At 43.9% G+C, this 288,358-nt stretch overlaps 1 long non-coding RNA gene across 1 annotated transcript; it reads right to left on the bottom strand.

Moving 5' to 3' along the window:
• Positions 1-47,094: 47,094 nt before the first annotated feature.
• Positions 47,095-225,369, bottom strand: LOC119650583. The gene is made up of 4 exons (XR_005249339.1): positions 223,824-225,369; positions 164,392-164,413; positions 125,971-125,989; positions 47,095-47,393 (listed from the first exon to the last, which is right to left on the bottom strand). It is a non-coding gene; the product is annotated as an uncharacterized LOC119650583 (long non-coding RNA).
• Between the last annotated feature and the right edge of the window lie 62,989 nt (positions 225,370-288,358).

The raw sequence follows: 288,358 nt of genomic DNA, 5'->3' as shown, positions 1-288,358 counted from the left end.
TAATATATGCATATATTACGTGCTAGGAACTAATGGGACAAATGTCCTTTCAAATGTTTTTTTTAAAGAAATGCACAAAAGCTTTCATATCTGAAGCGCCCAGCTTCCAGTTTCCCGACTTGTAGTATTTAACGTATTCTGAGATTGGACCCAACAGTTCTGTGCAAACAAACTTTCTAACCAAAAAACAAGGAACGATTTCCGAAAAAAATTTCAATTATAAAATTATTTCATCACATTTCTCCCTTATTTCATCTCCAATTTTTAGCTATCTTCCATCCATATTTATATCTTCCGACAGGAAATTTGAAAATCTAATATGTTTAGAATTTACGAGCACCACAAAATGTCCAATTTGTTATTTAAAATCGTATCACACGTCCAATTACTGTTGAAATTGTTTTCGAAACTTGAAAGAAAGTTGTTGTCTACATCGTTGCATCTTTCGTCTTCCTGTGATGTTCCCTCGCCACCTAAGAATTGAATATTCCTTTTTTCCGATGATCCTTAATCTTTACGAAGTGCTGTTCACGGACGTGCGAGTTCTAACGAGATATTTTTGCCAAATCGATTGTAATCTGAAGAGAAGTTTTCCTTTTGGATTTTCTTGGAGGGCGTACGTTATTTATGGGGATTTTGGTTAAGTATTCGAATTGTCCGAATGTCCTTGGTGAAATTGGAATAAAGCAAGTTAGCAGAATTCAAGGCTTTCATTGAAGTCGTTATAAGTTTTTCTTCAAGCCGCAGTGTTTCACCGCACTGGACTTTTTCATTGCGGCTAACTCTCATCTCATCTATGAGGTTTTTCCTGGAGGATACCCCCATATTCGTACTTGCGAGTATATATAAATTTTAGGGTCGAAAGGAGACACTTCCCACGAGAGTAAGGAAAAATCTTAACTGCCTTGCGTTTTTCTTTCGTTTCAAGGAAGTTTCAATTTTTTTTCTACTTTAAACTTTTGGGATTTATGTGATTAATTACTTCAAGTTGGACAGCTTCGATAATGAAAATTTCCGAGGTCGAGGCTTTTGGGGGAAAGGCGAGAAAATCTGGAAAATGTGCTAAGCTAACTGATGAAAGTTTAGAAAAGGAACCGATGACAAATGGATGGATTAAAATCTGGATGTGCTATTCCAAGCACTTCAGCAGTTTTCTGGTCCCTGTAGATGAGCATGAACAATCTTTTATCAATTTCCTCGACATCTTAACTAGAATTTCAAATCAATTCGAATCCAATCGCACAAACTAAAGTAGAAAAACAAATCTATCAACAATAAGAAAATAACCAGTCTAGGCGAAATAAGATAAAAAAAAAGATTTTACAACAGTCAGCATACAAACTGTGCAAAAAAGATACCAAACCGGTTACAGATGGGTTACTTGGAGCTACTACAGTTTGGACGCGTGATGCTGTAGCCAAAAGACAAGGAAGTTTTCCTACTGCTCGTTTTCTTTTACCAATTGAATTCTGTCTTTTTTGCTTGGGCAAATTTTCAAGTGGCTGATGAAGATGACGATGATGCTGGAGACCATGACGCTCATAATGCTGATATCAAAGCGAATTCTTTTGAATCTTTTGAACGTTGAAGATGTTTTAAGTTGAATTTTTGGTTGAATTTAAAGAGATTTTCAAATAATCTGCGGTTTATTTATCTTTATTTTATTCAAGATGCGGTTTCAAGCTCACATTTCGATTTAATGTAATCAGAAACGCATCAAATTTTTCAGAGAAATTAATCTTTGAGGATTTGGTCAAATACGACCAGATTGTTCTAGATTCACTTTACGCGGTAATTAATGAATGTACTTTCGAATACTGAAGTACCGCGAGAATGTTAGAAGAAAGCATCGCACTAGAAACACAGCCGACAATGACCAGTGAGGATTGCCACTATGATTCGGAGCGTATGGGTTCGTAGCCCCCAATAAGCATCCTGGACTGCTCCATCCCTGGTAGGCCAGCCCAGTACAGTTCCCTCAACCGTCCCTCTTCATTTCTTAGAGTTATAGCCATGAAACCGTTTCTGATTCCACAGAAGGGTTCTGGCTAGTTCGTCCGCTGCCTCGTTGCCTTCCAACCCAGCATGGCCTGGAACCCAAAGTATCTAAACCTTGTTGGACGTGCCGAGCGTATTCAGTCTCTCATGGTATTCCCGCACCAGTTTAGAGTTCACCTGGTTGGACCTAAGTGCCTTGATCGCTGCTTGGCTATCGGTGAGAATAGCTATGTTCTGCCCCCTGTAGTTCCTTTGCAGATTAAAGGAGGCACATTTGTCTATGGCGTATATTTCCGCCTGGAATATGCTAGTGTACCTGCCCATTGGCTCAAAGTACATTTTCCTTGGACAAATGACACCGGCACCCGCTTCCCTTGCTGTGAGGAATCCGTCAGTGTACCAAGTAATCAGTTGCTGGTTTAAGCCGTATGTCGCAGGCAGCCGCACTCTCCCAGTTTGCGTTCTTACTCCAACGTTTTTTAAACTTCTTATCGAAGTGAAACCTCGTTGTCATGTTATCCTTTGGTATCAGTAATTTGGGATACCGCCTAGAAAGAATATCAATTTTCCTTCAATTCAGGCAGCTGCCCTCCTTGCCGGTATCTGTATGTGCAGATGGAGAGGGGTTAACCCCAGAAGGACCTCCAGCGATGCCGTTGGGCATGTCCTCATTGCCCCACTGATACACACGCAAGCCAGCCTTTGGAGCTTATGTAATTCCCTGGCTTGTGTGCTGAGTTCGGTTCTTTCTGCGTTCGTTACACCTCCATATCATGTAATCTTATGGCTCTCAGGTGATCAAGCTTACGCCTCCTAGTGAATGGTACTAGTATGGTTTTGGCTGGGTTGATCAGCAGTCGTACCTTCCTGCACCAGGCACTAGTAACCCTTAGTCCAGTTTGGATTTTATCACATAGGGTATCTTCATATTTGCCCCTACATATTAAAACAATGTCGTCCGCGTAAACCTGGACTTGTATTCCAGCATTTATTAACGCGTCCAGGAGTTCATCCACTACCATATTCCACATCAGCGGCGATAGTACCCCGCCCTGTGGACAGCCTTGAGTAGTACATGACAATAGAACTTGCACCTGCCGGCACTTCTATTTGCCTGCTTTCTAGCATTTTGCCCATCCAGAATGCCAGGGTGTTTCCCACTCCCTTGCGGCTCAGGACATCTTGTATCTCTCTGTGCGATGTGTTGTTAAATGCTCCTTCGATATCCAAAAACGCACACAGTGCTATTTCTTTAGTTTCTATGGCATCTCGTAGTACCTCTGTCAGCTAATACAGACCAGTTTCAGTTGACCGTCCTGCCCGGTAAGCGTGTTGACAGTGATGTAGGGAATTACGCTTTAGAACGTTAGTTCTAATATAGTTGTCTATGACATTCTCCACCTTTTTGAGTACGAATGATGTTATGCAAATTGGTCTGAAAGATTTAGGGTGAAAAGGACCCTTTAATAAATAAATAAAGACCACTTTTGCCCGTTTCCATGCCCTTGGTATGTATCCCAGTGCTATGCTACCCCTTACCACCCTCAGAAGAGACTCTAAGATAATTCCTAGGCCTCTCTGGATTAGTGCTGGGAAAATGCCATCTATTCCGGGAGATTTCAAAGTTTCCACTGACCACCTTAGCCTAGCTTCTGAGCATCTCTTTTGCTAGTTTCCAGCTCTCCTTACTTGCCCTTTTAGTCGTTGTTGGGATGTCAGGCAGAATGTTGTCGCTTGCCACCATGGGGTAGGACCCCGGGAAATGAGTTCTGAGAAGCAGGTGTACCCTGTCCTCCTCATTCTCCGTAAATGTCCCATCTTCCTTCTTCAAACAGACAGAGGATATTGCCCCGTCTTTGGCTACTGCCTTATGCAGCCTGGTTGCTTCTGTGATCTGTTCGATCCCTTCTCAGAATTCTCTGAAGCTGTCCCGTTTCGCTTCCCTATATACGCAGTCAGTGCATTTTTATACCTCTGCTAGTCCCCGGTTTGTTTTGCCCGGTTGAAGAGTTTTCTTGCCTCTTCCTGGGAAGTATATATAATTATAACTTTCCCAACTTTCATTATTTTTGCGATCAAATCCGGGCCTACTCCGCCGCGGAGAACACCGGCGGCGGCAACTGTCAATCGAATTAACAACATTCGAAATAAAATAAATGTGGTTAACCCCGCTGCGCCACATCACTCCGCCCCCAGTTGAAACCTAGGGGTTTCAGCGACTGAACTGCGGAACTGCGTTCGCCATCATTGTGGCGCAAACGGACTTCAGCCTGGATAATGAGACAGCTTTTTTATGTCCCCCGATCTCGTGGTGGAAGAAATGCTCTCCCCGCTCGAGAACACGGTACGAGCCTTTGTATGGAGGCTCCAGCGGCTTCCGGACAGCATCCGTCCTGACCAGGACATGCGTGCACGTGTCGAGCTCTTTGTGCGCGCAGGCAGGTGCGGGCAAGTCTCAGGTGGAAGGTGTGCCTTTAATGCGTCGAAGGTTGTCTTTCAGCAGGCGCAGCAATCCCGAATCTATGATCACTTGGGAGCCTTGGGTTCTCCCCCGTATACTCCACTGGGCTGGCAGCAAATTTCTCTCGGCGGGTGGCTCGTAGGCCAAGTAGGACCCGAGGCAAGACCTGAGTCCAGGACGGATTGTCGCGAGCCATAATGGCGGCTTTCAGCGTACGGTGCCAACACTTTAGCATCCCATTGGATTGCGGGTTGTAAGCCGTAGTTCGCTGGCGTTTGAATCCCAGGAGTTTGCCTCACTTCGAGGAAAGAGTGGACTCAAATTGCATTCCCTGGTCAGTGATGATCACTGCAGAGATGCCAAAGCGAGGGATCCACTCTCGACAGAGGGCTTCGGCACAAGACTGCGCCGTAATGTCTTTCAGAGGTATTGCCTCAGGCCACCGCGTAAACCTGCCGATGATTGTAAGGCAATACTTGTAACCGTGCGAGTCTCGCAAAGGGCCTACGATGTCGAGGTGTATGGTGTGGAACCGCTTGGTAGTGTGGGGAAATGAGCCCACTTACATGCCTGGTGACCTTATACTTCTGGCATACGATGCACTCTCTGACCCAGGAGTTATGTCCTTATTCATGCAGGACCAGAAGTATTTCTCTGTGACTAACCGATTTGTCGTCCTGATGCCTGGATGGGCTACGTCGTGAACCGCGTGGAAAGATGGCCGGAATGTATGGCCAGGGTACCTTTTTCAAGTATTCGCAGCAAAAAGAGAGGTTCCAGCCGAAGTTGGGCAACTCCCGAAATTTACATTTGGGGTTGGATTTGAGGCTCTGAAGTACTGCGTCATTTACCTGCGCTTTGGCAATAGCCGAGAAGTCAAGTGAGGCGGGGATATTAACCTCGGAGACACGTGAAAAAGCGTCAGCAACTACAATATGTTGTCCTTGTCGGACGTGAACTGGCTTATAAAACCAGGTGTCGAAGGTGACGAGGTGACGCTTTACTGGGCTTTTGTTTAAAAGCATATGTGAGATGCTTATGGTCCGTGAACACTGTGAACGGCCTGCTTTCTAGAGAGAAGCGGAAGTATTTAATGCTCAAATACGCGGCAAGCAGTTCTCGATCGTAAGTGCTGTAGTTCCGTTGAGCGAGATTTAACTGTCTGGAGAAGAAGCTCAACGGCTGCCAGACTTGGTTCACCTTTTAGTGAAGAGCAGCACCTACTGCGATGTCAGAGGCATCAACAAAAACCACTAGGGGGGCATCTTGTCGAGGAAATGCCAAGAGTGTAGCATTAGCCAGTTGTTGCCGGGATTTATCAAACGCGTGGACAGCCTCTTCAGACCACACAATCTCTCGTGTGTCCTGTGTTTTTGGGCCAGACAAGTTCGCGTTCAAAACGGACTGGTTTTGGGCGGCCTTGGGCAGGAAACAACGATAGAAGTTTAACATGCCCAAGAACCTCCCCAACTCCCTCACTGTTTTTGGACGCGGGAAGCTTGTAATTGCTTGCACCTTGTCTGGGTCGGGCCGAGGAATTTATTTTGAATTTATTATTATTATTTTGCATTTATCAACGATTAGGACTAAACCGGCCTGAAGGAGACGTTGAAAAATGCACTCGAGATGGGCTAAGTGCTCAGACTCTGAGGAAGGATCGACCAAAAAGAAGAGTCCAAAGGGTGTGCATATTGCCGTCTTTGGAATGTCTTCTGAAGCGACAGGGATTTTGTGATACGCCTTGGTTAAAATCCAAGGTCGAAAAGCTGCGGCAGTTTGCGACATGATGCGCAAAGTCGTGGACGAGCGGAATAGCATATCGGTCTGGAACAGTCTGTGCGTTTAGCCTTCTATAATCCCCATAGGGGCGACATTCGCCATTTGACACAAGATCGATTACTTGCTTACCAACCCTCTACAAATTCATCACGTCCATTATTAGTGGAAGGATCAATGTGCACCTCGAAACCAACAACATTCTGTCCGAGGAGCAGGAGGGCTGCCGAGTTGGGTCAAGGGGTTTCAAAGAGCAACTCATTATCGACTCGGTAGTTGTAGGACAAGCGACTAGAGGCCAAATAAACCTCTTTAGTTGCTGCATCGATTATGCCAAGGCTTTTGATAGCGTTCCGTAAACCTGGCTAATCGATATCCTACATCTGTATCGCATTGAACCGAAACTAATAAAGTTTTTGGCGAGTCCCCTTGATTTTGTATGGCATGAACCCCCTTTCATGGCTACTGAATGAAGCTAGAGGGCATGGTTTTGAAATAAAGTATGGCCTACGTGCTAAATGCGAACTGCCACATTTGATGTACTTAAATGACATCAAGCTGTATGCTGGGACTGACGACAATCTTAAAAGTCTGTTGCGAATAATAGACATGTTCAGCCGTGATATTAGGATGGAGTTTGGATTAGACAAGTGTCGAATCCAAGCCATCCACAAAGGTCATCACGAGCCGCATGTTCCGCAGGCCTCCACATCGAAGCTATGACCGAGACAGACTTCTACAAGTACCTAGGAATTCTGCAAGGAACCCATGCTCGAGTTGGTGATCTGAAGAATGCTCTGCTATCCGAATTCCTGCGACGTGTAAAGCTGGTGCTGAAATCACATCTCTCGGAGAAGAATAAAATAAGCGCGTTGAATGTATTCGCTATCCCTTCACTGGCTTATGCGTTCGGAATATTACCGTGGAACAAAAAGACCGATCTGGAAAACGTCCAGGGGGGGATACGGACAACTATGTCCAAATTCCAAATGCATCATCCAAAGTCTGCCGTGGAGCGGATGAACCTGCCTCGTGACATCGGAGGTAGGGGCGTGGTTGACGTGGCGGCACAACATCATCGCCAAGTCGACTCGCTGCGCGCTTATTTTTACAGCAAAGAGCAAGCGAGTCCCGTGCATGCGGCTGTCTGTGAATTACATATCTTTGGTAGCCATTTGTCGAACAGATGACTGTGTGCTGGGGAGCTCTTTGCTGAGACGGAGGGGTTCATGTGTGCCATCCAGGATGGCGTGGTCGCCACCATGAGCTTATAAAAAGCTCATCAGGAAAGAACGGGTGGAGAACGACCAGTGCAGAATGTGTGGTTCAGCGTTAGAGACGTTATGGCACCGGTGTAATACATCACCAGGTATAATGTTGTATGTAAGGTTATCCATCAAACCCTTGCATACAAGCATGGGCTGATCACGCGAACATGTTCGGTTTCCCGATATGAGCCGCAAGCAGTACTTGATAGTTCTGCTTACAGCATGTATTGGGACCGGCAAGTTCTGACTGATCGCCATACCGCACACAACAAGCCTGACGTACTGTTAGTTGACAAGACAGGTCGCTCCGCGTATATTATTGATGTTGCTATCCCCCATAATAGCAACATTGAACGGAAATACGTGGAGAGGAAGGTGAACTATGAGCCATTGGCTCGGGAAATCAAAGAAATTTGGCGTCTCGAGCGGGTGGTTGTAGTTCCCATAATATTGTCAGCTACAGGTATTGTACCTAAATCCCTGATGGCTTCCCTTGATGTCCTGGGATTTTCGCACAGTCTGATTCAAACTATGCAGAAGTACACCATTCTGCACACGTGCTCGATGTTGCGGGGAGTACTCGACGGATTCCCCACTAACCAACCACCGGCCGCCACCACCAGTGCCCCTTTAGTTTTTAAGTAGGTAGGATCGTCCGAGCCTGAATGCTTGGCACTTAGTGCTAGTATTAAGTAAAATCCGACATCTGCCGAGATTGTGATAACTCGGATAATAATAAGTACTCAAAACTTGAATTCTTCTTGCGGAGGCTTGCAGTGGCAGCGTTTTTCTTATTTTGAGGTTGGGGCTCCTGAGCATGCGAGGATCCTAGGGAATGAAAATTTACTTTAAACTTACGAAACTTCCCGGAAATTAGAGTGACTTCTAATCTGTTTCAAGGAAGATTTAAATCTAGTTTCAATGCCAAAGATATAAATTTTTTGCCCTTGGATGACGTATCTTTCCACCCATAAAGTTGAGCCATATATTCACTAGTATCTTATCATTCTCAAAGGTCTGTTTCCGTCTATTCTGCGGTCGAAAATTCAAAGCAAATTTATTCTGATGTCCATCTCAATAGCTTCCACTCGAGTCATTCAGAGCACTCAGTGGGTACCCGATGGACAAATATTATGACAAGTGGGAAATACCCTACTCGAACAAGAGTCCACTCGAGAAGGAAACAAAACTAGAACAAGAGTGCAAGTATCTACTTGAAGAGAGCGAAGTGTCCATGGCCTGTTTTCCTATGTACAACGCATTAAAATTCAACTAAAAAGAGCACAGAAACCTTTGTTCTGGAAATGTACCGATTTCCAGCAACCATTTTTGAGGTAAATTTAAAAATCACCAGAAACCAACCAGACCCAAAGGTCAAGAATTCATCATTTCCAAAGAATTTCCAAAAAAACTCATCCAACGTTCATCTAATTCTTCCGAAAAGCATATTCAGACTGTATAGAATGCGGTCTAACTTACCTCTAACGACCGGACAAAAACCGACCCGTGAACAGCGCTGATTTCGAAACATCCATCCACAACATATAGTCAAGGTTATTAATAACTTCCAATAGATATCACGGTCAATTTCTGGGAAGGAAAGGAAATCCAACATCGAGACCCACTTCTCTCCACATTAACTGTACACAACTAGTAACTAACTCAGTAAGTACAGCAACAACTGGCATCGGTTCCATTTCTCCCCATTAGAGAGCTGGACACAGTACACCACGGAAACGTAGTGGTGTGAAACGTTTTTGAGGTGCATATGCTGTTGCAGTCAGCGCAGTTAGTCATACTAACTGCCAGTCCATATAGACTATCTAACGTTATTCAAATTTGTTCCATGTTCTTTGTTTTTCTTTGCAATTCTCGCGATATCTGTACTATGGATGCATGAAGTCGTCAATATGTCGGTTGGAAGATTGTTTTTTCCTGGATTGATGTTTGGAACCGGTTCCGATGTGGATACTCGACAGAACTTGTGGTGCGGTTAGAGTGGAAGTTTGGCACCAAAGAGATTGGAAATCTGTGCAAATTGTCGTTTGATCATGACCATCTAGGACGATAGTATTCGTAGATTTATACAGAAATTCGATTGCTACAAGTATTTCATGGGATTATAAGTTAAAATCTGTAATCGACATCTGAATGGCTGTCAAAAGCATATTGTATCTATGTGCCTAAGTATACAGTTATAAACTTTATAGAGAATATGGAGACAGTAACTATTACATGAGTTTGAGATGAACAGTAAGTGGAAAGAGATTAACACTTTTGCACTGAACAATATGGGAAACCCTCATTAAGGTATGGGTAAGTAGGGTCGCTCGGAAGAGTCCAATTAGCACTGTGGTGCGCCGCTTTGATGCTACAAACTCCTAAGTTCATGACAGCTGCTATGAAAGCAAGGAGGCAGAGTCTAGTCTGCTCAGATCTTCAGAGCCAGCCCGAAGTATTCACGAAGAACAGAAGCTCCCTCACCCTGCAGCTAGAGATCTCTCTGAGGTCCTCAAAGAATGGTTTACCAAGTGTCTGTGGCACTAGCTAGAGCTAGACAATCGCGAAGGAAGTAAGTTCCTGAGAGTGTCCCCCTCTTTTCCGCAGCTTCGGCAATGCGAATTATGGGGTATGGCGAGTTTGGCAGCATAGTCCCCTATAAGCCAGTGCCCCGTACAGACCGCCGTAATATTGGCACTGGTGGTGACTTTTTACCATCTAAAGTCCGTAGCTTCTAAGTGGTGTGAGTAAATTCCACCATTCACAGTCGCCAGGGAACACAAACTGTACCCGCCGAAGGATTGCCAAGAGCCTCACCAGTACGTTGGCCTGTGTTTCTATGACCGGGAAGAAGGAGGAGGGTGGCCTTGAACGTGCGGTCCAGGCTGTTCAGCGCGTTTCTGCACTGCCCCAAAACCTGGAGGATGTCGCCGCGGAGTTTAAGGTCTTAGAGGCCGCTTGGCTGTCGGCCAGAATATTATATGTTATGTGCATAGTATAGCCATAAGTTTTGTCAGTCAAACAAATCTTTATTTCTCACGAAGTATTATAATAAATCAAATCAATCGAAAAGTACACCATTAGAAAAGAGAACCATAGAGCTGTCAAACGAAAAAACAAATTATTCAAAATGGCCGCCACTAGCAGCTATACAGGCCCGAAGTCTGTGAGGCCATGCATCGATCGTTCACACACGGTATGAAGCGGCATTTCTCGAGCTGCACGCAAGATGCTGGCCTTCAAACTCTCCAAATCGGTGTAAGTTCGATCGCAGGCAGTCTCCTCTAACTTAGCCCAAAGGTGATAGTCCGGAGAATTTAAATCTGGGCTGCATGAGGCCCATTCATCCGCGGTTATGAAGTCAGGAACATGCACCGGTGACGACTGCAGAATTATCTTGGGTTGGTGAGCGGGGGCCGAGTCTTGCTGGAAGCACCACGGCTTGCCAGCGAATAGAGGTTCACTCAGTGGCTCGACTACATCCTCTAACATCTTTTCGTACACGGACGCATTGGTTTTCACGCCGGCGTCGCAGAAATGAATATCAGTTACTCCGTGATATGAGACGACCCACCATACTATGACAGAAGTCGGATGGTGGACTCGCCTCATAACAATTGTAAGCATATACTCGATTATTTTGTCGGTTGAATTTTTCCTCGATGGTAAAAATCGAGTTCGCCGTATTTCCTTTAGTTTTGGCAACATATGCCTAACGCACCGCCGGTACGCACCGAGACCGAGATCTTCTTCGACTTGAAACGCCCATTTCCGCCGACATTCGTTTCTGCTTGCAAAGAGGATTGCGACGAAGACGTTCACGCACAGCATGCACGACATTTGGGCGACGTACAGAGCGCGGGCGCCCCTCCCGCGGCCTGTCAACCATATCAGTTGTTTCACGGTATTGAGTTCGAGTCGAGTCCTAGAAACGAATCGTTCGTTTACCGGCAGCTTCTTTAACAAACAATGAATCTTGTTCGGCGTATTCCCACATTGGTGCAACGCAATAATCGCGATTATTTTTTCGTAGTTACCGAACTTTATCGTGTTGTCGTTCACCTGCTACTGACCTTCGAAACCTGAAAGTCTGACGGAAGTGGGATATGGTTAGGTACACTCCGGGCGTAGTGTTACGGCGGCCTAACATTTCTCGCTATACGCATCGACTGACAGAACTTATGGCTATACTTTGTAATGCTTGGGTTTCGGATCAGGTCCCAGTCATTGAGAGGCTTCTAGTATCGCCAGTACTTGTAATGCAATGCTGGGATCTTTACTGGGTGCTAAAAGGTGAAAAAGTCTTTCTCCGGCGAAAACAGCAACGCTAAAAGGAAAGGAAAGACATGGACAGTAACGTCAGCCGCAACGACTGCTAAGGGGCGAAGGGCGCTAAAAACAATCACGGAAGCTTGAGCTAAGCTTGTCCCATAAGAAAAAGAGACTAATATTTGAGTTGATTGTAGGCATACCAAGATTTATTAGGCTTTGACTTACGATATTTCACTTTACGGTGCCTACAGGACTGGAGAACACATCATAATTAAAACGTTTCTGTTTCGACCTACAATGCAATCTTTGGCACTTTGCTTGCAATAAGGTCGGGTAAAGAAAATTAATTCTGGTGAAGCAATGGTTTCCGGCAGTTCCGCGAGGATGTAAGAAAGAGAGAATGGAGCTGATGGCATCAACCCCATACAAATCGATTTCGTGGTCAATACTAGTAAACAGAGTTTAACTGAACACATGAATCGTAGAGCACAGACTGAGGAGTTGCAAAACCCTCCTCTTCAAGCAACAGCTTTCAGTAACTACATCCTCCGAGCTCAAATTCCTCCGCTCCATTGCGAACCCTGGGCAGTGAAATATCATATGTTCTGGCTCCTCCGGAGTGCCACAGCATCTAGGACAATTTGGTGTATCATCCTACCTGAAGCGATGCAGATGCTGCCTGTAGCAATCACCGTATCCCGTGAGAAACTGGATAATGTGGTACTTGGTCTCCCATATTTCCGGTCGAACCACACCCTTATTTTGGGAATGAGCCTGTCCACCGACCCTTCGCTTCGGTACAGTTGCATTTGGAGGAGCTCGTCAGCGGAAAGAGGAAGGAAACCAGAATTCTCCGATCGATCGCTTGTGTCGATGAATTTTGTGATGGGAATTTTCCGAGGAAATTTTTTTTTCATCGTAGCAATTGTCCTCGCCAGAAGATAGTGGCCGCCATTTTACTATTGCAAAGACCACGGATTATTCAGTAACGGTGTAGTGTGAAAATTTTCGTGTTCGTGGCAAAAACATCCTAATTACCTGCGAACAGTGCTAAGGCGGCATAACTACCGTACGAAGTGATAATTAGGACATAAAAAGCAGTTGGTAGCAGGGCAAGCTGAGCTCCTGAATTTCTTGAAAATGCAAAAGCCAAGTGTAATCCGAGGGAAATTTGTACTGCAGAACTGAGCACACCGTACCAGACACTGTATCTGAACTTTGTGGAATTCGAAATCGCGAACAACTTGATAGGGCACAACACCAACACTTCCAAATAAATTTTAACCTTGACATTGCAGAACTTTGGTGGAAATGAAGGGAAGCCGACGAGGATTCATACTACCGCTTGCATCAGCTTCTTCACAACACCAACTTAACTTCACAACAGGTGTCCGTCAGCACTAAACGACAATGTGAAATTGCCACTTCCCCCCAATCGAAGCCTGGCAGCATGGGTCCAACTCGAGACTCAATTCACTTTGACCGGCGTCACAGCGGATGCATGCCGTCCTGTACGCATGTCCTAAATAGGACGGATGTTCGTCGGAAGCCGCTGCAGCCGCCTTATGAGGGCTCCTTTGAAGTCCTCAAGCGAGGCCAGCATAATTTTAGTTTCAACATCGGAGGCATGGTCAAACGGGTCTTTTTGGCTCAACTAAAGCCCTTCGCTAAGTGCTCTATACCCTCTTTTAGCATCACTGGATAGATGCCATCCACGTTACGTGTTTGAAGTGTTCAAATGATAGTATAGCAGCTCCCGCCTTTTCATTGGTAATAACCGCTCTCGAAGTGTTCCAATTCCCACAACGTCGAAAGAGCTTTTTTGAAACCTTTAATTTTCGTAATGTTCAAATATGTTACCAATTTAGGTACGTTCGTCAACCTGTCTGGTTTTTTTCCTGAGGAGAAAATCTTAAAACAGGTCTAGACATACTGATGTGCGAAATTTTTACTCACTGAAAACCCCCCGAACTGCCTTTGTTCCTGCCATACAGTCGCACCTCCATTCCCCCGGCATTTTAGCAGTTTTTCCAGTGATAGCACTTCATCTAGAAATTCCTTTAGGTTTATCCTTTCTTCCATAAACCTCTGAATCTTGTTGAGCCCCATTGTAGTTTGAACAATAAGGCAAGGTGTCCAATTTAAACCTGATACTGATGAAACCCTCGATGACCTGTGGAAACTGGGTGAGGTGGTAACTAATCTCCCATTCTTTCTCCTCAGCTAATTCCCTTGTGCCAAAGGACATTTTTTTAGTGGCCAACTTATAGATCACTCCTTTCTGGTTTTTCTTCGTCTGATATAAAGGAGAAATGGACTTGACATTATATATAGGCAATTCACCGATATCTAACCAAGCCTTAACAGCACTGATTGCTTCACATGAGTACAACTCAACATCATTGGTGTAATACCAGAGCGTCCATTATCGTAAGTAGCAGTTCCTGGTCGCTGCCCTCTGTTTATGGTCTTTATTGGTTGGGCTCTTCGCGGCAGGTGAATGTTAAATAGAACTCCGCTGCCTGATTTCCGCACTTTTCCTTTTTTTGGGTGATATGATCTGGTTGTCACTATTATGGAGATGTGGGTCCGACGGAGAGAGTTACCGTAAGTATGTTATCTCGCTTGTTTGTTGTTGTTGTTTGATTCCTTCCCATATAATTCCAGAAACATTGGGACTAAAAAGTCGCTATAATTCGCTGTAGTGTGCTAAAATGAAGTTTAATCACTGAGGCAACCGAGATTAAAAGGAAATTCCATTCGAGCATAGCCAGTTATTCTCCCATTGTTCAAGGGACATCCTGGATTGGGGAGGTACTTTTTGACTCCAAAGCCTAGCAAGATGAGACGTTTGACCTCTAGAGAGCTACGTATCATCAGCCCTGGCGGGTTACAATTCACATCGGTCTACGTAGCCTGCAGTTCACTGCTAGACCCATTGAGGGAATTAAACAGTGGGTCTTTTCATACAATCACATTTTTTGGATGAAAAGATATACTTGTTTTGAAATAAGATAAAGTTGACCAAGACTGGTCTCCCTAATTCAACTTTCTTTGCCGAACGATTTCCTCCCTGTTTTTCGAGTATGCAAACTGGGAGAGCGTGGCTGCGACTTACGGCTTAAACCAGCAACTGATTACTTGGTACACTGATGGATCCCTCACAGAAGAGAAGAGCGGGCGCCGGTGTCATTGGTCCAAGGAAAATGTACTTTGAGCCAATGGGCAGGTTACTAGCATATTCCAGGCGGAAATATATGCCATAGACAAATGTGCCTCCTTTAATCTGCAAAGGAACTACAGGAGCAGAAAAAAGCTATTCTCACCGATAGCCAAGCAGAGATCAAGACTCTTAGGTCCAATCAGGTGAACTTTAAACTGATGTGGGAATGCCTTGAGAGACTGAATACACTCGGCTCGTCCAACAAGGTCTGGATACTTTGGGTTCGAGACCATGCTAAGTTAGAAGGCAACGAGGCAGCGGACGAACTAGTCAAGAAAGAACCCTTCTGTGGAATCGGAAACGGTTTCATGGCTATGAATCTAAGAAATGAGGAACGGTTGAGGGAACTATACTGGGCGCGCCTACCAGAGATGGAGCAGTCCAGGGTGCTTATTGGGAGATACGAACCTATGCGTACAAAGGATTGCTTAAACCTCACCAAAAGGAACCTCCGAATCATAGCAGGAATTCTCACTGGTCATTGTCGGCTGAACTATCACCTAGGGAAGCTAGGGATATCTACGGACACTGCTTGCAGGTTTTGTGAGGAGTATTACGAAACCTCTATACACGTCCTGGGACAGTGTCGGGCACTTGTGCAAAGTAGGTCGAGGCATCTGGGAGAACCCTTAATACCAGATGCAAAGCTGAAAGATCTGGAAGTAGGAAATATATCAAAGTTCCTGACGGTATGGGCCTGCTTGAGATACTATGATCAATAGGTACACTAGTAGTCTCTCTAGCTGTAGTCTCCTTTGATCAGTGCCATTGGAGGTTTTTTTCTTTGGTGCTCACGTTGCCGCCATTCACTTCGTCTTGTCTTGACATTAATATGCAGCCCAAGATCTCGTACCGCCTGCTCGATTTGGATGTAGGTAGACTGCACATCTCGGGTTGTTCTTCCAATAATATTGTCAACATAGACCAGTAGTTGGGTGGACTTGAAGAAGATGATGCTTGTTGCATTAATATCTGCATCGCGGATGACTTTTTCCAGGTCCGGGTTAAAGAGGACGCACGATAGATCATCCTATTATCTTAGACCGTATTTGATATTGAATGGTCTCTAGAGTGATCCTAAAGCTTCTATCAGGTATCGTACATTTGTCAGGATCAGTCTAGTCAGTCTTATCAGTTTCGTTAGGATACCGAATTCTCCCATGGTCCTGTAAAGTTTTACCCTCGCTATGCTATCATAGGCGGCCATGAAGTCGATGAAAAGATGGCGCAACTTATGGCCATATTTCAAAAATTTTTCCATCGGTTACCGCAGAGAGAAAATCTGATTTGCAACTGATTTGCCTGGAGTCTAGCCTCTTTGGTATGGGCCAATGATATTCTGGCCGTACGGGGCTACTCGGTTTAGCAAGATAGTGACCTTCTGGCGAGCCTTCCTCCCCCATTTTTTGGAAGAGTTAGGCGACAGTGTCACCAACAGGCCGTGCGTAGTCAGGTGGGTTCCTCTTAATTATGGGAGTTGCTGAACTATCTTTTCTCACTGACCCACACAGTAGACACTGGGTGTAGGTTTTCCACTGAAATAGAGAGCCTGTCTTCTACAGATTTCTCCGTGGGGGAACATGAATCTGGTGGTGAGGCCTCCAAAATGCATGTGGCGGCTAGGAACTGATTTCTCAAAGTCGCGGGTGGATTCGCAGTCTGTGACTTCTTGCCACTTGGGGAGTTACAATCCTTTGTTTGCATCTTCATGTGTCTGTGGACAGCCTTAGTAGTAAACTACTACAGGTTCCCCCACCACGAGAAGGTGGTGTTCGAGTGGGAATGTGAGATAGTTTAGTACAAAGGTATTCGCATTATTTGGACTGTCTGTCTTGGAACATAGCACTTGTCATAGTTCAACCTGGAATCAATAAATATCGCAATCATAGGACTGTGTACTTTGAGATGTTTCTATATTAAATTTCATGGACATTTTGAAAATCTCCGAATATGTACCAGCAATTTATTGAATATTAAAGAATAATAAAGAAAACGCCGGCTCAGAGTCACTCATAGAAACGAAGTTGTCATGACGTCTGATTCGAATTATTTTTTTTTTATATTGCAAATGCTCAAAAAGGCACTTTTACCATATAATTTCAGTTGGTTACTCTCCGATGGCCTTACTTTCCTTAGCAACCAATTTAATAAAATCTTGTGGCAGAATTAATTTGATAGTCTTACGTCAAAGTCTTTTCAATTTCTTCCTTTTTTTTCCATCTCATATATTATGGATCCCGGCATGGATGAATTGTATCTATTCAATGAAGATCCAAGATTCTATTTTTGGTATGTCACGTAAATTTTTTAGATATAAGAATCCTGCAATATACAAAAGGGAAACATTTATCGTTTTCTCTTGCCTTGCTTAGCATCCAGTGGGCATGGATGTATTATGTCAACAGCAGAGATAATAGAGGAAGCCTCCAAGGTCCAGCAGCACTTTCACGCGAATCTATTCGATTCAAGAAAGTTCCTTGCAAGCACGTTTTAATACTTGAGTTATGTTTCGTATTATTCTGATTCCTATTATTATATCCCGAGTAGTAAGAAAACACAATGAAGTAGCATAAACTGCGGAAATAGCACACCTTCCTCCATGTTGGAATAAATTTCCCTGGTATGACTAAACGTATTTCAGCCTAGCAACAAGTAGAGTGCAACAGCAGGGAGACCCTCGCCTTACAAATACTATACGACGTGTGTAATAAAGTATAATATCTTAGACAATTTATTGTGCGCTCGCAAGTTTGCGTGCCAGCTCACCCGGCAAAACCCCGGGGTTGGCTCTTGTTCTAGCTTCAACTAGCAAGTTTGCGATCAGGGTGCAATTAGGTGCAAGCCATTTAGTAAATATGGATCCGAAGAAAGGAACTGCTTGTCCTTGCTTTTTCTCCTTTCGTATTTTTAACAATGCAACATTATTGTTGGTGCTGGAAGTAAACTATCGTCTTTTGAAATCAATGTCCCGTTCGATTTCGAATCGAATCTACTTTATGGCGGTGCTACTAAAGATATAGCAGTCGTAAGTCATGCTATGGACTAATGGAATATGGTCCCAAACCAGCTAAAAGATATTCTTGGCGGGGGTGCATGGGGTACAAACGGATGTTGGTACCAACAGAATCATATATTCCATGAAATAGTTCTGAAGTTCCATGTTTGCGGGAAGGATATTAAGGAGAGATTAAGATTATTAAGGCACAATCTAGAGTGGTTAATTTGCAAAGCAACTGTAGATAATCATAAGGCAGTTAATGGAAGCCATAAAAACAGTACAATACAGTTTTTGAAGGCCTTATCCCCACTTTAGATGATGGTGGTTGCCAGCATTAAACCCAGGACTATCCAGGACTACCCAGGGTTTAATATCGAGGCCCCGACTCCTCCGGGGCCGTGATATAGCATCCACTATTTAACGCCTTCCCACTTATTCAGCGCAGCATTATGTGCCGAATGGTTGGAAGCTTTATGCTCACTGGCATTCCTTTCCAGTAATACACTAAGAGTAATGGGGCCTTTGTATGTCGATCGTAAAAGCTTAAATTGTTGAAAATAAAAGCGCCATTATTCTCTTGTACTTTGTTAAGTACTTTGCGTAGTAAGTGCTTAGTTTCGGGCAAAAATACACAAAAGATAGATAGACTTCCAAGCACTAGAGATGATTTCACTACCATTTATTGCCATTGCTTACTGGGGCCGGGTTGTGTACTGTACATTGTTTGGGGTTGTGCGTGGAGTTTCCCAAAAATGCTCATTTTGGATTTGCTCACTTTAGGTGGTAAACGTGTTCCTGGGAGAGTTGGTATTTGTATTGCAATAAGTTCGGCGGATAGCATTTTCACAGCGTATTTTGTGGTAATAAAATTGTGTAATGATCCATGGGAAAATGTTTTGGTTCAAAGTTTATATTTTGTGAAATGAAAATTTCGGTCGAGATGTTCCTCATCCACTTGTGGGCTTTATGAAATTGGATTTTGTTTTATGAATTGGAGTGGTCGTAAAAACCGGAAATAATTCAGAATAAAGTGTACTACTCACCGCTTTTTGGTTGGACTCAATCTGGAAAGACAATGAAAAATGAGGATTAATTGATTTTACTTTGTATCTTCAAATTTAGCTTGCTTATCAAAAGCCCTTAATTACTGGTTTATAAAAGATACGTCCTTCCTAGTCATCGCGAATTTGGGCCCAAACTGGCTACAAGTTATTCGGAGCACTTCCCCCTCTCTTGCGACACTGCGCTATTGTACTCTGGCAAGCATGCCGGAAGTAAACCTCAATTCGGTGGCAAATTGATATTTACTGTTTCCGCTTGATATCTCCTCATGTGAGAGCGTTCCCTATCGGACAGAATACTGATCGCGAGATGACCATTCAGAATGAGACACACTTCAATAGTACAGGGTCAGACATTAATAGAAGGTTTCGATACAAAGGAGTAGAAGGCTATCCAAGAAGGGTCTCCTAAAGGTGATAATGTACGGCGGAATCTCTGGCACAATCACTGGACCGGTGGCGAGTCCTGGAAGAATTCTCAGCAAATGATCACCAGTACATTGCGTTCGAAGTGATTGACACTACTTCCCGGCGTGCACCAACCTAGGCAGAGACGCGCTGGAGGGCAATTCGGGGGGTGGGTGGTACATCGGATGCCCGATCCTGAACGCCACCGCGCTGAACGGCCGTGGAAACAACTGATGGCCTGACATTTCCTCCCTGTGGTCTCTGTCAGACCGTTTTCCACGTCGTTGTGAACTTTATTGCGTCGGCGGACGCAAATTTGTTGGGGCCTGAGACGTTTTTCCGCTCCGGTGTCCCGTCCCTTCTCTTCTTTTTCTCCGCTCTCCCCTGAAACAATATGTCGCGCGAGGAGAAATCCGCGGCAGGTGCGATACCGCGCAGTTAGAGTGTCTCCCTTTTGGCGATGTAATCCGGCTGCGTGATTCCGCCAACTTGAGACGCACTTCGCGCTGACGGGTGTCATTGGGGATGTCACCTTTTTCAATCACGCCCTCTTCGCTCTCGACGAGGACACCATTGGATTCGTAACGGACGTGCTCGAGTAGTGCTCGTACGGCCGCTTGAAGGAACGGCTGATTCGGCGCCATTCAGTGAGTGAGGAAGCAAGGCTTAATCACTTCCTGAATGAACTTACGCTAGGCTGCCGTACCCCCAGCCAGTTGCTACTAGAAATGAAGCAGCTGCGTGGGAATAAGGTCGACTCTGAGCTGTTAGAGTTTCTCTGGCTGCCACGACTCTCGGAGAGCACTCGCATCATCTTGGCCTGCGCGGCCTCGGGATCGCTGGAGATGTTGTCCGCCAAGACCGACAAAGTGCACGAGGTGTACGCGAGCCCCGTGGTCGCGGAGATTTCCCGAGACACAAATCGGGAAGTGGATGAGCTTAAGTCGATGGTGACAACACTGGCCGACGAGGACACAAAGCTGGCAGCGACGGGAGGTAGATCGTGATCGCAATCACGGCCGAGGTCTGCTTCCCGAAATAGGCGTTCAGGTAGTCGCAAGCTGGGATCCTCATGCGCCTCGACGATTTGCTGGTACCATCGTAAATATGGAGCTTCAGCGACTAAAGGTACCACCGGATGCACGTTTAACGCAACAAAAAAAATGGCTACCCGTGGCGCATCTTACAATCTTCGACCACCTAAGCAGGCGTTGCTTCCTGACCGACACGAACGCTGAGGTGCTGGTTCTCGCTGTACCCCATCCGAACACCCTAGTTTCGCAAAGCTTACGAACTCTTCTCCCATCCGCACCTATTGCTACACCCAGGTAGACGTGAGCCTGCAGCGTGGCATTTCATTCTGGCGGACAGTAGCATACCCCCGTCCCCCATGGTGGACTTGCAGAACAAGGCTTTGATAGACCCCACAAACTCATGGCAGCCGTCAGGGAAAATCTTTCGATAATTTTCGATTATGTAGCTGACCACCGCATTCGTACGCTCCTCAGAAAGTATCGCAACATTACTACGAAAAATAGTTTCTCCAAGCTAGTTAAGCACGAAGTACAGCACCATATCAACATTACCGGCTCTCCAATTTTTTCAAAAGTGCGTCCACTTTCACCCCAGAAGCTTGCCTTTGTGAAGAAAGAGTTGGAAGACTTGAAGAAATAGGGTATGTGCAGACCATCCAATAGCTGTTGGTCTTCTCCATTTCATTTGGTCCCTAAGCTAAACGGCGAATGACGGCCATGTGGAGATTATATTCGTATGAATGCTCAGACAGTTCCAGACCGATATCCTATTCCACTCATCCATGATTTTGCGCAATCGCTTACAACCTGCCGTATTTTTACCACCTTGGATCTAGCCACGGCGTACCACCAAATCCCTGTCGCTCCCGAAGACATTCCGAGACACTGCACACCTTTCGGACTATTCGAGCTCATTAGGATGATTTTCGGCTTGTCCAGCCTTGCGCAGACTTTCCAGAGGTTCATCCATTCTGTTTTACGAAACTTGAACTTTTGTTTCCTCTACATGGATGATGTTTGATCATTTGTCCTAAACGTTGAGAAATGCAGATTCCATCAGAGGTAGGTAAAATTTCCGCCACTTGATAACCCTTGACGATATTCAAACTGACCTAGGCAAGGTTGAGGCGATAAAGAACTTTCTCCTACCAACCACGGTAAAGGATCTGCGGAGGTTCTTGGACATGTTAAGCTTCTAGCTTCGTTTAGCTTCATTTCAAAACAGCTCAACCCAGCCCAACGCAACTACAGCGCCTAAGATCGTGAGCTACTCGTTGCGTACCTCGCCATAAAATACTTCCGTTTCTCCCTTGAAGACAGGACCACAAGCTCCTTACTTTCGCGCTTAGATAAAATCCCCACAAAGCGCCTGCCTGGCCAACTTCTACACTTGAGTTATGTCAGCAAGTTTACTTCTAATATCCAACACGTGTCTGGAAAGAAGAATGTCTTTGCAGATGCCGAGGCATAAAAAGACGATACGGAACTTCAGAGCTTGAAGGTAGATTCCAAATAAAAATTCAAGGAGTTTCCTATTTTGCTCTACGAGACCTCAAATCAGGGACCTAGGCCATACATTTCGGCCAATTTTCGCAGGGAAGTATTCCACGCGATTCACAACCTTGCGCACCTAGATATCCACCCAGACGAACCGGTTAATCACTGAAAATATTTCTGGCCGTCTATGAACAAGGACGTAAACTCTCGGGCCAGACAGTGCATCGTGTGCCAGAAGTGCAAAATCATCAAGCACGTTCGAAAGGAAGTAGGTGCATTCCATCGGTCAACCAAGCGCTTTCACATCATCCATCTCGACATCATCGGTCCTTTGTAAGATTCGCACCGATTCAAGTATTGCCTTACAATCATCGACAGATTTACGCGGTGGCCTTAGGAAAGCTCCATGGCTTGGTAGAGCTAGTCATCTACAACAGACTCCTACCCATCATCGAAAATAGCAATGGATTGTCGGTGCGCCCGCATGATTTGCGGCGGGCCCAGAGAAGACTCTCTTGTGCGGGAAGGATGAGGAACCCAAAGAGTACATTGTCAGTGGGAAGACAACATGGTTCGGTACTGGGTCCTTTGTTGTAGAATGTCATGTATAACGCGGTACTTGCGCTACCATCCCAGAGGAGACTACGATTGTAGGATGATCTAGCTGCGGTTGTTACAGCAAAGCACTCAGAGAATGTGGAGCTCAAAGCGATGAAGACGGTGAGAGCGGTAAAGTCCTAGGGTGTACCTTGAACGCGGGGAGACCAATTACCACATTACCCAGCTTCTCACAATACGGTGGTTGTTACAGGCAGTATCTGCATTTCTTTAGGATGAATGATTCACTAAATTGTCTTAGATGCGATGGAATACCGAAGGATCCCAAGCATGTGATGATTCACTGCCCAAGGTTTCCAATGAAGAGAATGAAGCTGAGCCCAGCGTTGGGCAAGATCATGAGCCCGAAGGATATATTTGCGAAGATGCTGAGATTGAAAGAAAAATGGCTTACAGTTTGCTCTGCAATTATAAAAATGCAGCAGAAGTTGCTGAACGAGAAAAGGAGAAAGAAGCAGAAAGAGAAGTGCCTAAAGACAAACCTACTCCGCGAGGTAATACCTAAATAATGGTTCCACGGGGCTAAGACTGAAGACACGGGAGTCGTTTTTAGTAGGTGCGGTCCCTATCGGACAGAATACTGATCGTGAGATCACCATTCAGAGTGAGGAACACCTCAATAGTACAGGCTCAGACACTAATAGAGGGTTTCGATACAAAGGAGAAGAAAGCAGTCCAAGAGGGGTTTCCAAAAGGACGGAATTCCTGGGAGCTTCATATGCGTATGGAATGTCGCGAGGATGAACATCGGGAAGTTCGTCGAAGCTCTTGGAACAGGCAGAAACCCACTGGAAGTCGCATCGGGGGTGATAGCATTGCAGCCGACATGGTCGTAAACTCAGTGATGCACCTAATAACAACAGCATGTGAGGCATCCATGCCCGGGGGGAGGGGACGAAGCCGTGACAAGTTTTCTATGTAATCGTGGACGGCAGAAAGTGCTGAACAAGGAAGGGAGTGCCATAAGCTTCGCCGTTTGGAAGAATGTTTACACGTCAGCGAGGAGGCATGCGCCGTAAAGGCAGCGAAGAGATCAATAAAGGAGACTGCGTAGTGCGATAAATAAAGGTAAAGTTCGCGGCTGGCAGAACCTCGTCAACGGGGGGAATGAGGGCCTGTAGGAATTGGCTATAAACTTGTCACCCGGAAAATACTATTACCGATACTAAGTTCCGAAAAGATGGACCACATTGTAAGGTCGTTATTCCCCAGATATCGCGTATGGGGTGATGTCAATAGCTCGGAAAGCATCGAGGATTGCCCTCTTTTCACAATGAGAGAGTTTGAAGAAGCCTTGGAAAACAAGAAGGCGCCAGGTCCTGATGGTATCCCGGCAGAGGTTTACAACGACCAGACTTGGTCCCCGGGGCGCTCAACGCTTTGTAATGAGCTTATGAGATTTAGATGATCAAATGACCATCCTGAGTGGCCAAGATGACCTAGAGGGAAGGGCTATCCCAAAACCTAAAAGAAATTATACTAAGTCCACCGTGAAGTTCTGTCCGCAAATACTGAAGTTCCATCAAAGCACTCGGTTGACCCGTTCTTGCACGCCTCTGTGCAAACAAGGGGGTGGGGGGGGGGGGGGGCTCTATTGAGTGCTTCGATCCCTCAACTGTAATCAGAGAAAAGTAATGTGTCTGTACCGACGGGTGGCTCCGCACCGGATCTGAAAACCACCAAATAAACAACAACAACACGACGGCCAAACGAGTTAAAGCAGAAGGCGAGCTAAACTTGGAAAATAAAAAAAAAACCCGTGGAGCCGTAAACCTCCAGACTCGAGGGCCGCGAACGAGGGGTGAAAGATCCTCGATGGATCACAGCCTAAATGATTGATTCCTCTGCCTCAGTTTTTCAATGAGGTGCGGCCCCTGAGGTCGACTTGCGCTGATCAGCAAGGGAAAAGTAGACACCAAACGCTGAGTATGCTTTACATGATTGAGAAAGTGCTAGAAAAGCTCATTAGAAGTAGACACGCTGAAGGGATCCGTATTGTCGGGGGCTTATCACCAAGGCAACGGCAAGCTATCTCTTGCGGATATTGAGGGATTATCTGAAAGACCGCTCCCTGCTCTATGAGAAGCCTGAGGGCCAGAGAAGGATGGACTTCACGTTGGGAGTAGCGCAGAGTTCCATCCTAGGGCCGGACTTCTAGAACACTTCCTACTATAGTCTGTTAAGACTCTACATGCCAGAAGAGTTGCGCCTAGTCGGTTATGGAAACGATAGCACTTGTTGCCGGACGCGTCCAATATCGATCGGCGACTTGACTATATAGTCAAAACCAGCGGTTAAATACCTTGGTTTAATGCTCGACTCTTCGAGTAAATCAAAGGAGCTGGAGTCTCGACCTTGAGTCGGCTAATGGCAGATGTTGAGTGACCTATATCTACTAGGAGACCTCTTCTTATGGTTCTCAGAAAAGTAAAGGATGATTCCACCAATTTGGGAAACAATGTCAGCCGCATTAAATGGTGCCAGAAACGAGACCTTATGCTGGAGTGCAAGAAATCAAGAATGTAACCGGGGACAAATTCTTGGGTAAAATGAGAAAGTTGTTAGGGTAGGAAGCCGCCATAAGGATTAGCAGACCGGAGATCACTATAATCTGCAAGGATATAGATGAGATCACCACGAAGGAGGAGATTTGGACCTTGGAAAAACAATTCAATTTTATCAGACTGCAAGAATCAGCGATGAAAACGCGAAGGAAAGCCTACAGTGAAACACAAACCGCCATCATCAGCCTACCAGTGGAGGTATAACTAACTCCTATAAACAACAGGTAGAGGAAGAATAGACTGGATTGTGTGTCAGCTTAGTGAGTAGGTGGCGCTGAACAGGTGCTTTAGATGCCTTGGGTTGGGTCACATTGTGGAGGCTTGCTCTAAATGACAAGTCATACTGTTTGACTTGGGGAGTCCAGAGGCCAGGAAAATGGAGGAATCTTTTGAAAAACTTTAAACGCTCATACCTCCGTAAATATTAAGAGTCGAGAAAATGGAGGAATCTTGTGAGAAATATTAAACGCTCATATCTCCGTTAATATTGAGAATTTCGAGAAAAGGGAAATGCGGAACAAAAGGCTATATCAGCAAAAACCGTGGAACTGATCCAAATTGCCCACCGTACAAAGGAAAGGAGGCTGTGGACTATCGGCACATTGCCCGAAATTTAGGAGGGCCTTCAATACAAATTAAATCAAACACTAACAGGAGACGCAAGACCTACTCTCATAAACCACCCGCGAGAAAAACATCGATGTAGCCGTAATTAGAAAGGCATATCGAAATCATGGTAGTGGCATTTGGATCAAGGACCAAACAGGCCATGTAGCATTATGGGTTTGCGAAAAACAAGCCTTCCAGGAAATAATGCAGTACCCAGAGGAAGGGTCCATCAGAACGAAGGTGAAAGGAGTTTACATCTACAGTTGGTATGCTGCACCCAGCGCTTTGCTTGCTAAGTACTATTGGCTGCTCAGCACTCTAGTTTTGGATACAAGACAACGTTGGCCGATAACCGTTGCAAGTAATTTAAATGCATGGGCTCTTGAATGAGGCAGTCGGACATCGAATGTTGGAAGTCCTGTTCTGCTCGAGGCACTCAAGAAACTAGACGTGATATTCGCGAATGTTGGGATCGCATTTAGTTTCAGGGGATCTAATCTGGGACCTTGCATAAGTGGCAGTTGGTAACCCAGTGAAGACTGTACTCAAAGCTATCACCAGGCAATCTGCATGACAATTAAGTACGATTCAAGCTCGAAAAAAAGCTCTCCTGCCGGGTATTTTGCTCAGCTGTACGTCGAAACCTTTTGATGAGCACGTTTTCCACGGCGATCAAGACCGACATATCCCTGGATGGGATAGCCAAAGAAAAAGTCAGCAAAATCACCCGATGAGTGACGGCAGAATGCGATGCTACTATACCTAGAAGGCGACTGCTCCCCAGTAGGTCACCAAGTTACTGGTGGAACAACGAAATCACAAATTTGCGAGCCGTATGTTTCCAGGGAAGGAGGCTTTATCAGAGGGTCAGGAGAAATCCCGGCAGCGACGATCGAGAGGAGACACACAGCAAACTGCATCGCCGATTAAGAGGACCTATTCGAAAGAGCAAAAAGAACTTCTCCAACCAGTTGACGGGCCATGACGATATAAACCCTCGGGGTGGGACCTACAAGATGGTAATGAAAAGGCTACAACTGTCCGCGCCTCCCGAGAGAGAGAGAGAGAAGTGAAGAGTATTTTGAGTCGTGAGAATTTGTTATTGCGATGTTCACAAAAGAATTTTTAGATGGCCGCAAATCTCTCGATGATCATGCGAGGGACGTTGACGATAGATTCCTCATCCGCAACGAGGAAGCTTAAGAGGTGGAAGAGGCATTTCACCACAATTCCCAGCTGTGTAACATATAGTGAAGTTCCAACTTTTCCGTATGAACTGGCTTGCTATCGTAGCATTCAGATACGGCTGCTCCCCAAGCAAATGCTAACTCATGTCCGCCACTAGTGCACTCAATCGGAGCAAAGGTTACTCGGGTTGCCAATCTTCTGCGGAATCATTCCTTGCAGAGCTGCTATGCAACCGTAGATGTTGGGAATCTGGGATTTTTTCCAATAAATGGAAGAAGATTATGGTGATCAAGATACCGAAGCAGGGTACCCGTCTTGAGTATTACAATTGGAGGGGTATAAGAGTGCTCCCTGCGGTCACGAAATTGTAGATACAATTATTCTGGAAGGCATCAAAGAACATCTCGAAAACTTGATCGACAAAAATCGGGGTCTGAATTCTTCTTGGCTGACCACATCAATGTTCTTCGGACTAATTTGCAGCGTGATCTTCATCGGTATCAAGAAGGCCACAACAGCGTCAACAATGCCCTGCATGGAGGCCCATTTTGAAGAAATTAGCAGTTAATAGTAGCATATGAATGCACGAAATGGCACGTACTTCATCGGGGTAAAATGAATGCTGTCTCATCCACCCGACACTGATGCCACATGTCTGCTCTTTCGGCGAGCCATGGATGTTGGAATGAGTCTAGATTTCGAGAAGGAGGCTACCAGACTCGAAATGAAGTAAGAATCGGTAAAACTAAGGCCTTCAATCTGACGGGTCATCGCACTCTTTCTATTTGCACTGAAGGGCAGAATACTGAGACCATCGACCAAGTTTATCACTCAATTTTCTATCTTGGTAGCCTTGTTTGTTCCTATGGTGGCATCGAGCTTGATAGTCAACCTTCGCTGTTTTGCCGTACCAATGTTGATGTTGTGTGATATTCAGGGCAGAAAACTAAAGGAGTGTGGGCTTCTTGGAAAGACTTGGAACGATGACGTTTAGGTGTGTTTATGTTCCATAAAGGAGATATTAGCGGCCACTAGGAGATTTTTGTTTTAAATTAGGGACAACCCTAGTATTTTTTACAGCATATCTCGATATTTTGGGAGCCAGTCGCTCCCTTTCTCACAATTATCATCGTTTCATTAAAGATTAAATTGGACACAAAAGGGTGTAACTTGCTGTATGCGTGAGCGTTCACAGTTGCCACCAAATTTGATGTCAATCGCCATAACCGACAGGCAGACAGACAGATAGACAGTAAACCGATTTTAATAAGGCTTTTTTTACACAAAACCTTAAAAATTGATATAAAGCTTGATAGTAAAATATTGAAAGAATTGGAAAAGGAAAAGCCTGAATCTTAAATGGAAAATTCTGAAATTCATTTGGAAAAGTCTGAATTTGATTTGCAAAACCTGTAGATGTTGCATTTTTTCCCAGAAAAACAATTATAAAAGATTGATGGGCAGCTCAGATTTCTCTTACCGGACAAGCTTAATCCTTATCCAGTGATAAAATGTTGGTATAAATCCTTATAGTAGAATATTGAAAAGATTCTAAATTTGAAATGCAAAATTCTGATTTTAGGATAGAAAAGTTTGAATTTGAAATGGAAAATTCTGAAATTGATTTGGAAAAGTCGGAAATCAGTTTGGAAAAATCTGAAATTGTTCGAAAAGTAGTAGTTTGGTTTGAAAAATTCTGAATCAGACTTGCAAAACCTACATAATTTGCAGCCAACAAAAACTGAGAAGAACGCCTGGATGAGCATTGTCACCCAAGCTACAGAGCATTTTACGGGCCAGTTATGCATCTCAATGGGGTACAATAATTGCTTCGATTTCTTCGTTTCGTATGGAAGGTCTTTGCTCTTAGAGCAGCCCCGAGTTTTTTTTCATGCTTGATGATAAGAGTCCTCAGTCCGTCATTTATTTGACTAATTTTCAGAAGCAATTTCATTTCGTCAAATTTGCTTGTGGTTATCTTATGGAACGAACAGTTTGCGAATGACTAAATCAAACCAAATAATTAAAGGTCAAGAACCATCATGACTCAGAAGAATGGAAGCAACAAAGATACTTCTCCGAAAGGCAATGCAATTATCATAATCACAAAAAACAAAAAAAGATAGATTTATTGCTAATTCCGGGAATACTATTACCACGTATTTCGCCACTTTCCTCACATACCCAACCAGATACTGGAAATCCCATAGTCACAATAAAATTCCTTTTCACTCGAATAAGCTTTTTCAGCTGATAAGCGCAAATTTGCTCAGCAGCAGTGGAATTTTCGTCGCACAATGCACATATGAAAACGGCTAGCGTGAAAATCTAAAAACAAATAGAAACTTTGCACATTTTTTCCAGCGAAACAATTTCACCACATGTTAGCCGAATGGCATGATAACACGGTCGCGCTTATCACTATCGGCAACGATTTATATTTTAAGTGATTTCCTGACCTACGACACGGTGCAAGCTAGGCGGAATGTTAAATTGGAGATATGAATCTACTTTCTCACCCCGGACTTTGTGACTAGTCTGGGTAGGTGAGTAAGTGAATTCTGGCACGTACTCACGTGAATTCGATACAATGCTGGGGGTTTAAGTCAAAATTGTGACTCACTTTTATGGTTAGATAGAACCTGCCAAGCGTGCTTATGAGGTGTTTTATGTTCCCCGATGATTGTATCATTGTCATGCCATTAAAGAGATTGTCGGCAGCTGAAATCGATAAGGTTGCAACCCAGAGAGATATAACCAGAATTTTCCTGTAAACTGCTCATTACGGTAGGGGATTTTTTAGTGAGACTTCCGGAATATCTAACGACGGACGGAATTTGGCTCAAAACAGCAGGAATAAGTTCGTTTGGTTGGCTGTACCTCCAAGGGAGCTCTCTTCACTTCACCCAACTTCAATAAAGAGGCGCATATGGACTTGTGCCTCAATGGTCGAAGTATAACCTGAGACTTTGCCTTGGTGAGTCGCTACACTACTTTCCTCTGAAAAACTGAGTACTGGCAAAAATATGAACACGTCCTTTAGATAATCACAGGCGGTGTCCTTATCGGCTTCCCTGAAACCCGAAGAATTCAATTAGGAGTTAGATGGTTGTGACGATCAACTTTCGATGAGCTGATGGGTAAAGGGGGGCTTATCGAGGGAAAAGCTATGACGTCTGACGTCTGGGTTTTTCCTATATTCTTGGTCAAGTTTGAATTTTCCCTGAGGGGCAGGGGATGGGAAGAGATGGAGGATGAAAATATCCCCTCTCCAATCATGTTGAAAAGTTGCGACCACAGTTAGATACTAGACAGCTACCTCACTCCCCCTTGCCCCTCAAGGGGGGAAATCAGTGCGAGTACACACGATTTCAAACTGTTTTGCCCTTGAGCATGAGCGAGATGTACCGCAAACCCGATCAGCTGTGTTTGACATACCGCCCGGACTTGCCAATGTATTGGTGAGATTGGCAAGTTTTTGCTTATGTATAAGTGAATACGTGAAACAACTTTTTGCTATATGGGTGAGCACGCCGTAGTACCAGAATAGCAAAAACTCACCGATCTCTCTCTTACCAATACGATTTGACGAAGATTATGCCTTTTCCTTGTTTAGCGTCTCTGGTGTGTACAGATGAGCTTCTGCAAGCACATTTGCAAGTGGGGTCATTTTTGTAAGGGTACTGCCTATAGTAGATCTACTGTGGTTGCGACGGTCAACATCCCTCCCCAAAATATATTGGCTCCCAAAAACTAATTATTACCCCACTTCTCGAGGGTATAGCCAGGAAATTAAGAAAGAATTAGAAGGTTCTTTCTTTCAACCCTGTTAGAAAACTGCGGCGAAGGCCCCTCTTAAAAAAGTTACAGATTCTCAAAGGGGTGAACAATCCCTTCCAAATTGGTGCGATAATTGCCTGCTGGTAAATGATATGAAAATTTCCCCTTTTTGGGAAGAGTGACAGCGGCAAGTTTTTCAAAGAACTGGGGAGAGGAAAACATCGGCTTCCTCTCCGGGGATGAAGTTGACAAATCAAAATTTGCTATGATGATACCAAAATACCCCTTCCTCCTGTATATATCTTCGTTTCGAAATGGAGTCCAATTGTTGGCATGTTCCAAGAAGTAGTTGGTTACCAGAAGATTCGGTTTGAGCATTGTGGTTAAGACGTTCACATCTAGCCATTTACTTCAATGGTGAACGTCATTGGGAGATTCGACCGATGGAACAATGAGAATCAGAACACGGTTGGCAAAATTTTGACCGAAGTTTCCGCATTTGCACATGCAGTGAATTGACAAACGATTTGAAGTCACTTTGTGCGTCATCATCGATGAAGACCTTAGCAGGCAAGGTTAATTTTATTTCGTATAGTATTTCTGTGCAACATGCTACTAAATCTTTCTTGAGTGTACTTCGTAACCTTCGTTCACCGGAAAGTGTCGATATGAACTGAAATGACCGATTAAAGTATCCAATCGGCCATTATTGGGGAAAGTACTGAAGTTGAAATTCAATTCGCGTCCAAAACGTGGGCTGCAGTTCCATTGCAATTGTCGCAGCTTCTGGTCATCACGAAAAGGAATTAAGTTTAACGGAAATCGTTAGTCGAGTACCTTAAAATGTTGATATGTGTTCCTGGTGTGCCTGCTGACTTTGGACCTTTGTCATTGAATACTTGAAGAGGCGGTCCTTTTTCTGTAATCCGGTAGCAGTGTTGCATTCAAGAGATTTTCTTTCAACTCAACGAAGGCTTTGAGTGCCTCATCCAGCTGTAACATGTTTGTCCTTTGATTTTGTGGCACCGAGTAAATATTCTGTCAAAGGTAGAGGTAGCATTTGGCAAATAGCGTCCGTACAAATTCAAAATCCCCCAATCGTCTTAAATGTTTTATGCATTTTGGTCTCTGTACTTCTGTATTGCTTGGAAGCGAGAGTCAAGCGGACTGATGCCTTTTCGTCGTTCCTGTGCCCTAGATACTCATACCTCTGAAACCAAACATTCATTCAAGTGTTAAAAACTACCCCAAACAAAAAGATAAAAGGCAAACGTTCGTTAATAGTAACCCATAAAATCAAAAGAGAAGAATGGTCGACAAATTGCCATGAGTCTTTTCAGATTACAGACTCCATAATCTTCACCGACGGGTCAGTCATGGAGGGCAAATAATGCACAGGGTTGTTCTCGAGGAATCCGATTATGGAACTGGCACGTCCCTCGGAGAAATGACGACCATATTTCAGGTGGAGATATATGCCATTTCATTGGAAGCTGAAGAATGTCTGCAGCAAAAATGGTGGACTCGCACCATTCGAATCTGTTCCGACAGTCAAGCGACATTATTAGCATCAAACAGCAACGACATATCAAGCCAGTTGGTATGGAGTTGTCATCAGATGCTGCTGAAACTTGGCCGACTGAACGAAACATTCCTGATGTGGGTGCCGGGGCAGTCTAACATCGCTGGTAATGAGGAGGCTGACAGACTGGCTCGCCGAGGGTCTGGATCTACAATGGTGGAGCCAGAACCAGCTTTCGGAATCCGGCCATCCACTGTCAAGTCTACTCTGAAGGGTGAAATTGCAAGGATTCACGCTGCCGACTGGAGAAATTTGAACTTTTTCCGGCAGGCGAAAATCCTTGTGAAAGGGCAGCATTTTTATTGTCCCTTAAAAAGCGGGACATGAAAATCCTAGTCGGGCTTTTAACAGGACACTGCTCCTTAAACTACCAGATGGAAAGATTGAGGTGGTGGTTTTGGCTATGTGTAACCAATGTGAGGAGGAGGAGACGGCCCTGCGCAACTGCCCGGCCCTCTCAGATCTCAGACGAAGACACCTTGGCAAGGCTTTCTTCAGTGAAGAATCGGCACACTCTCCGCCTCCGGAGAATATTGTCAGATTTGTTAAAGTCTGCGAACGCCGTAGGCAGGGAGCCATTGAATAGGTGATTTACGGGGATAGTATAATGGGCCTAACAATGGCCTGAGTGCTCGGAGCTGTCGCCTTGGTCTTCCTCTTCGGTTCCTCGGTTTGCAACATTTTCCATTGAAAGGGGATAATAATGATAATATAATTTTCTCTGTAATAATAATATGATTCTCGACAAAACTATCCTTAAATCCTTTTCCGACAAATAGTAACGATTATGCTAGTTTCCGGAGATATTATAAGTAATAAATAACAAATGATGTCAAATGGGCCAAGGTCTTCCCGTTGACATAGTTCATTAGAATTTCTGATGCAGTGCTCTATTTCAGGGTAAACAAATCGGGAGCTGACAGGCGAGTCCCCTCAAATGATCACGTTAGTTTTCTTGCTTTATTGACAGTTCTATACCTGGTGAGCGATAACTCCAGGAGGGTGGCACATCAGCATGGCAGAATTTAAATTAGAAAGTAGCAAAACCAAATCCATCGTTAGCTGTACCATGTAATCTAATCCACTATCGCAGGATGGAGGACGAAAGGACTACCCTAGTGCTACATGACACAGAATAGTACAAGCGGGGAGAGTGCAAGCATTCTAGAAAGTGATCAAGCTAGGCAACCTTGAAGTTGGCCACGAGGTGTTCGCTGATAGATCACACATTAAGAGAGACGAACAATACCTTTGGGAATCATGCCATGCATTGAGATTCACTGTCACAGGGGGGCCAACGAGTAGATCGCCTTAAAACTACGTAGTGCATTACAGTGAGCGCATTTCCTGCAACTGACTACAAAGGCCCCTATGTGTGGTTAGCACGCTATACATACATTGTATGATAAGTTGCCTCTTCCCTAGACGACGTCAATTTGTACAAAAAAAAGAGGTGACAGAGGAATCCGTCGACAAAAATAAATGGAATAAAATATTTTCCCAAACGGTCCTGCCCGCGATCAAGGGGGTAGTGGGCTTAGGACTCCTTCAATTCCTAAACAAAATTTAACTGTACATCAGTTTCATAATCATCATAGAAAACTTTGCGCAACTTATAATCCCACGCCAGTGTGACAACCACAAAGCCGAACATAAACATCCATGATGCAACTATGGTTAGAATCTAAGGCATGAGAATGAGAGACTGACGAATCAACTTCACAATTTTTTACGCTTTGAATAGATTCTTTTAAGCTATAATGGAAGTGACCGGTGACCGGTATCCGGTCTAGGCCTGCCTTAATAAGGAACTCCATATACCCCGGTTTTGCGCCGAGGTCGACCAATTCGATATCCCTAAAAGCTGTCTGGCGTTCTGACCTACGCCAACGCTCCATCTCAGGCAGGGACTGCCTCGTCTTCTGTTTCTACCATAGATATTGCCCTTATAGACTTTCCGGGCTGGATCATCCTCATCCATACGGATTAAGCGACCCGTCCACCACAACCTATTGCGCCGGATTTTATCCACAACCAGACGGTCGTGGTATCGCTCATAGATTTCTGTAGGCTACGGAATCGTCCATCCTCATGTGGGGGACTCTCTCGAACGCGGTCGAGAGTTTGCAGTTTTTCTTGCTAAGAACCCAAGTCTCCGAGGAATACATGAGGACTAGTAAGATCATTTTCTTGTACAGTAAGAGCTTTGACCCTGTGGTGACACGTTTCGAGCGGAACAGTTTTTGACAGCTGAAATAGGCTCTGTTGGCTGACAACAACCGTGCGCGTATTTCATCATCGTGGCTGTTATCGGTTGTGATTTTCGACTCTAGATAGGAGAAATTATCAATGATTCTGCATACACTACCCAATTCCTTAGTTTTTGGGTTGGGCAAGGGAATAATGAATCATAAAGTAAGTAAGCAGAGACGTTTCTCCTCTTACCATTCAGCTGGCGTTGTAAGTGGACCGCAACAAGGCCCTGGGAAGAGAATTGTCTTAGTATGGTTGCCTTGAACAATTTTGATATCAGCACGCAGACTCTCAGGAGGGATCTCCCATCAGAGAAGGGCCTAGTATCCTTGACTGATCCAATACCACAGATTTTATTAAAATGTACCCATGGCTCTTGAACCAGAAATATATAAGGACAGTCCTGTAACTTTGCCAGCCTTACTGCCAGTAGATAGAAAGAAACTTTGGCATGGGGCAGGTTGCTTTGACTAACTCTCTGTTTGTAGCCGTAAGTGCAGTCGAATATGAAAACCGCTCTAACGGAAAAGTCTGCTGCATCCAGAGTGGGTCTCATCGGGGTTACCAGCCTAGCCTGTCCTCACCTTTCGCCTAAAATTCCGCTTTCTTGCGAGCGAATTATCTGAATATCGCCACACTTGGTGGTGTAGCAGCGTCCATGTCCTCATTCTCAAGAAACTTTGCCTTCTTTCGCAGTGTCTTCCGTTGTCGTCGGTTAGGAGCTCTACCAGGTTCATGGTGTCCGGGCTGCATGGATGTGTTCTCACATACCGGCGTTAGACCAGTTGCTTAAACATTACCAGCTTCCCTTTCTTGCGTTTTTCCGGGTGAGGAGAAGATTCTGGCAGGCAAGCATGTAGTCCCTTCTCATTTGCGGCTAAGGTTCCCTTCTATCAAGCCTTCCTCTCCCGTATTTTAGAAGAGTTAGGCAACAGTGTTACCGACAGGCCGGCCGTAGTTAAGTTTCCAGTTCCTCTCATTAAGGAAGTTGCTGTACTATCCTCTTTGGCTGACCGCGCCGTAGATACTCGGTATAGGTTTTCCACTGAAGTGGAGAGTCTGTCTTCCACAGATTTCTCCGTGGAGGGAACATGAATTAGGTGAGGTTTCCAAAATCCGTGCCTCGGCCACGACCTGATTTCTCAAAGTCGCGGGTGAATTCGGAGTCTCTTACCACTTGGAGAATTACAATCCTTTGTTTCCATCTTAATGCGTTTTTGGACATACTTAGTGTAGTAGTAAACTACCACAAACTTCTCCACCACGACAAGGTTGTGCCCGAGGGAGAGCACAAAAGGCATAGTACGACGGAGCAACTTCATAGAATTGTGGCAGAAATTAGCCGAACATTAGAGGAGAGGAAGTATTGTTCTGTGGTGTTCCTATACAGTATGGCACGAAGGTCGGGTGTACAAAATTAAGAAACTGTTCGTCACTAAGGTTCACAAGATTCTTGAATGATGTCTAATTGGGTGAAAGTTTAAAATGCAGTACAAAAGTTTTATCGTGCCTGGCCACAATATCAATGCTGGCGTTCCGCAAGGAGGCATACTAGGACCGATGCTGTACCTCATCTACTTATAAGAGATGGCAACTAGTAGTAATTTGCGGATGATACTTTGTTTTTGGCCACTCATATCGAATCTCGATTAGCATTTTGGGATCGAAGGAGACCTGCCCACCTCCATCGGGAAACCTGTTCTCCAATTTAAATGGAAGCCAAATTCCTCAATCTAGTTATGTCAAATACCTGGGATTGCATTTTGACGGACGGCTTTCATGAAAAGGTATCTTGAAGCCAAGGAGAAATAGATGACCATCTACACTGGCGTTTTATGGTAAAAATGGAGTACAAAGCCCTTTTGTACAAGGCGGTAGTAAAGCCTAGCTGGATACATGGGATCTAGTTATTGGGTTCAGCGAGAGTATCTAATATAGAGCAATTGCAACGCGCGCATCTCAGAATCGTGCGTACAATTCCATGAGCGCCTTTTTTTGTTAAAAGCCTATACCAGCAAATACATGTACAAGTTGACACCTAATCCCAACAGTTTGCCAAAGGAGCTGTTGCGAAGGTCCGAAATTCGACGGCTCAGAACGAAGTAGTCCTCAGTTCGTTATTTCAGGGTTCGTGGTGATAACGATTTTGAAAAGATTCATTAGTTATCCTGTAGTATTTTTTAGAGATGATTTCCAAAGTAAATTTTTGAATTTAAGTGTTTTCGAATGAACAAGCTGAAGATACTATCATAATTATAATCTTTTGTAAAACCATCAGTTTTCGTGACCTGGGACGCTGTAGCACCCGATCTTTCGTCGATATTAACCAGACAGAAAGTCAGTAATTATGATATCTAGAACTGGACCAAACTGGCAGGTGAAATTAGAGCAAATCAAAGTAACAAATGTTACTTTTTAGTAGACGAAAATGTTGTGTGGATTTGTATCTAATAGTTGTTTTCGATTTTTAATCAAATAAAATAGAGTAACATTTCGAAAATATATGTGGAAATTTAAGTATCACCAGCTGTTAATTGATTATGTACTAATTTTCAATCTCCCTCTGGGCACTTGAATGACTCAAAATCTCTTACACCTGGCTCTTGCTAAAACCAGGAAATCTAAGAAAATATCCAATAATTGTTTTAATTATGAAACAATCTAAACATTTAGACATTGAAAAGTTACATGTTGCTCATGTAATAACTGAAGAAAGTAAAATCAACTTGAAATCACTAAATTCATCCAATGAAGAAAGTTTTAATTTGAACGATGATTTTCAAAAACGGAATTACGTTGTGATTCGGTGCTAATTCTAAGATCAGCCTCTCCTTGGCTTGAGAAGAATCTATCGAGTCATGTGCGATTGAAAACAATCTGGTCATATTCGGTTCTATGGATAGAAGATGGAAGATCTTCAACAAATCCGCTTCCTGCCCGTGTTTCACAACATGTTTTTGCGCCCCTTTGCCTTGGTTTCCACAACAATTTTCGTAAGTCTTTCACCTTATATCTGTGAGATATTTTTTAACTGTTGTTTTGTTTACGAAACCATTTCAAATGAAGGTAACGAAAAAATCAAATCATGGCAGTAGTCATTGACATCAAAACGGTTGAATTGAAGCACCTCAAATTGAAAACATTATTTAGCTTCATTACTCGGTCGAATGTGCAAGGCTTCCATCAAACTTCGCTTTGGATGCTGCGCGATTCGATCTTTTTCTCGACGAGGTACTGGTAGTTTACATCAAAAATGGGATTGAAGTGAAAGCCGACGCATATTTCAGCTCAGATGGAGTGGAGGGAACTGGTACATGGGCAATAAACTGCAACCGTCTTAATTAGATTTCGCAGCGATCCCTCGAAAACATCTCCATGCTAACCAGATTTCATAATGATCCCGACAGAAAAAGCTCCATTCGCTACGCTTCTTCACATTTCTGCACTAAATTATATCATTTTCACGAATCATTAAATTCGCCCCGTGGTAACAAGTTCAATTCGTTCTTATTATGCCCAAGCAAATAACACCAGTGTCACTGCTTTATGGCCCAGTTATTACGAAAAACTACTCCCCACAAATCACCGATTTAATAAGCCATAAGAATCTTGGACGAGTCCGGCAGGGGTTATTTTCTCAAGCCAGATGACAGCCAGGGGAGATATAAGATTCAGCTCCCGGTTTAGAATATCCAAAGATACTTTAATCAGACGATGTGGATGTCGAATATCCAATAGCGACATATCGTTCTAAAAGTTTCATTTGTTATGGATTCCGACTCCGGGTGAGGTTTGAGCAATTGGACTTCAACCCCCAAACGGGTGTGGACAGAGGGAAGGACACGAGTAGGTGGATCGCTCGCTACTTAATATATAAAAGCCACCTTGTGTCGTCCATAAATGAATGATGCAAAAGGCAATTTGGGAAAACCCCTCAAGCGGACGAGTCGAGTGGCACGTATATTGTGGGGCAATGAAAAATGTAGAAAAGAAATGGTTTTATTTCTTGTGTGCAATTTAACCGAGCAGAAATCGATTCACAACAGGCGCTGTAGTCAATTACATTGTGTGTATGTGCATTTAAGAGGCATTATAGGCGGATGATTTCATAGTTGTGCCAGGACATTTTCATTTCATTAGATTTTCGGAAGCAGAAATTTAAAGCTTCGAAATTGTCAACTCTCGGATGGCACCGACATGGTTTCAGGTCCTAATGTGTAAGAAATTGAGCCAGCTGATTCCCAAGGACATTGTGCTAGAACGTCCCCTGAAGATGGACGGTTGAAACTTGGGTTTTCGCATCTACATCAGTAGAAAGCAGAACTGTCTTCGAATACTGACAGGAAACTCACAAGGAAATCACCAAAACACGGATCGGCAGAGGATTTTCAAAAAAGTCAAAAATTGGAAACACGAAAGGGAGAGTTCTAGTCTAGACGAGAGTTTAACGTCAGAACCCGCGAATAGGGCATGGCTCAACCAGACTCTCAACGCAGGCAAATTTTTGAGATGGCCTCCCTGGACAGGACTTTTTTTCCTAAACATCGAAAGAACTGCCATATTCCAACGCTCTGGTTGCAAGGGCCCTATCTCAGACATAACCTTTGCTGCAGAGTCCTTAGCATCAGTCGCCAGTATATTTCCTTCGAAGTGACAAATGGCTCCTTTCAATGTGCTGATTTCCGACAAATACTTACCGAGTGGAACATCGGAAAATCGACGTTGGAAACCGAAGCTCTCTCGAGAGGGACCAATGAGCGGAAAGACAAAAGCACATACAGAAGAACTGCAACTGGTTCATTGGTACATTCAATGCATTGGGGTTCAAAAGGAGAAATGCAATATCTTCACTTCTCACTGGCAGGTTGCGAGGCTTGTACTGATAAGCGAGGGTAAAGATCACCTGAAGGCACCATCAGCGTACCCTTCTCCAAAAATGTTAGACACAGCCGGGAAGATGCTTGAGAAACTCATCAAGCAAAGACTGACTGATACATCCTGCGGGAGACCACTCAGCAATGCAATGTAGCCACCGTTATTTCCTCCGAATCGTAATCAACCTCGGTCTTCGTCACCTCCGTTTACTGCCCGAATCAATCCTTCGACACACACGACTTCTCCGCATCAAGTCCCTCTGCGTTTCTCAACTCTGCCATCCTGGATAAAATGGTCCTTAATTATCGATGGAGACCTCAACGCTAGAACTGGGATCAGTTCCACTGTTTCCTCACAACCTCCCACCCCACCATTAACCTAGTCCATTTCTGCCCGCCCTTCCAATCTTCAACAAAACCTACTGCCATTCCTACCTAAACCACTTCCTATTTAGCAGTAACTTAACTGTTATTCCCAACCCAAACACCTTTCCTTTCCTCGAAATAGTCCCTGCCATCTCCTAGACAGAGTCATTCGCTCCACCCCGCCACCAGTTCCTGACTTGAACTCATCAACCGGGCTGTCAAAAATAAACTTGTGCCCCTCCCCTCTCATCCAGCAGTACAGTTCCCAGCAACACCATTGACCAAACAGTCCGTCAATACACCGAAGCAATTCGGCAAGTAGTTGACGAACTGATCCTATCCCGTCATTAAACTACCGCAACTTTATTACCCTTCCTGATGACATCCTAAACGATATCCAATATAAAAACACACTCAGACGGAGACTATTTAGAAATAAATACTCTCTGCAATCCTCTCGCCTTCTTTCTGAAATCCGTGAACTTGAACGTGAACTTGATTCGCGGAAAAGTCCTCACACAGTACCGAACTAAACCCTGGTACATATAGGGAACTCAGGAAAACCTGCACGCGTTTAAGCAAATCTTTCCAAAAAAACGCGATCCTACCCCAAAACATTCCCCCCACAGAAAAGGTTAACGTTCACGCCAACCACTTCCTCCAGCCACACCAATGCAGCCTTCACCTCCATGAACCACGTTTCGACTCACAACTCCTTTTCATCCTTCTACATTCCTTTACCTACGCAAAATGCCTTCACTTAAGCTCTCGCCGGCCCAAGTCAGTGCGAAAATATCCTCCCCATCCACTTTGTCAGTCCAGACTCCCTCAAGGTGCCCATTGCCTCCTCAAAAGACAAAAAACGGTTGGACTTGACAAAATCCCTTCCATCGTCCTAAAGAAGTGCGCTCTTAGCATTGCTCCCATCATGTCCTCCATGATCAACCATTTCCTGATCAATGCCCACTTCCCAACAGATTGGAAGGATGCTCGGATAGTTCCTATCCCAAAAAAGAACCAGAATCCTCTAAATCCCGATAGCTACAGGCCTATCTCGATTCTTTCATCCTCAGCAAAGATCTTTGAGCGAGATCATTCACTCCCTGATTTTCAATTTGCCAAAGAAAGATTTCGACTCTGCATGGCAATATGGACTCGCTTATAAGCTTTCCGAATTCCTCCACTTCCATTCGCACTTCTATAAGCTAATTCTTTCTTGCTTTCTTGACGGGTGGAAGTCCCAAGTCCAACTCCAAGAGCACTTCGTCTCCGTATTCAAATCCGGCTGGCATCCCTCAGGGATCAGTCCTCTCCGCTACCCTCTTCTCCCTGATCACCGCAGACCTAGCCAAACCAACCCCACACCCAAACCCAATCCGAATCCTCCAATACACGGGTGACCTCATCCTTTACACCTCTTCCAGAAACAACCCGCCCGGTGAAGACCTCCTGAATTCTTATTTGGACGAGCTTGACCGGCACTTCACCCGCTGGAAACTCTCCCTAAACGCTCAGCGCTTTATATATATTGTTGGTGGGTATACGCGCCGTCGTTCGCTGTTCGTTGAAATGCGCTTCAGCTCAACCTCGGACTTCTGGCGATGCCCGCAGTCCTGCTCTACTGTTCCGCGTCAAGTGCTCTTGGCGCGACCCATTCGTCGCCCATTTTAGGGGAGTGGGTTCCATTGCATGGCATAGCTACCAACTGGATTGTTGCCCCTCCTTGTGCGTTGAAGTGGGGGAGAGGCAAAGCCTCTAAGCACTCAGACCTTAGTGGTCGATTGTACTGGCCCCTCGTTAATGTGTGAACTATCTATTGCCAAGTTCTTTGTTAGAAATAGAATCAGACCAGGGTACCATGATGGTATTTCGTCGACAAGTGTTGCCGAACGTTCTTCGCAAGTTCTTTCAGGATGCCGTACTGTCATCACTCAGAGCGGTCAACACAGCCTTCAATCTGTTCCGCTCATTGATCCGCTTCCACGATATCGCAGTCAGCCAGATCTTGTGCCGACCTGCCCAGCACCCGAGAAAAGAGCATTTTTTTATGTCGGCCCAATGCTTATCGATACTCTAAGACAAGCTCTGTGCGGTGAAAATTGTAGAAATCCGCCAACCTCCCATCATTTTCTTTACGGTCGCCAAGACCACACTTCCCCATTAAATGTCCGAGCAAAATGTTATCAGAGCCCACTTTGGCATTCAGATCACCCATCACGACTCCAATGTCACCTTTAGGAACCCTTCCCTCAACTGCGTGAAATTGCTCATAGAAAGTATCTTTCTCCACTATATTGGAAGCTTCCGTTGGTGCATAGTACTGTCCACTTATGATGTTCCTTAACCTGTACTGAAATCTTGTAGTCAGAATCCTGTCAGAAACTGAAAGTGGAAAGCATCGAAAGCCATAGTGTAGGACTTTAACCCACTAAAACCACCTCCTGGGATGGGTTAAAGCCCTATCGGCATACTCCTAAGATTAGAATTGTTTGCTCCCTGCTGCTTTTTCGTAAGCGCTCTAACCTTCGAAGCTCCTCCTGAATACAGCTTATGGTGCCACTAACTGCATTCCACACTCCGTGGAATTCGAGCACTAGCGGAGTGATCGTCTCGACCGGCGGAGGGATCGGAGGGTAAGGGGTTCACTGAACTAAGCACTCCCTTCTCTCCCTTCCCGTGATGAAAGGGATTCCCTGATTTGAAGGCTCCCAAAGCCGGGAGAGCTGTCAAACGGTCCCAGACTAGTTCTCTGACGACAGGGAGGTGTTTAGTTGGTAGTCCGACAACATACTGTTCACCTACCCTATTCCCAAAAATAAAAACTCTCTTAGCACAGTGAGTCAAGAAAGAAAAGGACTGCGTGGCTCACCGGCAATTTAAATCTGTGGCTAAATCGGAAGCATGGTAGGATTGACTATTTCCTTGTCCAACTTCTAAGCGGGCATGAAAGTTTTCAGTCTTAGCTGTACAGAATTTGAAAGGAACAACGACACACCTTTTTCTCTTGCGAAAGGTGATGTGGGTTATGTCACAAGGAAGACAACATTGACACAGAGACGCTGAGGAGCGCTGACAGATGCAATCGTAGTGCGGAGAGCAGGAGTGCTATCCCGTTAAACGTTTCCAGGCTAGTTTTCTAATGACGGGGAGGTACTCTAAAATAAAAACCAGTCAGGAAACCGGAGGCTAAATGCTTCAGGTATAAAAGGCTTTGTGTATTGCTTATACAAGCATATTTGAGTGGGCATTTGTCTTCTTTCAAACATACTTTTCAACTTTAAAGTCTCGTGCCCTACTAAGTACAGCAGAAAGACACTCCCACCGAAGTGGAATGAAGATCTCTTCAGCCTCAGGAAGCTGACCAGAGAAATCTTCAACATCTGCTACAGGCATAAATATTGGCAGCCATACAAGGACTGCCTGAAGAAGTACAAGTCGATGGTTGGACTATTCTCAGAACATCGAAAGCACCAGTGAATCGGCGAGACTTAGTAAAATTCTACCCATAAGAGGCCATCTTTTCTTAAAAAGTCGGAAGGCTCCTGGACAGAATCTTCTACTGAAACCTTGGAGCTGCTGATACAAACGCACTTTCCCGCCAGCGAGGAAGACTGTGAGTCAGAACCTTGCTTGGAGGGTTTGTGGCCACCCCAGATGTGCGAGACTATCAAATCGATAATTATCGAGAATAAAATCGGCTGGGCTATTATATAAACAGCTTCTCCTCATATAAATCTCCAGGCCCAGATGACATAACGCCAGCCATGCTACAGAAGCAGCAGAAAAGGGTTGTGCCGTGGTTTGTTGAGATTTACCGGAGCTGCATCTTCGTAGGTTACGTACTACAGTCCTGGAGACGCGCACGAGTGTTTTTCATACCGAAAGCGGGCGGGCGCGGTCATGAGTCCGCGAAGGACTTTCAACCAATCAGCTTGACCTATTTCGTGCTGAAGACCCTAGAGTGCGTCGAGGACATTTACCTAAATACAATTATGGAGGGAACGCCTTTCTCTAAATCGCAATATGTCTACCTCAAAGGAAAATCCACAGAAGCCGCCTTCCACGAGGTAATTGGCACAATTGAGTGGTCGCTGCAGTACAAGCAGTATACCCTAGCTGCCTTCCTGGATATAGAGGGAGCTTTTAACAACATTAGTATCAACGACATGAAGGAAGCCTTGACCAGTATAGGATTGGAGGGGTATCATACGATTGAATTGTATCCATGCTAAATACCAGGATAATCCAGTTGATCTGGGAGGCAACCGCTTGATCAGAGATGTGAATAAAGGCACGTCCTAGATTGGCGCCATCTCTCCGGTGCTCTGGTTAATAGTAAAATACGAAATTTTATGAATATTGGACAGCAGTGGGGTCAAGTTAGTGGGTTATGCTGAAGATTTGGGTGTCAGGGATGTTTCCGTCCGAACGAACGACCTCATGGAAGTAGCGTTGCGAAAGGTGTGCCTGTGGGCGGCAAGATGTGGACTCAGCATAAACCCAACCAAAACGGAACTGATGCTATTCACCACCAGACCAAGAATACCCGAATTCCACCTACCACGGTTGAATGAACAAAGATTGGTTCTTTCCTCTAATGTAAAGTATTTGGGTGTAATCTTGGATCCAAAGCCAAATTGGAGATTGAACATAGAACTGAGGGTTAAGAAGGCCTGTAGGGCCGTCTATGCCTGCGAGAGAGCCTTTGCAAAGAAATGGGGTCTCCGGCCGAGGATGGCTCTCTGGATGTACATTGTTGTGTTGCGTCCGATCCTAACGTACGGCTCTATTGTATGGTGACAGGCTTTAAGCAAAAAATACAATAGGATGAAGCTTAGCAGGATTCAAAGAATCGCGTGTGCAGGTGCTACTGGGGCTCTGAAGTCCTGCCCGGCCGATACTCTCAATGTACTCCTGCATCTCCTGCCCCTACACCTCCACATTAAATACGTTTCAGTGTGCAGTGCTGTCAGACTACGTGAGTAGTGAATCTGCTGGGTAACGTTAACGTAAAGTCTTACGGCCACAGCAACATCCTAGATGAAGTACCTCGGGAAATTTGGGCATTCCCCACGGACTATGACACACGCAAGCTGAACTTCACGAGAAACTTTGCTGTGGACTTTCCAACCAGGACCTGTGGCGTGTTGCAAGGTTATGACTCAGTATTCTTTACCGACTGATCAAAGATGACCGGTGGCGTCGGCACGGGGGTTTTCTGGAATACACACAGTGTACCGTATGGTCTTCCCAGGTTTCGCCAGTGTATTCCAAGCGGAAGTACTGGTGATATTGGAAATCTGTCGATGGCTGGAGTGAAATTCGAGCCCCAAGCGTAACATAGCCATTCTGGCTGGCAGCCAAGCGACCATCAAGGCCTTGTATTCAGCGACGATATCTTTCAGGCTGGTTGGTCAGTGGAGAAATGCGCTGAACCATCTGGGCGGTAAGGTCACGCTCCTCTGGATTCCCGGGCATAGGAACATAGAGGGGAATGAGTGGGCTGACGGATTGGCGAGGCGAAGCTCTGCTCTTGGCAGCCCTTCGGTGAATATAGTCAATGTTTCGTTGGCGGCTGTCAGGAGCGGAGTCTACTCGCACTACTTAGCAGCCGCGGGACTTAGATGGCAAAGGCTTACGAACTGTGCCAAGTCAAGGAGAATTATTTCCGCTTATAACATAGCTCGATCACGAGAGCTCCTCTGCCAGACCCGTGCAAATGCATTCAAGATTATGGCGGTCTGCACCGAGCTAGAGTCAGGCTACAGACACTAAGTAACCGATTTTTGGGGACCTCAGAGAGATTGCCAGCTGCAAGGCGGGAGAGCTACTTTCCTTCGTGAATTCTACGGGCTGCCTCTAAAGATCCGAGCTGGCTAGACTCTACTCCCTGCTCCCATAACAACAGTCATGATCCTTAGGATTTTGTGGCATCAAAATGGCGCACCACAGCGCTAATTGGGCTCCTCGGAACGGCTACTGATACCTACCTACCTTTGAGCTGATTTTGGATATATCCTTCAAGGGTTGATTCTTCACATTTACGAAAAAAGTTGGGGTCATTTGTTTAGGTCACTTTATATGTGACGTTTAATCACTAAGTGGGTAACTTTCTGAAAGTATCTTAATCCACAAAACCACGAATATCCGATCTTTTCTCAAAGGTTAAGTATCAATAGCCTTATATTTCCGCGCAATATTTTATTCAGTAAATGATTATTCTGTTACAAAGCCTCCATAATGTTTGAGCCCACAAATCGTATTCTAATATTCATAAGAGGAAAAAGAAATACAGAGAAAAGTAGATTGCCTCATTATACAATGGACGTACCCATTAGCTCTGTTGTAATTACTGTCATCATATTATCGTATAATTTCAGATATTGAGCGCAGTTGTGTAGGAATACAATTCCAATAACATTGTTTTGAAACGGAGTATTACTCGCACAGTTCATATTTTTGCAGCAGACGGTATCCGCAGACAGTGTGTAAGCTAAGGAGGGTCTGGGCTGGAGATAGTAGATGTGGAGGATATGCAACTATCGAGCCTTGCAATTTAATGCAATTCTTCCATAGATCCTGGCTGACAGTGTGAGGAAATATGGAGAGTTCGATGTTTAGGGAAGGGTCCAAAGAACGTCTGTAGTGGTGGATCTAGCATGACAGGAGTTTCTAGGCTCGACGTTTTGGGGAAGTTTGATGTGAAAAGACTTTTCCTCGAGGGTTTTTATTATTCCGAGCTCATCAGGTACAGTCAGAATATCAAACACGTTGCGGAACCACAACACTCAGTCCCTCGCTCTTGCTAAATACACTGTATCAATTATTAACGATAACTGTATGTAAATCCGTACATGGTGAATGCTTACAGTTTATTAGAAACCTCGATTGCGCGCAAAACCTCATTTAATATGCGTTTTGTAAACACTATAAAACTCCCATCTAAAGACACTCTACACGCATTGTTCAAGGTGTGGAACCCCCTTTCGGACGAGAACAAAGGCCCCATACAAAACATGTGCATACAATCATATTGTAATGTGCCATTCTTTACTGGGCTGCAAGCAAGCTTAAAAGATGTCATTAAAATTCATAAAGACTTATCGCAACCATTAAGGCCACTTGTATGGTTCATTTGAACTGTTCACTTACCTTGAATCGACTCCGATGAATGGGCTGGTGGATGGGCCGAAGTGGGCTGAGTAGAGCGCCGTACCACAGCACCTAGCCGAATCAAATGCACTAAACTGAAGGATAGTGTTTGCTGTCTGTCTCCAAAATGAAAGTGGATTTCGTCTGTCCAATGGCCAAAAAGAAGCAAAAAGTTCGTCACGCTCGATCGCCTCAATTGCAAGGGGATGATGATTAAGCACTGGCGACGCTAACGACCAGCTCCAACTCTTTCAACATTTTAGTTAGACCCCGTACTGCGCTTTTGTTGGCGACTTACAAAACTCAGATTTAATAAAACTAATTGATGACTTTATAGCAGGCTTGCGGTGTGCCAGGTATTGTACTTGGTGACTTACAGCCTTCTCACGAGTCCTTCGACTGCACGAGTACCTGCAAAGACAAAGGAGGTATTCTCCATTCAGTCAGTCAGTCATAAGTATGCCAGACGATGCAGTTACTTTTAATTGTCTACACCTTCGTGGGCTTATTTAAGAATCAATAAAATAATAATTCATACGAATGTACCGCGAGCATAGACATGGCTGTCGACATTGCGGTAGGTTATGGATCATGTTCTAGGCATGACAAAAAATCAAGTTCTCCTACCAAAATGACTTCTGGAGTATAATTGCTTAGGTAACATTATAATTTAATGACGAATACGATGAGTGGATGAATCACATGATTCGCTTGGATAGGACGAACGACCTGACTCTCTCAGGCGTAATGGGGGAAGTAATTGAGTCAGGCACATTAGGAATTTATCGGTCAAGTGGTTTGGTGCCGAGTTCTTTGAGTTGGAAATTGAAAATTGTGGTTTGAATCCCTTGAAATGACTTTCATGCAAATTGCCTTTAATGAAGTATAGAAGTAGACAGTTGGCCATGCGGTTCGTCTGTGTTTGATGAATTATTGATTGCTATGAACTCAGCTCCATCCGTAAATGTTGGGATCAATAAAATGAGACCATTAAAGCTAATTAGGAAATTTGAAATGCAGGAGTTTGTGGCAGTTTACATCAGATTTCCTGGATTGGTTTGGGGTTGAAAAAATTCCATTTGTGTGGAGGCGATTTTATATTGATTCTATGCTGCCATGAATGTAAGGATTGGTATCGGTGAAATTACTTTAAATGCTGAAGGTTGCTGGGGGTTTTCCCAATAGGTTTCGTGCCATGATATCATCACCAGTGGAAAAGTTCAAATAAATTTCAGGGAAAACATAAAATTGGCCAATCAATGTCACATTAAAATTGAGTGTCTAGACCATTTTTTAAGGGATCACCTTACGGCTGGTTGCACTACAAGGGTCGGACTTTTTTGTTGAAAGTCTGGTTCAACCACCAAAAATTCAATGTCTGATGCGCCCTTATCCCCAGAGATTCTTTCTGTCGGAAGTGTTCCGTTTCCTCGTTACATGAAGGACACGTATCATCGTCTAATTCCCCTTTTCTAAACATGTATCCAGTTACTGAGCTAAGGCTAACCTCTTGTTTTCAGGAGATAAACTTTGTAGTATGTTGGTTTGTTTCTGACTGGGGCGTTTATTAGGTCCTGACTCGGACGATTGGGTTCGTATTCCACAAGCATCCTGGACTGTTCCATTCCTAGTAAGTTCGGCCAGTCCAGTTCAACCGTAGCGGTCTCTCTTCGTTTTTTAGCATAGTAACCAAGAGCCAATTTCTGATTCCACAGAATGGTTCAGGCCCGTATAAATCGCATCGGTCCTCCTTTCCTGGCCAGCTCTTTCGCTGCCACATTGCCTTTTAACATAGTGGGGCCTGGAACCCAGAGTATTCAGTCCTTATTAAGCGCGTCGAGCGTGTTCATTCCGTTAAAGCAATCCCATGCTAGTTTCGAATTCACCTGATAGTACCTAAGTACCTTAATAGGTGCTTGGCTTTCGGTTAGAATACCATGGTCTGCCCCCAATGGTTCCTTTCGAGATTGAAGATGGTACCTCTGCCTATGATGTATAGTATATTTCCGCCTGGAATATGTTAGTATGCTTACCCATTGGTTCAAAGTGCGTTTTCTTTAGACCAATGACCCTGATGCCTACTCCTTCTACCGTACGTCATCGGTCAGTGGGCTAGGTAATCAGCTGCGCGTTTAAGCCGTATGTCAAAGCCATCCTCTTCCAGTTTGCCCTATTACTCCAACGTGTTTCAAACTTCTTATCGAAGTGAAAGCTGGTTGTCATATTCTCCCTTGATACCAATAATTCGTGATGCTACCAGGAAAAAAACATCGATCTTCCTTCGATCTAGGTATCACTAGTTCTCCGAAACATTGTGAAGGTCGCTCTTTGTATGCATCTTTATGTGAAGATGGAGAGGAATCAATCCTAGCAGGACCTCTAGCGATGCCGTTGGGTAAGTTATTTTTGCCTCACTTATACTCACGCAGACCTTTTCTTTGAACTTCGTCTAACTCCCTGGTTGTTGGGCTGAATTCCTGCAGAGGACGCAGAGGTCATAGGGTAGGTGCACAGAGTCAATTATAACGTTTTCCCGCCTAAAAATAACTTGGTATTATGATAGCTGCTGGGCACAAAACGGTCTCCACACAGTTGCTTCCAACAACACACGTTCCCAGCCTTGTGACTTTTTTATAGTAGAAGATCTTAGCTTCTTTCTCTGATCCGAAGCCATGTGGATGCGAAAGCCTTAATATTGGCTGTTGATAGCTGCCTTGTAAATCAAGCCGTCGTTGGAATAATGTGAGGAACGTACTGGAACTCTGTAAAGTAAATGGTGCCGATTTTGCAGGAGCAAAATTTGAAAAACCGTGGAGACTATCCAAAAATACGATCAACAATGCGACCTCCCTTACGACCACCTAGTCTGGCATGCGAATCATCAACAGAGATATTTAGCTTTACAATTTGGCGATTTCCAAGTAAGGTCCGTGAGAAGAAACGCATCGGTCATAAGTTTATTGTTAACAAGACGGATCTGTCATAACTCCCTTGTTAATAAGACGCTATCCAATTGGTTTATTAAAAAAAATGCCAATCACAGAGCAAAGAAACTGATTATGAACGGGGTGTTCGGAACGGCAGGAGCGATCTATATCGACTTGCCAAAAATAGACAGAATTTCGAACACTTCTTTTGCGTTAACGATCAGAAAGGGACTTTGATTATGGGCGGAGATGAACAGATGAAAGTCCTGGGGGTTTGACGTGAGTACCTGCCGTGGAGGCATAATCCCACGGTCCTCTTCGGACACGGATTGATTTTGGGACCACAATCAGAGCCCCGCCATGCAAGCACAGCGATATTTATACTGAGTGCAGGCTCAGCATTCATACCACCTCTACGGCAACTAAGGAGTACGACACCCGAGTTGTACAGCGTAACTCCACGCTCGAGCTCCGAGGAGCTTTGCCTGTGATGTAGGCATAACCACAACCACCATGAAACTTCCACTAGGGAGCCAACCGCAAATAACCGGGCCGAGAGCACATCCTCCAGCGCTCAGAGGGCCATCCTGGTTCCCATGGTACCCTTCCAGACTCGGGTCTGATCACCCTCCTCGAGTACGTGGGGACGGAACGGAGATGAACAGATAGAGGAAACTCTTCAACGGAAGAACTTTCTCATCCATCCCTTCGGCAAACAAAGCCGAAATTTAGAACAATTATACCTGTCAGCGCCACCGAAAGAGGCTATCGAACGAATAAAATCGAGAACGCAACGGCGTCTTACAGCATTGCTGCTGAACTCTGGGAAGCGAAGGCTTAATGGGCTCTTCAATTGGGTCATTGAGGAGGGTAGAATACACTAGAAAGGCATTCCAGAAGAATGTTCACCACTCCAATATCATGAAGATTTTTGAAAGAAATCTTGACAAACATTGATATCAAATGCGACTATATCCGAAGGACATGATTCAATACATCCTTTTTGCGTCTACCTTAAACGGAACGTGTTGTCTGGCTTTATCAGCCAGCAGGAAGCAGTCAATGATGAATTAGCTTGCGAATACGGAAAACTATCTCCATGCGATTGCCGAGTAAGCGGCATGGATTCATTTTCGTAGGGAGTCCCCAGTATTATTAACTACCCTACCGTTCCAGAAGGTGTACCTTAAGGTTGAAACCGCGACCTGGAACGAGGTCCTTGGATTTTAAGTTCACAGCCTAGCTATTCAGTTAGGGATTTATATTTGATATAAGCGGAAGCTATCAAATTTACCAGTGGTTTTAACTATCGCCCCAGCAGTGGAATAGGATCTAGATGACGGCTATATGTTTTCTTCACTAGAGGTTGGAATGATTCTGGATAATGTTATATCCGGCGAATTTGGCATTGTGTCTCTTCTTTAGATTAGGTGCTTTGATTCGCCGACGAGGAAGACAAGGCCCTGTTAGCAGACCAAAACCAAGTGGGCGAAGACAATGTGAAGGCTTAATTAGGGCGATCAGACCCGAGCCTGCATGAGAATTAATCTGAAGTACCATGGGAACCGGAATAGCACCCTAAATTTACGTGTGTTGGGAGAATCCTGGCTCATTTTCACTTAGTTTGTAGCCGTTGGCCCCCTAGTGGGAGTTTCGTGGGGGTTGTAGTTACCTACAAACAGACAAGAAACCTTAGGCTCTCAAACGTGGAGTTGCGTTTCAACTCGGGTGCTGTACTTCATAGCTCGGTAGAGACTTAGGTGGATCTTGCATCCACCAGTATGAATGCTGAGCCATGGCTGCTGTGGGGTTCTGATTGTGGTCACAAAATGTCTTAAGAAGACCTTGAGTTTAGTCTACGAGACAGGCATTCGCTTTAAATCAGCAGAACTTAACTGCTCTTCAGATGAGCCTCTGAAACGCAGTGCTTTCGGAGATTCAATTAACACGTGTGCAGTGGTACGCTGGGAGTGTAATGTGAACTAAATCTAACTACATTTAACCAGATAAACTGATGCTAATCATTAGTTTGGGCTGAAAAGGCAACTTCAACCAAATTTTGAAAATTGTTGCAGAAACGAACAAGGTATGGGTCACGCCGTCATTTTGAGAAAATATCTCGTAGTGTAAAAGATTTTTTCGAAGAGTCAAAAGTTGACATATCGACCGTCGGTAACTGTGGGTATCACATCAATTGAAGGAGAGGGTTATCCAGAGGCGTTTGGTGACGTGCGAGATGATTCTTAACATGAATCCGCTTTGATAAAAAAATGGCCGGAAAGAGGCCATTGAAGCAGTTTTGAATATCCCATGTACCTCAGACAATTCTTCTAGACAAGGTGCCAAACGTTTTGGCAATGAGTACACTACACATTATAAATGCCCTTGATTCTGTTATGACCGATATTCTGGAGAAGGATACACTTCATTCGGAAACCTTGATAGGCACCTTGTCCTTTTATACATTTATTTCAGCGTATTTCATATTGATATCATTCGTAAAGATATCTTGGAGGTTCATTTCCCTGTGTACACCTTTGATATTTAGAGACTGACTCCTTAGGGTTGGCGGAATATTTGCGAACATTCAATATTTCGCCTCTGATAAGAGAAGATATTTTGACGTAGCCCATAATGGACTCATCGGCCTCGTCTACTTCATTTTTTTTTTGGCAGCTTCCCTTCCGTCAACCATGATCGCAATTGCAGTAGTATGATGTATCTGTTTTGGGTCTTGGACATTCCCCACGAAAAGATAAAGCAGTGCCTATAATCAAGGCCCTTAACTCTTCTAGTGATAGATAGATGCCATCAAATTACAAAAGAATGCCATGGGTCAACGGTTGGCTTTCATTTAAGATCGAAGTCTGCCAACCATTTGATCCAGGGAGTCGACACTGCCTTTGGTCTTGTTATAGAAGTTTGTTAAATCGGTTTTTTCTCTTAGCAGTTTGGTCAAGTTCTGTACCTCGGTGATATGTGCTCAACGAAATCACAGACCGATTTTTTTCGTGGCACGTACGACAATTAAATGGCTTGTAATTTTGGCTCATACACAAACTCTGTATGATCCTGTCGCTTTTGCTTCGTATCAATAAGAATGGGTAGCAATTCTTCTCGATTTGCCCTGGTTTATATCCGGTCTAGTATTTCTAGAATGGGCAAGATAAACTTGAGCATAGTGGGAATAGAATGTTTCTGAATCGCGGAGAATCCATAGTTTGATATTTGACCGGCTTCGACGGTCGTCAATTTGACCGTTTTCCCAACAGTATACAGGGCGTTAATGTGAACACTCTACTTGTCGAAGACGAGTCGAGTTTGCCGCATTGATCACGTTGCTCGCGGCCGTCAATACGCAGGCATCTCTAGATTTTTTGGAACATATCGAGGCTCATAGTTTTTCGAAAAATTGGTCTGACGTTGTTACCATCCCAGACTCCCCGCATGAGTGAAATATCCCCGGAGTTACTCAAAGTTCAAAAGCTCCCATTTTTCGTGATGAATTCTCGCTCCAAAAAACAAATTCACCATTCAGAGAATATGTTGCTTCAAGAGATAGAAGGAAAATCGATAAAGTCATGTCAACAGGGGCAATTGTTTATAGAATGGAGAGCATACACAAACGATAGTAGGGACCAACAAAGTTGAAAGTACCCTTCTGAACCGTCGATTCGTGGAAGGACAAAAACAACAAAATATGACGAAAAAGCCTACCAGAAGACGATAAGCGATGCTGTCTGTATGATTGACAGTTTATGTATGGCATAATGGTGCAAAAGAAGCATCGGGAATAATTCTGCACAAATAGGTGCAAGGCTACTTCTAAGGCTCGGAGGTTGCTAAGTGACTGCAAAAAGGTTGAGTTCCAAGCATTTCATTATATTACTTAAAAAATGACGTTTTTACACATTTCGAAAAAAGATATGACAACTTTGTGCAGCACATTGTCAAAATCTTAGATTGAAAGTCTAAATATTTCTAAAGTTTTAAGGCGACGCATAGAGACGCATAGAAATGGTCAACTATTTGGCAACAACCCCTCCAAATGTCACTTCTATTAATACTATTGATATTCTTTTGTTTTAGTTAGCTGACTTTCTGCGCATTGTCTAAAAATTCAAACTATTTGAAAACAGAGTTTTGCACAATATACGGGGAGAAATTCTGAAACATTAGTAAGCACTGGTACGAAAAATCTATTGTCAAAATTTAAAGTGCTTTTTACCCGACCCCACATGTTCAAAGTTTCAGAGAAGTGCTCACAAAGAACTGTTCAACCGATTTGGATGAAATTTAAATCCGTTATTCTATACACTCAGTCGAGGTATGGAAATTAAAAATTATTTAATAAAAAATTAATCATCATGGTAATTTGAATTTTCAGTCCTACTCTTTTTGGCCTCTCTCTATGTAGAAGAAAGAGGAAAGTCCCTCTTTCCCGATACCGGAAGGGGGGGGGGGGGGTTATTTTGATGTTAAAACGGTGGGGTTCAATTTGAAACCATAATCCCGCAGAGATCAAGGAGGGTTTCAAGATCCTCTTTCTTAAACCCCGTCGAAAAATCGCAACAGTCAACCCGCCTCCCCCTTTAAGAGCTATGGCGTTTCAAGTGGAGAATATTTTGATATCATAGTGGTTAAGTTGGTTTTGCTAACCCTACCCACGTTATCGTGATGAAAATAGAAAGCCGCACTTTGAAGGTCTATAGCTTTTTACTGGGGGCCAGCCACGAATTTTTTTTGGTGTTAAAGAGGAAGGACTTCCTCCATCTCCCCATAAACTCGTCATCAGCTTTACCCACAACTTCTCAAGATTTAGACCAAATATATCTGAATCTTACTGTTACTTTTGTCATGCATTTCACTTCCTCTTTGTGGTATAAAAACTGACATATTAGAAGGGAAGGTCAACAAAGACTCACTTGACAAACAAAAAGGTATCATTAAATCCGAACGGCTCCAAAGTAACCTCAATAAAATAAAATGACACAATAAACCACACAGTCACCTAAAATACACCCAAATCAAATCAAAATGCACTGCGCAATTTCACTGCAATTAAATCACATAAAAAAGATAAATGACAATTCAATGAGCACATCATATTTCTGTAGCGAGGGTCGTGTGATCTATGGAATTCAAAGGAATCCGATACAAGGTCAAAAAGATAAAGCTCAACAAAAAAATTGCACTCCTGACACTAAAATGCTTTTATTTAAATCAACTTATTATCTAGACGCAAGCTCGTGTAGTCTGGCAGTCTGCAGATCAGCGAGCCAGTACTCTCTGGTGCATAAAAAACATAAAAACAGATACAGATCCCAAATGACTTAACCTTCAGATTCTCATATTGCTTTTGGAGATTATCTCTCCCCACTGATCTTCGGAAGGCAACGTGCAAAAAGTAATCGGTAACAATGCTCATAATAACAAATTATTCATTGGCTTTTGCTTCACTTTGACTGGTATTCTTGCATCTTATTACAATAGCTTGTTTTTCCTAACGAAAGCTAGACAATAGATGCTTAGGTCCTAGACATCAAACTGCGTTTCATCTTTTTCGATTTGAGATGAATCACGTTCCAAAATGATGATCATTCCGATTGCAATTTCAAGTAGGTGACCACAGAGGTGTGAATGAAAAATAAAGTCACAAAAGAACATCTGAAATTAAACCCATGGATGGAGTATAGGTGGAAATGGTTCAATTAAGCGTTTTTTCTGTTTTTTTTTGGGTACCTACCCGGTGAATGCATTTACGCGCAGAAGTTGGACCCCCGTAACGCTACGTTGTGGGACTACCAATTAAACACCTCCCCATCCTCAGAGGGCTAGCCTGGAACCGTTTGTCACATTACTTCGGGCTAGCCCCCAAACTCTCCCGCGTTGTGAAACCTTCAAATCAGGGAAATTCTTAAACCAACGGGAGGGGAGAGGAGGAAGGGAACTGTCAGTTCAAGGAACCCCCTGCCATCGGGCTCCTCCACCGATCCAGCTATATATTCTCCGCAATGAGAAGAGCCCGAACGTAATGTGCAACACGGCTCCACTTGTCGGCGCTCTTCGAGAATGTTGTCTGGAGAGAGATCCTCTGTGTTTAAATAGAACTGCTAATGAATTCCACCCAACCTCCACAAGAAAAAAAGGTGTGATGAGCGTCGTCCAGAACTCCAATGCAAAACACAGAATCCGGAGGTCGTGCCTTTCCAAACTTGTGCAGGTAAGCCTGGAAAACTCCATGCCTACTTAAGAACTGGGTAAGGAAATAGTCAGTCTCATCATGCATTCGATTCAACCACGCACCTACGTTGCCAATGAGCCGCGCATTCCACCTGCTTTTAGTTTCATTTTGCCAAGAGAGTTGCTGCTCGTGTAGGGTGCGTTGCCGCTCTTCACGAGTAACCAGCTCACTGGCGCTTGTATATGCCTTTCCGTTCCTTAGCAAGAAGGGCAACGGAGATCACTCCCGCGATCACCATCACTCCCCGGTTCAGAGACAGTTCGGTATGCAGACACCACCCACAGAGCTCCTCGTCACTTACGAGATACCTCTGTGGTTCTCCATGCTTTAAAACCGAACTGCCGTGGGGATAAGCCTTCGGAAGCGCATACTGCTTCAGCGAGTTTACTTCTGATGAGCTTATCGAGCACTTTCGCAAGCATATAAAATGGGTGATATGAAGACAGCAGCGCAGGATCGCCTTTCCTTTGTTGATCAGCGCAAGCCTCGCCACTTTTCAGGCAAGCGTTGAATCTGGCCGATATTGGAACACCACTTTATATACCTCTGCTGGGATACCATTGGGTTTAGGCACCATCTTGTTTTTCATAGAGAGGACTATCTCTTCCAAGAGCAATAGTGGGAGGAAAATGGGCAGTCCTCAGCGCTCTCCGCCCCAATGTCATCATCCCGTAGGGGGTGCGAAGGGAATAGTGCCCTTACAATGTGGTCCACCTGCTCGGTTTTTAGTTAACGGGGTTTCCGTAGAACCCCGATCTGCCGGGTTACCAGTTTGTAACTGGGTCCCCATTCACCTAGTCGACCAGATCCTCTCAGCAGCGAGCTTTGCTCTTAATTATTGTGCTGCGGAGTCTCCTTTTGGCTGATCTGTACTCGGACATTACCTCTTACCTGTAGTTTAAACGTTGTGTCAAGCGGCAGAGGCTGTGACACTCCTTCCGCAGCTCTGGAATTTTCGCCGTCCAACAGTACATAGAAGGTTTTCCATGTCTTGAAGCACTTCTCGGCATGAAAGCTCCGCAGGCGTCGTTATCAGGTTCATAATTCAATTTACGACAAAGTCAGCTACAGCGCAACCATCCCCAAGAGTACCATCCAGTGCACCCAATCTGTTCCAAGAGTTTTGACAAACCGGTATTCACCTTCGCAATGTTCTATGCACAGAAAAAGCGGCGGGGTTGTGTCAGCCACTTCGAAGGCAATGTGTTGATGGTCTCTAGACGAGAAGTTTTCCAGAATTCGTCACCCATCCACCAACGATATTAGTGACCTGGACGCGAAGGTTACGTCTGGAATGCTTGCCTCGCTGTCTGGGCGTTGTAACGTTGGGGTGGATCTGGTGTTTAAAACTACAAATCCTGTTCTCGCCGCCATTTCGAAAATTCGTTTTTCTCTGGAGTCTGGGTGAGGCATGCCCTATTCAACTGCCCTGCCATTGAAGTCACCACAGACCAGGATGCGTCCGTCTGTGCCCAAAATAACATCCTCCATCAAGCCTTCGTTGAGAGTCTCGCATCGTCTCATTCGGTGTTAGATAGACACTAGAAAACATTACCTCTAAACATCGAATCCAGACAAAGCCGTCCCCTCGGCCTTGGGCAAGAACCCTAAGGTAGGCACCGCCCCGAACCCGGATGGCAGCGGTACCTGATATGTCAGGGTGCCATGAAACTGGGTCCTAGTTTCGGTACTGTTCACTAATGAGCACTAAATCAGCTTTGGTCTCCGCAGCGAACTGCGCTAGTAACTCGTGGGTGGTAGCACTCCGATGCATATTGATTTGTAGGATGCGAGTCATGGTGACCGGGTCCTACCTCTTTCTAGTTTTGAGCTAAAGACTGGACACCGCCTCGAGCGCGCAGTGTGCGCAACATTCTCATCAGACGCGCAAGGTTCCTGCATAGAACGCAACTCTCCTTTTCGTTGCAGGTGTTCGCTTCATGGCGTGTCTGACCACATTTGCGCCATGATGCCCTTCTGTCAGGTGTCCGAGTGTTTGCAGACGTGTGACCATAATTCGCACATCTTCGAAACACTGAGAGCCAGTTGATTACACGCAAAAAAATAGAAGCTGGGACGTCAAGCAGTGGATCCAAGGTTAACCTTGACATATCGCGAGGACAACAATCAGCAAAGACCACTGCTCAAAAAGCAGGAACAAGCAAAATCACGTCTGAAATCAGTATATTGAAGAGTCTTCAGAAACAAGGAAGACGGCAAGGGTAGACTCCACGCGATCGGGGTGGATAACCGATCCTTCGAGGCAATAAAACGTCGGAGTTACTATATCAGCTATAGATTTGGCCAGATATCTGGGCATGTGGGGGAGGGGGATGCCATAGAAACAAAGGAAATAGCACTGTGAGTTTTTGGATAGCCAAAGAGCGTTCGATAATACATTGCACAGAGAGATACAAGATGACCTGATCCGTAAATGGGAAACACCCAGGCTATCTGGATACCTCTTCAACTAACACACGCTTCGACTGCACGAATTCCGTCCCGTGGATTACTTCCTCGAGTTCGACATTGATGGCCAAGGTAAAGTTTTCGACGAGTTCCTCTCCTTTGTTCGCCCGGATTCGTATCCTACAGACTACCCAACTAATTCTGATTTTCCCGGTGTTTAGAAGTTTCTTTGCGTATTGCTCGGCAACTTCCACTACAACGAGTTTTTGACTTCGGGAGTTCGCAGAGGTGATACCGATCCGAACATTGGTTACCTTCAGACATGGATGCTTGATAGCCTCTTCTACCTCGTTGTTTTCTGCTGGGCAGTCAAGGTTTCGGATTTCCAGAGAGCACGAGAGTTCCAGGCTAGAAACTAAAGCTGTTTCTCCCAGAAACCCCTTCATTGTTTCACAGAACGTACTTTTATTTGCTGTTCTCGGGCCTAGTTTGACTAGAACTCCACCACCCTTCATTTTTTGAATGGAAGACGCTTCTGCTGGCTGACCTTATAAAGGATTTCACTGAGGACTTCCGGAAAGGTCTTGCCTTTCATCGGTTTGATAAGTCTAGTCCTCCTTCGTCTCCCCATCTTTTCTTTTGGTGCTCCATCCTTCGTGTCCTCCTTAATTGAGGTTTTTTTGATGACGCAGCGTGGTGTTGCCTTTTGTTTCCCTTCGCTCCCACTCGGCTTATATTCGAAACCATCTGGTCAGTTTCAGCAGTTTCCACTGTGCCTTTTTACGCAACTACAGCACTGTGTGATACTGTCTGGATTTCTCTGGTCTCTGTTTGCCTATCCTTATATCTTGTCGCATATTTCAGCCCTTGCTGCGTCTTTCGCTGGGCGTTGGGGCGAGTGACGCATTTTTTTGTTACGTATAAACGCAGCCAACTCATTCTTCATTCCCACTATCTCCTCGTTCCTATTGTTTGTAAGTTTTTACCAGCGCATCGTGTACAAGGGAGCGGGCCGCAATAGCCAGGAAAGGGTATATCTTCGGGGACAAAGGAGCTGAGGTAGGGCTCCCTGAGCTCTGACCTACGATTAGCTGATCCCGGAAGTCACGGACGGAACAAAGATCGGTCGAGGCATCATGGTCTACTAATATTTGTTCAATGCCCATTATCCGACCAGGGTCCCGCAGAGGCTAGCTAGCGCACATCACCCCATCGACATTGAGAAGGAGTTGTCGATGGCTCCGAGGACTCCTAGTGTGTGCCGGTGTGTATCGGTCATCAACAGTTCGCTCTTCACAGAGAAACTTCCTTGGGGCTATTACCTAAGGCGCAGGTATTATGCCACCTAGAGGGTTAGAACTATTCAATTAAGGGTTGGTTTATAACTTGTTCTTTTCTCGAAGAATCTTGGGTGAATGCGTCTTTAATTTTCTACTAAGTCTGGCGGATTTGCTGTTTGGGAATGCAATCAAATTAAACTCGCATTTGAGAAGATTTCTGTGCAGCCTCGAGGGTGAGTTGAACAAGCTTCAAGCTTTCTACCAAAATTTTTCTGGTTCTATAAAGTCTTCAATTTGAGGAGTCACGGACGATGATTTCTTACCCTTCAAAGTGAAATTCTGCATGAGATGGTCATGCTCAAAGTTACATATTCAGAACATGAGCTGTCGGCTACCCTTACCTCAACAAAAGCAGCCTTCGACAATCCCATAGAAGCTTTATTATCCGTTCACTTAATCATTTAGTATTCCCAAAGATGGGAACTTCCATTAGCTTTTACCGGCTTGTACAAACCCACGACGTACCCTCGGAAGCCTATTTTAGTGCTGAGTAAAGCTTCAGATACATTCATCTGTACGTACGTTCGCAGTCAGAGAAGTGTTTATGCTGTAAATAAGCCTATCATGAATCGATTTCCCCGGGACGAAAATTAAAACTCTCATGGATGGTGTGTACAGAGATCTTGGACCTGAGTGCACTACTCGCATTTGAAAACCATCATTCCAGAAACACTTTCCTTCTTATAGCCTCCCTTTCATTTCCGCTCGTTCCATGTCCATGAGCCTTGTACTACGGTCATGTTGTTGTTAATAGTTACCATAGGTATATATGCACTATGACTTGGACCATCCACCACTGGCATAGTGGATACATGAGACTGCTATCTGTGTGTGCCAGAAAGAGCCCCTTTTAGTGTCGTCCATTGTACTTTGTTGCTTCAACGATGATCGAGTACTTTCGTCTGAAATTGATAATCCTCTTTGGAGTTCGTTTATCAGGGTGATACCTTCCGCTTCCCACTTGGAGGTGACTCGCCTGTCCTTGCCAACAGAACGCCTTCATTCAATAGCTCAAACAAGTACCTCTTCTAGTCTGGTGCCTGTGCAAAGTAGGCAAGCATGGAAGTAACGGGTAGAGCCGGGAGAAGATAAAAGACCGAGCATCCAATGCACGGCAGTACTTCACTTTAGTACTTCCTACATACCCGCACAATATTCCATGTACATATTTCATCAAGAAGCTTAGTATCTATAGTGCGCACAGCAGCAACAAAAAGTGTCGATGGCAGCATCAAACAAAGTAATTTTCCGTTTTTCATCTCCCGTTCCCAGTCCTGGTCCAATCGCAATCAACCTCAAGAATTGCAACATCCCCGCACGCCCTGAACGACAGAAAGGGTTGAAGTCAGCGCACACGTCAAAAGTGTCTAGAAATTATATAATGTCAGCGAATTTGCCTGTGATAAAAATAGAGCGAATGGCTGTAGGGTTCAGGGAGGCAGGGTGGCGACGGATAAAAAATTGCATGTTCTCAGATATCTTGTATCCGCAATAGCAAGGAGTGTGTGCGCCTTGTGTGTATCTTCGCCATTAGTTAGCGAAAACCAGCCTGCCATCATTTTAACCATCTATCCGCCACCTACTCGCAGTTTTTGCAACAGATTAACGCCGAGCGACTCAGCATGCTGGCAGCTTAGGTCTTAATTATTTGCAGGGGATTATCCTGTCCTTGGACTTAAGAATTTCATTACTGTACAGAATTTCTACACGGCTGCCGTCGTTAGCACCACATCAAGGGGTGGAGGAACAAGTGCGTTCGGTTGCTAGCCCCTGAATATGAGCCACACTAAATTTTCGTTAAGTAGTTAAACGAGTTAAGACAAAGCGTATTCAGCGATAATTTATTCTATCTTTATAACTACACACTCGTAACGGACGGAGGTGTTATCTCAATGAGTAATGGCCAGGTGTCTTTGCACGGCTTGCTGGCCACTACATGCAGTGCATGGCGGGTGGGTGGTGTATTATGTAAACTTTGATTTACACTTTTGCTGGTATTGTTTATTCTGGAAACAATATTGGTTTAAAATTCTGTAATTTCCAAGTGCTGAGTAAATAAAGTGCACCGAGTTTTGCATTAATATTAAAAGTTCAGCCTCGGGTGAGCGATAATTGCAGTGTGGGTGGTGCAGCAACAAGATCTAAGTGCGTCTCTGTTTGCGATGGACGAGTGCATGCATCTCATACAATTTATCACTGTGGAATTTGCAATCCCGCTCCTTCGAATCCACTCTACAGAAGTGTTGGGATTCTATCTCCTCGCAGTGTATGACGCTACAAAAATAGGAATATCCTGTTTTACTTGCACTTGTTTTGTCCCCAAAGGTAGAACCACTCTAACCGAAGTGAAGCCTGCAAAATGATATCGCTTTGTAGTTTTGGTCCTTCATTCCATAATTCGCCTATATCAGGAACTTCCGGTAAACCAATCGAATTTCCGCGTATGGTTCTAGCAAAAAAATCTGCAAGCACCCGACTTTCAGGAAGCAGATTAATTTTGTTTCCCTTTTAGCACAGACACAATTTTCCGGGAAAATTTTGCGAGTGAACTGAATTGAGCAATAGAAACCCCAAACCCCCCAACTTTCAATCACCCAGAGAGCTTGAAATTTTTTTTAGTCAGATCTCAGTTATTTTTATTGCTGCACTCTGTGTAGGATGTTGAGAGCTCTCAGATTTTTGGCAGAAAAAACTTTACCTTAGGAACACAGAGAACGAGGGGTATCGAAAATATTCTTGGATGCAATTACGCCATTACTACATCCATCTGATGTATTACGGCGTCGACCTTCGTTAACAGCGCGGGTAGTAGTCCTACTGATTCCATTCCTGGCGCTGGGACAGAAGTTTCGTCGTAGTTAGAACCAGATCTCTGCGAAAATTCTCTCGCTCGATGTTTCCTTTGACGTCCATCATGTTCTTCAACACTACTCTCTCTCTCTCTGCTACCCAATTACTTCCTCTAACTATGCGCGTTCCACCAGCTCTTAAGTCGTTTTCTAGATTTGCCCGTACGTCTCCTCTCCTCCGAACTCCTCTCGTTTTAAGGATGGTCATCTTTCGGTACTAGTGAGGTTTTGAGCGCCCCCTCTTTTCTTCGGATATTTCTTTCGCTGTCTTAGGTAAGGACTTTATCCATTATTTCTTCGTCTGATTGCCCTTGCGTCTCTTCATCCGGTAACTACATGCGCTTCCTGATGAGATTGTTGACATATGCATGTACCTATAGTCTTCGTGGTCGCTCTGGCTTCTCAGATTTTTTGTTCCTTGGTCTTCCGCGTCCCAACAATGGCGGATTTTTCTTTCTATACTCCTCGCATGATCTCGTACGTTTGATGGCTCTCCATGGTCCCGGACTCTTTTCCTCGGGATGGATCTATTCCACCTCTAACTGCACGGTGCCATTCTACAATCTGCACATCCCTGGATCAGAAGACATTTGGCCATATCGATGACTGTCCTAATTATGCGTTCCGGGTTATCCGTTTTGCTGCAGCTTAAAGAGCGCAGTTAGTCACCTCTTGATTCCTTCGCGTTACCTATTGCAGTATTCTCCAACGCCTTGGATTTTAACCCAGTCAGCTTTTCTACATACTTCTTGGATGACTCCAAGGAATACTCGATCCTTACTCTTCAGGAGAAACACCTCTCATCAGCTGCTGTAGTTATCAACGAAGATCATGAAGCACCTGGTGGACGTAATTTGGGTGGTATGCCCTGACCTACAAATTTGGACTCTGGCAACCGAATGAAAAATGATTCGACCAAGCAGCTATATTTAGGATAGAATACATCGCACAACGACTTACCTTCCCTCAGGGGCTCTGCTCCCGATGAGCTCCTGACGGCTCTGCCAATGCGCCCATGTATAAATGGCCTAATATTGCGATCGATGCGTGACCGTGCCCACGGACGTCGGCTAGGAATTACCCACTGGCGCACATATACGTGGTCCAGGCACTCTTCAACCTCGTGCTCGAAGTCACGCTGTTGTCCTTCTCCTTATGATCTATGAAGTAGTGAGTCTCGTTCTGAGATTCAATCTTCTTTGTAAAGATTCGCTTCCGTTTCGGACATTTAGTCACCCAATGCTGACAAACAACGATTCGGTTTTCTTCGCCGTCTGTTCTTATCATACCGACTGCCGGCATATAACACGTTTCTATCTTCTCCCGATTTTGCAGCTCTCCTGCTCCTATGTTCGTCGAATATCTTACCGATAAGCACCTCAACGGTCGGTAATTAGTCGTTTGATCCAATGCATAAGGAAAATTCTCGAAGGTCGGCGGCACCCCTTTCAGAATTAATACTACCACAGATACACATTCATAACTTTTAGCTGCACGATTGCGATCTTGAAATAGTCCAGCCGTTTCCTTCGTCAATCTTCAACGATATAATTTCCGTTGTTGGATCGAATACCATCTCAACGTATTTGAAAAAGATTAACAATTTGGTGCGGTTTATGGCATAGCCGCATAATCAGTCCTTATTTCTTTGGCAATAAAGAAGGAGATACCATCACCGACAATGATTCTCGATATAGAGCAATGTTAACCGGTGAACAAAAAAGAAATGAGAAGAGGAAGAAGACGGCTTACGGTTTCGTACCAGGGCAGAGGCAGCTTAACAGACGCTGCCTCACCTCTACACTGGGAGCAGCGTGACTGAAGCGATTCGCTGGTGATGTGAATTATAAAAAGGAGTGTATAGCATCTGCTTCCTTCACGCTGCTCCTAGGGTAGAGGTGTGGCAGCGTCTGATGAGTTGCCTCTGCCCCGGTACGAAACCATAAGCCGTGTCCGTCCTCTTTCAATTTTTTTAACTTTAGGTGTTAAGCGCAAACCCCAGTACGAAATCAATCAAAAAGAAATCATCCCACCCATCTCTTACTCAAACGGAGTTAAGCCGCTGAACTTGGCGGCTCACCCTACGCCTCCAATTGATGTAGATCTGCTAATTCCACTGGTATAGAAATCTTGGAAATCCGAGACTTTTTCTAGAAAGTTAAAGAAGGGCATGATCGTTAAGATTTCAAAGAAAGGCACCTGTTTTGAGTGTGACAGTTCGAGGGACATCTGCGTACTCCCTCGCTTTCAACAGCGTGAACAAGGAGTGTATCTGCAGGAGAAGGGTATTCCGCGGAAACTAATAGCTATTATCAGAGATAATATACGAAGGATACCGTGTGGCAAGAATTTTGAGTCCACCAAGGTTTCATCTTGTGACCGATATTATTTCTTCTTGTATCTATGACGTTCATCATGCTGTCTTGTAGGAGTGGGAACATAGAGAAGTTCAATGGATTATGACATTTTTCCACAAAATCCTAGACTACGCTGATGATATTTGCTTACCCTCTCATCGGGTCATGGGCCTAGGTCAAATGTCTCTGGATTCGTAAAGGTAATAATAATAACAATCGTTGGCACAATAATCCAATTGCATCACAGGCTTGAAAGGTGATAGAGCACTTCATTCAAGACCGTAATGGTACAGGATTAGAGTACCCAATAAGGGGCAATCTGGTCAGCATTATGCTCTCCCGAGAGTACTATCCTCATTTGACTCAGATATTCATTCACAACTGAGCCGACTGGTATCCGACGTCAAATCGCGATACAGATTTGTAGATAGTCTGGAGATAAACACCAACAAAACCAAGGTTCTCATTCTTACGTTTGATCGCACTCTCCTTATCTTCATTATGCATTAGCCGACAGAGCATGGAAGGCGTCGATCAATTTGTATATCTAGGAAGTGTGGTTTTTGCCGATGGTGACATCGAACTGGATGTCACCCGCAGCGCCAGATCAGCTTTCATTGCTTTGTCAAAAATCTAGAAATGCAGTTACCCTCATCACCACTGTTCTGTGCTAGTGATCTTCCGGTGATGAGAGAGTGGGGAAGTAGCACATCGAGAATGACTGGTCGGCGGACAGGTCTGGCACCCACACGCGATGTGATCTGAAGGCGGAAATGGCAGTGTATAAGTCATATAATAAATAGGGGCGACAATTGCATTAGTGGCTACGACATGCAGTGGAACGTACTCCTGCCGAATGGCGGACGAGTGGCTTACCCTATGTGCTTGGGACAAAATAATAGAAGAGGAATGTGTACTCGTCGGACAGTCCTAGGAGGAGCTAAGGTGAATTTCAGCCAAATGCGAAAAATGACGCTCTATACCCCACCCAAGGGTAACTGGCAACCTTAAATACATTCATTCTTTGATTTGTATTATCTCCTTGAAAAAGGGCTGCTATAAGCACCCGCGATGTAGGAATGAATCCGTGTTGTTCAGAGAACAGCCTTACGAGGGTGATTTATGCGAAACCCAGTCGGAAAAATTAAAGCTCTGGAGTACAGGGTAAACTGCCTGAAAAATGAAGCATTGGTAATGGCTTATGTGTCAGGGCACAAATTCTGGAAGGGCTTCAAATCAATGCGTTTCCAGTTTAAAAGAAAAATAGGAAAGGTGGCGGAGGGAACAACGCCAAATTTAACAAAGACAAAACGAATCTAGCGATGCAACCAAGAAGAGAAAATAGACTTCGAAGCAGCCGTACGACAACAAAGATTCCACTTTCCGTCCGTTTTGACTTTTTTCTGATTTTTCTCGTAACGGAAAGAGCTCCGCCTAAGGAATTTAAAGGAAAGTAAAAGCGCAGATTCCCTTATTCCCTTCTCCTCCGTAACCCTCCTATAAGAAAAAGGGAGATCTTCCAATATAGCGGCCTGAAGATGTCAAGGCAGAGCAGGAACCTCAGAGGCCGCGGCTCACAAGACATCTGAGGCAGGAGAAGCATCGATCGAAGATGTGGCTCGTCGTGGTCCTCCCTTTCGATTGCGGCACCCGAGTATGGATTTTTGCGGCTCTACACGTGGGTCCAAGCCGTCTCTTTTTAAGGTTTTGTGTAAACACAAAACCTTATTAAAATCGGTTTACTCTCTGTCTGTCTGTCCGTCCGTCACACGCATTTTTCTCGGAGACGGTTATAGCGACTGACACCAAATTTGGTAGAAAGGTGAGAACTGTGAACGCTCACGCATACAGTGAATTACATCCTTTTACGTCGAATTTAAGGGGGGGTCCCCATACATGCAAAAGGGGGTGCAAAATTTTTGTTCATCAAATATAGTCATGTGGGGTATCAAATTAAAGGTCTCGATTAGTACTTTCCAAAGCCGATCTTCGTTTGGACATTCGTTGGGAGGGTGGGGAGCGGGGGGGGGGGGGCTGAAAGTGATCACTTCTTTAAACGGGCCATTCTCAGAAACTACCAAACCGAAAAATCTGAAAAAAATCAGGATGCTGCCACTATATGGGGCCTGGGCTCCGAAATACCTTCCATGTCGATATCTATTTAAATAAAGTTAATAATAATATATTACTACAATTTTTTGTAATTGGTTAGAAACCCCCCTTAAGTTCATCCTAGTACCATGAAATTTTTCAGTGATATAGGCTATAATATAAAGCATGATCTTACCAAGTTTGGTGGAAATCGCACTATTACTAATGAAGTTATAATACCTCAAATTTGTTGCCTCTTTGAAAATTAAAGACTATAAATGTCAATATCACCCGAAAGTGAATACTCTCACATAATATATGGATATATTACGTGCTACGTACTAAGAAATACACAAAACCTTTCGTACCTGAAGCGTCCAGCTTCCGGTTTCCCGACTTGTTTGTATTTCATTTTTAGATTTAGCTCGTTGTTGTTCATTTCGATAGGCGCATGCGAATCCCTATATTTGACTACTTTTTAGGGTCCGGTGCGGACCCACGCACCGGAAAGGACACGTGAATTTTTGAATCTCAATTGTCATGGATGTTTGTATTCGTCTTTGTGCTGTCCGCTATTGCAACATAGTCTCATTGAAAACTGCCATTTGAATGAACAGGGGCCGTAAGCATAGATAAGGTTGTTTGATTACCAAGCGACCGAGCCATGACCGGATATGGTCTACCTTTATCCTACACAAACGTTTAGCTCTCTCTGGTTTCTGCCTACTCTGAATTTAATATCGAGAAATCGATTTTTCGTTCGTTTCGGGGTTTCTTTTCAAAATTTTGTCACCCTTTTAGGAATACATACCAAAAGTCGTATTAGAATGTAGCCACTTTTTGCATAGCCTAGTAAATTCATCAAAGTGATCCTTGCTTATAAGGCTATTGCAATATGAGTCGTTTCCAATAATCGACTGAAAAGTTCGGCTCAAAGAATTACTTCACCAGTTATTAGTACCACAATTTTCGAAACGTGCATTCTGATTAATAATAATAATAACTAATTATTAACTAATTAACTCCGCCGAAGCCGGTCCCAAGCCCGGTTGTGAAAGGAGGAGGGATGGATAGCTTCAGTCTGAATGGCTGTACGCCACCACAGCGTCTCAGGGGGTAGGTGAGGAAAGTGCAGGAACTTTGCAGTCTTGCAGATTACTCACTAAGGAAGCTATCTCAACACCTGGCAGCTAGGGATAAAATGCACCACCAAAAATGAGAAGAAGGAGAAATTTGAGGTCCGGTACGGATAACCGGCGGGAGTCGTCTGACTTGGTGACTGGGTCGGGCTCTCGTAATGGACAGCACGGCGTCGAAACCGCTAGTCTTGGGGCGGTTCGACGTCTAGGCACCACGACGACCAGGAGCACAGCTCCGCCTGCTGCAGCTGTTTCGCCACAATCTGTGGCGACCACTTCAGCAGGTTCGCGTAGGAAGCGGATGAAATGGACTGAAGAAATGAACCTCTTCATCATCCGCTCCTACTACGAAATAACGGCGGGTACAACATCTTACCGTCCCTTGTTGCACCAGAGATTCGTCGAGCGTTTCCCGCAATTCGCGCACGTGACTGTGCAGCGAGTCGCAGACCAGTACCGCTTCATTACTCGCAGCGACACAATCCCGGCCACCATCAGGGAACGTGTTCGACTTGAAGTCATCGGGGAAACTGGTGACCGAGAGTCGATGGGGGCATCAACAACACCACGTCGCACTGCAGGCAACAGGTTCTGTACTCGCCGAAGCACTCTTCTCCACCGTCCAGCTGAGGTTTCCGCTGAGGTTCGGGACGAATTCCAAAGAGCGTGTATAGAATTCTCGGATATGGATCCTTTGCATAGACCAGGTATTCCCAGGCTCTATGCATCTCCAGCAAGCCCGAGAATTCTATCTCAAATCAATGATGAGATTGCATCTCGATGGTGTACTGATATGTCGCTGCTGCAACTACAATCACTACACTGCACTTGTGGTGCAGTTGCGGCTATCAGATTGCACGGTCAGAAGATTCGCTTTCGCGTTATTGGTTTGAGTGACAAAAGAGATCCACCATGGAAAATTCGTCTGGAACGTCGGCGGGACTCACTAAGGCAGGACATTGCTAGACTGATTCAGATCAGCACTGGCAATGCTAGCCGACGGGTGAGAAATAAAGTGCAGAGGGTTTACCGGAACTATGCCATCCCTTGTGAGACACCCGTAGTTGAAATTCTGGACACACTAAAACAGAAACTTTCTGTCATATGCAGTCGGTTGCGACGGTATGGCGAAAGTTACTCCAGACGTGTCCAGAATGCAACATACGCGAGGAACCAGCGGAGCTTTTTCAGATCTCTCAACGAATCCCAACAGAGCGCCCAGACAATACAGTTCTCGGTGACGGAAGCGAAAGAGTATTGGGGTGGACTTTGGGGGTTACCTGCCCAGCATGCTGAGCATGCTGAGTGGATCACCGCCGAAGGCACCCGCCATGCCAATACACCTGGCATGAATTTCGCGGATGTTACCGAAGAGGAAGTTCGACGAGCCATAAACATCTCGAAGAACTGGAGGGGCCCAGGTCTGGATCGGGTGCAGAATTTCTGGTATAAGAAATTTACCAGCGTACACAGTCGGTTGGCACGCAGTATAAATGAGGTCATGAGTCGGCCGGAGGAATTTCCACCTTTCCTCACTGCGGGGATTACCTACCTTATCCCTAAGAAGGACACGGTGCAGGACCCCGCAGACACAAGACCGATCACTTGCTTACCAACCCTCTATAAATTCATCACGTCCATTATTAGTGGAAGGATCAATGCGCACCTCGAGACCAACAACATTCTGTCCGAGGAGCAGAAGGGCTGCCGAGTTGGGTCAAGGGGTTGCAAAGAGCAACTCATTATCGACTCGGTAGTTGTAGGACAAGCAACTAAAGGTCAAAGAAACCTCTTCAGTTGCTATATCGATTATGCCAACGCTTTTGATAGCGTTCCGCATACCTGGCTAATCGACATCCTACATCTGTATCGCATTGATCCGAAACTAATGAAGTTTTTGGCGACAGTCATGGAAGGGTGGCATACCACCTTATCGGTGCGTACATCTGAGGGTGCTAATACCTCAGAGCCCATCCGTATACGGAGGGGCATCTTCCAGGGGGATTCATTGAGTCCTCTTTGGTTTTGTATCGCACTGAACCCCCTTTTATGGCTACTGAATGATGCTAGAGGGCATGGTTTTGCAATAAAATATGGCCTACGTGCTAAGTGCGAACTGACACACTTGATGTACCTAGATGACATCAAGCTGTATGCTGGTACTGACAACCATCTTAGAAGTCTGTTACGAATAATAGACATGCTCAGCCGCGATATTCGGATGGAGTTTGGATTAGACAAATGTCGAATCCAAGCCATCCGCAAAGGTCATCACGAGCCACATGCCGGACATAGCATTGGTGACCTCCACATCGAAGCTATGACCGAGACAGACTTCTACAAGTACCTAGGAATTCTGCAAGCAACCCATGCTCGAGTTGGTGATCTGAAGGAAGCTCTGCTGTCCGAATTCCTGCGACGTGTAAAGCAGGTGCTGAAATCGCATCTCTCGGGGAAGAATAAAATAAGCGCGTTGAATGTATTCGCTATCCCTTCACTGGCTTATGCATTCGGAATATTGCCGTGGACGAAGACCGACCTGGAAAACGTCCAGCGGCGGATACGGACAACTATGTCCAAATTCCGAATGCATCACCCAAAGTCTGCCGTGGAGCGGATGAACCTGCCTCGTGACATCGGAGGTAGGGGCGTGGTTGACGTGGCGGCACAACATCATCGCCAAGTCGACTCGCTGCGCGCTTATTTTTACAGTAAAGAGCAGGCGAGCCCCTTGCATGCGGCTGTCTGTAAGGCAGACTGTGGACTGACTCCACTTAACTTGAAGGATCGATCTTTCAATCCTCTGAGTGGGTTGAAGTCGGACCAGGAGCGGATCGAGGAATGGAAGTCGAAGGCAATGTACGGTAAACACGTGAATTGTCTTTGGCAGCCATTTGTCGATTTGCATCTGTCGAACAGATGGCTGTGTGCTGGGGAGCTCTTTGCTGAGACGGAGGGGTTCATGTGTGCCATTCAGGATGACGTGGTCACCACCCGAGCTTATAAAAAGCTCATCATGAAAGAACGGGTGGAGAACGACCAGTGCAGAATGTGTGGTTCGGCGTTAGAGACGTTGGACCATCTCATTTCTGGCTGTACTGTTATGGCACCGGTGCAGTACATCACCAGGCATAATGCTGTATGTAAGGTTATCCATCAATACCTTGCATACAAGCATGGGCTGATCGCGGGGACATGTTCGGTTTACCGATATGAGCCGCAAGCAGTACTTGATAGTTCTGCTTACAGCATGTATTGGGACCGGCAAGTTCTGACTGATCGCCATACCGCACACAATAAGCCTGACGTACTGTTAGTTGACAAGACGGGTCGCTCCACGTATATTATTGATGTTGCTATCCCCCATAATAGCAACATTGAACGGAAATACGTGGAGAAGAAGGTGAATTATGAGCCATTGGCTCGGGAAATCAAAGAAATTTGGCGTCTCGAGCGGGTGGTTGTAGTTCCCATAATATTGTCAGCTACAGGTATTGTACCTAAATCCCTGACGGCTTCCCTTGATGTCCTGGGACTTTCGCACAGTCTGGTTCAAACCATGCAGAAGTACACCATTCTGCATACGTGCTCGATGTTGCGGGGAGTACTCGACGGATTCTCCCACTGACCTACCACCGGCCACCACCACCAGCGCCCCTTTAGTTTTTAAGTAGGTAGGATGGTCCGAGCCTAAATGCTTGGCACTTAGTGCTAGTATTAGGTAAAATCCGGCATCTGCCGAGATTGTGATAACTCGGAAATAATAATCGTTGGCGCAATAATCCATATTGGATCAGGGCCTTGAAGTGTGTTAGAGCACTTCATTCAAGACCTTCTGATTCTTAGGGATAAATCACACATTGACTACTGTTGACAGTGGACAATTTTATTATCGCACCTTTTTGATGATACTTTCCTTCAAGGTGTCCTCGCACATCAGAGGATGCAAGGCGATCATCTTAATTGGCCTAGACTTGAGAAAAGCTGGGAACTTGGAAAACGTACTGATGGCTTCGTTGGAAGAAGTTAATTTTCAGAAGATCAACCTTCATTTCAGTTATCATATTTGTATTTGCTCTGCCCGCAAGTGTAGTTAATCTGGATTTATTTCTCTTTATTTTGGGGAAAGTTGAAGCCGATTTTGGATACTCTAAACATGAATCAACTACCAAAATCAGATTTGCTTCATATTATTCCTATTCTACACGAACAAGGATATGAGCAGACAGGGTAAGGTCTGTCTGGCGCCACTTTCTGTTGTCCTTGTCAATAATTTTTATTTATTGAAAGTACTTCATCCATGGCAGCTTTGAAAGTTTCGTCCTGGCACACTTTTAGGTTGATATCACTTTTTAATATATACTATGTACCTAGTGGGATGTTAAGATAAGGACTAATCAGCTTGTAAAAGTTCAACATAAAATGGAACCCCGAAATCTTTCATGCCTGAATTGTCAACCTTCCTCTGGTTCTTGAAATATACAGACCAAAAAATAACTCCATCTGCCATTTAATATAGAAAGAAAAACAATATTTTATTTGGGATAATAAGTTTATTTCTCCGGAAAAAATATAACATCAATCATGAGGCTGTCAGGCGTTGAAGACCTAACAACATTTTGATAAAATTTTCCTTCATGAACTTGGACAATTAAATTCGTTTGTAACATACCAAACTTAATCCCATTAGTGTGCATGGCATGGCCCAGGAAAATCCAGAAAAGGAGTGAAGGTGGTTTAGCGTTCAACTATTTTTTCTTATATTCTGCGTGATCCAATTAATCATTTGTGCAGACATTACCACCCACCTCCATGACCGAGCAACTGGTAGCCATTTCAAGTCCAGTAATCCAAAACTTCACTAAATGTTCATATAGTTCAATTGGACGCATACGAGCCATTCTAAGATTCTAATCGACCAGACGATATGTTGACATTGAAGCTGCCACATGGTCAATAGGATCATTAATATCAGTCAAGCTCTAATGGTCGTTGTGCGGAAAAAATGGGAAGGAAAGTCATAAGAAAGAAATTGGTAGTGTTAATATGTATGTTTCCACTTTAATAGACGTTGCAAGCTGGCATGTCATCAGCATATTTAACGCTGTGGAAGGGATAATGATGATTCCGTCCAGACGTATTGTGGTTATAGGAGCAGTGTCATGCGTTAGCTTCCAAGCAAATAACCAGATCCGAAAAGATAGACCAATCAATCCAAAGATTCTAACAATGATAAAGATTAGTCGACGTAGCTTGATTTAGCCTTGTTCAGGTTCATTTTTCGGAGGTGGGTTGCAATGAAAAACGAGTACCAGCTATCGGACCTCTTGGCGGATCTGTCCTACAAAGAAGGAACGATTTGCATGACAACAGACAACCAACTGCCCAGCCAATGAATCATTAATTTCTTAGACACACTAACATGCTTGAGTTTGGCTAATCACAAGGCCTTCAAAGTTGGGTTGACAAGAATCTCACTTGGGGGAAAAACTTGGTAAAATATGGTACGTATTCGATGTGCGGAGCCAGTTAATGGATTTTCTTCCCTTGCACAAATTCGTTCTCCAACACTATCAACTTTTCAGAAGTAGTAACTGACACGAACTTCGCCAGGAATTAATCTAGTCATCAATCATATTCGACTACGTTAGTTCATTAAACTTTGCAGGATACCAGCTAAGAGCATACGTGATATGGGAGGTTTGAAACTTTTTAATTATGATCGTCAGTAACAAGCTATCAACATTTAGAAATTGTTATTAGCAAAATTTTTGTGGGATGCACAATTTCGCAAACTTCATAGCGGATGTGAGTCGTAAGTGAACTTCTTCATGACAAAGAAAAAGTTTTGCTGTAACGCTTTTCAGATTGAATAAAAGTTTGGATAATTAAGTAATAGTTATGCAAAACAGCACATTAATGAAATTATTCTGACCCATTATTGAGGAAACCCATTATATTTGCGAACAATACGATCATTCTATTGTAGGTCAAACTGCAACAACAAAAAAAGATGAATGCATCTTAATTTAGCTAAGTATCTTCTGCACAAATCGTTCATCTTTGGCTAGCCTTCGCCGAAATTATCATACCGTAAACTCAACCTCGAGCGCTATTGTAAGATTTTCAATCATAAATTGATTCATTAATTCTGGTTTTTATTAACTTCATAGATTTTCCCTCATGAATGGCGAAAAAAAAACGCATTCAAAAATGAGGAAGGTGCTGAAACTGGGTGAACAATTGAGTTGATCGTTTTAATATGTGAAACAACGAAATCAGGTTATGATGAAAACGCACCTGATATGAATCAAAGTGTTGTGATGGTCGTTTTTATAGTGAAAAGAAACAAAAACTTTGATTGATGTGTTTTAGAATTTCAGTTTGTTAAGACACTAATATGTGGACTCAACGTAGCTTTGGGTGGTCTACTACGCTTCAAGTGCTCTCAATTCTGGTAACGCGTGCAACTGTTTCAAGTTATTCAGGACCAAGAAGATCCGAGAACCTTAACCAACCCTACTAAATTGGAACTTCAGGAAGCTTGAAGGATAAGTGTTGGAATCACAGGTTGATAGGCTGCTAATCCTGGTTAATTAAAAGCGAAAGTTTCATAAAGACATCATACGACAAACTAGATCAAACGTGGATTCATAGATGATACCCCCTGCCTGTGTGGAGTTGCCAAATCTCCCATCAGGCGCGTCCCTTCGTGCGGATAAGGGAATGCTCGGCGAATGTGTCATGGCCATGCACATGCACGCATCCGGAGATGTGCGTGTATGGGCATGCTTATGCGCAGGCCGGGTAGGTGGGAAGTAAACGCCCACCCGTGGATAAAAATTGGCTATGGGAAGAACACCAAGAAATTAAATCAAATATGGAAGAGGAGAAAAGTAGTTTTTTTACGGTGCAGGGCTTCGGAAACCCAGTGCCGGAGGTTTTTGGGAGTGAGCAAGCGGGCTCCCGGCCGTCGATATCCAACGACCGCAGTGCCTCAGTAGTGGGAAACTTGGCTACTGTGGCATCTGATGCTACAAGAGATAATGGTGGAGTGGAAATTAGGTCCACACCGGATCCTTTTAGGAGAAGTTCGAAGCTTGGGAGATCACCACCGAGAACAATGGTCCTTTTTGGTAGTCGAGATTCGTCGCGGGACTCTGAAAGAAATACGAATAGTCCCTTAATCGAGATCATTCCTTGTGGCGCAAGGCGCGAAAGCAAACGGGAACATACCGGAATGGCGTTCGTTACACTCGGGGAACGAATAAATGAACTGTGCGAGTTCATCAAGGAGAGGCGGAATATCCACCAAAATATTCGAGCTTTGATAAGAAGCATTAAATTGTCTTATATCAAGGCACTTGAAGAAAAGAATTCCCAAGCGTCAGTTGGCAAGGTCACAAGGGAAACGCAGGTGACGCCTCCCCGTGATAAAGCAGGCGGGAAGACAGGAAAACGGGCTAGAGACGGTACCAGCGAGCCTCTTGGACCGCAGCAAGTCCCGAAGAAGAAAAAAGCCTCTTCACCAAAGAAGGCGGAGCCGGCGAGAGTACCCACGATTGCAGCCACAACACCTACAAAAGTGGAAGAAACCAACGCCCGGAGGCCCGAACAATGGACTAAGGTGAGCAACAAGAGGAAAAAGGACAAAAAGAAGCTCCGCCCGGAAATAATAATTATTTCCAAGAAGGGAAATACGTCCTATGCCGACATCCTCCGAAAGGTGAAGTCAGACCCGGAATTGAAGGATTTGGGGGATAGTGTGAGCCGTATCAGGCGAACACAGAGAGGGGATCTAATGCTGGAGTTAAATAAATCCGCCGACAAGTCGGCCGATAACTTCCGCGGGAAGGTGGAAAGTGTACATGGAGAGGAAGCTGAGGTAAGAGCTCGGAAACAGGAGATAGTGGTTGAATGCAAGGACCTAGATGAAGTCACCTCACGGGAGGACATATGTGCTGCGCTAAAGCAGCAGTTCAACCTTGGCGATATAGACCAGAGTGCCATAAAAAGGATGAAGAAGGCATATAGTGGCACACAGACCGCTATTATTAGTTTACCGGCGGAATCAGCTATTAAGTTAATTACCGCGGGCAAGGTAAGAGTAGGTTGGGTCGTGTGCAGGCTCAGGGAGCAAATATCACTGAAGAGATGCTTCAGATGCCTCGATTTCGGCCATTTTGCGGCGGCATGCACTAACCAGCATGATAGGTCGAGGAGTTGCAGGAAGTGTGGGGAAGAGGGCCACCTCATCAAAGATTGCACCGGAGATCCACGGTGTATGTTATGTAATGGGAAAGAGGACGTGGACGGCCGGTATATTGCGGGAAGCAGCAGATGTCCGGTATATAGGAGGGAGCTGAATCGCACAGGCAAATGAGATTGATACAAATCAATCAATCAATCAATTTCGAGGAAGAGGCTCGGGTTCGATCGTTGACCTAACATTTGTCAGCACTTCACTGGTGGGGGAGATGGCTTGGCAAGTGAGTGAGCACACACCCACAGTGACCACCAGGCCATCTTCCTCCGCATTGGGAACCGGGGAAGCAAACGACGCTCTGGAGGTGGAAAGGCTAAGGCGGTTGGCTGGTCTATCGGAGCTTTCGAGGAGGAGACATTCCTGGCCGCATTGGAGGGAGCCCACGATCCGGATGGAACAGCGGTGGAAAGGGTCACCCAGCTGTCTCAGCGTGTAACCGAAGCATGCGACGCTACGATGTCACGACGACGTTTGCACCACGGCAAGAGGCCAAACTACTGGTGGAACACGGATTTCCCACAGGACAAGGGAAAGGCCGGAGCACCAGGAGCGTGAGGAGCAACCTTAAGAAGGCCATTCGGAGAAGCAAGCGGGAATGCTACCAGAAGCTCTGCATGGAGGCTAATGCGAATCCGTGGGGTACAGCCTACCAAGTTGTAATGAAGAAGATCCGCGGGCGAAAATCACCTCAGGTGACATGCCCACGGTTCTTGTTGCAAATAATTACAACTCTTTTCCCGCAGCAGGAGCAGGACGAAAGAGAACCCCAACTGGCAGCTCAGTAGGACGTCTTCTCGATCCCTAATGTTACCGAAGAGGAACTTTGGGAAATCTGCAGACGTATTGGGGACAGCAAGGCTCCAGGATTGGACGGAATTCCGAATAGGGCTCTGAAGGTGGCGGTCAAGGCCAAACCAAGGTGGTTCGCAAGCACATTCGAATCGTGCATGGCGGAAGGAGTGTTTCCCGCCCAGTAGAAGAGGCAGAAGCTGGTCTTGCTGCCGAAGCCCCGAAAAGCACCCGGCGTGCCCTCTTCATATCGCCCTATTTGTCTCTTAGACACCATGGGGAAGATGTTGGAGAGGGTGATATACAACAGGCTGCTCCCGTTTATCGAGCTTGCGGGCGGTCTTTCAGAGCGGCAATATGGGTTTCGGCGAGCCCGTTCTACGGTCGATGCAGTAGCAAAGGTCGTGGAATTGGCTCGAAATGCAATGGCCATGGGTAAATGCTGTGCTCTGGTGACGCTGGACGTCAAAAATGCTTTTAACTCAGCCAACTGGGGCTGGATTAAGGGCGCTTTGGCCAAACTGGGTGTTCCTAGCTACTTGGCTCGGCTCATCGAGAGTTACTTTTCGGACAGACTTCTCTGGTACGAGACGGACGGCGGGCCGAAGGAGTACATTGTGACAGCAGGTGTGCCTCAAGGTTCTGTATTGGGACCGCTGCTGTGCAACATAATGTACGACGGAGTGCTTGGCCTTCGCGTGCCGGAGGAGACAACGCTGATTGGTTTTGCGGACGACTTGGCGGTAGTTGCAATTGCAAAGCATCCCGAGGATTTGGAGCTTTATGCAAATGAAGCCATTCATGCCATCAAGTCATGGTTACGAATGGCCAAGCTGGACCTGGCGGACGAAAAGACGGAGGCGGTCCTCATTACCAACCGTAGGAAGAACAACACGGTTACCGTCCAGGTTGGTAATCGTGAGGTCGTCTTAAAATCGGTTGTCAAATACCTGGGGGTGATGATCGATGCCAAGCTGAGTTTCAAGGGACACTTGGATTATGCGCGAGAGAAGGCAGCAAATGCCAGCTCATCCCTTGCAAGGATGATGCCTAACGTGGGAGGGCCGAAGTATAGTCGCAGGCTACTCATCGCGGGAGTGGTGAGGTCGATCCTGCTATACGCGGCCCCTGTCTGGGCGGGAGCGTTGAACCACGCTGTCAACCGGAGGAAGATATGTTCGGCATACCGACCAATTGTGCTAAGGGTGTGCAGCGCATTTAGGACGGCGTCGACGGAGGCAGTGTGTGTTATCGCAGGAATGATCCCTATAGATCTTCTAGCGAGCGAGGCACACTGGCTCTACGAAAAACGGAAGGCAAATCCAGCCGAGGTGAATGCGGATTTCCGAAAAGCCATCAGGAGAGAGTTGTGTGGCAAGTGGCAACAACGATGGGATAACTCCGACAAGGGCAGGTGGACCCATACATTGATCCCGTGTATCGAGAAATGGGTCAACCGAAAGCACGGAGAATTGAATTACCACCTGACACAGTTCCTTACGGGACACGGTGGCTATAGGAAGTACTTGCATCGCTTCGAGTTGGACGAGTCTCCCAACTGTCCTGAATGCGGTGCTACACTCGAGGACCCGGAGCACGTTATGTTCCATTGTCCCAGATATCTGCAGCAGAAAAGGAGGTTGAACAGCATCTTAGGGGCGGTCATCGAGCCCTCCAACCTGGTGGAAGAGATGTTGAAGTCGGAGGAAAACTGGATGGCGGTAAATGAGGCAGTGGCCGTGGTGCAGACAAAACTCCTGGAGTTGGATCGAGCTCGGAAGGCGGCGCGACGGAGACGTGACATGGACGAGCTGGTATAGCGAACCAGAGCCTCCCCCGCGACGGGCCGGGGCGGAAGAGTGGGGGTGGTTTTAGTGGGTGTGAATCCCACACACTGCTGCAACCTGGCGCAGCAGCGTCTTTTTAAGATTTCCACCTCCATCCAAAAAAAAAAAGATGATTCCCCCTGGACTCCAGGAATTACTTGGGGGTATTCCAACTTTTTTGCCATGTTGTGCAGTATTCCTGTTGCAATATTTCGTGTGTTGTCCCTGTCAGCAGGGGATGTCCAAGGCAGTCATCAAGAAAAGGGCAAAATATAGAAACGCAATAGAATAAAATAAACTCAATGCCAAAACTTAGGCTGAAGTGGTATCGGTTGCCCCAGGGCATCTTGCATTATCAAAATTTTTCTTTCTCTTGTCCTACAGCCAGAGATTCCTTTCAGGTTGCCGAAAAACGGCCTAGATTCTGTTGGGTAGACTAAAGATTAGCAACAGGAAAGAAAGTACATGAGGGTTTTGTCTTCTTCCAAGTCTAGAGGCTCGGTGATGCTGCCCCTATTAGCCATCGCAGTGATACTGTCCTTATGTCTTCTCCGTCAGCCAGCAGCTCACAAGCAGCGTAAATAGTTTCCGCACTAATTCATCAGCTTGTAGAGCACCACCATCAACTCTAAAACTTTGATGGTGGTGGTGGTCCATCAGATCAACTGTGGTTTGGCTAGGAGTTGGACATATCCCATCCGTCAACAAGCCTCTCGTATCTTTTCCTGGGAGACACTGAGATTCAGGGTGCATTATAAAAGTAATGCGCATTTACCGGGAAAAATGGATTTATTCATCCGATTGGTATAGATAATTAAAATTCTTCAAAATAGTCCCCTCCTGCGTCAATACATCTGCGGAGAGGATTCTGCCACGGCAGGAAAATACCTTGAAACTCCTCGACTCGAATGCGTCTCAGGAACCCTGTAACTTGAGTTGGAATGTTCTCCACCGACTCCCAGTGCTTTCCCTTCAACTCTTTTTACAGTCGGGGGAACAAAAAAAGTCAAATGGAGCCAAGTCAGGGCTGTAAGGAGGCTGGGGCCCGACGGAGGTCTTATTCTGGGTCAGGAAGTTGATAACGATGAAGGCCGTGTAACTGGAGGTAAGATCGTGGTGGAGCTTGAAAACATTTTTGATGTCAGGTCTGACACGTGCGACCTGTGATTTCAGTCTCTTGAGCACCTCCAGCTAAATGGCTGCGTTGACAGTTTATTCTTTCGGTACAAACTCAGAATGGACGACTCCTCTGACGTCGAAGAAGACCACCAGCATTCTTTCAATGCGAGACTGACTTATGCGTGCTTTTTTGGCCATTCTTGAAGGCCTTGTGCTACCTTCCGCATTGGGATCTCGAAATGCATCCCTCCTTGAAGGCCTCTTGAAGCATTTGATAAGTTTCTGTTGCATTCTTCCCAAGCCGGACCTAAAATTTGACCGCATACCGCTGTTCCAGTGAGCGGTCCATTACGCAGTAACACAATCGAAAAACAGACTTCACGCAAAGACACATCCTAACACTCCTACTGCTCAGAGCAAACTGGGACAAGGCTCATTTGAAGGGGAACCCCCTCCACAATCTCCGACCTCTCTCACCGCGCTGCGATGTACCGTTCATAATAAAATAATGCGTATTACGTTCATAATGCACCCTGTATGCTACAAGACTGTACAATTCAAATATGTAAGGTGCATCCGAGAAAATTCCTGCTGTAAGTCCGGACCTAAGTTGTGATCGGTTGGTGGAAAATACGATGTCATATCACCATATCGCGGGTCTTCAACTGCACTTTGGCTAAACATTAAATAGTGAAGTTTTCAAAGTTCGACATGTTGGTATGGCTAGATGGAGGTCAGCCATTGAGCGAGATAGCATAGCCCTCGAGTTGCCTACTAACGTGGTTCTTTGGCAAGAGCCATCGCATCGATAGAAAGATAGAAAGATTTTCGGACAAATGACTTCTTGTAAACATTATACCAGCTTTCCCAATCCACAGTTTTATGTTTAGTCTTCAGTTTAATTTCGCACCGAAGATACATATGGTCGGTACAGGTAACACTTTTTATATCCAAGAATATAAAATCTTGGGCTGCATATCAATCAAGGCAAAACAAAATATATGAGGGCAACGTCAGCACCGAAAGCCAAACAACCAATAACATTAAACCGCACTGGCCAAACGGGAAAAATAAAGATAGGAGAATACAACTTTGAGAGCGTTGATAATTTTCCCTGTCTATGAAATCCGCGCACGGTTGTTGGCAACCAACAGAGTCTATTTCAGCTTACAAAAACTGTTCCGCTCGAAACGTCTCACCATAGGGTCAAAGCTCTTACTGCAAACGACAATGATCTTGTCAGTCCTCATGTATTCCTCGGAGACTTCGGTTCTTAGCAAGAAAACTGCAAACTCTTGGCCGCGTTCGCCCTACAAAACGACGAAATCTATGAGCGATACCATGATGGTCAGGTTGTGGATAAAATCCAACTCAATAAGTTACAGTGGGCGGGCTAGTTAATCCGTATGGATGAGGACGATCCCGCCTGAAAAGTCTATAAGGGCAATATCTAGAAAAAGAAGACGATGCAGACCCTGCCTGAGATGGAGCGACAGCGTAGGCAGCTTTTAGGGATATCGAATTGGTGGACCTCGGTGCAAAACCGGGATGTCTGGAGTTCCTTACTAAGCCAGGCCTAGACCGGATACCGCTTGTTGCGCCGTTGATGATGATGATAAAAATACAGAAACGCATTTGAATAAAATAAACTCAATTGCAAAACTTAGGTTGAAATGAATAAAAAATGAACCTGTAATCGGTTGCCCCCGGACATCCTACATTATTGAAACTTTTTTCTTTTCCACTTACTTTACGTACTTCCTGTAATATCCTTTATGCTAATCAAGGAAACTACCTTAGTGACGAATCCCCGTGTTGGGACGTAAGAAAAAACCTTAAATATCTTGAACTTCTGGCTGGGCAGCATTGCCCCCGTCTCCCCTCTTCCGGATGTCCTTAGATATCCCAGAGTTTCTCATCACTTCACTGCAGAAGAGGTAACTACTGCCTTGCTTAGGCACCAACGTGTCTCCGCTCCTAGGTCTGACAATATTACTTACCAGTATAGGCTGGTTAGCGCGGGAACTGAACGTCATCTGATGCATGTTAAGTCTTCCTGAGGACTGGTCTATTATTAGGGTGGTACTCATCCCTAAAACACTTAAAGACCCTGAACTTTTCACTAGTTACCGCCCATTTGCTCTCAGCTACCACAAGCCTGATGGAAAGGCATATGAAGCTTCTATGTGAGTCCTATAACTTATGGCAACTTGTGAATTGTCCAAGACGAATCCCTGATAAACCGGGTAAAAATGCCCATCTCTTGGATCTTTTCATTCTCCATAGCCGCGCCCTTAGGGAGTTTGGACCACTGCATTATTTCCACAAAAATTTTATACCACCTCTCTACACAACAAGTCAGGAAACCGGAAGGTGCACTCTTTAGGTGTGAAAGATTTTGTGTATTTCTTTTGTAAAGACATTTGAGTGCGCATTTGTCCTATTAGTACGTAGCACGTCATATATGCATGTTATGTGAAAATATCCAATTTCGCGTGATATTGACACTCAAAGTCTTGATGAAAAGAAATGACAAGACCGAATAAAGATGAACTGAAAGCAGATCGTTGGACGACAAAAACCGTGATAACACCCACCGTATATGTTCAAGATGCGCGACAACAGGAGGTACTCCAGGGCCAAGAAAGGGACCCATTCAAAAGCAGCTCGTGAAATATGAGATCCACACCAATGTCAATGACGGTAACGGATAAGGTACAGGCAAAGTCAATAAACGCTAAAAATGAAAAGGAATAAGCCTGTCGGGGCTCACAGAGAGCAGAGTGCCGATCCGGAGGGGCTTGGGGCGAAAATAGTTGAAGTGTCCGAGTTTATCAAGGACAACGCACACCAAGCTATAAAGAATATGGTAGAGCTATTAGAGAGAATTAGATCACAGATGGAGGAAAAGAACACCAAGGATACGTCGGGCAGGTAATTCTGAAAACCAGCACTAATAGTTCAGAAGGAGGAAAGCATATAACGAATGTAGGAAAGTCGGCCAGCGTTGCGAAGCTCAGTATTAACGAAAACGATGGATGGAGTCACCAGCACAAAAGCGAAAGGAAAAGCAAAAGTGCGAACTCGTCCAAATGCCTTTGTTATCTCCAGTAAGGGCAACCTGTCCTATGCGGAGATACTTAGAAAGGTCAAAGCTGACTCCGACGTAAAACATCTGAGCGGAAATGTGAACAGAATCTGAAGAACGCAGAAAGGGGATCTTATGTTCGAGCTGAAAAAATCCACCGTAGGCAAAACTGATGACTTCGCACCCAAGTCAAAAATTTACTTGGGGAAAATGCCGCAGTGCATGGCCAAAAACATGAGATCTACATACAATGTAAGGATCTCCATGAAGTGCCATCGAAAGGAGTAATTAGTACTGCTCTGAAGGAGAGGAAGATGAAAGAACTTATCGAGGAGTCTGATGTGGGTTTATGAAAAGCATATGGCGGTACTCAAACGGCCACAACACTACTACCAGCCGAAGCAGCGCAGATGTTGTTCGCGGCCGGAAAAGTTCGGATTGGATGGGTTGTCTGCCGTTTAAGAGAACAAACTTCACTAAAGACGTGCTTTAAATGCCTCCTATATGGGCACTTCGCGAAGGTATGTACCAGCAGCATTGGTCGATCCTATCGATGCAGAAGGTGTGGGGAGAAAGGCCATATTGCCAGGGAGTGCAATAGGGACCCCAAATGCCTATTGTGCAAAGTAAAAGAGGGACAGGATAACCGGGATATTGCTGGAAGTGGTAAACGTCCGAAATTTAGGAAGGCGCTCATTGCAATGAGAAAATGAGGTCTATTCAAATAAACCTCAATCATTGCAGACCACGTTCGAATCTGAAATGGAAATCGCCATCATAAGTGAACCGTCACCGTGGCATATGGGTCACAGATTCGACTGGTGAAGCGGCGATATGGGTTTGCGGTCGACAGGCCATACAATGTACTGCAAGTCAGGCAACCAGTGGCTTGGTGTGGGCGCAAATAAGTGGCGTATATGTATACAGCTGCTATGCCCCACCAAGTTAGACCGTCTGAATTCAAGGAAATGCTTGGTAATGTTATTCTCGAGGCAAGGGGACGAAGTCCAAAGGTGATTTCAATGCTTGGTCCCTTGAGTGGGGTAGTAGAGAATCAATTGCCAAGGGGCGCAATTTATCAAGCGCTTTTGCGCAGATGAACATAGTTTTGGCTAACGAAGGTGATGTAAATACTTTTCCGAAAGGGGGGTCAGACTCGGTTGTAGACCTGACCTATGTCATCTCTGGCGCGTGGTATGTCCTGGAGCATCAGCAAACGCTACACCCACAGCGATCTCCAGGTAATCTTCTTTGAGACATGTGTCGAGCCACTGGGCAAAGACCCATCATGCCCGGGACCGAGAAAGTTTTAAGGCTGGTCTGCAAAAGCTTTGGATAAGCAGACCTTCATAGAGGTGTGCTTAAATCAACCTGATAAAGCAGGCAACCCTACGGAAAGAGCCGCCCATGTGGCCCAATGCATCGCCAAAGCATATGACGTGTCCATGCCTAGGAAATGCTCATTCCCCAGTAGAAGACCAAACTACTGGCGGAATGGTGTATTGCGCAGCTTTCGATCAGCTTGCCACTGAGCCAAAAGAGCGGCTCAGAGGGCGATAGGCAGGCAGTCGATCAGGAGCAAAAAGAGTGCGCCTATAAGGCAGACCGCAAAACCCTCAAGCTCGCTATCCAACGAATCAAGAGGAAATGCTTTAAGGAGTTCTGCTCAGAAGCGGACGTAACTTCTAGCATCGTGATGGGACGATTCAGATGCCGTGCATCTCCGCAGATCACGTGTCCTTCTTTCTTGCTGAAAATCATCAGAGACGAGCTGCTGAAGATCTGCGGTAGAATAGGAGACTATAAAGCGCCGGGCCTGGATGGAGTACCGAATAAGGCCACTAAGCTTGCCGTGAAATCTAGGCCGGACATGTTCGCTGAGTTGTTCGAAGCGTGCATGTCCGTCAATTTAATATCTTTGGATGTAGATAGGTTATTATTACATTATAATTTTTGTTTTGTTTTGGAATTGGTGAATTTTGTTTGTTTCTGATTTGCGGCCATGTCCCAGATCCAAATTTCCTGGGAGAAATTCCCTAAGGAGGTGAGTAGGTGTTTTTTTGAACCCCTTACAAGGATACTAATTATGACGAGGAACAAATAGGTGTTTCCCGCAGCAGCGACAGCCATTCCGGGCCAGAAGGCAGGAACCCGCTGGGCAAAAAAGGGAAGAGAACGTTTTTGGTCTTTTGAGGAAACGTAAAGTAGAGTAACACGGAGATTTTGCACAAGATCGGATACTGATGACGATAAATCAGGACAGCGGAATGATAAGGCAATCTTAAAAGATAATGAGAATTGGTGCGAGGCTTTTTATTTCGCTTGCGTTCTTCACACATGCGGAGACATCGATGCTAGTGCACCGACAAAATATCCAGTTTGAGCACATGCAAACGATGGTTGCTCAAGTGCTAAACTATTTCGAAGTTTCTCCGCGCGAACGTCAACCGTGCCTGATTAACACGAATGGGAGAATAGTGTCTTCTCAGCATCTTGATGCCTGGGGGCGTTCAGTGCTTTAAGATCGTCACAGTTCCAAACTAAAACTACCTGATTCTGGATTAATTCAACACGCTAGACTTAATGTTGCCTTCATTCTTTGCTTCAAACTTTTTACCGCCGCATATGAAAAAGATGGAAATTAGGGGAGTAGGGGTTGTATTTTTATCCCTGGAGAGCTCTTAGGAGAACGGTGCCTGCATTACACATTTCTGTTGACTGATTGATATTTGACTTAATATCTTATTTTGTAATATTTTCCCACTTTTTTTTTTATATTTTTATTTCTTATTTTTATATTTTTTCGTTTTATTAATTTTTTTTTATTTTATTTAATTTGCGTTTTATTATTTTTATTTCATCATTTTTTTTCATTTGCCCCTACTTTTTTATTCCTGTGAATTTATAACCATTTATAATCCAAACTAATTTCCTTTTTACTTAAGGATCCCCTTTTCCCTACTCCTCTTTAGCTTTTACAGGGACACTCTCTAATATAATGACCTGAGAATGTCAAGGCAGAGCGGGAACCTCAGAGGTCACTATACTTCTGAAGCAGATGAAACAAGGATCTTTTCTGATCGCTGCACTCGAGTCCGAAGTTTCACGGCTTCATGCGCGCTGTCGAGAGTTTTTTTTAGTTGCAAGTTTAGCTCTCGTGTTGGTACTTCGACATTTGCCCCAGCTTCAAGATTTGGGAGATTTCACGGTTAATTTCGCGACCTTTTTAGGTTTTTGGGATAGCTCTCCCCTCTTAGCCGTCTTCTGACCATCGACAAACGCATCTTGTCCTTACAAGTTGATTTTAGACTGACGCTTCTCACTTTATCGCGTACGTTTCAACTGAATTATTGTATATTTGATGACTCCATTCCGAATTTAATATTAATTTAGGTTTTCAGGCCAAATTGATTTGCAATTTTTCTTAGAAGAAAATTTCCACAATATCGAATGTGTAAGCAACTTTCTACTCAGAAAACTGTACAGTGCCTTCTTAAAAGAATTCATTCAGGGCTTTTAGATAACTTTTCTGCTGAATCGATTTCAATTTATCTAGATTCAATTTAATGTCCTCGAAACTTCCCAACTTACATTTAATCGATTTAATACGCATCGACCCAGGTTATTTCGAATAAAAAAAAACTTCTTCGATTTATATGCGTGTACCTTTCCCAGCGTCCATTGAAGCACCGTAACTGATGGTCGTTTGACACCTTTCCGCCAGATTCGTTCCAGACACATGTATACCCGGTCATGTGTTAACTTTCATGCAAGAACTGTTCGTTACACCGCCATTGTATTACCTCGTCAACAATTTACCCAACCGAGAATACTTTTCAAATGTTGTCGGAGGCGGCTATCTGATGTACTCAACATTGAGGAATGGAGTTTCCAATCGTCGAGGTTCTTTCTTTTGAAAAAGTTCCAGATGGTTGCGTTTGCGCTTTCATGTCCGCGGTAACTTCAGTTTGTTCGGTGCAAGTGCGCTTTGTAACGGAATGAGGAGGTATTGGAGGTACAGTTTATGGCGATGAAAGTTATGAAATATTAGGAAATATGAATGCAAAGTTGTGATGCATTGTGTTGGACGTTATTATATAGCTGGGTACATGCAATGACTGCAAGGGTTCGGAGAAGTATGCTATTCGCCAAAATTTGATCAGTTTTTGGTCCCAATGCAACAGGATTGGAGGTCCTTCGTGGCTTTGTGGCAGATTATCGCTTTAGTCCTGGAGCCAAGTGAAAAGTAATATTGGGTATTTCAAAGAATCGTATATCCTGTTTACTCCCTCGAGGAGTGAAATGCACCCACTTAGCGAATCCTCAGAGGATCACGGCACAAGCTCCTGTTTTATCAACGGGGAGGGGCTATAAACCTCAGCAAGTGCTTCGTAGCCAGTCAGTCATCGTCTATCGTTCTATAGATAAGAGGACCCTGCGGATATAATTGAGGAACAGTGAATGCTAATCCTTATTTTCTCTTAAAGACCGTCAGGAATTTTATGACAAAAAAGGACAAGGTACTTCCTGAAAAAAAACCCCCGACATTTGCTAAAGAAAATATCTAGTTCGTCCCCCGTCTTCACGAAAAAAATACTTTCGTCCAATTCTAAAGGATGTGCAGCGCTTTAATTCATAAAACCTTCCAGTACACCGTTATGTCAAGTACAGGAAAAAAATATCCTAGTTGGGAATATCTGACACCAACAGCGGCACCGTTCCAGTTCTACAGCTCTGGATAGACTTATCGGATATTCGACAAATTACCGAGTATATCTAGCTTACAAGAATACGATCCCATGGATTGAAACTAAGGAACTTAGGGAAGCATGGCCAAAGCTGGGAGTACTATATGACTGGCTGGTTTCCTTACACGCTAATCTGAAAAAGCTGTTAGTCAGGCCGACAATTCGATAATTGATTTAACTGATAAAACCCCTTCAATCTCTATTAGGCTTATCGTCGCTTAGATTAAGCTAAGGAAATAGACGGACAATTCAAGCACTTAGCTCATATTGGACCCATTGTTCTTTTCGCCGGTAGGTCTACCAGACAATTGCCTGCCTCGCAGACTATTAGCCAGTTAAGGACCTTTCCTATGAACAAAACATAATTTGTCCACGTTTCGCAGCCACAAGAAATTGCCAAATTTACGGCTTAGACAAAACATGAGGGACATTCTTGCCGAAGCCATTACAGCTGTCAGGACTGTCCAGACATTCCTTCTTCAAATTCATGGTCAGATCTGTCTTAGAGTATCATATGTCATCAACAAAAAATGCGTCGAAATATGTATTTTTTTCAAAAAAATAAATCCGTTCCGAGCAACACAACTCCGCCTATATTGAAATTTTCCTTAATGTCCTCTTTGGAGATTTCAATAACTTCACAACGAATGACTACTTTCCCATGCTTGGGAACTGTCGAGGATAGTGCCAGTAAGTTACACAGGGACAAACTAAATGAGCTGGTCAATCTGAGATTCATCAAACTTTGGCAAACCCTCAAAGAAAGTGTGTATAAATGGGGTCGTTCAGCACTGCAAACTGAAAAGTTTCGCACTTGAATCACGTTTTTCAAATAACGAGCCAGAAAAGGAGTTGAAGTCTTGGAACAGATTGGTGTCTACAACAACCTTAACACCATCATCTGAATGCTGCTACGCAGCAGACCAGGAGAAAGGGTTGATAAGCCAAAAATCCTTTTGAATATTAGGGTTTCTGAAATGAATGTTAAAAAACTAAGCTAAATGAGCTGTTCAACCTGAGGTCCATCTAGGGTCGTTCAGCACTGGAAACTGAAAAACTTCTCTAAGTAATCCTCGCCAAAATTAAAGAACTGAGATTAAGTATTGGCCAGTTGATGTGGAGTTGTCATCAGGTGCTGCTGAAACTTGGCCGACTGAACGAAACATTCCTGATGTGGGCACCGGGGCACTCTAATATCGCTAGTAAGGAGGAGGCTGACAGACTGGCTCGCCGAGGGTCTGGATCCACAATGATGGGCCCAGAACCAGCTCTTGGAATCCGACCATCTACTGTCAAGTCTACTCTGAAAGGTGAAATTGCAAGGATTCACGCAACCGAGTGGAGAAATTTGGACTCTTGCCGGCAAGCGAAAATCCTTGCGAAAGAGCCTGGGGTCACTAGAGCGGCATTTTTGTTGTTTCTTAAGAAGTGGGACATGAAAATCCTAGTAGGGCTTTTAACGGGGCACTGCTCCATAAACTACCATATGAAAAAGATTGGGGTGGTGGTTTCGACTATGTGCAACCAATGTGAGGAGAAGGAGGAGACGGCCCTGCACTTTTTATGCAGCTACCCAGCCTCCTCAGATTTTAGACGAAGACACCTTGGCAAGGTTTTCTTCAATGAAAAATCTCCACACTCTCTGCCTCTATAGAATGTTCTCAGATTCGAAATCATGCGAACGATGTAGGCGAGAAGCCATTGAATAAGCGATTTACGGGGACAGTACAATGGGCCTGACAATGGCCTGAGTGCTCGGAGATGTGGCTCCCCCCAATAAACTAAACTAACTAACTAGCTAAGTATTTTTGCGAATTGACACTTCTATGTTGATTGGGCCTCCGGGTGGAACATCACCTCCGGCAAAACAAAATCGCCCAATTGCCACCAAAGGATAAGCGACATAGGTTGTCCGATGATCATAACGAGTTAGTCCCAGAAAGGAACAGCCGATAACCAAGACTATAGAAATCAATTATGAATCTTTCAAGACGATACCAAGCCAAGGGGAGACTGAAGTCACCAGAGAATGATAAGAAAATTCGTCGACCTTACAGGGCCATATCTCTTTTCCCGGCCCTTAGCAACGTCCTGGAGAGGATTACGGTCCAACGACTGAGGGTGAAAACATTCCATCTGGTGTCTGCCAGGTAGTATGGCTTCCGTTCTGGCAGGTTCATGTATGGGAAGAACTATGTTGTCCCTTGTCGAAGCAAGTGCGCCCTTGGAATCTTCGTAGATTTCAAAGGCGCATTTGAGTACCTAAATGGGTAGTCTGTGTTGTCGAAACTTTGTGAGTGTGGCTGCAAGGAATTAGCTCCGTGGAAGAGCTACTTGCATGGCAGGAAGCATTCATCCAAGGTGTCAACGAGTGTGTGTCGGCAAATGTGAAACTCGGCTGCCCACAGGGAACTTGATGATGGATGAACTGTTGGGTGAGCGTTCTACCGTAGCTGAATGTGTTGCGTACGTGGATGATCTCCTCATTATTGTTGAGATGAACAGTCGACTTGAGCTCAAGCAGCTGAGTACATGCGCATCGTTAACTCCTGGCCTCAACGTATAAAACCGTCGCAATGATGCTGAAATGCTGCCTACGTCGTTCACCCTTGGTTAAATCGAACGGAGTTTGTTTGAAATACTGGCAGAAAGTGACATACTTAGGAGTCACGATCAGGGAGCGTAGGTCCTTGGGTCCACACCTGCATGAGCTCAAGCCACAGTTAACTAAATTGGTGTGCGTGTGATGAGGTATGAATGGGATCTAAGCAGGAGGAACTGCTGGATCCATATATGTGAGACTCTTCCTTGTATGTTCTATGTACGGGCTCCCTATGTTGTATCACTTTGCGATTATGCACAGGGCAGGAAACTGTTCTACGCTTGTCAGCGAGTGGCTTCCTGTATGTCTCACGATTTCGACTGACGCCATGCAGGTCTTGTTGGGTGTTCACCCTCTTAATCTGGGAGTAGTCCGGCATGCCACGGCCTACAGGATCAGGAGGGGCGTACCTTTACTGCCAACAAATTTAGTAAGTGTGGATCAGGTGGAGGGTTTAGGACGGTCAAATGGTTGTTAGATAAGAGTGTAACATCTAAGTGGCAGCTTAGATAGAATGAATGTGGGGAAAATTGGGTTACATATGAGTACGTCAAAAATGTGTCTGCCAGAGGAAGTTCCGTCGTCAAGTTTGCGCTTGAGATGGCTTCCTCCTGACGGGGCATGGCTGCTTGAATAAGTTTCTCTTCTCGCGGAACCTTGCCTCCAGTCAGGGTTGCGTTGTGTTGTGGAATGTCTCAGAGGACTGGTTCCATGTTTTCTGTGTCTGTCCAGCGTACCGTGACATCCGGAATCTGGATTTTAGTCAGTGCCTTGCTAGTAGTGATACCTTTCGGTGTGCTAATCAATACACGCGTAAGGGCGTTCCTCGACACTGCCTCGCCTACAGTATGGTGGACGAAAGGCTATAGTGGCCATGCTGGACAACCACCAGTTTTGTGAGTTTTATGTTAATGTTGTATTGTGACGTTTTATGTGTTGTATTGTATGCAGAGCGGTAGTTGACTGATGGGATCAGAGCGACGTCTGTAAGGGACTTATCTGAAGCGACTCTTGCTACGAAGCCTCATCGGAGGTTATTTTGTACCATGGGAACCGGGATGGCCCTCTGAGAGCATATGTTCTGGAAAAATTCTTGGAGGATGTGCTCATGGCTCGGTTATTTGCGGTTGGCTCCCTTGTGGGAACTTTATGGTGGTTGTGGTTATGCCTACATCGCGAGCAGAGCTCCTTGGAGCTCCAGCGTGGAGTTGTGCTGTACAATTCGGGGGCCGTCCCCCTTAGTTGCGGCAGAGATGTTAGATAGGCCTTGCACCCACTGGTATGAATGCTGAGCCTGCACTCAGTCATGGCGGGGCTCCGATTGTGGTCTCCAAATCTACCCGTGCCCGCAGAAGACCGTCTGATTATGTCTACATGGCAGGTGTTGAACTTCCTGGGACCTTCAGTAACTTAAACCCAAGCCTGTCTAAAGCAAAGATTTTGTTTGGGATATGAGGGATCCTAAGTCCGCATCTACTTTATGTTGGACTGGACTTAAGACAAATCTAGCTCTTCTTTACAAATGGGGCACTTGATACTTTATGGTTTACATGGTCATGATTTTTGACAACTACCTTACTTGATAGCTCCACAGATAGAAATCCGTATTACTGAGACATTTTTCGAAACACACTGTACCTAACTATCTAATTTCAACGATTGTTATATCAAACATGGATTTACAGCCATAAAAATCAATTACAGCACGAGAAATGCATGTATGAATCAAACTTGATTAGAATTTCATACGGTATCCATTCACATCATTGTATTGTATGATCTTTCGAAGGTTTACATCATCCTCTACACCTTTGAATGCGTCAGCCAACTTTCATATTCAGATACGTTTTATGAGTCGATCTTCCTGGCATCATAGATATCACTGAACAGTAGCTCTACCACAGAGAAATTCCACGGAATACCACATTACTGTGTGATTGCATCCAACCTTTCGAACGGGATAGATACATTCAACAATGCAATAAGTGCAGTATCAAATTACCAGCAAATAATAAGATCGAAGTAATGAAAGTACGGGATTCATTATGTGATTGACTCATCATGGAATATCGAGATTGTGTCAATAACTGCAAAAATGCAATATGGCATGTAGAACAGCCACGAGAATGTAATGAAGAGAAAAGAATAATCAAGATTATGTAACTGTTATATGATTTTAGTCATTTGCATGTATTTTGATTGCAGTTGCCGCTAGCTGTTTTTAGGTCAGATGTAGATGCATCTCGTGAAAGCATTTCTAGATTTGATTAATTTTTCATGACTGATATCGCAAAGCTATGATGAATTTCGCTGAATAAGAGCTTGTTGAATATTTAATGTGAATTAAAATATTTATCCAATCTTTTGTTAGGGAATGCGCCGAGGCAACAGCCCGGGGATCGTCCTCCCTGCACTGGAGAAATTGCTAATAAGACCCCAAGCCAAGGTGGAACAGAATACGCCGAGGACTCCGTGGTCAGTGGTGACCTTGGTCTTTAGTATGTGAACTCTGAATACCTTGGGTATCTTCAGTTTGAAATAAGACCCTTACCCTGGTGCCCGGGCTAGCCAGGGTCGACATACTTCCCGGACTACTAATGGGACCAAGACATGGACTTCATTATTAAAAAAACAAATAAACCGACAATACAAGAAGAGGTGGTAATGCCAGGCGCATCACCGAAGGGCGAGGGGCTGGTATCCAGGCAGGAGACAGTAGTTGTCGAGAGCAGCTCACTCGATACCAGCCGTAGCACCACTGTGCTGAATCTAACCGCAGGGACCTGACGAATCGTAACGGAAAACGGACTAGTGGTTTCCAGCATGGAATCCACTGCCGTCAAGCTGGATGTAGCCAGTACCAGACATAGTACCTCTAACCTGAAACCCTCGACGTCGGGGGATTCCTCAAAAGACCGATAAGAACGTCGGTCACCGGAAACTGACTAAAAAGCGAGGGTCCACGGGTGTCCTGCTCAAGAGCCAGTACCAGAAGACTACGCATATTCTCAGCAAGATTGCTAAAAATAAGAAGATCGGTACTATCGACGAGCGGGATGAAGAAAACATCGGTAAATACCAGGCGATTGTTGAGGAATGCAGCAGCAAATGCTCTCAAACCCAATCAATCTCAAGACGAGGTCGACCAAGATCACAAGCGGAGGAGAGTGGGCAAGAGCTCGGAAGCTAAACAACAGCTAACCGACGAGTCACGAACTGCGAAACCTTTCAGGGAAGTGGCCAGGAGCCACTTATGTGTGGCCCTGGCGGATGGTAATTCCGCTAGCAGCAAACTAGCACCGAGGTGTGAATCAGTGTTGAGCGCCAGATTGTTGGAGATAGGTGGTCCGTGGGTTCCACGTTATAGCTTGCGAGGACCAATTCTCCAGAGACTATCTCGGTTTGTGCGATTGAGAGGACGCAAAGCTGAAACTCATCCCCTACGAGGAGGTTCCCAGGAGACCGCTCCCTCGCATCTGGTTGCCGAAGATAAGCATGGATAAGGACAAGCTCGTCCAATCCGTGCACCTTCAAAACCCCAAGACTCCCGTGGACGACCGGGTTTTTATCAAGGTGAAGGAACCTCAGACAACCAGCCAACCTTTTCTGCTCCGTATGAACGGAAAGTGCCTGCACGCACTGGAACAGGTCGACTATAAAATGCGGTTCGGAGTCAGGAACGCAAACCTGAAAAGTGTTCCGTTCTGCATAACCGGACGACGACCTGGATCCAATCGATGCCGTCAACCAGCTGGTGGAGGAGATAAAAAGCCACGGTCCGACGGGGACTGACGAACCCCCCACGCAAGCAGATCATGCTGAGAGCAATGCAGATAAATCTGCAGCACTCGAACTGCACTGCTTTGGCTAATCAGTTTGTCTTCGTCCTAGAGGAAGATAACGACATCACACTAATACAGGAGCCTTGGTTCGGGGGCAACCGAACCATCAAAGGACTCCAAAGCAAATATTTTAATTTATTCCACAGCACAGGAGACGGTGATCAGGACAGACCTAGAGCATGTAACTCGCTAAGAAAAATCTGCACCTTTTTCTGAGTCCAGACCTGAGTTCCAGCGACCTATTCGTGGTCAAACCGAACCACATAGCCACAAAGGAGGCCAACCTGTTGATAGGTTGCGATGCCAATGCAGGACATTTGTTTCGAGACGGCTCGAAAATGAACGAGAGAGGTGAGTCATTCTTTGATTTTATTATTACTACAAACTTGTCGATGTGTAGCAGGGGCAGTACACCAACCTTCCATTTCTCCAGCTCGAAGAACTAAAAAGGTTGGGAAGGGGACCTTGATATAATCCTACTAACTCACAATGGGCTTCTCAGGGTTTAGAACTGGAGAGTATCTGACCGGAGATCCTTCTCACATCACAATTGGATACTCTTCAGTCTATATCTCGCCGGAGAGGTTTCCAAACCCGTCAGAGACCCCAGGAGGATCGACTGGAGAAAGTTTGGACAAATAATTAAGAACAAACACTCCGATGCGCAAATTGATAAGATTGCCAAAAGAGAATCATAGGTCGGGGTTCTAGAAAAGGCATTCGATATGACATTTAAAATCTGGTGCCCATATAAATACAGCAAAAAGCTACTTTTACGATTGTGGAATGAAGATCTCTCCAGTCTCAGGAAGCGGACCATGGAACCGCCAAGAGACGACCTTGGTTGAACTAATGTCAGAACATCGAAAGTACCAGCGAATCCTCGAGGCTCAGTTAGATTCTGTCCAAGGAACATAATATCCCGTCCTTTCTTAAAAAGTCGGAAGGCTCCCGGACGGAATCTTCTGGTGAACCCTTGAAGCTGCTGGTTCAGACGCATTTTCCCGCCAGCGAGGAGGATTGTGAGAGCTTTGCTTGGAGGATTTGCGGCCACCTCAGTCATCCTACAGAAGCAGCAGGAAAGGATTATGCCGTGGCTTGTTGAAATTTACCGGAGCTGTATCCCTTTAGGACTCGTACTACAGTCCTGGAGATGAACGCGAGTGGTTTTCATACCGAAAGGGGCCATGATTCAGCGAAAGACTTTCTGCCAATCAGCCTCACCTCTTTTGTGCTGAAGACCCTAGAGCGCATCCTGGACATCCGCTTAAGAGCAATTATGGAGAGAATGCCTTTCGTTAAGTCCCAGTACGTCTATTTCAAAGCCAAATCCACAGAAACCGTTCTTCACAAGGTAATTGGTACGGTTGAGCGGTCACTGTAGTACAAGCCAGTGACCAGTATTGGATTGGGGGGTATTAGATTATATCTATGTCAAGTACCAAGATAATCAAGTCGGATCTGGGAGGCAACCACTTGGTCAGAGCTGTGAATAGAGGCACGCCTCACGGTGTCGCCATTTCTTCGGGGTTCTGGTTAATTGTGATGGACGAAATTTTACGAATATTGGACAGCAGCAGGGTGAAGATAGTGACGTATGCCGACGACATGGTGATATTAGGCTCAGGAATGTTTCCGTCTGTTATGAACGACATTATAGAAAGAGCATTGCGAAAGGTGTGCCTGTGGGCCGCAAGATGTGGTGTCGGCATAAACCCCACCAAGACGGAACCGATGGTATTTACCACCAAGAGAAGGGTACCTGAATTCCACTTACCACGGCTGAATGAACAAAGGTTGATTCTTTCCTCCAATGTAAAGTGTCTGCGTATAACCTCCAAAACTAAACTGGAGATTGAGCATAGAACTGAGGGTTAAGAAGGGCCTGGATATCCTTCTATGTTTGCAAAAAATGGGGTCTCCGGGTGAGGATGATTCTCTGGATGTTCGCGGCTGTGGTGCATCAAATCCTAGCGTACGGCTCTATTGTATGGAAGCAGGCTTTGAGCAAAAAGTATAAAAGAACGAAGCCCAATAGGATTCAAAGAACCACGAATGTAGGCGCTACTGGGGTTCTTCAGTCCTGCTTGGCAGATTTTCTTAATTTACTACTGAATCTCCTCCTCTTAGATCTCCACATTAAATACGTTGTAGCGTGCAGTGCCGTAAGGCTACGTGAAGCAAGCCCTACGGCCTAGACGATTCCACATGGAGTATGCCACACACAAGCTGAACTTCATGAGAAACTTTGCTGTGGACTTTCCAACCAGAAGAGAGTGGAGGACCGGCGGCGTGTTGCAACGTTATGGCACAGTATTCTTCATCGGTGGATTAAAGATGGTCAGTGGAGTCGGTGCGGTTGTTTTATCGAATACACACACTGTATCCAAGTCGTATGGTCTCCCAGGTTTCGACAGTCTATTCCAAGTGGAAGTAATGACGATACTGGAAGTCTGTCGATGGCTGGAACATGATCCGAGTCCCAAACATAACATAGCCATTCTGACCGACAGCCAAGCGATCATTAGGGCCTTGTACTCGACGCCGATATCTTGGTGGGGCAGTGCAGAAAGGTGCTGAACAGTCTGGGCATCACGCTCGAGGTCACCTTCTTCTGGGTTCCCGGGTTTGGGAACATAGAGGGGAATGAGTGGCGGTCTTTTGGCGGGTACAGTCGGTGTCTCGCTGGTGACTGCCAAGGGCGAAATCCACTCGCACTAGTTAGCAGCCGCATGCCTTGGATGGCGAAGGCTTACCACCTCTGCCAAGTCAAGGATTTGGTGCGTGCAAATGCTTACAAGACTACGGCGGTCTGCACGGGGTGCCGGCCTTCAATTCGCATTGACGAGGCTGCCGAGAAGAGTGGGGGGAATCCTTAGGCACTTCCTTTGCGATTATCCAGCTCTAGCTAGAGTCAGGCTACGGACACTGGGTAAACCATTTTTGGGGACCTCAGAGAGATTTCTAGCTGCCAGGTGAGAAAGGTGCTTGCCTTCGTGAATGCTACGCGCTTGTTCTGTATATTTCAGTAGGCTGAACTCTCTCTCCCTGCTCCCATAACATCAGTCACGGTCTTAGGAGTTTGTGGCATCAAAACGGCGCTCTACAGCGCTAGTTGGGCTTCTCCGAGCGGCAACTGATACCTACCTACCCATGACTCGAATATCTGCAAGAAAAAATTGTCCCAGACTATCTTCGCGTCGATGTTGAATCGATAATTGAAAAGATGCTTCTAGGAAAAGCTATTCAGTTTTATTCCTATGAAGTCCAATTAGCTCCAATCAATTACTGAAACAGTCTTTAATTTGCAAGTAAATGGATGCCCCCGGAAATAAATTCATCAAATACGAAGTATACTAATAATAAATGTAAATTAATTCTTCAGCCCTTCCCGAGCTTCTTAGTTTTGATCTTGAGTTATATTTTAAATATCCTGTTTGGGTCACTACGCGTCTTCTGAATATTTATATTCATGACATCGAGATGATAATGACCTGGAAAATATTCATTTCCTTTGTAATTAATGTTAATAGAAACTTTCAATAGGAGAGAATCTGTACATAACAAATTGATTAGCTTGGCCCCATCAAACGTCTCTGTGCGAACTGGGAACCGTTTTTATATATCATAGATGGAAATCGCACAACATCAAGTGGAGAAATTCTCTATTCCCTTCTCGGATTTTCCCCGCATCATGAGAAGCCTCACATATTTTTTTCAGGAAACAATTAACTGCAACTAATTAGGAAATAGATTTATTTATATTAATCAAGAACGGCAGAACCAATTCTAATGCTTTCTGGGAAACGATGGGAACAGAAACTTAAATTTCAGACTCAACTCTTTGTTCAGAACAGATAAACTTCTGAATATAAATGTCAGAATTTTATCTTCAAACAAGAGTCAGATCTAACTAAACTGAATTTACGAAACAAGTTTCAGATACAATCCAAAAGGGCAATACTTGCAAGCAAGACTTTTAGCATGACTGTGTATAATTTATTCATTAGTTTCGCTACGGGGGTCGAAAAAAAGAGACCTGGATTTGTATGTTCCTCAAAAAGCACGTGCCCGAATCGTTCGTTATAGTCACGACTATGTACGTGCATCCAGTCAAGGCACACAATAGACGAATCCAATTTGGCTGGAATAAAAAAACATTCAATAGGTCAAATTCATCCTATTAGCAAATTTATTGCAATCATATTTGGTTGGGGGAATGGGTGGAGACGCGATAGTTCAGCGAATACACGTACGAAGTATCTTCCCATAACAGAATTCGAAAAACAATATCTTTTTCTTCTTGTCAATCGTGAAGCCTTTAGATGACACTCTTGACAACAGCTACAGGAGAAAGTCAATACTTGTCAATTCTCTTTTTTTAAAAAGAAACCTTGCGTATCACCAAACCTGCCCCCAAAACCTTCGTGATAGTTGTTGTAATCAACTCCATTGGCCAAAAACTATCTACAGCAAAAAAAATCTAGGTTAGAATGTTTGCGTAATGTCGCCAAAAATTATGGTAGACCTTAATAGACAACAATTGGACCATTCGTGATCGTAGCAAGAAGGCTCATTGCTCAAGTGGTGACCCCATCACAATAAAATGGGTTGAGGCACGCTTAATAAAATTCATGCAAATGTAATAATTCGTGCAATAAATTAATCAAAATCATATGGTATCCAATGAATCAATATTATGTGTTTAGACTACTGTTATTGCGGGTTTCTTTTTATTATCTATTGTTTGGAAAACTATTACTCAGAATTATTTGCGTTTACGCATCGTGAAGGCGTGCGTCTGGATCTTTTCCAAAGTAATTCATGAATTTTAGATGCGTTTCGCACGACCGGCGTAGTTTATTTGTTTATTGGCAATTATAAACAGAATGTGAAATTAGTCTAATATTATATGACCCACAAAGTCTATTTCTAAGAGTAATGAACTCGAGGAAAGATTCATTGCACTTCAAGTACATTCAGAGGGAATATAAGTAAAGATAAAACCTTTACTGGTTAAAAATCTTTCATTTAAAAAAAACACAAACACTGTATTTCGGCAATCGACTATCGCCTTCATCAGTGCAGCGAAAGGGGCTAATTAGGAAAGAAAACTGTAGTGTTTTCCGGCATATGCAGCATTTTATTCGTCTTGTCCAGTGACAATCTGACGAGAGAATGCATTTCATAACATGCAGCATTTCTTATTTTTCTTTTCTACTGCCATTTAGCTTTCCGAATATACTCCTTTCGATTTCCTAATTCCCATGCGCACATTCACTCATTCACTTATATCAAAAATTTAATATTTAACATGATTAATTTTATTTTATTTAAAAAAAAAAAAAAACTACTACTTGGTACCTTTCTCCAAACCCCTTTTTTAAATGTAAATGACCCAAAATCTCATTTGCATTTAAAAAATTAAATCACAGAAATTCACTTTTATATAGTAATTTCCTAATATACATATATTGCAAGCGAACCGTTTACAGGACAAAATGGACGTCGACCCTTTTACTATCGTTGAATGCAATCCTAACGTTGTGCTTCTGACTGCGGCGAATGGAAATGCATTTAACAACTCGAAAAATTTAATGCAATTTTTGCTGTTGCTGCCGCCGACTTGAAATTCGAAGTTCAAGGTCGGGGTCAGTGAAAGTAAGGATTAGCGAAATCCGGACCGGCTGATGAGATTGAGAAAATGATCAGCTGGACCCGGAGTGGAGATCGTCTTTGTCTTTTGGGAGGAGCGCAATTTAGAGGAATCGTTTTGTCTTTCAGGAGGCTGGATAAGTTCGTTGGTCCAAAAAACGGAGTTAGTTGCGAGTGTCAGATTTGCAGTTACTTTATTCAAAAAGTATTCTCTTAGCGAGTGAAGAATAGTTTTCGCATTAAGGGTCCGTGCTTAGCAAAACAGGTTTCTCGGGATTGATGGGGTGGGATCGTTTTTAAATTTGCAGATGAGTGTAGTTCTGCTTTATACATGAAATATTTACTAGAATTTGGAGGTAGTTAGTTAGTTTAAATGAAAGATTTGATTTGAAAGATAGTTTCCTTTATTGACTAAGAAGAGGGAGGGGAGGGGCGGTTGGTCCCCGAAATATGTATTGTATACATTTCAAAATACTGTCACTTGAATTCGAAATCGAAAGTGATGATTTATTTAACGACCCATTCTCAGAAACTGTCCAATCGAAAGGCGGGGAGTTGGGGGGTCGAAATGGATGATTTATTTAACGATGCCATTCTCAGAAACTGTCCAACCGAAAAATCTGAAAAAAATGAGAGGCTGCCACTATATGGTGGGTAGGCTGCAAAATACTTCCATACCGATATCCTTTCAAATAAAGTTAATAATATTATATTGCTATAATTTTCAATAATTGGTTGCAGAATCCCCCTTAAGTTCATCCTAGCACCACGAAATTGCAGCAATGTAAACTATATTATATAGCTTGATCGTACCAAGTTTGGTGAAAATGGCACTGCTACTAACAAAGTTATAATAGGTCAAAATTGCAATATATGCCTATATGCGTATCACACTCAAACGTCTCTATAAAAGAAAATACACAAAACCTTTCATACCTGAAGCGTCCAGCTTCCGGTTCCCCGACTTGTTTTATTTTCATTTTCCAGATTTAGGTAGGATGTTGATTATTTTATAGGTTCGCATGATGTCCTGGAGTTGGTTGATTTCCAAGTTCCAATGCGGACCCACGAATCGGTCAAAGGATACGTGAAGTTTTGTATAATGGCACGTGAGAGATTGAAGTGTTCAAAGGACAAACCCCCCCACATCGCTGAGCCTCACTTGCAAAGAGGCAAGCAAACACGTATCGACAAAACACTTCGATAGAACTCCAGTATTTGCCGGCGGACCCTCACGGTCAATTTCGGCAACTTACTTTTCTTTTTTGCGGTTTTGTATAATGGCACGTGAGAGATTGAAGTGTTCAAAGGACAAACCCCCCACATCGCTGAGCCTCACTTGCAAAGAGGCAAGCAAACACGTATCGACAAAACACTTCGATAGAACTCCAGTATTTGCGGGCGGACCCTCACGGTCAATTTCGGCAACTTACTTTTCTTTTTTCGGTTTTGCGATAGCTCTCTCTCGGTCGTCTACGGCCACTCACAGGGTTTTCCTTATTCCATTGACCTAACCACATTAGTCAACACAACATTCGGCCTGAATTTAGTCAATGGCAACTGACATTGGGCTGCTCTTTTAAAACGTGAAGTGCTAGATGGTTAAATAGACCAAGTGCAATGAAAGAGTAGGACTGAAGAAACTGCATGTCAACCATCTTCGAGGCCCATTGGATCCACCACAAAATGAAAAGCACATCTCCTGGAAACTGTCTGATTTATTGCTAACATCGACGCACAAGTAATACTAGATGATCTCAATGCAAGTGCCGACAATTAAAAAAATCAACGCAGGTCGGCTGGAGGCCATGAACCTAACTGAAGCTTGCTTGACTTTGCAAATAATAGAAATTTTGGTATAAGATCGGCCAGCATTGATGCATCCATAAAAGAATGAGGACAACAAGTGATTCACCTTCAATGTCAAATAACATGTTGACCATGCCCTTGTTCTAAAGAGTTAATTTCCCAGTATATTTACAGTCTGCGCATTCCGATGAGCAAAACGTGACTTTGACCACTACTTCTTCACATTAACAGTCGCTTAAGATGAAAGCCAACCCTCTGTACAACTACGACGTCAAAGCGCCCGAAAAGCGATTTTGCATGGCCGTCACGATCTTACTCTTGAGTTTTTGACATAGCGAAACAATTGGGAAGCAACTTACCTCCACTTTTGTGGACCATTTTTTTAAATATCCAAGTTATTCAAAAACATCCCTGACGGGCAGGTCATTAGACACTGCCTCACCCCTGCCTTGGGAGTAGCATGACCGAAAGCAGCTACTGTGATCGCTCTATTTATTTATAATCGCAATTGGCGCTTCTCTCCGAATCAAGGTAGCAATACATGAAAATGGCAAAGTAGTCACATATCCTTCAGGAATGTTTCGCGAGATATAGATGTAGAAGGACAGGATATTCGCCATCAGAGTCATTACTTGGTACTGGCTGCCGAGGGCATATGCTTGAAGAAGAAAGTGGACCGTGTCCAGGAGAAGTTCTCACCGACAGCTTTTACAAGCAGAAGATTTTATTTTCGCCGGACATCGTGACTGGTCATTAAATTTTAAGGCACTTTGTGTTGACCTGATATATTTCTGTGCTGAAAATGGCGATCCGTGCTTTCAAATCGAGCTACTGGCAAATACGATCGGCATACTTGGGGCCGCCGCGACAACGGACCTACCAGCTGACTTCCCTACATTGCCACGTTATGTGGGGACTTCATCATCTCGTACAACGCAAGAGTAGTGGGCAAATGAAGCAGAAAAGGCACCTGAAACAAAGAGGAAGTGCCTTGAACTCATCGAGGCGGAGCAGCAAGAAGACCCGTTAACTTCGTCTCTCGGCGGAAAAAGAGCAAGAAGCAACAGATGAGTGCTTAAAATGTAAGTGCTTCCCATGTGTGAAAGCCTCCTCTGCTCTCAATGCTTTAAGGTCCAAAAAGAACACAGTTCCTCCGATTGCAGCATATAATATTTATGACCCCAATTGCATCATATAATTTTTATGTCCCCGAATTACGGAAATCGCTCCAAAACAGAGGCTTAAATGCGATCATAAAAAACACGAGTAGTGGTAGAACTCTCATTTTTGTGGAATCGACAGGGTCATCAAAGAACAAGGGTTTAGCACCACCACAAGCACCCCTTTATTCCTTAGCACCCAGTCGTAAATTGCTCGATAGTACACGGTTGAGTCCAATGCACAAAGAGTCATCCGCGTGGGAATGCCAATGATCCACGACGGAGGTTCCGCATTGCTATAACTGCGACTTATAAGGGAGTGGTAGCCAAATAGGAACCTACCAAAATTCGGAAAGCAGCTGAGAAACCTAAATCAAATAAATAGTGGCTCAGTTTTCATAAAGCCTGACTTGCCCAGGCGTGTCATGCGTGCAAGTCGCATGGAAGTTTTTTCCCAAAGCAACCATCCAGCTGCTTCCAAGAAATGGTTAAAGCTCTCTGCGCCCACCATTGCCCCGTGTCAACCCGCCGCAATCAAATTTCTTTTTGATTTATGGAGTTTAGAATTGTCCTATTTAATTTCGCGCCTTTGATTTTACACGTCCAACGCCAGATTTGTCGGCGCAATACCGAGTAGCCAGTATATCCTCAACTACTTCCTGCTCTTTGACGAACCCAAAGTTTCTAGGTTAAATCCTGTGAAACATCACCAGATATGTCCGACCATTCTGTAGTTGAACACCAATTTTATTCGCCCTGTCAACAATGAAAGCGAGTCTTAACCACTATCACATCCTTCGCTCAAAAACAGACTGGGACAAATTTTAGTCACAATTAGCGTCTAATTTGAACTTAACAAGCTTGTCATTACCCGCAACTTGTCAGACAAAGAAATCGACGAAGCTATATTTGTGGCTGAAGACGCCGTCAACATTGCTACACGTAGAATTACGAAGCTGATAAAAAATGATGAATTCGAATATGTCTATCTACTCTTCGATACCTTATTACTCATGAAAGTCAGTCAGGAGTAGTACAAGGATCCATTTCAGGACGTTTTCAAGGCCCACCTTCCCATTCCTGAAACCGGCACTAGCATTATTCAATGTGGCGATGATACGCTTATTTATGTTGAAAACAAAGGCTTAGTAAAATTGGTGTCTATCTGTCTATGACACGAAATTTTCTCAGAAACGGAAACACCTATTATCACGAAATTTAGTAGGAAGTTTAGAACTGTTGACCCCCATAGATGCGGTGAATTACGTTCAACTTAAAACGTAAAAGTGAGGAGCAAACTTTTTTTAACAGAATATAACCATGTCCCCACATGAAGATGAAACGGTTCGATTAGAACTTTTCGAAGCAAACATTAGTTTTATAATATAATACATTTACTGCAAAAGGAAGGAGCACAAAGGTCTGAAAAAAGACAACTACTTTAGGGACTCGTTCTCAGAAACCATCAAGCCACAAAATCTTAAAAAAATCATGGCTGCTTAAGCACATCGTATCTAGGCTTCAAAATTCTCTCCGCTGCGATATCTCCTCAAATAAATAATAGTTAATAATAGTATGTTATTATATTTTGAAAACTTACTGCGGAACAATTAAGTACATCCTAGATTCGTAAATCGCATTTTGCAACAATATAGGTTTTAATATGAAGCATAATACTGGAAAGTTTGATGGAAATCCCATTACTATTAACGAAAATTATAATAGGTCAAAACTACCTATTTCACGTTAAATCGCTTCTCTCTAAGGGGTAGAATTGTGCATTGTGCAAGCATATCAAGGAGGCAAAAACTGAAAATATTTCCTATAGAAAACCGTACAGACAGAGGTCGCGAAATCCAATAGATGACACAATTTCCTCTTTGCAGTATAGTTTGATTTGAGATACATAGATATGATCCTTGAATTTGTGGTATCATATCCTTTCCTTTCCTCTGTCAACTTCTTCTTCTAGAGATTCCTCGAGAGTGGGATGTTTCTTATAAGAAAGATTGTGTTAGTCCTGTTGAAGTTATGTAAGTTTACACAATTTTTCCTTCAAAATGGAACATCTCCAAGGTAACACTTTCACTCAAATGACATCCCCAAAATCGATCTAACCATAATTTCACGCAATTATTAAAGAAATTTTCTTTCACTTGTAACACAATCCTCAAAGTAATTTCTCCACTCAATTTACTGTTCAACTATTGAATTTCAATTAGCATTTATTACTGACCTATTATATTCTCGCATGCTAAATACATACAATTTAAAAAGGCTAATTTTAAGGCCATTGGCATTGTACTAGTTAAATTACCATTTCTTGTTTAAAATTCAACAATTCGTGGCAGCTCATCAGACTAACAACAATAATAACTGCCAATGTATGGATACTTCTTGTATCTTTAGATAGTTTTCAAAGCCAATGTTGATAGTGTTGGTACAGATGTGGCTCCGGCTTACCGGGTTATTGTTTTCGCTTCAAATAAAACTTGGCAACATATACAATGCCAAGTGAAAGTTTTCATTTTTGAAATGGACAGGAAAAATTATTGAATACACAACTTTTATCTGATGCACTGGAATTCAATGAGATTTATTAAAATTTAGATATTGAGGTCTAATTCAATGTGAGGATTGTTTGCCGACAACATGACAGCCATCGCTTCTTGTCCTTGGCAGAGGGTACTATGCAAAATTTAAAGTATCTTCCTTGGAGAACCGAAAGTAGTCGGATCGAAATGAGAAACATCCGGGGAGCTAAGTGAGCACGTCAAACTAAAAATATGCGCAAAATTGCAAATTGCCTTAACAGGCTTACAAATCCTAGTTTGGTACGTAACAGCACGGGAATGACTGTCATTATATCTTTAATACTCAAAGAATGGCAATGCAATAACATGAAGACGGGGAAAAGTGGTTGATTAAAGATTGGCCCAGATACGGAAGGTGACAAAGGCTAAAGAAGAAGTTGGACGACAGAAGATAACAGGCGCAATTAATGGCCGATCAAGGTTTGGGTAGTATTATACCAGTCATCATTCTAGAAGAAATATTTAAGATACAATTGCGTACTAAAGGTTAGGGAAGGTTAGGAAACCTGGCTGAATGATAAGTTTTTTTTAATTCTGGTTCTTCGAAATCTACTTCAAGAGGCCTTTCGCTGTGATATAAGCTACGTGGGTTTAGGCATTGTAACCGGTAGAGGGGTTGTGATCGCTGTTAGGTCTCTTCCGTATCGATAATAACTTCTCCTTCTTCGCTTCCCTTTACTGTGTTACCCAAAAGATTCCTCCACCCAGCGCAGGTACATTTATTACTTCCTGTGAATATTTTCCTTCTCTCAACCCCTCCCATCTTTATGATGAATTGTTCGATAGATAAGGGACGTTCCCAACTCTATTTCTTTCTTGCCTTGCCTTCATTGCTTGTAATCTCCGTACGCTCATTTGGCTTAACGTTTCTGGTTTCCTACTATTTCCTCATATATCAATGCAATGTTATTTTCCTTCACGTCCGTGAACCACTGTGTGACTCTTCATTTCACCCTTATTTGAAATCACGTGAGTAGCATTCTTGACTTTGTCCCCTTCATTTTGTTACATTTTCAAATCTCCAGATGTTCCTCTATATGTAGCTCCTAATGTCAAACATCTAGCACTTGAATTCTGTGATTAAATCGCTCGTCTAAAGTTGACAAGCTTAACTTTTAAAAAAGCAAATCCGAAGGTCTGAACTTCAGGACAACTAACAACTGGAGCCTCATCCTCACTTGCTTACCGCGCAATCAAACCCTGGGCTCTTTTCAACTATCCTGTCTAATCTACTTCCTGTAATAGTACAATCTTGACGTCAATGTTAGATCGCTTGCCGATGGTTTCTCTAATCTCTTTTCAATATTATTTTCAACTAAAGCCTCGATTTCGGCCAGTCTCTCCAGCGGGGAATTTCCCGCCATGTTTCCCGTTTTTGAAATTGTAGTCTGAATTCGCCCATTTACGGACTCTGAGACGCCTCCCCTTTCGATTGCATTGCAAAATGTCAAACATAAAAATTGCGGCTGGTTGAGTAATTGTCAAGCCAACTTGTAGAGCTGTGAACGGAGCTACACACGGTCACTCAAGAGGCTCCCTCCGAGAATTTTTCTAGGTGTAAACTCAGCGTTTTCGCTCTCTATTGCGTCAACCGTCCAGGTCTGGAAGTCTTCGACTCCAGAATATATGTTGCTAGGTGGAGGTAAGATGTGATATACATATTGGTGTCATCCGATCTTACATTACTCATTGATTCTGAAAAATTGTTTTCAATAGCATCCATTACCTATCCTTCCTTAAAAACACCACCTTTAAATTGGTAACACAGAGATATGTTTGGCCATCTGTCAAAATGAATTGCAGGAATAGAACATGTGGTTGTAATAACTGTCAGACAGATCGAAAGTGGGTCGTCGCAGCACGCGCATCTGGATCCTTTTACGACCTGTTGCGTGTGACAATTTGGCTGTCCTACCATGGTAGACTGTTTGTCACGTTTGCCGGAGGTAATATCATTTCCCGATCATGAAGAAATCATAATTACCCGGGCTTAGCTTGTCGTATTGACCACAGCTTCGGCATACCATTTTGCGTCACTTCAGATCATTAAACGCAATTTGAATCCAAATTACAAGAACTTAGTAACCTGACCGGTGTAACCCACATTAGAACCATAGCGTGCCATAATCATCAACCGCGTAACAACATCGGACTAGGTTTGCCTTAGTAATTAACTTCAGATATCCGGGTCTTATAACGAAGCTCACTACTTCGATATGCCTAATGGCTATCTGGCGTCCTGGCCTTTGTCATCGTTTCATTTTAGGCACGGTCTGACACGTTTTGTTTTAGCTGGGTCATCCTGACTCATATGGATTACGTGACCTCCCACCGCAGTTTGAGCTGTATTTTATCTAAAATTAAACGGTCGTGATATCGGTCATACATTTCTACGAAGTTGGCCACCCTTCTGAGAGGCTTCAGATTTCGCAAGGAAGTACACCTCTTTGAAATACGGGCCTTGTCGGCTGCAGGCTGAAAAGTTGTGGCTTCCGAGCTTATGGGAGCCGTCTCCTTTTTTGGTTTATGTGAATGACCCTTCTTTGATTCTTTCTCTCTTGTGACGAGAAAGAAGGAAATAGTCTCCAAATATTTGATTGCAAATGGAAGATTTTTATGAGTGACTATGCCTGGCTGTCCCCAGCATTTTCCTTAGCTCTAAGAATCCCATTAATAAACGAAAGTGAAAACTAAAACGCTTTTATTTTTGTGTCGCTTTCAAGAAGGGGAGAGAACATGTTTTAGGTTGCAAGTGGAGGATTGAAACGAGGTGCAATACTTGGTCGTCCCTAATATTATGTTCGTTGGTTGGTGGCGAGTATTCGGTTGGAAAAAGGGGCGCGTAGTGTGAGCCTCATTGTCCTTTATCTTTGGTGACTTTTACGACTACAAAACACAAAGAGACGAATATGGCGCTGATTATGTCGAGCAAGCTTGTGTCGATGGAACGCTTCAGTGGAGTTGCATTATTTGCGTGCGGACATTCAAATTTCGACATTTTCTTTAGGTTTTGGAAAAAGCTCTGCCCTCCTGGTTGACTTCTGCTAAATCAGATGGTCATTTGGCCATTCCGCTGTTCAACAAGTTATTATAGAGTTGCTCCGGCTTTTTTGCAACTGGCACCAAAAAGTTTGTGACTAAACCGTGGCGGAACGAGCAACTTGCGTGTGAACCGTGATGGCCCCGGTATTGGTCCTCGGCGAAGAATTTTCGGCATGTTAAACTTCTATCGTCGTTACTTGGCCAAAGCCTCAGAACATCAAGCGATCCTCAACGTCCATTTATCTGGATTCAAGACCAAAGACTCACACGCGATTGTGTGGTCTACAGAGGCCATCCAGGCATTTGAGCTAACCAAACGACGGCTGGCGGACGCTACACTCCTGGCATTCACTCAACCAGATGCACCTCTGGCTGTATTCGTCTCCGATATCGGAGTAGCGGCTGCCCTTCACCAAAAGGTGAACCAAATCTGGAAGCCGTTGGGCTTCTTTTCTAAGAAATTGAATACAGCTCAACAGAACTACAGCACCTACGATCATGAGCTATTAGCCGCCTACATGGCAATAAAATACTTCTGATACTCTCTAGAAGACAGGCCGTTCACAGTCTCCACGGACTACTAGCTCCAACCTTCGCTTTCAAGCAGAACTCTATCAAAGCGTCCGTCTTGAACTGCACTATCCGGACTTCATAATCCAGTTTACTTCGGACATACAGCAATTGTCCGGGAAAGAGAAGATAACGCCCTTGCAGACGTTTTGTCACGCATTTTGGAGGTTAAAATCGCTGCCACGGTTGATTTTTCGGCAATCGTCGAGGAATAGAAGGATGACACAGTGCTTCAGAGCCTCAGGGATAACCCCAAATACAAATTTCGGGAGTTTTCCCTTTTCGGATCAAATTCCGATAAACTCTGCGAGACCTCTGAAAAGGGATCTAGGCAGGAAGGAAGTATTTTATGCACTACACGATCTTATGCACCTAGGCATTCGTACAACGAACCGGTTGATCACTAGCAAATATTTCTGGCCCTAAATGAACTGGCTGTTAACTTCTGGGCCAGACAGTGCATCGCGTGCCAGAAGTGAAAAGCCACCAAGCATGTAGAAAAAGCAGTAGGCTCATTCCCCTACTCCTACAAAGCGTCTTCACATCATCTACATCCACAACATTGGTCCTTCGCACGGTTTCAGGTATTGCATCCCAATCATCGATATGTTCACGCGGTGGCCTGAGGCGAGACCTCTGTCGAGATTCCACGTTTTGTTGTGGTAATTACTATCACCGACTAAGGAATGTAGTTTGAGTCCTCCCTTTTCTCAGAGTTGGCAAAAAAACCGGGGAGGCTTTAACTGCTACTGGACAACCGTGTACCACCCGTAGTCCAATGGGATGCTCGAAAGGTGACACAGGATGTTGAAGGCGCGGAGCTGGTATACGGGGAGAACCTGAAATTCCCCAGCGACTCTGTTCACATTAGGTCGGAACTCAACGCTCCCGGTCTGTTGCGTCTGCTCAAGGATGCAATGCCAAAACTGAAGCCGCTATCACATGCCAACCACACGAAAACGCTGACATGCCCAGGGATCTCGAATTCTGTACGAATGTCCTAATTAGGACGGACGCCCCTCGGAAGCCGCTGCAGTCACCTTACGTGGGTCTCTTCAAATTCCTCGAGCGAGGTCGGCATTATTATAGCCTCAACGTCGGGGGCACTGCTAAAAGGGTTTCCCTGGCTCGCCTAAAGCCGTTCGTCCAGCAAGAAAGCGCAATCAGAAGAAGAGACGTGCGACGGGTCCGTTTTGATTTATGGCAGCCGAATTGAAAGAGCTGTGCGTCTGATTCCTCGCTGAAATCCCCTTTGGTTTCAGCTGGGGGTGGAGTGTTGTAGCAAAATCGTAAAATTGTTAACAGCGAAAATTGTTTTTCGGTATCAGTGCAAGAAGGGAATCGGGGCAAACGACTTTCCGTCCAATTTATTGTTTTAATTCTAATAGTGATTATAAGCTCAATAAATATGAGTGATCATAATCAATTATGTTGTAATAAATAATTCTGAAGTTGTGAAGTTCAGTTGTCGATACTTCATCTCCGCCTCCAGGGCATCTTTTGGAGTTATTGCGGAGCCTATATCCCCTTGAAGGTATCATAGAGGATTTTGGTGATAGACTGAGCACGCAATCTATGAAAAAATTGCACAATCGTTTGTCCACTTTCTTTGGCAGTTCTCCCATTAGGTATGTGCTAAGTTCCTTCTGCGGCTTCATGGAAGGTAGTTTTTCGGGGTATGCTGTTAGACCTTTATCGACACCCAATCTGAAGGGCCAGTTGGCATAAGTTGTTCCGTTTAGATGCGGGAAGAACTTCCGGCGGTTTACAGACGCTCCCCAAATTGTGCTAGACAACACAAAAATAGAGATCATACTTTCGCTGTAATTACCGTCCTAGGACGGTATCTCTCTAGAAAGATACGTCAAAACTGGTTGTCCATTCACTTTGGCCACTTAAAGCTATAGACCAAGATAGTTTTGGTAAACGTCGGCCCACTGCTACCAACTTGCTGTAACCCAACTTTGTGGGCAAATGTCCAGTGCACTACATTATCTACTATGGACTTCTAAGGGCTAACTTTTATCCTGGAACTGCTTCCACCTTTCTAACCAATCCTAAAGCGTTTCTTTTGATGGTTGCATATTTTTGGCTTTTTTTTCCTGTTTTATTTGATTCTCCATGGATGACCTTCCCTCTCCTTTCCCTCGTTCTTGCTAACTTAACGCCGATGATCCTAAGCCCTTTTTCTCTGAAAGAACCGCGATTTCTCATACATTGACATAAGCTACTAATTACTACCTTTTTTCTAAGTCATACCAAACTTTCTTAGGTAACGAATAAGCAAGCAATTAATGGGTTTATTTCATATGTGCTGGTTTTCATTGAATTCAGGACAGCCCTAAAGTGCATTTGTTTTCCACATGCGACTAGATAAAGGTGCCTCTAAAGCTATATAACGTTAATTTGAAATATACACCCATGGTCCGAAACAGATACAGGCAATTATTTTGCGTCGTAATATTTACTTTAAGGATGGTATTTGCAACGTGTTGATGTTAATAGCTCTATTGAGTAAGGCCAGCTTGTAAAAACTAAACTGGTTCTATTTAAAATGCTGTAAAGGGGATTAATTAGAGGATTATGAACTAACATAAAACGCAAAATGATTGACTAGTACCGCCTATTCTGCCTTTCCCCAGAGTCATAAAATCGAATGCACCTTTTATTACGTATCCGACAAACAGTAAATATTTTTTCTCGACCCTGTTCCATTTAGAAGCGAAACAATTAATTAGTAAAAACAATTATACTTTGCCCAATTAATGGTTCAGACAACAATGCAACTCACGTCGGCTTATTTTACCCATAAACGCCCATTAAAGCGAAACTTAGCTTGAAAAAGTATCTGAAACTGAAGAGATAAAAACCCATTCAAAATAACAATTCAACATTCAAGCTTTAAACTTACAAATACCCCCAGCAACATTGAAATGCATTGAATTGTTCCTCTCCTCGCACAATGTTGCAATAAATTATTAATCGACTATTATTCATTTTTTCAGGGATCACACCACTATTTACCGAAATAATATTTGGCAGTGGCAATTTATAAAATAATTTTATTGTTGTATAATATTGCGTTATGTCGGTTTTTTGCTTAATATTCATTATGGCCTCTCTCTTGCCCGGAATATGAAATTTCCAGATCTATACATAAATGATGGGCACTCGAAGATGAATGGACCGCAACCAGTAACAATTAATTGCAAAATGACAGGAGAATTTGCGTAAAACGGAGCAAAGTTATTAAATTGGAAATGATAATTACTGGATATAAATCGTTGGTCAAATTAACTATTTCGTATGCATCCGGAATGCGGGTAGGGGGAGAACCGCGCAGGAATCGTAATCATTTAGTTGCAAACTGCAATTTTCTGAGTAGATTTCCACCAATCAGAATCACGTATTGCGGTTCAATATCATTAACCAAATCGTGGTATGATTAGTGCATTTTTTATCGGAAGCAAATCGATCAGATTTGAATCACATAATTCAATTAACTGAAAAACCGACACGCAACTATTTGTTTCGAGTTTTACCACTCTGAACGGTAGTCATTTTTCAGATATTTGCATTTATCTTTTCGAATAAGAAAATCAATCTTGTATAATTCTTCGGAAGAAAAGATTTTTCTTTGATATTTGGTGGATTTAGCCGCGCAATCGTAAGCGGAAAACGTTTTAGACTGTTATATACAAAGTGTGGCAATAGCAATTATGTTACCATAGTAAGTGCAAATTACTAATTGAATATGTAATACTTTTGGAATTACATGTATTTGTTGGGTATTGTCTGCCTTCCACAGCAGTCGTCCCTTCCAATTTCCGGGCCAATCAAGACTAGATCACTCAGTTGGTGAGGTGTTCCTGTCTATTTTGGTCTCCTCAGTGGCTTCGTACGTTTCACTGACATACTGACATCCAGAATAGAGTTTTAAATCATTATTGTCGGCCAACAAAGACTGCTGACCAAAATGGAGAGTCTGATGGAGACATCGATCAAACTCCAACAAGAAACAAGTCGGGAAACCGGAAGCTTGACGCTTCAGGTATAAAAGGTTTTGTGTTTCCCTATGTGAGGAGCATAACGTAGTTCTCCATTGGCTTATAGCATTGACCCGAGATATTTAAATCGTTCAGTTCTGGGCAGGTTACCACCATTGCCAGAACTCAGCGATTTAAATATCTGGAGGGGCAGATTACTGCTATTGAAAGAACTGAGCGATTTAAATATCTCGAGTCAACGCTATCAGCCAATGGAAAACTGCGTAATGAAATGTTTCAAGCATTAACGCCACCTGGATGAAGTGACATTCCGCAACTGGTGTTCTTTGTGGTCGACGTATCAGCGCACGTCCCAAATCTAAAATTTACTGCAATGTCGTCCGTCTGTCGCTCTCTATAGTTTGAGTGTTGACTATAAAGGACAATGAACGGCGTCTTGCGGTAATGGGGACGAAGATGTTGCATTGCACTGGTGGCGTGACACGTTTTGATCACGTCTGAAATGAGAATATCCGCGATCGATATGGGTTTGCACCGATCGTGGAAAAACTGCAAGAGAGGCGTTTTCGATGGTGTGGTCACGTAATTCACGCTAACGAGAATTCAAAAACCAGTATTGGTGAGAACATCGAAGTCAATGGTAAGCAACCAAAAAGCCGGCCAAAACAATGGTCGCATGATACACTGGATGGGGATTTGAAGGTCTCGCGATTACACCCTGATCAGGCATTTGATAAAATAAAATGACGAAACCGATCACGACGAGCCGACCCCGCTTGTGAACTGAAGGCTGAAGAAAAAGAAGAAGATGTGAGGAGCGGTGAGCCTGACAGTTCCGTGTCACATAGTTAAAAATTCTATTGGCATCTATTTTTTAGAAAGTAATTTAAATAAATCATTTGATGGAAAGCCCTGTATTGAAATAGTCAACCTCATACGCTTCACACTCTGAGTTTAATATTATTAGCAAATGCCAACAATTTAACTAACATCAAATATAAACAAGTCGGGAAACCGGAAGCTGGACGCTTCAGGTACGAAAGGTTTTGTGTATTTCTTAGTACGTAGCACGTAATATATCCATATATTATGTGAGAGTATCCACTTTAGGGTGATATTGACATTCATAGTCTTCAATTTTCAAAGAAGCAACAAATTTGAGGTATTATAACTTGATAAGATCATGCTCTATATTATAGCCTATATCACTGCAAAATTTCATGGTACTAGGATGAACTTAAGGGGGGTTTCTAACCAATTACAAAAAATTGTAGTAATATACTATTATTAACTTTATTTAAACAGATATCGGCATGAAAGGTATTTCGGAGCCCAGGCACCATATAGTGGCAGCCTCCTGATTTTTTTCAGATTTTTCAGTTTGCTAGTTTCTGAGAATGGCCCCCTTAAAGAAGTGCTCACTTTTAACCCCCCGCGCTTCCCACCCTTCCAACGAATATCAAAACTAAGATCGGCTTTGAAAAGTACTAATCGAGACCTTTAATTTGATACCCCACATGACTATATTTGATGAACAAAAATGTTACACCCTCCTTTTGCATGTATGGGGACCCCCCCCCTTAAATTCGACGTAAAAGGATGTATTTCACTGTATGCGTGAGTGTTCACAGTTCCCACCTTTGTACCAAATTTGGTGTCAATCGCTATAACCGTCTCCGAGAAAAATGCGTGTGACGGACAGACAGACAGACGGACAGTAAACTGATTTTAATAAGGTTTTGTGTTTACACAAAACCTTAAAAAAGGCTAGGGAGAATTAGATTCTTCTTTAATGGAATTTTAATATTTCACTCGAGTTTCAATTATTCTCGTTAATTATGACAATTGCCAACCATTACGACTGTGGAAGAATCATGGAACCAAATGAAAGACCTCATCCACAAAGCGGCCTCTGCAACCCTCGGGGTCACCAAGCCGGGTAAGCGGTACATCAACCGAGATACTTGGCTTTGGAATGATGATGTTGAAATGAAGGTCCGTGAAAAGAAACGCCTCTACCACAAATTTCTCGACGATAAAACACCTGCTAATTGGCAAATTTATAAGAATGCCAACCGGGAAGCAAAGAAAGCGGTCGCTGTCACCCGAGCGAACCATTTCAAAAATCTTTACGATAAACTGGACACTCGGGATGGCGAGAGAGATCTTTATCGACTTGCTAAAAGCCGTGATGAACGCACACAGGATATCGAACATTTCTGTTGTGTTAATGACAAGAACGGTACTTTGCTTACCAACCGTCGAGCCGCAACGGATAGATGGCGAGAATACTTCGAGCAGATTTCAATTGAAGAATTTGCTCATCCTCCACTTCCACAATCATTGCCGACATTTGGAGCAGTTCCACCAGTCAGCGCAACTGAAGTCGAGACGGACCTGACGACATCGCATCTGAGCTCTGGAAAGCGAAGAGCTGGGACCCAGCACTGTGGCTCAGTGAATTCTTTAACCGGGTTATCCAGGAAGGAAGAACACCATCTGACTGGCAAGAAAGTACCACTGTTCCAATATGGAAAAAGAAAGGTAGCCCAGCAGAATGTTCAAATTACCGTCCGATCCGGTTACTTTCCCATACCATGAAGATTTTTGAGCGCATTCTTGACAACCGTACTCGCGAAATCGTTGAAATAACCGTGAATCAAACCGGATTTGTCAAAAACTGCGGAACTACTGACGCAATACACGCTGTGCGGTTACTCATGGAGAAACACCGTGAGAAGCATCGCCCTCTTTACATTGCCTTTCTGGATCTAGAGAAAGCGTTTGACCGTGTACCACACGAACTCATCTGGTATGCTTTACGACAACACTTCGTGCCAGAAGAACTCGTGCGCTGGGTTCAATTGCTCTACCACGATCCGAAAAGTTCGAAGTATGGCGGGTGTATCAAAACCGCTTCGTGTCTCTGTTGGTGTTCATCAAGGAAGTGCCCTCTCACCACTCCTCTTTGTCCTTGTTATGGACACCGTCACACGGGATATCCAACGTCCAGCGCCCTACACACTGCTTTATGCAGATGATGTTTTCCTAGCATCTGATAGCAAAAATGATCTCGAGCAACTTGTTCAAAAATGGAATGATCGCCTCATGCAACACGGTCTCAGATTGAATTTAAACAAAACTGAATTTTTGACGACCGATCCCCATGAAACAGGCACAATCACTGTCAGCGGTAGTGATCTGCCCAGAACTGAGCGATATAAATACCTCGGGTCAACGCTATCAGCCAATGGAGAACTGCGTTATGAAATTGCTTCACGCATTAACAACGCAACCTGGATGAAGTGGTGTTCCACAACTGGTGTCCTTTGTGATCGACGTATCAACGAACGTCTCAAATCTAAAATTTACCGCAATGTCGTCCGTCCAGTCGCTCTCTATGGTTCTGAGTGTTGGCCGACCATAAAATACAATGAACGGCGTCTTGCGGTAATGGAGACGAAGATGCTACGTTGGACTAGTGGCGTCACACGTTTAGATCACATCCGAAATGAGGATATCCGCGATCGTTATGGGGTTGCACCGATCGTGGAAAAGTTGCGAGAGAGGCGTCTTCGATGGTATGGTCACGCAGTTCGTGCAAACGAGAATTCACTTGCCAAGATTGGTCTGAACATCGAAGTCGATGGTAAACGACCAAAAGGCAGACCTAAGCAACGGTGGCTTGATACGCTGGATGGCGATTTGAAAGCCTCGAGATTGCACCCAGATCAGGCATTCGATAGAGCCAAATGGCGAAGCCGATCACGACGAGCCGACCCCGCTTGTGAACGGGACAAAGGCTGAAGAAAAAGAAGAAGAATTATGACGTCAGCATCTTATTTGTATGGCTTAGGATGCTGTTAATTAGCACGAAATTGATAAGTTTGAACTGCTATAACTTTCCCAATAATAGTTGGATTTTCATGAAACTTGGCACGTGCACGGGGCTGTCCTCTATGTCGGTGCAAAATTTAGTACACTTACGATGAACTTAAGGGGAGTTTTTTAGTCAATTCCTAAAAGTTGATAATATACTATTAGTAAATTTTTTGAGCAGATACCGGAATAGGACATCTCTCGAAGATTAGATTTTACATAAGTGTTTTACACAAAATCTTAAAAAGTGCTGCAGATAAGTAGATTCTTCATAAAAAGAGACTTTAATATTTCACGGGAATGTCAATTATTCCGGGTAATTATGACGTCAGCATCTGATTTGCATGGCTTTAGAAGCGGTAAATTCGCGCGAAATTGCTAAGTCTGAACTGCTATAACTTTGGCGTTAATTGCCAGATTTCTACGAAATTTTGCCTGTATATACAAAATATTGTGTCCTAGGATGAATTTAAGGGGGGTTTTTCAGTAAATTTCTATAAAGTAGTAATATACTATTAGTAAGTTTATTTGAGCAGATATCGGAATGGGACATATTTTGAGGCCTACATTTCATCTAGGCGCACCACTCCGATTTTTTCCGGATTTTTAGGTTGGGTAGTTTCCGAAAATGAGTCCTGTCTCACTTCAAGTGCGTACATTTTGACTCATTACTCACGCACTTTGCAATTTATGCCAAAACTAATATCAGTTTCGGAAACTACAAATCGAGACCTTTCATTTGATACCCTAGACAACTATATCCGGTGAAAAAAATTTTTGAATCCCTCCTTTGCATGTATGGGGAGCCCCCTTTAAACTCCACCTAAATTTATGCCACTCACTGTATGCGTGGGATTTCATAGTTCCCATCTGTCCACCAAATTTCATTCGGATCGGTTTAGCCGTTTTGGAGAAAAATGCGTGTGACAGACAGACAGACAGACATTGAATCGATTTTAATAAGGTTTTGTTTTACACAAAACTTTAAAAAGGACACAGACTGATTCTAGGTCGCTTGTAAGGAACTCCAGCAGATGTATCAAGATTTTCTTGACACCACATCAGCCAAAGAGCCACTCTAGAAAAGGGAGAAAACAATTTCAGGGAAAGCGTAATCTTGAGCTGAAGGGCACAGTTGTTGAATAGTCAAATCACTGAAGGCCAGATGAGGAAGAAGAAGTAGAATACATTACCTTGATGAATCCACGCAGAATACCGATGCGAGGAATGTTAAAATAGGAAAATACATTCCATAGGGATTGACATACTACGAGCATGAGTGGATTTCAGCAATTTGGAGGTTGATTATGCTAACAAACACGACATGTGAAAAATTCAGCAGTATGTTGGGAAAACTATGAGAAGGCTTCATTAGATGGAACAAAAGCATCCCGATATTATCGGATGGACCACGAGGTCGGCATCCTAGAACCTGAGAAAGGCCGGATTGAATTGCAGAAAAGGTCTCCGTCTTATCCCTTGCCTCTAAACAAAGAAAATGGATGTTCGAATCCGTAGGAAACTCGCCTAAAGTTCCTTGTAGCGCTGGTTAAATTGGGTCAGTTCTTAGAGAAGTGAATCTTAATGTCTCTTGGCTGGAAGTAGGAAAGTGAATCCTCTAAAGTTCCACATTCTGGGAAACCTCGTGCTAAGATAAAAGACAACCCCAGCAAGAAGAATTTGTATTGGGAGTATATCTTTGTTGCAAAGACCATGCCGTTGACAGTACGCAGAAGGAGGCCGAGGCAGAATATTGACTCGGTAGTGTCTCGGAAGTAAAAGTAGCTGCATAGGTGAGGATTTATTTTGAAAAATGCGTGTTAATAGAAAAAGGAAAAAATGTGGAAATTTTAAAGGCACGAGGAAGATCTGTAGGAGACGTGTCTCCAATTGGAACGCCGGACCATTCAGTTGGAGGAGGCTAGGGCACTTATCGCGGGGCGTGTAACCAAACTACCGCATCGGATCAATCAGATATATCCTTACAAGAAACAAACTGGCCTGGCCTCAAAGCACATATATTTTTCAGCGCTACTAGGGTTCACCATCTTGCCACCTGCTTTTGAAGGAGAGGTGTACCACTGAAGCATGCATTTGAAATGTTGCTGCCACGTATCTGTCGTTGGAAGAGTTGGAATAAAAGTTAAGAAACTTCAGAGATATGTCAATCAGCAAACCAAGTAAGTTGTAATGCAAAAACGATATAAAAATCTTGTGTATATTTCAACCCCAGAGGAACTATTTTCAGTACAATATGAAAGGCAAGCCACTTTCACAAAACGGAAAATTCATAGCTTAGCATCCCATGTGGCAAGAAGGGTATGGATGGGAAGAAAAGATGCCCGAGATGCCCTCATCTGGGGACGGGCATGTCGCAGTAATTTAATGCAGGGCAAAAATCAGTGAAGGAGATGCCGAATGTTTGATTGCACCCAAGGGACGTATCACCTTATTGAAGGCCCGGAGAAGGCAGTAGTTCGTAGGCAGTACTATTCCTATTGCCGCTAGATAGCATAGTAATACTGACGGAATTATATTGGTATACGGAAAGCAGCTGGGGAACAGTCATCGCAAAGTTCATTGCTTAGACTGAGTAAGAAGTACATGCAGCATAGGGTCTCGGTTATCCATGAAACCCTCGCTTCCTCCGCAATTTACCATGCGAAGGCTAAGTTGAGCCCGGTAGATTGCACTCCAGAAGCATATAACCCTAGAAGTTTATGGATCATGAGCTGTAGTCCATTGCTTCTCCTTTCGATTTGAAATGGAGTGCCCACGTTTTCAAATATGAAGTCCAACTATATTCGTTCTGCAGGGAAGTCAGCCCAGTTTCCGCTTGACCCCCAATTCAGATACATTTCAGTGGTGAGCATTTGCGTAATGTGGGGTATGTAAGCGAAGTTAGATTCTAAGGCCACTCATATTGTGCGCTTTGGCAGCATTAAATCATTTTCAGAATTCCACCAAACGCGGAGGCGATTGTGAAATGCAAGTTTTGTTCTTGCTCCTCAAGTGCCTCTAATTCAGCTTCAACTTTGGGGCTTTGTGTGATTTTTCGACCGACTAACGGTACTTGTTGTGCCATCACGACAGCAATATTAAAACGAATTAATTCCTCCTTTTATTGCGGCATGTAGTTCTTGACTACACCATTTTCTTATGTGTCTATTTGGAACATTTGGCTATACTGGTGGCAGCTCCGTGGATTCTTTTTTCCTTTTTTTGAACAAAAAACCAAACAACCATCGAAGGAAGTACGGGAACCTTCGTAATTAGTTGGATTTTGGGGGCACATTCATCCTCTTGGTCTCAGCTTTCCGACGATGGGGAGGTGTTAAGTTGGTAGTACGACGGCGTGCCGTTGTGGAATTCTAACACTCTGTGCGAAAATCCATCACCTAACCTATCCAAAAAAAAATCCCCCTCAAGAATGAACACGCCTGTTGCGAAGACTATGATATAGGAAACTTGCTCCAAGCAATTAACTTAGAAGTTGTTCTTATTGTTGGCGGACTGTACACCGGAGGTTACCGAGAGGTCTAGAAGGTCTTGAATAATCGCTGCCACAGCCCGAAGTAGGTAGCTGAGATTCACGTTCTGCATACTTTTTATATCAAGGCGGCGATTGTGAAATCCACAAAAAAATTGTGCTGGTAGTGGTCGGTACTGTTTTGGAATCACTCCGTGCTCCATATGGCGGGCAAGGGGTGGGGCCCAACCGTCTTGGTTATGGTAGCGGAGCTGGCGAGCTCGACAAAGCGCTTTTAGAGGAGGATTACTCATTCCGAGATATCCAGGCTCCTAAAAGTATTGAAATTGGTGGATGCAAGTAAAGCCGACAAAGCAGTGTGTTCAGCAACAGCGGAAAACTGGCCAGATGGATACCGTATATCCCCTGATTCTCAGGAGAGTATTTAATTTCAATCAACTCCTTTTGAGTGATTTTGCATTTGACGTCAATAACTTTTACTGAGGCTCATGACTCAAACTGTCTCTGACTGGGACATCTGGGTGTCCACACTATGACAGCAGGCTCCACCTTAGCCGCCTGATCCTCTCCAACAGCGAACCTGCTTATTTAGATCGGATACCACATGTCTGAACCATTGACTTAATACTTAGTGCAGGGCAATCCTTTGGTCCTTCAGGTGGTACGGATCGACAATGTTTGCAGTCTTGGTGGCAAACATTTGTCTATACTTCTTTCTATACTCCCCTCCTTTCGCTGATCACCTTCGGGTGAATGAGATAGTCCTTTTAATGGCCACCGTGTGGCATCATTTACAATCATTAATTTTATTTGAAGATCCCATATTCCCATTATCTAGGTCTTGAATGAAGTGCCTAAACGCACTTCAAGGCCCTGACCTAATCGGATTGTTGCGCCAAAGAGTATTATTATTATTATCGATATTCCCCTTAAAACGGGCATTTGCAGATACAGTGCAAACGGTACGGGGCCCCCAGTGGACAAAAACCATCCTTTTCACAGTGACATTATTTATAGTGTATCCTATTAACGGATCCCATCATCGTAGCATTTCCAAGCATCGCCGAGACTGGAATTTTTAGTGAACAATCTTGTTATCTTTTATTTATTTAATAAAGCTTCTACAGAGCTACAATCGCAGACGCATGTGGGCTTCTTAGCAGTCAAATGATACGCGTTTTAGTCACGAGGACCACAGGGGAGCATCATCCCGATCATTTGCACTTTTGCATTCAGAATGGCACCTGTCATTTAAACTATTGCAGATAAAAGCCCCAAACTTAGGCGACTTGTGGGAGAAGGTTTTGGAAAAATTCCAAAGAGCCTCGACGAGCACTTGGCACTTGGTAACCCAAATGAGAAACAGAGGATTTTCATGAGAGGAGAGCTTGGAGCGCATGTTGTCTATTGATCCTACGTTTTCGCCTAATGACGCCGCTACCGTGATCATCGCATTGGCAAGCATGATCACTATTGGCAGGCATGATCTCTATTTACATCGTCACTCACCTTCACATAGATGAATGCGCTACGGTCATATATGGAGATAAGGCGGGGGTTCGCTTTTGTGCCCCTCTAGTCACAGGATGCACCAAGATCATCACCATCGACGGCGCAACAACCGGTATCCGGCCTAGGCCTGCCTTAATGAGGAACTCCAAACATCCCGGCTTTGCGCCGAAGTCCACCAATTCGATATCCCTAAAAGCAGTCTGGCGTCCTGGCCTATGCAATCGTTCCATCTCAGGCGGGGTCTGACTCGTCTTCTTTTTCTGCTATAGATATTGCGCTTATAGACTTTTCGGGCTGAATGATGCTCACCCATACGAATTAAGTGACCCGCTCACCGTGACCTATTGAGCCCGATTTTATCCACAACCTGACGGTCATAGTATTGCTCATAGATTTCATCGTTGTGTAAGCTACGGAATCGTCTATCCTCATGTAGAGGGTCAAAAATTCTTGGAATGTAAGAAGATGCCGGCTTTAAAGTTGACAAAACAAACACCGGCAATGCTACGATCTCAACCTGGAGCTGCATGCAGAGCTGCTACTGGCGTTAAAGATCGATAATATGCATTAAGTACCCTTTTGGATGAACATCGTAAGCAGGTGATTATTGTCTGATTTATGTGCCTTTATTTTCCCAGTGAACTAACAAAATATCAATCAAGAATACCGCTAATTGCGCCCTGTGTGACCTTTCAGCTGTAGAGGTTCGTTACTATTTTCTCTGGGCACAAGGTAATCTAATTTACTTTACTGGATCACCATCGCCAAAGAAGGCGGACCAAAATTAACTTCAGGAAAAACTAGGTCTGTCTAAGATGGAGCGATGGCGTAGGCCAGGACGCCAGACAGCTTTTAGGGATATCGAATTGGTGGACCTCGGCGCAAAACCGGGATATCTGCAGTTCCTTATTAAGGCAGCCCTAGACCGGATGCCGGTTGTTGCGCCGTTGATGATGATGATGATGAAAAACAAGGTCATCAGAGTAGTTGCGCGAACGTGTGAAGTGAAAATGATCCAGTCCCTTTTGGGGATTTCAAACAAGTAGTCTTTTATAAACTGGCCTAATAAGCGCTGGAAAATTAGATCAATTTCTTGATTTTCGGTTCCATATAGAACAAAGCACAACCTTTGTAGTAAAGAATCAGCGAGTTCGTAACAGTACTCCATCAGTGAGTTCGGTTCTTTCCTCAATCTACATTTGGATGACCATTGTTTGTATCACATAGGGAGTATTGCTAAGTGTTTGGGATGTGCATCGGCACTAAGCTCACTCGAGGGACATATGGTGGACATTGACGTTGCCGAGGGTCTTCATAGGTCATCATGGTGGTTGCATCAACGTGTACATCGACAATGGGCCAGCCCTTTTTGAGGATTTCCAGCAAAATTCGACTACTTATTTATAGGAATGGGGCCAGCAGTGTTTTATAGACTTGGCACCACTTTTCGCCGCGTGATCCTCACTAGGCATGTTTACAGGTGCTGTAAGTCGGCAAAAAGTAATTGTGAAGTGTAGACTCACCTGATAGACAGACCACCTTTTTAACTCGAATAATTCTATAGACTTTCCGCGCATATGGCCAAAAATCTATTCTACCAGAGTTGGTAAAAACCATCCCCAAGAAAAGGGGTCCGTACAACAAGTTTCTCTCCATGCATCCGGTCTTTCAAGTAAACAAAAAACTTGGTTTGACCAAGTGCAAGCATCAGCAAGGTTGCTTTCGCACGCGGAGCGAAGCTCCTTAGCCTAGATGAAACCGCATGTGATCTTTCTTTAGCATTGATTAAAAATCGACTCGGAATAGGAAGAAAAGTCAGGCAGGTTTCGTCCGTGACACGAGAATACTTTTCAGGTGCTATCTCTTCATGACACTCGGCAGCGAATACTCCTTTTCCCTACCTAAAATTGAACTCATCTATTGCAGTTAATTTCGTAAATTTCATTAAAAGATAATTTGACGTTTTTAACCAGGAAGCAAGTGCTACAGGTTTCCTATCCAGTCCGGTAGTTAAACTTCACCAGTAAATAGATATATAATTCAGTCTTTGTGTACTCAATCTTGCTATCCACCCGGGATATTACAAGGTCCAGGTCAAGGATATAATGATCATAAAAACTCACCTCACAAAGGCATCCTTTTCGGTTGGATCCATTTGTCGTGATAATCTGGAAGACCTCTCTAAAATTTCATTATTTCTACAATCATCCATATACATATCCGTAAGGATAATACACCTAATATGCTCTTTCTAGCTTGTTTATCTGTTTCGGCATGGCACGAGTTTAACATCTACATATTTTTCAACTAAAAGGACGCCATTGAATTCAACCTGCTCCAACAAGTAAAAGAACAAACATGAAACAATGATGGATAATATTTTGCCTTGAAAATATAAAGGAAATTTCTCGTGGCGCTACAGAGACATTGCCGTAGAAAAGACCATTTCGCTTTCATACTGTTATCTTATAAATTGATAATATCTTGGTTGCCATTTGCTGAGAGAAAAAAAAGCGGCATCTAGTCAAATGCGTAAAGTGTTCTATGTATCTACTCAGCAAAGTACAAGGCATCGGCATCGTCCTTTCCAACCGGCAAAAAGAAAAAACTTAAAAAAGGCTATAAAAAATGGAAGGAAATTTTTACAACCTTGACCTTCCTACGTCTAAAGTACAATATTATTAAGATGTTTGCGTTATGTAGCTTTATCTGCTTGACTTGCCAGAGAGCCTACAACGTTATTACAACACATTTTAAAATGGAACCGTACAAAGATACCGTTTGGTCCTTGCTACTTCAGGACGGCAGAAGATGCGGGACGAGGAAAAGATTTTGGCCGGAAAAAATTTAGTAGCAAGATACGCATCTTGAATATCCTCATCAAATCGGCCAGGAGAGCGGTGGTTATCATTTTAATCCTGAGAGTTCAACTTAATAAAAATGACGATATAATTCTCCCCATGGGATGACCTCAACTGAGATATTCACTTTCTTTAAGGATGCATAGTAAGTGTGGGATTAGGACGACACTGAATCCGTTGCAAAAGGAGATATGGTGATAGGGATAGGCTGATCCAATTTGTGTCACTAAGGGGAATTGAAAAACAAATTTGATGACTTTTTTTTTCGGAAATGCAATTAGTTTTTGTGAACGTTATTTGCGAGAATAAGGAATGAACTGCGGATATTTATCTTTATCTGGTAATGTTTAATAAATAAAGACATCTTTACTGAAAAAAATTGTCTGATATTCATAAAGACTTGACGAAATCAACTTTTTAAAGATTCTAAATTGTAGGCGGTCTTTGATCATTCACCAAGTCTTTGATGAACTTTTTCGATGTACGAATAATTTCCTTCGAGTGAATTTATTTATAATTGTTGGCGCCATGAAGTTTCGATCAGTTCCCGGTGCTTGCATTCCTTTTCAACTGGCAAGCATGCAAATATTTGAATATCGCGAAATTCACAGAGCATTCAAAAAAAAAAGTAAACGACAAAATACTGTTAGTTAATATAACAACCAAACTCAAAAAAAAAGAAGATACAACGTCAAACTGACATAGAAAATAATATTTTCCGCGAAATCATTATTTCCAGTATAAAGTTCGTCTCTAAAATGCAAATTCCTTACCTCATACACACAGTGGTATCTGAAAGAGAAATGATAAAAGATAAAAATTAATAAATTTCGCTTTACCAACGTTTTAGGATTGTATTATGCAAACAGCTTTCGAAGACTTGTTAATACAAACTCGTTTTGAATTCGTATCTTTTCAAGTTTTATAGAGTTGAATTCATAATCACTTTGGGTTATGAGATTCTGCACCATATCCGCCAAATGCAGCAGAAATGCATCTCTACCACGAGTTGTTAGGAAATGATGCGGAAATAGAAATTTTAATATCCTTCAACATAATTTCAGCGGAGAGAAATATACATAAACCTTGGCTTTGTTATTTTAATGCAAGTCCCAAAGATATTTGATTTCTATGAAATCGTCAATGAGAGGAGAATTCCAATCTCGTAACCTTCCAACAAAGGGGTTGAGGCCACAAGCCGTGAATTTTTACGATTTGGCCTCTCATCCATTACTATCCATTTCTGACATAATAATTTTGAATTCTAATTTCAACTTGAATGTTCTCTAGAATGGATTGAATTGCAAATAAATTACTTCGAATTTTGACGATTTTTCGGCTCCGTTGACTACCCCCAGAATGCCTGAGCAGTGACCGCAGAACCAACTTTTTGCGAGAAATGGGCATATTCACCAACCAAACTCATGGGCAAGTCAACTCCAACGCCTATCAATTGGAGAAAGTGCTTCAACGTAGGTCCACTGCCTCCAACCTGCTTGACTTTACCAACTTTGCGCCAAATGTCTAAATTCACGGCAAGAAGTGCATACCATTTACACTGACTTCGCGAAAGCCTTCGACACTGTAAATCACAAGATACTTCTATCCAAGCTCTCGTCCCGAAACGTTCCCATACCACTTGTTTTATGGTTTGCCTCTTACCTTTCCAACCGATCCTGCCGCGTCTCTTTTAACGGCTGTACTTCCCGCTCCTTCTCCCCCTCTTCTGGCGTCCCGCAGGGGTCTATTCTGGGTCCTTTGCTATTTTTATTTTTTATCAACGACCTTCCTCCCCTCCTTACTTGTCCCTGTTTGCTCTATGCAGACGACTTTAAGCTGTTTTCCGCTATATCGTCACCCTTCAGTCTAACCAGGTCACTCTGGTTCGTTGGTGCTCGACTAATGGTTTAGCGCTAAACATCAGAAAGGGTCACTCTATGTGCTACTCCCTAAAATCCTCACCCACTTCTTTCTCCTATTCGCTTGGCGGACATTCCTTATCCTGCTTAAATTCCACTCAAGACCTCGGAGTCACTTTCGACAATAAGCTCCGCTTTGACACTCATTGCCTCGATGTGATCAATGGAGCAGCAAAATTGTCAGGCTTAGCCCTCCTTAGCTCTCTTCAATTCCCTCGTGAGGAATACCCTCGAGTATTGCTCCGTGATCTGGTCACCCACTCGTAACTGTGATTGTCTTGCCTTGAAAATGTGCAACGTAAATTCACCCGTTCCTTCTTCTTTAGGAAAAACTTCCCTCGTGTGGATTACCCCCCCCCCCCCCCTCAGCTTTCTGAACCTTCCCTTCCGACAACAGCGTAGATCTATGCACATTCTTTAAACTTTCCTCGGGTCTGATGGATTGCTCCGCCGCTGACGAGATCACCTGCCGTCCTGCGTCTTATAAACCACGTAGCGCAGACATTTTCAGAGTGCTCTTCGCAGAGCTCGAAGTCTACTTTCATTCTCCGATTCCCAGGCTTTGCCGAAATTATACTGCAAAACAGCTTAGTCCTTTTAACTTTCCTACTTTAAGTAGTTTTAAACGTAGAATAGGGGTCAAGCAGTGTACTGCAGGATAGACTGATGCGGAACATAGCTCCCTGAGGCCAACCTATCTTTGTCTAAGGATGAGTTGTCTCTCCTCTGGGACGGTGTGTGCCTTTTCAGGGGCCAAGCCTCTCGTCTACCAAGACCGTTAGTGAGTGGTGATAGCCACACCCTGTACGAGGTGACCCTACTATTAACAAAACGCTACGGATCTAGACTGGGGAGTCGAAAAACACCTCCCCCAATCCAGGGTGTCATGCGAACCGTGCCCATTGGATAGTTTGCAGTCGGGGGTAACTGACTGTATTCGAACGGAGCCTCACTGATACCTGGTCGCCTCAGTGAGTAAGTTAGATCTTACCGTGCTACGGGGGGCTATGGCACGGCGGACCTCTTAACCCCCATACTCGTGGGAATCAAATGAGTACTAAATTGGAAAAAAAACAAAAACCAAAAAAGCGGGGCCCCGTACCGCACCAAAACTGGTTAATCAGGTGGAGGCACGTCTCCGAATTACTGAAAGCCAGGTGACTACACCCAAGAAGGGAGAAGTTGGGACGTCAAGCAGTGGATCCAAGGTGACCATTGGTATACTGCATGGACTACAGCCAACGAACACCACTGCTCAAAGAGCAGGGACCAGCAAAAGCACGTCTGAGATAAACATAACAGACGTCAGGAAGGAGACAGGTCTCAGTGGCGCCGGGGTTAAATGGTACCTGCGCTATCTGAAGGAAGGCCTGAAACCAGAAGAGGCCCTTAAGAAGGCTCAGGACAGACCTAAGCCATCTCTACCGGAGCCGAGAAAGCGGAGAGCAGCAGAGATCAGCCCGCATGAAGGGAATGCCCCCAAAAAACCCAGACCTGAACCCACGCGAGGAGAAAACCCGGGCAGGTCAGGAGTGAAGGCAGGACCCAGGAAGCCCGGCATTAGCTATGCTAGTGCGGTCAAGGGCATTCGGCTGGCCATACTGCCAAAAAGGTTTCCCGAGCAAATACTCACTCGGGAGGAACAGGAAACCATTGAAGAACTGGTCGTCAAGCAGATGATCAAGGGATGGACGTCGAAACTGGTGTTCACCGGGATACGCTTTCGACCAGGCCTTATACTGGTGGACTGCGCGACGGAAGGTACCGCAGAATGGGTCAGAACCATAATTCCTAGATTGCCAGGCTGGGAAGGGGTGGAACTGTCAACATGTGCTGGAGATGATATACCAGGAGCCCACATGGTGACAGTTTTTCTCCCAAAGGCCGCGGCAATAGTAACAGAAGACCTCATGAGACTCCTAATTGCTCAGAACGAAGATCTCCATACTCGACTATGGAGAGTCTTCAGAAGCAAGGTGGAGGGAAAGGGTAAACTCCTCACGATCGGGGTAGATGACCGATCCCTAGAGGCAATTAAACGTCGGAGTTGTCATATCAACTACCGATTTGGCAACATACCCGTGCATGTGCACAAGGAAAAGCCAAGGAAAGAAACCTCGGAGGAGGCATCGGGTGGAAAACTTACCGAGCTCCCTGAAGAAGTCGCGGAAGCCATAGAGGCGGAAAGAACGGGATCAACCAGGGAAATAGACCTGCTGCCCAGTGAAGAACAGAAGCTGGACGACCTAGACCTAGGACTGCTAGGGCTCGGGGTGGACAGCGACGCGCAGGAAAGCGCCATGTCGGAGGAGGAGGGTGACACTCCGACAGTGGAGAAGAGCTCCAAACAATAACGGAGCCAATGGCCAGCACTAGGATAGCCCAGATAAACCTCCACCATGCGAGAGCTGCATCTGCAGTGATTGCAAGGGCAAATTCCAAGGAGAACATTGGAATAGTGCTGGCTCAGGAGCCCTGGGTGTACCGGGGGCAGATTCGCGGTCTGCAAGGAGGAGACATGCAGGTAATTTGGGACTCGTCTTGTGAAAAACCAAGAGCTTGCATAATTCTCAAACGTAATCTAAAATACATATGTCTTTCAGAGTTCTTAACCGGGGACCTTGTGGCTATCCAAGTCTCATTGGAAGCCGGGAGGAGCACTCGAAAGGTAGTGGTAGCATCGGGATACTTCCCAGGAGACGAGAGCCGGGCTCCACCGGAACAAGTCGCAAAGCTGACGGAGTATTGCGAGGAGAGGGCGTTACCACTTCTTCTCGGCTGCGATGCCAACGCCCACCACGTAGTGTGGGGAAGCAGTGACACTAATCGTAGAGGTGAGTACCTTCTCGAATTTATTCTTAGTAATAAGTTAGAAATATACAACGTAGGGAACACTCCAACATTTGTGACCAGCACCAGACAAGAGGTACTAGATATAACTCTAGGAAATACCCTAATGAACGGGATGGTCAGGAATTGGAGGGTGTCGGATGAACCCTCAATGTCTGATCACAGGATAATCAGATTCGACATTGAGGGTAACTCCGAAATAAAAAGAATAATAAGGAATCCCAAGAGAACGGATTGGGAATCCTACACAATGCACCTGAGCAACAACATTGCCCACCTTCAAGGGAGCGGTGACATCAGGAGCGAATTAGAATTAGAAACGGTGGTGGAAGACCTCAACACAATCGTCATTGACGCATATGAGGCCAGCTGTCCGGCCAAGACAGTCAAGTCATCAAGGGATGTACCATGGTGGAACAGAAACTTAGCCAGAATGAGAACGGAGGTACGAAAACTCTTTAACCGGGCAAAACGAACCGGGGACTGGCGGAGGTATAAAAATGCACTGACTGCGTATAGCAACGCCATCAGGGAAGCGAAACGGAACAGCTTTAGGGAATTCTGTGAAGGGATTGAACAGATCACAGAAGCAACTAGGCTGTACAAGGCTGTAGCCAAAGACGGGAGAATATCCTCTGTCTGCTTGAAAAAGGAAGATGGGACATTCACCGAGAATGAGGAGGACAGGGTACACCTGCTTCTCAGAACTCATTTCCCGGGGTCCTACCCCTCGGCGGCAGGCGACAATAATCTGCCTGACACCCCAACAACGAATAAAAGGGGAAGGAAAGAGAGCTGGAAACTAGCAAAAGAGGTATGCTCGGAAGCTAGGCTAAGATGGGCAGTGGGAACCTTTCAACCAATGAAATCTCCCGGAGCAGATGGCATTTTCCCTGCACTTATCCAGAGGGGCCTAGGAATTATCCTAGAGTCTCTTCTGAGGGTGGTAAGGGGGAGCATAGCACTGGGTTACATACCAAGGGCATGGAGACGGGCAAAAGTGGTCTTTATTCCGAAGGCGGGTAAAAAGGATCCTTTTCACCCTAAATCTTTCAGACCAATCTGCCTAACATCGTTCGTACTCAAAACGGTGGAGAAGGTCATAGACAACTATATTAGAACTAACGTTCTAAAGCGTAATCCCTTACATCACTGTCAACACGCTTACCGGGCAGGAAGGTCAACTGAAACTGCTCTGTATCAGCTGACAGAGGTACTACGGGACGCCATTGAAACAAAAGAAATTGCACTGTGCGCGTTTTTGGATATCGAAGGAGCATTCGACAACACATCGCACACAGAGATACAGGATGCCCTGAGCCGCAAAGGAGTGGGAAACACCCTGGCACTCTGGATGGGCAAAATGCTAGAAAGCAGACAAATAGAGGTACAAACAGGTACAAATTCTATTATCATGAACACCACTCAAGGCTGTCCACAGGGCGGAGTACTATCGCCGCTGATGTGGAGTATGGTAGTGGATGAACTCCTGGACGTGTTAACTAATACTGGAATACAAGTCCAGGGCTACGCGGACGACATTGTTCTAATCTGTAGGGGCAAATATGAAGATACCCTATGTGATAGAATCCAAACTGGATTAAGGGTTACTAGTGCCTGGTGCAGGAAGGTGGGACTGCGGATCAACCCAACCAAAACCACCATAGTACCATTCACTAGGAGGCGTAAGCTGGATCACCTGAAAGCCATAACATTACATGATATGGAGGTGAAACGAGAAACAGAGGTCAAATACTTGGGAATCACGCTAGACCAAAAATTACTCTGGAAGACACATGTCGGAAACACTTGTCGGAAAGCCACGAGGGCTCTGATGACTTGCAGATCCATAGCAGGAAAAAAATGGGGTTGTAGCCCGAAGATACTACTTTGGATATATACTGCAATAGTAAGACCAATGATTACCTATGGAGCGGTAATCTGGGCAGAAAGAACCCAACTCAGCACACAAGCCAGGGAATTACATAAGCTCCAAAGGCTGGCTTGCGTGTGTATCAGTGGGGCAATGAGGACATGCCCAACGGCATCCCTGGAGGTCCTTCTGGGATTAACCCCTCTCCATCTGCACATACAGATGCAGGCAAGGAGATCAATATTCAGGATGGCCGGTAGCATGAGTGAGGCGGGGAGCTGCCTAAATCGAAGGAAGATTGATATCCTTTCTAGGCGGTATCCCGAATTACTGATACCGAGGGACAACATGACAACGAGGTTTCACTTCGATAAGAAGTTTGAAACACGTTGGAGTAACAAGACAAACTGGGAAAGCGTGGCTGTGACATACGGCTTAAACCAGCAACTGATTACTTGGTACACTGACGGATCCCTCACAGCAGAGGGAGCGGGTGCCGGTGTCATTGGTCCAAGGAAAATGTACTTTGAGCCAATGGGCAGGTACACTAGCATATTCCAGGCGGAAATTTACGCCATAGACAAATGTGCCTCCTTTAATCTGCAAAGGAACTACAGGGGGCAGAACATAGCTATTCTCACCGATAGCCAAGCAGCGATCAAGGCACTTAGGTCCAACCAGGTGAACTCTAAACTGGTATGGGAATGCCTGGAGAGACTGAATACACTCGGCTCGTCCAACAAGGTCTGGATACTTTGGGTTCCAGGCCATGCTGGGCTGGAAGGCAATGAGGCAGCGGATGAACTAGCCAAGAAGGGAGCAGGGATGCCTTTATACGGGCCAGAACCCTTCTGTGGAATCGGAAACGGTTTCATGGCTATGAATCTAAGAAACGAAGAAAAACGGTTGAGGGAACTATATTGGGCGGGCCTACCAGGGATGGAGCAGTCCAGGGTGCTTATTGGGGGATACGAACCCATGCGCACAAAGGATTGCTTAAACCTCACCAAAAAGAACCTCCGAATCATAGTGGGAATTCTCACTGGTCATTGTCGGCTGAACTACCACCTAGGGAAGCTAGGGATATCTACGGACACTGCCTGCAGGTTCTGTGAGGAGGAGGACGAAACCTCTATGCACGTCCTGGGACAGTGTCCAGCACTTGTGCAAAGCAGGTCGATACATCTGGGAGAACACTTAATACCAGATGCAAAGCTGAAACTTCTGGAAGTGGGGAACATACTAAAGTTCCTAACGGTTACTGGCCTGCTTGAGATACTATGATCAACAGGTACACTATAACCAGTAAAAGGGGCACAATAGTTCTTCAAGGACGCGGTGCGACTTTCCCTTAACAAAATAATAATAATAAACGTAGAATAAGTTTTTTGCTTTCTCCTCCTCCTGAGGACAATAATTAATTGGAATTTTCTCTGTTTGTTGTCCGTAAATTAAATAAATAAATAAGTAATCAATGCTGAAGCCATGTCCTCCGATGACCGACTCTTTATGACTACGAGGAGATTTGGAAGGCATTGAATAATCGCCAGGATATCCCGGAGCAATTGGCTGATATCCACGTCACTTCAAATCGTCAAAAGCACTGTTTGCATTTCTTTCCCCTTTTCCGTCGACTGACCTGTTGATCGGCCCAACTATGGTAGCGAAGTTGTCAAAATCGATCCAACTCATTTTGAGAATGGCTCTTTCCCTTCCACTAGGACTCATTGAAATTTAATTGAATAGCAGGCACATAACCTCGTTTTGTGTACGATCAAATTGTCAAGACCTTACAGCCCGACAAAGGATTGTCATCGGCAGCAACACGAAAAAGCCCAAGCTGGTAAGTCCTATAGTTTCTCGCGACAGAGACTACTCGTCGTACTCCTTCTGTTAGGAATTGCATCGCATCTATCGTTGCGAAACAGAGGTTTAAAGTGTTCAGCTGCGCCAGCTGCCTTCGATTTGGACACCTGTCCAAGAAATGTACCTCTCAGGAACTTGGCCATCCTCAATACCAGACCGTCTAATCGAATTCGGGGAAACCTGCTGGAAGAATATCTGCTGGTTCTTTATGGTGGGAACGCAGCTCTCGACAGGTTCGACGACGAACATTTGGCTAGACTTGATTCCAGTCTAGGATCACAGACAAGCTTCATCCCTCTTCGCTTAGCTAGAAACGAGATGACAGTCATAGACGCTTGCTGCACAGAATGTTCAATTTCTTTTGCTCGAGCTTAACCAACCGCCGATCCTCCGGTGAAAACAATGGAAATTTAGGAGTATTAGACAAGGTTTTTGGGTTTTTGGAAATTCCGCAGACTTTGAGGTTTCTACCGGCTTTTTTCGCTGTGTCAGAAGTCTACCAAATACGGCAGATATATATGAGCGGAAGATAAACTACGAAATTATCTGCTAAAAGCAAAAAGATGCCCGGCTGAAAACTGCAGATAACAAAGTGCTGACAAAGATTATTGAGGAATGACTGAAAGTATACGTGTCAAGGTTGATTCGAGTTAAATATTTTTGACCAAATAAACAACGGAGAAAAGCTGACAAAGCGACCATTAATATCAATTGTTCCTGGAGTTCTTCGAAGCTTACATATTCTTTTGATGGATAAGCAAGAAACAGGCAAACAAGTCACAATTAAAACACAATCGTTAACCTCTGAGTGTCGCCGCACATAACATGACGTAGCCAGTAATATAATTGTCGTTCCTCTTTAATGTATGACCACTCCACTGCCACTTTCGCCTTCCGATCATATCGCCTATGCTCGGCCTGTATTCTGACCAAATTTTTCGTTTGGTTTGTCATCAAGGCAGCGTACTCAGATGATAGGGACGCACAATGGAGGTTACTTCTCATGTGCCACCCCATAACGCAACGTAGAAAGAACATTAATACAGAACAGTCCCAACTTGATCTTGGTGTTGAAATAACTGCATTTCCATAATTTAGACCAAGCACTGAAAATGGGGCTAGCGCAGTTAACGCCTCCGGGGATATCCTGTTCGTTGCCACCTTCGGCAGAAACCACGCTTTCTAGATATACAAATTGATTGACGCCTTCGATGCTCTGCCCGCTAATACAAATGGGGATACGGTGACCATCCGTCAGATTTAGAACCTTAGATTTGCTGGGGTTTATCTTCACACCACCTCTACTTGACTCTTTCTACATCCAGAGCCATTCGGTCACAGTGCATGACTCGTTAAAAGGGCAGACATCAGTGAGACGAGGTTTTTGAGGAAACATGTCGTGGTCCATTAAATTATCCCAAGACCCCTGGGCAGGGTAACATGAAAAATGAGACCGATAGCAAGAAGAAATAATATTGGTGACAAGATGCAAACCTTGCGGACTTCACTTTCATCATCATCATCATCAACGGCACAACAACCGGTATCCGGTCTAGGCCTGCCTTAATAAAGAACTCGAGACATCCCGGTTTTGCGCCGAGGTCCACCAATTCGATATCCCTAAAAGCTGCCTGGCGTCCTGGCCTACGCCATCCCTCCATGTTAGGCAGGGTCTGCCTCGTCTTCATTTTCTACCATAGATATTACCCTTATAGACTTTCCGGGTGGGATCATCCTCATCCATACGGATTAAGGGACCCGCCCACCGTAACCTATTGAGATGGATTTTATCCACAACCGGACGGCCATGGTATCGCTCATAGATTTCGTCATTGTATAAGCTACGGAATCGTCCATCTTCATGTAGGGGGCAAGGCAAGTTTCCGAGGAATACATGAGGACTGGTAGGATCATAGTCTTGTACAGTGAGAGCTTTGACCCTGTAGTGAGACGTTTCGAGCGGAACAGTCTTTGTAAGCTGAAATAGGCTCTGTTGGCTGCCAACAATCGTGCGCGGATTTCATCGTCGTAGCTGTTATCGGTTGTGATTTTCCACCCTAGATAGGAGAAATTTTCAACGGTCTCAAAGTTGCAGTCTCCTATCTTTATTGTTTTCGTTGTACCACTGCGATTCGATGTTGCTCATTCTTCGGTTTTTGGCGCTGACGCTGTCACTATGTACTTCGTCTTGCCTTTATTAATGTGAAGCCCAAAATCCCGCGCCGCCTGCTCAATCTGGATGAAGGTAGACTGTAAATCCCGGTTTGTTCTTCCCATAATGTCAATATCGCGAGCTTAGGCTAGTAGTTGGGTGGACTTGAAGAGGATTGTGCCTTTCGCATTTGTGTTTGCATTGCGAATTACTATCTCCAGGGCCAGATTGAAGAGGACGCATGATAGGGTACCCCTTGTCTCAGACCGTTGTTGATGTTGAATGATATTGAGAGTGATCCTCCTGCTGACTTGTTGATAAAACCTCCGCGCCTGGTAAGGTGGTTACCTGTACTTCCTTTTTCCGTCTGTGAAGTCGCTTCTCCGCTCGACGGAGTTCCAGCCTTTTGACAGCTTTGTTGATTAACATTTGGCCCGATTTCCTTGCGAAAAGGACCCTTTGGTTGTCAGGGAACAGCTTTGATTGAGATGATCCTCTTATTTATTGACACGAAAACTGTTGTTCGCGGCACTTTCGTCTCCGCGCTTGTTGCACACTATATTCAACTGTTTTTGTCCGAGTTCGACCAAATAAATGAGATATGAATTGACAGGAAAAAATTGTGGAATTTTTCGGGTCAACTTCATTACTCGGGGATTCTCACTAACCTGCCATATCTACCCAAATGCGGATGTAATAGTATTCGGAAAAAACATTCCAGGTTTCAATGATAGTAGAGACGTTATTGGTCATTTGGCTTCGGGGTCGCGGAGAACACCATTATCATTAAGACAGCTAACGAAACTAGCCACTTGATAGTAGGCAGGGTCAATTGATATCACTTTTCATGATCGAATGGAATAGATGGAATTTCTCCCCATCCTGCTATTGCCCTTCGAAATCGATTTCAAGGGTAAGTTTGGACGTGCATTGCATCTTCTGAATCGTGAAAAATGTCATTGGCATCAATTAACACTAGACGATGTCCCAACACAAGATGAGAGTTTAGAGGATGTTAATGCAAGATTGGCCGAGAGTCGTTATTGGAAGTTATCGAGGAGTCGAAAACTGCCTGACACTTCTGCTGATGAACATTTGACACAACTTCCTTGCAATTTAGGATCACTGGCAAGCTTTATCACTCTTCGATTGTCAAGAAACAACTTTAACTGAGATAGTCGTTGTATTGTATATATTGGCACGAACACTGTTTTTCGCTCATTTGACAATGCACATTTTGCTTCGCGCTTGTTGCACGCTATATTCAACTCCTGTTGGGGAGTTGGACCAAATTAAGGAGATATGTATTGACGTTCAAATCCTACTGGCGGAAAATCAGACAGTGTCCTTGGCTAATTTTGAAGTACTGTGCAGCATAAATTGCGCTCCTTTTGGCTTGGTTTCTCCAAATAACAAAGATATCGTCGTTTAAAGTTTTCCATCAAGAAAAGCGGAAGGAAAGCAATTTTTCGAACTTTTTCTTGCCCACGTGAGGTTTTGCGGAATTCTGCTTACTTTGAAGCATTTGATCTGTTAAAAATTTGTGGTACAGAAAAAGGAAATTTCGTTGTCTAAAAGGAATTTCAAGACCTTCCGCTCTCCCTTGAATACTTAACTCTGTTTATCTCAGAGTATTTGCGCAATGACCGCCGATTTGGTCCCTTTTCTCAAATTCGACGTAGAAAACGGGACTGTCAGCGTTTGAAATGATTTAAGTAAAGTTCCGAGCAACTCTGTTAGTCCTAAAACATAACACAAGGTGAATATTCTCGATAGCTTGAGCTTTGGCCTGCCAAATGCATCGCCTCCAATTATCACGACCTCGATCCTCCAGTTCGAAAATCTTAGAATTGATTTGCAACTTGCGTCCACTGAGTCCTCCCAATGTTTCCTTAGCTTCCCTTTTGGTCGGTTACCATCGACTCTGCCTTTCATCACTCGTTTCAGAATCCTTCCCTCGTGTATTCGTTCGATGTGGCCAGCCCATTGCAACTTTTGAATTTTGACTAGGGTCGACGTTGATGGCTCGTCAAGTAGTCTATAGAATTCACAATGTATCCTCCGAAAATCTCTATCGGCGGATTTTTCTCTTGAAAATATCAATCGATCAAGGTCCACGTCTCGCATCCACACACCGACACGGGACGAATTTATATCTTGTAGATGAGTAGTTTAATACGCCTGTGTACTTTTCTCGATCTCAATATGGGGAGGACTGCACAAAATACTTTATGAGCAATAGTAATCCGCCTTTGGATTTCGTGTTCGTCCTTCGAGAGTAGGGCCCTAGGTAGACGAATTGCTCGACCTGTTCGAAATTATATCCGCCCATTGCAATGTTCTGCATACTAGCGTCGCCTTTCGAGTTTGGATCATTTTGTTTTGGATTCATTGATCCTGAATTCCACTTCATTCGCTGCTGATTTGAACTGCCTGACCACTGCCTACTAACGATGCATCGATCGGACAAGAATATCCACGTCTTACTGACGACGTATTCGAGTACCAAGTTAATGTGAGTGGGGGTGGACTATCCCCTTGCTTAAGTCCTGACACTATGGAAAGCTTTTTGTGAGTTCATTTTGGATTTTTACCTGCTCCTCGTTTTTAATAATTGTGGTTCACTAGCCGGAATAGCTTCGGTGGGATTTTTAGCTCGATCATAATTTTGCATAGAACATTACGATTTACACTATGGTACGCCGGACAGAAGTCAATGAACAGTTGGTCGACATCGATGTCGTATTCCCAGCACGATTCAAGCACTAGCTTAACAGCGAATATCTGGTTCGTTGTCGATCATTTGGATTTAAAACCCTCCTAATGTGCCCCCCGATGATGTTGTCCGTATACTCTCTTAGTAGTCATTCAATTATATTTGTCAGCATCTTGTAAGACGTCTCCCTGTAGTTATCGCAAAACAGATGATCACCCTTTTTCTACACTGAGCATATTACTCCCTTCCTCCAGTCGTTACGGGACGCTTTGTCGGGCTTTTATTTCAAAGCAAAAGTAAGAGGCTCATAGTCCGTGAACAATGTGAACGGCCTGCCTTGAAGGGAATACTGTGTTTAATTGCGTGGTACGCGGCGAGTAATTCACGATTGAAGGAACTGGAGTTCCGTTGAGCGGGGTTGAGCTGTTTGGAGAAGAAGTTCAACGACTGCCAGATTTGATTCACTTTTTTGTGAAGAGCAGTACCTACGGCAATGTTTGAGGCATCGACGAACACATATCTCCATCTTGTTGAGGGAATACCAGAAATTTAGTATCTACCAGCTGTTGCTTGGTGATCTCAAATCCCTGGACAGTCTCTGGGAGCCACACAATCAGACGGGAGTCTTTGGTTTTCGGCCCAGACAAGAAGACGTTAATGGTCGATAGATGACCTTGGGCAAGAAACAACGGTAGAAGTTTAACATGCCCAAGAACCGCCTCAGATCCGTAACAGTTTTCGGATGCGGGAATCTCGAAATCGCTTGCACTTTGTCTAAGTCCGGTTGGATGCCTTCAGGAGTGATCGGGTGACCGATGAATCTTACCTGCGTTTGCAGGAATTTGCATTTTTGAACGTTAAGTACTAGACCGGCTTGAAGGAGGCGTTGAAAAATGTACCCGAGGTACAGAGCAATAAGCGACCAGGACATAATACAAATATACGAAACAGAAGTTGAGGGTTCGCAGCACAGTGCATGAATCTCTGGAAGGTTTGCGGCGCATTGCAAAATCCAAAAGTCATCCTAGTGAGTTTGAAGAGTCCGAAAGATGTGCATATTGCGATTTTTGAAGTATCTTCGAGAACGACAGGGATCTGATGGTATTCTTTGACTATGTCCAAAGTCGAGAAAATATGGCAGTTGGCGATAGAGTGCAAAAAATCGTGGATGAGTGGGACGGGGTATCGGTCTGGGATAGTCTGAGCATTCAGACTTCTGTAGTCGCCACACGGTCTATTGGGTTTAGGGACCATGTGAAGTGGCGAAGACCAATAACTGTCTGAAGGTCTTTAAATACCCTGCATAAGAAGCTCTTCGCACTCTTTTCGCGCAACAGCGTGTTCTGCGGTGCTAATGGCTTAGAGAAAAATGGGGAGCCAGTAGTGTTGGTGTAGTGCTGAACATCATGCTTAACGCTCTCAGAGAGACTACGCTCGGTAGTGATGTTGCAATATTTTTGAAGGCGAATAGGTGCGCCGGCAACGTCTTTAAAAACGGAAGGAGGACACACATCCGATACGCAAGTTGCTCCCCCCGCCACTCTACCATAGAGGCAGGCAAGAGTTTGTGGACGGAACACTTCGGTGGAGCTTCACTTAGGTACTAATAGATATGCAGCGTCAACTTCATCACTAAGATAGCGGATTCGGGTGATCATTCTGGAGAGCTCCAAGTTCAGCGTACATCACAGATAAAGACTTCTGGAAAAACTGGAAAAAAATGAAGTGTTTGACAGTAAAGTTTTGAGCAATTCTTTCTATCTGGGAGACGATCATGATCATCGATTGCAGAAGTTTGGCACAATTTGCATTTGAAGATTGGAAAAAAGGATAATATGAGCTTAATTGGTTTTTCTACTAAAGTGAATTTACTGGGTGATTCATATTAGAATGGTTGAAGCGTGATTATATATTGTTATCCTTTTCCTCCTCCTTGATCCCGGGAAACTTCCACACTAGGGACATCCTTTCAAATAATGACCTGAGGATGTCGAGGAAGGGAGGGAACCTCAGAGAACGCGAATCATAGAAAAACTGAGGCAGTGATCCGTCATGAATCTTTCACCTCTCGATCGCAGCACCCGGGTCCGGAAGTTTACGGCTCCACGCAAGTTCAGCTCGCGTTTTGTTTTAACTCGTTAGGTCGGCGCCAATTCCCTTGTTTGTTTGGTGATTTTCAGATCCGGTGCGGACCCAGGCAGCAATACGCTCAAAGCACTCAAAGGACCCTCTCCCCATATTCCGGAGCCTGGCTAGCACAGGGGCGTACAAGAACGTGTTAACCGACGGACTTTCACACCAACTTCTTTTAGGTTTTGCGATAGCTCTTCCCTCTATCTAAATCTCTTAAGTTTCATTATAACTACCAGCTTTGAGCTTGCAATGAATTATACGTATATATGGATTGAATTTTCTTGAATTTGAAAGATGATATTCTGAAGGATATATTTACTAAAGAAATGAGTCCTTCTTAGCTATGGCGCTGCAATTGGGGTTTTTTAACATCCTCATGGTAAAGTTCGATTTGACAATGCAGTGACGGGAGAAGTAGATAAGGAGGGTATTTCCAGCCTGGTTGGGAACTTGCAGTGGTGAATTCCCCCTAAAAAACTATGGCGTCTCAAAAAGGGGTTAGTTTTACACCATTAATAACCATATTGGTAAGACATTAACGAACGAGGCTGCCTCCTCTCCCTTCACATCGTTCCTGCCGGCTTATGTAGATTATAACCTTTTAAAAAGGGTAGCCGACGCAATTACCTAAGCGAGTTGGATAGAGGAAACTCCCGGCTTCTCACATTTTACTCTCGGGAACCCCTCTGGAGTGGAATTCAAAATTAAACACTACCGTTATGATATCAAAATAATCCCATTTTGTGGCGCCATAACTTCTTGAGGGAAAACGTGACCACCACAAATTTCTACTGGGTTTATAGGTAAAATGTCAAGTTTTACCATGATACCATGAAAAATCCCTCTTTAAGACACTCTAAAGACACAAATTTTCATCAGGCTGAAAACAAACCTGAAGCCAACCCTCCCCTCCCCCCTCCCCACCCCCTTGGATGATGAGGTTAAACACATTTGGCAAACCTTCTTAGATGCCGAGGTGTACTTAATGCTAACTAAATGCATTTTCCCTTCTGAGTATTGGGAATCAATCAATACAATTTGGTCCTTTATTATGTAATTGACAAAGGCTGAAGAAAAAGAAGATACTTTTTAAGTTTGACAAAAATTGCAGAAACAACATTTGTCAGTGACTTATGGTATAAACTCGACTACACGGTTTTAAAGCAAAACACGCTAAATATTCATTCGCTTTAAAGGTACAAATCAACAAATAAAACATGCAAAACACTGGAAGTATTGGAAAAGCAATTTGTCGCAAATTTAGGAGATTGCAAAAAGCAAAGAAAAAAAAAACTTTCAAAACAAACCATTTCTCAAAATCCATTCCGAGTATCGTTTTACTAGAAACACAAAATATGTATAGCCAAACATTGACTAAAAGCATTTGGTGATATCACCGACAACAGCCCCTAAAGAAAGGAAATCTCACCCCTTCCAAACTGCCTTTTTTCCAAGATAGAAATATTGCCCGTTTGACACGAAATTATGGTGAAATTACACTTTATCGGTATCTTGAACGACTTGGTACGCCCAACTTGCAGATAATATCGAATTTCTACCTTAAAAACGATTGTCGTTATCCATTAGTTGACGGAATGAACTCTAAACAAGTTCTTGCGATTTTCTGAATAATGACGGGAGATTTATGGTTGACTTCAATTTCAAGTTTGCGGATATCAGGTAATGATAGTGGGAAATCTAGCAAGCCATGCGAGAATATACTATTTGCGTGTGAAATGGAAAATTGTCGTCAAATCTTTGATGTGTCTAGTTTGTCCAAGTACACGAAGCCAAGGCAGAACGTCTGGAAATATTCATGTAGGTTCCAAGACTGTTGATCCCAGACACATGTTCATACGTCAGAAGCGTGGTTTTATTACACCGGAAGCGCGTTGTAAGCAATTACACAAAAGGCTTTAAATCTTCCAGAACTCGAACAGGTTCTAGCCAATTTCCAGATTAAATTTTCTCCACAGCTATCACGAGCTATCATTTACGTTTTCTCCGCTTACCAGAATCACGTTTCCAGCTATCTCTCGCATTCTTCTGGTTGGATCTCTTAATCACCGACATTTTCCGATATTTATACAAAGATCAAGTTTCATTACGGCCGACTCAGTTGAAAGTCATACCAGAGTTTATGGGCTTAATATGGTCTCATATACTTGACAATAGGAATTTCATTAATACCTGGGATAAAAAAAGTATTCATACAGGTCTATGTACGGCGCGCTGAACTACATTCTCACCTGCTCGTCGGTACTCGATTTGGGGTTGCACTTGCATGTACTGAAGTTGCACATGCCCATCTTACTGACGTCATTGCATACAGTTTGGAATAGCCTCGCTAAGCTAATCGTGCACGTAGACATGACATTCCTGGCGTAATTATAAATTGATTCGAAACGAGTGTTTCGAATGAAATAAGAAAAATTACAGAAAACAGAGCAAAAACGCAATGTAAGGTCATTCGGAAAGTTGGAAAAAAATGCTGAAGTATGACGACCAGGTTGTAGGCACACATATGTACATATGTGCATATGTTCTACGGGCAAAAGAAAAATGATGTACACATGGTTATGTGACGCCTAATGATTTTTCCATGTTTCTGTTTTTGGCTAATGAATGACTTGGGAAGGACCGGTTAGCTTAACTTTTTTAGGAATATTGTGAGAAAGATGCTAATCATGACATTGCAAGGTCATGAGAGTTTGCGACTGAACCACGTAGTTCCCAGCACAGTCGCGGAATTTGTAAGGAAGTGCTGATTTCTGAACACCGATAGACCATAAAAGTTTGCTTCCGCATTTGAATATTTGGCACTGACTACCGCAAAAATTAGACAAGCAAGCAATCAGTGGAATTTCTTACGTGACACCTAGCCTCGTGTTCCAAACGCAACATGGTCAAAGTAATATCTACAATCTCTTGAAACACATGGAAAATTTTTTCAGCAGGTTATAGAACAGTAACATATGCACACTTACGTCTGGACTGGGGTACCTAAAAAAATCTGGCCCACGTCCCTGTTCAGGGACAATCCCAGGTTTTCAAAAAAGAGCCGCAGAAGATGAAAAGTCGACATATTATACGCGCATATGTACAGGACCTCGGTTTTTCACAAACCGATAAAACATATAATACGAAAAAGAAGAATTGACTTGAAGCCCCACAACGGGCAAGGCCGAGATAGTCGCTCATCCTTATGGTATCCCAATACACTTGCATTTCTACAATTTGGATTCAAGACACCGTCAAATTGCGAATGTAGAACTATAGCTGAGGATATGACTTCGTCTGGTATAGAATTTTTTAGCGTTTGTTTCACACCGAAAGAGTCGCCCAAACCTACTTTGCTCGGCGCCCTCTAGTAAGACACGATCAAACCAGACTCCTGAGTTTTAGAATACTGGTCATGACGGGCTTCACTGTCCCAAATATCGATAGTATTCCGACATTCTGATGCCCCACTGTCCCCGGGGTGATCCTGGTTACGGAGTCCTTAGTGCAACTGTAGAGGGTACTGTAGGATTACATTTGCAGTAACCACGAGTAAGTTTTCTTCAAAGTGGCGAACTTTCCCTCTGAATAAGTTGTGGTCCAGTAAATTTCTACCAGGTGAAACGTCACCAAAAATTGATTTAAAGAAATTTTTCGAAACTTTTTCTAGAGGTGCCAATCAGCCACAGGTCCCAGACATAGGTGAGTAATTGATGAGGTTCATCTCAATAGCTTGCTATTCGTTTTCGTGGCGATTCGTTTTGGGGGACATTGGCACCCCTATTTTAGGTCGAGACTTCCTCTGTCACTATGGGCTGGTGGACCTGCAGAATAGAACCTTAATATGTAGACCCACAACCTCTTTGAAGTCGCCAAGAAAAATTTACACCTGAGCAAAAGACACTCTTTCGATGGTTTTTTAGGACATTACCGACTATCGCATTCGCGCGCTCCTCGGAAAATATCGCAACATTACTACTGAAAGCAGTTTCTCCCAGCCGGTTAAGTATGATGTGCATCACCACAGCAACACTACCGGATTTCCGATCTTCTCAAAAGTGCGTTCTCTACCACCCCACGCTGTTGCAAAGAAAGAGTTCATTGATCTCATGAACCAGGGTATTTGTAAACTTTCCAATAGCTGTTGGTCATCTCCACTCCATATGGTCCTCCAGCGAAGATTACAGGCATCTGAATGCTCAAAAAATTCTTGACCAATACCCTATTCCTCTCATCCATGACTTCACGCATTACTTGACAAACTGCCGTGTTTGGATTTGTCCAAGGCGTACCATCAAATCCCTGTAGCTCTCGAAAACGGCTATTTGCACACCTTTAGTATTCTTTGAGTTCACCAAGATGACATTTAGCTTGTGCAACGCTGCCCAGACTTTCCAGAGGTTTGCTCACTCTCACATGGAAAATATTTTGGTCGCCTCTTCTTCCGATACTGAGTATTGGGACCATCTTGAGTGCTGGACGATGTTACACTTCTGGTATTTACTCGGTCAGATGCACCCCTAGCTGTGTTCGACGGTGCATCACACACAGCGGTAAGCGCCGCTTTTCACCAACGAGTGAACCAAACCTGGCAACCGTTGAATTTATTTTCTAAACAACTCAACCCAGTTGGACAAGGATGAAAATTCTTGCGCCAGATAGTGCATCGCGTTTCAGAAGTGTGTGATTAACAAGCACGGAAAAAAGGTTTTAGACGCATTCCCCTGGGTCGACCAAGCGCTTCCACACCACCCGCTTCGACATTATTGGCCGTTTACGAGACTCGCACGGTTACAAGTATTGCCTCATTATCATCGACAGGTTTACGTGGTGGCCTGAAGCAATACGCCTGACAAACATTACTGCAAAATCGTGTACCGAGACCCTCTGTTGAGAATGGATCCCGTGCTTTGGTGTACCAGCCGTAATCATCATGGACCAGGGAGTGCAATTTTAATGTAATGTCCGAGTTGGGCAAGCTCCTGGCTACAGGACCACGACATACAATCTGCAGTCCATTGGGGTACTGGAAAGTTGACACCGGATGCTGAAGGCTGGCGTAATGGGTCGCGACGATCCGCCGTGGTCACAATCCTTGCCTTTCGTCTTATTCGAACTTTGCACTGCTCATCGAGAGGAGTTCACGGTCAGCTCCGCGCCGACCTTGTACTGGATATCAGATGAAGCAGGGTTGCGCCTGCTCAGGGAAGCCATTTTGAAACTGCGGTCGACTCCACTATCCTCATATACGATGTCGGAGGTCGACACCCCCAGGGACCTCGAAACAAACCCACAGGTCTTTATTAGAGTAAGCGTTTCTCAGAAGCCGCTACTTTAAAGATCTGGAGCGACAAGAGTACAATTCGAAGGTTGTCGTACGGGTCGGGCCCAAATGTGTCTCCTTGTCGAGACTGAAACCTTTCGCCGAACCGGGGGACGTTTCAAAGAAAGCGCCCGCGCAGCGTCAGATTTGCCTGGTAACACCATAGGCAAAACCACATTCCACGTTCCTCCGCTGAACCCGCGCGGTTTCAGCTGGGGGCGGAGTGAAGAGGCACAGCGGAGATGTGAACCACCCATTTCATCGCCGGCATTGTGAACGCGTCCGCTGATGTACTGTACTACCGCCGACACATCTGGCGCCCTAACACGAGGCCAACGCGGTACGGTTCCTTTCTGATCATAACCACCTGATGGAACATTACGACGCCGAGAACGTGAGATAACTCAAAAAACCCGACGCGAAAGAGGCTGACCAAAATCCCAGAACATGGAAAATTTACACAACCTCCGGCTCGACAAAATGACCAAAAAAATCCTTGGATTCCCGTGGGTGGCGTCCTTAACCAAAGGGGAGGCGGCTCAAATTCCGGAAATGCAAGGATTTTCATAAACAAATGAGATAGAGGAAATCGTATTTTCCGCTGTTCACGTTATCTGAGCCGAGGTAATTGATAAGAAAGGACGTATTGAAGGCTGGCCACTATTCACTATAAAGGAACGGGAAGAACCATCTGAAGGACGAAAAAGCACCCCGGATAGATGCTATCTCCTGGAAAGTGCTGAAACTTATGTCTAAACCAAGAAGACTTTACACAGGAGGAGCAACATTAGGGACAAAGGGGCATGGAATCTCATTGTGCAGCTTTCGGGTAGGAACGAGGTAAGTAAGTAGTATTGGTGTTCCCGTGTGTCCATGTCGCCTAGATGGTTTTCTTATGCGTTTTTCTTCATCTGATCGAAGCAGGAAAGGGATGCATCCGAAAGATTGATTCTGTATGCATCTACTTATTTCCTCCTCAGTTCCAAGGAGAGCAAACATGGATCTATTGCCGAGAATGCTGTGCTTGTTTGTTTCCACCAGGAATTTTGAAGCAACATTCACTGAGTGATCCGATTAAAACTCATTACCATTAACCCGAAATGAATCTTTAAGGAAGCTGTCTTCGGTTCCCGTTGAGATGTGGGAAGCCATAAACAGCTGTACAATGTCTGTTGTTATGACAGATGCTGACACGTGCAACGAAAAGGGTGCACACCAATGCACTGCATCACAGAAATGGCACTAACATCAGTCCTTATACGCAGAATTTTGTTCGCGCAACTCCCGACGCGATCGAACGTGTGCAAGTCTTTTTCGTCTCCATAAACTGTCGAAGAATGTTGTGGGAGTTGAATCTCTATCGATAGCCTTCTTGGTTCAAGCATAAGCTTGACTTGCAACTTGCTTAGGCGTTCAATGTATGTAACGAAGAAACGTCTCTAATTTGTAAGGTGGCCCAACATGCTTGATTCGTTGGAGATTTTTGTCTTCCACGTTGTCTGCAATGTTCCATATGGTGGCCTATTGAGACTGGGGAAACTCGATTAATCGCATTTGTTCGGATATGTGGCCGTTGTTGAGGCCTCAATATTCCGTCGAACAAGTCAAGCGCACACTGAGAATGATGTAAATATAAACAGATGATTGGACAGGGATTCTCCCTAATTCTTCACAAAAAAAAGTAAAGTGAAGCACCCTAAGCCTATGAAATATACTGAGATTTTGGTGGATTCGGGGATAAACTTCTTCTTGTAGATCCATAAGTAAAGCCGAAAAAGCTTTTTTATTAGGACTCGCCATTATTGCAGAAAAGTTGGTTACTGAATAAGAACTGGTGGGGGAGAATGCTGTTCAGGTTCAGGTCGTGTTAACGAGGGTCATCATCATTCCTACCAATCCCCGATCTAACAAAAATCGGTCCAAGATCCCTTTTACTAGCTAAGATTGTCAAATTAAATGAAGAAAGACAAGACTCATATTTCATCTTTCAGTCTCCTTAGGTAAATATAAATGAAAGATTTGTACCGTTATTCCAATATGCCGTTCTGGGATCTGCACTAAGTAGATCCAGGAACGAATCATGGATTGGTACCCATGATAAAACCTTACTACTACTTTACTACCAAACCCTATTTCTACCTACACATGCTGATCGCTAGTAATTATTTTTTAACGAAAAATTGTAGACGCGGAAAAACGAAGGTGTGTCTTCTGCACCTAAAGACGGTACAAATTGTATCAATTGGTCTTCCAGGTTGGGAGTTGGATGGCGCTGACAACCATACACGGAAAACTATATGTTACAGAGCCACGAAAGACGCAAAACTCTTCAACCCAATCATAGGTATTATAAGAAACTCGAGCTTGGAAATTTCAACTGACAAGCAGGGAGCCCATATTCAGGTGGTACGTCTAGACGGGACCATTTTCAATCAAATTGACCACATACTAATCGAGGATTTCATTTTTAAACGAAGTTAGGTGTGTGGTATAGGTCCTGGTTGGTGCTTTCTGAAGCAGGTTGCAGTTGGGAGGCTGGTGGGGAGAATAAGAAGAGGAGGTTTACTCAGAAACTGTGCCCTCCAAAAACTTGAGAAAAATTTAGTGATGCCCTTTATCAATCTCTAGGCTACAAATTGTCCCCATACCAATATCTTTTAAATTAACTTATTTAATATTTTGGAAATGTTCTACGGACTCTATCTAGAAAATTTAGTGAGAATCTTATTATTATTAAAAAAGTTATAATAAATCAATATTGAATGTTCTACGGAAAGAAGCTAAGCTAAGAAATTTCATGTCTGTTGATGTCCGGAGCACATTAAATGGGAAATTCGTGTCAGTTCCCAAAGATTGAAAGATGGGTATAACGGTTATAATTCCAAAGAAGGGTCCTCGTTTTGAATATGATTGTGACAGTTGGAGAGGTATCTGCATGCTGCCTGACGTCGCAAATAGAATAGTTCAAATAATCCAAAAATGCATCAAGAAACATCGCCAAAACTTGATTGCCAGGGAGCAGACTGGTTTCCACTCTGGAACCTTCTGCATTGACCACATCAACATCCTACAAAACACTTTGACTATCCTTATGACATTTGCTTGCTCTCCCTCCGAGTTATAGACCTTGACCAAATAGCTCTGGATTTGGAAAGAGAGGCAAGTAGAGTTGGACTGAAGATAAACACAAGGTTCTCCGTCTGACGGGTCAACGCATCGTCCCTATCCGCATTAATCGGTAGAGCATCGAAAGTCTCGATCAATTTTTAATCTAGGAAGCGTGGCTTTCTTTCGACGGGGGCACCAAACTAGATTTTGCCCGGCACATTCACAGCGCTAGATCGCCCCTTGTTGCTTTGTCTATAATTTGAAATGGCAGTTATTTCAACACGAAGATCAATTTGTTCTGTGTTAATGTTCTTTCTGTGTCGCTATATGGGAGTAGTATATGGAAAATGACCATCACTTTTGCCCGAAAACTCCAAGCTTTCGACAGCACTTGTCTGCGTCTTATCATCTGAATGCGCTTGACCGAAAATATAACAAACGAAAAACTTGGTCAGCGGACAGGCTTGCCACCAGTACGTAATGCGATTGGGAGGTAAAACTGGATATGAGTAGATCCCACATTAAGGTGGAAGCGACAATTCCATTGCTGGTTACGCCATGTAGTCGAGTATACCCTCTCAAGACAGGTAATGAGTGAGCCGCCCTAAGGACACCTGGCGAAGAACAGTAGAGATATGCGCGCGTCTAGGGAGGCTGAAGCACATTTCAGGTAACCGGCGTGTAGGTCTGGTTGACGCGCTATATCCCACCAAGGGGTAAATGACAACCATATATAACCACACAAGCGTTTTTGCACAAAAAAGCACAAAACCATATTCTTTTTTAAGGAATTCCAGCGAACTGGTCACATACAAAGAATGGGCAACAAGAAAGGTATTCGAAGGGAAACTATCAATAATAAATCAATAATAAATCCGACCAGTGGGAAAGTCACGTAAATGATGAGAAAAAAATGCAAAGCCTGAGGACTAATCAAATTCCTCGAAATTATGTTTTCGTTGCCCGCTGTTAGGTCAATGAAGTATGCCCAGAAAATAGGTAGTGATCCCTCCTATCATTCCGCTCTAAAGGTAATATTAGAAAGGAGAGTTCATATTCCAGCCAAATTGGGAGATGGATGTGATAAACTCCGGAACTGTCAAAAATAAGTTTAAGTTTGTCAAAAAATCCTAGCAGAAGCTGAAGCACATGATTAAGTCATATAACCCTACCAATCTAATTAGGAACACGGTTTTATCAAATATAATCCTGAAAGGGACATAATCTCGAAACGATAAATAGTAGTGACAACAACATATAGGTGTAGATGCGATCCGGTTATAGGTTGCCCTGTATGTCATGATGTATGTCTGTCAAGAATCGACAGTTGTCTTTCAGTTGAATCTGTCAACCTCCCGATTGAAAGCAGAGATTTATTTTTGGAAGGTCTGGGTTCACCCGAACACAATAGTGCAAGCCTGTCAAAAGAACTATTTTTGCAGTGACGAGTTAGGTGACACAGGATGTGGTCTTGTGCGGCATTGTATCCTGACAACTGATTTTAATTCCAAGCGGTGTCGGTTAAGGTAGACGACGACGCTTACCCAGAATGTTCACTTTGGATGGAAAAGGTCGCCAATAAACAACAAAAGATTGACCAATGCCAGCTTAAAATAGTCAGGGAGTAACGTCCTAAAAGATAATACTGTCATTGTCTTTCCAGAATTGTAAATTGAAAATTTGTTGAAGAGGAATGTGGGCCTTTTCTTTTTTTTTTAACTGGAAACTGGAAACACAGACCAAATATCGACAACCTTAGTGGTTCAATATGGCTTGCACACTATGTTTCACTCAGGTATTCTATTATTTTACTCGTATAATCAATAAATTTGTAATATTGAATTTCCAGGTTCTGAAAGGTCCCTACAAAGGCTCATAGAAAGATAAAATCATTCTTGTTCTATGGAAATAATTTCTGTGTTGAACCGAGTTGAAGATGTCCTTCGAGTACCATTTGACAGACAAGTAAAACTGAGTGCGTGGGACTTCTTCAGGGAACGGTTTATGTAGGAGACACCATCTTGAAAGGATAAACCAAACATAAATTAAGATATAATAGAGGTAGATGGAATTACTGAAATATTATATTTGCTTTAGCAATACAACGGTCGACTGCTCCTGGTTTCTGCAGTTCAGATAATTTGTTTGTGTCGCTTTGTATTTCGGAATTGTCAATGAAGGATATCCAGGGCAAGATATTCAAAACGGAAACGTAGGTTGCTCGAGTTATTATGTGCTTTCATAAGAGTATCTACTCGTACACATATGTCCTTGTCGTTATCCATTTCTTCGCTCTGTCCGTTTACTCTATTGCTTCATTGATTGCAGCATTATATCACACACCTCTCCGATTTCTGAAACGTTTCGAAAAGATATCGGAATTTCATCCCAAAACATGTATTGATCCACATATTCGTATATTCTTGTGCTTATGCTACAATTCTGTCTTTTCCTGATACACATATACCCTGTGCCTGTGCACGCATTCCGAGAAGTAATTTGGTCCTGAATTTCATATTAGAATTTTCGGAAGAAAACGATGAATATGAGTAAGATATCCTCCATAGTGAATGTGCTTCGTATCTATATGAATGTCATATGGGTAGCGCTTAGGGATCCATATCTTTGAGACGAAAAGGAGTCGGATAACTCCCAGCAATATTACTAAGGTATGGGTGATTTGTGTGAAAATCTCTTTCGCGAAAATTCACACAAAAACCTTTAGATATGGGAAGGGTTTTCTGTCCGTCGATTGTCAATTTTTATAGATCGAAGATATTCACTCAAACTGACTGCAGAAAGTTATCGTTATTTTCTCCAAAGATGTATTGAATTATGTCGACTTGGAATGGATGAAAACATATGTGTGCGAGGGTGTTTTGTTCAAAGAATAGGAAAATTTCTAAAGCTTTTTGATTAAATTATCTGTGTACTGACGGTTTATCGTAGATTTTCGCATTTCCGTACAATGTGGATGTGACGATGAGTCAAACGAGATGGAGTTTGGGAAAGTCGATTTCATGAATTCTTGGTTTTATTGAGGTGTTAATGATGTGGAATATTTTTAAGAGCAACCAGATGGGGGATGATGAAAAATAATAAAGTCGAGTTAATCGACGGTGGCTCCCTCGACGATTACCTACGTTGTCGTGGTGAGGGGACTCAGTAAGGAAGATTCTCCAGGAAACAAGAGGTGACACCTGAAGCCAAGCGGTAATCAAAACCCCAAACCAAGGTTTTACTACCGTGCCTAGGGCTGAACTCTAAGTACCAGGCGACTCCCAGTTTCAACTAGCCTTGTCTCGGCAAAAAGGGGTTCTGCCTGAGTCTAGACTCAGATTCTCCGCTTACACAGGTGGGAACCAATCTAATTGGGATTCAGTCCTCAATGGACGAGCCGAAGCAGGCCCCTTCTATCAACACTCCAGGCTCCAGTCGGCACCACCTGCTGAGGCTAAAGTCTTGCCCATGGGTAAGCACCTGTCCATGGACAGCCAACAGCCTCCGGGCAAATCACAACCCAAGGACTGTGCCAAGGCTGAGGGGAAAGATCGTTCGGGGCATGTGCGGCTAAGGGGAAATCGAAGCGGCAGCGGTTCTTGGACGATCCAAACCTTCGACACAAAAGGCAGTAAAGAGGGCTCGGCCGGCAACGGCTAGACCTTCATTTGCAGCCAAGGATATCGAAGCCGATGGATGGGTTTAGTATGACGACTCTAATCCATTCAGTTACGAAACTGAGCTGTCCGAACAGCTTAGGAGGAAACTTCTCCTAGATGTAAGGACTGTATCATCGGTATGTGTATACCGTAAAATGTTACGGCTAAACTTCGCTGACGAAGACACGAACGAGTGGCTCAGGCAGTACTGCTCCTCCCTCAACGATGTGTGGGAAGGTGCGCGACTAATCCGCAAAAGGGTCTCTGAGCTGCCATCGTTAAGAAAGTGCTTCCTCTGACTTCCAGAAGAGAGGAATGGTGCTGGGGTTCTGGAACAACTTGGTGCGCAGAATGACCTCAACAGTTCCACCTAGATGCTGCTAGGCAATAAAACAGGAGAGAGAGCCGATAAGCCCGAAACTTTTCTCGGCGTTCCCGAACCCGATGTTAAGAAGAGAAAATCGGGCTACCGGCTCTACCACGGGCTAGGGACCTTCACGTTTCAAAACCATTGAAGGGAACGTGCAGCTTTCGTAATCCCCATCTGAAGCGTAGATGAGGTGCCACATTTCCCAAATGAATTTGCAGCATTGTAAAGCGGCGACTGCACTTATCAGTCGTCGGATCAATAGCTGCAAGACATTTATATACCTCATACAAGAACCGCAGGTTTTTGGTGGGGTATTCCGCGGTGGCGACATCACATCGACTAAACTAACCACAAAAAGTCAACAGGGAGATAAAGAGATACTATGGTGGTCTGCATATTTCCCCTACGACGCAGAAGATGTTACCAGTGGAACACTCATCCGAGCTATCCAATATGACAAAAGTAGAGGCATGGGGGTAACAGCAGGATGTGATGTCAATGCTCACCACATATTCTGAGGATCGAGACTACTGGAGTAATGAACCCACTTTCTTCAACGTGGTCATTGACATCACGGTGGCATCCGCTGACATCGCGGCTCTGGTCGGGGAGTGGAGAGTATCAAACGATATCACACTCTCGGATGTTAGACGCATTGATTTTGTAATGGGCATGGATCCACCTGGAACCATTCCATTTTGGAATCCGCGGAAGACAGATTGGGTGACGTATAAAATAGAATTGAGCACCCGAGTAACGGTCCCTGGGACCATCAAATCCATTGCTGGAATTGAGGAGACAACCTAGATGAACACAACTAGCATGAGAAAAGCTTCCGAAGAAAGTTTTCCACTCAAGATGCTAAAGAAGGGTAAAACATCATCATGGAACTCGTATTTGGCAAAACAGAGGAGACCAACAAGGATACCCCTCAGTGACGGAATCTCTATAAGGAGCCACAGAAGGCTCTAAACAAGAGCATAAGATAGGCTAAACAATCATCATGGAGAAGCTCTTGTGAAGAGACTAACTCTCCTCAGATAACCTCAAAGCTGAAGCGGATTCTGGTTAAAGAACGTAGCCAGAAACTGGGTTATTTACGTTTACAGAACGGGAGGTGCACAGAAAGCGATGAAAAAACTGCAAACCGTTGGCTTGAAGTCCACTTCCCAGGCAGCATCCAAAATCTAATCTCGGGGCCAACAGTTGAATGTAGCCCTCAACCGAGAGACCGGAATCTGGGATGCAAAAAAGTATCCCTCGAGCGAGTAAAATGGGCATTTACCTCGTTCCATAGATACAAGTTCGCAGGTCCGAATGGCATCATTCCTGCGCTGGAAATAGAGGGAATGGATGCCCTGGGTCTACGTGTTCAGAATATATATCGTGCATGCCTAGCACACGCTTATATTCCAATTAACTGGCGGGATGTGAAGGTGTTGTTCATTCCCAAACCAGGGAAACCTACCTACACAGACGCAAAAAGCTTCCGACCGATCAGTCTAACGTCTTTTCTACTAAAAGGACTAGAAAGTCTAGTAGATGGGTTCATAAGGGATATACACATTCCTAAGTGGCCACTTCACCATAGGCAACACGCCAATTAGAAAGGCAAATCCACGAAGACAGCACTCTATGAACTCACGGCAAAATTTGAAAAGCCGATGCCCGAAAAAGAATACGCCTTAGGCGCATTCATGGACATCGAAGATGCCTTCAATTATGCCTTATTCGCGACAAGATAGCATGGAATCAATTGGATCCTTCACATGCTAGAGTGGAGAAAATTCCACATATCGGTCGGCCAGAAGTCTATTGAAGCAGGATGTCTTAGAGGCTGCCCGCAGGGAGGAGTTTTCTCTCCGCTGTAATAGCTCTTGGTAATGGATACCCTGCTATGACTCCTGGAAGAGAAAAAGTCTTCGCGCAAGCATTTGCGGACGACCTAGCCGTAATAATGACCAGCAAGTTTGCAGACACAGTGTGTGACCGCTTGAATGAAACTCTGCTTGAAATCCGCAGTTGGTGCCTCCGCACTGGACTCACAATGAACGCTAGGAAGACTGGACTAGTTATGTTCACTAGGAACGTCAGATGGGGCAGCTATACACCACCCACCTTAACAAGGGCGGAAACCCGGCTGGCACAAACAGTCAAGAATTTAAGAGTACATTTCGACTCCAAGTTAACGTGGAAGCACCATATCCAGGAACAATATCGGAAATCCTGCAGATTGCTCTGGTGCTGTAGGAATGCGATAGGTAAGACCTGGGGACTTTCACCAAAATGGATACACTGGATGAGTACGTCCATCTTAAAACCCATTTTGATGGATGCATTCATCGTCTGATGGCCGAGATTGAACTTTGTTAACAGCAGGAAGCTACTAACGCCAATTCAGAGGCTTGGTTGCCTAAGTATTACTGGACCAATGAATACTACGCCAACTGCGACACTTGAAACTATCCTAAATCTACCCCCCCATTCACTTGGAGGTGGAACGGAAAGCAACCAACGACGCATATAGGCTCCATACCATTGGGGCGTGGAAAGGCGGCCAATTCCACGATCATGCGTCTATCTGGAAATTCCTTGACAAACATCCGGTTTGATGCCGACCGATCATATGGTTTCCAGATTCGTCTTTGAAAAGACATCCACTGTCGTAATCACCGAATGAGAAGAATCGTCGACAAAAGGCCATGAGTCTTTTCAGATTACAGACGTAATAATCCTCACCGACGGGTCAGCCATGGAGGGCGGATCGGGCGCAAGGATGTTGTCGGGGAATCCGGTTATGGAACTGATCCAACCCCTCGGGTAAATGACGATCATATTCCAGGCGAAGATATATGCCATTTCATTGGCAGTACAAGAATGTCTTCGACAAAAATGGAGGGGTCGCACCATTCGAATCTGTTTCGACAGTCGGGCGGCATTATCAGCACTAAATAGCAACGGCATATCAAGCCAGTTGGTGTGGATTTGTCATCAGGTGCTGCTGAAACTTTGGCCGACTGAACGAAACATTCCGGATCTGGGTGCTGGGGAACTATAACATCGCTGGTAATGAGGAGCCTGACAGACTGGCTCGCCAAGGGTCTGGATCCACAATGGTGGGGCCAGAACCAGCTTTTGGAATCCGGCCATCCACTGTCAAGTCTACTCTGAAGGGTGAAATTGCAAGGTTTCACGCAGCCGAGTGGAGAAGTTTGGACTCTTGCCGGTAGGCGGAAATCCTTGTGAAAGAGCCTAGGGTCATTAGGGCGGCATTTTTGCTGTCCCTTAAGAAGTGGGAAACTACTTCGGCTATGTGCAGCCAATGTGAGGGGGAGGAGGAGACACCCCTCTAATTTTTATGCAACTGCCCGGCCTCGTCAGATGTCAGATGCAGATATCTTGGCCAGGTTTTCTTCAATGAAGAATCTGCACACTCTCTGCCTCTGGAGAATGTTCTCAGATTCGCTAAAGCCTGCGAACACCGTAGGCGGGAAGCCATTAAATAGGCGATTTACGGAGATAGTACAATGGGCCTGACAATGGCCTGAGTGCTCGGAGTTGCGGCTCCCCCCAGTAAACTAAACTAACTAATTAATCGATGGTGGAAGCTGTAGTTTCGGGAGACGATTGGAGAATATGTTATCAGCAAAGATGTTGATATTTCATCTGGCCTTGCTCCGCCTACGAATGTTATGTATACTTCGACCTACCACCACGATAGCAGCCCCATTATTCAAATTTTGAATCTACAAGTGGTAAACTCATTACCAAAATATTTCCGGTAAACATTTCCTGCCAACATTTGTTCTGTGAGAGAAGTTACGATCCTTTCTGAAGCGCAAGGACCTCATTGCAAGTTGAAGCAAATCATTATGCAATTAGAGAAAATTTGCGAGCCATAAATAATTTTTTTTGAACGAGTTTAAATGAAAAAGTTTCAATTTAATGTAACATGTTTGGAATGGGTCCCGTGCAGGCACTTGAACCGAGTCATTCAGAAATAATACACGTAACGAAATCCGAGCTTCGGTTCAAAGTGCGGAAAATCAAATTGCACGCCATGTTACAAGCGGTTCTATTACTCACTAGCGTCGTTGTCCCCGGGGGCATATGGAACTTTTCACCATGACGAATAATTTTTATCTTTAATTACACGGGCACAAGTACATATGAGTAATAATTACTGACAGGGAGAAGCTGGCAAAGTGAGTGAAAAATAAGAAGTAAATTGCTGGAGCGCGTCATTATGCTATCGGCGTTTTATCCGAGACATTGTTCAGAATATTAAGAAAGGAAAAAAAATCAACCAACAATGAAAGGGAGAAATGGAAAACTTGAAGCAACAGGAATGAAGAAAATGAAATTACAGCACCGACTTGTTATGCCCTCGACGGGTTTTCTTCCATCAAAGACATGTGCACATAATACCACTCCCAACAGCCAAGATTGTCCTTCACCCAAAAATACAAGAAACTACTCTTTTTCTTCGGAAGAAGCCCCAAAGTTACCGAAACCTCATTCATGCATTTTTTCCCTGCTACTTGCCCGGGATTTTTTTCCTTCCTAGACTTCTTGCTGCTTTTGCAACCAGTCTTCGATGGACCACGAGTTGCAGAGGAAAAACTTCCTCAATGTGGTTTTTCTTGGGTTCTTGTTACTTCTTCGCCGCCATACACTTCGCCATTCACCAACAATCTGCATCACTCAACTTAAGCGTCTTCTTTGAACGTCGTCGTCTCACTGTGCGGTAGTGAAAAGCAAAAGACCAGACTTTTATTGCAATGCCGTTGGCTAAATTTAAAAGTTAATTGCATTAAATCGTTGTCGTTGTTCGAGAAGCTGTAGACGACGATGATGACGACTAGTGCATCATGCAGGCTCCTTTTCCTCTTCATGGTACCGAATTATCCTTTTTTTTCGGTCGTGATGAAGGTGATAGAATAAAGTTTTTAGGTTTTTGGTTCTATTACACAGAAAGGAAACTAGACCTCGAATACATTGAGGACATAGCATTAAACGGAGAAATGCGGAGGTAGTGGAAATTGGTTTTGTAGACTTTGGGGTGGATTTCTTTTAAGGGAATCCTTTTCGATTGGGCAAAGTAAGTGCTTGGGGGAAATGCTGAAAAACAAGTCATTTGAGTTGTATCTCGAGCGAATTCTCTTGAAAAACTGGAAAACGAGTTAAGAGCTCTTAATTGCGTAAGGGTTTTATACTTTTCCTCGATTTACGTTTTCATAAAAAAAGGGTCCAACTAGAAACTCTAAAAGAGGATTTAAATGTGTATCGGCTTTTGAAAGATATAAAGTTAGCTCAGAATTTTTATCTTATAATAAATGAAAATTGCCCTTAGAGATAGAATTCAAGGAGTCGACAGAAATGTTGAAAGGATCATCAGAAGATACTGAAAAACGTCGAGCAATAAAAGAGTGCTTTCATTCTTACCCTGAAACAAGTTGTTTGGTATGTACCCCCATAAAACGGTGAAGCACAAAGCTGAGGGCTTCATTGACTATTGTGAGTAAATTTGTGATAGACCGCGGTGATATCATATAGTCCAGCAAAAATATTCAATTTCATGTTCCTTTGATGACGATGAGAAGGGTTTCCCCAGAATTCTGAGTTGGAATGTGTGCATAAAATCCTACATATCATCGATGAAATGACTACATCACCCCAGTATGCGTCTCCAGTCTTTTTTGGGTCTCTAAGATGAGAATAATTTCCATCCAAGGGTCTCGGTGCAAGGATCACTTTGCTTACTGCATCCAGAAAATGCAGAACCATAGATGAATGAATAAGGCCACGGTTGACAAACACCAGGGGGCAAATACTACTACAAACCTTTATGGAGAGATGGAACTGGCCAATGTAGGAAACGTTACCATCTCCTCAGACCCAATTATTCGCCTAAGATACACCAGTATCTTCCTAACTAGGGTAGGGATCAGGTAGATGAAGGAAAACTGGATTCAGTTTGACCATTAGACCGCTCTCTTTGGCAATGGAGACGGAGGAATCGGCAATATAATGGGTTCCCGCTACCAAACAGTGAGGATGTTTATCGATTCTAAGATGTTCTTGGTGTCTTTAGACATTGATAATATCCTGAAGAAAAAAATGATGGAGAAGTTGGAATAATTGTTTCGTAGCTGGAAACCGACTGATGGAACTAGTAATTTGACACTTAGGCGCCGAGCAAGAAAACGTTCGCAAAGAATGGTAAAGAGCAAATATGTCAGGATCTCTGAAGCAGCCTTAAGCGAGCTCTACGGAAGGGCAAGTAAAAGTTCTGTAAATAACAATATCTTGAAGCGAACACGAAACAAAAGCCACTGTCTACAAAGTTATTATATAATACAACGAAAGATCTCTTCGCGATTCTTTTTGAAAAAAGTAACGATCCATTAAAAGGTACTGAGGATGGCTTTCGGTTTCTTATTGTGTGCCTCGGATGCAACGTGACCGAAGCAGTTCGCAGGTTTACTGCGCTCTATATTATAATTGGCAAAACACAACATGTGTGCGAATTGTATCAGACGCCCGCACTTCAGACCAAAACTTTTGTTTAGGGTTTGAGGACTCGTAAGTCCACGTCAGACCTAACTTTGATCGGTAGTATAAATTTTTGTTTAGTTTCTAAGGAGTCCTAAATCCACATCCACGTTATGTCGGACCGGACCAAGTGGAGAGCAACTTACTCCAGTTTTTTTGGTCCACGGACTCCTCTTTTCAGGCTTAACCCGGAAGTATCAAAGAATTAAAATGTGTCGAAGACGATTTACAATACTATACCAGGGTAGAGACAACTGCACCCACGTCTTTTAAATTTTTGATACTTCGATGCTAAGCCCAAAAAGAGAAGTCCGTGGACTAGAAAAAATTAGGAGCAAGTGGATTACCTCAAGAGTCGGCAGCGACCTTTAACGGGTCGCTTACGATGCGGGTGGTGACGTCCCCGAGGTGCTCGAGTAAGTAGTTCTGACCCCCTAACTGACAGTATACCTCCGTTCTAGGTAGTAGCTTCGAGAAAGCCTCTCGGTAAAAAGCGAACCGCGAAAGACCGATACACGTCGGGAAACACTGGGGGTCTCCGGAGAGACGTCGACGGGGTGATGTGAGCGTAGCTCTGCCGAGGCGGTAGTTGTGACGTGTATCAGGAGTCAGCCCCTTCGGGACCCTGGTCGGGTAGTGTGCATTGCACCGGTGCTAGTAGATCACGTTGCCCCGAGGAAACGCTGATTCGTCCGTGAATTCCGAGATTAGCTAAGCGTAAATCAAGGCTCAGGGAACTGGGGTAGGGGCTGTTTCCCCTAGGGTACACTAGTTCCTGATTAATAAAAAAAATTGACGAGACAACAGGGAAGGAGGAAGAGCTGACTGCGTTTGGGCGGAGCACAAAAATGCGTCGTTCATCGCAGCGATCAAGTGCCGCGACTGACCGTGTAGAGATGGAGGACGAGGTCTCTGAAGGAGGCTTTATCGAAGTAGTTTCCAGGACCCAAAAAAAAAGAAGACGGAGAGGGAGAAAAGGAAACAACTGACTACGTTGCCAGAGACATGTCTGTCCAAAGACAATGAGGCTGCCAACCAAAAGGCAGGAGCAGAAAAGACGAGGAAACGACGAAGCCGACGAAAGGCATGACATTTGCGGAAGTCCTTAGTGAAATCCGAGGCAGGATGAAATTTGAAAACAACGGAGCAGAGGTGTCTTCCATACGGAATACAAGGAGTGGCAGAGTTCTCGTCGAACTGGGCCCAAAGACGACTAATAAGAGTACTTTCTGCGAAACGGTCAAGGGGTTATTGGGGGAGAAGACTGTTGTTTCCAGCTTGGAGTCCATGTGGTCTCCGGGATTTTGGGGAAGTTGAGGAGGCGATAAAGGGTGAATGTCCAGAGGTAATCAATTCCCGGGTAGGTGTCACCTCTGGAAATGCTCGAGGCCCAAAGCTCGGCGTGGTGAAACTCCCCAAGCAATATGCGAGGAAACTCCTTAGCAGCGGGAGAATCAAAATTGGATGCGTAGTATGCAGGATGCGAATGTGGATAGTCCTCACCAAGTGCTATGGACACACGTTAGCAGCTTGCAACAGGAAGACAGCATGACGAAGATGCAGTTAAGTTGAATGGAGCATGCCTCAGTCAGACTCCAGAGGGAAACGGGAGGATTCTGGAAATGGCGGCGAGAACCGGGCTCGTAGTTTTAATCACCGGATTCACGCAAATGTTTCGGCACCCAGGCTGTGAAGGAAGCATGGCTGACATCACTTTTGCGTCGGAATCTCTGGCATCATCGGTGGATGGGTGGCGAGTCCTAGAAGACTTCTCGGCAAGTGATCACCAGCACATCGCGTTCGAATTGGTTGACGATGCTTGCCGGCGAGCACCAACGCGACGCTCCCCCTGCTTGTGGAATGTCGCGAGAGTGAACAACGGGAAGTTCATCATTTAAGGATCAGCAAAAAGGAGACTCCGCAGCGCTATAAAAAAAGGTAAAGCTCGCGGCTGGCAAAACTTTGAAAACGAGGTGAATGAGGACCCGTAGGGACTTCGCAATAGGTTTGTCACCCGGAAAATCTGGGCTCTGCGGAGGCCCTGCATACTAAGTATCGACCAGATGGACCGCATTGTGCGGGCATTGTTCCCCAGACATTCTGCACGGGTTGATATCAATCGCGCGGAAAGCATCGAGGATTGCCCCTTCTCACCCCCCTTTCCTCGTGCATGCGGTTCTCATGATGAAAAACAAGAAGGCGCCAGGTCCTGATGGCATCTCGACGGAGGTTTATAAACAGGTGTTCAGCCAACGGCCAGAATTGCTGCTTCAGGCGTCCAACGCTCGCTTGAATGAGGGCATTTTTCCTTGTCACTGGAAAGAGACTAGACTCGCGTTGATCAGCAAGGGTAAAGGAGGCCCAGAGCTCCCGTCTGCATACCGACCGCTGTCTTTGCTTGACACGGCAGGGAAAGTGCTCGAGAAGCTCATCAGGAGTAGATTCGCTGAAGCGATAGGCACTGCCGGGGACTTATCCCCAAAGCAATTTGAGTTCAGAACAGGGAGATCCACAGTAGATGCTATTATGGAGGTCGCGGTTCATCGAGCCGAGGCACACAGCCGCGGATCTCGATAGATAATGCTCCCCATAACGCTCGAAGTCACAATTTCTTTAATTCCTAAGATGGACAGATATGCTAGGCACATTAGAAAACTTACTTCACGTGCTAACCTATTTCTTGGGGATATTGAGGGATTATCTGAAAGACCACTCCCTGCTCTATGAGACGTTAGAGGGTCAAAGGAGGATGGAAATCACATCGGGAGTGAGTAGCACAGGGATCCATCCTAGGGCCGGACCTCTGGAACGCTTCCTATGATAGTCTGCTGAGACTCGATATGCCCGAAGAGTCGCGCCTGGTCGGTTATGCAGACGACGTTGCGGCAACTGTTGTCGGAAGCACTGCGAACAGACGCAAAGCAGACTTGGCATATTGATGCGGTGGGTAAGCGGATGGATGGCTCACGGTTTCAGCCTTGCGTTGGAAAAAACCGAAGTATTTGTCTTGACGAGAAGGAGAATCCCGACCCTGCGTCCCAGATCGATCGGCGTGTTGACTATAGAGTCAAAACCAGCGGTTAAATACCTTGGTTTAATGTTGGACTCGAAGATGAGCTGCGGGCTGCAGCTGGAGTCGGCTAATGGCGTCGTTTATGCTCTATGGCGTGGAGGTATGGGCTGATGCCCATGCAAGGGGGTGCATCGTAAGTACCTTGCTCAAATGCAGAGGCGGGGAACTTTGCGAGTGGATTGCTTATCGCACGGTCTCCGAACCGGCTGTGATGGTGATCGCGGGAGTGATCTCCGTTGCCCCCCTTGTCAAGGAGTGCAAAGCTATCTACCGCCGTAAGGGCGAAAACTTAAAAGAGGTGGTTTCCCGGGAAGAAGGTCAAAGCACTTTCACCGAGTGGCAACTTTTTTGGAAAAATGAGCGGCTCATTGACAATTTAGATCCGTGGTTGAACCGAATGCACGTCGAGATTGATTACTTCCTTACCCAACGGTAAGGGGTTCCCTGAACTGACAACTCCCTTCTTCCCATCCCCTCTCGTTGGTGAAAGGAATCGATTTGAAGGCTCCCAAAGCCGGGAGAGCGGAAGGGCTAGCCCGAAGTAAAATGTCAAACGGTTCCAGGCTAATTCTCTGATGATAGGGAGGTGTTTAGTTGGTAGTCCGACAGCGTACTGTTGTGGGAGTCCAACATTTTGTGCGTAAACGCATCTATTCTACTCTACTCTAAAAAAAAACAAGAGAAGATGAGTGTGGTAATGCATTTAGGACATTGGGTAAGGCAGTGTGTTTCATCGAGAGAACAACACTTATAGATTTTCTAACGTTTGGGGCGTAGTATCCTTATCAAAGAAAGGAAAAAATCCTATCCAATCTTGCTATAGTCTTTCGAAAAGCTAATAAAAAGAAGTTATATAGAAAATGGTACCAGGATGACTCTGAAAAACTTCCATACAGTCGTTATTCACATAACGTGGATTATCTCCGAGGATATAAAGGAACAACAGATCTTTTTCCATCTGCAATCCTACTAGACTACAACCAAAGCATCTTATTTTGAATTTTGACTTTTCATTTGTTATTTTCTGTTCATATGTAGAAGACTTACAACATTGATAACATAGGGTCCAACCCGAGTAGTTTGCGCAGCAAAGCCTTCTGGAGAAACGACATGTGACATGTGACAAAGGTTCATATGATGTTAAACCTATGAAGAATTTGCAGGTTCAAAATGGAGTTTCTTAAGGTTACGCTGCAATATCCACACTATTCCTTCGTATTGTCAATAAGGTATTTCTGTAAGTTGTTTGACAGGCATCCAAATGAGACAATGATACCCCTGTTCCTCCGATGACTCACATGAGTTGTGTTTGTTCTCCGACTGGTTCAGATCATCTAGATACAAGGACCTAATAGGTCCCATTAGGATGATAGAGGACTGCCAATATCTGACATTTAACTTATGAAATCTTGATATGTATGGCACATTGGGAATTTGGGTAGATAACATAATAAAATAATTTAAGAGGAATTGGGATGTGCAACAAAGAATTCATAGTGATTTTGTGTGAACAGGGATAATGGGCTCTGCTCGTATTAGGGGCTTACAACAGCCAGATTTGAAGCAATTGCTTAAAGTGTTAATAATTGCAACTTACCGTTAATTGGTTACAGTACTTTCTGAAATTAGATTAAAAAGTTTTTTTATTAATTTTCGCCGTTAAAAAAAAAATGCATGGGAAAAAACAAATTCTTCTACAAAAGTGACTAACCCTGTCTGAAAACACAGTAAAGAATTTCGCAGAAAAAATTATCTCTGGCATTCTGTATCCATTTAGCTAAGTATGTATATTGTATAAGAGGGAAAAACAACCAAGACATATCTTGCTAATATAAAAATATATTTAACAACTCTGCAAACTTTGCGTTTCTTAAGAAAATAAGAAAAAAAATCACCTCATTCATTGCCTCTTCTTTCCCGTCATCATTGCCTTAATCAACATCATTTTCGTAATGCAAACTTGTTTTACAACTCGGAATATCAATAAAACTAAATTAAGAAGAATATGTATAATAAAAACATGGAAATTATGATAATTTTACGGTCGAGGTTACTACTACTGAATTTTTGTGTAAATTCGTAATGAATTTGGTTGGCATTTTGAACGGAAATGTTGTATTACCACCGAGTGATATGCAGGAATTGCAATATTATAAAACACTCACCTGGTATGGTACATATGCGAACGGAGGTCGCATTGGTAAGTAGCTATAGATGCATATCAGCGTGAAAAGGAAAACGCATTATAATTTAGATTAGCCACCGATTTGACAGACGGTTTATATTTGCACTTCCATATATGGAAGTAAAATAAGAAGAAATGGCGAAGAACGCAAGAATGTTATCAATTTTGGCAAAAATTTGGTTTATATCTCTTTTTATAGTCATAAGAATTTGCATCCGGTACGAAAGTTAAAAGCAGAGGTCAGATTATAGCTAAGAGATTAGTCACCGTCATAAGTGGAGTTTTTCACTTTCATGAGTTAAATAGCGCAGCAGATAAATCCAGTATTTGAGCAGATGAGAGCGCCATTTACTAAAAAAAATGATAAAGGGGCTTAGTCACAAAGTTAAACGATTTCTTAAAGCTAGTTTTATATACGCAAAAGTCGGTATCCAGACAGAATAATCTTTCTACAAATTAGATTGCCCACAGCCATGGATGAGTTATTCAGGATTTCAGGAATAGTTCAGCTCGGTATTCGCAACTGAGGATTGTCACTGTCAAATCCTGCCTAAACGTAGTAGGATGCGACATACGAACGATGCCGAGAGTATCTGGCAAAAACCTACATCCATTACTGTAATACAATAACAACACAGAAACGTATTTTGGCGATCATTTCTGCATTTTCTATTGGACCACCAGGAAAACATTCGGAATTTTAAGGAAAAGACTGCGAAGGATGGAAAGAAAAAATACATCTGACTTGGAGACTATTGAGAGATTGAGAGATTTAAATATGTCTTCGGCTTTTACCGAGATCTCCTACTCCTCTCCCTTCATAATGATCGTTGGCGCAACAATCCATATTGGATCAGGGCCTTGAAGTGTGTTAGAGCACTTCATTCAAGAGGCAATGTGGTCAGCATTGCGCTCGCCCGAGATTATTACCCTGATTTTACTCAGGTACTCATTCACAGCTGAGTCGACTGGTATCCGACATCCAGTCACTATAACAAATCCCTATTCCACCAGATTGAGATTTGAACCGCGACCTTCCGCTATGACAGCCCAGCGCTCTAACCACTTAAGCCATCCGGACCTCTCCCTTCATGCTTCGCCATAATAGTGATGATGAGCCGAGGCCGACAAAATAAGTTTTCTCTAATTAAACACTTCGGCCAGAAAATCTAGGTTTGTTTTTTGAGAACTCACTACACCTACGATACGTTTGAGTATCTCTCAGATATTCTGTTAACACTGAATTGAACACATTCCAAAAGAGTGCCCCGCAACCAAATTTTGGTCAATATCCCTTGAAGACCTCTGAAGGCATTTTGTTAGCATTTCTCTTTATTGAGAGCTGTGAGTTTTTGGGTAAGTTCACGACTAATTAGATTTTAATTAGTGCCAGTCAATTAGAAGTCACAAATTCCAATCCCAGTCATAAAGGATTTCAGCTCCCAAATGTAAACGTTGCATTGACAGTGTAACTCTTTGGTTTTTATGAATACTCCTGTCAAAATAATTCGCAATAGTTCCCAAGGATCTCCAAGGATCCCATCTCATTGTTGCAATTGGCTTCATGAATTACCAAAGAGAAAATGACGTTCAAATGAAATCCTTTCAAAAATAGCCTAAGAAAGCTGACAAGATCTTTAAATCTTCTTACAGATTGATTTGAAGGGAAAATCTAGATCCTACTGGCACAGTCAAAACAATTCAACATTTTATGCTGAGTAGTTGAGTTGGCCCTTTCTCAGATTTTTTGCTTGGAATGTGTAAAGCTTTTGACTTCACTAATCAGTTCCATCAATGATCTTCCCTAGATATGTATTTACTTGTCCCTACTAACGCTAACTATTTTTTTCAGTTTTTAACACTATTTCAAACGAAGAACTTGTTCGGCATACATGCCTGCCACTCGTACGTACTGTGATCGGGCGACGGAAGTGGCAGTGGATAGGTCACACATTAAGGAAGGGCGACAATTGCATTGCGGGCTACAACATACAGTGCAATCCACTCTGCCAAGATGGCCAGCGAGTGCCTCGCAACAAGGGCTCTTGTGGCAGAACAGTAGAGCGTCTCGGGAAGTCGTGGGGGTGCTGAAGGGCGTTTCAGGTAACCGCGAACGATGATGCGTAGGTGTCGTTGAAGCACTATACCCCACCAAGAGTTGAACCATATAATCAGAAGAGGAGTATTACCGTTGTTACTATTCGAATGACTTTGCCTATTTCTCCAAAAAAAAAAAGGTGTCAAATTTCTTCCACGTCTGGTGGCAGAAGGATTATTGAGATGTCCAAGTAAGCACTTTCTGAGTTTAGTAGTACGAAAAAGATTTTAAAAAATTTCCTAAAAGGTGTATCATAAGATGTCGATGTCATTTTCCATTGCCCACATAGGATTCTCATCCTCCTTCAAGCCGTGTTTGTTGCCAGAAGCTTAGATGTAGTTTTTTGGGTCCACTTGTCCTTTTACCGAAGTTATTCGAAATTCTTAATGCTTGCATTCCATACCTGAACTAATTCGGAGTAAAATAAACATTAATTAGGTTTCTGGTTGGAATTTATTTGGAGAGATGTCATCTGGCTTACTGTGCTCTGAACTTAAACCTTGGTTCAGGAAACAAACGCTATTTTTAATCATTTCATTTGGCTTGTTATAGTTGCTGTTATTACTAGCCTTGTGGGCAACTAGATGGACAGTAGAGATATTGCCGAGATGTGTGGACTGTTGCAATCTGGATATAGTTGGGCACAAAAACATGCATGCGAGGTCACTAAGGGGTTTGGGAAGTTGAATTTCAACAAATAACTCCCTCCCCCCTCACGGATTTAACAAAGTAAAGATAGAAATATCCTTAAGGTTGCTAATTTAGCACAAACAAACAACTAGTTAAAGATATTTTCTTTTCTGATTTTATGAAATTTCGGCTCTTTTATAATTTCTTTTCCATTCCTCTCCGTCTCTTTCTCTCTAAACTTCGAAGTGTTTCAGTCAGCTTTTCGGGAACTAGCAGATGTGAAAAATTAAAACAATTCACACCAAGAAAATTACTCAATGTCCGTGTTAAGCACAAGCTCAAAATTATCTTAGTTAGACCTCCTCGGAACCATTTCAAGTCCAATAAGCATAAGTTTTTGGATGAAAATTTCCTTATTTTCCAAAATTCTAAAGGCGCTTTGGACGTGGATAAATTGAGAGGTTCTTGGATTTTCTTTAGTTGGCAAATAATTGCTTATGACTTGATATTTCATTCCTTTTATGGCTGACTTTAAGTGACGAATATAACACAATTTGTTTCTTATTATATCATCCTAAACTCCGTTTGGGCTCAATTTTGAAAGCATGATTATTGGTTTCGTTTAATTTAATCAATTCAATCAAATGGCTTCTCCTTTCTTCTTCCTAAGTCCCATAAGACACATCCCTAGGAATTTTTCCTTCGAGGTATCCGAGGTAGGGGGTTGACTTAAATTATTTCTGGACCTGGCCGTTGTCAAGCAGCAGAGTGAGACTCCAAAGGTTAGCCAATGCACGGCTTTTACTCAAACAGGGCACCTCGAACGTGATCCTGGAGAATGCTGTGCTGTGCTGTCGCCAATTGTCAAATGTTTTGGTTACCATCGAGCTGCCCCCAGGGTCCATCTTCCACTTGGATTATATAATACTCCAGAAGAGCATCAAACTTATTCTCATCATATGCGCATACTTCCCTTATTCACGAGGGAATAGGATGTATAATATAATAGACAAAAGGTATTGGTCCATCATCTCAGAATCTCACAAAACTGGTATCGTGATCTACGGGAACCATAATCATGTGCACTAGCTATTTACTCACATTAGGTATGTGCCCTGTTTTGAAATCTCACAAAAAGGAGTATTGGGTAGCCTATCTTGCTAGTCTATGCTATAATGCAAGAATATCTGACCATGTTTCCTCAATGGAAACCTCGAATTTAATTCATCACTCGCGGTTTCTTTCCTTCAAAGATTGTGTATAGAAGGAAGCTTTCTGGCCCTACGCAGATAGATGATTTCTTCGCAAAGTTAGTCTACGTTTGAGAAGTAAAGTTGCGTACTGTGGTCTTAGGGGAGTAGCGGAGGTCAGCCAACACGAGGACAATGCTCAAAAAGCAACAAATCATAACTAAAAAGAGAAACTTTTCGGTAAACGGAAAGTCGAGGATAGGAGCCCGGAGGTCCGCTGTTAATCATACTAGCCATGTGAAGAGCATCCAGTTGACAATATTGCCGAAATCCTATCCAGAGCAAATACTCACTCGTGAGGAGCAGCAAAAAATTGAAAACCTTGTCGTCATGCAGATGTGCAAGGAATGGAGTTCAAGGCTTGTGGCCATCGGGTACGCGCTCAACCAGGTCTTATTATGGCGGAATGGCTTAGATCAAAAGTCCCTAAATGCTCAGACTGAAAGGGAGCAGAGCTTCCGATATATGTTGAGGATGATATACCAGGGCCACATAGAGACCGTATAATTTTCCAAATCTGCGGCGATGGAAACGAACGATATTTTGGCTCTTTAGCTTAAAATAGGGATCTTCACATGCAGTTGTGGAGTCTTAGAAGTAAGATGGAGAGCAAAACTAAACTCCTCACGATCGGGGTAGAATATCAATCTCTGGAGGCAATAAAACACTTAACTTAAACCTGGATCTTCTTGATCACAAGACGGATAGCAAGACACAAAAAAAATGACCAGCATAGTCCAGATACATTGGTACCCTGCAAAACATGCAACTAAAATATCCACTGGTAACTTCTAAGGATCACATTGGAATAGTGTTGGCTAAAGAACTGTGCGTGTCGGGGGCAAGTTCGTAGTTTACAAAAAGTAAGTATGCAGAAAATTTGGGACTCTTTTCCGAAAAACTAAGACCTTGCCAAAACTTAGACCCTAGACAAAACTTAATATATATATGTAAGTCTTTCAGACCTGATTGGTGATCGCGTGACGGTCCAAATTTAATTGAAAGCCGGGAAAAGAATTCGGGAGGCAGTGGTTACATCGAGCTAATTCTCAGAAGATAGGAACCGCATCCCACCGGAATTAGTGGTTAGACTGGTGAAGTTCTACGAAAGGAAAGCTCCACCATTTGTCCTCGGCTGCAATGTCAAGGTCCATAATGAATCTGGGAAAGAGGAGACACCAAACAAAGAAGTGAATACCTTCTTAAATTTATCCTTTGCAATAGGTTAAAAATATGCTATTTGAAGGATATGCTAACATACGTGACAGCCACCAAGTAAGACGTACTGAACATGTATAATTCCAGCGAATATTCTTATGAACGGGGATCACAGGATAATACGACCCGGCCCTGAGGAAAACAGAGAATCCCAAGAGAACAAATTGTGCCTCCCACATAAGTCACTTGAGGCAAGTCATCTAGAGACGTCGGTGATATCAACAGCAAACTGTAGCTGGAGGCAACAATGGAGGAATGCAGCAGAGTTGCCATTGGCCAGCTGTCAGATTAAGACAGTTGAGTCGTTAAGGAATGTACCCTGGTAGAACATAGTCCAAAAATCTCCCAACCGGGCGAAACAAACCTGGCCTGGCTGAGGTACAAAAACACATTGACTACGTATAACAATGTGATCAAGGGAACAGAGCAAATCCTAAAGGCGGACCTCTCGAGGATTTCTGACGATAGTCTGCTAAGACTCGACATGCCAAAAAAATACATCCTAATTTTGCATAGGCACAAATCACATTTGGCATATTGATGCGATGCGTAAACGTATTGATGAAGGTTCATGGTTTCAGCTTTGCGCTGGAAAAAAACGAAGTAGTCATCTTGATTAAAGTCGACCTGCGTCCCATATCGAGTGACCAGATTATTAAATAGTCAAAACCAACGGTTAAGTACTTTAGATTAGCGCTCGAATTGAAGATGAACTTTTTCGAGTAAATCAAAGCAGCAGCGAATAAAATGACAACTAAAGTTTCGGCTTTAAATCGGCTGACGGCAAACGTTAGAGATCCTACCTTTAGCAGGGTAAACGCAGCAATCACTTCGGTCATGTTGCTGCAACTCATCGGACGCTGCCTCTGCCCTGGATGAACCTTAGGTCGTCTATTTTCGGATTATTTCTTTCCCAGCTTCACATCACGAGGATATTTTTATCCTTGTGGCAGTTGGGGTGGAATTTATCAGCAACTTAACGCAGATACAGGAGAAGTCTCTACGGACAACAATTAAGGGAAAGATGATGACAGATGCACCTGTTTTACACATTATGTTCAGGCTATTGTTCCGAAGAAGATAGAACTCGACCGGTGAGGGACTGGAGGGCAGAGGTTCTTTGAACTAACAATTCCGTTTTTCCCCTCCCCTCATTTTGGTGAAAGGGAATCCTTGACTTGCAGGCTTTCTAAGTCGAGGCTAGCAAACGTCTGACAGTTTACCGTTACTGAAGCGAACACCTATTCTACTTAAAAAACAAGAATATTGCAGGAATGCAATAATGGAATAAAACATGAGAAAATACCTTGTAAACAGAAGGCGAAATTCTAAGCTCAAGAATTAGAAAAACTGCAACTTCTAATTTTCGAACGACTACTGTGTCTGCATACAGGGCGCATTATAAAAGTAACGGGCATTTACCGGGAAAAACAGACTTGTTCATCCAATTGATACAGACAGTTCAAATTCTTCAAAATAGTGTCCTTCTGCATCAATACACCTGCGGAGACGATTCTGCCACGCCTGGGAAGCATCCTGAAGCTCCTCGACTGCTTTTTTTTCAGTCGGAGAAATCAAAAAAGTCACAAGGAGCCAAGTCAAGGAGGCTGGGGCACCACGGAGATCTTGTTCTGGGACAGGAAGTTGGTAACGATGAAGGCCGTGTGACTGGGTGCATTGTCGTGGTGGAGCATGGAAACGTCTTCAATGTCAGGCCTGGTACGTGCGACGCGTCGTCTCAGTCTTTTGAGCACGTCCAGGTGAAAGGCTGCGTTGACAGTTTATCCTACCCAAACTCAAAATGGACGATTCTTCTGACGTCCAAGAAGACAATCAGCATCAGGCTGGCTCATACGCGCTTTTTTTGAGTTTGGTAGAAGGTTTTCTGTACTACTCGGAGTTCTGCCTTTTGGATTTCGAAATGCATCCTTCGTTAATGGCCTCTTGAGGCATTTGTTTCAATGAGTCCTGCATTACGCAGTGGCACAATCGAAAAACAGACTTTGCGCACTGCTGTATTTCTAACATGTTTCGGCTTTAAATAGGCTCATTCTAAAGTTCAAAATATAACCTCACCTTACTCGTAGGATTGCCTGTGATATCAAAAACTTTTCTACTAGGAGAAACCATTCAGATTCAATGTCAATACACTTTAATGTAGGATAATAGCTTCCCCGGTCGCCCAACATAAAACATCAACAGCTACTTCAAAGATTAAGCCTCATTAAGTAGTCTAGTGTTTTTGGAAATTCAAAACACTTCATTGTCTGATTCAATATTTCCAAAAACATACAATTTCTCACGTTGTTCATTTGACATTTTAGGCTTGATTCATTAATTAACGATGCGTGATTAACCGCTTTACTTACCACTCAAAAAATTTGCATAACTTTTGAATCAACTGTTAGTGGGTATTGAGAAATCTCATCCAGACTTCTCAAAAGAAAATGATATTATCTGTTCATCTACTCGTAGAAGACCTTGCTGTAGCTAAATTAATTATAATTAAATGGCTCACACGCCGCACCGGACATTGCCTGGCTGGTCAAGTTTACAGCTATGCACATCATTTCTTTCAAAAACCTTCGCATAAGATTACGCTAGAGAAATACTGAAACTATGATATGGAGAAAAAAAAAAGATTTTCGCAATTCTTTTACAAATCTCTGGCCTAATGAACATCCATATTCCGTAATAAATTATCATTGTATTCATCGGTAATGATGACTATGAAACTTCTTTGAGAATTTTCAGGCGCCTTCATACTATGGACGAATCTTTTGGCAGTGGGAATATCTTATTGGTTGGCGTCGTTGTTGTTGCGAATTTTTGAATATCTTTTGAATGATAAAAATGTTGAAAAAAGCTAGTCAGGTTGTGTCGCAAATGACTGGAAATTTCATGAACATAACGATCAGATAAATTATAAATTGGAGCTTTTTGTTTGATGACTATTTTGTTTAATTTTAGATATTGGTCGATTGTATTGTATTATTATGTATTAAAAGCTGTTGTATATCTCGATTTGATGGGACTGATTGATAGTAGTGTAGTGAGAAATCATTAGGAATTTGTGTTCAAACCCTCCAAACAAGAGATTGGGAAAAATCAGTAGTAATTATGCATTCACACGTTATAATACACCGATTGATCGAATTTAAAAAAGAAAAAAATATAATTCGATTTCCGTTAGTTTATTAAAAAATTTCCATACTAATGACTCTGTTGCTTTGAGAAAAAGATTTGTTTTTTTACTTTTGATCTTGTTTTTGAGGGGATTATAACGTTTAATCAAAGCTACTTCGATATCTACATGTTTTACGTAGCTCCTACCTGGGACAGGCTATAATATCTTTTCAAGTTCGAGATTAATTTCTTGCATCTTTTCTTATTTTTGATATAAATTACTTGAAGTGAAGTATAGTCCGACATCTTTCCTTTAAAACTGCTTATTAATATCCGTAATCGATGATTTAGATTCCACCCCGCTGTTCACAATCCCATAAGATCCTTGATTTAAATGGTAAATGAGAATTTATCCTCTTAGCTCAATAATACAATTTAATCATCTTATCAAGCATCTGAATTAAACAAATGGTGAATTATATGATTTATCTTTGTAGCACATGCATATGTACATGTATCTTCTCATATCTATTCAATTTCAATCGGTTTTGTCATATTGATTATGAATTTATCCTTGTCTCCAGTTGAATTTGAATGATTACAGTATGAGAAGGAGAGCGCCCATAGTTCATCTGAATAATTGAGTACTATATTCCGAAGGTGATTAAGCTGAGCAGATAGTCCCAATGAAAACTAGGAAGTTAGATGGCTTTTGTGATTTTCCGGATAATATTATTTAGTATTGTAGGCGGTATAATACTAAATCCTGTTTGGTGTACAAAGGCTCTGGTGAATTTAAACTTAAATTAATGTTTAAAGATATTGGACTTATGGATGATTTTCAAGCCGGATTTTGTTAAGCCAGCTCCATTCAAGCTAGTAAAGTTTGATGCATGAAACAATTTCACCGAAAAGGCAATCGGTCATAGGATTTTTCTCTGACAGTTGTTGATACTCATTGGCCAGAAGGTGACTTGTTCTTTTGAGCATCTAAGGAGACAACGATGAAAGCCTCTAAATTTGAAAAATTTCCCCAGCGATTAGTCGGAAACTTTACGTTAAAAATAGAGGAAAGTCTTACAATTTAGTTCCGGAGTATTGAGAAAGATGACATAAAAGGGTTTTTGTCCAATTTCCGATCATACAACATAAGTGACAGACAAGCGGCAAGCAAATGTGTGCGTCTCCTGCAGTACGCATTCTACCATTGCCAAGTTCAAGACCCCAGTCTTTTCTAAACTGGAATGACATGTTGTCCCAACTGATTCTTCCACTAAGTGTGAATTCTGAAGAAATTTTCTTTTCCACCGAGTGGAAGGAAATAGAGCAGGGGGTCAATGGCTTAAGTCTCAACTCCTGTTCAACGCGTTGGTAAAGAAATTAGTGGAGAATAAAACAATCAATCCTCCAATACTCATCAGTAAGACCATGAAGTCACCCAAAATTGACCACTTCCTCAGTTTGTGTAAATGGAAAGACCTGTGAAAAACGAGAACATACGACCTACGACGAATTATTAAAGATCATCGCCTTAGGCTCTCTCAGGAAAATTCCAGTCTGATGTAGAGCGAATACCAAGAAAAAAACAAGATTTTAGAACAACGCAATATCTTTGGTAACAAAATGATTGACATATTGACAATTTACGATGCCTGGTGCTGTAAATCTACATGAAAAACATTTTTGAGTTACTACAACTTTGTTACTTATAGTACGCTTTCCACCAAACCTCGCAGCACTTAGCTTACAAAGAGCGAAGGGTGCTTTTCCAGTAGGTTTCAAAGATGTGGTAATCCAATATGACTACATTTATTTGATACCGAAGATATCAGATAGTGGAGACGAGATGTAGTCCAGATTTTAGATAAACAACTTTTTGTCCTGTTAGGTTAAGTAGGTCACCATAGACGTTTAAGTTAGTCTCATAAAGTACTAATGAAGATCCTTTAACTTGAAACTCCACATAGTTATATTCAGAAAGGAAACATATTAAGAGCGCGCCTTCGCTCGGGCCCCTTGAAAGTTGAGACAAAATCCACTTGTGTGAGAATTTTCATGGTCTTCATATTCAAATATGTCAACCAAATTTCGTGGGAATATATGTAATCGCTGTTCGAGAAAAGCGTGTATAATAGCGAGCCAGTAATGAATGGCTAGACCTCCCATCAAGCGACGATAGGGGCGTACCTATTGATGTGTAAAATATATCGTTAAGCGTAATCTTTCAGATTATACATGGGTCGATTTTTACCTATTTTTGGTGCTTGAACCAAAGTTGCTATAGAAGGGTGATCAGAACATCGAACTGAGAGAAAAAGAAATGAAGAAAGGTGAAGAACTTATGGCGCTATGGATTGACATCCCAGTACCCATGGTTTTTGGAAGTTCGTAACCGGGCTCCTGACTGTCGATATCCACTGATCCCTTGGTAGAGGGTAACTTAACCAGTGCTCCATATAACGCTACAAGTAATTTGGAAAGGAGAAACCTAAACGAAATTCCCAAAAACGTTCATAGCAAACGCGAGGAAGTATTGGCCAAGAAGTAAATGCTGGTCAACTAAAGTTGCTACGACATCCCTCTGTCCCCGCCCCCTCTGTTCAGAAGGGGTTACCGCAGAAAGTAATGCTGGATGGGAAAAGCTTTCCATCCCGAAGAAACTCGTTAGTATTAAGATCTCCTCAATGAGAGAGGGCACTCCATCTACGTTTCGAAAAGCGAAAGCGTGATAATGCGGGAAAGAGTCATAGAAAACATAGCCACGATCAAGAGGACCCAAAGACATACCGTGCCCCGAACCATAAAAAATCATGAAATTTCTAAATATTCTCTAAAATAGACAGAAGGTGTAGAGATTTCAAGGAAAAATTGAAATTTGCTGCCACGACAGCGCGACAGAGTACCAGCAAGCATGAAAAAAGGGGGGCTGGTTGGACACCCTCAGAGGCGGAATTGGGCTCAAGTGTACCCGGGTGAGAGAAATGAAACCCAAAGGAAAGATTATAGTTACTGAACTCTCGGTAAAAATCCAAATTCATCTAAAGGCAATTGTCATCTCCAACCGCGCTAACTTGCGCAAGCAAGGTTGATGGCTTCCTGAACTAAATTAATAACTCTTTTCGCAAAACTATCGCAGAGCGTACCTTAAATATGAGATGCCCACACAATGAAAGGAACTGGATGAAGTCATGGGGTCAAGAATAAAGAGCATATTGTTAAGGAGAGCAACAGCGGCCTCAAATGTATGCTGTCCGAAGAAAAGGATGAATTAGGTAACAGGCAAATTGATAATTTCGAGCACATGGGCGGTAATAGAATGGAGACTTGACAAGTAGAGCAACGTTACGTGCCAGACTATACAAGATTTCATACCTCAGCCGGTTATTGGCTTTGTGAGAGCGAAAATAAACCGTGTATATCCATGTAATCCTGATTCTCCTTCAAGTCATATACTGTCAAAATTGCACTTGACTGTCGCATTTTTGACGTAAGAGGATAATATTCAAAAATGATAGTTGGTGAGTTCAACGAGTAAAGTTGATGAATTCAACGAGTGTTTGTTGTCATGTGAGACTACAGACGTCACTACAGACGTGTCTTCGGCATATCATGTGCGGACGATTTCTGCAAAAATGCACACGCAGCATTAATCGATGAAAGAAACGCGATGGCTCGGAATTTACTCATCCAGGATATTTGAAAATTTTAGGTAATGGCATACAGGCTCGTTTAGTACATCAAAGTATTAGGTATGCAGGTTGGTCTGGAAAAATGATGGATAGATATGGAGATGCCGTTAAACCATCCAGATCAAGTTTTTGACCGAGCAAAATGGCGCAAATGATGATGACGAGCCGATTCCGCTTGTGAACGGGGCAAAGGCTGAAGAAAAAGATGAAAGAATTGCCGCTTAACCAGTAAAAATACGGGACACGCAGGACAGGTTCCGCCTGTCGAAATTTATCCAGAATTATCGTCCCAGCAAGCAGTGCGAGCTATTTGTTTCTAACGACCTCTGGAAGTAATTTTTATTCTCGTATTAGCTAGAGACAGCTAGCTCCGGACCCGGACCTGAATAACATATTGAATAAGGCCGTTAAGCTTGCGGTGAAATAATGACAGAACCTGCACGTTGAGTTATTCAAAATGTGCAAAACATAAAGGCTATTTGCTGCATTTTGAAAGGAGCAGAAGCGGGTACTAGTGCAGGGAGTTGGTAAACTTCCAGGAGAATCGTCTTCCAATAGAGTCATATGTGTTTAAAGTATTACCGGGAAAATGGTCGCGCGAAAGTCTGCAAAAAAAAACAGTGACAGTAAAGCCAGAGCTATCATTGCATGTTTCTTGTTCAACCCTTTGTGGAGTATGGAACATCTACAGGTTTTCAGTTTTCAATGAAAAAAAAAATGTCATTACCATCACACTTAATGCCCATATAGCATGTACGACGAAATTTTAAAGGAAATCGTAGCGTCAGGGTACCATTCTTCTTCTTCAGCTTTTGCCGTGTTCAGAAGCGGGATCGGCTCTTCTTGATCGGTTATGGCATTTTGCTTTGTCAAAGGTCTGATCTAGATGCAATCACGGGGCTTCACCATCTAACGTATCAAGCCATCGTTGTTTAGGCCACGGGATTGGTTGTTGGCCTGACTAATAACGTAATTCATGAAAGATTAATATCAGCCCGTATTGCGTGGTAGTTCCCTAAATGTTGCAAATGCAACAAATGTGTTAGAACCCTGTATCGATTGGTATTTCCAGCTATCTCGCTGTTACTGTCGATAGGTACTTGGGAGAAAGAAAATTGCAGTACGATATAGATAATCTCAAGCTTAAATAATATATCATACCCGGGGACGTCCTACAGGGTTCTACTCTTGGCCAGCTATGGGAGAACATTAGCTAAATGATGCAAGGTTTACAAGGTTTACAGACTTATTCAAACAAAATGAAGATGAATTGAACAGTCATAGTAGGGTTTATAATCGTACTCTTCCCCTTAAACTACCTGGAAAAAGTCGGGACGGCCTCGACTATTTGTAGCCAAATGGAAGAACGATATGACCTTATACGTCCAATGTAGCTGCCTTTGATCATCATACCTTAAACAAGGATTTCCGGGAAGGATCTACTTCATCGAAAAATCTGCATGCATTTTCTCTTTGGGAGATGTCCTTAGACTCACAGAAGACTTCGAGCGTAGTGGACGAAAAGCTATTTGAATAGACGTATTAGCGGTTGCCCTCCCCTAATCTATCTTTTACTTTATAGTACTGGCCTACAATTCAAGCTTACTTACTTGTTAGGCCTAACTACAATTTTTTTTCCGATTGGATCGTCTAGTCCCAAGAGAGTAGTACTGGAATACAATGTGCATGTTAGTACTCCGAAAGTTTTTCAAATGTCAAAGCAAGCAAGTTACACGTCATTGAGCTAAGGCAATTTGTTTAGTTTTTATATTGTCTGATGATGACCCTGTCGTTAAACCTCCACTTTTGTACACCTCTGATTCGACACAATTCTCCCTGCAATCTAAGATGCCCACTCGAAGTCATGCTTTTTCAAGAAGTCTGTAATATTACCAGGAAGAACCATCTTCTATCGTTTTTAAGGTTTTGTGTAAAACAAAACCTTATTAAAATTGGTTTACTGTCTGTCTGTCTGGTCGTCACACTCATTTTTCTCGGAGACTATCGCAACGATTGACACCAAATTTGGTGGAATGATGGGAACTGGGAACGCTCATGCATACAGTAACTTACATCCTGTTACGTAGAATTTAAGGGGAGGTTCCCATACATGCAAAAGGGGGGTGTATATTTTTTTTCCACCAAATATAGTCATGTGGGGTATCAAATGAAAGGTCTCGGTTAGTACTTTCCGAAGCTGGTCTTAGTTTTGACATTTGTTGTTGCGGGGAGTTCGGGGGATCGAAAGCGCTCATTTATTTAATGGGGTCATTATCAAAGACTGACCAAACGAAAAATCTGAGAAAATCAAGAGGCTGTGGCTAGGCTCCGAAATACCTTCATATCGATATCCCTTCAAATAAAGTTAATAATATTATATTACTCTAATTATCAGTAATTGGCTGCAAATCTCTCCTTAAATTCATCCTAACAAATTTTGCAGCAATTTATATATACATAGAGCTCAATCCTAAGAAGTTTGGTGGAAACCACGCTATTACTAACAAAGTTATAATAGGACAAAGTTGTCACTTCTTTGGAAATTCAAAATTTTGAATGTCAATCCAGCCTCCGGTTTCCCGACTTGTTTACATGGGTCCCACTGAAATTGATTGACTGGTAGGGTGTTCTAGGTGATCAGTCTCTTGATCTCGTTACATCGGACTCAAATCCGGTTGCCATGGATGTTTAAGTTGGTGTTCGTGCTGTCCCGTTGCTGTAGGTTTATCAATGAACTGAAGCACAGTCTCAATTGAAATATGAGACTGGATATTCTATACTCCAGAAAGGAGTGAACAGGAGAAACACATGGAATTGCGATACAAGCACATTGAAAAAAGGAAGAACCCTTGATGAAACTCGGGTTCAAACCTGGTGTATCAGATCGAGAGGCTGGAATAAATTATTAGACCCTATACCTGAACTGGCCGATGGGAGAGCTCATGGAATCAGGCTTGGCCAGAGCGAGGTGGAAAGGACCGTAATAGCTATTTCAATGAAAAAAGCGGATAATATGGGGTCCCCATAATTTTCACCCAATAATAATAATAATAATCGTTGGCGCAACAATCCATATTGGATCAGGGCCTTGAAGTGTGTTAGAGCACCTCATTCAAGACCGTAACGGTACACTACAGTGAACTGTAGGAGGCAATGTGGTCAGCATTGCGCTCGCCCGAGATTATTACCCTGATTTGACTCAGGTACTCATTCACAGCTGAGTCGACTGGTATCCGACGTCAAATCACGATGCAAATTCCACTGTCACCAGTGAGATTTGAACCGCGACCTTCCGTATGACAGCCTAGTGCTCTAACCACTGAGCTATCCGGACACAATTTTCACCCAAGGCTCGGTTTTTTTCGCATAATTTTCACTCCGCTCAGCGCTCAGTTCTCATTCTTTCAGTTTTAATTAAATCAGAAAATAGCAACCGCATTCAAACGAGTGTTATGTGGACAATATGTGCCACCAATGACGATTCTCTCTTTCTTAAAAATAATTACATGACAATAAATCCAGATTCTCTTGGCAAGCATCCTTCAGTCACGTCTCCTTCATAAAACAACCCAAAGTAAAATTCCAACCATTAACACTATGGAATGTCTCAATGTAAAGACAATCAAATTCGTCTGCCCCATTTCCCCCCATCTAGTCTGTCCATTCCAATATGCCCTTCATCACTATTTTCTGTTCGAGGATAAAAATATCTACGACTTCTAACTGATACCCTCTACCGACATCAACATGAGATTCTATTTAATCAAATCATCAGTCCCTATTCCTCATAAGAAGAAAACTTGGGAGATTCTCTGACATATGCATCCGCTTCATTTAATCAGTTCTCAACGAAGCGAAAAAATTCACTAGAAATGTATCCCCTCGATCTTGGGGCCAAACATCCGACCACGCACTATAGACAGAGGGCAATAGCAGCCGGCCGGCTGTTTGGTCTCATCTCAATAAAGGCGGAAAATTACTTGCGAAATTGACCATTTTGATCATCATCGTAATCGCTTCACAGACAGACCGTAAAAGAAAATCAGAAGAGACGAAAAAAACCTTGAAGATAATAATGAAAAATAGAAGTTTTCGCAGGAATGGATAGAGCTGAGAAACACTATTTTGAACGGAGACCATTTTCTTGACCTTGACCATTTTCACCCGGCTCTCCCTCAACTTGTACGTGAGGCTGAGTGTGGCAGTCAAGGACGCGGCCGTCACCGTCACTACTTTTACCATGGCCTGGGGTGCTGACTAGGTTAATCGGTATTTGGCACATTAATGGAAAAATGCCCAGTTCCTCTCTCGCTCTCTCCCCTGCTCCGAGAGAAATTTTCGAATTTTGTCCGCTGCGTTTTCCCGCCTCACTGCCTGACCATCTGATATTTTCTTGATGAAAGATTTTTCTAACAAGTGGAAAAGCTTAATATTCAGAGCCCGCGTCAGACTAGCGAATGCGTTGCAGAGGGGATGAGTAAGCGTCACGGGGGACTGACTTTTCTATTTTCAATCTAATTTGCTGTTCTTGAAATTGCGCTTCTAGAAAATTTAATGGAAAATGCTGGAGAAGCGCCTAATTGATCTGAGAAGTGATTTCTCTTATTATTATTAGATTTGCATTGGGTAGCTGATTGTCTGCTTGTCGTTTGCATGGAACTGGCGAATAGAGTGCCAAGAATGTTACACTGGGGGTTGGAGGTTGAGACACAGGTTCCTCTGTTATTCTCATTTAAATAAGGATTAAAAGGATAAACATGGAATTATTTGGGGATGCTCAATTAACGATTGCCTTCTCTGTTCTCACTCGATCCTTTCTTATTCAACTTCATTTTCGGCAGATATGCTCGTAAGGGTTGAATCCCATTTGAATATTTCTCCAGGATCCCTTCATCCTATGAGAGTGTTGTTGCCTCAGGTTTAGGCTTCCATCAATACAGTATTTAGACTTCAGCATCACTGCCAAAGTAAGTCTCCAAATTATCCCGAAGACTTACGACATCATGGAATATATTCCATGGAAGCCATAGATAGTCTGAAGGTCGACGTAGTCCATCGATGTTTACCATTTTGAGGACACGTCAAGCAAAACGTGTCGACAGGAATTTTCATTTTCAACCAGATGACATTCACAAATTATCTTCAAATTCCAAAAGCGATCGACCTCATTCCGATTTTGCCCCGTCCTGCGTGTTCAGGTCCAACCATCTTTATTATTGTATTTATAGATTTATCTGAAATAGCTGTCTTTGCATTGAAAAGAGTCAAAGTGGATTATTGTATGCCATATGTTTTGCATTTTTCGGTTGGTTGCAAATTTTCGTTAATTTCAGACTAGCTCAGCTTACTCAAGCTGTCAGTCATTTGGAGCCGATAGACAGCTTATAAAACGTTAACACTTATGTTCATGGGTCGAGGATAGAACTTAAAAGTCTATGGCGGGTTTACGCAGTACAATCTCCTCGGAGCCAAAAAAGTCGGATGTTGAACAAGATGGAAATATCTTAAGCGGTTGCAGTCTGTCTTGCAATTTTGATAGTGCTGTGACTCTAAAATGTCAGGAATCTGCTGATTCTAAGCCAAAATTAACTTACAGGCAACAAATGCGTTAATGTGTGCATGCAAAACTAAATATAATAAACTAAATGGCGGTGCCCGGTCTTAAATTTGACTCGTTTCAAATTTTTGAGATGCAAAAACTTGTCAGTGTATCTGGGCATATGGCAGCAACAGCAACGTCAAAATCATCTTTTTTTTTCTGTAAAATATTTACGTCACTCAAATTGTCAATCATTTAAATTACTTTTTTACTATTTCGTTTTTGCATTGTACGAGTATGCAATGTGGCCGTTGTTGCTGTTGCTGGTTGATTGCGGCTAAGCCTTCAGTATGGAATCGTATTATATTTTGGGTATTTTACTTAGGATGTGCCTTTTCACATTTCAGTCCCCAATTTTTTCTCCAATTTACTCGAGGAGGGAGCAACGACCTTAAGAATACCATTGGAATAGGGTGGAGAACAGATTCGAATACGTAATTAGATGATACGGATGGCATATGGAGGCCCATGTTCTCCAGAGGTTAATTGGGGTTACAGTTGGTATTTGAATCGGGTTTGAAGTCGCTTTTTGCTTGGGGTTTTGGAGATCGAATCGAGTTGAATATAATTTATTGATATCTCCGTCGACACCTAATCTCAAAGGTTAACATGTGCGATTATCTTCATCTGAGTGCTGAGTTTGAACGGCTTTTTGAAGTGATTGAATTGTTCCTGCTTCATCATGGCATCTTGTTGGCACGGCTAGAAAAAATGGGGTTTAGAGTATACATCACTGACAGGGTATGACAAATAGGTCTAGATACTAACAAGGGTTAGTCTGGTATGAAATCAGGTTTACTAAGCGCTTGGCTACGTACCTAAACAAATATATGTGACAGAGCAAGGAGTTAAGGGATCAACAGCGTCACTCATAAATAAACGGAACCAATAAAGGAAACAAATATGAAGAGAATTTCAGTAAAGATTGAATTTTCAACATCATTTTCGAAGAGGGTCAGGAATTTTCGGTAGTGGAGGTCAATCCTCCTGAATCTCGATGAAAATTGGGGGCAGTTATCGCCTTAAAATGTAATGTTTTTTTTAAATTTTTAATTCAATCCGCGGAGGAAGAGTAGACAGGGAAGGTATATAGCGAGAGGAGAGATGCCCCCCCCTTCATCCTAGGTTCTTTGGAGAACTGTCATGATCTCCCCCCTTAAAACCTCAAAATGAGCCTATTTTAGGACAAAAATTATACATTTTTATTTTGAACTCTAACCCCTCAAGAATAAGGAAGGGTTATAGAGAGAGACACGGAAGGTCCTGTCTATTCCACCGCGTTAAGGGATTGCGATAGCCACCTTTCCTTAAAAAGTCCTGACGCTTCGAAGGGGGTGCATTTCATTATCATAGTGATAAATTTTCATTTACCCACATCCAGACCCCCATCACCTTCGGAGCAGGAGGGCTTAAACAAGGCATGAACGGAACAGAAGGAGACCTTATTGTCTAGGACTGCTAAAACTCCGTAGCAGTCGCCTTACGTTTATAAAGTTACGGCATCTCAAAAATGCATTATTTTCATATCATTGACAGACTGATTGGTAATGCATGATCCCACTTGCAAGAGGGATTGAGGACGGAGCGGTCCCTGCGGCTTCCACGTCTTCTAAGAGGTAGGAGTTGCAAGTTCAATATTTGCTAGAATCCATTGTTCGCATTATTTTTGGCTGAGTAGTTTCTTTGAATTAAGTTTGCATTTTGTGATCCGCGCCCCTTGGTCCCTCTCTTTACAACTAACGTAAACGACCCGAAAAGTGTAGGTTGAGATATTTTGTTTGATGAAATGATTACGTGCCCCTTTAACATGCATGGATGCTCCCCTTAAGCTCAACATCAAGCCCGCAGCTCCAATATTTTCACTAAATTTCAATATTTAAAACTTTTTCCGAACAAATTGCGTGTAGCATACAGACAGACAAATAGGTAGACGAACAGACGGTAAACCGTAGCAGCAGTAGCAGTGGATAGGTCACACTTTGAGGAGAGGCGACAATTGCATTGCGGGCTACGCAGTGGAATCCACTCGCCGAAGATGGCCAACGAATGGGTTGTCCCAAGGGCACTTGGCGCAGAACAGTAGAGTAGGAGTGCGAGTGTCTCGGGAAGTCGTGGGGGGAGCTGAAGGGCATTTCAGCTAACCGGGAGCGATGGCACGTAGGTGTGGCAGATGCGAATCGTCAGCGTGACCAAAGCGGCTCGCAGATGTTAAGTGCTTCTTTATATAATTCACAGAACACCATATGACTATTAATTATATTGAGGGTAAATCCGCCCATACTATGGACCAAAGCTTGGCCAGAGCTGAAAATATTTTTTAAGAATTGCGGGGTCCTAAGTCCGTATCCACTTGATGCCGGACCGAGACAAATGGGGAGCAACTTACTCCCTCTTTTTTTGATCACGCTAGCCGCTGCCGATTTGCCTTTGCCTGGTAAAGAACCGTAAAGCCGTCATCGCCTAATTTTTTTAAAGTTCCGGTGCTAAGACTTAAATGAGGGGTCCGTGGATCAAAGAAAGAGGGAGTAAGTTGCTCCCCATTTGGTCTCCGAAGAAATTTCCGGTGGACGAAGGCCTCCCTTCTTGAACCTCGATGAAAACTCTTGGCAATTACCCCCTTAAAAAGTGTTGATGCCTTACAATGTTTTCATATCACCATGTTAAATTTTTAAGCCGCACCGGCGAGAGAAGAGAAGAGAGACCCCTCCTTGCTAGTTTTATTGCAGAATTTTGACGACGCATCTTTCGAGATATGGTTATTTGCGACAGCTTCTACTGCACCCACCTGCGCAATTTTGGTTTTCGGACCCAGTGCTAACTCTCACTGACAGCCAATAACACAGCTCTTAGCTCTTTATGTTCATCGATTCACTTCCATGCTTCCGCCGTCAGGTATTATAACATATTGTTGTAGCGCACCGGCAACTTCATCCACATCGCTTTTGATCGCGACCTAGCGCTCATCAATGTTCGTAGCGGGTATCATAGAGCTTTTTTGTTTTTCTAATAAGGTCTACCGACTGCTGGACGGATTGCTGAGACGACCCATATTGAATTTATGGGGCCGACGTTTTGCTGCCCTGCGAGCGAGGGTAAGCGGTTTGGCCCCTTTCGAGGTCGATGTAACTTCCCTAGTTTGGGCCGAGATCTTACAGTGAAGATCTCTGACAAAAACCGACCCCCAAGGAGCACGCTTTTCGATAACCGTCAATAACTTTAGTAAAATCCTCATTTACTCGTAATTCCCAACTCCACTACCAAGGTTTTGGAAGAGATATGTAGGCGATATCTATGCTATCATCAAGAAAAACAAAGTTGAAAATGCGCTCTACTTTTACAATGCAGTGCATCCCAGTATCGAGTACACCCTGGAGATGGAAAAGGAAGATCAATTATTTTTCTCGGATCTGTTGCTGAAGCAACAGAAATTTTATCCGGAGAGCTACAGGAAACCGACAGATATCAAACGAGTTATTCCCAGCAGTTCGAACTGCGCTCATCAGCATAAAGTGGTCTCTTTCAACCGCATAATATTCCGAATGTTAACCCTTCCCATTTCTTCGGAAGGTGTGATGAAAGTGAGGAAGCACATTTCGAGGCCGCCAGAGTGATGGATACACCAATCTGACCATTAACAGCTTGATCAGCAAACAAAAGAGGTCGCTTCAAGAGAAAGCACTCATCCGAAGGACTCCGGATCAACGGGTCCGACCAAGGACCCAATTCATCAAAAAGCCAAGCGTGGGATATACGAAATTTCCTATGCAGATTGTCGAAAAGTAAACATCGGACAAACCAGAAGGAATGTAGGATCATGTCTTGGAGAACACCTGAAGGAAGCAGGGTGTGTCGGAAAAAAGGGAGGGACAGCCTCCAAAGCAAAGGTATTGAAACATATCTTCTTAAATAAAAGCATCGGAGGGAGGAGTGAATGAGAATTAAATTACCACCGATACCTCGGTCATAGCCGTGAGGTCGATCCCTATTCAAGGCATTGTTGATGTCCCGAAAGCAATTAAAATTTTCGATATAAAAATGGCATTGCAAATTTGACTAGAAAGGGCAAAGTTTTCCATAAAAAGAACTCGATATTCCCGGTTAAATTGAAATCCAGCTTTTCACTGCAATGTCTGCGCCCATACAGGAGAAGCATCTCGTTTAAAGGTAGTTTTAAATAAGTGGAAAGTTGCAATTGTCAAAAATTTGGGCACATTGACCAAACTGATCAATCTTGTATAAGTGATCAAACAGTCATTCTAGTGGATAATCTCCAACATTCTCCCCATTTCTAAAAGATTAATCAACAAAGCCAAAAAATTGTCGAAACGATGTAAGCCAAATGTCAAAATGGTAAATATACCATGTGCTTGACTACCCCAGGCTTTTCTGCACTCACCTACCCTACCCTTATCTTTGAGCAGTGCGTTCCAGAAATTAGTACAGAAAGTAAGTGTACTGGTATTCTCATGGTCGTAGCGAATGGCTTTTTAACATGTTGGACCCTCTACCGTATACCTTGGCTCATCTCCTTCAAAGTGGGACCAGTTGGAGAGCAATACATTGACCTCGGGCCTGATATCTTGACCTCTTGCGGAAACTCAATTCAATTTCTCGCCAAGAACGAATTCGTAGCCATTATGCATACATGGTCAGGCGATGGTTTGTCGTTGCTGATTAGCGTCTGCTCCATTAGTGACTTTATGCGCTTCCCGACTGTTGTTTGAACGAGCATGGTAGTTGACAGTTCCTTGCTGCAGCTCCAGAGAGTGAGTGAACGTAGAAATTGTCTTGATGCAGTTGCGGTTGGGTGCAGTACGACGTAGAGGACCGGCATTGTTTGTTTCGCCTTTCGACTCTCATCCATCGAAAATCCAAACGTAGAGAAGCTACTGCGTCTGCCATCATGTCGCGAGACTACAAGTCCACAAAGATCTCAAAAATGCCTCCAAGACTTTATTACCGGCAATGCGGTTCATATTGCGCAAGAGCTGCGTTGCACACTGGCCGCCCAATTCTAGGTCAGTATGAGTTCCCGAGTCTGTTCCTCATTGCTTGCGCCGAATGCGATTAAAAGACGTTGCTTGATCACAGTAAATTCCCCTGCAGCTGGGGGATTTTCAACGATATCTACCATCTGTACTAAGGCGGCCACGTCCAATGACCTTATCGAACTTCGATGTATCGCTATTGATTCTATACGATTGTGCTTTTCCCCACGCAAACCATAATGCCGGATGCGTTTGCCAGAAGGGTGGAAGCGTGAGGGCGATTATATTGCATAGTTCGGCAGATTGCTGTTTGGCCTCATGCTCGCATTCATTTGCGTCCATGAAATTTTTGTTTTCCGAAGTCATCGTGGATCACCAGTATAAGGAGAGCGGATAAATCGTCATTTGTATATCTTTGTGTATGAAGCAAACATGAGGAGATATTTCTAGATACAAACCACTTTACTCCATCCGAGAATACTAAAACTAAACTAGAGGGTTACGGGTTGTTGTAGCTTGTGTCAAAGTTCGAAGCCAGCTGGTTTTGTTCAACAGAGTTTTCACAACTGTTTCGCCAAAAATTATGGACTGACGGACGCCCCTAGAATAGAAACAAGAATACTGCACACAGAAAATTCTTCTGCCGGCGCATTGCTTAAATTTTTATGGTAGAAGAAAAGCATTGCACATGTTCCACGTTCTTTGATAATTTGCACGTGAAAAATTTGAGGCATCTACTCGAGTCTCAGTGCCATGTATGTGATATAGTACACCGGTATGCGGCCATGTGGTTGCGAGCCCGTACTAACATGTGTCGTAACGATTCAAGCAAGGAAACCCTCTCCATTAACCGACTGATACATAAACCCCAAAGGTACAATCCTCGCACCCCCGCAATGACATTCCCTGCTCCCTAGAAGTTTTAGTTAGTTTAGTTAACTGGGGGGGAGCCGCAGCTCCGAGCATTCAGGACATTGTTAGGCCCATTGTACTATCCCCGTAAGTTGCCTATTCAATGGCTTCCCGCCTACGGTGTTCGCAGGCTTTAGCGAATCTGAGAACATTCTCCAGAGGCAGAGAGTGTGTAGATTCTTCATTGAACAAAACCTTGCCAAGGTGTCTTCGTCTGAGATCTGAGGATGCCGGGCAGCTGCATAAAAAGTGCAGTGCCGTCTCCTCCTCCTCCTCACATTGGCTGCATGCAGCCGAAACCACTACCCCAATCTTTTCCATATGGTAGCTTAAGGGGCAGTGTCCCGTCAAAAGCCCTACTAGGGTTTTCATGTCCCACTTCTTAAGGGACAATAAAAATGCCGCTCTAGTGGCCTTAGGCTCCTTCACACGGATTTTCGCTTGCCGGCAAGAGTCCAAATTTCTCTACTCGGTTGCGTGAATCCTTGCAATGTCACCCTTCAGAGTAGACTTGACAGTAGATGGTCGGACTCCAAGAGCTGGTTCTGCCCCCTAGAAATTTGATTTGCTCCTCCTGTGTGTAGCTTTGGGGATTTTCATTTCTTCATAGCCATTTGGTTGGTTAGGTCACTCACCTTCTTCGAGCTTGTTCCTTGCTTCACTTTTAAGATACCAAAGGATCTAAAATGAAGGCAACTAAGATATGATCTCAATATCTGCAAAATCGAAAAGCAGTCATGATTCTGCAAGGAAAAATCAAGGAACAAAACCCAAATAGATATTCCTGTCTGAGTGATAAATTAGCAACTTAACTTTTCCATTTGCTCATATTAAGGATCCATCTTTCATTTTCACACCCCCATTCATATATTCACAATCTTTTTATGTGCATATCCTTGAATTTCTCTACTTTTCACTCTGCATGAAATATATGATATGTTTTCCTTGGAAATTGAGGTCAAAACAAGGTCATAGATTTGAAAGAAACCCCCAAATTTCACTCACTAACGACCTTCAATTCTCAACTTTATCCTGACATGGGAATTTCTTCTCCATCCAATTCCATTTCAATATCAACGACAGCAGTAATATCAATTTGTATCAAATGTAAACAAATTGTATATGGAGTCAAATAAATCATTGGTAGCCGCATCGGCATCAATGGCAGTAGGAGTTGTTGCGGTAGTAATGCGCGTTACCAACCTACTGACAAATAAATTTCACTTCTTTATCATTGTGTTGTCTGTTATCATATAAATCACTTTTTTCATTCTGTGCGAATTCAATATGTATATCTACTCGGGTATATGAGCCTTTTTTTTCGGTTCAGTATCAGGAAAGGTTTGTTCGCGAGTTCCAAAACTAAGAAGTGTACAAGCATGAAAGGAGACGAAGCAGCAGATACAGACCAAGGCAGTGGATAAAATAAAAAGTAAAAGCTTTTAACATATCGAATGTAAGCAAAGATATTTATCCATCTCAAATATATGTACAAGGGGTTGATCCATTCTGGATTAGTTTGATGCATACACATGGAGTTTGAAGAGCTTAAACCAATTTGAAAGCAGATAATCCTCTGGTTTAGAGCTAGATCCGATTGGAAACAATATCTTTAGTTCTCCCAACAGAGCTATAGCCAAATATCCACAATACTTAGAAGAAAGGACTCCTTTGCCAATGTTCCAACTTAATCATCTTTCCTTGAAGAAACCGAATAAGGATAGGCATCTGGGACGAGGACATACATCTTATCGAGATTTGCAATCCAATCGCCTTTGTGGAAACTCTGATTCTTTGCTTTTGGGTAATGATAGGAAAGTAAGAATGCACGCACACATGTGGGCTACTAAGCAGAATTCCAGGATGTTTTCCCATCACCAGTTAGGGACCCAAATCCTTAGATGGAAACAATTCATAGAAAAATTCCCTGAACTAGTAAATATGCCTAAGTTTCCTCCTCTGAAAGGAGATGATCCTACCTATCCGCTTGAAACAATGTGTTTTATCTATGCTGAGTACTCTTCCATATCCGATATCCTTTACTTCTTCAAACTATGTCTTACCCTCAAACATCGATTTTTGCCACCACAACGCAAAACTTAAAACACGTAGGGCTTCCACCAAATCCTTGTAGTTGTGAACTTTCCTTAGATTCCATTCTCCTTTCGACATTTTTTGAAGGATGTGATAAGGCAATCCCTGTCATATTATAAAACATGTTTACCTCCATGTCACCTTCAAGTGAATGAACCAAAAAGGAAGAAAAAAGCAAATGTGAATGGCAGGGAAAAAATAGAAATTTAATTCCGCGTAAACTTTCCATTGTCCCCTGACTCCTTTTAACCCCTTTCATTTGCTGTTGATGCCCAGGACACAGTCACTTTGGAAGTTTTCTTTTCGCGGAGAATGAGATTGAGAGACTTGATTCAAGTGGAATTGAGTCAATTGCCTTCCTTTTCTTGATTGATTGGGTTCATTGTCTATCGTATCCTTAATAATAATTGATAATGGCTTCTTTCAGCTTTCGTAATTTCTTATAATTGACTTTGTACATGATGGAAGCAGATATTTACCAACGACTTTTTAGGCAATGTCATCGATATGCTTTAGGATGAAGATGATGGATGGTTAGCTAATTTCCTCCTCCTCCTTGGGAGAGTTCAAAGTGAAGTCATATATTTTTGGTGTTTTTTAATCAGAGGATGTCTGAAACGGTTCAAGTTTGTCAACTTTAAGTGCTAGTCTGCCACTAAAGACAATGAACGCCGCCTCGCAATTATTGAGAATGGAGACGAAGAAGGACATTCATGATCGATATAGGGTTGCAGCCGTCGTCAAGAAATTGCGAGGAAGCGCTTTCAATGGTATCATCATATCATCTCTGCTAGTAAGAACTCGTTAGATAAGATTGGTCTCACCATCCAAGTTGATGGCAAATGACTCAAAGAACGACTGGACAGCCAATTAATTTTCTGTACGGAATTCTCTGGAATTCTCGCGGTTATTTTTAGCTCCATCGCTTCACTTATGTCTTGTGTTTGGGGCGAAAGGAGTAGAAAATGGGTCGCCATTGTCTATACTGAATTGTCTTAGAAGTTATACAACGTAGGCGCCTTAATCCAAACATAGTTTTCTAGCTTTTTTGTTGCTAGTGACAGTCAGATCTAAGAAATGTTGGCTTTTGTAAAAGTTTAATATTGATTTTTGGGGAACTCTGAGCAATCAATGTGGGCCCTCCTTATAATATGCAAGTTTTCTCTGACATAAGTTGACTAGCTCGGGTCTTAACAAGTCTATGTCAATGTTGTTTTAATATTTTCTCGCTCAAAGGGTCCTGAGACGATTATGACATTTGCGTTACACGCACGAATGTGTTTCTCTATCAATGGAACAGTACGCTGTCGGATTACCAGCTAAACACCTCCCTGTCATCAGAGAACTAGCCTACAATGGTTTGACACATTACTTCGGGCTAGCTCCCTCGCTCTTCCTGGTTTGGAGACCTCCAGGTCAGAGAATTCCTTTCACCAACGGGAGAGGAGGGGAGGAAGAGGTTTGTTAGTTCAGGCAACCCCCTGCCATCCAGTCTCTCCGCCGGTCGAACTCAATCACAACACGAACATAATGCATAATACAACTCCATCTGTCAGCGCTCCTCACCATCTCTCTGACAATGTTGTCTAGAGAGAGCTCCCCTATGTCTGCATAAAGCTGCCGACGAAAGCCGTCACAACTTTCACAAGGTATTTAACCGCTGATTTTGAGTCTATAGTGAACTCGCGGGTCAATATGGGACGCAGGGTTGGGATTTTCTTTTGGTCAAGATTACTACTTTGGTCCAGGGCAAGGCTGAAACCATGAACAGTCATCCATCCGCTTACTAATTGCATCAATATACTAAGCCCGGTTCCAGGATCCATTTCCCTCTGGAGTCTGACAGAGGTATGCCCCATTCTAGAGCCCTAGCGTTAAAATCACCAGCTACCGGCATTCTCCCCTACGTGCTCGAAAAGGCGTCCTCCGGAGAATCAAGCCGGCGCCGAAAGTCCGGCATCGTCTTATTCGATGTCAGGTACACTACACACTACAAAGCGTTATCCCTAAACAATGAATCTCCCGAACCCAGGTGGCTGCGGTACCCGATAAGTCGAGCTACCATAAAGCCGGGTCCTTGTTTTAGTATTGCTCACTGATTAGCACTAGATAACCTTTACCTTCGAAATGAACTGCGCTAGCAGCTGGTGTGCGGTTGCACTCCGGTGCATGTTAATTTGTAGAATGCGGATCATGCTATTCGTACCCTAGCCCTTTCTATTGGGCACCGTCCCGAACCCGCAGTGTGTGCGATGCTCTCACCAAACGCGCCACGATCCCTGCAGAGAACGCAACTTTTGCTTTCATTGCAGGTCTTCTTCTCCTGGTGACCTACCTGACCGCATCTCCGGCATGCTGTCCTCCTGTCGGGATGGATGTAATATTAATACTCGCACATAGTAATCTCTAGTGAGGACTTAAATGTGAAGGTTGATCACCACTTCTTATGCTGATTCGATGGAATAAGTGAGACTCTGAGTGAAAAGTGTTGTTCGGATGGAGAAGTTAGTCGGCCAGCTGTCATTTATGATACGCCTGAGGAAATCCGAAAAGACGGCTTGGAGACACGTCATGTGGTAGGTGGTACTCTTTCCAGTAAAATTCCACCGCCGAAGGAAAAATTGGAATGAGCACGCTGTCACAAGGCGTGTATTATAAAAGGATGTAGCAAAAGGTCCACTCAAGTGAGCAAATAAGAGAACTGAAAGCGGTTCGTCAATAGGCACGGCGACAATTCATGGAGAGGGGTCTACCAGAACTGTAGAGGAAGATGTCACGATATTGCTACCAGATTTGAATGAAGCTGAGGTAAGCATGTCCCAGCTCACTCCTCGGCAATTTGTCTAAGCAGCCATTTCATCTCACGTCCAATGTATGTATAAGTTTTGCATAAGGGCAAGTTCACAACGTTATGGCGATCAGGGTGAAGTCACCAGGGAAGGATCGAACTAATCCTTGATCATACATATCACTTTTCTTGGTTTTTGGCAAAGTCCTAGGGTGAATTTCGGTTCCGCGACTGGAGATGAAATACGGGCAGACAATTCAGCTTCCGGGCTAACTAGTTCACTAGTGATTCTAGACAACTTCGCTGCCTCCACCCAAATACGTTCTTGGAATCTTTATAGATTTCAAAAACACATTTGACAGCTTTGAGCTTCTGTATTGTCTAAACTTTATGACTCTACATGCCTGGCCTAGCTCAATGAAAGAGCTACTTCTTTGATAAAATAGCGTCCTTCTAAGATATCACTGAGTATATACAGATGACTGATTTGCATTTTTTACATTAAATGTCACCAATGGTGTTCACCAAACATATCAGTCGATGTGAGGAGGGGCCACCCAATGGTTTTCCTGGCTTCGGAATAAGTATCAGCTTTTGTAGCTTCTGCTGCTCGAGGAATTCTTCTTCTCTAAGGGATGTCGTAAGTACTTGGTCAAGCATACCTGGTGCTGTCCAGGTTGCCACTTTCAGGACCCAATTCAAGATTCCATTCGGCCGAGGGTTTTTATTTTCAGCAAATTTCCTGCTGCATCTAGAATTTCCCCTTCTATTTCTACAGGAATTTCGCTGGGGTTTATATGGACTGCAGGCAGATTTATATATCTCGCATCCTTTGGGAAGAGAGTGTCCACTAAGTTTTGCAATAATTAAGGACAGGTAATCGGTGGGAAGCGTTTGCCTTTCAGCTATGACATTACCGACCTGTAGGCGTCATCCCATGGATCAGAGCCGACTTCAGTACACATCCGCTTGACATGTTCGGATTTTCCCTTCGTGGTAGCTATTGCATATGAAGCTCCACGAATTCAGGTTGGTTTCTTCTGCGCTGGGAGCATCTCCTAGCTCTGGGGGCAGTTTTTCCGACATTCCTCAATTTCTGATTTCCAGCAGAAAGTGGGATTTCGTCTTCCGAAAGCACTACGTCGTGGCACAGAGGCATCGTATGCCTGCATCAATTTTTCCGCGGTCTGTAAAATTTTTCCTTATGTACCTCCTTGAAAATTCCTGGGTCAAATTTGTCAGTTACCCAGCTCATCGTTGTTCCGTTTGATAGCTTCATATAATTCCCAGGCGGGGTTTGGAAGATGATAACCTGATGATCGTTTTGTGTGTATAGCTCACTGACATCCCACTGCAAATCTTTGATAAGGGTATCACTGACAAAAGTGAGGTCCACTTTCGATTGTAATTCGCCCCTCCCCTATGTGTCGACTACCCCAAGATTTGCAAGTACGACATTTTAGCGCGAGAATGTCTCTAGCAGTACTTGCCCCCTTGCATTTGTTTTTCGGCTTCCACATTCTTCTGCCCATGCGTTGAAATTGCCGGCTATTACTTTGGGACTCATCACTGGACATTTATTGCTTCCTGCAATGTGCCCGCTGTTGCTATTTTTCATTTGGACGCAGAACACGCTCTTCGGTTTCCCGTCGCAATTCTTTCCAAAATGGCCTTGTTCTCCACACTTGCGGTAGAGACTAGATCTGTCTTGGAAGCTGGTGCAGGCTTTCGCAATGTGGCCTAACTGCCAGCACTTAGGCAATTGACTTTGTTCTCGTATTCGGCAGATCGGTTGGTCTATGTACTTTGCCTGCTGGGATCCCCTTTCTTGCTGCTTCGATAGAAAGACTTATCGATGCTATCTGGGTGTCGTACGCCTTCGTAAGCCGTATAACGTTAGCCTCGCTCACTGATTGTAGCCCTTATTGAGATTTCAAGGTTTCACAGATCTTGGCCTTCGTGGCGACTTCATCCAGGTCCTTGCATTCTATCACCATCGAATCTCTGCTCATTTTAATGGCCGCAGCTTCGCCTAGTGACATTTCATTTTCGGGGACATTTCGTAGATTCTGCCTACATTTTCACCCATCCGCTTTAAGCTCTAACAACAAATCGCCTTTCTTCCATCTCCTGATTTCCCAGGTTGCGTCAGCATTGGTTTCTCCTTTATGCGTTTTGCTGTCCGTTGAGGAGATTGTACCTCTTCGTTGCGATCTCTTTGTCACTTATTGTGCATTGCTGAGATGTCCTTTTCACCTTCAATACCTTCTTTATCAAAGAGCTTCTTGGGAAGGGATATCTTCAACATAGTTTGTGTTACTTCGGCAACCATCACTTTCCGTTGGCTGTTCGGTACTATACCCTTTTCGCGTGCTTTTGCGTCCTCTTTATCCTTAAAGTACGTTACTCTAATAGAACGCACTTGGAATTTGATAGCGTGGTGGAAGTTATTTCGTTGACCAACGTACTCCTTCAGATTTTGGATCATTGATCCCAGCTGTGTGAACGCGTTAGCTTCATTTTCAGAAGTGAGTCCACCGCTGCTATTCCTTTGACCCGACATCCATTTCTCATTCGAATTCGCTGGGGATGATCGTACCAATTTAGCGCTCCATCTAAAAGGATCATTTTGGTTAAAAACCACCAATGGCGACTCCCCTACTAGTCGTTTTGCTAGTGGAAAGCCCAGCGAAATTCCCGGCCTCCTCCATTATTTGTAGTGAGGTTGCTGTCTGTCTATCTGTCTGTCATACGTATTTTTCTTGGAAACGGTTATAATGATTGACACCAAATTCGGTGGAAAAGTGAGAACTGTGAACGCTCACGTATACAGTGAGCTACATCAATTTACGTTGAATTTAAGGAGAGGGTACTTCTTTTTCACCAAATATGAGCATGTGGGGTAACAAATGAAAGGTATCGGTTAGTAATTTGGGAAGCCAGTCTAAGTTTTGACATTTGTTGCAAAGGTGGGGAGACTGGCGGGTCGTAAGTGATCTTTTATTTCACGGACTCATTCTCAGAAACTACCCAACCGAAAAATCTGAAAAAAAAACAAGGCGTTGCCACTATATGGTGCCTAGGCTTCAAAATACCCTCCATACCGATATCTGTTGAAATCTAATCTAGTACTAATATTGGATTGGGGAAAAAGAAATGTCGTATTTGTGATCGAAATTTGACGCTTTATTTAACATACTTAGAATTATCCGATTTAAGTCAAATATGCGCTGTTTTGTTCGAAAACTTGTTGACATTTAGAAGATAACTCCATTATCGCCCCTCCCCCCCTCCTTATTGGCAAAAAACTCAGACAGTTTTCACAAGCTTCTTTTGAGGCCAACTTAGTAGCACCAAGAGCGTTTTGCATGGACCGGAAGAGATGGTAATCACTTGGTGTTAGGTCCGGACTTTTCGGTGGGTGCGATAGGACATCCCATCTGAGCTCCCGTAGCTTCTGGCGGGTCATCAAAGATGTGTGAGGCCGAACGTTGTCCTGGTGGAACACAACACCATTCCTATTGACGAATTCTGGCCGCTTCTGGTCAATCTCCTACTTCAAACGGACGAGTTGCTTACAGTAGAGGATCGAATTGAGGGTCTGGCCATAGTTGAGCAACTCATAGTGGATGATTCCCTCCCAATCCCACCAAACACACAGCGAAACCTTCCTGACCGTCAATCCGGGCTTGGCGATGGTTTGGGCTGGCTCGCCGCGCTTCGGCCACGCTCTTTTTCGCTTGAGGTTATCGTACGTGTTCCACTTTTCATCACCAATGACCATCCGCTTCAAAAATGGGTCGAATTCGTTCCGTTTCAGCAGTGTAGCGCAAGCGTTGATTCGGTCTAAGAGATTTTTTTGCGTCAACTCGTGTGGCACCCAAACGTCCAGCTTTTTTTTAAATCCAATCTTCTGCAAATGGTTCCAAATGGTTTTATGGTCTATACCCAGTTCCTGGTCAATCGAGAGAATGCCCACATGCCGGTCTATTTGGATGATTTCGACGATTTTATCGGTTTCTACGACGATTGGCCTACCAGTACGGGGTGCATCTTTGACATCCACTACACCAACCAACGCTGTGCTGTGCGAATCGTTACAGTATCGGGCCCATAAACTTCACAAATATTTCGGCCACCTTCGTTGCATTTTTACATTTCAGGTAGTAAAAACGTAAAATATGACGAATTTCTTGCTTGGTAGACTTAATCTTTGACGCGCTATAACTTGAGACTGAAACGTACGATCACAACACTGTCAAAGAGACACTTGTAGCACAGATTGTCGTCTTCAAATCGCCGCTGCAAAACATCCCTTAATTCATCCTGGAATCACTCAGCAATATTGGCTATAGAGCATGATCCTGGTAAGTTTGGTGGAATTCGCACTATTACTAACAAAGTTATAATTGGTCAAATTTGTCGCGTTTGTGCAAATTCACGACTTTGAATGTCATTATTACCCGAAAGTGGGAATTTTCACATAAAATACACAAAACCTTTCGTACCTGAGGCGTCCAACTTCCGATTCCCAGACTTACTTGAACTTTGACTTCCATAAATCGTTTTGAGAATTGAGTATCATACAAACACTTAAGATGGTCACTCCATTGTAGCTTCCTGGCCTTTATAAGGATGGATATTACTGGATTAAATGGGACCAGGCCGACGTTAAAAGCACCTTTGTCTATGTTGATTACATCTCAAAGGAGCGTTGTCAGGCCTGCCGGAATCCCTAAATATCGCTGGATCCTTATATAAAATCCACTTTCACTTCCTTTTCAAAATTATTTCAAAGCCTGATATAATTAACCCTCCACATTTTTCAACGCCTTATCCCAAATGATTGCATACTTGAATTTTCCTCTTGATAGGGATAACCTTGATAATGAGGATAAAACTTCCTTAATATAACCTTCTTGGAATTCATCGAACTCTGAAATTCATTTTGAACTTGATATTGCGTTTGGTTTTATCATTTCTTCCACAATTCTCTTACACATTTCGCAGTCACATAAGTCTCCCTGATGGGCTTACCTAATTTCTTATGATGTCTTAGAAATATGATAATGTAGCATTCTTGTGGAAAATTCACGATAACTTGGAGGCTTTCCATCATGAAAATATCCTTCATTTAATACCAAGTCGTGGATTCAATATATAATTTTATATTTCGTTTCGTTATGTGTGTGTGTGTATGGAAAGTCCTCGTTTCTTGTATCATTTTCATGCGAAAATTCAATTATTTTGATTTTCGTAGGCTGCCTTTGTGTGTAAGAAGGAATATGAAGGAGCATTATGCTAAGGAGTAAACGATTTATGTATGGCTTTAGAAGGGTAGCGGGTGAAATTTTAAGGGATGTAAGTCGAGATACTGAATATTTATATTGCGTATAGGCTTTGGATTATGTTTCATGAGTCTTAATTAACTCAAAAGTTCTGTAGCCTACATCCTTTAGCCGAATTTAAAGATATTGGAGGATGCTGATTGTCAGAAGAAAGACAGAGATTGGGAAAACGAGAGGACAAATTTAGAAAGTAAATGAACAGCTTAAGCAGTTGTTGAAAGCATTTCCAAGTTTTCATTGAGGAAGGATGTTGAATGAAAATTCTTCCTTCTTTCATCATAGCAAGGAACATTTCGCTCCGCCGACTCATTCGTAAGACAGCTCCTTATTTGATTCATGACTCAACTTAGCTTGTTTTCGTGCTTTTGACAGAGAACTATTATGAGCACGCTATTAAATTTCAGGTCCTTCTGTGCCTTCGCGTATATCCCTTTTCTCAGCTCTATTCGAACTGTGGAAAGTGTCGACAGTGAATTATTTCATTTTTCGTAAAAGTTCTCTGAGTTATATGAACTTTCTTTCATTTTTCATCCTTGAAAAATGCCAAGGTAAAAGCCAGATATATTCATAGAACACAAGGATTATGTTTGATTCAGATTGAAATGACAAATCGCTCGCATTATTTTTGCTGAAAGATGATTATTTCTAATGTTGAGAAAGAGGCTGCCGGGCGATAATGCGCTTAACCAATTTTCGAACTCACGGAACAATACTCAAGGATACTTCTCACGAGGGAGTTAAAAAGGTACAGGAACGCAGTATGAAACCTGACATTTAGGAAGCACGAATCAGCAGAAAGGGATGGGAGAGGTTTTAAGCGAGTAACAGATCGAGTGGCATTTCCTGACGTTAAGAGGCAACTTATTAACTGTGCACCAATAGACCAAAGTATACCTGCAGGGAAGCTCAACCTACTGGGGACGAAAGAGATGAAAACAGGGTAAAATAAGCAAGGACAGGTGAGGATAGGTGGGAGGTCGTTAATCAAAAATTAAATAGGTCTTAGAATGGATCCTTGTGGCACACCAGAGGTGAGGAAAAAAGACTAGAAGTGCAACCATCAAAGGAAACGCTGCAGGATCGGGAGGAGAGGTAGGAGGCAAGCCATGTAATAAGTGATGGAGAAATGTTGAGAGAGGCGAGTCTGGACAATAGTATTTCGTGGTTAACGGAATCGAAGGCCTTAGAAAAGTCCGTGTACATGACGTGGACTTCCTGACAAGAGTTGAGGCATTTGGCCACAAAGTTGGTGAAGTCCTGAAGATTGGTAGCAGTGGATCAACGTTTTATGAAGCCGTGATGCTCCTTAGCTATAAGCTGGCCTAAGTGGCTGGTCAACCATTGACGTACTGTTCGAGGGCTTTGGAGCAGGGCGAGAGGAGCGAAATAGGGCGGTAATTTTCAGTAAGAGTATGGTCACTGCCTTTGTGTATGGGGAAATGAAGGGCTTCTTACCATAAGCTGGGAAAATGACATTATTCGAGGTTCTTATTGAAAATAATGCCGAGCGGAAGGGAAATGAACTTGTAGGTTTTAATCAGGAAGAGATTGGGAAGACCATTATCAAGGTTATCAACGAGGTACTCCACCGAAGGGGAAGTAATGAGGGGAGTGGCAGAAAATTCGAAGGAAGCTGTACTCAGAACCGGGAGAGAAGAAGAAAGGGATAGAAGATATACACCGAGGAGAAGTAATTGCAGACTAAATGACAGGATAGTTGAGGAGAGGTAGCTGTGGAGTCAGAAAATTTAATGAAAGTGGGAGGCGCTAGAAGGCATTGCAGGCGTTACGGATGCGAGACCAGAAAGGCTTCAAGTTACCATGCGCCAATTCGACTTCAACACTGTCCAGATAATCCATCCTAGATTTAACTATCAGCGACTTAACTGAAGATCGCAGAGCGCTGAAATGGTCAAAGTTTGCAGGTCTTCCGGTGGATAAAAACTTTTTCCTCGCAGTTTGCTTCAGACGAAGTTTTTTATGCTTTTCAGTGGTGTACCATAATGGGCAGCAGCTCAGGAATTTGGGGGAGGAAGAAACGTAACTAGGAAGGAAGTCAGACAGAATGGAATTAAAGAAGGGGAGGGCTTGTTCGTAAGTTAATAGTGAGAGAATAGGAACCCAGTTGATTGACGCGAGAGCTAAGTTCAAACCCTCAAAGTTAGCCTTATGCAAATTGAGTTTAGAGGGTATATTACGAAAGTTGAGGCGTGGCACTTGTACCTCGAACACAAGAGCAGGACGATGGGCATCATGAGCAACATAGAGGACTAGATCCAGAGTGCGATTTAGATGATTTGCGGTGCGGTTGAAATGAAGAACAGCACAGGTGTCCATGAAAGTGAATAAAGGAGAGACGGATAAGAGGAACAAATTGGAAGTTGTGGCGGGCTGGGAATGTTAGGCCTGGAGAGCAAAGGGAGGTTAAAGTCACTACAGATAGTGAGGAGTGCAAGCGTGTCGGAAAGTCTTGGAAAGAGCAGGAGCGCCTTTAAGTGAACCACGAACGATGATGCGTAGGCGTGGTTGACGCGCTTTGTTGTTAGGCAAATTGTAACCATATATTATCATCAATCCTACCAGACGGAATACATGGGGGCAATGGTTACTAAGGATAGATCACTTTTGCTGATTGTGTGTGACCTTGCCGCTCTAATTGGACTAAAAACATAAACTTCAATCCCTTCCACACTCTTGGAAGTAGAGGTAAAAGAAGGCCGCCCCTCTCCAACCCATCTCGTCCCACAAATCGCAGCGATAATTGACATACCAATAAGTTTAAGTTGTCCCACAAGGTCCCGGCAGGCTAACAGAGAGAGCTGAGTTCTCTGGTCCGGCTCACGATGATCGTACGTGCGGACGGGAATTGGGCAGCCCTTCCACCTATGTGTGCCAGCTGTCTCTCGGTTTTTGGGCACTGGGTCCTGTATTGCCAAACTCGCTGTAGGTTAGATAACCCACATATGTTTCAATACGGTTTGTGACGACACTTCCAAGGAGAATTCTGTCGGAGCCTGTCCGCATCTGTCAGGACACGTGTTACAAATTTAGACACAGCTATCGTTTTGATATGATTGTGGTTAGGTTTCCTTGTATATTACTTTGTATTAGGGAGTTGAAAGACTCTTTCCAATAGAATTTCTTCTTAGCCACATTGTGCCTCCTACACTTAAAAATAAGATGGCCTGTTCTTTCCTGCTTGCCACACTTTAGACAATTGTCTTTGTCGATTCTCCCAATCTTCCGAAGGAAAGGTTTGCTGTAGACATGGTTTGAGTAAAGTCTATTGAAAATTTTTACAATTGCTACATTATTTGTTGAGATGAAACCTGGGATTTAAATGGGGAGTTCTGGCAAGATTGCCGTGAAATCTTTGCCTTTTAATATCATCGTTGCCTGGTATTTATCTTGCTAGTCCTTCTTAATTTTATGCTGCAAAGGATGAAAGCATGCTACCGCTGATTAGGGTTGCCTTTGCTTCTGAGTGCGCCATCTTGTTCAACATAATTTCACTTTTAGCTGGGCCCCCCAGTATTTTTATCTCCTCGAAGTTAGAATTCGCTATTGCGTCCATTATTTCTCAGACAATGGGATATCGGATGTCTTGCTTCTCCAGAATAGAGCAGGCTTTTTAGGAGTCTGTAATCATTGCTACCTTCTTTTTTCATCTTTCGTTTCCATTTGCGTGGCCACCTTTATCCCATACAGTTTAGCACAGGGGACCGTCATTGCTTGGATCCTGTAGCCAGTTTTGACCTGAGCGTGGTCAGAGACAACCGCACAGCTGGATGCCACCGCCGATGTTGCTGCATCAGTTTCATATAGGACAAAACTCTTGCTTCTGAATTCGGTTATTTCATTTTAGATTTTAGCTACCCAGCCGTTACTGTTCCCATTCATTTCCTGCCTGACCCACTCCAGACCAGCAGGTTTCCCAGTCTGCTTTCCTTCTCATAGATCTTGAAGTTATTAAAGGCTTGCTGGAAATTCTTATAAGTCACCGATAGACCACTTTTAGCCTGTTTCGCTTTTATGATAGCATTGTTGTTGTGGCCTTTCAGGGATTGGGATTTCGTTATTGTCCTGCCCAGAAATGTTATTTCCGGTACCTGTTTTAGAGAGGCCTGGTGTACCAAAATTTTACATGGTTTGTCATTATTTCTCTTAAAAGCAATGACGCTGGACCTATCTCTGTTCACTGGTGGTTTCAGGGTGTTACATTTGTTCACAAAAAGGTCTAGGTAGCCTACCTACCTGATCACCTCCTGTTCCCATAGCAAGGATGATAAAGTTATCAACGTATTGGTAGATATTGAGTCATTGAGTTTAGAGTGAAGTGAGGTTGTGTATAGATTGAAAATTACCGGGCTTAAAACACTTCCTTGGGGTAGTCCACTGTATATCGAGCACGATCACCCATCCAGCTTCAGCTCCCTGTACTCCAGAAAGCGCAGGGTCCAAGAGTATATGTCAGGTGGCACGTTTTTCTCTTTCATAGTTTCGGCAAGAAGGAGTAGGTCTAGTCTTTCGTACACTTTGCTGATGTCAACAGCCACCGTTTTCAGGACTTACTCTTGGCAACAGATATTTTCAACAACAGCTCGTTTAAGCACATCGTGGTCGATAACCCTTTCCTGTACGCATAACAGTGCTCCACAAGCACGTTTTTTGTTTGTAGGAAGAAGGAAAGTTTTTCCTTGACCATACCGTTAAACATTTTGGCGAAAGTGTTTATTGGGGAGATAGGTCTGAAGTTCATAGTGATGTTCAGATCAGTGTGGTTTCTGGGTATTGGAATAATCTTAATTGCCCTCCATTCCTGTGCTGCTTAGAGGGCCATACAAGCCCCATTAAGCGGGCTCAGAAAGTGTAATCTTGTTCCCTCATTCTGCCAGTTTTCATAAGAGTAAATTATCTTATCATTCTCTGGAGCGGACTGTCTCTTGTGCTTGCGCAGGCACTTTGTTGAGATCATCCATGTTGAAGTCCACATGGTAATAGGTGGCATAAGGTGTTTTATCTAGGGGTACAGATCTTTTGTCATAGTTACCTTCTATTGCTGTGAGAAATTTTTGTTTCTTGTCTTTATCCTATGATGTAAGTTGTCTGGACTCTTCCTGAAACTTTTGAACCCGCTGATCTTTCCCCAGAATTGTTTGGTGTCGGTCTGGTTCGACATTTCTTCCCATAAGTTACCTCAGAAGTTTTTTTTGCCCAGCTGATTACCTCCTTCTATCGTTTAGTTGCCAGTTTGGTCCTAAAGAAATTTTCGTAGTTTGGAGTATGTCTGAAGGCTTTCACTGCTTCCATTCTTTCCCCTATATGGGGAACCTAGGTCCTTATTCCACTAGGCCGTGGGCCACGTGGGTCTACTTGCTTTGTACGACGCCAACTTGATCTATTCATGTATTTGAACCGCAAAGTTTCTCAGATCATCTTGGGGCTGTAGGCTCTGAATCAATTCCCTAAGTTTGATGTTAGCTACTCTGAGGACATCTTTCAACTTGACATCTAGGCTCTCTATCGGGGTAGGTTTGTAATTGCTGTTAGTGTAGGATGCGCCAAGTGCTTCCCAGTTTCAGGACGTGGCTACTGCATTTGTTAGCGATATGTGCGGTACCGAAGACTTACAAACGCCGGCGTATGTTATTGTCGAGAAGGCGATCTCCCCATTATTCAGTGGTCTTGCCTTTCGCCAAATTAACCGAGTCTCCAAAGGCAATAGCTCTGGGATTGAAGTCCCCCTTGATAATGACATTTTGCAGGTTGCAGAGAAATGAAAAATGATATGAAAACAGTCCAAGCTTGAGAAGCCAAGGATGTTGGCCCTAGTGAATTTTTGGCGAAAGGGAGAACATCCCTCTCTCTTTTGCAAACGTTCCCTCCTCCACTTGGAGGGTGGGTTTCGAGAATCATTTTTCAAGATGATATGATGAAGATGAAATACTCTTTCTTGGAAGGGCTCTCCTTCAAGCCGTGCCATGATGATACCATACCATGATTCCTTAAAGGAATTTCCAGCGGACCTGGACGGGTACCTCGCTTCTAACCTCCCTCATGCCCTCAACACTCCCTCCGGCAGTCAGTCTTCACCCAAATCAAGAATATCAATCAGGAATCAAGCCATTACGACCCCTTTGTTCCCATCCACGCGCAGGATATTTTTTCTGCAGTTCCACAAATAAACAAAGTAAAAATGGCAAAAACCGAAAATCCATTCATTTCAAATTCCATATAATTCCTGTGAAAATTCACCACCACTGCCCCGTTCAAAAGAAATGATAAATTCAAGGTGATTGCAGCGTCGACTAATTGAAAAGTAAACCATTCAAATAATTTATTCGATCGTTGTCTGGCGAATGATCCAAACATTTGGTTAGGGTAGGTCACGTTTTCCGACGTCTGGCTGGAGGTTGATCAAATGCGAGGACGCATTTGTTCACTGCATGGAAATTTTTGGACTGGAGAAATGTTTCTCTCGATTCGATCGTGGGTGGATTGTTTTTTTTTTAAAAATAGGAGCAAAATTTTTCACATTCAGATAAGAAAATGGGGGATTTTATATGCGATTCAAAGTGACCTTGGCTCGTGCCGGGGAGAACTGCGTCGAAAGAATGAAAATCATTTCTTGGCAGGAAATGCAGATTGGAATGTGATGCATGTTTATCGCTTTCTAAGAATATTTTATTTATGATTTGTTTAAATTTATAGTTTATAGGGGGTTCTATTAGAAGGAGAGAAGATGGGAAGGAATATAAAAAGTGATGACTCCGTTTTGATGGCCAATTTGGTTTTGATGGCCAATTTGGTTTTGATGGAGGCTCGAAAGGGACGAGACGTATTGGTCAATTACATGTAGGGAGAGGCAACTTGGATGCATTAATTCTTTCTTCTATATGGTTGGAAGAAATTCGTGTACGGATATTGGCAGATGACAGAGCCTAATTTAGTCCGTTAAAATCCTGCGATCAAGATGACCCTTCAAGGAGAGCGTTAAGGTTATGCTGAGTCATTAGAAAAAAAATGAGAACTCTTTCAGAGAAAGATTCTCCGGAGAATTTTCGACCCCCCCCTCATTAAGAGGGACCATTCCAACGCGGCTATATAGTCGTGAATACCACCAGACTCAGCAGACCCCGGTGGATAGGCTGATCAGAGGACGAGGAAGATCCTGCTCGGAAAGTTTAAAGGGTAACATCTATGGTAAGAGATGACGCGGTAAGGCATGCCACCGGTGGAGCAATTACGTATGTCAGGATGCGAAGAATATATTGGAAGTAACGGATGGTCTAACATTCTTCCAATCCAGTTTTACCAAGGGATTATCCTTACATGTCAGACACTCACGTCCAATCCCCGGATCTTCATATTCTGTATCTCAGCTAAACAAAATGTTCCTTTTTTGTCGTTTATATGGTTAGTAGAGTAGGGGAATCAGATACGCGTACATTTTCTACTCGACATAACTTATTAAGGGAAATTTTTGGCAAGCAGGACACCCGCAAAGAAAGTACTTTGTAGATTTCCCTGTATAAACCAGCAAAATCGATACCTCAATTATATCACTGTCATGCTGGCATATTTACTAAAACCGTGTAAATCTTCCACCATTGATGTTTAGGTTTCATACAGGAAAACCTTCTTGCAGGATCGTGTCATGCGAATAATGAGCTTTCTATTGTTGAATCGATCTCAGCGACAGTTTTGGTGCTAGAAATTTTTACCAGTTTAATCTTACCACCACCTCTTAGTATTGCCAATGGAAAGCTAACCTTAAGGTGGTATGTTAGCTCACCAAAGGCTAGTTGCACCGGTTGCTACTACCGAGGTGTCAAACAGCATCGGTTTTTTGTAAAAAAAAAAAAAGCGTCACGCCTGTACGTAGTCAGCTCTTGTTATCCATAAACCCGGATGGCGCGCTTTGAGAAGGGTAAAAGCAAATGCTAGAAGAATCAGGTCGGTAGAATCAGAAAACCATTACATGTACATCTTGCAAGGAGGCTTCTCTTTCATTTATGGCACTGCACCTCAGGAACTACTACTTGAAGTCCTTCCCTTTCCTATTTTCGGTTGAATAACCACGTACTCCAATTGGTGAAGCTGACCATTATGTTGGAGTTGTAACATGGGTCCTTTCATTTGCCCTGGGGTTTTTCAGATGCATGTTTGCCTTCTAACTTGCCATTTAATAGGTGGTATCTCACTTTTCTGCCATCCATCCGCTCCAGATGGTTCGTCCAAAAGGGATTTCAACTCTTGATAAAATTGGTGTCTACTAGTTCACCATATGAAAGTAGCAATATATGTCGTCACGTCACTGGGCCTACCATTTTTCCGATTCAATGTTCGAATACATTGGCTGCTCTTTGGCCTGATTTATAGCCCGTATCTCGCTGTCATAACACAGCACGAGCTAAGGATCCTGTGTTATGACAGCGAGACATGGGCTATAAATCAGGCTTTTAATGTGCACATTTTCGTTGAAAGACTTTTAATACCCTTTATTTTGGTGTACATTGTGAAGTCCTAGATCCAAAATTTCGCGAAGAATACTTTGAGTGGGGATTGCCAATAGTTCCGACTCCAAGCCGTGGATTGCTAAGTTAATTGATCAGTCTTGAGTTGATCCCGTTCACTAATTTCATTGCGAGAGGCTCAACATCATGTACTTACCAAGAGAAGGATTCTTTTCTGTTGTATCTTTAGGAAACAGCACTTTTCGATCGGTTGGTCTTCCAACTCCGCTTGGAAATTGGCTGTGCTTGCGATTCATCTGCTGCTTTTTAAGGTTACGTAAAAAAATCTTTGTATCGTGCGCTCCTACTTCAATTGACACCAAATAGAGAAATTCTTACTTTACTACTCTACTACCAATGAATTTTCACAGTGGCTTTTCCGGATGGTCCGGCGACAAAAGTTTTTCCTTACCGTTTTCGACTCAACATTTTTTGTCATGAAGTCCCCCGGTCAGTACGGTCCAGAATAAACGTTCACGTTACCTATTTAACTCTAGCAACAAAGACAACTTGCTTTCTTGATACCTGGATTCGGAAAACCGATAAAACCTTTTCCGTCTGAATTTTGTCGTAACAAATCAACAACATTTAACATTTTCTCAGCAATCTTTATTCCCGGTATCGAACTTAACTTCTCCCATAAAACTAGAATCAACAGGAATGCACTACAAATAGCTAAACCAGTGAAGCTGTTGTTCTTATCAATCGATCAGTTACCGTTGACCTCATGCAAACGAACTGTGCGTAGCTCATGCAAATAATACAACCCATTTCTAGATGATCTAGCGATGCTATCTGAACTGTATATACAGCTGATCACAACGTCAGCAATAGCATACCAATAATAACAAATAATTATTATAAGACAATAAAGATTAACGGATTTGGGAAGGAAATAAACTAGAATAGTAGTCGAAATTAAATTCATGATGGGAATGAAGACTGAAAAAAAAAATGCCAATGGTGCATCCACAGGAAACCTAGGCCTCAAAATAGATCCCATTTCCATATCTAATAATAATAATTTATTACCATATTTCATAAATTTACCCGTGCCAAATGCTCGTTAATTTGGTACAGGTGGTAAACCTTCGGTATATAAGGTCCGCAGCTATTAAGTAGTGCAAGTAGATTCCGCCCCTGACAATTGCCAGCGACTGTATCCGCCGAAGGACTGCCAAGAGCAGGTGAAGAATATATAGCCTTGCAACACGCCGCGAGTCTTCCACTCTGCCCTGGTTGGAAAGTCCACAGCAAAGTTTCGCGTAAAGTTCAGCTTGCGTCTAGCATTGTCCGTGGGGAATGTCCAGATTTCCCGAGGTACTTCATCTAGTATATGGGCGTAGGGCCTCGTTGTCCAGGATCCGGACTCAGGTAGTCTGTGGCATCGCTCATTCGTTCTATGAAGGTTACTGCCTCAGAATATGATCTACGATTTTGGTACAGTTTGTGAAGCATGCAGATATGATACACCAGAATCCTCCGAGGATCAAAAGTTTATTAGGTGAAACATACGACAATTTCAATATAAAAATTTTTAGGGTTGGATTTGTTCACAGTAGCTGTGCCCAAACTTGTCAGAGAAAACGAATATGTATTAAGTCCTTTTCCTAGTCACTTAGGGCAGAGAAGTAAACTTTTTGATTATTCAATCCTCTTTTGGTTCAGGTTCTGTAGTCTTTCCCACGGATTATTTTGAAATGGTTCACCAAAAATAATATTTGCAATGATTTATTTAAAAGCGGACGGTTTGTGATAGTTTACGGTTTGGTAGCAGGGCAAAGACAGTCCACCAGACGCTGCCTCACCTCTGCCCTGGGAACGGCGTGACCGAAGCGGTTCGCAGGTGTTATACGCCCACACTTCAAAAACAAAGCTTGACCGGAATTTAAAAAAAAAAGCAAAAGTTATTTATACGGAGTGCGCACATCCATAAATTTATTAAACATAATTCCGTGCTATCAAAGGGAGGTCATAGGATGCCAAGAATCATGTTCGTAGACTGGTTCGAGTTAGAACTGAATAATTGCGAAAGAAATGACTGAGGACCTACCTTCTCTTCACAACTTTGACAATAGCAATTTTAGGATATGCCAAGTTCCCTATAGGCCCGTGAAAACTGCCGTAATCCTGTACGCATTGGGTTTGTTTTAGGACGCCCATATCCTCTATGCCTTGTATGGTGAACATTTCACAGTCACTATCAGGGCGCAGCCTTCGACCACCGAGCCCTGCCTGGCTAATCCTTCGGCGTTTTCATCCCTTTCCCAAACGAGAGCTTTGAGAGTGTCGCCCGGAGTGTTCAATGTATCTCGACACTTGAAACACTAATATAATAAAGAATCGGTCGGAACAGTAGATAGGATGCATCAGGACGGAAAAGAACAGGCCTTTAGGAGAGTCTACAAAATCCCCAAGCTAGATATCCATCGATACAAAAAAAGTGTGTTTTAAGAGACTCTTCTTAGAAGAAAATGTAAACCCATGGGAGAGTGGCTATACGGTTGTTCTCGGCAGATCCTGTGCGCATAATCTGGCGGACGCTAGTACGATCCTTTTTCGCATGATTGAAGCAGCAGAAACTGATACTGACACCTAGAGTTGAGCTCTGCCGATGATACAACTTTGGTAGCAGTTTCAAGATATCTTGGCACTAGCGGGGGAAACGGAAACGGCCTTCATAGTAGAATTGGAATCAGCATGATCACCTCAAAGTCGCCCTCATAATGGACAAAAAGATGGACTTTAAGCAGGACATGCAATATTACTACGATAATGTGGTATACTCGTGGCTAGCTTGTAGCACTGCAGGCCTGTGGTGTATTCGTGGCTCATAATATTCAAGTAGTAGTAGTTCCGTTCGGCATTATGCAGTATCAGTTTGGAGAAAGGTGACCACATAGCATATGCTACGTACAAAAGTGAATGAGGCCTATCGGGCAGCCTTAATGGTGTATTCTGTCTACAGGACCATCTTGGTATAGCATCCGCTATCTCGGAGACGGCCCCAATCCATATATTAGGAGATGAAATGACGGGCATGGTCGGCTGATCCTCGCCATGAAGGAGTCGTTTCCTAAAAGGCACAGTTAAAATCTGACCCAGTTCCCCCCGGGCATAGAGGCTATTGCGGGCATGAACACATGACGTAAAAGCTCACCCGATTCCTCAGGGGACATCAAGGTACTACGAGTATTTTTGTAGGCTTAAATTACATACCTCTTTTAACCGGACAACTTGTTTTAAATCCAAAAGACCGGTAAGAGAAACCGAATGGACATTCCAAATGGATTTTATTTTATCAAACAAGGTGAAAGGCTATGGTTAAGCTGCGATTCGCTACAAACGTCGTATATTCGTCTTTGCCAATGGGAATTACATAATCGGTATCCTTTTCCTTAAGAGGGATCAATAGATGTGTGTTATTATTATTATTCTGTTAAGGGAAAGTCGCACCGCGTCCTTGAAGATCTATTGTGCCCCTTTTACTGGGTATAGTGTACTTATTGATCATAGTATCTCAAGCAGGCCTGTAACCGTTAGGAACTTTAGTATGTTCCCCACTTCCAGATGTTTCAGCTTTGCATCTGGTATTAAGTGTTCTCCCAGATGTATCGACCTACTTTGCACAAGTGCCGGACACTGTCCCAGGACGTGCATAGAGGTTTCGTCCTCCTCCTCACAAAACCTGCAGGCAGTGTCCGTAGATATCCCTAGCTTCCCTAGGTGATAGTTCAGCCGACAATGACCAGTGAGAATTCCCACTATGATTCGGAGGTTCTTTTTGGTGAGGTTTAAGGAATCCTTTGTTTGCATGGGTTCGTATCCCCCAATAAGCACCCTGGACTGCTCCATCCCTGGTAGGCCCGCTCAATATAGTTCCCTCAACCGTTTCTCTTCGTTTCTTAGATTCATAGCCATGAAACCGTTTCCGATTCCACAGAAGGGTTCTGGCCCATGTAAAGGCATCCCTGCTCCCTTCTTGGCTAGTTCATCCGCTGCCTCATTGCCTTCCAACGCAGCATGGCCTGGGACCCAAAGTATCCAGACCTTGTTGGACCAAGTCTCCAGTCTCTCAAGGCATTCCCATACCAGTTTAGAGTTCACCTGGTTGGACCTAAGTGCCTTGATCGCTGCTTGGCTATCGGTGAGAATAGCTATGTTCTGCCCCCTGTAGTTCCTTTGCAGATTAAAGGAGGCACATTTGTCTATGGCGTAGATTTCCGCCTGGAATATGCTAGTGTACCTGCCCATTGGCTCAAAGTACATTTTCCTTGGACCAATGACACCGGCACCCACTCCCTCTGCTGTGAGGGATCCGTCAGTGTACCAAGTAATCAGTTGCTGGTTTAAGCCGTATGTCGCAGCCACGCTCTCCCAGTTTGCCTTGTTACTCCAACGTGTTTCAAACTTCTTATCAAAGTGAAACCTCGTTGTCATGTTGTCCCTCGGTATCAGTGATTCGGGATACCGCCTAGAAAGGCAATCTTCCTTCGATTTAGGCAGCTCCCCCCCTCACTCATACTACCGGCCATCCTGAATATTGATCTCCTTGCCTGCATCTGTATGTGCAGATGGAGAGGGGTTAATCCCAGAAGGACCTCCAGGGATGCCATTGGGCATGTCCTCATTGCCCCACTGACACACACGCAAGCCAGCCTTTGGAGCTTATGTAATTCCCTGGCTTGTGTGCTGAGTTGGGTTCTTTCTGCCCAGATTACCGCTCCATAGGTAATCATTGGCCTTACTATTGCAGTATATATCCAAAGTAGTATCTTCGGGCTGCAATCCCATTTTTTTCCTGCTATGGATCTGCAAGTCATCAGAGCCCTCGTGGCTTTCCGACATGTGTCTTCCAGAGTAATTTTTGGTCTAGCGTGATTCCCAACTATTTGACCTCTGTTTCTCGTTTCACTTCCATATCATGTAATGTTATGGCTTTCAGGTGATCCAGCTTACGCCTCCTGGTGAATGGTACTATGGTGGTTTTGGTTGGGTTGATCCGCAGTCCCACCTTTCTGCACCAGGCACTAGTAACCCTTAATCCAGTTTGGACTCTATCACATAGGGTATCTTCATATTTGCCCCTACAGATTAGAACAATGTCGCCCGCGTAGCCCTGGACTTATATTCCAGTATTAGTTAACACGTCCAGGAGTTCATCAACTACCATACTCCACATCAGCGGCGATAGTACTCCACCCTGTGGACAGCCTTGAGTGGTGTTCATGATAATAGAATTTGTACCTGTTTGCACCTCTATTTGTCTCCTTTCTAGCATTTTGCTCATCCAGAGTGCCAGGGTGTTTCCCACTCCTTTGTGGCTCAGGGCATCCTGTATCTCTGTGTGCGATGTGTTGTCGAATGCTCTTTCGATATCCAAAAACGCGCACAGTGCAATTTCTTTTGTTTCTATGGCGTCCCGTAGTACCTCTGTCAGCTGATACAGAGCAGTTTCAGTTGACCTTCCTGCCCGGTAAGCGTGTTGACAGTGATATAGGGGATTACGCTTTAGAACGTTAGTTCTAATATAGTTGTCTATGACCTTCTCTACCGTTTTGAGTACGAACGATGTTAGGCAGATTGGTCTGAAAGATTTAGGGTGAAAAGGATCCTTTTTACCCGCTTTCGGAATAAAGACCACTTTTGCCCGTCTCCATGCCCTTGGTATGTAACCCAGTGCTATGGTCCCCCTTACCACCCTCAGAAGAGACTAAGATAATTAGTGATAATAAGTGCTGGGAAAATGCCATCTACTCCGGGAGATTTCATTGGTTTAAAAGTTCCCACTGCCCATCTTAGCCTAGCTTCTGAGCATACCTCTTTTGCTAGTTTCCAGCTCTCTTTATTCGTTGTTGGGGTGTCAGGCAGATTGTTGTCGCCTGTCGCCGAGGGGTAGGACCCCGGGAAATGAGTTCTGAGAAGCAGGTGTACCCTGTCCTCCTCATTCTCGGTGAATGTCCCATCTTTCTTTTTCAAGCAGACAGAGGATATTCCCCCGTCTTTGTCTACAGCCTTGTACAGCCTGGTTGCTTCTGTGATCTGTTCAATCCCTTGACAGAATTCCCTAAAGCTGTTCCGTTTCGCTTCCCTGATCGCGTTGCTATACGCAGTCAGTGCATACCCCCGCCAGTCCCCGGTTTGTTTTGCCCGGTTAAAGAGTTTTCGTACCTCTGTTCTCATTCTGGCTAGGTTCTTGTTTCACCATGGTACATCCCTTGATGACTTGACTGTCTTGGCCGGACAGCTGGCCTCATATGCGTCAATGACGATTGTGTTGAGGTTTTCCACCACCGTTTCTAATTCCAGTTGATGATGATGATTCCAGAGATGTGTGTTACCAAAGCATCCATCATCATCAACGATGCAACAACCGGTATCTGGTCTAGTCTAATAAAGAAATCCAGACATCACAGTTTTGAGCGGAGGTCCATTAATTCGGTATCCCTAAAAGCTGTCTGGCATCCCTTCGCCATCGCTTCTTCTCAGGCAGGGTCTGCCTCGTCCCGAAAAGAATTTCAATACAATTCTCCTTGATGCAAGCAGCAGAAGAGTGAGCATTCCGGAAATAAACAACTTTAATGAGTCGTTTAGTTACTAAAACCTGTAAATCCGAAAAAGAAAGCATTTTCAGAGCTACACTTACGAATTCCAACTCATTAAAGCAAATCTGAGAGAATCCTTCCTTATACCATCATCCCATGATCCCAAAGAGCATTTCTGTTGCTCACATGCAAACGCAGACCAAACTTCAACGTTTTATATCTTTCAGTTCCGAATAATTATGTGTCTATCCTTTTGGAATTACGAAAAGGTAGAACAAGAAACTACCCTTCTTGAATTCAAATGCTTTTATCTAAATTGCAAACCGAATTACGTAAATCGTTCTAATAAAGACCGTACTTATATTGCGACCAATGACGATACTAAAAACTTATCTTCCTGCAACCGTAAGCCAATCCTTGTGCCTTAACCCGAACCTATATATTCCGTAAATTGCACTTTTATACACAAGTATCATCGGAACCGAACTCGATACCAAAACGCAACACACAAGCGGTTCCTAGATCTAACATATTCCAGGATTCAGGATCCAGCATCAGCCGAAAAAATTTAAATGCAAAATACATATCCTTGCATAGTCCATGGTTTCGGAGCAGTCGAGAGAAAGACAAACTTCTATTCAGCAACTACCACAGGAGCTGATGCTGCTCCTGCTGTCCCCTATTCAAATTTCTCGAAACTTTTCGCTTTCTTTTCCCAAGTTGTCGAAGAACGTTTGCAACGTTGTGTCCTTGTGCACTATTCCGTCTACATACATTCTCTACACGATCCTGGATAGATGGAACAGAATTTCGTTTTGCATGGCTGCTATGTATGTCCTTCCAGAAACGAAACGAACGGGAAAATATATTCGTCCTTATGCATGTATTTGAACGGACGACAGTGGAATATCGTTTGGGCGGTTGGTTGGGTCATTCATTGCATACAAAAAACGTGTCGAAGGAAATTCAGAGAAACTTTAATTGAAAATGCGGAAAAAAAAGAAAGATGAGGACAAAATTGAAAAAGGATGGAACTGGATGAGTATAAAAAGGGGTGACATTGTATTATTTTACTAGAACCGACTGGTGTGCCTAGCCGTGAATGATGTCATGTAATTTTAAATTTTCAGCGAGAAAAGAGGATCGAGAAGTTCTGCTGCTGCCAAGGATTTTGTCAGCTTTCTCAGACGAACAATAGGTGAATTAATGGAAAAGTTCTATTCGGAAAAACGAACAGAATTGAGTCTACGTTATTCCAGATGGGAATATCTTTGTTGTATAGATTCTCTTGTGAATGACTGATCTTTGAAGGATTTGAAGTATTTTTTTGAAGTGTCTCTTGCATCTGAGTCATCCGTCAGAAACCTTGACAGACCTTAATCACCTGCATTATTAATTGACACTAGATTTCCTGCTTCTCTCCCAACTGAGATAGTTCCTGATAGTCGGGACCATCTGGACTGCTTCCATATGCTCAACTCTGATGGAAACTAGGGTGGTAATACAGTTGAGTCATTAGGACTCACTGGCGTTTAATTTCTAGACCTTAATAGACATGACCTACCTATGAGTGCTAGATAAAGAGTGCTTACCCTAATTTTCAAAATTGCGACCTTGTCTAGTATCAACTAGGACATTAAGGATACTGGTATAGCAATGACAACCACAGCAACTATCACATCCTTGTTATTGTCGGTTAGAATTTTATGCACAATAGCCCTATTTTGTTACCAGGCAATCAACGAAAGCACTAGAAAATGTCCTACGGGCCATTGAACCTAGGGGACGGTAGGAAAAGTATCCTTCAAGCGGAAGATTGATTTATTCGGTTAAGCCATTGAAAATGAGGGCCGGCTATTGTAATTCTATGCCAAAACGAGAGCGGGTCCGTTATACTTGCCTAAGGTCCTGGTTGAGTACTACATATAATAGGGGCATGAAAATTCGCATCCGGTCTTAGTTGCTATTCTTTGAATGGTACTACCCATTATTTTCAACACAAGTTTTTAAATCGAAATCGAATTCATGATAGGTCGACATATGTGCAACGATTGTTGTAGGTTTTTTACGCAGCTTGCAATGATTGATCTTGGATATATTGATGTGATCGGATATGGATATATTTTAGAGAAATAAATATAAGCTTAACTACGAAGAAATTCGGCTAACGTCTTTGGAAATATATCAGTTGTCACCGAGTCAACCAGCTGAAAATTGTTTCGGAGGGATATGTTAAACTAGAGTGGAATGTAGGGGGAAGATATCACTAGAGTTGGTTGCGATTTTTTCTAATTGTACAGCAGGACCTCTTCATAGAAGCCTCCGATCCTGTGTCGTTCCATTGCGCCTTCAACGGGATGATATCCGCAGCCTCCTCAGTAGGTCATGAATCGGAACAGAGCCGCTCCACTTTTTGACATCGAGCGCGTCGCCAACGCAGCTCCACTTCCCGCCGCTGCCATATATCCTGGCACTTCATCCACCCATACCAGGGGCTTCGAGCTAAAGGTGGCGTCCCCATCTAAATAGCTCTTTATCTCCAGGCTAGCGCCCGCGACTTCTATGGACGATGTACTGGAGTATATAAAGAGCAAAGTTGGTATATTTTGTCCTCTGTCTTGCGTCAAAATGGCAAAAGACAACAACACCGACCGAGTGATTGCGTCTTTCAAGGTGATTTATCCTCACGAATTTGATGTCCTCGGCAAATGTGTGGCCTGAAAGTGTATTCATCAAGATGCCATACAAGCGCCCCAATTCGCCAATTAATTTGAGAACAACCCGTCCGCTTTGCCGAGCAGTATAATTGGATCCATGTTTATTCTCCGTCTATTTTATCAGAATGTTAGGGGTTTAAGAACCAAGCTGGGGACCTCCAATTTATCCGGGCTGGCTCAACAACGCCATGCCATCTGCATTTCCAAAAGCCGGCTGGACGATGTCATAATAAACTCCGAGCTCCCCGAAGGGTACTCCACATTCCCCTATGACCGAAATGCATCTCCACCGGTGTCTTAACTGCAATAAAAGACAGACTTTCCGTCTCAAGTTTTCCTTTTGACTGTGTTGCTCTTCGTACCTCCCCGCCCAACTTCCTCCCGTTCATTGTATCTTGTGTATAGATCCCCTATACTTGCCTTCTCACCTGTATCAAGAATTGTTTAACAGTTTGTCTGAACTCGTTACTGTCAGATACTCTTCCCTCCTGAAGATTTTAACCTCCCCATGCTCCATTGGCCTAATTATCCTAGCCTTGTAATTCCTTCCAACCCCTCCCATTCTTCCCTTCTACTTTCTTTCTTTATGAACACTTACTCTGCCCTAAATTTCAATTCCACCAAAAATTTCTTGGGCTGCACTCTCGATCTCTTCCTTTCCAACCTCCTCGAGCGCCACCTCTCTTTAGTTCCTTGCACATCCCCGTATGTCACAACTGACGCTCACCACCCAGCGCTTGTTGCCTCGTTCAAACTCCACAGCCAAGCACAAATCTATTAAGTTCAACTCCCGCCAAGCCAACTTTGACGGTCTGAAGTTTTACCGACTTCCAACCAGGTACATATATTAAGCCACTCAACGTGTGATGAAGCTCTAAATACCTTTTATGATATTCTGTCCGATCCCCTCTCCTGTTATGTCTCTTCTTCCCTACTTGCCTACGTTCATAATCAACTTGATTCACAACGGAGACAACATTCGTCTGAAATATGCACTGCCGAATAGGTTTCGGACTTGCGCTCTACTGTCAAGTCAATGATTAAAAAAGCGCATAAAAGGTAGTTATTGAGCGACGAAGCCGCCCTTGCCCGCGGTAATTTGAAACCCTTTTGGGTTGACACTTGCAACTCTCATAATCCAACTAAATCTCTCGCTTCTTTTATCACTTTTGCTGCACTGCCGAATCCCACAACAATCCTAGGACCTTCTCTGCACCTACTTCTCTTCCGTTTTTTCATCTTCGACGCCTCTTCTAACTGCAGACTGCTTCGAATCTCTGGCTTCTACGGCTGCGTTCATTGAGTTCCACATTCCCAATGTCACAACTGGCCCGAAGGGCTTCCTAAACTCTTCCTTCTTAACTATAGAAAACACATTTCCCTCCCCCGGTGTATGATTTACAACAAAAGTCTAGAAGAATGCTACTTTCCCCACCTCTGAAAAGAGGCCCTTATAATCCCTACTTTCAAAATCGGAGACGCTTTTCTTGCTGTGAACTACCCTCACGCCTCTTGTTCCAAAATCCTGGAAAGATACGTCAACAACACTTCGGTCACCTCATTGTCAAATGGCAGCATGGTTTAGTGAAACATAGATCTACGGCTTCAAACTTTCTGGTCCTTACCAACTTCGTTCCGGAATGCTTTAATTCACGACAGGAAGTACATGCTATTTATATTCATTTCTCCAAACCCTTTGATACCGTTGATAACATTCTCCTCTCTAAACTTTCATTAATAGACTTCCCTCCCTTAGTCATCTCCTGGCTTTCCTCCTATCTCTCATACCGTTCCTGCAGTTTCTTTTCATGGTTACTCATCTCGTTCCTTCATTCCTTCCTCTGATGTTCCCCAAGGCTCTACACTTGGCCCGCTATTCTTCCTGTTTTCTATCAATGACTTCGCGTGCATCCTCACCTACCCGTATTTGTTTTACGCAAACGACCTTAAATTGTATGCTTCTGTTTCGTCTCCGCTGGACTGTGCTCTCCTACAGTCCCACCTTGATAATGTAGTCCGTTGGTGTTCGGTCAACAAGCTTACACTGAATGTCAACAAATGCCACTGGATGTGCTATTCGCTTAAACCCTCCCCAACATCCTCCTATTCTCTCAGTGGACAACGCTTTTCACTACAGACCTCCTTCAAAGACCTTGGTGTAATATTCGACGACAAACTTCGTTTCAATTCCCACTTCGTTGAGATCATCAATAGAGCTTCCGAAATATCTGGTTTTATCCTACGTTCCTGCTACGACTTTACCTCAATTCAGCCTTCCTTAACACTCTTCAATTCCCATGTCAGAAACATCCTTAAATATTGCTGCGAAGTCTGGTCCCCCTTCCGCATCCATGACCGCCGCACTCTTGAAGTTGTTCAACGCAAATTCACCCGGACCCTCATTTACAAAAAATTTCCAGTTTGTTGCCTTCAAAATTCAATAAGCATCACTTTCATATAATAAATATTTTGACTACTTAGTTTGTTCTTACCATGCTATTGCTGTCACTATGGGCAACTAGATTGACAAACAGGACATCAAATAGCTTGAATAATGATTGTGATCAGGAGGTCAGCTACCTTCTTCAGGAGGAGTTGCAAGCCGATCTGCACGCAACATCATGGGGTAGGCATAATTAAAAAAAGGGTTCTTCAGTAGCTGGAATGTCAAATATCGATGAAAAAAAGTTTGTGGGAAGAGGATTACGAAAAGAAATTTTCGTGCCGACTATGGAAAACAAATGGGATATTTTTTTTTATATTAAAGCGTTTGTTTTCGTGAAGTGAATCGAAATGTCAACGGAGCTGAATTGAAAATAATCCCGACTTACCCTAAATTACAAGATGAATTTTATTCACAATTAGATTGTTGAATTGTTTCGAGAGTTCGGGATAATGAGTAAATGAGTTTTTATATCGGACTAGACTAATTGGAGAGTAGATGATGTACCACTCCCGATCACAATACCCTCAGAAACAAGTGAGCCAGAATCTGGGGAATTGCCAATGTTCTGGTGAAATTAGATCTTTTTTCCTGCCTCGAAGACATCCTTCGAGTTGAGACTCAAGAATACATTTAAAGTCTTCCCTGCTTGTTGCAGGACGCGACTAAATGCCTTAGAAAACGGTTTATGATTGGTTTCTGGAATGTGCGGATGCTCCTCGATAACGGTATCGAGAGTCATCAGGCTTTCTCCAATTCCAAAGATGAAAACTCTGGGTCGATGCGAAGTAAAATGGTGGAACTCTGAAGGATACTCCTCTCCCTCCTGCGGCAATATGTTTTTGTACTCTGGAAAGCCCACTAATAGCAGGTTGTTTCTGACGTCAGCGGAGTGTGTCAGGGTTGGATCTTGTCACCAATTTTATTTGTTTTTCTTATCAGAGGCATTTTTCATGGTGTCTTATTCAGAGGTCGAACGATGACATCTTTTCTCAAGCACCACGACTACGCTGGCCCCTTCTGTCTTTTATCTCACCGACTAATGGCCGCTGGTCAAATGGCTCTGGATTTGGAAACAGAGGCAAGTAGAGTTGCACTTAAGATAAACACCAACAAAATTAAGGTTCTCGACCTGACAGGTCATCAAACCATCCTTATCTGCATTAATAGGCCGAGCATCGTTGCTTGACTTATTGACAGTGCTAAATCCGCTTTCGTTGCCTTATCTAAAGTCTGGGAATGCAATTATCTCAACATCAAAATCAAGTTGAGACTGAAGTCACTTTCGACAATAAGCTTAGCTTCGACACCTACTGCACCGAAGTCTCCAATCGGGCTGCAAAATTGTCACCCTTTTTACTTCGCTCCTCCTCTGATTTTGACTTTATCTTACCCTCCTTAACTCTCTCGTGAGAAGTATCCTCGAGTACTGCTTCGTGATGTGGTCACTTATAATTGTCCTGCCCTAAGAAAGATACCAGTTCCTTCTTCTTTAAAAAAATCCAAGTCGTGTGCACTACCCCTCTCACCTTCGCTTTCAAGGAGTTCGGAGCCTATTTCCACTTCCCGACTTCCAACACTGTCGAAATTATAACGCACAATACTTTGGTCCCTTAAACTTCTCTTCCCTTAACAGTTTTAAGCATAGGTTAAGGTTCTTGTTTTCTCTTCCTTCTGCAGGCAATAAGTAACCGGATTTTAATCTTTTTATTGTTCGTTAATAAATAACTAAAATAATCTGGGTTTTGCTTCTGTGTTGCTAAACGGGAGTAGCACATGGAAAGTGACCACTGTTGTTATTCAAAAGTTTCAGGTCTTCGTGAACACCTGTCCGGGGCGTATCATCAGAGTACACTGCCCTGATACTATTTTAAACGAAAAATTTGGTTGCCGCACAAGCCTGTCATCTGTAGGCGATTTGATCGGAAGGCAGAATTGGCAGTGGATAGGTCACAAATTAAGTAGGAGCGACAATTCCAATGTTGGCTTACCCCACACAGGGTAAATACCAACAAATATAGAATAGGCCAATATCCATCTTATTAAAATATCTAATGCTGGTTTTTGAGTGGTTTTGAACCCATGGCTGACCTATAGATTGTAAAGCACCTTTTACCACTGATGAATTGATCTCGGCCCCGCGATAAACAAAAATCAAAGGTGTTCTTGTTCCCGCAAACATCTGCCTATACTATAACTGTTTTTTTTTTTTGAGAATAAGTCGCCAGCAGCCGATGGAGGCGGCCAATTACACCAAGTAGTTCATCAGCTTGTGCTCAAGGTGTGGGACAGCGGATCAATGCCTGACGACTGGCAAAGAGGCATTATCTGTCGCATAAATAAAAAGGGAGATATCACACAGTGCAGCAATTATAGAAGTATCAAGTTGCCGAGTACCATCTATAAGATATTCTCCGCTATCTTGCTAGGCCGGATAGCCCCATAGGCCCATATCAAAGATCAGATTTTCTCTCTGCGGCAAGCAATGGAAAAGCTGTTGGAATATCGACGTCAGTTGCACCATCTTTTTTAATTGGCTTTAAAACCACCTATGACAGCATATACGGCCATGAGAGAATTCGGTATCGAATTAAATTGATAAGACTGACTAGGCTGACCCTGACCAATGTGCAAGGCCAGATAATAGCAGCAGGATCACTCTCAAGACCATTCGACATCAACAAGGTCTACAACAAGGGGATGCCCAATCATGCGTCTCCTTTAACCTGGCCCTCGAGAAAGTGATCCATGATGCCGATGTAAATGTGAAGGGCACCATCCTCTTCAAGCCCACCCATCTACTGGCGTATGCTGACGATATCGACATCATAGGAAGAAAAACCCGAGATGTACAGTCTACTTTCATTCAGATTGAGCAGGCGGCGCGAGATCGCGCGAGGAGGCAAGACAAAATATATAGTACCAACGTCAGCACCGAAAACCAACCAACCAACAACATCAAATCGCGCTGGTCAAACGGGAAGAATTCCGCTCGAAACGTCTCACCATAGGGTCAAAGCTCTTACTGACTCATCAGGCCTTACGTCAGCTGCCGGAGCAGTGTGTTGTTGGCTCTATATATGTTATATTCGTTCAAAAACCGACATAGGTATAATTGATATCGACCTAAGAGAGACCTAAGTTGGCCTGGGCCGTGTTTCTTTTTGTTTTGTTTCAGCGTGTCAAAGGAACGATCAGCAATTATCTAAAAAATTGAGTATTTGCCAAAAAAGGGTGGTTTGTGTACTAGAAAGTATGAGTCAATTGTTCCTGGAAATTAGTGCGGCTTGCCATCAAGCGAACTTCGCATGTACCTGTACAGACGATTCCCGAGGATGCTGAGCATGTTGTTTTTAACTGCCCGAGGTTCACCGCACACAGAGTGGAGGCAAAAATTGACGCCAGAGCGTGGTTGTCACCCGAGAATAACGTGGATCAAATGTTAGCCTCTGAGGAAAAATTAATGAAGGCGATTCGCAAACTGCTGAGAAAGAAGGAGCTTCGGAAGAAAGTAAAAAGTTCGTAATTGATCGTGCCTCGCGACGTAATACCAAAATGGCAATCCCCCGGGGTAAGTAAAAAAGAAGGAGGCAGTTTTAGTGACTTTTAGTCTGACATAATCGGATGCCAGGAGCTAGCGTTAGATTTTGAGCATTTTCACCTTCCAAAGCCAAAAAAAGGAAAGACAGATGGGTAGAGAGGCATTGAATCGATTCTAATAAGATTTTGTTTCACACAGAACCTTAAAAACGACGAGGGTATGGATTATATTCAGGACAAAAATCACCTTATTCAGTGCTAAGCCGGGTGACCTTAAAGTAATCTTTTGTTTAAGGAATGAGAGTGCGCATCCACTTGATGTCGAACCGGACTAACCAACCTTGCTGCCACTTGCGATGACGCTCTTCCAGAATATAAGTAAGGCAGTGCTTGGAGAGTTGCCTCCGCTCTGGTGAAACCTGATTTTGGTCCCTTTCCTCGAATATGTTTGAAGTTCTTGGTGGACCTCGGCGCAAAACCGGGGTGTCTGGAGTTCCTCATTCAGGCAGGCCTAGACCGGATACCGGATTGTTGTGCCGTTGATGATGATGATGAAGGACTGCACTTGCAATTCATCATCATCTACCATTTGACTCAAAGGATTTCGTCAGCACTTCATCAGGGACAAAAAGGATTATTTCCACTTTTCGTCATTCACTTGTTTATTTTTGACAACATTTTTTTGGCTTTCTATGCGGATCGCTGAGGATTTCGTTGGGAGGAAATCTGTCCACTTGCCTTCATCTGATTCCAGGGAACTTAATTTATGTCTGATGAAAACAAATGGGTTACCATGAACTTCGGGGCCAAACTTCCTGGAAATTAAGGTTCCCCTTTTTCTCTTTTTTAGCAACCGAAGGATAAAGGTTACCAAAGGATAGGCTTTGAAATTATCTTAAAAAATTCAACACTCTCGGTCAGAAAGTTCTACATGAAAACTTATGAAAATTCCAGGAAGATTCGTCTACTAATTTCCACTTGGCTTTAAGATATTTTCCGAATAGAATTTTTTTTAGTTTAATTTTTTTTTGCTGTTTTGACTGACTAAGGATTCTATGGAAATTCCACTCTAATTACAGGAACTCTTTACTTCTAGTACCATATGACTCCGTTCAGTTGGGAGTCTTTGGTGATTGGAAACTCTTCAACTACTTGGAAAGGGTTGAGACCTCTGTGCCACAGAAAAGAGACCTGAATCCCTCTGAAATCCGTTCTAGTTGGACCAGTTGAATGCGATAGTTAAACTAAATGAAGGAAGGGACCAGTCTGACTCCTTCAAGAGGCAGCTCAGGTGTCGGTAAAAACTGCATCGAACAACTTCTAAGACCAAAGATGACACTCACCTTCGGGAAATCTGGCCTTCTGAAATCGAGTTCGCTTGGCACTGCGAATCCTAAAACACTCACTGGCTGACAACAAATTTAAATTCCACAAATTTATCTAAAATTTTATTCTCCCGTCAACGCTTCTCGCACTACAAAACTCCAATTCTTGCAAAGAACGAAATTCTCACTCCGAAAATCACTGGCTGTTTCGCGGAACGGGCACAGGTGAAAATCGCTTCAACACTTTTCCGACTCGCGTCGCATCACTGAGCCTACGTCACATTACAAGCACGGCCGCAGCTTCCACAATGCAGCCGTCGACGTTGTCACTGTCAGGAAAAAGGTTGCACTTTTCACCTTGACGAAAATCGGCCTGAGAAAATGCGCGTGGGGAAGCCAGGCCGCCTGTTCACTGTGCGTGGAAAATGTCCGCTCGACGCCTGCCACAAGCCACGAACGCAGCTGCTGCCGGCAAGGACAAAGTGTGTCCCGACTAAGTCGATGCAAGTGTAACGGTTCGAGTCAGCTGACTGGCAAGCACGCGAGCGAGTCCAGCACAAATCGAGATGGATCCAGTGCCGACCTCAGCCGGTGGCACGACGCGATGGCATTGAGCCGCACAAACGCCGGAAAATTGGGAAAACCACTTCACGTGCACAGGCCACGGAGCCGGCGACGACCGACTGCTGGGAAAAACGTCGCGTTACTGCTGCCGGGAAGCGTCTGAAGGTGCACTCGGAAGGCAGTGCCTGCTGTCCTCGGCGGCCGCCTTGTCTGTGTCCTTCCAAGGAAGTCCGCCTCCCTCCCGCCGAAGGAGTCGGGGCCGCTGCGAAACGCTCCACTGGCACACCGGCAGTGGTGGTCGAAAGCTCTGCAGCCTCCCTAGCTCGCACGCAGCACGCCGAACGGGCGATCTGTCCTGCACTCACTTCCGAGCCTGCCTCCTCGCAGGGCTCAGCTGGCGGATGTAACGGTCACGGAAACCGCTGCCGGGCGCCCTCAACAGCGCCAGCCACTCTCAGGGAACCACCGCACAAAGCCCGACCGGAACATCGCAAACGGCCACGGACTCGGACCACATTCACCGGAAAATTGCAACTTCCGCGGTCGCCGCACTACACTTTCCCCTCTGCGGGCGCTCGCACTCCTCGCAATCACTCCCGGGCCTGGAACAGTTGAAAGCGTGAAAATTGTCGCGCGGAAATCGCCAGGTCGGGTCGATGTCGATGAAAATGGGAATCTCGCGCTGCACCGACGACGGCAACTCACTCGACTGCGGATGAACGTCGAATGCGAGTGCGGAGCGGCGAAGCGACGAGCACGGCCACGAACCAAGCGGCCACGGCCTCAACCGGTCTGGCCTGGCCGGCCGTGATCGCCATCGCACTCGGAATCGCATCCATCGGGCTGGGGGCGGAGCGGGTGGCGGGCGCAGCAAACCGGAATGGAGCGCGAGCAGTCGGGCCCAGCTTGCACACGAAATCCACAAAAATCCAGCGACCACTGCAACAGGGTCGCAGGGGGTCGACCGGTAGCCGAACTCCCGCGACCCCAACCCTTTCGGCCGCCCCAGCCCGCCCCGTTGCATCCCGAGCGCATCCGCGCCCCGCCGCTCTCCCACACCACGGCCGCCGCAGAAACCCCAACAAAACGCATCGCGCGCACCCCTGGCCCCCCGCCCGCAAACTTGAAAGCTAACGCGCCCGCCCCACCCACCGCCCGACCCCATTCAGCTTTTTGTTAGCACAGGTTATGGTAGCGGCAGGCAATGTGCAGCGACGGAGGCATCGGCAGCGAGATTGCAGCCGGCTCGGTCGTTCACTTCCGCCAACGATAGCTGCGTCCCGCTCGCGCCCACTGGACGCTATGGAGCGGCGGCAGCCTCCCGAACAGCTGGTCTACGTGCCGGCACACGACCGACGTCGGCTCCATGCTCCACAAAAGCTTCCCGTGACGTTGCGGACCGGCTTCGAGTGCGCACGTTGGGGATTGCATCGCCGACACATATGGGTTCGGGGTGGCGGGAGCTTTCGCTCAGCTGTTGCACAATTGCATTCGAAGTGCATCGGATTGCAAATGTTTAGGAGCTTCCTTGCCTGTCGGATGAATGCCGTTGACAATACCCAGAGTCGTTTTGAGGAAGGAATCTTCGAAGGCTGTCATTTCTCTGAAGAAATAGCAAATGTACAAAAAAAATCTTCTAAGAAACTTCCGTAACTCGAAACGACCTTGAAAACTAGTACATCAATTCGAAGGTTCATCAAGTTTTGATATGGAATGTACGCATCCAAAACTTTACGTAAAAGCTTATTTTGCATCGGTTATTGCCTTGGCTAGATATTCCCATCCCATTCCCATTCATTGTGCTTTTCAGAAAGTTTTTTTCCGAAAGTTCTAGTTCTAGGTAGAAAACTTAGCTATGTGAAACAGGAAACCGGGAGTTGAGGAAGCGCTGAATTTTGGGAAAGCTTAAAGCGATGAAGATATTCTTATTTGATTTATCCTTGATTCAAGGCCTAAACCAGTGCATTAGGAAGCAACCTTCAAGTAGGCTTTTCTAGGAAATTTTGAAATTGCAGCACTTTTGGATTTGGGTTTAGTTTTAAAGGAATGTCTTCGTTAACCCTTAGGCGGGAAAGCTGATTCCTATGTAAAAGATAGTGATTGGATCGCCATGTAAGGGATGATGTTGGATGGGAGGTTTGCCATGCTGAGAGCAACCAGCATCGTCAACGGATTCGGAGGTTCCGTTGTTTCATGCAGTTCGTAGGATGCGGCTCTCTAATTCTAAAATGCTGTGGTGAGCCTTTTCTGTAAACTCACCGTCTTCATTGGAGCCAAAGAACGAGAAAGAATTTAGGCAGAGTTTTTAGTGGAAGAGAAGAAGGGGCCATACTTTAAGCGAATAGTCCGCACGTATAGTGGCACCATCTTTGGCGCTATCCGGTTAAGATTTCGCTTTCTCGTGTGGGTTGTTCGCTTCTGGAAAGCAATGTTTTCGGTACACACGGTGGCCGTACTGGTACCGCCGTTTTGCCCTAAGAGCCCAGCAGCATGGTTTCTCTACTTTGGCCGGCGTCAGAGCGGATGCCGCTCGTATCAATTACGCGTTCGACGGGCTGGACGAGGAAGCAGTTGGGCTTGTCTCCGACGTCCTCGAGGGTTGCACTTATAAGCGTTTGAAAGAGCGGCTCGTAAAACGCCTGTTAGTAAGCGAGACCGCTTACTGACAGAGATAATGTTGGGTGACCGTGCACCAAGCCAACTTCTTCGTGAGATGAATCAGTTGGGTGGTGAGAAAATCGGCACCGAGCTTGCTATAATCTTTGTGGGTACAGAGGCTTTCGGAGAGCACACAGGCCATCCTCACTTGTGCGGATTCGGGGTCTCTAGATACACTAGCCATCATCGCGAACAAAATCAATGAGGTCCACGTGCGACCCATGGTTAATGATAACTAAGACCAAGTGGCTCAGCTGCAGCAGATGTTGGCAGCATTAACAGTAACCGTCTCTGAGTTGGCAGAGGCCGTCTGTGTTTTGCGTTCGGGGAGTACGACAAGATCGAGGCCTAGATCCGCCTCCCGAAATAGACATTGGTTAGTAGGTCGTTGGGACCTTCGGCAAGTACCGGGCATGCTGGTACCATCGTAGGTCCGCTGAAAAGACTCCAAAGTGTACTACCCCCTGCAATTTATCACCAAATAAATCAAACTTGCCAGAAGTTCTGGCGACTGCTACCCGAGTAGCAGCACCACGTCGCCTCACAATCTACGACTCCTTGAGCCGGCACGACTACTTGGTCGATGCAGGCTGAAGTCTCGGTTCTCCACATACCCCGGCATAAACATTTAATAGCACAGTCATTGAAACTCGTAGCAGCAAATTCTTCGCTTATCCGCACGTGTGGCTAGAGGTAAGTAGGACTTCGACGAACGTTTTTTGGGGCTTCATAATCGCGGACATCAATATACCCACCTTAGGTGAGAATTTTCTGTGTGATTATGGTTTCTTGGTGGATATCCATGATAGGTCCCTCATTGCCCCACAAGGTTCCTTTGGCCACCAGGAAAAATCTCATCCTGTTCACCCAGCACTCTTTCCATTGTTTTTGAAGATGTTGCCGATGCACGTATTCGCGCACTTCTTCAAAAATACCGCTACGTCACTATCCAGCGTGGCCTCTTAACACCACATCAACACTACTGGCTCCCCATTTTTCTCTAAGGTGCGTCCATTACTACCTCAAAAGTTCGCAATTGCGCGGAAAGAATTCCAAGAACTTTTTAAGCAGGGTATTTGCAGACTTTCAGACAGCTGTTGGTCTTCGCCACTCCACATGGTTTTTAAACCCAATAGCGAATGGAGACCTTGCGACAGACGTCTGAATGCATCGATCATTCTAGACTGGTATCCCACTCAACCACGATTTTCCACACTCTCTCGAAAAGTGCCGTATTTTCTCGACCTTGGACTGAGTCAAGACATACCATCAAATCCCTGCAGCTCGCGAAGACATTCCGAAAATGGCAATATGCACACCTTTCCGAATCTTCGAGTTCACTGGGATAATTTTTGGACTGTGCAATGCGGCGCAAACCTTTCAAAGATTCATCCACGCTGTGTTACAAATGTCAAATTCTGTTTCGTATGTTTGGATGATGTTTTGGTCGCGTCTTCCTTTGAGTCCGAGCATTTAGAGCACCTTGATGTCTCCTTGAGGCTGGTATTATTCTTAACGTTGAGAAATGCAAATTCCTAATCGTAGGTGAGATTACTCGGCCACCTGATTAGCCCTGAAGGCATCCAACTGGACCCAGTCAAGATGGAAGCAATTTCGAGTTTCCTGCTCCAGAAAACTGTTAAGGATTTGAGAAGGTTCTCGGGCATGTAAAACTTGTATCGTCGTTTCTTACCCAAGGTCGCCATCAGTAAATGCTTAACGCCTTCTTGTCTGAACCGAAACCGAAACCAAAGACTCTCGTCTGATTGTGTGGTTTCCAGAGACTGTCCAGGCGTTTCAGACCACCAAGCAACAGCTGGTGGATGCTATATTTCTCAGCAATATGCACACCTAACCGTATGTTCAGACATTGCGGTAGGTGCTGCTTCCCACTAAAAAGTGAATCAAATCTGGCAGCCGTTGAGCTTTTTCTCCAAACAGCTCAGTCCCTCTCAACGGAACTACAGCGCTTACGATAGTGAGTTACTCGCCGCGTACCTCGCAATTAAATACTTCCGTTATTCCCTTGAAGGCAGGCCGTTCACATTATTCACAGACTATAAGCCACTCACTTTTCATTTGAATCAAAAGCCCGACAAAGCGTTCGCTTCCAGCATTCAATACGTGTACGGAAATGATAACGTGATTGCTGACGCTTTGCCGCGTGGTGCAGAAGTTAAGATCCCCCCCCCCCCACCGTCGATTTTCCGGCAATTGGAGAGGCGCAGAAGGACCACGCAGTTCTTCAGAGCTTGAGGACTAACTCCGAATACACATTCAGGGAATTTCCTATGTTCGGCTCAACATATAGTACTGCGAGGCCTCAAACAAGGGATCAAGGCCATATATACCGGCCTATTTCCGAAAGTTAGCATTTCACGCCGTTCATGATCTGGTGCACCCAGGCATTCGGACAACTAACCGGATAGTCAGTTCGAAGTATTTCTGCCCGTTCATGAATAAGGACATTGATTTTTGGGTCAGACAGTCCAGTCGCATGCCAGAAGTGCAAAACTACAAAGTATATGAGGAAAGAGGTAGGGGTGTTCCCTCGGTCAGCCAAGTGTTTCCATACAATCCACCTCGACATCATTACCCTTTGCGAGACTCGCACGGTTTGCCTGACAATCATCGATAGGCTTACGCGGTGGCCTGAGGCGATACCTCTGAAAGATATTACTGCACAATCTTGTCCGGAGGGCCTTTGTCGAGTATGGACTACGCGCTTTGGTTTCCTGTCAATTATAATCTCACCGACCAGAGAATGCAGTTTGAGTCCCCTCTTTTCTCAGAGTTGGGTAAATTCCCCAGCTTTAAATGCCAGCGGACAACCGGGGACAACCGGGGGTTGGAAAACCGTAAAAGATTATCCCGAAAAAGTTCACAGACTGATTTGGGGTAATATCCTTATATTTATTGCAGAAGAAGTGGGCGAAAAACGTAAATAGCCAACGTGTGATCAGAAGAGTTTAAACTCCCGTCGCTCGAATGAGTCTTTGATGCTATTTAAATACTGTAAATGTGAAGTTTTGATTCGAATTTTTGCAGCTGAACGTAGGGTTATAAACTTTGGCTTATTTTCGGCATTATCGAAACGTTGGAACTTCAGACGGGCTTTGTGTTTCTCTCGAAGAGTATTACAGACTTCTGCAGTGAAGCGGACAGGGTACTTAGGCTGGCTAGGATGAGAGAGGGGAACGAAACAGGAAATTTTTTTTCGAAAAGTCCAGAAATACTAAAACAGCCAGATTACATCATAAACTTTCTTTTCTTCAGTTAACTCTTCTTCTTCTTCTTTTTGTTCAGCCTTTAACCCATTTACAAGCGGGGTCGGCTCGTCGTGATCGGTTTCCTCATTTTATTTTATCAAATGCGTGATCTGGATGTAATCGCGAGACCTTTAAATCCCCTTCCAGCGTATCAAGCCTCCGTTGTTTCGGTCAGCCTTTTGGTCGCTTACAATCGGCTTTGATGTTCAGATCAATCTTGGCAAGTGAATTCTCGTTGGTGCGAATTACGTAACGACACCATCGAAGACGCCTCTCTCGCACAATCAATTCAACCTCATATTGATCGCAGATATTCTCATTTCGGATATGATCAAAACGTGTCACGCCACTAGTCAAACGCAACATCTTCGTCTTCATTACCGCAAGACGCCGTTCACTGTCTTTTATAGTCGGCCAACACTCAGAACCATAGAGGGCGACAGGACGGACGACATTGCGGTAAATTTTAGATTTGCGACGTTCGTTGATAGTTCGATCACAAAGACCACCAGTTGTGGAACGCCACTTCATCTAGGTTGCGTTAATGCGTGAAGCAATTTCATAACGCAGCTCTCCATTGGCGAGAGATATTTAGATCGCCTAGTTCTGGGCAGGTCACTACCCCAAACAGAACTAAGCGATTTAAATATCTCGAGTCAATGCTATCAGCCAATGGAGAACTGCGTTACGCTCCTCACATAGGGAAACACAAAACCTTTTATACCTGAAGCGTCAAGCTTTCGGTTTCCTGACTTGTTTTTGTGCTTTTCTGATTGATTTTCCTAGAATGTGAATAATTCCATTAAACCTTAACTACGAAAGTATTTGGAAAAGCAAAGTAAAAACCTCTATTATATAGAGTATTGCGGGGAATATGAAAAGAGAACGATATCTTGTATTAAGGGAAAACAATATCTTTATTAAGAGACTGAATAAAGCTCATTTGTAGAATTGTCGTTTGACATGTGCGAATAAAGTTTCATTACACTCGAGGTTCTCCATGAGCAAAAGAGCAAACGTTTTCTATAATAGAAAGTACAGTTTATTGATTGCGATTTTTGGACATTGCCTAGCTCCACTTCCACGTGGTGCTCACTGCGAGCTCTTTCTTTATGGAAAACTGCAGACGGCGAAGGATGAAGGCGAGTCTCCCGCGCCTGAAAACGGGACAAAATGTACCAACTGGTTCTCCAGGTTGGGGGTTGGGTAGGAATGGCAACCCTATACGGAAAACCGATGTTACGAAACCATGAAAGGAACCTCGGATAAGATGGATTTTACAACGACGAACCCGGCAACGACAACGGATTAACGATTTACCCATTTTCTCATGGAACGTGCACTACCTGTACAGACTGAATGCTGCTGAGCAGTTAGCCGATAGCCTATCCCAATATAGGGCTGATGTAACAGCGTTGCAAGAGAAGCGATGGACAGGGACCGGTTTCCTGCAGAAGAGCCGGTACACTATATATTATAGCGGCCATCCAGTAAACCATGTGCTTGGAGTAGGTTCCTAGGTCAGTCAAAAAATGGAACCTGCTGTTATCGGCTTTGAAAATATAAGCGGAAGGCTATGCACTCTGCGTTTGCGAGGCAAATTAACAAAGCCCCATAAACGTTCACGCCCCTACAGAAGAGACTGTAGAGTCGGAGAAGGATACCTTCTACGAGGCAGTAGAACGAACTCTGGAAGCCTGTCCCAGATATGATATCAAAATCATACTTGATATCAGTAGGGACGGAGTACGTATTCAGGCGATATGTTGACTCCCATAGCTTACATCAAAATACAAATGATAACGGACTGCGGATTATCCAATTAGCAGCCTCACACGAAATGGTTATTGGAAGTACCTGGTTTGCCCGGAAAATGGTCCACAAACATACGTTGGCCTTTCCAGATGGGACCAGTTTCAACCAAATTTACCACGTATTGATCGAACGCCGCCACCTGTCAGCCTTGATGAATGTCAGAACATATAGGAGGGCCAATATAGACCCGGACCACTATCTCGTTGGCATGGTGTACCGAGCTCGAATAACAATACCACCTAGAATCCGCTCTGACAATCAGGTGAGAGTGAACACTGAAGACATCCACAACACAACCCTCCGCGACACCTATAAGAGGGAAATGGATGCCGCAACAACTGCAGTCAACAGAGGACCTGGAGATGAAGCATCAACAAATGATCTTCACAATCACCTGAAGGATGTTATCATGGATACGGCCACAAACATATTTGGCCCCAGCCGCGAAAAGAGTCGGAACGGCAAGTTTGACGATGAATGTAAGCTAGCAACGGAACGGAAGAATGCCGCATACCGAGTAATGCTGCCTTCTCAAAGGACCCGGGCACGCGCGGAGACTTATCACGAACTCTGGCGAGCGGAGAAGCGACTTCACAGACGGAAAAAGGAAACCTGGGAGAACCAACAAGTCTGTGAACTAGAAAAATACATGATGCAGCCGCACCAGGCGCGGGAGTTTTACCAACAAGTCAGCAGGATGAAGCCTTACACACCTCGATGTTCATCCTGCCGAGACAAAGAGGGAAATCTGATTTCCGACAGAATGGGCATATTGGAGCGATGGGTTGAGTACTTTGATGAGCTACTGAACAACCAGAACATCGGTGAGTTAAAGGTCCCGCCAACTGAAGACGACGGACAAATACTGCCACCACCAAGTATGGGAGAAACAGTCCGTGCAATTAATCGGCTTAAAAGTTGTGGCGCGGCAGGATCTGCAGCATTCGAAATTTATTTCGAATGTTGCGGATGCGGACGGGTAGATGGCGCGGAACTCTCCACTCACTCATTTTAGAACGCACCAAGGGAGTGGAGAATTAACGGTGGAAAAATGCCGTTGGTTGGGACAGTAAGGACCGCATGGTAATAAGCCGGTCTCTTCTGTTTCCAACCGCGGCGGTGAACACACCTAGAAAAAATAATAATCGTTTCAACAAAGTGGTGACCCCGACGTGATAAGACAAACACATAAGAAAATGCGAACCAGTGAGACTGAACTGGTTAATCATGAGAAATGAAAAGAGAAAAGTTGGGCAAGGAAGCTCAGTTTAAAACAAAACCATCTTAGGAAGAATCAAGCAGTTAAAACGAATATTAGTGGAAGGTAGACTAATTATATGTGGGGGACGACTCTTGATCGAAGGCCCCTGTTAAGCATAAAAAGTTCCATAGTTTGGTTACAAATGGCATTTCCTAGGTATCTTAAAATCGATTCAAACCTGAGTTTGGACATGGGGTGGTGGCGAGTAGGAAAAGCACCGAACAGCATATCAGAGGTCAGGTTTGCATTTGGGGTGGGTGAGCAGTCTGCGTTAGACTGAAAAGGAGAGAAACCAAACGTAAACGTCGGGTCACTGTTAGTTTTGCACGAGCATTATGTAGATGAAAAGGACGACCAGGGTGAGCGAAATCACCGCCAGGTACTTGCGCAGGCTATACTGGCGGTCGAGTGCGAACCACAGCTGTCTGATGGATTCACCTAAGGAGCTCTTGTTGTTGATGCCGCGACGTCCGGCTGCGAGTCTTCCTTCTCCATCGGTCTCAAGTTGTCATTGAGTGGCTCAGCTTTCAGGCGAGAAAGCCGACGGGCAAAATCACTAAGAAACGGAGCTTCAACTTCACCCTCCGCGTCGTCCTTGCTGTTTTCTTCCTCGTCGCGGTATGACGTCGCCTGGGGTTTGTAGTTATGTGTGCTGCTGCTGCTGATAGAACTGTATTCGGTTTGCGGCTTATATCTACTCGTAGTGTAGCGTCTGGTGGTTGAGTTGGACGTGTAGGTGGTGTTTGTTGTAGAGAGTGAAGGGCGAGACAGTTGCGCGATTGGCCGGGAAGAGTATGAAGTAGTAGTCGACTCGCGTTCTTGCGTGTGGATCGAGGTCCGAGGTGCGGCGTACGCCGATTCCCGTTGTACGGGGATGATTGTTTTCCGTGGCTTGTAGGCCGGCTCTTCCATGATCGGCTCGTCCGCTCTCACGTGTTGATATGACGTTGTAACCATTTTAGACTTGACCAGGGATGGCGATCGAGAAGACCGCGCCACCTGCTCCCGAATGTCGTGCACAATTTGCACATCGTCGCTGTCTTCATCCTCATCTTCAATGATCGCATCGGCTTTTCGCTTCCCAGTGGTAATGGGAGCCGGCTCAGCTGGTGCCGGCGTTGTCCTAGACCGGCGCCGGTTGGTGACTTGGCGAACAGTAACCTCTACGGTGGGTTCCTCCGGCTCAGGTTCGCTCGGGGTAGCGATTGTCCGACGGGTTCCACGCGTGTTCTTCTTGGGTGATGCATCGCGTTCCGGTTCAACGACTTTCGCTACGACGTGAATCGTCTCCCAGCGAGATTTTCCTTTGGCGGTACTATCGGCGCGACCGCCTTCTATCGCGGTTCGGAGCCTCTTTATCAACAACTTACGACTTGTGTCCGTAATCGGAATGTTTTCTCTGAAGGATTACAGCCCGACCCAGACAAGGTGCAAGCAATTACAAGCTTCCCGCGTCCGAAAACAGTGAGGGAGTTGAGGAGGTTCTTAGGCATGCTAAACTTCTACCGTAGTTTCCTGCCCAAGGCCGCCCATCACCAGTCCGTTTTGAACGCGTACTTGTCTGGCCCCAAAACAAAAAACACACGAGAGATTGTGTGGTCTGAAGAGGCTGTCCGCGCGTTCGATAAATCCCGACAGCAATTGGCTGATGCTACACTTTTGGCATTTCCTCTGCAAGATGCACTCCTAGCCGTTTTTGTTGATGCCTCTGACATCGCAGTAGGTGCTGCCCTTCACCAAAAGGTGGATCAAGTTTGGCAGCCGTTGAGCTTCTTCTCGAAACAGTTGAATCCCCCTCAACGGAACTACAGTACCTACGATCGCGAACTGCTCGCCGCGTACTTGAGCATTAAATACTTCCGTGTCTCCCTAGAAGGCAGGCCGTTCACAGTGTTCACGGACCATAAGCCTCTCACGTATGCTTTGAAACAAAAGCGCGACAAAGGGTCCCCTCGTCAGCTTCGACACCTGAGCTTCATAAGCCAGTTTACGTCAGACATCCAGCACGTGTCCGGCAAGAACAACATAGTTGCTGACGCTTTGTCTCGTGTTTCCGAGGTTAACATCCCCGCCTCACTCGATTTCTCGGCTATTGCCAAGGCGCAGGAGGATGACGCAGCACCTCAGAGCCTCAAATCCAACCCCAAATACAAATTTCGGGAGTTGCCCATCTTCGGCTCAAATCTCTCGCTCTGCTGCGAAGACTCGGAAAAGGGACCTCGGCCATACATTCCGGCCACATTTCGCAAGGAAGTGTTCCACGCAGTTTGCGATTTGGCGCATCCCGGCATCAGGACAACAAACCGGCTAGTCACCGGAAAATACTTCTGGCCCTCCATGAACAAGGATATCAATTCCTGGGCCAGAGAGTGCATCGCATACCAAAAGTGTAAAGTCTCCAGGCATGTAAGGAAAGAAGTGGGCTCATTCCTCCGCACTACCAAGCGTTTCCACACGATACACCTCGACATAATAGGGCCTTTGCGAGATTCGCACGGTTACAAGTATTGCCTCACAATCATCGACAGGTTCACGCGGTGGCCTGAGGCAATACCTCTGAAAGACATTGCAGCGCAATCTTGTGCCGAAGCCCTCTGCCGAGAGTGGATACCACGCTTTGGCGTCCTTGCAGTGGTCATCACTGATCAGGGAATGCAATTTGAATCCACCCTTTTCTCGGAGTTAGGTAAACTCCTGGATTTTAAACGCCAGCGGACTACGGCATACCACCCGCAATCCAATGGGATGCTAGAACGTTGGCACCGGACGCTGAAAGCCGCCATTATGGCACGCGACGGATTTACAGCCGAATTGGTTAAATATGGAGGCAACCAATTACACCAAGTGGTTTATCAACTTGTGCTCAAGGTATGGGACAGCGAATCAATGCCTGACGACTGGCAACGAGGCATTATCTGTCTCATACATAATAAGGGAGATATCACACAGTGCAGCAATTATAGAGCTCACTTTGCTGAATACCATCTACAAGATATTCTCCACTATCTTGCTAGGCCGGATAGCCCTATACGCTGAGAACATCATTGGCCCATATGAAAGAGGCTTCACTCCAGGCAAATCAACAACAGATCAGATTTTCTCTCTGCGGAAAACGATGGAAAAACTGTTGGAATATGGACAACAGTTGCACCATCTATTCATCGACTTTAAAGCCGCCTATGATAGAATAGCCAGGGTAAAACTGTACACGACTATGAGAGAATTCGGTATCCCGACGAAATTAATAAGACTGACTAGGCTGACTCTGACCAATGTGCGAGGCCAGATAAAAGCAGCAGGATCACTCTCAAGACCATTCGACATCAACAACGGTCTACGACAAGGGGATGCGCTATCATGCGTCCTCTTTAACCTGGCCCTCGAGAAAGTGATCCGTGATGCTGACGTAAATGCAAGAGGTACGATCCTTTTTATCCCAACTACTGGCCTATGTCCGGATAGCTGAGTGGTTAGAGCGCAAGGCCATCGTACGGAAGGTCGCGGTTCAAATCTCGCTGGTGGCAGTGGAATTTGTATCGTGATTTGACGTCGGATACCAGTCGACTCAGCTGTGAATGAGTACCTGAGTCAAATCAGGGTAATAATCTCGGGCGAGCGCAATGCTGACCACATTGCCTCCTAGTGTACCGTTACGGTCTTGAATGAAGTGCTCTAACACACTTCAAGGCTCTGATCCAATATGGATTGTTGCGCCAACGATTATTATTATTATTACTGGCCTATGCCGACGATATCGACATCATGGGAAGAACGGCCCGAGACGTATAATATATAACGACGAAATCTATGAGCGGTACCATGACCGTCAAGTTATGGATAAAATCCGGCTCAATAGGTTACGGTGGGCGGGTCACTTAATCCGTATGGATGAGGATGATCCCACCCGGAAAGTCTATAAGAGCAATACCTATGGTAGAAAAAGAAGACGAGGCAGACTCTGCCTGAGATGGAGCGATGGCGTAGGCCAGGACACCAGGCAGCTTTTAGAGATATTGAGTTGGTGGGCCTTATTAAGGCAGACCTTGACCGGATACCGTTTGTTGCGCCGTTGATGATGATGATGATTGAAGGATTATCCTAAAGACCGCTCCGGCTAGGGGGCCAGAGGAGAATAGAGATCATGTCGGAGGTAGCACAGGGATCCATCCCAGGGTCAAAACTCGATTAAGTCTGTTAAGGCTGGAAATGTCAGAAAAGTCACGCCAGGGCGGTTATAAAGATGACGTTGCGACGGATAAGCGCATAGATGGTTGCTCATGGTTTCAACCTTGAGCTGAAAAAAACCAAAGTAGCTATCTTGACCAGCAAGAGAAGCCTGACCTCCCTATTGATCGGCGAGTTGACTACAAAGTCAAAACCAATGGCTAATACCTCGGTTTAACGCTCGACTCGAAGCTAATCTTTTCGAGCGCTATATTTACTGGAAGACTTTTCTTATGGGCGCAGCGCAGTTTTTTCATGCTTTATGGCCCGAATGTAGGGACAGATGCCGTTGCGGAGGAGGTGTATCGTAAGCGCCTTGCGAAAATGGAAAGTTGGGAAGTTTTGCGAGTGGTGTCTGCCGATCGCAGCGTCTTAGAGCCGACAGTGATGGTGATGACGGGAGTGAATCCAGTTGCCTTCCTTGTCAAGGAACGTAAAGCCATTAACAGCCGCAAGGGAAAATATTTAAGAGAGCTGGTTACCCGTGAAAAACTGTGACGCACACTAACCGGGTGGCAATTTTCCTACGAAAAGAGTTAACAGGCAAATAGACTGCGTAGATAGTATGGAGGTTTTCAATCTTACTTGCACAAGATTGGGGAGAAACGATTTCTTGATTGTGTGTTCTGCAATAGAATGGAGGACGACGCCGATCATCATCCTGTGGAAGGTGGAATGGGATTTGTCAGCAGCGTTGTGCAGATACAGGGGAGATCTCTCTAGACAACATAGTCAGAGAGATGCTGAGGAGTGCTGGCTGATGCAGTTGTCTTGTGCTTATTTTCGGGTTTTTCCTTTTGCAAAGAGGATTCAGCTCGACCGATGAAGTGGTTGGATGGCAAAGGTTACCTTGAACTAACTACTCCCTTCCTCCTTTCCCCTTCCATTGGTGAAAGGAATTCTCCGACTTGACTCCATAAGTCGGGAGAGCTGGACGGCTAGGCTGAAGTAATCTGTCAAACGGTTTCAGGTAATTTCTCTGATGACAGGGAGGTGTTTAGTTGGTGGTATAACGGCGTAGCGTCGCTGGAATTTAACACTTAGTGTGTAAGTGCATTCAGATACCCTACTACTCCCTCCAAAAGAAACAGACAAAAAGAATATAAAGGTCAGTGTGGGTTAGACCTGCTTTTAGGCAAGCAAGGGAACACGGTGTTTTAACATTTTCAAGAGGGTTCTCCCCGCTCCTACTTGTTGAATCGTTGAATCGTGAGGAAGGTAAATCAGACGGGTCGTGCTCATTTGCGGGAATAGATAACGAGTTAGGATTTATTGACAATTTGTTAACGGAGTTTCACTTTTCGAGGCTATACTGATAGAGATAGCAGAATTTGGGACCCCCCCTGCTATCAATCAGAGAGAACACGACATGTATCCTTAATCGATTTTTGTAGCTATGTTAATTTTCCTTGTCTTTCATTTTCTCGAGTTTATTGGTCCAACATGGCTCACCACTCCATCATAAAACACAAGTTATTAATCGAATTAAATCTACCCCCTTTCATCTACATACAATCCTACTAATGGAGTCCTTATTAATCTCTTTGCCTTAAGTGCTCCATTCCTTATGTCTCAGTGGTTCAGGCAACTAACTACCTTCCCATTCCCTTTGTATAAATTGTTCCCACATTGTTCTACTCGCTCGTAAATGTGAATTCCCTCATGCAAAAGGATTTTAAATGTTATATGCTGGCGGTGGTAACGTAAAAAAAAATGTTAAGTTGTCGTAAAATCTGCAAATAGTTGCTAAACTTTAATACGAGTAATGAGGGTCTGAAGAAATTTTCCCGGAAATTTTGAACGGGGAATCAACTGTTAAGGGGAATCCGGAGATAACTGAGGGGTTGGTCTGCATCATATGAAGTTTTACTGGGCAGGTCCTGGAATGTGGAAGGATTTGAACCGCTGTCAAGTGGGGAAAAACATAGAATTTTCTCTTAAACTGAATTGAATGTTGGCGTAAGCAGACAGGAGAGTGTTAACTTCTTCGATTTGAAAGGAGTAGGGGCTATGTTTTCCCTGATAATTGGAGGGATTCATTGCTCATATAACACGAAGATGCTAATTACTATTTCCGGGTGTTGTAGATAAGTTACGGAAGTATTGACTTAATTGTAGAATTCGGTACAGGTTGTATAATGCGTCCGATGAACTGTATTGGACAGGGGGTAGGTGCAAAAGAAGGTGGTCAGTTTTAAATTTAGTAGAAATGAGGAACCGGATAGAAATCGGAAAATATCTTCGAGCTCTCTGCGTCAATGGTTAGTCCTGTTGAAATCGCGTTAAGAGATCCACAGTATCTTTTCCCAATTGAATGGATTTTTGTTAGGAAAAATGATAGAATTTTGTATCTATGTCCAAATATCCTGAAGAATGTCACTCACCGCTAACATGGGGTACGTGAATAAATGCATGTAATGATTGATGAAGGTACACCATACAAAGATTATCCATTAGATGCTAACGAAATGAGATAAAATGAATGACATATGTCCCAGGAAACCTCTCCAAGGTTGATGATGAGTTAATACATATTCCACATATGTTTTGTGAGTAGTTCTCCGGAGTCAAATGTATTCTGTGACGAAAGCTGAAGCAAAGTAATGTCCTTAGAGCCTAGAATATATTCCGGTAGGGACGAAGTCATGCAATATTCGGATTATCTCGAATATATTGCATGTTCGCAAAAACCTTCTTCTGGTTGTTTCATATGAATCGTCCGCCATATGGCCACATCTTTTTCCCCAGGATTTCAGACCCCGAAGCGGCCTAAAATCTACTTAGAAACATTTTGTCATCAATCTAGGAGTGACTGTGTTGACTGACTTGGGATTGAGTTGCTTCCTTCCTTATTCATAAATCATTTTGGAAGATAATTACTCAAAGTGGAAAGTGTCTTAACTTCAAGTAGCATTACGAGCTAGAATGGGTTCTGGAAGAGCCACCAAGTTACAAGGTGAGTTCACTCTTGTACCCTTTGTGAAACATAATGCAAAGTAGCTTGGTTACAGACCAGGAAGCTCCAAAAGTCTTCCAAACTGATGAAACCAATTTAAACAGGGCTCTTCCGTTCTATGCACATCCTGTAAAGTGTATGTACCATATTGACCTGATGGTGAAGTTGCATAGTGGGCGGAAGTTAGTGATAACCAGACTACAAAATTTCGCTCTACAACAGGGATAACGTTGCATCCATTCTACCTCATGAAATTAACTTTACCGCGGACGAAAGGAAACTATTTGCTGGCGAAATGGTTGAAACAACCAAACAAATATTCTGGATGTGCAGCTTAAAATTTATGTTATACAAAAACTTGTTCATTTCGGACTAAAACGAGAAAATAGACCAAAGTGGAGACGGAATTGAGGAAAATAGTGTGGGAGGGTAAACTTTAGAGGATTAAAGGGCCCTTTATGGAGTTTTCGTAATTAAATTTGCATTTTATTTGAATAGATATCTTATATGGAAGGGAGTTGGGATGTGTTGAAAGTGTTTTTGAAGCTCCTAGGCATTTGGGGACAACGAGTTTAATTTGAAGGTACATATCATATGGCTTCCTTGGAGCAATTTATTTATGAGATTGCAGAGAAAGCTTACGTTTATTGATGTTAAATTAATTCATTCCTAGCAAAACTGTTCCGGTGTACACAATTTCTCTATGGAACAGGCGGTTATCGGTGTTGTGTAGAATCAGGATCTATTGACCAGCACCTAAATGCAGTTCTACTGAAGTGTCCCTTCGACACATACTTCAGCTAAGCTTGACAACGTGGGAGAGTCATTTTGAACACATCAGCTCTCTTCATATGTGTGCAATTTTTTTCTATTTCTTTAACTTTTGTCCCGTTCACAAACGGGGTCGTCCCGTCGTGATTGGTTTCATCATTTGTTTCTATCAAATGCCTGATGTGGATGCAGTCGCAAGGCTTTTAAATCCCTAATCAGCGTATCCAGTCACCGTTGTTTTGGCCGTCCTTTTGGTAGTTTACCATCGAGTTCGATGTTCAGAGGAATCTTGGCAAGTGAATTCTCGTTAGCACGAATTACGTGACGAAGACACCTCTCTCGCAGTTTTTCCACGATCTGTGCAACCCCCTATCGATCGCGGTTATCCTCATTTCAGATGTTTCACGCCACTAGTCCAAAGTAATATCTTCGGGCTCTCGTAATGGACAGCATGGCGTCGAAACCGCTAGTCGTGGGACGGTTCTAGGTCTAGGCGCCACGATGACCAGGAGCATTACTCCGCTTGCTGCAGCTGCTTCGTGTCCGTGGCGACCATCTGAGCAGGTTCGCGTAGGCAGCGGATGAAATGGAATGAAGAAATGAACCTCTTCATCATCCGCTCCTATTATGAAATAGCGGCGGGGGCGGGTACAACATCTTACCGCCCCTTGTTGCACCAGAGATTCATCGAGCGTTCATTGCGGAATATTTAAATTGATTTGAAAAGTATTTTACTTAAGGCTTAGTTCGCTTTTGCAAATATTTATTTTGTTATTGTTGTTGTTAGAAAAACTCCTCTGCTTCTGCCGTTTATGAAAGCTGCTCCCATCGATTGCGGTTCTTATTCAAATAATTGGTGGCAGACAGCAATTCACTCTACATACCAAAAATCGACGCTCCTTTTTCAGAGGCAAAAATGGTCTTTCGAAGTCAATCCTTCTTCAAAAAACGATGCCACTTTCTCCGAGACGAAAACGATCTTTGAAAGTCACTTTTCCATCACAATTCGATGTTACTTTGCCCGAGACAAAAACGTCCTTCCCTCAGTCACTCCACTCCAATAAATTTCATCTCCAGCTCATCAGCTGTTCATTATATCAGCCGGTCCCGGCCTTGGACTTAAAAGTCCATGCCGGCTTAGCGACAGCAACAAGAGGGTGCTTGTGTCGAAGTATTCGGCATGATTTCCTCCCAATCACGATCAGTTGCCTGCCTGCATTCAATATTGTGGAATATGGGCAAGAGGGTAAGCGTACAGCTTGCATTATTTGAAAATTATCAAAAGTCCTGTCCTGTCCTGTCTCCACGGAACCGACTCGAAGGTGAAATCTCAACGAACTCTTTCCACAAGTCAACTACTCCTCTGCATATTCAGGGAGCCTATGCCCACAATTGGCGGTCGAAAATAAAAGGTGGCTAAGTGATATTACAAGTCTGCTAAAAATGTGATGACATTAGTTTAGAAGGGGCCCTCTTTCGTTGAATGCGCCGAGTAGTACGTCTGATCTGAATGTCAGTTCGTATACCTTTGCAGGTTACCATCGGATCCCAGTGTCTTCCTTTCTTTTAAAAAATACGACCGTCTTTTTCATTATTATTATTGAATGGAGAAAACAGGGTAATTTTTGGCGTCATCCACGATGCTATCATCTATTACGGAATGCGCAGGAAAAAATGCCGGTACAATACCATGTCTACCTAAGATACCAGTGATTCTAATACTTCCTTCGCAGTCGATACGGGGTTTAAAATTGCACCTCCTGTTCTCGCCTCCATTTCAAGAATCCTTTTCTCTCTGGAGTTTGGATGAGATATAAGTCACCTCAAACCAGGATCTGCCGTTCCGTACCCAATACAGCGTCCTCCAGAGTATCAAGCCTTCGCGGGAAGTTCGGTGGCGTCTAATTCGGTGTAAGATAGACGCTGAAAAACGCTATCTCTAAACTCCGTATGCTTGGCAAAGAGTCGTAAGGCGGATGTCGTCCTGAACTCAGATCGCTGCGGTTGAGGTGTCGTAAAGCGATGTTCTTGTTTCGGTACCTGTCACTGATTAGCACTAGATTAGTTTTTCGCCGCGGGGACGAACTGCGCTAGCCACTCATTAATGATTGCACTCCGGTGCATGTTGATCAGGTTAACTGCGCCCTAGCCCATTCTAGTTCCAAGCTTAAGACTGGCGGCAGTATGTACAACATTCTGCGACTTTCCGTACGGCAGCCTTGTGTTCTAACCACTCAGCTATCCGGGCAGTTATACTGCGTATTGCCCCAACCAGTTCTAATTTTCCAGCTGAAGTTTCCTCGCGTATTACTCGATAACGTCTACCACAGGCAGTTGTTGGCCTCGAGAATTTGCAGAGATGATATCCATCCGGGCGTTGATTATCTCTGAACATTCGCGCTCGATGACCTCTTTTAGTCTCGTCTTTTCTGTGAGGCAGTCTAGATCACGGATCATGTGGGTTTTTGTCAATCAGAGTTTTCTCTAGACCACTTCGCAGAATTTACATTTGTTTGTTGTTGTCGGGCGTAATTCGACGAAGACTTTACCACCCTTCGTTTTCAAACAGAAGACCCAGATCCAAGGATCCAAGGATCTCCTTAATAAGCAGAATTTACGGGCTATTCCTCCTTCGTCTTCCCACCTTTTATTTTGGTGCTCTACTATTCGTGTCCACTTTAACATTAGGCAGAGGGTTTTCTGACGGGTTGCCTCTTGCCCCTTTTCGCCTTCTTTTTTTTGAGCCCTGGAGGCTACCTGGCTGTAATCTTTTTCAGATTCGCCTTCCTCCTTTTGCTTTTCACCGAGTTCGCTCTGCAATCGGCTTTGTGCGATCCATTTTTTTGGTGCTTTCAGCGGGGCGTACGGGTTCTTTTACTCTTTTTTAGTTTGCCTTTGCTTTTCTATCCTTAAATGGTTATATATACCTAATGCCACTGAGGATCGTTAAATATTTCTTGATCCGCAAATGTCAGAAAGAGCATCTTTTTTGTTGCCTGCCATGTCCGCTTATTGAAGGAAATGCGATCAAGGACTCGTTTTTTAGACTGCATGCGCTTCACAATTGCCGCGCATTTTCAGATAAGCCCTCGTCGGCTCTCACAAGGACATTCGACTGTGCCGCGCAGTTTCCCGGAAGGAAGAGAAGGTTTTTTTGGTGAGTAGTTTTGTTTTACTATTGAGGAAGACTGGATTAGTGGACTCCCCGGGAGTTTTAATTAGGAAAATTTCGCTTACTGATGCAGGTAGACTTCTTTTTGAAGCCAAAAATTGAGGTATTTCACGTCTCGAACGATGGATTACCTGAAGCAGCATATGGGTGAGGTATCAGTAGATGTGGCAGTGGACAGGTCTTACTTTAAAAAAGGATGCCAAATATATTGCCGGTTATGCCATGCAATTGAACCCATTATTATAGAGTGGTTGACAAATAGATTACCCTAAAATTACTTTGCTAAGAACAGTAAAGGAGAAGTTTAGGCTTTTCGGGAAGACCTGGAGTGGTGGGATGAAATAAAATTATGGCTTTGATGGACTAAAAATTTTATGGCAGAAAGGGACCTTATTACTAAGGTAGCCAAGGTTGTATTCTGGTATTCACATAGTTATTATTCTATCCTATTTTGTATAAAGGACAAAAAATTTTTTCTCAAAGAATTGGTCGAAAGCGGCAAAGCAGGGGTTCATAAGGAACCAATTGGCTAATTGGCCTCTCGAGGTGTTGAAAGTCCCGGGTATTTAACGTGAGTGCCCGCCGTGTAGACATTACCTTACGGTTTTCTTTCGACACGGATTTATTAGAGACCACAATTAGAGCCCCTCCGTGATAGGCACCGCGGTACTGATTTATAATTAGTGCAGGCTCAACATTCATACCAGTGCTGCAACTAAGAGTGCCGTACCCGAGTTGTAGAATGCACCTGAGTCCATAAATAGCTCCCGCGCGATATATAAATAACTAAGTCGGGAGCACATCCTCCAGGAATTCTTCTAGAGCCTATGTTTCCAGAGACACATGCGGTTCCCATAATATCAGATAACCTCCGGTGAGACTCGTGCAGACTCGGGCCTGATTGCCCTCCTCGAGTACAAAGGCACGGCACTTTTGAGGGTACTCTTTTATTTTTTTCTCTGTTTGTGATATTGATCTGCGTAAATTTTACTTGAAGTGTTATAATCCAACTCCACCAATTGTTCAAGGTGAACGAGGTCGCCTACATCACCACGCTTAGAAATCACAATTTTTTTTAACCAAAAAGTCTTTCCACACAGATAACCCTGAACAATCCCTAAATAATTATAATCGAGAAAAACGCCCAGATTTCATGACGCCTAGATTTCATATAATCCTGGTGTTAATTAAAGATAGATTCAGAAATGTCCTCACATCATCAATTTTCTCTACCCCAAATCTCATTACAGATCCAACCGACCTCCATTATAATCTAATCGAATCCTCAATTCCCATAAGAGCAATTACCAACGCATCGTATCTTAGACAAAGCCTAATGAAAGAATTTCGGTTCTATCCCAAAACGCTTAATCACACCATACGTCCTTGAAACTATACACATAGATACGCACATACATAATCATATAAGCCCACCGGGCTCCAACATGATGGTGAGGCTAACGATCCATGCAAAAAAATTAGGAAAGTATGAGAGTCCTTGAAATTTTCCCAAGCTTGGCTTTACCCTTTTTACCCTAAGCCCAAAAGTACTTAATTCTCTATATGTACGCGTATATCCTAATTTATCTAGTATCTTCCCTGAACATTCTTCCGCATAGACCCTGCTTGCTTCCACCCAGTTTTTTCGCCTTGGGAAAGTGTTGTTGTCAATGCTAAGTGGTATTTAATATGAGATTCCAATTTAATGGGCTGTTGAGTGAAATAGGTGGAATTCATCATCAAAGTTTCGTGCTCAAGACTCCAAGGAATTTCCGAGGTATTTAAGAATCCCTGTTGCAGAGAATTTCGGGTCAAAATTTACCGCTAGCTGGAAATATTTTCCATGATGTACTATGAAACACCCACACTTCTACCAAAAAGTACATTTCGTCCTTTTTGTAGCCTATCCGGTGACTCCATTCTTATCCTTCTGGTACTCATTGTCCTAGATTCCGTGGTATATAGGAAAATTAGTATCCGCTTACTGTATTATCCTAAAGAGGTTATATACGCCTATTTCCATTCAGGATTTTTAAATATATCTCGTCCCAAATTGTGGAAAACAATCTGCTTTGTACAAAGTGATGACTTTCATGAAGGTGAGCTTGAGGGAATTGAGGCAGAAACAAGTCGGGAAACCGGAAGCTTGGCGCTTCAGTTATGAAAGGTTTCGTTTGTATCTTCTGTGAGTATATTTGAGTGCAGAAGTATCCCAATTGGACGTAGCTCGGAATGTATATGCATTTAGCATGTCAGACTACTCACTTTAGTATGATATTGATGTTTAGTACTTTGGGTAGCAGTAAATCGACACGGTAAAGCCAACTTTGTAAAACCACGGTAGGTGGGAAAATAGTGCACCAAGGAAGCTGATGTCTCAAAAGGTACACAATGGTTGGACTAAGGTTGGTCGAAAGAAGCCAAAAAAGAAGAAGGAGAGAATGAGATCCTTCCTGAGACGATCATCATTTCTGGCACGGGTATTATGTCCCATGCAGACATACTAAGAAGGGCGACCCTGCTCTCAACCCTGATCTCAAAGACTTGAAGGAGGAGGGATGTAAGCAGGACCTGGAGGAACCTTAAGGGAGATCTTATGCTGAAACTGAAAAGTTCCGAAGAGAGGAAAGCCGACGGCTCCTGCAGCGAAGTCAAAAATTTACTTGGGGAAAGTGCTGCTGTGGGTGCTCAAAAGAATGACATCGCTATACAGTGCAAAGACCTAGATAAGGTCACTTTCAAGGTGGAAATCTGCACTGCCTTAGAGGAGCAGTTCAAGCTACATGACTTGAAGGAAGCATCCATTGTAAGCCTTAGAAAGGCGTATGGAGGTATACGGACCGCAGTCATTCGATTATCAGCACAAACAGCGCGCAAGCTGCTGGATGTCGGGAAGGTTCGTATTGGATGGGTAGTTTGTCGTCTTAGAGAGCAAATCTCATTGAATAGACGCTTCAAGTGTCTCTCGTGCGGACATCTAGCGAGAGTGTGCACAAGTGAGGTTGATCGGTCTGGCCGATTTGGTGAAACAGGTCACATTGCTCGGGATTGTAACAAGGATTCCAAATGCATGTTGTATGATGAAAAGGAGGGCCTGGACAGCGGGCATATTGCCGGAAGCGGCAAGTGTCCCAAACTCGAAAAGGTGGTAAATGCAGTGAAAAAATGAGGATGATCCAAATCAACCTCAATCACTGTAGGGTCGCGCAAGACCTACTCTCGCAGACCACCCACGAACCAAAAGTCAAAGTGACTTATAGTCACTTTCACACTAAGCCAACCCTATAGAAACCCTAACAATAATCCATGGGTAGCCGATCCAACACAGGTGGGGTGGCCTTGTGGGCATGTGGAAACCAAGCCATACAGGAATGTATGAGGTAGTGCACAAGTGGCTTCTTATGGGGAAAAGTAGACGGCATATACGTCTATAACTTCCATGCTCATCTCAGTCTGATGTTGGCTGAATTCGAGGACATGCTGGACAGTTTGGTTTTGGATGCAAAACGACGGAAACCAAAAGTTATCGCCAGTGTCCATGGGCGACAGAATGGGGAAGTTTACTAACGAATGCAAGAGGGCGCTGCCTCTTGGAGGCTTTCATATCGGCTAATAACGGCCAGGTTAATATTTACCGGAAGGGGGGTCCGGTCCGGTTGAAGAACTGAACTAGCTCGCAAAATGCCCTGGAACGTCAGTGAGCAGTATACCCACAGTGATCATCAAGCAATAGTTTTTGACCTGAGGAGCAAGTTAAGCGGTTGGAAATCTGCTCGTCCAAAAATGGGGAGAACGTCTGGTTGGTCTGCGAAAGCGACTGACCCGCAAATATTTATATATGTGTGGTTGGACCTGGACACTATACAACGTATACCCTTGGAAGGAGCCATCCATATCACGGAGTGTATCGCGAAGGCATGGAACTCATCGATGCCGAGACGTGAGGATAGTGGATTGTTAGATCTCGGGTGAGCGTGTTATCGGACCAGACGAGCGGCTCAGAGAGCAATGGGTAGGATTAACCAAAAGGTTACACAGCGAGTTTTTAAGGAAGCCTGAAGAAACCTGAAGTTGGTTATTCTGCGAAGCAAGAGGGATTGATATATCATAGATAGATATAGACCCATGGGGAAGCGCCTACAGGGTTGTGATGGGGAGATTTAGAAGTCAGGTAACTCCACAAACTACATGTTCTGATCTCCTACTCAAAATAGTTCCGGGTTTGTTCTCTCATGAGAGTACAAGGGGTTACAGTCTACAAATATCTTTGGATGTGGCTGTAATACCCCCAGTAACGACCAAAGAAGTACTGGGGATTTGCGGTAGGTTGAGAGACAACAAAGCGCCCCGCCTCGATGGCATACCAGACAAAGAGCTTAAGCTGGCCGTTAAGTTGATGCCAGATATATTCGTAGAGTTGTTTGAAGTATACTTGGCGGATGAGGGACATGAAAAAAACAAAGGTTAGGGCTGCTTCCTAAACCTGGCATGCCTTGTGGTGAACCATCTTCATACATGCCTATTTGTATATTGGACACTATGGGATGTTGGAGCGAATAATCTACAACAGATTGCTCGAGTCTGTAAAAATTCTGAGAGGGTTATCAGACCGACAATTCGGCTTCCGTACGCCAGATCAAGCGTCGATGTCATCAAACTGGTCACTGGCTTAGCTGAAAATGCGATGCACGGAAGGAGTGGCACTAGCAAGTAATGTGCTGTGATTACATTTGACGTGCTAAATTGCGTTCAACTCTGCCAGCGGGAACCTTATAAGGAGGTCATTGGCGGCGATTGGTGTACCAAGTTACTTAACTGTGCTAGTCGACAGCTATTTAACAGGTAGAAGGCTCTGATACAACCCAGACAATGGAACCAAAGAATACATTGTCTCCGCAGGTGTTTCACAGCGCTCTGGGTTGTGACTGCTATGTATAATGATGTCCTCAACGTCTCAGTTGTTAGCGAGGTTACAATAGTGGGTTACGCTGGTGACATAGAGGTGATTGTTGTTGCAAAAGATCTGGTGGATATGGAATTATATATATCCGAAGCAATTGCCGCTGTAAAGTAGCGGCTGAAAAATGCAGGTCTTGCACTCGTGGAGGATAAAAGAGAGACAGTGCTTATCACGAAGCGGCGTCAGGAAACCACTTCTTGTATCAGAATGGGGAAGCATATCATCATTTCAAAGTCAACAATTAAATGTCTTGGAGTGATAATAGATGCGGGGCTGAATTTCAAGCAGCACTTACAAAATGTTTGCACCAAGGCGTCCAAGACGTCTAGAATGATACCAACTATTGGGGGCCCATGATGCACTCGTGGACTGCTTACAGCTAGAGTGGTAAGATCTATACTGCCTTACGCAGCGCCAATTTGGTTAACTGCATTGCATACGGCATGCAATGCCGGTTTATAGCAAGACCGCCCTAAGAGTGTGCTATGGAGAAACAATGGACGTGGGGGTACAGAGCATTGGAAGGGTTATTGGAAGAAATGAATCCTGTTTTCGCAATGCCTTCTGATTCTCGGATTCCCATACATCTGTTTGGTAGAAGATATGAAGTTATCTTGAAGAGAAAACTGGGACGAACCAGAAGAGTGCGTGTCAGGGTATACTAACGTCTTTTACACCGATGGCTCAAAAACAGAAAATGGTTCTGGAGCAGGAGTCTACCTCTCGAATAAAAGCCAGAAGTGGGCTTTTCGCTTGGGGCAATATACAATGGTCCTTCAGGCTGAATAGTATGCGATCCTAAGGGTTGTAACTTGGATGATTGACGAGCAGTTGAAGGGCAGGCGCATCGCAATCTTTACCGATAGTCAAGCTGCATTGAGCTCTTTGATTACTTCGAAAATTATTCAGGTATACAGAAATCGATTGAACTATATTTTTAGATTCAATACGGTGGAATTTTTCTGGTTACCCGGGCATTGTTGTGTAGAGGGAAGCGAAATCTCCGATGCTTCAGCAAAATAGGGTTCAATTTCCCCATGCCCAGACCGGAATCAGCAATTGGGGTGCCAGCAGCATTGGCTATCAAAAACTGGGAACAAGCTTTCCATAATCACAGGTGGTTGAGCTTTACTGATGGTAAACACACCAAACCTTTCCTGTCAGTACCAAAGGAACATACTGCAATTATAAAACTTGCGGAAATTTTGATGGCATTCTGACTGACCATAATACACTAGCTGGGCATATGATCAGAATAGGAATTCTCCTAGACCTCCTGGACATCCTGTAATGAGGAAGCGGAATTCATTCTATATGAGTGCCCCGCCTATGTACGCATCAGATATCAGATTTTTGGTGCTGATATGCTATAATTGCAGCGGGTAGCATCACATCCACTAACGGAAGTACATAATCGAATCTACGATATTCCGTTAGATAGGGGAATCGAGTGCAATGGACCACTAAGGTCTGAGTGCTCAGAGGCTTCGCCTCTCTCTCACCTCAAACACACAAACACATGGATTGCTGGTAGATATGCAGCATAGGTCCCTAATAGATCTCACAACCTCTCTTCGGTTGTCACGGAAAATTTCAATTCCTGACCGGCATCCCATTCCACTCAGCCAAGATTATGCGCATCATTTGGGAAAGTGTTGTATTTTCTCGCACTTAAATCTCGCCAAGGTCTACCAGCAAATCCCTGTAGCTTCCAAAGATATTCCAAAGAGAGCGATTTTTGGACTCTTCGGATGACTTTAGGTCTGTGCAATGTGGCGCAAACCTTCCAGAGATTCATCCACTCTGTATTACGAAACTTGGACTTCCGTTTCGTCTACTTGGATGACGTTCTGTTTGCATCTTCCATCGAGTCCGAGCATTTGACATATCACACATGCATTTTTCTACACCCCCTAGGAAATAGCCTAATTCTCAACGTTAACAAATGTAAATTTTTCTAGCAGCAGGTGGAATTTCAAGGCCATTCGCTAACACCTAACGGCTTTCAACCAAAAGACGGTCAAAGACCTTAGAAGGTTCCAGAGCATGTCGTCGTTTCTCGCCCAAATCGGTTAACTAACAGGCATTACTTAATGTCCTCCTGTCTGGTCTTAAGACCAAGGACTCGCGAGTGGTTTTGTGGTGTTCAGAAGCGTCCAAACGTTTGAAACCACCCAGCAACAGTGGATAGACGTTACTCTTTTGGTGTTCTGTCAACAAAATGCACCTCCAACCGTGTTTATCGGTGCCTCAGACATGGCAGTAGGTGCTGCTCTTCAGGATACGGTGAATCAAAGTTGGCAACCGTTGTGTTTCTTCTGAAAACAGTTGAATCCCGTTCAACGGAATTACAGCGCCTATGATTGTGTATGTAGCTACGTATTTGACTATTAAGCACTCCCGGTATTCTCTTGAAGGCAGGCCGTTTACCCTGTTTATGGACTATGAGCTTCAAAAGCGTCCCCTCGTCAACTTCGGCACTTAGCTTATATCAGTCAGTTCACATCGGACATTCAACATGTGTCTGGGAAAGACAACTTAGTTGCTTATGCTTTGTCCCGGATCTCCGAGATCAACATCCCAACCGCAGTCTATTTTTCGGCAATCGCTGGGGCCCAGAAGAATGACGCAGTTGTTCAGAGCCTGAAATCGATAAGTATCTAGCAAGTATGATATTTCTGGCCTTCCATGAACAAGGACGTGAATTCTTGGGCGAGAGCGCGAGAGGCCAAAAATATAAGGTCGCTAGAAATGCTAAGAAGGAAGTGGGTGTATTTCCTAAGTCGATAAGGCGCTTTAATACTATACCCCTTGACATTATAGGTCCTTAGTGAGACACGCATGGCTACTAGTTTTGCCTCACGATTATTGATCAGTTTTCGCGGTGATTCGAGGTAATTCCTCTGATGGACAAACAGCACAGTCATGTGTTGAGGTCCTCTGCCGAGAGTAGATTTCGCACTTTTGTGTTTCAATTTAATGCAATTTAAATTTACTGTCTTCTTGGAGCTCGGAAAGTTCCTGGCAGCCTGAAGGTAGCCAGTATGGCGCACGGCGAGCCGTCCTGATTGCAGAGCTTGCCTTTCATTTTGCTTGACCTCCGTACAGCCGTTCGCGAGGAGTTTGCGGCTAACCCTGCTGAGCTGGTGTACGGGGAAAATCTTCGACTCCCGCGTTCTGGTCCTCGATGAAAAGATGGCATTGTAGAGACCGGATTGTTGCGCCTACTACGAGAGGCCGTGCCCAAATTAAAGTCACAATTGCCATTTCGTCACACACAGCCCGCGGTCCACATACTTGGGGAATTTGAAGTTTGTACCCACGTTCTAGTGAGGGTCCTATAACATACTCGAGGATGGGGAGCACTCAGTCTGGACTTTGGTAGCAAGCTCAAGAGAATCTCCTTGGACAGGCTGAAGCTTTTCTTCCAGGAGGCAGACAGCACTGCAAGGAAACGAGAGTGTCGCGTTCGCCTTGACTTCCGTCAGTCGACCGCAGTTGAGTAGCCTCGCCGCGGTTTCCCTCGCCGAAACCCCTAGGTTTCAGCTGGGGGCGGAGTTCTGTGGCGGAGCGATATTTGGTACACTGAGAGAGAGCACACCCTGCAACATGACCGGTTCGGGGTGCGTCTTGCCGGTTAATTTTGTTTGTATTTTGGAGCAGAAAGGGGGGAGTGAGGCAGAACGCGTGAGTACGTTATGGTGTACGGGTTTCCTATTTTAATCAAGGAGGATGTTTAATTCATTTCGAGCCCTCTTTGCTGCCTTTTGTGTCGAAGAGTTAGGATCGTCTGAGGACCGTTTCCGCTTCGGTTTCCCCTTAGCCGCAGGTGCCCCGAACGATTATTTCCCCTCAACCTTGGCATAGCCCTTGGGTTGTGCATTGCCCGGAGGCAGTTTGCTCGAAAGCGGCTTGCCGGAGGCAGTTTTCCCGGAGGCGGTTTACCCAAAGGCTGTTTGCTGTCCATGGACAAGTGCTTACCCATCGACAAGTATTTAGCTTCAGTAGGTAGCGCCGATTGGAGCCTGGGGTCAGGAGTGTTGACAGAAGGGGCCTGCTTCGGCTCGTCCGTTAAGGACTGGGTCCCAATTGGATTGGTTCCCATCTGAGTAAGTGGAGAATCTGAGTCTAGACTCAGGTTCTCTATCGATGAACTTAGAGTTGCCCCTTGACTCGGGGTTGAATCGTCAAGATCGAGGTTTAATTGTGTTTGCTTAACAGGTTTATGTTTTTGTTTTTTTGTTTTTTCATAATTGGGGAAAGTAGGTTGACCTCGGCAGAGCCCCTTTTTGTCGAGAGAAGGTTAGTTGAAACTGGGGGTCGCCTGGGACCCAGAGTTCACCGTTTACGGCCACATCTTAACCAACGTGACCATTCATTCCTCGGCACGGTAGTCACACCTTGGCTTGGGCTTTTGATTATCGCTTGGCTTCAGGTGTCACCTCCCGTTTCCTGGAGGATCTTCCTAACTGCGCTGCCTCACCACGACAAGGTAGGTAATCGTTGAGGGAGAGGAAGGAAACAAGAGCGCTGAGTTCCTCTTGACTTCCGCGAGTCGACTGCAGCCGAGTAGCCTCGCTGCGGTTTCTCTCGCCGAAACTCCCAGGTTTCAGCTGGCGGCGGAGTGCTGTGCCGGAGCAATACCGGGCGCACTGAGAGAGAGCGCAACCTGCAACCTGCTGGTTAGAGTAATCATGTGAAGTAGGCCCTGCCAGTTCATTTTGTTTGCGCTTTGGAGCAGAAAGGGCGGGAGTGAGGTAGAACGCGTGTATATGGCATGGTATACGGGTTTTCTATTTTAATCAAGGAATTCATATACTCGTAAAATGATTTGCACATCTTGAAAATATCAACGTATTTCTTCAAGGCATTAAGTCTAAATATACACAAAGCATTGTAGCTGTTATATATCCTATAACATCAGCTTTTTTCGACTATTTTCCGAATATTTACGCCAACTTCCAAAAGTCATCATTTCACATTTTATTTATGCTGAATCACATTTCCACTTAGCCGACAATATACGAAATTGTTTTCTTGTATCCAACCGGAACACAGATCCTTTTGCTCGTCTCCTTCAATCTTCAATATACTTCATTTGAATATAGTGAGTTGGATATATCCTTCGGAGGGGTGATGACTATGACCCGTTGTTATCATTCTTAGCTCATTTACATATGTTAAGGCATTTGCCATTGAATACACTAAACGTTTCAAAATAGAAATTCATCTGGAAAATCTGAATGAAAATTCAAGATATATTCAAGGTTAGTGTTTAGTTTTGTGCTGAAGTTAAGAAGATACATTAGTAATTCGGAATATATAGCGTATATTTGAATATGCGGCAGTGCTGAAAGGGGTGAAAGTTGAATTCGTGCCTTGTGTTTTTACGAAGAAAATAGCCTGCTAGTTCCTTGGAATCCACGACATTCTCGTCCTCAAATTATTCTTCAAACTTAATTCCAACGAAAAGTTCTATTCACGAAACGGGTTGTACAGAAGCCAATCCAAACCACGAATTTTGAATTAAAATCACGAGTAGCGAAACAGTCGGAAACATGTAGGACTCATAGCGAATTTCCCTTTGTAAACTAAGTTGAGTCCTGCGTATTGTACATGGCTTGGAGCGTGATATGAAGGCAAAGAGCATGGAATTGAATCCACTTCCATTTCATAAAACTTTTGCAAAAATTTAAAAACTTTTTTTGCATGCTATTACACGAATTCTGTATGTATCTCCGTCTCTAGATACATGTATCTAACATTTGCAGTTCAAGTAGCATGTGTAAGCGCAGGTAATTACAGGACCAACTTCTTGATTTCCTGTTCATAATTTTAAAACTTTATGAAACTATTTTCAAGATTTTTGCAGTGATATGTTTTATGCCGACGTAGATATAATTGGAGCTTCATAGCATCCTTGCAGAAAGATATTTCAATCGGAACCAGAAGAAAGATTCGAAAAACAAGGATGCAAGTCAAGACTAAGATACGCAAAATGTGCAGGGAAGGTTCAAGAATTGCAGCTATTACGCTTAAAATATCGTTTACGGGTCGTAAACGAGGGAAGAAAGCAATCTGCAGATGAGCTGTTGAATAGGGGATGGAATTGAGATGTGATTGCATTACTCGCAAATGGCGGAAAAGATCGTAGATGCCCATCAGATAGTTGTAATGAGAAAACTTTCTACATTTCCTAGAAAATTTGATAATAATTTTATGATTGTAGATTGTTTAGTGGTGCCGTTTAAAAGATATCAATTTATTTCGAGAGCAAGTAAGATACTAGGAAACTTATGAGCTCTAAATTTTTCTCAATATTTACTCTTTTCGAATGAGTTTACATCCTTACAACCCATTGGTAACATATGCGCACATTTTATGTATTTGTTTTACCAACTAGGACACCCGGAAATAGTGTGTAAAATATTGTGCCTCTTAATTATGACTACCCACGGGACTAATTTCTTCTCTGCAAACATCTTTAATTTACAATCAGTGGAGAGGGATATCTACAGTATTCTCGACACGTGGCAGTCTTACGCAATGAGACAAATAATACCATAATGGATTTAAGGGTCTCCGGACACCACTTATAAAACTGGTTGGTATAATCGTCCAATGCCTAAACTTTACTTTAGTTTACTAAATGTTTTGTTCGAAAACCTATCCAGTATCCTTTAATCTCCAACCATTGGATTAGTGTGGTATTAATTTACAGTCATTACAAGATTCTTATCCGTGATGTTTACATTAATTTTTACCAGGATGTGATGCAAAGTAGTTGTCACGGATGATTCCGCACCGCAACGTGTATGGCTCAGCGACCTTTTTCAGTATTCGTCTTGCACCCTGTCATACATCGTTGAGGGAGAAGTGATATTGTTTGAGTCATTCGTTCCTGCTTTTAGCTAAGACACTTCACGGCACATATGTACATACCTTTATACCTGAAGCAAGGGTAGGTTTATTGTGATAATACAGATCATGCCTTATTCTTTTGTGTTGGACGAGTGTGAGATCGTAGCGAGGTGAACAATTTTTAAAACGAAAGCACTCAATTGTGAACACTCTAGAGAGAGTCGGTTTTAATGGATAATTATCAGAGAGGAGTGCCTCTTTCTGTTTGCTTGGTTTTGAACTTTATTCTCTACGAAAAACAATTTTCGCGGTCAAAAATTCTTCTGGATTGGTTGTCCGAAGGCGAAGTAGAAGGGGTGGCAGTACCTGCGACCAAGAAGGGTCATCTTGGGCCATTATAGCGGCTTTTAGCGTCCACCTTTCGAGCATTACATTGGACTGCGGGTGGTACGCGGTTGCCCGGCGGCGTTTAAAGCCGAGTAGTCTGCCCAACTCTGAGAAAAAGGAAGGCTCAAACTACATTCCCTGGTCGCTGATTATAATTGCTTGGGATCCATTCTCGACAAAGGGCCTCTGGACAAGATTGTGCAGTGATATCTTTCAGAGGTATACCCTTAGGCCACCGCGTGAACTCATCGATGATTGTGAGGTAACACTTGAAACCGTGTGAATCTCGCAAAGAGACAATGATGTCGAGGTGGTTCGTGTAGAAACGCTTGGTAGGTCGAAGGAACACACTTACCTCTTTCACCACATGTTTTGGAGTTTTGAATTTCTGCCATGCGATGCACTGTCTGGCTCAAGAATTAATGTCCTTGTTCATGGATGGGCAGAAATACTTCGCGGTGACTAACCGATTCATTATCCGAATGTCTGGGTGCGCCAGATCGTCAACAGCTTGAAATATTTCTTTTCGGAAATCGGTCGGAATATATGGCCTTGGTCTCTTGTTTGAGATCTCGCAGTATATAATAGATGTTGAGCCGAAGATAGGAAACTCCCTAAATATGTATGTGGAGTTGGTCCTCAAGCGCCGTTGAATATCAGCAGTAAACTGGCCGATAAAGTGCAAGTGCCGAAGTTGGTGAGACTATGCTTTGTCGGACTTATTCTTCAAAGCAAAAACAAGTTTCTTATGGTCCGTAAACAATGTAAACGGCTTGTTTTCAAGGGACTAACGGAAGTATTTAATTGTGCGGTGCGCGGCGAATAACTCACGATTGTAGGTGCTGTAGTTCTGTTGAGCGGGATTGAGTTGTTTGGAGAAGCTCAACGGCTGCCAGATTTGGTTTACTTTTTGGTGAAGAGCAGCGCCTAGGATGTCTGAGGAATCAAAGAATACGGCTAGCTGTGCATCTTGCTGAGGCAATGCCTCAAGTGTAGCACAAAGTGAATGAATCTCTGAAAGGCTTGCGCCACGTTGCATAGTCCAGATGACATGCTAGTGAACTCGGAGAATCCGAAAGTTTTCGAGAGTTACAGGGATCTGCTGGTATGCCTTGACTAAGTCCAAGCTTGAGAAAATAGTGCAGTTTGCGATAGAGTGCGCCAAAGTCGTGGATGAATGGTTTGGAATATCGGTCTGGATTGGTCTGATCGTTTAGACGTCTATAGTTTCCCCATGGTCTCCATTCGGCATTATATTTAGGGACCATGTGAAATGGGTGAGACCAATAACTGTTTGAAGGTCTACAAATACCCTGCTTAAGAAGTTCTTCGAACTCTTTCAGCGCGACTGTGAGCTTTTGCGATGGTGATGTATAGCGTTGATGTGGTGCTGAACATTATGTTTAACGGGCTCAAAGAGACTACGCTCGTCGAAGGTGTAAACTCAAGTCTACCTGCATGAAACTAAACGTGCGGATCAACGAAGAATTTACTGCCAGGATACGAGAAGAACCGAAAATTCAGCACCTGTATTGACCAGGTAGTTGTGGTGGTGGTGTTCCATTTTGGGTAGCAGTCGTCAGAACTTCCGGCAAGTTTGGTTTCTTGTTGAGCAATTGCAGGGACTGGTACATTTCTGTGTTTTCCGGCGAACCTACGATGGTATCAGCATGCCGCGGGAATTGCCGAAGACCCCGACGACCTACTATGCGATCATCCATTTCTGGTGGTGGTTCTAGACCTGGATCTAGTCCTACTTTCCGAACGCAAGGCACCGACGATCCAGAGGGGACCACTTTCAACCAACCACGTGCTGATTGAACGCCGCCACCTCTCAGCCTTAATGAATCCCAGAACATATAGGGGGGCCAATATAGACTACCTTGTTGGCATGGTGCTCCGAGCTCGACACCACCTACAATATCCTCTGACCATCAGGTGAGAGTGAATACTGAAGCCATCCACAGCACAGCTTTCCATTACATCTATAAGAAGGATATGGATGTCGCAATAACCGCAGTCAACAGAGATCCTGAAGATGAACATTAACAAATGATCTTCACAACCACCTGAAGAACGTTATCATAAATATGGCCAGAAACATACTTGGCCCCAGCCGTAAAAAGAGTCGAAACGACTGGTTTGACGATGAATGTAAGCTAGCTACGGAAGCTAAAGAACGTGGGCATGCGCAGAGACTTATCACGAACTCCGTCGAACGGAGAAGCGTTTTCACAGACGGAAAAAGGAAGCCTGGGAGAGCCAACAAGTCTGTGAACTAGAAAAGTACAGGGGGCAACCGCACCACTTGATGAGCTACTGAAGAACCAGAACATCAGAGATTTGGAGGTCCCGTCAACTAAGACGACGGACAAATACTCCCACCTCCAAGTATAAAAGAAACAGTCCGTGCAATTTATCGACTTAAAAATCATAAGTCGCCAGGAACCGATGAAATTACAGCCGAATTGGATAAATGTGGAGGCGACCAGTTACACCAAATGGTTCATCAACTTGTGCTCAAGGTATGGGACAGTGAATCAATGCCTGACGATTGGCAAAGAGGCATTATCTGCCTCATACATAAAAAGGGAGATATCACACAGTGCAGCAATTATAGAGGTATCACGTTGCTGAGTACCATCTGTAAGATATCCTCCACTATCTTGTTAGATTGGATAGCCCCATACGCCCAGAACATCATTGGCCCATAACAGAGAGACTTCCCTCAAGGCAAATCAGCAACAGATCAGATTTTCTTTGTGCGGTAAGCGATGGAAAAACTGTTGGAATATGGACACCAGTTGCACCATCTATTCAACGACTTCAAAACCACCTATGATAGCATAGCCAGGTTAAACCTGTACACGGCCATGAGAGAATTCGGTATCCCGACGAAACTGATAAGACTGACTAGGCTGACCCTGACCAAAGTGTGAGTCCAGATAAAAGCAGCAGGATCACTCTCAAGATCATTCGACATCAACAACGGTCTACGACAAGGGGACGCCCTATCATGCGTCCTCTTTAACCTGGCGTTGGAGAAAGTGGATGCTGAGGTAAATGCAAGAGCTACGATCCTCTTTAATTCCACCCAATTACTGGCCTATGCTGACGATATTGACATCATGGGAAGAACCACCCGAGTCGTACAAACTGCCTTCATCCAGGTCGATCAGGCGGTACGAGGTCTTGGGCTGCACATCAATCAAGGCAAGACAAAATATGCGGTGGTAACAACATCAAATCGCACTGATCAAACGGGAAGAATAAAGATAGCAGACTTCAACTTTGAGACCGTTGATAATTTCTCCAATCTAGGGTCGAAAATCGCAACCGATAACAACTATGATGATGAAATCCGCACACGGTTGTTGTCAGCCAATAGAGCCTATTTCAGCTTACGAAAACTATTCCGCTCGAAACGTTTCATCATAGGGTCAAAGCTCTTACTGTGCAAGACAATGATCTTGCCAGTCCTTATGTATTCCTCGAAGACTTGGGTTCTTAGCAAGAAGAATTGCGAACTCTTGGCCGTTCGAGAGAAGAATCCTCCGAATAATTTTTGGCCCCTTACATGAGGATGGACGATTCCGGAGGCTACATAACGACGAGATCTATGAGCGATACTATGACTGTCAGGTTGTGGATAAAATCCGGCTGAATAGGTTACGGTGGGCGGGTGACTTAATCCGTATGGATGAGGACGATGCCGCCCGGAAAGTCTATCAGGGCAATATCTATGGTAGCAAAAGAAGACGAGGGAGACCCTGCCTGAGATGGAGCGATGGCATAGGTCAGGGTGCCAGACAACTTTTAGGGATATCGAATTGGTGGACCTCGGCGCAAAACCGGTATGTCTGGTGTTCCTTATTAAGGCAGGATACCGGTTGTTGCGCCGTTGATGATGATGATGATGATCCATCCGAACCGAAAATCCAAAAGGTTCGTTTCCGCTGATTGTCCAAGAATGAAAGAAGAAGCCTACCTTCAAACAGTTCCTTACGTCCCTAGGACTTTTTGAATAATGTAATGAACGGTGGTTCCACGTTCTGATGGTGATGAAATTCCTAATGGTACTGTAATTGGACGTGGTAACCATAGCTTCTTTAATGGCACGTTGTACCAACGGTGCTTTCCGAGAATTGCCCTCCACGCACTTCCACAATAAAAACCTCCGCCGCATCAGTTGTTCGATCCGAAAACAACAACAAAAAGGTTAATGATCATTTTTGGATAGTGGAATATTTCAGTATTATAACATATTTAAATAGATTGGGTGTAAAGTTTTAAGAAATTTAAAAGGTGAGGGCGTTTTATGATTGAAATTTCTAAAGATAATTAAATTGATAAAATTCCCAATTAACATTTTAAAATACGTTTGGTTTTGGGTATGATGTCAGGATGGGAGACAGGAATTTGGAAAGAGAATAATGGAAGTGCTACTTGATGCTAAACAAGAGGAAAAGGAAAAATGCTGTGGGCAAACAAATGGTTCTTCTTAACAGTGTGACGATGGACAAAGTGAATGAAATGATGCCTGTCTAGCAACGAATATTACAGGAACTCGAGAAGAGCCAGGTGGAGACCAAAGGTTCTCAATAAAAGACAGCTGAAGGCCAAGATGAGTCAGAGGTCAGGAGTCATTCGCGTGAATAACACAAAGGTTGCGGCCGTCTATGCCTTCCAATCGATGATCCAATCGATATACAAGCGTTGAAATACTTTATCTGCAATGAGCGTCTTAACCGTTGCAAACCGAAGCATTTGGTTGGTAGCTTTTGACGTTTTGCACGCTTCAAAGTTGAGGTTGTAGTTTTTGACCCAGGAAACCATTTTAGGCCAATAAAACCCACCCCAAGATTTTACTAACTTGGAAATAAGAAACTTGGCTTTGCTACCTGATTATTTCCTAATCTTGATGGTGATTAGAAACTGCATTTAGATACTTGTGGACGCATACATTTAGTTTTTCGCTTTTTTATAGTAAGTAAAATGACAGTTCGTCCATTATCGTTGTCAATCTCTCAATCAGATCTTCAATAGCGTTCATTTTATGAAACATAGTAACACCTTATAATTTGATGATATTTGCCAATTGTTCAGTGAGACAACTATAGATGTCTGGTGTCTATGTTCATACTTATCTACATCTTTTCTGTCAAATATATTCCAGATATGTTTTAATATGTACATGATATTAATCCGGAAGATGTAATATCATCTCCATATGCCAACTTGCAACTGAATCGCTAAACAGAATTCAATTTTCTCGATTATCTCTGAACAAAAACAAATTCCTGATTATTCCGTAATCTCATATATGATCCTTATACAATCCAGAACCATTTCAATAATGCGTTGTATGTGTCAGAATAGGCGACAAAAAATGGACGAAAAAAAAAAAACAAAATCATGACGAACACGACATCAATATAAGGACGTGATTTTGTCTTCGGACACGTCACTAGGAAGAAAAAATGTTGTAGTCGGGCAATTCTCAGGTGAATGACTATATTCATACGTGCAATGCTTCCGAATGATTGTCACATCTATGTCTATCCTCTAGAGTGCCGTGGAAGAGGGATGAGTATAAGTAAAGTGATATTCCAGAAGCGGAAATTGTGGAATGGTTCGCGTGGTATTTAAGGGATCAGAGGTAATGTGTTTAAGGAAATGGTGTCATGTGATTTGTTTTGCTAATCCTGCTTTTCATTTAGATTAGGATGAATGAAAGTCTTTATTACGTTTTGTATAGTAGATGCGAAGAAACTTAACCTAATGAAATAAATTTTAAAATGATCCGGAATTTCGACCACATTGGGCGCCAGAAAGTTATTGTTTTCAGTAGCGTTTTAGTGAATAGTGAGAGCGTTCATGTAGGTTAAGCAATTATATTGTAATTCCCAGCCTGGAATGATGATAACTTTTGCCTTTTAATTTAACTTAAATTATATCTTGTCAATAGGACAGTAAGACATTATGTTAGTACAATCAAACCCACATTGGGCGCCATATATTAAATCCTTTTTAGACGGCAGATGGATATAATTGTAGTTATTCGATTTTGAAGAAAAAATCGCCAGATGAAAATTTAATTAAATATGGACCTACCTACACCACTTTTTTTGCGCCTAGGACAGTAACCCGAAACCACTCGATACATGTGGGTTAGGAAGCCTCAGCTGCCTTTCCCATTCACCTCTTTCTTTTTCGCTTCGCGTCCGCCGATGCTTAGCAGCCCACATGTAGTCGACTGATCTTGATTTTCCGATTCTACGTATTTAAGACTGAAAATTCCCTTGCTTACCACCGAGGTTAAGTACTAGCTTAGCTTATTGTGATTTCGATTGAACGACCATTGCACGTCTCGGATCAAATGCGGGCAGGAAAGTCGGCTCGCTTTACAGAAACGATGGCTTCATGTTTTCCCTTTCCTGAGATGTATAGACATCTACTCTGCAGTATGGGACGCGAACTCCTATTATTCTGCTATTGTTGGCTCCGTGACCGCAAAGTAGGTGCAAGTAACTCCCTGACCACTGCGGATTAATGCATATAGGCAGACTGCATTGACTCGTCAGATTGAGAACCTTGGTTTTATTGGTGTTTGTCTTCAGTCGAACCCTTCTTGCTTCTTTTTCCAAATCCGGAGCCATTTCACCAAGATCCATGACTCGGTGAGACACTAAGCAGGTGTCATTAGCGTAGCCGAAGTGTTTGAGGAAAGATGTCATCGTCCATTGAACTTCTCCATGTCCTCCGGACAAGGCAGCATGAAGAACATTACTGATAACAAGAAAAAATAATAAAGGGGACAGAATGCAACCCAGGGGGACTCTGCTTTAAACCCCAAAATCCTCCGAGACTTCGGTGCAGCACGTGATATCATATGTCCCATCATATGCCGCCCCTGCGTAGAGCAGTCCAGATACATTCCCTGTTCACACTATCGAAAGCTTTCTCGAAATCGATGAAGAGCAGGTGCAGCGAAGATCTAAACTCTGTGCACTTTTCCAAAGTGATCCGTTTGGTGTTGACGTGGTCAATACAAGAGAATCCTGAACAGAAACCAGCCTTCTCTATGTCGTTCAAGCTTTCGAGATGTTCTGTGATGCATTCCTGGATTACTGTACTCGTAGCTGTTACTTTTGCGACGACAGGGATCACGAGATACCCGTCCAATTGTCATGCTCATTACTGGCTCCGTTCTTTGTGATCTTGATTATCATCCCCTTCTTCCATTCCCTGGGAAAGGTTTCGGATCCCCATGATGTCTGTACGAGTGGGAGCAGCAGGTCAGCAGTACCTGCAGGTGCAGCGATAAATAACCCTACGGGGAGGCAAACAATTCCAGTGGGTTTGCTCCGTTAACCTTAAGCAAAATATTATAGACAAGGTTGCAAACCGGAAGTTTTGGTCATTATAATTCATATCCTTTCAGGCTTTTGAATTTCTTTACACGCAGGCAAAAATATTTGTTGCCGCTTTCGTTCAGGCTGTTCCATAGGGTGGCGATGTGAGGCAGAGTTTGATAAAATTAACTTTTTGCGAAGCGTTGGGTACTTGCCTACGAAAAGAGTAGTCAATGCACTACGAGGAAGCAGTGAGTTGCTCCTCAAAACTAGTGCGGCAAGAAGGCTGGTTCAGAACCACTTTATCGTCAAATAAAATAGTACTTGTCCCCGGAGTTACGAATCTATGGAAAAAACTCATTTTGGTGATTTAGCGACTCAGATTTCACCAACCAGAATAGGAAGGACTGTGGAAACTCTCTCTTCGTACAGGAGGCCCAATTCGATTTTCTTCGGAGCTAGCGAGAATCCATGTTGACTCACCGCATAACCATTCCCAGTGTACGCTGAACTTGTTCGATCGTGCGTGCGTTTCCCATTGCCCCAACATCATTTCATTGGATTATTGGATGTGGTTCATCAACTATTTCGAGCCGTAGAAGACTATCGTATGAATCGTTCCGTTCCATTTCGTTCGGACCAAGGATAGATCTTTGAACCATCTCTGATGTGACTCTCTTTCTACTCTGTTTTTCCTGGGTCGGGCGCAGTCCTTTAAAAAGTTCCCCCATATCTATGAAAGGTAGCCGAGAATATTAGGTATGTCACAGTTTTTCACAAAATTGAACGCGTTTTTAATATCGAGTGCCACAAAGCGCTTGACTTCTCGACAGTGACGACTGTGGACTTCAGCCAATCTTACCGCTTGGACTACTTCCCAAATCGCATCAATTGTGGATTAATCCTCTTTAAAACCATATTGTTGTGGTGAGAAATATTTAATTTTGGCTTCTTGAGCGTCTCAAACAGTTTCACTGTAGTGGCTAACAAACTGCTGAGGACAGTTTGGGGTCGCCTTTGCTTTTGCTTATCAGCGCGAGCCTTACAACTTCGCCTGAATGGAAAGCACCCGCTCTCAAACATGCTTTGAATGAGCTGAGCAATAAGTCCGGGTTATATTTGAATACAAATTTCAGTATTTCGCAGGGAAAACCATCCCGCCCCGGTGGCCTTTTGTCCTTTATGGGCCGGTTCCAGTTCCAGTTCCGTTACAGTGAAGAGTAGTCATTCCTTAATACATACCCTCTTATTGAAAACGTGAACTCGGGGTGGGTGGACAGAAATAAGTACATGCACGATTTCTTTCTTCTTTACCGTTTTCATCTAGCAGGGTAACTAAATGATAACCGAACCTCCGTGCCCTCCATATAAACGTCAAACGCAATCAGTCGAAGTCTGAGGCAGCTCCTTCCCAGTCCGTCTACCTTAACACAGTTAACTTCTCGTGATTGAGCAACTTTTTAGGCGCCGATGCAACATAAACTGGGGTGAATAGGCTCATTGTTGAGTTCATTAACTATTCAATCGCAGTTCTTCCATCTGCGACCGAGTCTAGTAGTTTATTTACCCCTTTAGAGCGAGCTTTGGAAAATTTCCCAAGATGGGGGTGGTCACATGGGTGGTATTTGCTGAACGTCAATTTCGAAGGAAATATGTTGTTGATCATTAGCTAGGAAATTTTCCAGTACCCTAAATCGTTGCCTCTCTGACACTAAGTACTTCGTAGCAAAGGTCACGTCAGCGATAGCGCTCCTGCAATCAGGGCGTCGGAGTGGTATCGATATTTAGGACCGTTTTGGCTAATTTGCTAATATTAATTTAATTAACACGTTCTCGGCAAAAAATTGTTTTCCCACAACTGACTCAACTTGCCGTCAACAGCTAGGCGAACCACTCAGGCGGGTGAGTTTCTAGTCGAGGTGAGTCTCACTAACTGAGTGTGGAGCTCGAACGAATCTCCGCTAAGTGACTCGATACTAGAGCGTCTCCACACCGTTCCAACGGGCTTCTTTAAAGTTTGTGTATCCCAAGAGCCATGCCCTATTCGAAGGTTTTGGAAGTCAAGTCGTCTCCAACTAGAACTCATCCCTCCGTTTTTCACATCTCGTCCTTTGAGGCATGTCGTTTATTTGGACTCATCTTCTCGATCATGGCCCCGCAAGTGCAAGTTGACCGTATCTCTTACGTAGATGGCAACAGGGCGGTATATATCGGCATACGACAATGGTGAACTCCTATCTCGCTAATGCTCGCTGAGGAGCAACAGGCTAGTTCTTCTTTTTTGCACCAACTGCCCCATCAGTTCGTGAACAGTTGCACTCCTATGCACGTTTGCTTGTAGGATGTGGATCCTGGTGCTTGACTTTTTGCTGGTTGCAACTTTTCTTTGAAGATCAGGTACCGCACGAAATCGGGAACATGAGGAAAGTGTTCTTTGTGCAGACCACGATCCTTTCAACGATGTGGAAGTCTTTGCTTTGTGACTGGGTTTGCAACACATGTAACACAAACTGATTCTGTCCTACGCTTTGCAAACCACAATTTTGTGGCTGTAGGCAAGCGCTTAAGCAGCGGGCCAGAATTGCCTTTCACCTTACGTTCTAGATTATACCGCCGATCTTTATTTTCCCGCAATGAAGAAGTTAATGCCTTGTCTTCTAAAAAAAAGTGACCCTAGCCAGTTTTTTCCCTCAGAAGTTGACTGATGTAACTGTCATCTTGAGGTTACTCATAGCGCTTCTATCACCTCTTCTTTGTTCGGCAGATAGTTCTGATCGTTGATATAAAGGGTTCGTTTGGGTTCTAGTCTGAAAAGCCTCGAATGCTCTGGACTGTCTCGGGGAACGTTTTCGTTTTTGCCGGTTTTTGATTTAAGTTCGGCAAGTCCCGGCGTCTACCTTAAAGTTCCCCAGGTTGTCCGTTGTTGCAGGTTTCTCGAAGAACTTCCGCGAAAGGTCCCTCTTCGTTCAAAGAGGAGGGCTTATGGCCCTTGTTTGTCCCTTCACTTTCTCTTTGGCGCTGATGTTTTCCTCACACTTGACCCCGACTTTGTAACAGTTGAGTCGCTGCCGTTGATATCTTGTTGTTGCAGTGATTTTGCCCATTTTAAACCTCGCTTGGTTATAACCTCGCGAAAGTCTTCTTATTGCGTAACTGGCTCCATTTTTATGCTATTTTTCTTTCACGGGAACCGAGGGTGTCACATTTTATTTAGCGAGAGGCAGCACAAGCAATTCGCTGTTTCTCCAGTTTTTTTGGCGGTCTTCTGGAGTTCCGTTGGTGGGTGATATGGTCCAGGAGTAACTTCGTCTCGACTATGCCATTTTGGACAATGACAGAGGTGTTTTGCTGAACGATGGAAGCAATCTTCATTTTATGTAAGGTCGTCACGCACTTCTTGTACCTGTTTTCTTCAAGTCTCGTCGGACCATTCTCTTTGGCGAGATTACTTTCTTTTCCGCCTGTTTGGCGAGTTCGTCCATTTTTTCCCTGGCAAGAGAGTGTCACCTGCCATCTTTGCTTGTGGTCTATTTCCGATCTCGAGCTCGACGGCGTTTCTTCTTTTTGGCGTTTTTGACACGATTCGTTATGGTAGTTTCTATTCAGAGCCGAAATAAGGTGCTAGTCAGGAGTCTATCTCAACTGAGTATCCACTGCTAGCTTGGAAGTGTCATAGTTTTGAACGTGCTGGTAGTCCTGCCAAGCTTGTCATTGGGACGGAAGCAGCTGCACTATTAGCCTGAGAGCCGTTTCCGTGAGATATCACTCTGGCGTAGTAAGGCACTACATAAGTCCGTGCCATGCTGGGTCGTCATCGCCGCTGTTCATCTCCTTACTGACTGGTGGTTACCTGGGGCTACTAACTGGGAGGTAGTGCATTTATTTATTTAATTTATTTATTTACTTAACGGACAACAAGCAGAGAGAATTCCAATTAATTATTGTCCTCAGGAGGAGGAGGAGAAAGCAAAAAACTTATCCTACGTTTAAAACTACTTAAAGTAGGGAAATTAAAAGGACCAAGCTGATTTGCATTATAATTTCGGCAAAGCCTGGGAATCGGGGAATGAAAATAGACTTCGAGCTCCGCGAAGGGCACGTTGAAAATATCTGCGTTACGTGTGTTATAAGACGCAGGACGGCAGGTGATCTCGTCAGCGGCGGAGCAGTCCATCAGACTCGAGGAAAGTTTAAAGAATGTGCATAGATACAGATAGGATCTACGCTGTTGTAGGAAGGGAAGGTTTAGAAAGCGGAGGCGGGAGGGGTAATCCACACGAGAGAAGCTTTTCTTAAAGAAGAGAGAACGGGTGAATTTACGTTGCTCATTTTCAAGGGCAAGACAATCACAGTTACGGGAGGGTGACCAGATCACAGAGCAATACTCGAGGGTATTCCTTACGAGGGAATTGAAGAGAGCTAAGAAGGGTTGGATGGAGTCAAAATCAGAGGAGGAGCGAAGAATAAAGCCTGACAATTTTGCTGCTCGATTGATGACATCGAGGCAATGGGTGTCAAAGCGGAGCTTATTGTCGAAAGTGACTCCGAGCTCTTGAGTGGAATTTAAGCAGGATAAGTAATGTCCGTTAAGCGAGTAGGAGAAAGAAGTGGGTGAGGATTTTAGGGAGTAGCACATAGAGTGACACTTTCTGACGTTTAGCGCTAAACTATTAGTCGAGAGTGTCCAGATTATTCTGAAGGGAAACACAGTCCATAGGCGACAATATAGCGGAAAACAGCTTAAGGTCGTCTGCATAGAGCAAACAGGGACAAGTAAGGAGAGGAGGAAGGTCGTTAATAACAAATAAAAATAGCAAAGGACCCAGAATAGACCCCTGTGGGACGCCAGAAGAGGGGGAGAAGGAGCGGGAAGTACAGCCGTCAAAAGAGACGCGGCAGGATCGGTTGGAAAGGTAAGAGGCAAACCATAAAACAAGTGGTATGGGAACGTTTAGGGACGAGAGTTTGGATAGAAGTATCTTGTGATTTACAGTGTCGTAGGCTTTAGCGAAGTCAGTGTAAATGGTATGCACTTCTTGCCGTGAATTTAGACATTTGGCGACAAAGTTGGTAAAGTCAAGCAGGTAGGAGGCAGTGGACCTACGTTTAACGAAGCCGTGTTGTTCTTTCACTATGTGTTGGCCAAAGTGGGCTGACATATCTTTCCAGGATTTTGGAACAGGAGGAGAGGAGGGAAAAGGGACGGTAATTTTCGGCAAGCGAACGATCGCCACTTTTGTGAATGGGCATAATGGGAGCCTGTTTCCACAAGCTGGGAAAATGATTCTCTTCGAGGCTTTTGTTGAAAATAAGAGATAGGGGAAGGGAGATGGACGTACTAGTTTTGAGCAAAAAGAGGTTCGGAAGACCATCGTAGCCAGGTCCGACCTTGGCATCAAGTTTGTTAATGAGGTATTCGACAAGGATAGGGGTAAGAAGGGGAGTGGTAGGCGATGCGGGGCAGGCTACATCTACTATCGGGAGGGATTCGGAGGAAGAGGGAGGAACATACATTTGATTCGAATAAACAAACATTGTTGCCATCTAGGAACTTTCCCCTGTCTGTTAGAGCCCATTTGACCCCACTATAATCTTATACGTAATTCTCAACTGAAACATTATTTCAATATGTTCAGCATTAATTTATTGGAATCTTTAATCTTATTTAGGCAAATTAGGACTGAATAACTTAACTTGAGAACGTTATGTTAGTAGTGAATAATTCACTAAAAAGGGTTTCAGGTATTATTTTAGACAATGGTCCAAGTTTTTCTGATCAACACTTTCCAACTACAATGTCTCCCTATTCATGCCAAAATTTGAAGTGCTAACTAGAGACCCTTGGGAATTGACACTGCCAATTCCCACCTGATTATGTTGACCAGTCCTGAATTGTGGTCATAGGTCAATTGCAAAGAATCCCGAACAATTTTCAACACTTGAAAGTCGTCTATTCAGAATCCTCACGTAGTTGGCTACAAGTTTTCTGTCTAAGGTCGTGGCAGTGGAATCCCTTAAACTCTTTAGGGATTAAATGGATTACCTTTTGAGCAACACGAAATGGACTTTGGAGATTAATGTGAATTGCAAGTTGAACAGGATCCCAACATATGAGTGCAGGTTCTTAATGAGTTTCAGCTGAAATACGGTTTCATTGGAAATCATTCCGAACAATTGACTCAGCTCCATCAACAGTGTTATGTGCAATGTAATGGATGAACCTAAGAAGGGTGAATTGGGGTTGTTTCAATGAGATTATTGTTAATACATTTTTGCATGAAAAGGGATACATATTGCCGCATTTACATGTCTTATATTAAAATTGCGTTTAAGTTTAAAGGTGAGGTTTATTTTGACACAGTTATGGGAGCTCCCCTTTCATAGGTTATTTAAAAAGTGTTATCATCGGCGAACCATGAAATTTTAATCAATAATTAATATTGAAAAGGCTTTGCTGCAATTGTAACTCACACAAAGGCAGCAAAGAATTATACTACGCGCTGGAATTTCCATATTGAAAGTAACAATCGGCGATAGTAATCTGCAGCCAAGGGAGCTTATCCATGTTTCCTCCTTCCTTTTAACCCTACTCAATTTTGCTTCCCTTATCAACAATTGCAGCTACTTTTTACCTTATGCTTCTCTTAAGCTCCGTATTCCTATAAACGATTCTCTTCCAGAAAGAAGTCCGACATAAAAAGAGGACGAAGGCTTTGAAAAATATCAAACTGGGACAGTCATGCGCTTCGAAGGATAACCGACACTCTAGACTTTCCATGTGCTTATTCTGCTGGTACCTGCGGTTTAATCGAAAGAATTTTATTAATATTTAAGTTGAACCACAGCCGTTTTTACACACGCCGTGCTACCTCCTGCCTACGTTTGAAACTCGCAGCATCCTGAAACTGAAAGTAAACTCATATAAATCAACAAAATTAACGGATGCTGCCATGACTGTTAAGGCTTCTATGTACAGCGGGAATTCCAAGTTAGATAGGGAGTTTGTTAAGTTGTTCTGGGAAAAACTGTTGATTCTTTAATATTATTTTCGATAAGATGGGAATATTTCTCATCACGTATGGGTTTATCTTTCAAGGAAGCAACAGAGTTTTATTATTTTTTATGCGGTATAGGATGGGTTGAGGGTGGAAATGGAAGTTATGCTAGGAGCCTGAAAATTTCGCAGTTGATATACAAAGTTGTAGGGTTTTTGTTTTGAAATTCGATAATTAAATTTATTAAATGGAAAGCGCATTAGGGGCAAAATATATCTTTAAGTTGACTTTTGTGGTTCACGTATATGAAATATGCCTGGCAGGCAGAAAACTGGTAAAAGATGGAAACTTAATGCAGCTCTATGGAGATAATTGAAAGATGGTATGCGGAGCTGGATTTCTTCAGCTGGAACAATGCTACTCTTGTTGTTAACACAAGCAGGCTCAAGAATTTGACACGAAACAACGTCTTCTTTTTCTTCAGCCTTTGTCCCGTTCACAAGCGGAGTTGGCTCATCGTAATCGATTTAACCATTTGATTCTATCAAAAGCCTGATCTCGTTATTGCGAATTACGTGATCATATCATCGAAGACGTCTCTCTCGCAGTTTTTTTTTCACGATCGGCACAACCCCATATTTATCGCAGATATCCTCATTTCGGATGTGAAGCCCATGGTGTTTTACGTAGGCACCTGTCGTGAGACTTAATCCTACGGTCCTCTTCAGACACGGATTGATTTTGTGACCACAATCAGAGCCCCGCTGAGACAAGCAACAACGGTACCAGTCTATACCAAGTGCATGGCTTAGCATTCATACTGGTAGATGCAAGAATTACCTAAATCTCTACCGAACTATCGAGTACGGCACCAGTATTGATACGTAACGCCACGTCGAGGTCCAAAGGTCTCTTCTCGCTTGAGCATAATCACAACCACCATCAAACTCCCGCTAGGGGGGCCAACCGCAAATAACCGAGCTGTCTTCACATACAACAGGAGTTCAACCGAAGTATGTGAGTCCAGGGGCTTTCCCGCTTCCCATGGCATCAGTATACCCCTGATAAGGTTTTGTGACCAATTTGTCACTTCAGATGAGTCCCCGTGCAGACTCGGGTCTGATCGCCCCCTGATCGCAAACCAAAGTGATTACAGCGTCTCCCGGTGCCACCACTATAGAGGTTCTCCTCGGCCACTTGGTTTTGGTTTGGCCGATAGGGTTGCCGCCCCATCTTCCTCGCCGCCACCTCTGAGCTGATCAAAACGTATCATGCCACTAGTCCAACATCTTTGTCTCCATTACCGGAAGATGTTGTTCATTGTCTTTTATAGTCGGCTAACGCTCAGACCCATAGAGGGCGAGAGGACGGACGACGTTGCGGTAAATTTTAGATTTGAGACGTTCGTTGATACGTCGATCACGAGGAACCCCAGTTTTGAGCCGCCACTTCATCCGGGATGCGCTAATGTGTCAAGCAATTTCATAAGGCAGTTCTCCAATGGCTGATAGCATTGACCCGAGATATTCAAATCGCTCAGTTCTGGGCAGGTCACTGCCGCTGACAGTGATTGCACTTGTCTCAAGGGGGTGAATCGTCAGTATTATTTTGATTCATTCTGAGACCATGTTGCATAACGCGATCATTCCATTTTTCGATAAGTTGCTCTGGATCATAGGCCTCTTAATGCAGGATGTGCCATGTCACTGTGTCCATAAGAAAAACAACGTTTCCTTGATGAACACCAACAGAGAAACGAAGCTGTTTTAATGCAACCGCCACACTTCGAACTTTACTTTTTGAATCGTGGTAGATCAGTTGTACCCAGCGCACGAGTTCTTCTTCTCGAACCTGAGCGCCATCGTGAATTCGCCTCTGCCGCTGCATTGAATGACCGTGGATACAGCTGGCGGCCTGACGGGTGACTGGAGTGACAAATGTCAAGAACGACGTTTGTCAATCTAGGGACTTGAATATTGACCGCCGGGCCGTCCCTGAATGGTCGGATGTCGCATGCAGACGGACGGCACTATGTTCGTTATTTTCGAGTCATTAATTTTTCCAATGCGCGGATTTGTTTTATCATCGCATCATCGTTTTCGCAAGCTATTGGGGAATTTACCCGTTACTATTTAATGTGACTGTTAGCACCGGTGACTAGGATTTTCGTTGTTGCAATACGATCTAGACTATATAGATTCTCCTGCTGGGGGACTGATCTTATGTGCGTCAAAAGGAGCAGCTGATACGATGACTTTCAGTAAGTAAAGAAGCAAAGCTGACGCAAGGCGATCGTACCTCCAGACAGTTGCTTTGAGAATTGAAACAGCTGGGTGGAGATGAGGTCGGCTTAGAGCTGCTAAAGTCATTCTGGCTGCAACATCTCCCGGAGAACACCCGCGCCATCTTGGCCTGCGGGGCCTCGAGATCGCTGGAGGTGCTGTCCGCAAGCGTGGATGGCAAGGCACACAAGGTGTACGCCCCGTGGTCGCGGAGGTTTCCCGATACACGACTCGAAAGGTGGATCAACTCAGGTTTATGGTAACGACACCGGTCGACGTGGTTACAAAGCCGGCAGCGATGTTTGGTACTTTGCGTTCGGAAGGTAAATATCGATCGCAATCATAGTCTGTTTCCCGGTAATTTGAGCATTTTGCAGGACTACCTTGCCATATTGGAACTGTGGTACTTTCTCGCCAGTCAGATGGTGTTCTACTTTCCTGAATAACTCGATTAATGAATTCACTGTATCACAGTGTTGGGTCCCAGCTCTTCGCTTCCAGTATAGAAGGTTGAGGATGCCAAAGTGAAGTGAAGTTTTATAGAATGACACTTAAGGGATCCCAATGTTTGATGGACCCCTCCTATATTCCCGATGCTGGCAAGCGAAGCGAGAAGCAGGTACTTGTCGGAGGAACACTTTAATGCAGTTTCAGTATTTCCCTGCTTTTCTTTTTAGGTTTTAGGATAGCTCCCCTTTCTTGATCGTCTCCGGGAACTTAGGGCGGTAATTATATCAACGTCCATTTGTTACTGCCAACTCTTCTTAGGTTTCAGCCAGGCTCTACGGTGATAGGTTTTCTCCGATACTTCGTGTTCCCGGGCGTCATGGAAATTTTCATTTTTCGAGGATTCCAACCAGACTCCAGGTCGACGGATTTTCCGCGATATCTCGCCTTCGCGGCATCGTAGCTTGGATATTTTTGCCCTTCCGGAATCGGGGCGCCTCCCCTTTCGATCAACGTATCGTTCGCGGAAATCTGACGATTTTGCATTTTTGGCCATTTTGTCGACTCGGGGGTCGTGTAAATTTTCAATTTTCATGGATTTCGGCCAGCCTCTCCGGCGCCGCTTTTTCTGCGATATCTCGCGTTCCCGACGTCACAGAGTAAAAATTGTTGCATTTTCGCAATCTGGGCCGCCTCCACTTTCGATCAAGGTATCGTTCGCGGAAATCAGACGATTTTGCATTTTTGGCCATTTTGTCGACCCGGGGGCCGTGGAAATTTTCAATTTTCTTGGATTTCGGCCAGCCTCTCCGGCGCCGGTTTTTCCGCGATATCTCGCGTTCGCGGCATCGTAGCTTGGACATTTTTGCCATTCCGGAATGTGAGCCGCTCCCCTTTCGATCAAGGTATCGTTCGCGGAAATTCGACGAATTTGTATTTTTGCCCATTTCGTCGACGGGGGGTCGTAGAAATTTTCCATTTTCGTGGATTCCAGCCAGCCTCCATGTCGTTCCTAGCATCGTAGCCTGGACATTTTTGCAATTCCGGAATCGGGGCCGCCTCCCCTTTCGATCAAGGGAAATCCGACGATTTTGCATTTTTGGGAATTTTGTCGACCCGGGGGTCGTTGAAATTGTCAATTTTTTAGGATTTCGGCCAGCCCGGGGTTGTGGAAATTTTCAATTTTCATGGATTTCGGCCAGCCTCTCCGGCGCCGCTTTTTCTGCGATATCTCGCGTTCCCGACGTCACAGAGTAAAAATTGTTGCATTTTCGCAATCTGGGGCACCTACCCTTTCGATCAAGGCATCGTTCGCGGAAATCCGACGATTTTGCATTTTTGGGCATTTTGTCGACGATTCGTGAATTTCTGCCAGCCTCCACTGCCACAGATTTTCTGTGATATCTCACGTTCCCGGGATCGTAGCTTGGGAATTTTTGCATTTCCGCAATCTGGGCTGCCTCCCCTTTTGATCAATCACCCGCGGAAATCCAATCATTTTGCATTTTTGGTCATTTTGGCCGGGGGGGGGGGGGTCATTTGGGGGTCGAGGAAATTTTTAATTTTCGAGCCAGCCTCCAACGTGGCGGATTTTCTTCGATATCTTGCGTTCCCGGCATCGTAGCTTTGAAATTTTTGCAATTCTACAATCTGGGCCGCCTCCCCTTTCGATCAAGGTACCACCTGCTGATGATTTTCCATTTTTGGCCATTTTGTCGGCCCGGGGGTTGTGGAAATTTTCAATTTTTGGTGGATTCCAGGCAGCCTCCACGGTGGCGGATTTCTGCGGTATCTTGCGTTCCCAGTATCGTCCAGTCGTTAATCTTGCTGGCGAGTAGCGATCTTTATGTTTGGAGAAAATGTTGTTGTATATGGGCATCATCGGAGAAAGAAATGATTATTGATTATGAAATGTAAGAACAAGTTCATCACATTTCGCTAAAACAGTTTGTGTCCAAGTATACGGAGGACCGGAAGGCTAAACTCTTCGCCGACAAGGAATAGGAATTCCTCCCCCACACATCGCATTTTCTCGGGAGAGTGGATGCGAATTGGCATACCAATTGCTTCCTGGAAATCTAGTAGCCAGATAAATCTATGATAATTAATTTATCAAGATAAGTCGGTGGTTAATGTGGAAGTATAGATCAGTTAAAAGAATCTTATTTTAATTTGTGGAAAATATCTTCTGCTAAATTCAAAAGGGGTTAGTAATTTGATTTGGAAGTGAATATGCTTTTTGTTTGACACGCTTTCAGGAAAAACCGATAATTACATAAATTGTGTTTATTCAGATACTTTGCTTTTCCGCAGTTTTTACTAATAAAATTCATAATCGAGTGTGACAGCAAATTATTTAGATAATGTGTGTGTATAGATTATCCTGTAAATTATGTCCCTTCCACGTAGATCCTGCTAATGATAATATAAAATAAATCCTATTGACACCATCACGTCCATTTTGAGATAAGCTTGATCAATATTTGTATTTTTTCTCATTACCAAAGCATCAGCTAATTTCGCCAATTTGTATAATGAACGCAATCCAATTTGGAATACAACAGGACACACTTTCCAGGACCAACCAAAGTAAATCTGGCATTAACATTCTGTTTGTTGTCGTCGTCAATATTGACTGAGCTAATTATTTTAAGCGAAAACAGCATGAGGGGAGGCTACCGAGCATTGTCTGGAGGTAGAATAGGACATTTTTGAACGTGTCCAACATTGAATTATCGTCCTGTGACAATAAAAAAAAGTAGATATTGTGTGCCATGAAATTTCGATCGGAACTTTTCATAGGTGGCTCTAGGGTTTGGTCAGTGTTATGTGGATTGTATGGGGAGAGTGAATTCAGGACTTCATACGTACGTATGTAGAAGATAAAAGGGTTTGCACATTAAAGATAATGGATGTATCCTGTGAAATCCGGGAAGAGATTCTCTATTTCTATTTTTTATTGTACATAGAACAAAAATAATGACGCCTCCATTCACAAAAGATAGAAACATGTATTCAAATTTGTATCTTTCGCCCAGTCCTACCAAGTGCTTTACACACATCTAACAATCCAATATATACTACGTATATTCTGTACCGTGAAAATTGTCGACCACAATACTGGACTGTCGGTCCCATTTAATTAACTTATCAAACGTATCGGAAATATCACAATAGCTGCAGTCATCGGGTTTACTGCTGCGGGCAATTGTTCAACTCTATCTCATTTACAGGAGGGAATTTGAATCTTGTGTACTTCCCTATCTGCAGATGCAAGTTTCGCTGGGATGCAGAACCGTATGCAAATTGGCAGATAAACGTATTTTGGCCGTGTGTTTGCCAACTGGAAGTGCACCTATGATTTGATTGCTCAGATAAGGACATACTTCACATTGTATTTACGTTTTATTGTCGTTCAAATGCAAGCCGAAGCAGATTTCTGCTATTTGGGTAATTTATTGGCATATGAGGATTTTACTATTCTAATAGGGTTTGACAATGGCGTACGTATGTTGGTGGAGGGTTGAAGTTACTTCAGTTGAAAATCTTTCTATTTTCTTCCAAATAGGGATTTAGTTCGGTTGAGCTGTTCCGGCTGTTTTGAACCAGATTTTATGTAATAGACTAGCTGACCCGGCAGACTTCGTACTGCCTTCTGTAATTTTTAAAAATTTGTCGATTAATTATTTCCCATACATACATTTTAGTACATATTGAATATTATAAAAAAATATTCTGGTATATAATACCTTGAAAGTGGGCATGAAATTGTCCTGTATAATATGTGTAGCGCCAAATGATGTCATCTGGAAACAGCTGTTATATTTCTGAATGTTGGCCAAGAAGTGCTTAGAATCATTTCCAATCCCAGAAACTAAAGATCGTAAAGTATCTGGTAGTGGGAGCAATTGTGGCAATTTTACTTTGCCTCCAGCACAACATAATCCAGTAGATTCATGAGTGTATTTTAACGCCTTGCAATATTTACAAATTATTTTCATTTCCCCAATTGTTACCGATTTGTCGGCACTATAATTAATTGCCGGATCATAGTGGAATGCAGCTCGTTCAAGAATCACAGGAGCATTCCGTCTGCGGATTCGATCAATTTCATTATGTCGTGATTGCTGTTGTTGTGTTTGATGTGCACGAACTCGTTGCATTCTAAGCCTATCTATAATACTTCATTATCACTCACTAAATAACGCAATTCTGACAATACGACTATTTTCTTGATCTGTCTCTCTCTGGTCATCAGTGCGGTTAGCACGTGAGGTAGCTGTTCGCACATTTGATTGACTGCGACAACCTAAGTCAGGTTGTCTTCTCCTCGCACTCATAGATATCGTAACACAACATCGTAATACTTCTTTCCGTGTTCTAAAGTGCAACAGGATGGATTGACATATTAGTTGGTTGTCAAATCTAATGTCAAATATTATCGTTGCGTTCAGAAATTTAATTTGTCACAAAACTTAATATCTAGTCTAGTCTATTTATGGAAATTCCGAGAAGGTTTAAACGGTGAGAAACAAAAATACTAAAAACAGAAATTCTATTTTCCAATACAAAGCTGTGAAACATTCGATGTCTTTTGTCCTTTTAAAAATAAAAGATTGTCACTTGGTTGTAATATGAGGTCCGATGAACACAGTGAGTGATTGAACTTAACAACAAACAACAATAAAGTTCAAATTAAGTCTAAATTTTGTTTAGAAAAAAACGTTTATATGGGAAGAAGAAAAGTGCTGTTTTTAGAGTTTTACCGGCAATTATTCGAATTTTTCTCACCTTTTAAACCTTCCCTAGACCTCCACAGTCATTTCAAAACCAAGATAAGATAAATCCGTTCAGCCGTTCTCGAGTTTTAGTGAGACTAACGAACAGCAATTGATTTTTATATATAAGATTTTAGGCATATGCGGACCCGAGATTCATTTTATAATGACAGAATATGGTTTTATTTAGAATATGGGAATTACATGTCAGAAAAATGAATCAAAAAAGATCATAAAATAACAGGAGAAAGAATTAATCCTAATTGAATAGCTTCTGTGGGCACTAACCAACGAATCCTGTCAAGCTGGAAATAAAATTTTGCGAAAGGTGTAATGTCATGCAACATTTCTTTTTTAGTCTTTTCTTGTAAATAGCCATATAACGCTATGTGCATGCCCATGTAGCGTGCAATTGAATGCATCTCTTCAAGCAAGCAGCTGTAAAACTGCCAAACCGTGTTACATTATTCGCACTGTCTCTACAGCAATCCGTATTGACCTCAATAACGCACAAGTTTATGTTGTTCGTTCGAATTTGTTGCATTTTGTTATCCCAACGCGATAGTTTCTTGTCGCATATTCATTATTCTGGTAGCAAATTTGTAGAACTTGTCCCTGTCTGAGAGAGAGGTTTCTCTCTGTAAAAATCCATTAGAAGGTAGGTAGGTATCAGTGGCCGGAGGAGCCCAATTAGTGCTGTGGTGCGCCGTTTTAATGCCACAAATTCCTAAGACCGTGACTACTATTATGGGAGTAGGGAGGCAGAGTCTAGCCGGCTCGGATCTTCAGAGCCAGCCCGTAGCATTCACGTAGGGAAGCAGCTCTCCCACTCTGCAGCCAGAACCCCAATGTCCGTAGCCTGACTCTAGCTAGAGCTGGGCAATCGCAGAGAAAGTGCATAAGGGTTTCCCTTTCTTCTCCGCAGCTTCAGCAATGGGAATTGTAGGCTATGTCGAGCTAGCCGGCATGGTCCCCTAAGGGCCAAAGCACTAACTCCAGGGTTGATGTGCCCTTATTTTTGCTTACTTACCTAATCTCCCTCCCTCCCCTTCCCTAGGCTCCACTGAGATTTTCTCCATTCGGTAGCTTCTTTTTCTTATTGCAGGTTCGTATTTGTAGGGGTCAACCACAGCACCTGGGTTAACTATATTAAGGAAGTGACTCCATCTTATAACCTTTGGACAGTTTTTCCGCTTTGAGAGTAAGCTATTCGACCTAATTCTTTTCAACCTTTGACAACCTAATTGTATGTCTTTAGAGACGTTAGAAAGCATCTGTATTGACAGGTTCTCTTTTCAAATGTACTAGGGACCGTCTACTAAGCTCCATATGTTTTGAAAAGCTTTAATGACTTTCAAGCTATCAGATCTTTTCTTGGGAGGTCCAATGCAATTTGTCCATTTGTTCCATCGAAGCAGAATTAAGTACAACCGCTAACTGATGCCCGGCAGCCACTAGTATTAGAATTTTCCTTTCACATCGTTTAATATCAGTTGCTTTCGTTCCCGGGTATTTCCAGTCGAGTCCCGGAGCTCACAGCGTTAAGTTCCGTACCTCCCGTGAGGCCTATTCCATTGGGAATGCCTATAATTGCCGCGTTGCTTCATTTACTATGGCTTCGCTCACGAGCTCTGACTTTCTAACAAGGGATGAGCTCCTATATATTAATTGGGCAGAAACTTACTGAGTCTGGCTGAATTGCTGATTCTTCCGACAATTCTGACAATATTCCAGCCAGGACCGCTTCCTGGCAGTCCTGATGGCCAAGTTGTGCCCCATAGACAGTTCTTGTATACTTGTATTTATGCCTTTATGCAAATGGTGAATACCTTCCAAGCTGGCTTCCTGATGTTGGACAGACCTTCATTCCGCCAAAGCGGCAATGTCTTTCTTCTTTATTTTATCGGGCACGAAACGCTAAAGGCGAGTTTTGATTTTTATTTCTTCTTCAGAGCCCCGAATTTGAACTCTAGCTCACCTCTCAAGAGGATGTAATCATTGAGAGCACTGGAAAGTTTGGTTTTGGTAACCTGATCAAACTTCCTCTAGTTGATCTTGCTGGGTCTCTGAAAGAATGGGCAAGTCATATGGCGAGTATTAGATTGGAAAGTACCCAGTTGTTGTGTGGGAAGGACTTCTGATCAAACACTCTCTAGTTCTCTACCTTGCAACTCCTATTGTTAGCCAGTGGGGTGATATTAACGACCTCTCCCCAACCATCACGATTTCGCGACCTGGCGCAGTGAAAGATTTGTGTTCCTAACTGCGTCAAAAGGTGTGTTACGCATTAGCACCGCAATCTAGCAACAGGTTCATTCCCTCGATGCGATGGTTGATGACAAATCTTGTAACCCGTTCTTCTCTCCTGAATGCCTTAGTTTGATCACAGTTAGATGGTTAGATTTCAAATCTGGGCACCAAAGGACGGGAACTCTCTTCCTGGCGAGGATATCGGTTCTAAGGCTATCTTGATCAGTGTCTTTAGTGATTTAGAATAAAATATAGTATTTACTGTGGATCCTTTCCACAGCTGGTGCCTCCGCAATGGACTCACGGTGCGCGCTAGGAAGACTGGACTAGTTATGTTCACTAGGAACGTCAGGTGGGGCAGCTATATGCTACCCACCTTAGCAGGGGCGGAGATCCAGCTGGCACAAACAGTCAAGTACTTAGGGGTACATTTCGACTCCAAGTTAACGTGGAAGCATCATATCCAGGAACAATATATGAAATCCTGCAGATTGCTCTGGTGCTGTAGGAATGCGATAGGTAAGACCTGGGGACTTTCACCTAAACGGATATACTGCATGTATACATCAATAATAAAACCCATTTTGATGTATGCATGCATCGTCTGGTGGCCAAGACTGAACTTTGCTAACAGCAGGAAGCTGCTAACGCAGATTCAGAGACTTCGTTGCCTAAGTATTACTGGAGCAATGAGTACTACGAAGAGTACGGCACTTGAAGCTATCCTAAATTTATCCCCCATTCATTTGGAGGTGAAACGAAAAGCGGCCAACGACGCATATAGGCTGGATACCATTGGGGCGTGGAAAGGCGGCCAATCAAATGGTCATGCGTCTATCTGGAAATTCCTTGAAAAACATCCGGTAGCCCTGATGCCGACCGATCATATGGTTTCCAGATTCGTCTTTGAAAAGACATACAATGTCGTAATCACCGAAAGAGAAGAATGGTCGACAAGTGGCCATGAGTCTTTTCAGATTACAGACCTAATAATATTCACCGACGAGTCAGTCATGGAGGATGGATCGGGCGCAGGGGTGTTCTCGGAGAATCCGATTGTAGAACTGGCTCGACCTCTCGGAAAAACCATATTCCAGACGGAGATATATGCCATTTCATTGGCAGCAGAAGAACGTCTGCGACAAAAATGGAGGGGTCGCACCATTCGAATCTGTTCCGACAGTCGGGCGGCATTATCAGCACTAAATGGCAACAACCTATCAAGCCAGTTGGTATGGAGTTGCCATCAGGTGCTGCTGAAACTTGGCCGACTGAACGAAACATTCCTGATGTGGGTGCCGGGGCACTCTAACATCGCCGGTAATGAGGAGGCTTACGGATTGGCTCGCCGAGGGTCTGGATCCACAATGATGGGGCCTGAACCAGCTCTTGGAATCCGACCACCTACTGTCAAGTCTACTCTGAAGGGTGAAATTGCAAAGGTTCACGCAACCGAGTGGAGAAATTTGGACTCTTGCCGGCAAGCGAAAATCCTTGTGAAGGAGCCTAGGGCCACTAGAGCGGAATTTTTGTTGTCCCTTAAGAAGTGGGACATGAAAACCCTAGTAGGGCTTTTGACGGGACACTGCCCCTTAAACTACCATATGGAAAAGATTGGGGTAGTGGTTTCGGCTGTGTGCAGCCTATGTAAGGAGGAGGAGGAGACGGCCCTGCACTTTTTATGCAGCTGCCCGGCATCCTCAGATCTCAGACGAAGACACCTTGGTAAGGTTTTCTTCAATGAAGAATCTGCACACTCTCTGTCTCTGGAGAATGTTCTAAGATTCGCTAAAGCCTGCGAACACCATAGGCGGGAAACCATTGAATAGGCAACTTACGGGTATAGTACAATGGGCCTAACAATGGCCTGAGTGCTCGGAGCTGCGGCTCCCCCCAGTTAACTAAACTAACTAACTTGGATCCTCTTGATCATCCGCCCTCTTTCGATCAAGGGCTTCTGTATTATGCGCTGAGCTTCCTCCTTGAGGATGCTGATTTATCTGAGTTACTATCAGCATAGTGTGCTTGCGTATATGGGTCGTCGGTTTTTGTTAAACCACAGATCTTTATCTTCTTCAATTTGGTCATATCGACGGGGTCCAACTCGTTATTCAGTTCCAGGAAATATAACACTTTGACCTTTGCGTTCCTAAATCTAAACCGCACCCAGCAGTATTCTTTCCCAGTACTTCCCAGTACTTCAAGCATTTTGTATTTATGTCGAATTGAAAGGGCTAGTTACCCATCCGTGGCCGATCCTACCCAGACATCCATGGGTTTCCTGGGGACCTGAAAACGTAGGAATAAGACAAGTTTATCTTTGTGCATATGAATGTTTGAAAGCGAGATGTGAGCGACAGCTATCTTGGGAATATGGCCCTACTTGCTAAAGGTATATGGACGAGTGCCCTTAGCCTTTGGTTGGCTATCTGGAACACCACAATTCAGCGGCTCGCCGCTCATATGTACCGAGAAACCTTTTAAATAAAGATCAATTTTAATAGCACAAACAGGAAAAAATTTCCCCTTCTCAAGATGGCTCATTTTTCAAGGTGTTTGTACCTTTGTACTAGTGTCCGGATGGCTCAAGTGGTTAGAGCGCTGGGCTGTTGTAGCGGAAGGTCGCGGTTCAAATCTCGCTGGGGGCAGAGGAATTTGTTATCGTGATTGGATGTCGGACACCAGTCGACTCAGCTGTAAATGAGTACCTGAGTCAAATCAGGGTAATAATCTCGGGCGAGCGCAATGCTGACCACATTGCCTCCCACAGTGTACTGTGGTGTACCGTTACGGTCTTGAATGAAGTGCTCTAACACACTTCAAGGCCTTGATCCAATATGGATTGTTGCGCCAACGATTATTATTATTATTATTATTTGTACCTTCGCAATGTAGCATAGAGTGCGATCGTTGTGCAGGGGGCGCTCCTATCCGCAACACATTTTTGCCGCGGGGGCGGTACGCCGACCGTGCCTCAGGGGCGGCTTTGCCTTTGCTTATCAGCACGAGCCTCGCAACTTTCCAGTGGGAAGAACACTCGTTATTAAGCATACGTTAAATACGATGAGTGGCAAGTCCGGGTTATACTTCAATGAAAGCTTCAGTACTTCGTTGGGAATTCCAAGCGGTCCCGGTGCCTTTATGTTCTTCTCCTTTTATAAGACCACCCTCTCCAGTTCTTTTACTCTAAATAATGCCGTCGACAATATTAGCTGAGGTAGGGTGTGCAGGTAAAATTGTCTGCGTTTGCACTTTCACTGCTTTCAAGGAACATGCTGATTGAGGAGTCCTGAGTTTTTCGGTAACCAACCTATATCCGAGGTTTGTTGAGCTCGTGCCAACATGTGCTGGCCGTGACATCTTTTAGTACCCTTCATGTCGTATTGCGGATCCTAAGGACTTAGCGATAAAGCTCATATCAAGGATAGTGTCCTTACGATTAGGGCGTCGGAATCGTCTTTTTCTCCAGCCTTTATCCCGTTCACAAGCGGGGTCGGTCCGTCGTGATCGGTTTCGCCGTTTGGTTCTATCAGATGACTGATCTGGATGCAAGCGCGAGGCTTTTAAATCCCCATTCAGCGTATCAAGCCACCGTTGTTTCGGCGGCCTTTTGGTCTCTTATCATTGACTTCAATGTTCAAACCAATTTTGGTTAGTGAATTATCGTTAGCGCGACTTACGTGTCCATATCATCGAAGGCGCCTCTCTCATAGTTTTTCCATGATTGGTGTAACCCCACATCGATCCTGGATATCCTTATTTCAGATGTGATCACAACGTGTCACGCCACTAGTCCATTCGCAAGGCGGCTAACACTCAGAACCATAGAGAGTGGCAAGACGGATGCCGTTGCGGTAGGTAAGTCTCGTCCTGATGTCCGTCCCCAAAATTGGTGAGCCATGACCCATTCAAGGGCGCTTTCGTAAAAGTCTTCTCCAATTAGAATTAGACGACATAGTAAATCTTCGGTATGAGGTGTTGAATAAAGTCACTTCCGCTCAACGAATCTAAAAGAGACCATATCTTCGCCGCACTTGCAAGTTGTCCATAGATGGCCGCAGTGCCAGCTATATCTGCACCATGATGAACTCCAATCTTGGCACTACTCGCTGATGAGCAACAGGTCACCGTCATCATCTTCCTCAAACGCTGGTTATGTGTCCGTATGCCCAGCATTGAAAGCAGCGGGTTGGAACTGCCCTTCGGATCGTTTTGCAGATAATCCAGCTGATCTTTATTTTCCCGCAATTCAGAAGTTAGCTCGATGACTTTTCAGGGAGGTAGACAATGGCCATATTTTATTTTTTTAGAGTTGACTGACGTAACTATCACTAGTTTTCGATCCAGATTCGATAGGGCTACCACCCGTTCGACTTCGGCGGATAGTTTATTCAGCGTCCACTCGTTTGGTGTTGTTGTGGATTTCTCGAAAAACTTCAGCGAAAGATCTCCCTTCTTTTTTCTTTTGCATTGATGTTGTCGTTGTAGTTGACGTCGACTTTGATACAGTAGAGATGCTGCTGTAGCTTTTTGACTTACATTGTAGTTGTTGAATTTTCGAGTTTTTTCGACGTTGCGTGGTCCGTTTTGTTACCTCCTCGCAGAATTCCTCTTTGCGACGTCCTTGGCGGCAGATCCACGCTGTTGTCCCATTGGTCTCCTTTTATTAATTGTCTCTCACCCCTTTGGCGGGCTATATGCACCTTATTTTGTGCAGTTAAAAAGCGCGCTAGCAATTTGGCAGGAACTCCTCCAGCCCCATAATTCGACGGACGAAGGTAGCAGCCTTCATTTTTCGTAAGACCGCCTTGCTCATCTTAAATTGCCTAAGTGCAGAGGAACTTGTCTCTCGGATATGGTCCAACCTCTCCGGTGAGATGATTTGCTATTTCGGCTGCAACTTGCCATATTTTTCCATGGGCCTTCCGATCTTGTGGTTATTGGTGCTCTTTTTTTGGCCACCAGAACTATTGTCTTCTATAGTGCTACTGACTATTGCACTGTTAGACGCCTTCTATACTCGTACAGTCAGCCATTTTACCTTCGCAGTAAGTGACCGTTGTAGCTTTGCGTTCCTTACAAGGGCATTTATAGTAGAATCCCCCAAATTAGTTGCAAAAAGCGGTGAAGGTGGTGTCCTCTGTGCGTCGTGGTTATTGTTCCTCTTCCATTCCCGCTAGAGAGTGCTGTCGCTTTAAATGATCCTCGCAATTGTCTATCCAAGTAGGGAAGTCACACATGGCTTAATATAAATCCATATGGGAGGTTATGTTTAGAGCCGGGATCAGGCGTTAGTCAGAAGTCTACCTCAACTGAGCGAGCTTAACGGTCTCACCGTACTTGTAGCTCTGCCAAAATTGTTAACGGGACGGTGGGAGTCGTAACTTCAACTGAAAGTATTTTCGATGACATGTCAGATTGGTTTATTAAGGAAAGGGAATGCTACCGCTGGCAGCCCATATTCAACATATTCCAAATCGGTTGCCAAATTATAAGTCCGTGTCAAAGGTTCGTTGCAATCTGGCAACTTTTCCACTCTACTTCCTCGTAGAAGGTACCCTTCCTGAATGTGAAGGGGACTTAAATTTTCAAAGGGCATATCCATTTTATTTATCGGTTAGCTGGGAAACCTCCTCCGAGCGCTTGGTTTACTGGATAATCCTAATAATATATAGAATATTAGCTCTTCTTCAGAAAATCAGTCCTTGTCCAGTGATATCAGCCTTTTGGGACATGGTATCGCCTAGCTTCTGAGCAGCTTTCGCTCTATACTTGGAGCGCTCATTGCCTCCCCCATCGTTGAATAGTCAATATAGTCCGAGTAGGATTTTCAACCCTACTCGACCTGGAGGGCTAGTTGGTACAAGTTGTCCTGTTTTGAGGTACCGAATCCTTGGCTTTATTTTGCACAATTTGCAGGTCTCTTTAAGAAGAAAATCCCAGTGATCACCACGTGTAGGTGGAGATAGAATTTGGTTGTGGGTCTGTTGGCGTTAGTTTAGCAATCGTTACTCTTCGGTTATTTTATGAAAGATTGGGACTCGATTTGAACAAATACTAATAATCGGATTGTTCACTCTCTACAAATGCCAGGCATCGATATTAATCACAGACTTAATGCACTACTGAGTGGGCATCCACGATATCCCGGAGAATTTCGGAATAACTCAATGGTAGTTGTGAGAATTTAAAAGCGAGACATTATCGATTTTCAATGGTGTAATATGAATTCCCACCGGTAATAGCTGTAATAAATACTCAATCAAAATGAATAATTCCCCATATAATTGACGATTACACGTTTATTCAATAACATCAGTAATTCAGCTCCAATATTAAATAATGTTGATTCCATTCTATGCACATTTTCATCCAAGTTGTAAAACTAGTTGAGCTGGAAGGATGCATCGATATCGGCTTCATTGGAGTCATAAAACATGGAATCATCAAACAAAAACAATTTCCGATTCCGAATTCGAATTGTAGTTCAATTTACTCCGAATTGATTGTGGTCTGGAATATGAAAGTATTAGTATTAATGTTTCGCCGGAAGAATATTTGGTCATACTAAACATTTGATTGAATTTAATTGATAGAATGAGTTTCTGTTATTTGTTCAAATCATGACATTTGGGTACGATAGCATTACCTATGCATTTGATTGGGATGATTTGATTTTGAGATTGAATTAGATTTTTGCTCTTTGTTTGTTACTACGGATGATATTTGACTGGAAATTGTGAAAATTGGTGGATAATTTAAAATCAACATGAGAAACGGCAAACTTGGTTGCGAATATCCGAAGAAGATCCAAGCCTCACGTCTACCAAGGTCGTTGGTGCTGGTAGCCCCACCTTTTACGAGGTGATTTTGCTGTTAACAAAACACTACGGATCTAGATTGAGGAGTCGAAAGACACCTTCTCCAATCCAGGGTGTAACGCGAATGGTGCTCGTTGGATAATCCACAGTCGGGAGTAATTGACTGCATTCGAACTGAGCCTCACTGATATATGGTCGCCTGAGTGAAAAAGTTTGACTTTAAAGTGGGGGGCTATGGCGCGGCGAACCTCCTAACCCTTATACTCCATCAGGCGGCGGCACATCAATACTGAGAGCCAGGTAACTACACCCAAAAGAAAGAAGCTGGGAAGGCAAGCAGTAGAGCCAAGGTCAACATTGGTTTACTACGAAGTCTGCAACCAACAAAGACCACTGCTCAAAAAGCATTGACAAGCAAAAGTACGTCTGAGATCAGTATATCAGACGTCAGGAAGAAGGCAGGCTTCCGTAGTGCATATATTAAATGGTATCTGGGATATCTGAATGAAGGCTTGAAACCGGAAAAGGCCCTTAAAAAGGCTCAGGACAGGCCTCAGCCGTCAACATCGGAGCGAAGAAAGCAGGACGCAGATCAACCCAGAAGAGGTGAATGCTCCCAAGGACCCAACAAAAAGCCAAGAGGAGGAAATCCCTGGTAGGTCAGGAGTAGAGGCAGAAGCCAAGCGGCCCGCGGTAGTTAAGCTCGGAGGGGTGAAGGCTTTTCGTT

The sequence above is a fragment of the Hermetia illucens genome, chromosome 3 (assembly GCF_905115235.1).
Source record: "Hermetia illucens chromosome 3, iHerIll2.2.curated.20191125, whole genome shotgun sequence".
NCBI classification, from domain to species: domain Eukaryota; kingdom Metazoa; phylum Arthropoda; class Insecta; order Diptera; family Stratiomyidae; genus Hermetia; species Hermetia illucens.
Note: the sequence above shows the minus strand (reverse complement) of the source record. Positions and strands in the feature narration are given on the sequence as shown.